This window comes from Pleurodeles waltl, chromosome 6 (assembly GCF_031143425.1).
Source record: "Pleurodeles waltl isolate 20211129_DDA chromosome 6, aPleWal1.hap1.20221129, whole genome shotgun sequence".
In the NCBI taxonomy this organism is placed as follows: domain Eukaryota; kingdom Metazoa; phylum Chordata; class Amphibia; order Caudata; family Salamandridae; genus Pleurodeles; species Pleurodeles waltl.
In genome coordinates, this window is record NC_090445.1 from 1,079,121,720 (window position 1) to 1,079,410,077 (window position 288,358).

The 288,358-nt window shown below is 45.9% G+C and overlaps 1 protein-coding gene across 1 annotated transcript; it reads right to left on the minus strand.

The window, feature by feature from the left end:
- Positions 1-23,916: 23,916 nt before the first annotated feature.
- ALDH4A1 (aldehyde dehydrogenase 4 family member A1) lies at positions 23,917-234,978 on the minus strand. The gene is made up of 15 exons (XM_069240124.1): positions 234,850-234,978; positions 198,021-198,114; positions 197,633-197,725; positions 185,938-185,985; positions 183,917-184,072; positions 166,217-166,366; positions 156,891-156,965; positions 115,808-115,995; positions 111,330-111,403; positions 85,046-85,242; positions 84,618-84,665; positions 74,081-74,233; positions 68,878-68,999; positions 43,757-43,875; positions 23,917-27,247 (listed from the first exon to the last, which is right to left on the minus strand). Exons 1-15 carry the CDS (start codon positions 234,888-234,890, stop codon positions 27,135-27,137), a joined length of 1,671 nt encoding a protein of 556 aa, XP_069096225.1. The 5' UTR covers positions 234,891-234,978; the 3' UTR covers positions 23,917-27,134.
- Between the last annotated feature and the right edge of the window lie 53,380 nt (positions 234,979-288,358).

Below are 288,358 nucleotides of genomic sequence, written 5' to 3' on the forward strand. Positions count from 1 at the left end.
CCAGAGGACTTCCAGGCTTCACCAGGCGCCCAAGAACTCACTCCAGAGTGGAGGTACCACTCTGCAATAAAGAAGAAACCAGCAACCCAGTGGGGGTCACTTCACTGACGGGCTGCTAACTCCTGAACCGGAAGTCACAGCCGGACCCAACAACACACCAATGACCACGAGGACAAACCCTGCAAGTGTGCCAAGTTTGGCCTCAGTATTGATAAGCTGACGTTGAACACCAGGAAAACCAGCCCACCCTGGGCTGAAAAAGGACTAGGAGGAAGACCCAATCGAAGGACTTCAGGAACACCCTGGACCTCCAACCAGAGTGCCCCCGTTGTCCTGCCAACGACCCTTGAAGTGACTTACTTCCAGATCCAAAGGACATCTTTGTGCACAGCTCCTGGCTCACTGATTCCCTCTGCACCCGCCACCCTGTGCCCTGCAATGAAGAACCTGCTGTGCCCTAAAGGTCCTTCACCCCTTGCGACTTCAACACCACAAGGGGACCCCAAGGAACCACCTCTAAATTTAACTGCACAGGCCTTTTCCAAGTGGTCCCCCCAGAGTGGCCCTGCACCAGCTCCAGAGACTTTTTACCACTGCTCCCACAGGAACCGGGAGCTGCCCAAACTTATCCAGCTGGCACAGTGTGCCCACTGACGACCTCAACCAACCTGCAAAACAAGAACTTTGTAAAGCAACTGTGTGATTTTATATGTATCTTTAAAGGTGACTTTCCATTGATTCCTATGGTGCATAATTACACACAAAAAGACTATCTTTCTTAACATTCAAAAATCCGTATCTCAAAAAGTACTTTACCAATTTTGTTAATCTTGGTTTTAAGAATTATATAAAAAACATAAGTATTTTTAAAAATTGGTCACGGGTTATTCCTTCGAATGTGTGAGTTACATGATTGATACTGTGATAACAAATGCTTTGCACTTCTCCAAGTATAGTGCCAGACTTGTGGAGAGGGTCAGTCCTCCACCAAATTTATAAAAAGGGGGATTACTCCATCCCCTCAAATTATCATTTAATAGCTCCCTTAGATGTTGAGGCTCAAATCTATGCCTGCATCTTCTTTGAACAATTGCAGGCATGGGCTCTAGACCAACAGATTCTGTTGTTCTTCCAATCGTACTTCAGAGCTGGTGCATCCACCTTAGACAACATTGTAGCACTATTATTTCTGAGACATCAAGGCACCAAACACACCTGCTTTCCCCTATTCTGTTGCTTTGTGAAATAGAGTGCAGCATTCAATAGGGTTGAAAGAGCAGTCCTGTAGCAGAAGCTGGACCCATGGGGAGTTCCCTCCTTAAGTGCCATAATATTTTTGTACTCAGACACATAGGTCTGAGTGCTAATGGGTCCAGGCTTGACCACCCAGCGCATCAAAACTAGTAGGGCCCAGTGCAGGGGTGAGTTCTGGCCCCTTTACTGTTCAAGCTTTATACAGCAGTTCTAGAGAAAAGACTGGAAACCAGTGGCTTGCCCCGGCCAAAGATGGGCCCTACTAAGCTTCAATTCATACAATATTCGGATGACATTGTGATTATGGACCGCACAAGAGTCGGCTTACAGCAGGCACTGAATGCTCTGAATAATTTCATCATCGCCAATCAGCTTCAAGTGAACCAAGGAAAAAATGAAGGTCCTGAAATTCAGAAGGTGCAAAAATAAAAAGACCTTGACTTGGTGACTTGGCAATGATAGTATTAGCACAGCGAGGAAGTATAACTTCGGTGTCTGGGTCAGAGAAAACAGAACAGCAGGGACCCAGATAAGCGCAATTAAAAAGAAGGGTGCGGCAATCACTTTTGGGATAGCCCAACTGAACAGACAACTAAGAAGTGCTTTGGCAACTCCGCTACTAAGGGTAATGAAAGCAACTTTCCTCCCTGCTGTGCAATACAGGCACCTTGCATATCCAGGTACCCTAGACAGCTCTGGAACAAGCCCCTTGGCAGAACGTGCAAGAAAATCCTGCTGAAACCTAGCTACGTATAACATGCCAGGTTCAGGCTAGAGTTGGGCCTAGTATCTCAGTCCCTAGACTGCCAAACGTCTATGCTGAGGTACTATATCAGGGTCAGGATGGCAGATACCCAGTCGTTAAAATGTCAATTAAAATGGATCTTTGAAACCCCAGGCAACCCCTGGTACTCACAAGTAAAAAAGGCACTGAAGTCATTTGAGATGGTAGTCCCTAACCAATTTGTAGGAAGCATCTCATACACCTGTAAAAAAAAACAGATAAAGGTAACTTTGAAAGATCGTGACCTAACGACCCTTAATACATCACTAGTGGCTCTAAATGCCTTCTACCTGATGGGGGCCCTCACAGCCATGTTTAATGGAGGCCATAAATGCCGAAACCCGTTGGCAGATTTTTGTATGTGCCTGCTAGGTCTGCCAATTAAAGTCTTCAAACCTTTGTGGGCTTCTCAAAGAAACAAAAGTCTGTAGGCTGTGCTCCTCATATAATGAATCATGGCTTCACCTTTTTTGCTCCTGTGCCACATTAGTCCATCAGAGACTGTTAATCAAAACTGTAGCCTTGGTTTTGCGGTGAGAACATGCCTGGAGTTTTCTAATGACTGTTTTTTACAATCCGCCCTAGGGGACCTGTCAAGATGTGCAAAATTTGTAAATATACTGAGGCAGCTCCTCTCTTTGTCTACGTTGGCAGACAACACGGAGGTTCTCCATTCGATTAATTCGACAGAGGGGCAGCCCACCTGGGTGGCCGCAGGGGCCTAGTGGAACCCTCAGTATTGCTTATACACATTTACTTTTATATTTGTGTTTTTGAACCAAAATGAATCTTTTTGATTGATTGCTGGAAGTGTGATGTTTTATAATAACATATTGGTTATTTCAAGAATTGCCCTGACGTGAAAAAACAGATTTTTCTGTGTAGGGGAGGCATGTACTCTTTGGACCGGCAATACCTTGTATACAGTGTGTACAGCCTTGTGTTGAGCACATGATGAAAATGTTGTGCACAGAAATGAATAACAAATTCTTCATGGAAGGGCAACTGATAAAAACATCTCCACTCAAATGAAGCTTAGCTAAAACAATAAAAGTAATAAAAATGAAATGCAAATAGGTGAGAGGACTCAGGCCCAGGAAGTAATAATGTGCCAGTGTAAATGCTAAAATCACCTCACAGCAAAGCTTGGCCAAGTTCCTATGACTGGAGTTCAGTGGATCTTTACTGGGAAAATGTACCTTGGACCCAAACACTACAACCATCACTGAAAGCAAAAAGCCCACTGTGGGTAACAGTAGTGACCAGGAAATGGACATTGCAGCCACCTCTGATTGGGTGAATAACCCAGTAAAGGGCCTAGCCTCTCATGGTGCTTCAGATAAAGCAGTTGAATGACCTCACAATTTTCTCCACACTGGGTGGTCAAAGGCGCTATGGTTTCTTGATGTGAAACTCGCAAGAGGTGTTTTGCAGTCTCCATGAGTGCCGTCCACTCATCCTCATGCTCCTTCGGTTTGCCTAGCAAAAGAAGCACTTATCTCATTCCTCACCACCGCACCTCTCATGGTGCAAGTCCTTATTTGGGTAGCAGCAGGAAGTTATAGCGCTTCCTTCCTTAGCTCCTCGCAGTCTCCATCTTCTCGGAAGCATCTTTTTCATTCAAGGACACCTCAGCAGTCAGCCAGCTGTCCTTCAAGGCAGATTCCATGCAGCAAAATGATTGCCATCCCACATCCAATTAAGACGACGCTGGTTGTAATGTTTTATGTGATAGGGCTTTAGTAGCAGTTGATGAGCACCCAGTGAGATGTTCAAATTATGTCTTAAATCATCATTCTACAACAGTTACATAAGGCAGACAATAAACTGCACACCCATTATTGTTTCTTCAGGTAGATTTGAGTATGACCCTTACTTAAATCTACCCAAACTTTCTTGGAGAAAAAGCCACAGTGAAATATTCGAAACATTTCAATATCCATGCCAAAGAGTCTGGGAAACATTGAGATAAGTGACTTTTTCATGTTCTGCTCACTTCACCCTCCACTAGACATCAGACCTAAAAAAATGTTAATGAGGCATAGAAGATGGTACAGGTGAGTCTCCCACCCACCTACATAATGTTGGTGCTGTGAGATACCCACAACTTGTCTGTACTCTCACTGCACCAAGAAGACTCAGCTGATACATTAGAGTGTGCGTCAGGTACTCTACATTTATTTCACAACTGTGAGTCTGATCACCAGACTGAGAATTAAAGAGCAAGATGAAATCAAGATCAGATGGGAGAGCCATAGCAACGGATCCAAAGGGTCATTGCTAAGAAGAGGACAAATAAAAGAGAGATGAACAAGACAGAACACTTCCTAAAATCAGACCCTCCATGACCATCAGAATGTATTGCATACATCGAGAGTAGTATGATCAGAGTGGCAAGAAACAGAAGAAGCAATGTCAAGTGGTAGAATAAGCAGCACCCACCCACCCTGGGAAACTATGCTGGTGCAATGGTCCATTGGTAGTGCTTATGGAAGGCAGGGGCTGGGCCCCTGGAACATTGGGCAGTGAGCAATTGTGCATGACTTGAAATGGCTATGCAGTTGAGCCGACCCGAACCAATGCACTGCTCATCCCTAATGCCAAAGAACATGTACAATCTTCAGAATATTTGGGATGAAAATTACACAACAAACAAAATATAAGAACATGATAAAACTTTAAAATGTAAAAAATTGTTCTTCAATACGTGGAAGTGTTTCAATGTAGTATGTTAAATCACAACCTTCCATTGATATTTATTTGAAGTGGAAGCTTCTAACCATGAAGTTTAACACATTTATTAACCCTCCCTTCTGATGAAGCCATTAGTGACCAAAGTGACCAGTTGAATGGTGACCCTTATGACTCCCACTCCCGAACTGTGGAGTACCTGCACTCATAAGCTCACTATTAAAACGCAGTTTTGTGAATTCCAAAACAAATGTTTAACTTACACAAATGTGTGAGGTTAACTTTGTCGATCAGGCTCTGAGTGTTTTCTTGGGCTCCAAAGGACTGATTCGCTCTTCCTCTTTTGAGGGATGAGGCAGAGCAAAAAATGTTGTGAGAGTGATGGTTTTCCCAACATGAAAATTCATTACTATATTCAGCAGGAAAACAGCTCAAGTGTTCAATATCAGTATACCAGTATGTTAAAAAATATGGTGTTATAAGGAGGTTTGACGGCAAGGTGCTGAAGTTCACCCACTCGATGTGCAGATGTTATTACTACCAAATAAGTAGGAGCAATGGACTACTTTGCATTGGTTTAAAAATGGCACAAATTGGAAATTTGAGAACCAGGTTTAAGTTCCACTGTGGCATCACTAAGGTCTTTATTGGAAATATATGCTGTAAATCTTTTAAAAACTGGGAGTTGTATAAGGGCATGGGTTTGCAAACGTACAGAAGGCCGAAAGGGCCTTCAGGTAACCTTTAACTGTGCCCAGAGCAAGCTCTTGCTGAGCCAAATGCAAAGCAAACAACAAAACATCCAACAGTTTTGCTAGCAACAGGTACAATTGGCAGGTACCACACCAAGCTATAAACTCATCCTCAAGTCTTGCATACACATATTTTGTGGAAGGACACCTGGCTTCTAAAATGACGACACAGTCCTTGGGAGGAATGGGATCAATTATCAGAGTTCAATCTTCACTCATTCAAGAGCAAGATGTGCAGGCTCTGGTGCAGGACCTACCCATGCTGCTGCAATAGGGCGTTGCCCCAGAGTGGCATCCTGGTCGGAGGACAGATGGTAAGGCTCAGAAGTGCAGGGTGCCACACTCTCCACGCCAAATCCTTAGCCACTAGAATGACTCGGGCTTGGTTGCGCCAGATCTTCTTCAGAACTCAGGGTAGGAGAGGTAGCAGAGGGAAGGCATACAGGAGTCCTATGTTCCACTCTAGATGGCATGCGTCTCTGAGAGACCGTCTTCTTGGGAACTCTAGTGTGCAAAAGATCTGACATTGCACATTCTTGGCACTAGAAAACAGATCAAACTAGAGTTCTCCTGATTGTTGGAAGATGCCCTGTGCCACCTATGAATGTAACTGCTATTTGTGATAAGCAAGGCACTGCCAACTGTGTTCTTTTTCCCTGAGATATAAAGACCCCTTCAGGTGGTGTACCTCTGCAGAAATCCCTTGATGATTCAGCCAGCAGCAGAGGAGTAGAGCTATTGGCAGAGGACCCGGAACTCAATCCGCCCTACTTGATGCAGTACCAAATGGCGGCAGTGTTGTTTGTGAAAATCTGCACCAGTTATCCCTTGATGGAGGCCTGGAAGGCCTTCAAAGCCAAGCAAATCACCCATAACTACAGCAAACTGATGTGGCGAGGCAAGCCTCCAATGGAAACCCGAGTCCTCTGATCTGTTCTTTCCCGTCCGACCTTCCTAAACTAGTAGTGAAGCAACTATCACCACCATCAGCTCTTGGTAGGGCAGGGAAAGGGGTCTGCTGTTCGTCCAATTGTGGTGAGACAGCCACCACTGCAGACCTTTTGCAGTCTTCTCCGACACCTAGATGGCATGCGAGTGATTTCCTTGAGGCTGGACCCATTAAGATTTCAAGCCCCACTGCAAAGTTCTCATGTGCTATCTAGTATAGGCAGCCGTCAGGACACAGGTGTTCAAGAAGGCTCAGAGCCATTCTCACCAAGATCCAAGAGAGAGGCTGAAACATTGGATCCATAGCCCTAATATCCTTGACTCATTGGTCCAGAGGAAAGGATCAAAAGCTCATTGAATCCAGGATGGCTTTGATGAAGGGGACCCTCTGTGAAGGGGTCAGGTGTGACTTTGGTAGGTTGAGTAAATCCCTGAATGATTTCAAGATGTTCACCGTGACTAACTGTGGTATGCCTGCCTTCAACAACCAGTCTACGAGGTAGGGCAAGTCTGGTACACCAAACTCAGAAGATGGGTAGCTACCACCAGCATCATCTTTGTGAACAAACAAGGGCAAGTGGCAAGGCCAAAGGGGAGCATGGCAAACTCCAAGTGCTTGTTGCCCACCTTGAACTACAGGTAGTGTCCGTTGGCCTGTGGGGCGGGGATGTTAAAATAAGTTCCTAGAGATCCAACGGCACCACCAGTCTCCGGGATCCAGGGCAGAGAGGACCTGGGCCAGGACGAACATTTTGAATTTGTGCTGGAGTGGGAAGACATTGAGAGGATAAAGATCTAGGACAGGATGGAGGCCACCATCCTCTGTCAGCACAAGGAAGTAGAGGAAACAGCACTCAATGCCTTCTTTTGAGGCAGAGTGAAGCCCTGTTGAACAATCTACAGGACCCATTTTTCGGATGTGATGTGTTGCCACCTAGGCAGGACGTATCTAATAATGCTTCCTACTGGATAGCAAAGTGCCAAAAAGGTCACACTACAGGAGTTTGGAAGTTGTGGTCCAGGAGTCAGAAGATTCAGACAAGCGCTTCCCCTCGTGGTCAGGTTGTTGTCAGGTATGGCGACGGCCCAAGATCGAAAGGGCTGTCCAGCCTGTACAGACAGTTGATCCTTAAAATGCTCTGGTGCCATACTGACCTTCTTACTAAACAGGCAGGAGCTGTCAAATGGCATGTCCATCAATGACACTTGGACGTCACCTTAAAAACCAGTGGACCTCATACAGGCATGATGATGAAGCACCATGATAGTTCCCACAGCCCTACCTTGACAGCCCGAGCAAATGACAAACATGGCCAGTCTGACAATCTTGAATGGATTGAGCTAAAGAATCCTTTAAGTCTTTATCGACCGTGGGTAAGAAATCCTCATCATATGCCATAGTGCATGGAAATAGAGCCCTTAGAAGCACTATGTGTTACCGACCTCAGGACTAGATTGGGTAAGGAGAACATTCACGTTTTGATGGGTCTACTCACTTTGACTCCCTGATAGGGGGCATAGGTGGAAAGGCATTAGGGTTCACCCCACTGGTTGATGGATCTATCACCAGGCTTTCAGAAGTGTAATGCTGTTTTAGGAAATCCATGTCACTTGGAGTAGATCTATGGTGACAGGTGACCTGTTGTTTGACTGGGCAACCAGAACATGGTTTAGCTAAAGTTCCCGGCTGTAAGTCAGTGAGAGCTTAATTGATGGGGCAAAAGAGATTTGGTCAATGTCTGTTTTAGCCTCCATAATGAGAAGGTGGAAGTCAAGGACCTCCGGTGATCACCGTCTCAAATGAAGTGCTTCAACTCTGGTGGCCCAGGGTGAAAAACCGCCCAGAATTGGTTGACGTGTCCATTTCACTGGCCCGTGTCCATACTTTAGGCCCATCATCATCGGGTGAAGCAAGTTCTTCCCCCAAGCCCACCACTGTCATCTTCATAAGGCTGGATCTAGTCAGAGTCTGACCTTAAATGTTGGTACAATATCTGTGTATCACTGAGCAGGAGGGGGATTGTGTCAGAGTCAGATGAATTCAGTAGTGACTGAGGCATGTCCAGCTCTGGATGTAGTCTTGGTCAAGACAGCAAAATGGTTTGTGGGTGTTCATTTGGACATTTACACTGCCACCAACACTGGTGTGGAACCCGAAGCATGGTCAGATGTCCCAGGTGGTGCTGAGGGCAAACCTGAGAGCACAAATAGTCGGAGTCCATGAAAATCCTTGGGACCCAAAGGTGCACTAGAAGGAGCCAGAAGTGTGCCAAAGATGCACAGCATGGTCTCTCAAAAAGGCTTTGACCTATGACGATGTCACTGACAGACCCAGGAACTCATGATGCATCAGGAACAGTAATGGAATTGTCTCCTCAGTGGAACGGGAGCGAGACCTGGAGCCATGATGATGTACTTGTGCCTTCTAGGAGAGTGGCGGGTAGGGACCAAGTCCCACTTGGAAATCTTATGTTTTTTCTTTGACTTACACAATTAATTCATCAGCAAGGAAAATCTGCCTCAGAACTACTTCAGGAGTGAGACATCAGAAATGTAGGTGCATCGGTTGTAATGCCTCCTTTGCGGCATTTTGAAATTCCTTCAATTCAGTTGAATTTTTCTTTATTTTACCTGGATATGTGCCTGGATATAAACCCCACATGGAAGATTAATTTAACGAGCCTATGATCAAGCTCTACTCTAGTGGTATCTAGACTCAAGAGAATTCAACCAAGTGATCGGGTTGGCGGGGAGCAGTGCCATTCCGGAATAACTTACTGCTCTTAAAACTAAAACTCCTCTGAGTGGGTTAGTCCCATTGTGGTTGTCCACAAGAATAGCGAGATCCAATTATGTGCAGGCTGACGCCCATTGAATGAGAACTTTCTATTTGATTGTCACCCGCTTTATAAAATTCAAGACCTTCTTGTTAACATTAGGGGTGCCAAGTTTTTTAGCCTCTTGGATTTAAATTCTGAATATCATCAGATTCCCTTAGCACCAGAAGCATGTGATATTCCTACTTTTGTCGCTCCTTTTGGAGCATTTAAGTTTTTAAGTTTACCTTTTGGTTTGGCTTCATCAGCCAGAGTTTTTCAAAAATGTATGGATCACATTCTGAAAGGGATTGATGGGGTCATGAAGGACATCTTGAAAGTAGGAGAAACATGTAGAATTTTAAAATAGTATTTTTGGTGGCCATCTCTGGACTCAAATGTTTCTCATTGGGTTGAAAAATGTCAAACGTGTTTGATGTCTGACACATTGGAAAACCGCTCATACATCTTTGCATGTTGTCCCGATCTCTAATGAAGCTTGGAGTAAAGTTGCTTTGGACACAGCAGGTCCCTTTGTTCTTTTACCTTCTGACAAAAAGTATCCTTTTGTTTTGATAGATTACCATTCCAAATGGATATATTTTGACTTCACATCGGTTGCTAAAACCACATCGATTATAAAGTTTTTAAGCAAACTTTTTAATATTGAGGTTCACCCAAGGAAATTGTAACGGATAATGGATCACAATTCACATCATTTCAGATGAGTAATTTCTTGTTAAACAACCATATCACTCATTTTAAGGTTGCCCTTCTTCTAGTGGACTTGTGGAGAGAATGAATAGATTCACGAAGGAGAGGATACAAACAGCCATTGCTATAAATGCACAAGTGGAGGGCATTCTTAAAGAAAAAGTTGTGGTCTTATTTAATTTCTCAACACTCCACTATTGGCATTTCACCCTTCCTCCTATTAGAAAAAGAGATCCTAGATCCAATGTTTGCCCTGGCTGGATCAAAGATTTGAACAGTAAACTAAGTTGCTATGCTTATGTAGATAGGAATACGTTGATTTCTAACGCTACACATAAACAAAGATTGCAAAAAAAATATTTTAATTCTATACATAGGATAAAGATCAAACTTTCTGAATCGGAGATTGGGTTATGATCAAAAGCCCTGTGAAAGTAAAAAAAACGTGCTTCTATTTATTTCCATCCTATATGTATTTTAAAGGTCTTTAAAAGCTCTCTCTTTTGCTGGATAAAAAGGATAGAGAAATAGGAAATAGTTGGTCAAACTTACTCAGGAACAGGCTTGTAGCATTTTGGCTCACAAGAACTTGCAAGGAAATGATTCAGGTGATTTCTTTCATTGGCCTTTTCGATGTCACTTTTTCCCATAACAGAACTGTTGATTGTTACCCTGGTCACTCTAATGCTCCCTATGTTTTGCATGATACTAATGAATCACTGGTTACTCAACCAAACATGTATTCTGATGTGAAAATCACCGGTGATCATGATTCACAAGCATTTGTTGCTAGCCAACTTCAAAGCAGTCAAGACACATTATCTGACACAGGAAATGTTAATTTGTCACATGGAAAAGTAAACAGATCTTCATGTAATGTTTCTTTACCTACTAGGTACAAAGACTTCCTTCTTTATTAATTGTCCTTTCTTAATCAATTCTTCGTTTCAAAAGGAGAAAGAAGTTTTAGTGAGTAATTTGTTATTCTGATTCACACTCTTTTGTCTGTCACGAGTTTGTATTATATCAAGATGTCAGCACACAGTTATTATGTTATTCACGTTCTGTTATTGTTTGAAACTGTGCCCTTCGATTTTCCTCGTGCTGGGCATTCCAGTCCAGACGGTCGGGCGGTTTGGATCGGTGAGCACAGGATGATTAATTTCTCTGAGGGCTCCTTTGATTTGAAGGAATAAACTAATCTTTTGACCTACTCATCTGCGTCTTTTCATTGTTTATGCTATGTTTACATCTTGTAGTTGTGCTGGTGGTAATTTTAGTATGTATACTGTATTTTGGCAATTGATAGGAAATGCAGTACAGTAGTTGTGGTAGGCTTTCTAGTAGAAGTGAAACGAGATGCAGTTGTAGTGGCAAGTACTTCTTCAAAGTGAGAAAATGTTCGTAAAATTCACATAAGACAATATACTGGTAGTCCATAATAATGACCGCAGTATTTTGTCATAAAACAGAGGTACGGGACTTCCCAGCAAGACAACTAATTACTCTGTAGATATACTGAGAGATTTTCTTTTCTAGTTCTTTGCATTTTTTATTGTAGTTAAATATTTCTCTCCATGGGCTTTCTATTCCATTTCACTGCATAGCTAATTGTACACTGTGAGTGAAAACTGTCTGGGCGTATTAGGGAAAAGAAAATTATACATTTAGTGGGTTATGACGACCCAACCCAAAAAGGTTCTGCTAAGAGTAGATGCCACTACAAAACCTGTAAGCATATCAATTGGTAGCTTTAAAAGTTTGAACTAATACCAGTTACTTGTGAGGATTTTAAAGAATAGGGAATACATTGTCCAAGCAGTAACATAATATAAAGATGATTGAAGTACTGGGGTTTACAAGGGTGATCTGCCTACAGCCCATCCCAGATGAAGCAAAGTTAGATCTTTAAATTTACTTTGTTTGCACTGAAAAATCATGTGTCCTGCTCACAAAACAGGACGTTTCTAATGGGAGAGAGAATAATGTAGTTGGAAAGTATCTTTTCTATAAAAAGAAGTCTGAGTGCTATACGCATTTGCCATATGGTGCGGGGATGGAAGGAGACAGGATAACAACCACACACAGACACATGGCTCTCTACCAAGGCAGTTCTCTTAAAAAGCATGATGTGGCTTCTCAAGGTTGGGGTACAAATAATTGCATGGCAACGTCGGAGTACCCAGTAATTCCTACAATGTTTCTCACCTCAGGTCAGTGTGATATTTAGACACTAAACAGGTTTTTTGGCTAGGAACTTTCAATTTGTGACATTACAGAAATTGTGGTTTTAATGCTTTAATTGTTCATACTACAGTGGATTGCTTCAACTCCAGTGCCTTTTTTCATATCCATAGAAAATCGTTTTTCCTTAGCCCGTTTTTAACATTTTTGACAGTACGCTTGCTTGATTAGGTCTTGCCTCAGACAATGCATGTGCTGCCTGTTGCAAGATATTTTGTTACCTTACAGTATGACTAGTCTACCCAATATTTACCATTGCCAGGCTTAATCTGTGCTGTTATTTGCTTGCATTAAATTCATCAGTGCAATGGAGGTGTGCCCCTCCACTGGAGCATGGACCCGTTAGTTCTGCCCTTCCAATGCTCAGTTTTCAGGTGCTACTTTTTTTCTTTTTGTTTAACCAATCTGCAAGACTGTGTGTTTTCCCGGTGTCTCCCATTTGTACTACCCTCTTCGCTTGCTGACTTTGTGCACCACCCCAGCTCATCTACTTATCCCTTCCTGCACTGGTTAATGCTTCATTTGAGTGCAGCCTATGGCTTTCGATACTTCCTTACATATGTCAAGTCATTACTTTTCCCTTCAGCCCTTTGGGGTCATCAGCTGAGATCCTCTATTTCGCTAAAATCTTGCATGAAAACTGACCTTTATTTAAATCTTTTGATTGTCGCCTCTCCTTTTTTCTATCAAATAGCCCTCTCCTTCCCTTCCATTTTCCGCATGCATCCCCTCCCTGAGCACAACGTTCTCCCACATCACAATCAGTCCACACCTCATTAACTAGCTCATGTATTAATCCCACCTAATGTGCATTTGTCCCACTAACGATCACAAACAACTCCTATTAATTTAATCCACCACAAGAAACTGGAGTGAATGCAAAGCATGGTTTGCTTGAGCACACAAGGCTAATCTCAATAGTCATCTATGTGTAATAATAATACTGGACTAGCTACTAACTTTCAGTTTTGAAACAGCGTGCTGCCAGCGTAAATCATTTTAACACCTCATAAGGGGTAATAACTGCTACATAAATGCAATAAAAATGACAGTTACTAAAGGAGTTGATGTGGATGAAGACAAAGCTAATGGTAAAATACTAGTTTATTGCCTGCACATATGGAAAAGGGTGAAACACCTGTGACTGAATAGTCTGGATTATTGTCTGTTAACTCTGTGTACCACAATGTCTTACTCCAATCCTCTTCTTGTTGTAAGGCTTGACACACTAATACCTAATATATATTTGGTGTGTCTGTGTGGGGGTGGTAACGAGTGAAAAGACAATCTTGCATATCCACTTCTTTACACAAGAAAGATCAAAATCTAGATGTGAAATGAGCTCCACTGTCAGTTATTAAAAAGTGGGGCATTCTTTGTTTGTGAAGGAATACAAAGATTTGTGTTAACTGTAAAGTGGACAGACCTCATAATAAAATTAAATAACCCACCTTAGTCAAATGGACTACAACTACGACAAATAACAGTACAATTCTGAATCTGAGGCAATTCTACCATAGATCCCATGTTTACTGTATTACAGGTTTTGGGTGGAACAGGCAATGATCTTGAATACTCCCAGGTTTCTATGTGAACGCTTAATAAGGACATTATTAGAATACATTTTAACATATTGTTTTACATCCACAAATCAAGTTGGCCACCAAAAATAACTCATGAATGCTGTATGTGTTGCAGCTGTTCCAGGTAGGCCAGACGTTTTTAAATCATGAAGCAAACTCGTGGCCTGTTTTCCTAACTGAACTTAGGGCAAGTAAAAAGCCTTTCATTGATACTGTAACTCATTCTTATCACTTGTACCTTCATGTTCTCTGACCCAAGCTTCTATAAGTACTTTTGTTAGGAATGTTTCTACTTTAATTAAAGCTATGGTATTACTAATCTGAGTTTAAGATGGCAAAATAATGGGCTTTCATTTCTATTTGTTTTCACATTGACACTGCCATGACAAGGCATATGTTTTACCACTTCTCTGCTTGGACCCAGTTTGTTATTAATCACAAAATCATAATTAAAAGGGAACTGACTCCTTTGAAGCTGGTTGGAAGTAAATCATCTAGCTGATTTAAAAAACAGTAAATCGCTGTGATCAGGGTACTCTTTAATGGTGTGTTTGGCTTCAAAAATTGACCCCATACTTGAAAACATCTTGATCATCAAACATTCTCTGTCAGCAATGATGTAATTCTATTCTGCTACACAACACTTTGGGGAAAAATAGATCATTGGATGCACCTAAACAACGGTTTCAACAAGAAATGTATGCTCAACATTTGGATGTTGAAAAGGAGCGTACACAAGAATGAAAATGTCACTTACCCAGTGTACATCTGTTCGTGGCATCAGTCGCTGGAGATTCACATGTTCTGCATAGCTCGCCATCTGGTGTTGGGTCGGAGTGTTACAAGTTGTTTTTCTTCGAAGAAGTCTTTCGAGTCACGGGACCGAGTGACTCCTCCTTCTGTCTCCATTGCGCATGGGCGTCGACTCCATCTTCGATTGTTTTCCCCGCAGAGGGTGAGGTAGGAGTTGTGTTGTAGTAATAGTGCCCATGCAATGGAGTGACTAAGTATGTACCTATTTAAGGTGGAAAATATATATATACAAATGTACAAAGTTGAAGCTAACTTCCGAACTGCTACAGGCTCCCGGGGAGGCGGGTGGGCACATGTGAATCTCCAGCGACTGATGCCACGAACAGATGTACACTGGGTAAGTGACATTTTCAGTTCGATGGCATCTGTCGCTGTAGATACACATGTTCTGCATAGACTAGTAAGCAGTTATCTCCCCAAAAGCGGTGGCTCAGCCTGTAGGAATGGAAGTGGTTTGAAATAATGTTCTTAACACGGCTTGACCTACTGTGGCTTGCTGTGCGGATAGCATGTCTACACAGTAGTGTTTGGTGAACGTGTGTGGCGTAGACCATGTGGCTGCCTTACATATTTCTTGCATTGGGATGTTCCCTAGAAAGGCCATGGTAGCACCTTTTTTTCTGGTTGAGTGTGCCCTTGGTGTAATGGGCAGTTGTCGTTTTGCTTTAAGGTAGCAGATTTGGATGCATTTAACTATCCATCTGGCTATACCTTGTTTTGATATTGGGTTTCCTGCATGAGGTTTTTGGAATGCAATAAATAGTTGTTTAGTCTTTCTGATGTTCTTCGTTCTGTCAATGTAGTACATTAATGCTCTTTTGACATCTAAGGTATGTAGTGCCCTCGCAGCTACGGAATCTGGCTGTGGGAAGAACACTGGTAGTTCCACTGTTTGATTTAGGTGGAACGGTGAAATAACCTTTGGTAAAAATTTCAGATTAGTCCTTAGGACGACTTTATTTTTGTGTAGTTGTATAAAAGGTTCTTGTATTGTAAACGCCTGAATTTCGCTTACTCTTCTTAGAGATGTAATGGCGATGAGAAATGCAACCTTCCAGGTTAGGAACTGTATTTCGCAAGAGTGCATGGGTTCAAAAGGTGGACCCATGAGTCTTGTTAAGACAACATTTAAGTTCCATGAAGGAACAGGTGGTGTTCTTGGTGGTATAATTCTTTGAAGGCCTTCCATGAATGCTTTAATGACTGGTATCCTATATAGGGAAGTTGAATAGGTAGTCTGCAGGTATGCAGATATTGCTGCAAGGTGTATTTTAATGGAAGAGAAGGCTAGGTTAGATCTTTGTAAGTGAAGCAAGTAACCCACTACATCCTTTGGAGTTGCGTGTAAAGGTTGGATCTGATTATGATGGCAGTAGCAAACAAACCTCTTCCATTTACTTGCATAGCAGTGCCTAGTGGACGGCCTTCTGGCTTGCTTTATGACTTCCATACATTCTTGGGTAAGTTGTAAGTGTCCGAATTCTAGGATTTCAGGAGCCAGATTGCTAGATTCAGCGATGCTGGATCTGGATGTCTGATCTGTTGGTTGTGTTGTGTTAACAGATCCGGCCTGTTGGGCAATTTGATGTGGCGTACTACTGATAGGTCTAGCAGTGTTGTGTACCAGGGTTGCCTTGCCCAAGTTGGTGCTATTAATATGAGTTTGAGTTTGTTTTGACTCAATTTGTTTACCAGATAAGGAAGGAGAGGGAGAGGAGGAAAAGCGTAGGCAAATATCCCTGACCAGTTCATCCATAGGGCATTGCCTTGGGACTGCCTGTGTGGGTATCTGGATGCGAAGTTTTGGCATTTTGCGTTTTCTTTTGTTGCAAACAAGTCTATTTGAGGTGTTCCCCAGAGTCTGAAGTAAGTGTTTAGAATTTGGGGGTGAATTTCCCATTCGTGGACCTGTTGGTGATCTCGAGAGAGATTGTCTGCAAGTTGATTCTGGATCCCTGGAATAAACTGTGCTATTAGGCGAATGTGGTTGTGAATTGCCCATCGCCATATCTTTTGTGCCAGCAGGCTCAACTGCGTTGAGTGTGTCCCCCCTTGTTTGTTTAGATAATACATTGTTGTCATATTGTCTGTCTTGACAAGAATGTATTTGTGAGTTATAATTGGTTGGAAAGCCCTTAATGCTTGAAAAACTGCAAGCATTTCTAGGTGATTTATATGCAGTTTTGTTTGATGTACGTTCCATTGTCCTTGTATGCTGTGTTGATCGAGGTGTGCTCCCCACCCTGTCATGGAAGCATCTGTTGTTATTACGTATTGTGGCACTGGGTCTTGGAAAGGCCGCCCTTTGTTTAAATTTATACTGTTCCACCATAGAAGCGAGAGGTAAGTTTGGCGGTCTATCAACACCAGATCTAGAAGGTGACCCTGTGCTTGTGACAATTGTGATGCTAGGCACTGTTGCAAGGGCCTCATGTGCAGTCTTGCGTTCGGGACAATGGCTATGCATGAGGACATCATGCCTAGGAGTTGTAATATCATCTTTGCTTGTATTGTTTGTGTTGGATACATGCGTTGTATGATCTTGTTGAAATTTTGAATTCTTTGTGGACTTGGAGTGGCTACTCCTTTTGTTGTGTCTATTATGGCTCCCAGGTATTGTTGTACCTTGCACGGCAAAATGTTGGATTTTGCAAAGTTGACGGTGAAACCTAGTTTGTAGAGGGTTTGTATGATCTGATTTGTGTGGTGTAAGCACTTTGTTAGTGAATTGGTTTTGATTAGCCAGTCGTCTAGATACGGGAATACATGTATTTGCTGCCTTCTGATTTGTGCAGCCACTACTGCTAGACATTTGGTGAAGACTCTTGGTGCGGTTGTTAAACCAAAAGGCAATACCTTGAATTGGTAATGTATTCCTTTGAATACGAACCTTAGGTATTTTCTGTGCGATGGATGTATTGGTATATGGAAATACGCGTCTTTGAGGTCTAGGGTTGTCATGTAGTCCTGTAGTTTTAGCAATGGTAACACTTCTTGTAGCGTGACCATGTGAAAGTGGTCTGATTTGATGTAGGTGTTCAGTATTCTGAGGTCTAGGATTGGTCTCAGTGTTTTGTCCTTTTTCGGTATTAAGAAGTACAGTGAATAGACTCCTGTGTTTGTTTGTGTGTTTGGTACTAATTCAATTGCATTCTTTTGCAATAATGCTTGAACTTCTATTTCCAGAAGTTCGGAATGTTGTTTTGATAAATTCTGTGCTTTTGGTGGTATGTTTGGAGGGAATTTTAGGAATTCTATGCAATAACCATGTTGGATAATTGCTAAGACCCAAGTGTCTGTAGTTATTTCCTCCCAGGCTTTGTAATAATGACCTATTCTTCCCCCCACTGGTGTTGTGTGGAGGGGGTGAGTGACATCTGAGTCACTGCTTGGTTGTAGGGGTTTTGGGGCTTTGAAATTTTCCTCTATTCCTAGGGAATTGCCCTCCTCTGTATTGACCCCGAAAGCCTCCCCTGTACTGCCCCTGGTAGCTGGACGGTGTTGCCTGCGAGGTGCTGGCTTGTGTGGCCTGACCCCGAAACCCCCCTCTAAAGGGTGTCTTGCGGAAGGTGCTGTAGGTTCCTCTGCTCTGCGGGGAGTAGAGTGCGCCCATGGCTTTAGCAGTGTCAGTGTCTTTTTTTAGTTTTTCGATTGCCGTGTCCACTTCTGGTCCGAACAGTTGTTTTTCGTTGAATGGCATATTGAGCACTGCCTGCTGTATCTCTGGTTTGAACCCAGACGTTCTTAGCCATGCATGCCTTCTAATGGTCACAGATGTATTAATTGTTCTTGCAGCTGTGTCTGCTGCGTCCATAGAGGATCGTATCTGGTTATTTGATATGTTCTGTCCTTCCTCGACCACCTGCTTTGCCCTCTTTTGTAGTTCCTTGGGTAGATGCTCGATGAGGTGTTGCATCTCATCCCAATGGGCTCTGTCATAGCGCGCAAGTAGTGCTTGAGAGTTAGCGATGCGCCACTGGTTTGCAGCTTGTACTGCGACTCTTTTCCCAGCTGCATCGAACTTGCGGCTCTCTTTATCTGGGGGTGGTGCATCCCCAGATGTGTGGGAGTTGGCTCTTTTTCGAGCTGCTCCTACTACGACGGAATCAGGTGGCAGCTGTGTGGTGATGAAAACAGGGTCTGTAGGAGGTGCCTTATATTTCTTTTCCACCCTTGGCGTTATTGCCCTACTTTTGACCGGCTCCTTGAAGATTTCTTTTGCGTGCCGAAGCATACCTGGCAGCATAGGCAGGCTTTGGTAGGAGCTGTGGGTGGAGGAGAGGGTGTTGAATAAAAAGTCATCCTCGACTTGTTCTGAGTGGAGGTTTACGTTGTGGAATTGTGCCGCTCTAGCCACCACTTGAGAATATGCTGTGCTGTCTTCTGGTGGTGAGGGCTTTGTTGGATATGCCTCCGGACTGTTGTCCGACACTGGGGCGTCATATAAGTCCCAAGCGTCTTGATCCTGGTCACCTTGGCTCATGGTGGTGTGAGCCGGGGAATGTGACGGGGTTTGTGCTGGTGAGACGTTAATTACAGGTGGAGGAGAGGGTGGCGGAGTCACCTTTTTCACCATCTTGGTTTGTGGTGCCTGGTCTGTTTGAAACTCCAGTCTCCTTTTTCTCCTAACAGGGGGAAGGGTGCTTATTTTTCCTGTTCCCTGCTGTATGAAAATACGTTTTTGCGTATGGTCCACTTCGGTGGATTGCAGCTCTTCCTCAAACCTATGCTTTCGCATCTGAGAGGATAGTGATTGCTCCTCTGTATAAGAGCCTGGACCTGGGTCGGTTACGGGTTGTTTCGGCACCGAAACCCTGTCTGTATGTTTTTTCGGCTCCGAGGTGGCTTTTTTCTTTTTTGGAGTCGAAACCTCTCGGCGTCGATCTTCGTCGGTGCCGCTGTCTCGGCGTCGAGCCGTTTCTACACCGCTATCTCGGTGTCGCTGCTTTTCTCCAGCACTTTCTCGATCCCGAGAAGGCTGCGTGCCGGTGTCTCGACCGGAGTCGGACGATCTCGGCACTGTTTGGGCCTTTTTCGGTGCCGATGGTCGGTCACCGAATTTATGGGTGGAGCCATGGCCTGGTGGCAGTGGCGTCCCCTGGGCCTTGTCACTTTTCTTATGTGTTGTTTTCGACGTCTTACTCACGGTTCTTTGATCGTCGAATTTCTCGGAGTCCGATTCGTTGATCGAAAAGGTTTCTTCTTCCTCTTGTTCCTCGAACTCTCGGTGCGCTGTCGGCGTGGACGCCATCTGAAGTCTCCTGGCTCGACGGTCACGGAGTGTCTTTCGGGACCGGAACGCGCGACAGGCCTCGCAAGTCTCCTCAGTGTGCTCAGGTGACAGGCACAGGTTACAAACCAAATGTTGGTCTGTATACGGGAATTTGTTGTGGCATTTGGGACAAAAACGGAACGGGGTCCGTTCCATCGGCGTCGTTCTACACGCGGTCGGGCCGACCAGGCCCCGACGGGGGATCGAAAGCTACCCCGAAGGGCACCGGAGCGCGTCGACCTTCGATGCGGAGTTGAATCTAACTACGCCGATCCCGAACGCAACAATACCGCCGAAAATCTTCCGATATTTACTAACTTTCCGTTCCGAAACTCGGAGCGACAGGAACACGTCCGAACCCGATGGCGGAAAAAAAACTATCGAAGATGGAGTCGACGCCCATGCGCAATGGAGACAGAAGGAGGAGTCACTCGGTCCTGTGACTCGAAAGACTTCTTCGAAGAAAAACAACTTGTAACACTCCGACCCAACACCAGATGGCGAGCTATGCAGAACATGTGTATCTACAGCGACAGATGCCATCGAACAAAAAGGTTCTTCAAAAAACAAATGTCTTTCTGGCAAACCTCTTTGGACAATACAAAATCGGCCCCAATGCAGAGTAATTTGGTAATAGGCCTCCAATTTCAAAACACTGAGGAATAAACCTCCTAAAAATGTTGTATACTTTTACTGAGGTACGTGCTGACCATTGAATAACTGCTGATACTTTCTTATCTATCTTAAAACCTTTACATTATTAAAGACACACTTATCCAATTTAACACAAAAAGATGATCTTTAACACTTGCAAGACTGCCTTAAAATGTTATATGTGACTCAGAAAAGAAATGTAAACATCCAGACATACTACACGAAATACATCCAAATAACCTCTAAATACCTCACTGATTAAACACTGGAGGGCAGCTGGAGTGAAGGCCATAACCGGATAATGAAATATTACAATTTTTGCAGGAAAAGCAGTTTACCACCCATAGTCCTATCAAACTTTACTACGTTATACAATCCACTACGGCAAAGTCTGGTGACAATTTTTGTGTTTTAATCTGATCTAGCAAAACAGGCTTCAAGAGAATGGATTACAATCAACTGTGAATCTGTGAATTGCTCTATAGTCTCAACATGTTTTAACACGTCTTCCTTCAGAACACAACTGGAGGAAAAGTAGGTGGGCAATACAACTATTTGCCAAACTGTCATCTATACACTATCGAAAGTGTTCTAGTTCTGATTCTGTGAGGGGAAAGAGTGCATCAACTCAACTACAAGCATGAGTGCTCAGTGTTCTAAAACAATCTTTTAATCATAAAAGTATGTTAAGGATATTTGCTTTTTCCTTGTCAAATATATCAATGAAATGTTCATAAGAAAATATTAAAGTAGTCATACACTAATAACACATATCACTATTCCTGCTATCTTGGAAGGATCACTCTAGCATGATTAATGAAATACCAAATAATTATTCATGCAATATTCAGAGTTCAACTGTATATTGACTGCTGACCAACTAGTACTAGGGTTATGCAGTGTTAACCACAACACTCACAGATTCTCTTTAAATGAAAGTGCATTAACTAAGTCATAACAACTCTTTCATGATGCTTTCCAACAGAGACAAAGGAAATCATATGTGTAAGAGAGCCTACTGGACCTGCAATCATACTAGGACCATCAATCACCTTAACATCTCCATGAACTTTTTTCTTAATCAGTGTAATCTGCAATGATTATGCAAACTTAATACAAACTTTTCCAGACAACTGACAAAATCATTTTCATTGGCACAGTCAGATGGGCCGCTAAGAATTGCATGGTGTTCACTATACAATTAGGAACTCACTTAAATTCTTCACTATTCAAGAGAGCTCCACTCTTTGATGAACAATTCAGTTCTCCCTTGGTTTTCTTCTACAGGTGTCATTATGGATGCTTAATTCTTTGTCATTTTATGTTGTATTCAATTCTAAAAATGACCTGACCTACCAAACAGCATACATGAATTCTGTACATATCTCTATCTTTTCTCTCCACTGCCTAACTGCATAGGTTGTGGGTTTTCTGAGATTATACTCTCATCTAGCTTTGGGTTTATGACTAATAAAAAGAAACAGGTAGGATAGGATTTGCTCCCCTAAGGTTAGACTTGAGTGTGGAGTGCCACAAGGCTCCTTTTTGTCCCATTTGCTATTCAATCTCTAGAATTGTTCTTTAGTTCAGAATTAACAGAAGCATAAATTGAAGGTGTATAACTATGGAGATGACTTGCAGCTTCTATTTGATGTGGATGATTCTTTAGAATCTATTGAACTCTTTCAGAGCACCATGCTCCTCATTCGTGATTGGATGAATTGTCATCAGCTGAAGTTGAATTCAGATAAAACGGAGATTGTAATGACAAGAAACAAATTGTATAAATGGCATCCCTCCTTCTGGCCTGTGGAGATAGGTGTTTTTCCTACTCCAAAAAGTTCAGTTAAAAGCCTTGGGCTTATGGTTGACGAAGATCTCTCACTGAAGCTGCAGACCAGCACAGTCACCTCAACATGTTTTTAACCTCCTCTGTAGAGTGAAAAGAATTTAGATTTTTTTTCTATTGAGGCTTTTATTTAGATTATAATCGCCCTCATTATGTCACAAATCGAACATGCAAATTCCCTCTACTTAGGCTTGCCTAAGGGTCGGAGCCAGAGACTACAGCTTGTTCAAAATCAATTGGGTAGGCTGGTTTGGCATCAGCCTAGATGCTGTCATTTCAAACCCTTACTGGACAAATTACACTGAATTCCAGTCACCCAGAGGACTCTTCTCAAAACTGTATGCATTATTTTTTAATCATGTCGTGGCAAAGTCCCTTCCTTCATGAGCTCTAGAATTATGGACTATATTCCCAAGCGCAACCTGAGGTCTGGATGTCAAAATCTATCTGAAGATGTGGCTTTTCAAACAGGCATATGATTAACACTTGCGGCCCTCACACTGTTTGTGTTTTTAGCGCCATGAAACCTTGTTTGGTGTATGTGCTCTTTATAAGTTTACTGTAACATAACATCTAAAAAGGATGTGACCAAAAAAAGTGTAAGTAGGAATTGTTTCCAAAAAACATGGACTATGCAATTTAGGGTGTGGCTTGAGACATGCAAACTAAGCATGCGAAGTGTCCTTCATTTGGATGTCTTGCTATGAGGTTTCTGTTATTGCAACCTGTCATGTCACACAAGAACCAACATTTATACATAAAGCAAGCCAGACATGTTGGTATTGCCAATGTTGTTTGCTGTGGCAGTTAAGGAAATAACAACAATAATTTTGCTGTTAGTAATTAGAATTGACATGTTTCAATTCTGACAATATGAGACAGTGAATTAAATATTACTAAGGACTGTGGAAGTGCTGTTGGCCTTCGGAGTGATTCAGTGGCTCCTGTTCACCCTTCCGCACCTGTCGTCTCCAGCCTCTTACACCAGTTTTCTACTCACATCTTTCTGAAAAATTCCAGCTGCATACCTCTAACAATTACAATATGCACACAGATGCGAACATCACTCTATGCACTCTGAGATGGCAAGGATTGAATGTGCATGTAGTCTGTCCCCCTTTATGACCCACTAAGAGGCATTGTGAGAAACTTGCACTGCTTTCTGCCTCAACTTCAGAGCTCTCAATCATACACTGCCCTAAACACATACCTGCAACTTGAACTGAGACGCTTGAAGGTGACTCATTTCTTCGGGGTGCACTTAACAATATTCATACGTTGCATGAAACAAAAACTACTGAATCACACCAGGCAAAAAGCAAATGCTCTTAGATAATGCAAGATGAAATAAAACACAAAATGCAAATATGGATTAGATGATACCCAAGAGACTTCCAGTGATTAGACTTACCGCAAGCATTCTGCCATCACCTTTTGTGTTTGAAAGTGATACCATCCTTAATGCACAACCTGAAGGGGGATGGTAGTATGCTTTCCACTCCTACAAAGAAATAAATTATGCAGAACATCCAGACACACCACTGTTTGTGTAGATATTTATTTCCAGCAGATGTAACATTATTGACATTCATCAGAGCAGCAACGAGAAACATTTTAACTTGACCGTGACCAACAGCAACACAGTCATACAGATCCATGACCACTTGCAACATTTGCAATCAGTAATCCGTTCTTTGACCTAACAATAGAGTTGCTGGTTGTGGGCTGAAGTGCTTTTGGATTCTGTAACTCTAGGATGAAGTGCTTGAAAGCCGTACCAGTACCTGCTTCTATAAAATTTGGGCCCATTTTAAACCTAAGTGAGATCACTGCAACAGAGATGTGTAGACTTCAGTCTATGCTCATGCGTAGGAAGACTAAATACTGAGGAAGTATGGTGGGAGTACACAGTTTAACCGCTGGGCGGCATTGTACCTCTTCTGACCAATCATGGGTGGACTCCGAACTGGTCTGCCCCATCAATTAATCTGGCGAAATTCCTGATAAATTGTTTCGTCTCAAATGCCAGTGGGGGAGAAGCAGTCAGTTGGTCTGAGAAAGAACCATTATTGTATCAAGCTTAAGTCTGAAAGGCCCATACAGGTGAGACTACATCCCACTGGCCTTTTACGGGAATCAGCCTCTTGTGAAATCCTTACAAGTCTCTTGGGCCCTTTATTAACCAACAATGCTCCTTGAAGAAACATATTTTCAAACTCTTACAGTGTATTAAATGAGTAACAGTTATGGTGGATACATAGCATTAAGGTAAATGACAGGAAATACCTTTAAGGAGAATGACAAAACATCGTTGCACATTAAAGTGCAATGCATGTACGAATTTCTTTCTAGATGACATATAAGTGCTTTCTGGTCAAGAGAGTACTAGTGCGACAAGTTCACTAACGTAAAAGTGCGAGTTTTTCTAAGAAGAACATGCATTTTTGCACCCTTGATGCCAAGTCAAAGCTCCACTTCTTTTAAGAGTGACCGGCGCAGCTATGGTTTTCAAGATCTGCATCAGAAAAGGAACACAGTTTTAAGAGTTTTAAATCTAGAACTTAAACATTTGTTTTAAAAGCAATAAATAACGTGCTATCCTTTTAAAGTATAAGTGCTTATTGGTAACAGATGGATGTTTCAGACCTCTGTCATTCTGGATACACAGATTATATACAGCGTCTGACAGAATATCGAGTTGATATTCTACTCTGTATCTGCTAGTTGGCCACAGGGGGCGCTGCAGGCTAAAAAGAGAGTACAGGAATACAAGGAAGCAGGGTAAAACCGGCGTCCTTGGGATCGTTGCTCAGAATCGGCAAACAAAAATTAGTTCTACAATTAAAAGAGCAGCTTTTCACCGCAACACGGGCGATCTGCGTGTCACAAATGGAAAATTATGTGCAAGTGACAGAATAAGGCAAATAAAAATGAGGTAAGTAGAGTAGTACTACGGACGGTGAGGGGGGATGAAGTTTTCTCAAAACTGCTTAACAATCTTTAGAAATTGTGTCAACCGAACTGAGATCTCTGTAGTTCAGCATGTCAGGGCGAGAGAAGGGCTCTTTGAGCTGTTTCATGTTGGACTTTTGTTGTTGGCGAAAACGTGCCTATTTACAAAAATGACCCCTAATCCATGGCAAGAGGGTATTTCTGAAATGTGCCTGCAGGTCTGAGAAATGATATTCCATTAGAGGAGCGTTGTACTGCAAGAGATACACAAGGAGGCTTACAATCATGCATTTTTTATTTTTTAAGGGGATGCGGCCAAGGGCGATGACAGGGACAGAGGAGGAGAGCACAGCACTCCCCTCAGTGCACATGTATGTTTGGCCCGCCGTATTGAGCTGGTCAAACACACATGCGCACTGGGCTCTGTCTAACCCGGCACTGTGTTGCCGGGATGGAGAGAGCAGGAAGAGGCTCCCACTCTGCCTCAGAGCACCAAGCCAGGGCACTCTGGCTAATCCTAACGCTGCTCTCATATGCAAGAGCAGCGTTAGGATTGGTTGCAGGGCAGGCTGGAAGCCTGTGCCTGCAGCAAGTGGAGCGGGGGCCACAGGAACGACAAGACTGCGGAGGTAAGTTTCTTCTTTCTTAAAAAAAATTAATTCTTTGTTGTTGCGCCCCCACCCCGTCGCTTTTGCCCTACAGGAGCTGCCCCTGCTAACAATGTCTGTCAATGCAGCACTTTTTTCTGATTCTCACAGTCAGCACCCCTACTTTAAATTGAAGAAGACATCTCCTGTGATTAGAATCCTGACATTTTGAGAATACAGGTAATTCACAGTCATTCTAGGTAACGGTGTGTGAAAATGAGGCACTTCCCTTTTGCAAATTTCATGAAATTCTGGTGAAAGTCTGGTAAAATTCAGTTAGTTTCATATAATTTGCAGAACGCTTTTTTTGTTTTAACTGCTGCAAGAGAAAATGTCCACAAAGTAGGTTTTTTTCGAGGAAAAAAAAAAATCTTCAAACTGACTTTTTTCGAATACATTTCTTTTCTTCAAAGCAGGTGAAACGAACAGTTTTCACTTATTTTGCTGAAAAGAGCCTGCAATTGTTTTAAGGTTATTTTGCTGCAAAATGGCAGAATTGTGGAAAAGGTGTATTTAACACAACATTAAATTGCTAATTTTAAATTTCATCCAGTTGTTACACCAGTGGGATGATCATTTTAAATATCACATTTTCTCTGGTAACAAAAAGCATGGTAGTTCTGACGGCTCTACCACATGGTGGGCGCTAAAGGTCGTCTAGGCATTTATGGAGCAGTATGATTATTAAATACATGTTGGGCGTATCTCAGACCTCAGGGCAGAGCTCACAAACAGCATAATCTCAGCAGTATTTTTTGTCAGGCACTTCTGTAACAATACAACATGTCGCCTCCGTCTGACCCATAATGTAACATTCCCATCACTGGAATTGTAAGATCTGCTTTGTAGCTCATAGCAAATACCTTCTAAATGAAGCCATACCTGAAAATGGCAACTATAAGTAACAGATTCTCAGCAAAATGAAAAATTAAAACTCTGTGGAAGCGCATTCCATACCTCAGGGCCACCGTGAACATTTTTGTGGCCCATTTGTTAAAATGTTTTCTATTTAAAATAGTTATATTAATCTTCTGTATTAAAAATATTTTAAAATTTCCCGCTGTCCCTTGAATTCTACAGATTTGTAACAGGTAGTCTCAAAATCCAGAGAAATAGGTGGCTGCAATGAGCCTACTTCTTGCAGACCCCGTGTGCCACGGCTCACTCCATGTAGGGGTACTTCCAGCTGCCCAGGGGTACGTGTGTTTCTTTAATCACTTGGGGAGAGGTCCAGCGTAGGACATAATGTTGACCTCCCGGCTTATCATTCGTTCCTGGAGGAAGAACAACAGAAGCAATTGTTACTGGAAGGAAGTCACAAGTGAGTGAACAATTGAAAAACTCCAAGTTTCGAGCAACTGGGGCCAAGCTTGCAAAATCAAGGAAGTGTTGGCCTATGCACAAAATACTTCATGAGTAAAGCGATATAGCAACAATGCTGTTATCACTGAGTAAACTGTCTTCAATATCAATCGAACTTGGAAGGAACCGCATTTGACCTGGAACATGTAAATGCTTAGTACGAGTAAAAGTGCTGGTCTTCGAAGACCTCTTAAGAGTTGAGGAACATAGTGATCAAGAGGCATGCTCAGGGTCTACTTATACTGTCAGTGTGAAGGGCAGGATCAGCTCTGCTGTGAAACCCTATCCTGAGCATGGCAGTGGTAAGTGTCCTCAATACAGTGTCTCACTGACAATGGTCCCTACACTCTACGCTCTATCAGATACCAGGCTCTGCTGTCAACATACCCGACACAATTCTTGTATACATGAGGCTCAACAGACCCTTCTGTTTCTAAAAACAGATCTGCCTGTCTGTTTACATGCACAACAGGCACCCTATGCATACCCTTATCAACCACAGGAATGTAAAGGCTTCCTAAACTAAATTAATCTACTAAAACAAGTAAATCATACTTTGTATTTGTAAAATGATGTAGCGAGCTATCACATTCAGACAAATGTGCTGCCATGAAGGCTTGCTGGGAGGACACAAGCCAGCAAACAAACTCCTCTGCAACTCCAAGGCCCCTCTTCCCACACAATGTGGGACATCCAAACAGAACTTCAGGAGTCAGCCCTCTGGCTCTGCGAACAGACGGATCCGAAGGTGGCCACAAGTACTTTCTACATGACTGGATTAAAGCTGACGTCCGCCAAGCAAGCCATCATTCCACTGCAAACACTCCCTGTAGGCACTGACATATCACTCACTAAGAGTCGCCCGCGATTCCTCAATCAACAAACAATGCTTGGGCATCATGAACTCTCACTGGAATCACAATCATGCAGACAGGAAGAGGGCCAATGATCACATTTTCTAACAATGGAAACCAGGATTTTAACCATTTTAAACTTGATTGAGAGTCCTACAGCAGCGGACAATTAGCCACTTTTTTCAAGATAAGGCAAGAGGATTACAAGGAGACAGTAATGAACAAGCTACAAACCATTGGTAACGTTCCTTCTGGTGGATCCTTCAACTGAAGATTTCTCACCTAGTGGATATCCCCAGGCACCAGACTGGATCCAGAAACTCAAAAACAGTGCTCCTTCACACCAGCACGTGGCACCATGCAACTTCAGTGACTTTGTTCCATCCTCGAAGTGACGGACAGAGCAGCATTTAAGCTCTACCTGTGTACACTGAGGTTAGTGTTTTTCTGTAAGCTTGTCCATGCTATGCGACGCAGAGATCATCAGCCAATTGGAAAGACCAGTCTGCCTAAATTGGGCCCTTATTAGAAGGAAAAGGAGACCATTCTACTGAATAGGAAGATGGAAGGGTGGTGAGGAATCTGTGGTTAGTGCATTCACCACAAAGAGAGATACAGAAGGTAGCTTGTTCTTCTGCAGAATCCTCACCTTGTGAATAGATACCAAAGCAGTACCTTCATAAGGTGGTGAGTCTGTGGAATGGCTCAGATAAAAAAAGGACCCAACTAATAGATCTGACTGTCAAGGCAATAGAGCTTTGTGAACGTGGGCACCAATGCCCATATTAACAGTCTGCAAATACTGACAACATGCACTCTGCATGCTAACATAGTAGTAGCAGCCTTAGCTCGGGTGGCATGAGCCCTTAGATCTTCTGGAGATTGCTTCCTATCCTGAACAAAGCAAATCACAATACAGAGGGTTATCTATCTTGAAATGGTCTGTGTCTGCACTGCCTAGGCTTTCTTTGCTCCTGAGAATCCCACAAAGAGATGCTCATCCACCCGAAGGTAGGTCTCTGGTATGATCAATGTAGAAACTCAGAGCTCTTTATGATCCAATCTCTCCTCTTCCTTTCAAGGATGAGGCGAAGCGAAGAAATGTTAGAAGGGTGACAACCTTTGCAACATGAAAAGGAATCAAAACCTTTCACAGGAATGCAGCTCAAATTCACAATACCAGTTGTTTTGGAAAAGGGTAGTGTACAAAGTGTTAGCCCGAAAAGGCCTGAAATCCAATCATGTGACGAGCTGATATTTTTGGGACTAGAAAGACTGTTTTCCAGATCAAGAGGCATAATGGACAACTGTGCATTGGCTCACAAGGGGTGCAAATTAGAAACGTGAGAACCAAATTTAAATCCCACTGTGGCATCAGAAAGGGTTTAGGTCGAAAAGTATGATACAAACTGTAAGGAAATGCCTCCTTGGCATGGTTACCCCCTGACTTTTTGCCTTTGCTGATGCTATGTTTTGAATTGAAAGTGTGCTGAGGCCTGCTAACCAGGCCCCAGCACCAGTGTTCTTTCCCTAACCTGTACTTTTGTATCCACAATTGGCACACCCTGGCATCCAGATAAGTCCCTTGTAAATGGTACCCCAGGTACCAAGGGCCCTGATGCCAAGGAAGGTCTCTAAGGGCTGCAGCATGTCTTATGCCACCCTGGAGACCCCTCACTCAGCACAGACACACTGCTTGCCAGCTTGTGTGTGCTGGTGAGAACAAAACGAGTAAGTCGACATGGCACTCCCCTCAGGGTGCCATGCCAGCCTCTCACTGCCTATGCAGGTATAGATAAGTCACCCCTCTAGCAGGCCTTACAGCCCTAAGGCAGGGTGCACTATACCATAGGTGAGGGCACCAGTGCATGAGCACTGTGCCCCTTCAGTGTCTAAGCAATACCTTAGACATTGTAAGTGCAGGGTAGCCATAAGAGTATATGGTCTGGGAGTCTGTTTTACACGAACTCCACAGCACCATAATGGCTACACTGAAAACTGGGAAGTTTGGTATCAAACTTCTCAGCACAATAAATGCACACTGATGCCAGTGTACATTTTATTGTAAAATACACCCCAGAGGGCACCTTAGAGGTGCCCCCTGAAACCTTAACCGACTATCTGTGTAGGCTGACTGGTTCCAGCAGCCTGCCACAACCGAGACATGTTGCTGGCCCCATGGGGAGAGTGCCTATGTCACTCTGAGGCCAGTAACAAAGCCTGCACTGGGTGGAGATGCTAACACCTCCCCCAGGCAGGAGCTGTCACACCTGGCGGTGAGCCTCAAAGGCTCACCCCTTTGTGCCAACACCGCAGGACACTCCAGCTAGTGGAGTTGCCCGCCCCCTCCGGCCACGGCCCCCACTTTTGGCGGCAAGGCCAGAGAAAATAATGAGAATAACAAGGAGGAGTCACTGGCCAGTCAGGACAGCCCCTAAGGTGTCCTGAGCTGAAGTGATTCTAACTTTTAGAAATCCTCCATCTTGCAGATGGAGGATTCCCCAATAGGATTAGGGATGTGACCCCCTCCCCTTGGGAGGAGGCACAAGGAGGGTGTACCCACCCTCAGGGCTAGTAGCCATTGGCTACTAACCCCCCAGACCTAAACATGCCCTTAAATTTAGTATTTAAGGGCTTCCCTGAACCTAAGAATTTAGATTCCTGAAACTACAAGAAGAAGAAGACTGCTGAGCTGAAAAAACCCTGCAGAGGAAGAACAGAAGACACCAACTGCTTTGGCCCCAGACTTACCGGCCTGTCTCCTGCCTTCCAAAGAAACCTGCTCCAGCGACGCTTTCCAAGGGACCAGCGACCTCTGAATCCTCTGAGGACTGCCCTGCTTCAAGAAAGACAAGAAACTCCAGAGGACAGCGGCACTGCTCCAAAAGAACTGCAACTTTGTTTCAAGGAGCAGATTTAAAGACCCCTGCAACTCCCCGCAAGAAGCGTGAGACTTGCAACACTGCACCCGGCGACCCCGACTCGACTGGTGGAGAACTAACACCTCAGGGAGGACCCTCCGGCGACTCCGAGACCGTGAGTAACCAAAGTTGTCCCCCATGAGCCCCCACAGCGACGCCTGCAGAGGGAATCCCGAGGCTCCCCCCTGACCGCGACTGCCTGAACTCCATTTCCCGACGGCTGGAAAAGACCCTGCACCCGCAGCCCCCAGCACCTAAAGGAACGGAACTCCTGTGTAGGAGTGACCCCCAGGAGGCCCTCTCCCTTGTCCGGGTGGTGGCTACCCCGAGGAGCCCCCCCCTTGCCTGCCTGCAACACTGAAGAGATCCCTTGATCTCTCATTGAAAACCATTAGAAACCCGACGCGTGTTTGCACACTGCACCCGGCCGCCCCCGCGCTGCTGAGGGTGTACTTTTTGTGCTGACTTGTGTCCCCCCTGGTGCCCTACAAAACCCCCCTGGTCTGCCCTCCGAAGACGCGGGTACTTACCTGCTGGCAGACTGGAACCGGGGCACCCCCTTCTCTCCATTGAAGCCTATGTGTTTTGGGCACCTCTTTGACCTCTGCACCTGACCGGCCCTGAGCTGCTGGTGTGGTAACTTTGGGGTTGCTCTGAACCCCCAACGGTGGGCTACCTTGGACCAAAAACTGAAACCTGTAAGTGACTTACTTACCTGTGAAACCTAACAATACTTTACCTCCCCCAGGAACTGTGAAAATTGCACTGTGTCCACTTTTAAAACAGCTTATTGTGTTTTTTTTTTAAAAAGTATACATGCTAATGTAATGATTCAAAGTTCCTAAAGTACTTACCTGCAATACCTTTCAAATGAGATATTACATGTAGAATTTGAACCTGTGGTTCTTAAAATAAACTAAGAAAAGATATTTTTCTATTACAAAACCTATTGGCTGGATTTGTCTCTGAGTGTGTGTTCCTCATTTATTGCCTGTGTGTATGTACAACAAATGCTTAACACTACTCCTTTGATAAGCCTACAGCTCGACCACACTACCACAAAATAGAGCATTAGTATTATCTCTTTTTGCCACTATCTTACCTCTAAGGGGAACCCTTGGACTCTGTGCATACTATTCCTTACTTTGAAATAGTGCATACAGAGCCAACTTCCTACATTGGTGGATCAGCGGTGGGGTACAAGACTTTGCATTTGCTGGACTACTCAGCCAATACCTGATCACACAACAAATTCCAAAAATTGTCATTAGAAATTGATTTTTGCAATTTGAAATTTTTCTAAATTGTTAAAAGTCCTGCTAGGGCCTTGTGTTAGTCCCTATTAGCATTTCCTTTTAGAGTTTAAAAGTTTGGTAAAAGTTTGAATTAGATTCTAGAACTAGTTTTTAGATTCTTAAAAAGTATTCCAACTTTTAGAAGCATAATGTCTAGTACAGATGTGAATGTGGTGGAACTCGACACCACATCTTACCTCCATCTTAAGATGAGGGAGCTAAGGTCACTCTGTAAAATAAAGAAAATAGCAATGGGCCCCAGACCTTCCAAACTACAGCTCCAGGAGCTGTTGGCAGAGTTTGAAAAGGCCAGCCCCTCTGAGGATGGCAACACAGAGGATGAGGATAGTGAATTGGAGGATGATTCCCCCCTACCAGTCCTATCTAGGGAGGACAGGGCCTCTCAAGCCCTGACTCCAAGCATAATAGTCAGAAATGCTGGCTCCCTCACAGGAGGGACCAACCTCTCTGAAATCACTGAGGATAACTCCAGTGAAGAGGACATCCAGTTAGCCAGGATGGCCAAAAGATTGGCTTTGGAAAGACAGATCCTAGCCATAGAAAGGGAAAGACAAGAGATGGGCCTAGGACCCATCAATGGTGGCAGCAACATAAATAGGGTCAGAGATTCTCCTGACATGTTGAAAATCCCTAAAGGGATTGTAACTAAATATGAAGATGGTGATGACATCACCAAATGGTTCACAGCTTTTGAGAGGGCTTGTGTAACCAGAAAAGTGAACAAATCTCACTGGGGTGCTCTCCTTTGGGAAATGTTCACAGGAAAGTGTAGGGATAGACTCCTCACACTCTCTGGAAAAGATGCAGAATCTTATGACCTCATGAAGGGTACCCTGATTGAGGGCTTTGGATTCTCCACTGAGGAGTATAGGATTAGATTCAGGGGGGCTCAAAAATCCTCGAGCCAGACCTGGGTTGACTTTGTAGACTACTCAGTAAAAACACTAGATGGTTGGATTCAAGGCAGTGGTGTAAGTAATTATGATGGGCTGTACAATTTATTTGTGAAAGAACACCTATTAAGTAATTGTTTCAATGATAAACTGCATCAGCATCTGGTAGACCTAGGACCAATTTCTCCCCAAGAATTGGGAAAGAAGGCAGACCATTGGGTCAAGACTAGGGTGTCCAAAACTTCCACAGGGGGTGACCAAAAGAAAGGGGTCACAAAACCTCCCCAGGGGAAGGGTGGTGAGACAGCCAAAAACAAAAATAGTAAAGAGTCTTCTACAGGCCCCCAAAAACCTGCACAGGAGGGTGGGCCCAGAGCCTCTTCACAAAACAATTCTGGGTACAAGGGTAAAAACTTTGATCCCAAAAAGGCCTGGTGTCGTAGCTGTAGTCAGTCTGGACACCAAACTGGAGACAAGGCCTGTCCCAAGAAAAATACCACTTCAAACTCCACTCCAGCTAACACTGGAATGGCTAGTCTCCAAGTGGGATCAACAGTGTGCCCAGAACAAATCAGGTGTCACACTGAAGCTACATTAGTCTCTGAGGGAGGGGTGGATTTAGCCACACTGGCTGCCTGGCCCCCTAACATGCAAAAATACAGGCAGCAGCTCTTAATTAATGGGACAAGTGTAAAGGGCCTGAGGGATACAGGTGCCAGTGTCACTATGGTGACAGAGAAACTGGTTTCCCCTGGCCAATACCTGGCTGGACAAACTTATCCAGTCACCACCGCTGACAATCAGACTAAAGTACATCCCATGGCTATGGTAACTTTAGAGTGGGGAGGGGTCAATGGCCTGAAACAGGTGGTGGTCTCCTCAAATATCCCAGTAGACTGTTTGCTTGGAAATGACCTGGAGTCCTCAGCATGGGCTGAGGTAGAACTGAAAACCCATGCAGCCATGCTGGGTATCCCTGAACTGGTGTGTGTCAAGACAAGGGCACAGTGCAAGGCACAGGGTGAAAAAGTAGAGCTGGAGTCTGGAAGAAAGGCCCAGCCTACCAAGAGAAAAGGAAAGTCAGCTGGGAAACCAGCTGCAACACAACAAGAGAAAGAGAACCTCTCTTCTCAGGAAGAAGTTCTGCCCTCTGAGGGAACTGAGCCTATGGAGCTGGAACCTTATCAGGTTGAGCTCTTAGGCCCAGGGGGACCCTCAAGGGAGGAGTTGTGTAAGGGACAAGAAACCTGTCCCTCTCTTGAAGGCCTTAGGCAGCAAGCTGCTGAAGAGTCCAAAGGCAAGAAAAATGGAACACATAGGGTCTATTGGGAAGATGGACTCCTGTACACTGAGGCAAGAGATCCCAAACCTGGTGGCACTAGGAGAGTGGTAGTGCCTCAGGCGTTCAGAGAGTTTATTCTGACCTTAGCCCATGATATTCCCCTTGCTGGGCATTTGGGACAAACCAAGACGTGGGAGAGGTTAGTCAACCACTTCTACTGGCCCAACATGTCCCAGAAGGTTAAGGAGTTTTGCATCTCCTGTCCCACCTGTCAAGCCAGTGGTAAGACAGGTGGACACCCAAAGACCCCCCTCATTCCACTTCCAGTGGTGGGGGTCCCCTTTGAAAGAGTGGGTGTGGACATAGTGGGTCCACTTGAACCTCCCACAGCCTCAGGAAATATGTACATCCTGGTAGTAGTGGATCATGCTACTAGGTATCCTGAAGCTATTCCCCTTAGGTCGACTACTGCCCCTGCAGTAGCCAAGGCTCTCATTGGTATCTTTACCAGAGTGGGCTTCCCTAAGGAGGTGGTGTCTGACAGAGGTACCAACTTCATGTCAGCATACCTAAAACACATGTGGAATGAGTGTGGAGTGACTTATTAGTTCACTACACCATATCATCCACAAACTAATGGCCTTGTTGAGAGATTCAACAAGACATTAAAGGGCATGATCATGGGGCTCCCAGAAAAACTCAAAAGGAGATGGGATGTCCTCCTGCCATGTCTGCTTTTCGCTTACAGAGAGGTGCCTCAGAAGGGAGTAGGGTTCTCACCCTTTGAACTTCTGTTTGGCCACCCTGTAAGGGGACCACTTGCTCTTGTTAAAGAAGGCTGGGAGAGACCTCTTCATGAGCCTAAACAAGACATAGTGGACTATGTACTTGGCCTTCGCTCAAGAATGGCAGAGTACATGGAAAAGGCAAGTAAAAACCTTGAGGCCAGCCAACAGCTCCAGAAGTTTTGGTATGACCAAAAGGCTGCAATGGTTGAATTTCAACCAGGGCAGAAAGTCTGGGTTTTGGAGCCTGTGGCTCCCAGGCCACTTCAGGACAGATGGAGTGGCCCTTACCCAATCCTGGAAAAGAAGAGTCAGGTCACCTACCTGGTGGACCTAGGCACAAGCAGGAGCCCCAAGAGGGTGATCCATGTAAACCGCCTAAAACTCTTCCATGATAGGGCTGATGTGAATCTGTTGATGGTAACAGATGAGGACCAGGAAGCTGAGAGTGAGCCTCTCCCTGATCTCCTCTCATCAGACCCTAAAGATGGCTCAGTGGATGGAGTGATCTATTCAGACACCCTCTCTGGCCAACAGCAAGCTGACTGTAGGAAGGTCCTACAACAGTTTGCTGAGCTCTTTTCCCTAACCCCTGGTCAGACACACCTGTGTACCCATGATGTGGACACAGGAGACAGCATGCCTGTCAAAAACAACATCTTCAGACAGTTTGATCAAGTTAAGGAAAGCATCAAGGTGGAAGTCCACAAGATGCTGGAATTGGGAGTAATTGAGCACTCTGACAGCCCCTGGGATAGCCCAGTGGTCTTAGTCCCCAAACCTCACACCAAAGAAGGAAAGAGAGAGATGAGGTTTTGTGTGGACTACAGAGGTCTTAATTCTGTCACCAAGACAGATGCCCATCCCATTCCTAGAGCTGACGAGCTGATTGACAAATTAGGTGCTGCCAAATTCTTAAGTACCTTTGACTTAACAGCAGGGTACTGGCAAATCAAAATGGCACCTGGAGCAAAAGAGAAAACAGCATTCTCCACACCTGATGGGCATTATCAGTTTACTGTTATGCCCTTTGGTTTAAAGAATGCCTCTGCCACCTTCCAAAGGTTGGTGAATCAAGTCCTTGCTGGGTTGGAGTCCTTTAGTGCAGCTTATCTTGATGATATTGCTGTCTTTAGCTCCAACTGGCAGGATCACCTGGTCCACCTGAAGAAGGTTTTGAAGGCTCTGCAATCAGCAGGCCTCTCTATCAAGGCATCCAAATGCCAGATAGGGCAGGGAACTGTGGTTTACTTGGGACACCTTGTAGGTGGAGGCCAAGTTCAGCCACTCCAGCCTAAGATCCAGACTATTCTGGACTGGGCAGCTCCAAAAACCCAGACTCAAGTCAGGGCATTCCTTGGCTTGACTGGGTACTATAGGAGGTTTGTGAAGGGATATGGATCCATTGTGACAGCCCTCACAGAACTCACCTCCAAGAAAATGCCCAAGAAAGTAAACTGGACTGTAGAATGCCAACAGGCCTTTGACACCCTGAAACAAGCTATGTGCACAGCACCAGTTCTAAAAGCTCCAGATTACTCCAAGCAATTCATTGTGCAAACAGATGCCTCTGAACATGGGATAGGGGCAGTTTTGTCCCAAACAAATGATGATGGCCTTGACCAGCCTGTTGCTTTCATTAGCAGGAGGTTACTCCCCAGGGAGCAGCGTTGGAGTGCCATTGAGAGGGAGGACTTTGCTGTGGTTTGGTCCCTGAAGAAGTTGAGACCATACCTCTTTGGTACTCACTTCCTAGTTCAAACTGACCACAGACCTCTCAGATGGCTGATGCAAATGAAAGGTGAAAATCCAAAACTGTTGAGGTGGTCCATCTCCCTACAGGGAATGGACTTTATAGTGGAACACAGACCTGGGACTGCCCATGCCAATGCAGATGGCCTTTCCAGGTTCTTCCACTTAGAAAATGAAGACTCTCTTGGGAAAGGTTAGTCTCATCCTCTTTCGTTTGGGGGGGGGGGGGGGGGGGGGGGTTGTGTAAGGAAATGCCTCCTTGGCATGGTTACCCCCTGACTTTTTGCCTTTGCTGATGCTATGTTTTGAATTGAAAGTGTGCTGAGGCCTGCTAACCAGGCCCCAGCACCAGTGTTCTTTCCCTAACCTGTACTTTTGTATCCACAATTGGCACACCCTGGCATCCAGATAAGTCCCTTGTAAATGGTACCCCAGGTACCAAGGGCCCTGATGCCAAGGAAGGTCTCTAAGGGCTGCAGCATGTCTTATGCCACCCTGGAGACCCCTCACTCAGCACAGACACACTGCTTGCCAGCTTGTGTGTGCTGGTGAGAACAAACCGAGTAAGCCGACATGGCACTCCCCTCAGGGTGCCATGCCAGCCTCTCACTGCCTATGCAGGTATAGATAAGTCACCCCTCTAGCAGGCCTTACAGCCCTAAGGCAGGGTGCACTATACCATAGGTGAGGGCACCAGTGCATGAGCACTGTGCCCCTACAGTGTCTAAGCAATACCTTAGACATTGTAAGTGCAGGGTAGCCATAAGAGTATATGGTCTGGGAGTCTGTTTTACACGAACTCCACAGCACCATAATGGCTACACTGAAAACTGGGAAGTTTGGTATCAAACGTCTCAGCACAATAAATGCACACTGATGCCAGTGTACATTTTATTGTAATACACACCCCAGAGGGCACCTTATAGGTGCCCCCTGAAACCTTAACTGACTATCTGTGTAGGCTGACTGGTTCCAGCAGCCTGCCACAACCGAGACATGTTGCTGGCCCCATGGGGAGAGTGCCTATGTCACTCTGAGGCCAGTAACAAAGCCTGCACTGGGTGGAGATGCTAACACCTCCCCCAGGCAGGAGCTGTCACACCTGGCGGTGAGCCTCAAAGGCTCACCCCTTTGTGCCAGCACCGCAGGACACTCCAGCTAGTGGAGTTGCCCGCCCCCTCCGGCCACGGCCCCCACTTTTGGCGGCAAGGCCAGAGAAAATAATGAGAATAACAAGGAGGAGTCACTGGCCAGTCAGGACAGCCCCTAAGGTGTCCTGAGCTGAAGTGACTCTAACTTTTAGAAATCCTCCATCTTGCAGATGGAGGATTCCCCAATAGGATTAGGGATGTGACCCCCTCCCCTTGGGAGGTGGCACAAAGAGGGTGTACCCACCCTCAGGGCTAGTAGCCATTGGCTACCAACCCCCCAGACCTAAACACGCCCTTAAATTTAGTATTTAAGGGCTTCCCTGAACCTAAGAATTTAGATTCCTGAAACTACAAGAAGAAGAAGACTGCTGAGCTGAAAAACCCCTGCAGAGGAAGAACAGAAGACACCAACTGCTTTGGCCCCAGACTTACCGGCCTGTCTCCTGGCTTCCAAAGAAACCTGCTCCAGCGACGCTTTCCAAGGGACCAGCGACCTCTGAATCCTCTGAGGACTGCCCTGCTTCAAGAAAGACAAGAAACTCCAGAGGACAGCGGCACTGCTCCAAAAGAACTGCAACTTTGTTTCAAGGAGCAGATTTAAAGACCCCTGCAACTCCCCGCAAGAAGCGTGAGACTTGCAACACTGCACCCGGCGACCCCGACTCGACTGGTGGAGAACTAACACCTCAGGGAGGACCCTCCGGCGACTCCGAGACCGTGAGTAACCAAAGTTGTCCCCCCTGAGCCCCCACAGCGACGCCTGCAGAGGGAATCCCGAGGCTCCCCCCTGACCGTGACTGCCTGAACTCCATTTCCCGACGGCTGGAAAAGACCCTGCACCCGCAGCCCCCAGCACCTAAAGGAACGGAACTCCTGTGCAGGAGTGAACCCCAGGAGGCCCTCTCCCTTGTCCAGGTGGTGGCTACCCCGAGGAGCCCCCCCCTTGCCTGCCTGCAACGCTGAAGAGATCCCTTGATCTCCCATTGAAAACCATTAGAAACCCGACGCGTGTTTGCACACTGCACCCGGCCGCCCCCGCGCTGCTGAGGGTGTACTTTTTGTGCTGACTTGTGTCCCCCCCGGTGCCCTACAAAACCCCCCTGGTCTGCCCTCCGAAGACGCGGGTACTTACCTGCTGGCAGACTGGAACCCGGGCACCCCCTTCTCTCCATTGAAGCCTATGTGTTTTGGGCACCTCTTTGACCTCTGCACCTGACCGGCCCTGAGCTGCTGGTGTGGTAACTTTGGGGTTGCTCTGAACCCCCAACGATGGGCTACCTTGGACCAAAAACTGAAACCTGTAAGTGACGTACTTACCTGTGAAACCTAACAATACTTTACCTCCCCCAGGAACTGTGAAAATTGCACTAAGTGTCCACTTTTAAAACAGCTTATTGTGTTTTATGTAAAAAGTATACATGCTAATGTAATGATTCAAAGTTCCTAAAGTACTTACCTGCAATACCTTTCAAATGAGATATTACATGTAGAATTTGAACCTGTGGTTCTTAAAATAAACTAAGAAAATATATTTTTCTATAACAAAACCTATTGGCTGGATTTGTCTCTGAGTGTGTGTTCCTCGTTTATTGCCTGTGTGTATGTACAACAAATGCTTAACACTACTCCTTTGATAAGCCTACTGCTCGACCACACTACCACAAAATAGAGCATTAGTATTATCTCTTTTTGCCACTATCTTACCTCTAAGGGGAACCCTTCGACTCTGTGCATAGTATTCCTTACTTTGAAATAGTGCATACAGAGCCAACTTCCTACACAAACCTTTAGGAAATCCCATTACAAACAAAATGATTTCAACACGGAATGCTGGTCCTACAAACGCAAAATAGTTAGATGGGCTGACAGGTAACTTTTAACAGTGCCGACCACAATTCCTTGTTGGGACAAAGATAAAACAAACAACAAGACATGCAACAGTTTGCTTGCAACAGGTCTGTTTAGCAGGTGCTCCACCAAGCCACAAATCTATCTCAGCATATGTTTTACACCAATTTCATGGACAGGTTGATGATTGCCAAGATCACATCAAAGCATTTGTAAGGAAGACCAAAGAAATAACCCAAGTCACTCAATCTTCATGCATGGAGGTGCAGATTGTGCACACCTGATTCCAAGACCCTGCCCTGCTAATGCATCAGAAGATCCTCCCAAAGCAGCAGCCTGACTGGAAGTCGGAGGCTCATGCCCAATTCTGGGTACCAACTCTCCTGGTGCAATCTGGGGCCACCAAGATGACTTAGACTGTCATTCCTGATCATTTTCAGAACTCTGTGGAGAGGCAGTGGCAGGAAGTCATACAGGAGTCTTGTGCTCCACTCTAAGTGAAATGTGTCTCGGAGCGATAGAGTATTTTTGAGTACTCCAGAGCCCAAAAGCATAGACACTGCATGTTCTTGGAGATAGAGAATAGATCAAGACGCATAAACCTCCTGGCACAGGATCCAGGACTCCAACCATCCCTAGTTGTTAAAATACCATATGGTGGTAGTGTTGTCCAGGAGAACCTGCACTTCCATTTGATGGTTGGCAGGAAGTCCTTCAACACCAACCAACTCACTTGCAAATTCAGAAGGTTTATGTGGAGCCAGGCCTCTGCTAGAGACTAGAGTTCTCTGATATCCACCTCTGCCAGGTTGCCCCCCCCGCCAGTCCAGAAGCTGTGGGTGTGTCACCACTGTTATCTGTGGGTAGGTAGGTAGGCAGAAAGAGGGTCTGCTGCCAGTCCAGTTGCAGTCGAACAGCCACCACTGCATATATTTTGCAAACTCCTCCAAAACCTAGATGGATTCCAACAGGTTTCCCTGGTGCTGGGCCCACTGTGACTTCAGGTCCCACTGGAGAGATTGCCACTGCCACCTGGCATAGTTGATGAGCAGGATGCAGGAGGCCCAGAAATCATAGGGCCACCCTCCCTGAGATCCAGGTCTGAGGCTGAAACATAAGGATCATAGCTTGAATGTCCTGGATTATGCTCCAGGGGGCAACCCTAAAACCTCATTGTATCCAAGATGGCTACGATGAATGGGAGCATCTATGAAGGAGTTTAGCATGACTTCAGTATGTTGACAGAGTCCCAAAGATGGCAAAAGGTCCACCGTTGTCTGGGGTTGGTCTATGACTTACTGTGGTGAGTCTGCCTTCAACAACCAATCATCAGGTATCAATCAATCATCTGCAGATACCCTTACCAAATCTAGCATTCACGATTGCACTGAGGGCCTGTAAATCCAGCAAATAGCAACCAGATCCACAACCAAAGCACATAATAATGTTGCGTAACCTCTCGAGTCTTCACCCAACCAAGTTTTTTCAAAGTAGTTCTGAAGTTTAAGGTCTTGATTACAAGTGCGTTGGTCTTGGTGAGATAGTTGTCACATGGTGAGATAAGTGTCACACCTGATAGATAATGATAACCAAGGTTATGTACTGAATGTGATAACTAGCACCTATTATGAGTTTTCCTGTCACCTTTGGGGTGGAGGACATAGTTACATGTAAACGAATTTCTGTGCTTTCCAAACGAAAATCTGAATTTCATGGCATTCACCTGGTAAATTTTAGCAGGTTTGATCTGCCACAAATTATTGGAGGAAAAACGTGGCTGATTTTATCAACAAGCAAATAATTCAGACATATGTGCAAAGAAGGGTTTAAACTGGTGATTAATTAAATGAGGCACTCATAGTCAAGGTGTGTGTGTCAACCAGGTGCCTAAGAAGCAACTTCCAAAGTTATGTGCACTGATGGAAAAGTGATACCACCTCCATGCACAAGTGTCCGTCATCCAGCACACACTCAATGAAGAGGGAATTTGGAACACACTGAGGATTAGTCTATTCACTGTTATCTGCCACACCAGGAAATTCAAAGGAATAGGCAGGTCACAATTACTTTTCCGGCACAAAGAGAGGAATGGCATAGAGGTGGAGGTGTGTGCCCTTTTATTGAATTTCTCTGAAGCCTATCCCCCCTCAAAACAATTTGTGATTTCTTGAATTGGGAGTGTGAGATTTTTTCCACACCCATGTGACAATCTGAGCTTAGAGATACTGTGTACATGGCTGCCAGTAAACACCCGAGGGACAAAGCACTTAACAGGCACAGACATAGCACCAGACCTTTCTAACTAGGAACTGCAGGGAGCCCTAAGGAACAAAAAAAACAGCAGCGGTTCTGGCAGAGTTAGGACTATGAGAAAAGTGTTACAAATGAATTTGCGAGATTCCAGTAGAGCTTTCCATTTAGAACAATAATCGGTCACTGGGTGCTATGGCCATTATGTGATAAAGGGCAACAGTCTCAATTTATGCCAAACGGTTCCGCATATAATTGAAGTCATTTTTAACTTTGAAATGTATCTGTACTGTCGGCCTCGCCCATCTGCACACTGGCTGTCTTTTCACAAAGCATGTCTCTCTGCCTGGGAAGAATAACAACGTTTACACTGAAATCAAACATAGCATTACACGCAACAGTACTTAGATATGTGCATATTTAAGCTTCCCTGTGGAAGAATGCAGTTCTGACCTGGGCCTGTCTGCTTAGGGTCGTTCTACTGTTCCCTCCCCTAGCTAGAGGTGAGCTGACATCCATCTTAAGTCCTCTGCTTTCTGCTGTCGGAGTTTAAATATAGTTACAAGCAGGGGCTGCAGTGAGCATGACAGCAGGCGCAGACTCTGTCCTGCTTCCAGCACGGTTGCTGATGGCTGTTGAAACTTGCTAATAATCTGGGAAAGGGCAGTCCGAGGAGGCAATTGCAAATGGATCTCAAAAGAGTATCCCTGCATGTTCTGACCCTCTACAGGGAAGAGTTCCATGTGGGGAATACAATTTTTGTGTGTAAGGCAGCCCTTTGGGAACAGTTCCCCTCGGGCCTTATGCTCCGGGTATTCACTCTTGTAAACTCAAGCGCTTGTGGAGTTCAGAGACACACACATCACTTGTGGTGTCCTGGACCAGCCCCCAGCAAGAATCAAGAGCCAACCAATCCTTTGCATACCATGTGTCCGGTTGCTATGGTAGGTGCTGAGAACAATTTATAGCTTTGTAACTGAATGTAAGAACCAGTGCAAACATGGAGCTTAATCATCCCGTAGACCTACTTGACATAAATTGTAGTTTTTGGAATTATTTGAGGAAATTGTAAAATAAACACACAATTTTGCTAGTAGATTAGGCTACACATTTTCTAAACTCTAGAAAGGTGTTACCTCTGAATAATGTTGAATTGGACACCTCTTTCCATTGCTCATGGGGAGAGCGCAACAACTATAGGCCTCTAACTGGCACAGATCTTCACAACACAGTCAATTTACAGCACCGGCAGCCAACATAATGATTTTGCGGAGGGGTCCTCTTGAATTGCTCACTTCTGACCAACCATCCTTTATCACTTTCGAGAAATATAAACACTAGGAAATAAGTGCATGCAGACACTACTTACCTGAGGCCCGAGATCCCCCGAATGGTTGCTGAGCCACAACAGCACCTGTCGATTTATCATTTATATAGAAATTTCCAGCTGCGTTTCGCAGAGCTCGAGTGGCTTCACTTACAACATTTCTGTATATGAAAATGTGCAAAGGTTACATGTGGCACATGGGCAACAACACAGGCACTCTTTGTATAGAAAACAATTCACAACAAAGTAAATGAAAACACGCCATACCTACAACTCAAAACAACATCACACTGAAATGAGCATCCATAGCAGGTTTCCCCTGCACAGTATAAAACTAAAATTGATATCGCAGATCTTCAGTACTTTTTATATGGTTTTAATATAATATTCTGCACAGTCATGACACTGTTTGATTAGTATGGAAAATGTCACTTACCCAGTGTACATCTGTTCGTGGCATGAGTCGGTGCAGATTCACATGCTGTGCACAGTCCGCCGTCTGGTGTTGGGCTCGGAGTGTTACAAGTTGTTTTTCTTCGAAGAAGTCTTTTCGAGTCACGAGACCGAGGGACTCCTCCCCTTTCGGTTCCATTGCGCATGGGCGTCGACTCGATCTTAGATTGTTTTCCCCGCAGAGGGTGAGGTAGGAGTTGTGTATGTTAGTTATAGTGCCCATGCAATGGAATGAATACGTATGTACATAATAAAGGTTAAAGTAATATATTTACAAATGTACAATTGTTTAGGATCTACTTCTAAACGGCTACAGGCTCCCGGGGAGGCGGGTGGGCGCATGTGAATTTGCAGCGACTCATGCCACGAACAGATGTACACTGGGTAAGTGACATTTTCCGTTCAATGGCATGTGTAGCTGCAGATACACATGCTTTGCATAGACTAGTAAGCAGTTATCTCCCCAAAAGCGGTGGTTCAGCCTGTAGGAGTTGAAGTAGTTTGAAATAATGTTCTTAGTACAGCCTGACCTACTGTGGCTTGTTGTGCCGTTAACACATCTACACAGTAGTGCTTGGTAAATGTATGAGGCGTAGACCATGTTGCTGCCTTACATATTTCGTTCATTGGAATATTTCCTAGAAAGGCCATGGTAGCCCCTTTCTTTCTGGTTGAGTGTGCCTTTGGTGTAATAGGCAGCTCTCTCTTTGCTTTAGAATAGCAGGTTTGAATACACTTAACTATCCACCTGGCAATGCCTTGTTTTGAAATTGGATTTCCTGTATGAGGTTTTTGAAAGGCAATAGTTGTTTTGTCTTCCTAATTTGTTTTGTTCTGTCAATGTAGTACATTAGTGCTCTCTTGATGTCTAATGTATGTAGTGCTCTTTCAGCTACGGAATCTGGCTGTGGGAAGAACACTGGTAATTCTACTGTTTGATTTAAGTGGAACGGTGAGATAACCTTTGGTAAGAATTTTGGATTTGTTCTTAGAACTACCTTATTCTTGTGTATTTGAATAAATGGTTCTTGTATGGTAAATGCCTGAATCTCACTCACTCTTCTTAGAGATGTGATGGCAATGAGAAATGCAACTTTCCACGTTAAGTATTGCATTTCACAAGAATGCATGGGTTCGAAAGGTGGACCCATGAGCCTTGTTAAGACAATGTTGAGGTTCCATGAAGGAACAGGTGGTGTCCTTGGTGGTATAATTCTCTTTAGGCCTTCCATAAACGCTTTAATGACAGGTATTCTAAATAGGGAAGTTGAATGAGTAATCTGCAGGTAAGCAGATATTGCGGTGAGATGTATCTTTATGGAAGAGAAAGCTAGATTTGATTTTTGCAAATGTAGTAAATATCCTACTACATCTTTTGGAGATGCGTGCAATGGTTGAATTTGATTATTATGGCAGTAACAAACAAATCTTTTCCATTTATTTGCATAGCAGTGTCTAGTGGAAGGTTTTCTAGCTTGTTTTATGACCTCCATACACTCTTGTGTGAGGTCTAAGTGTCCAAATTCCAGGATTTCAGGAGCCAAATTGCTAGATTCAGCGATGCTGGGTTTGGATGCCTGATCTGTTGTTTGTGTTGTGTTAACAGATCTGGTCTGTTGGGTAGCTTGACATGAGGTACTACTGACATGTCTAGTAGTGTTGTATACCAAGGTTGTCTTGCCCATGTTGGTGCTATTAGTATGAGTTTGAGTTTGTTTTGACTCAATCTGTTTAGTAGATATGGAAGGAGAGGGAGAGGTGGAAAAGCGTACGCAAATATCCCTGACCAATTCATCCATGGAGCATTGCCTTGGGATTGATGGTGTGGGAACCTGGATGCGAAGTTTTGGCATTTTGCGTTTTCTTTTGTTGCAAATAGATCTATTTGAGGTGTTCCCCAAATTTGAAAGTAAGTGTTCAGTATTTGGGGGTGAATTTCCCATTTGTGGACTTGTTGGTGATCCCGAGAGAGATTGTCTGCTAGCTGGTTCTGGATCCCTGGAATAAATTGTGCTATTAGGCGAATGTGGTTGTGAATTGCCCAATGCCATATTTTTTGTGTTAGGAGACACAACTGTGTCGAGTGTGTCCCCCCCTGTTTGTTTAAATAATACATTGTTGTCATGTTGTCTGTTTTGACAAGAATGTATTTGTGGGTTATCATGGGTTGAAATGCTTTCAACGCTAGAAATACTGCTAACAGTTCTAAGTGATTTATGTGAAACTTCTTTTGATGTATGTCCCATTGTCCTTGGATGCTGTGTTGATTGAGGTGTGCTCCCCACCCTGTCATGGAAGCATCCGTTGTTATGACGTATTGTGGCACTGGGTCTTGGAAAGGCCGCCCTTTGTTTAAATTTGTACTGTTCCACCATAGAAGCGAGATGTATGTTTGGCGGTCTATCAACACCAGATCTAGAAGTTGACCCTGTGCATGTGACCATTGTGATGCTAGGCATTGTTGTAAGGGCCGCATGTGCAATCTTGCGTTTGGGACAATGGCTATGCATGAAGACATCATGCCTAGGAGTTTTAATACTATTTTTGCTTGTATCTTTTGTGTTGGATACATGGCCTGTATCACCTTGTGAAATGTTTGGACCCTTTGTGGACTTGGAGTGGCTATCCCTTCTGTTGTGTTGATTGTCGCTCCTAAGTATTGCTGTGTTTGATACGGCAAAAGGTGTGACTTTGCATAGTTGATTGAGAAACCCAGCTTGTGAAGGGTCTGTATGACATACTTTGTGTGACGTGAACACCTTGTTAGCGTGTTGGTCTTGATTAACCAGTCGTCTAAGTAAGGGACCACGTGTATCTGCTGCCTTCTGATATGTGCAGCTACTACTGCCAGGCATTTTGTAAAGACTCTTGGCGCAGTTGTTATTCCCAATGGCAACACTTTGAATTGGTAATGTATTCCTTTGAATACAAACCTTAGGTATTTCCTGTGGGAAGGATGTATCGGTATGTGGAAATACGCATCCTTTAGGTCTAATGTTGTCATGTAGTCTTGCTGTTTGAGCAGTGGGATAACGTCTTGTAATGTGACCACGTGAAAGTGGTCTGATTTGATGTAGGTATTTAGTGTTCTGAGATCTAGTATTGGTCTCAGAGTTTTGTCCTTCTTTGGTATTAGAAAATACAGTGAGTAAACTCCTGTGTTTTTCTGTAGGCTGGTACTAATTCTATTGCGTCCTTTTGTAGTAATGCTTGAACTTCTAGTCCTAGAAGATCTATATGCTGTTTTGACATATTGTGTGTTTTCGGTGGGACGTTTGGAGGGAATTTGTGAAATTCTATGCAATAGCCATGTTGGATAATTGCTAAGACCCAAGTGTCTGTTGTTATTTCTTCCCAAGATTCGTAGAATTGGCTTAGTCTTCCCCCCACTGGTGTTGTGTGATGGGGTTGTGTGAATTGTGAGTCACTGTTTATTTTGAGGGGTTTTGGGAGCTTGAAATTTTCCGCGACTTTTTGGGAATTGGCCTCCTCTATATTGTCCCCGAAAACCTCCCCTTTGATATTGACCCTGGTAGGTATGTGGTCTTGTCTGTGAAGTGTTGGTTTCTGTGGGTTGACCCCGAAACCCTCCCCTAAAAGGTGTCTTCCGAAATGTGCCTCTGCTCTGCGGGGAGTAGAGTGCGCCCATGGCTTTGGCTGTATCGGTGTCCTTTTTTAGTTTTTCAATGGCAGTGTCTACCTCCGGCTCAAACAATTGCTATTCATTAAACGGCATATTGAGCACAGCCTGTTGGATTTCGGGTTTGAACCCAGAAGTGCGCAGCCAAGCGTGCCTCCGTATTGTGACTGCAGTGTTTATTGTCCTTGCAGCTGTATCGGCTGCATCCATGGAACACCGTATCTGATTGTTCGAGATACTTTGTCCCTCTTCCACCACTTGTTGCGCTCTTTTTTGGAACTCCTTGGGAAGGTGTTCAATGAGATGTTGCATTTCATCCCAATGAGCCCTGTCGTATCTTGCCAAGAGTGCTTGCGAGTTGGCGATACGCCACTGATTTGCTGCTTGTGCTGCAACTCTTTTTCCCGCTGCATCAAATTTGCGGCTCTCCTTGTCTGGAGGTGGTGCGTCGCCTGATGTCTGAGAGTTGGCTCTTTTACGAGCTGCCCCCACAACTACTGAGTCCGGTGTTAGTTGTGTTGTAATAAATATTGGCCTGTGGGAGGTGCCTTATATTTTTTCTCCACCCTTGGAGTTATGGCTCTGTCTTTAACTGGCTCCTGAAATATTTGTTTTGAGTGCCTTAGCATTCCTGGGAGCATGGGAAGGCTTTGATACTGGCTATGGGTGGAGGACAGGGTGTTAAAGAGAAAGTCATCCTCAATAGGTTCCGAATGTAGTTGCGACCACCTGTGCATATAATGTACTGTCCTCAGGTGGTGACGGTTTAGTTGGATATGAGTCTGGACTATTGTCAGACACTGGGGCGTCGTAGAGGTCCCATGCATCGGGATCATCCTGGCTCATTGTGGTATGAGCTGGTGAGTGCGTTAGTGGTGGAGTTTGCGCCGGTGATGCATGTGTTGATTGTGGTGGAGAAGGTGGTGGTGTTATTTTCTTTACCACCTTTGCTTGTGGTTGCTTGTCCCCTTGTTGGAAAACAAGTTTCCTTTTCATCTTGATTGGGGGAAGAGTGGTTATCTTCCCTGTGTCTTCCTGGATGTGAAGCCTCCTTTGAGTGTAGTCATTTTCTACAGTTTGAAGCTCTTCACCAAATCTATGCAATTGGGTGTTTAGTCCTTGTTCCTCTGTATAGGAACTAATTTTCGGTTCTGAGGCTTTTTTCGGTACCGAAACCTTTTCGGTAGGCTTTTTAGGCTCCGAAGAAGATTTCTTTGATTTCGGTGTGGTATCTCGGTGCCGAACATCTTCGGTGCCGCTGTCTCTGCGCCGAATTGTCTCCGAGCCGGTGTCTCGGCTCCGAGGTCACTGTGTGGTGGTATCACGACCGGAGTCGGATGACTTCGACACCAGCATGCCCTTTTTCGGTGCCTTGGCTCGGTCACCTAGTTTTTGGGTTAAGCCATGGCCTGTTGGCAGTGGCGTCCCCTGGGCTTTTGTGGACTTTTCGTGAGTCCTAATTTTCGACGTCTTACTCACGGTTGTTATGTCTTCGGCGTCGGATTCCCCCGAATCCGACTCGTGGATGGAGAACGCTTCCTCTTCGTCCTCGAACCGATGTTGTCCTGTCGGCGTGGACGCCATTTGCAATCTTCTGGCTCTTCGGTCTCTGAGCGTCTTCCTCGACCGAAACGCTCGACAGGCTTCACACGTATCGTCCTTGTGCTCCGGGGACAGGCACAAGTTACAGACCAGATGCTGATCCGTATACGGATATTTGTGATGGCATTTAGGACAGAAGCGGAACGGGGTCCGTTCCATCAGTCTTGAAGTCGCACGCGGTCGGACCGACCAGGCCCCGACGGGGGATCGAAATTACCCCGAAGGGCCACCGGAGCTCTTCAAGATTCGGTGTCGATTTGTTCTAACTAACCCGATACCGAACGAAACAATACCGACGTTTTTTTCCGAAATTCTAACTAACTTTCCGACCCGAAACACGGAGCGAAAAGGAACACGCCCGAACCCGATGGCGGAAAAAAAACAATCTAAGATGGAGTCGACGCCCATGCGCAATGGAACCGAAAGGGGAGGAGTCCCTCGGTCTCGTGACTCGAAAAGACTTCTTCGAGGAAAAACAACTTGCAACACTCCGAGCCCAACACCAGACGGCGGACTGTGCGCAGCATGTGTATCTGCAGCTACACATGCCATCGAACATAATATTATTTATGTTAAGAAGTTGCTCACCTGTAACAATGGTGTTGCAGCTCGGTCTATTTCATAGTTTCATGCACTTTGGTTTTTTCATGTCATCTAATGGCAGACTAGTTCTTCAGCATTTTGTAAAACATCTGCTGGGCGTGAGGCACATGGCTTGTCATTAAATAAACCATGATAATGCTGATGGGAAACGAAATGCCCTCTAGGCCTATCACCATCCTTGAACTCTATGGGTCTACCTCTTCTAGAGAACAGCTCATTCTTTTCTTGACACATGAAGGTTGGGATGACTGCTTGTGAATAAGTGAAAGACAACTATATGCAAAAGATCAAGGACAGTTCTTCACAGAAGTGACAAGTGGCTTAAATTGAGCACTTGCAGTACTTTTACTTTCCAAATGTGTTTTCAGAACCCGGTTCGGTCATTTAATAGATTTCAGATAGGTGGATGCTCCCAACAAGTGCAGAAACTGCTGCATCCTTCCTTTTTTACACTTCAATTTAGTGACAATTTTTTACTGGAAGACTGATAGCAATACTTGATGCATGCTACAATTGACATTGTGTGCTAAAATTGAAAAATGCAGTCTTACTTATAACACAGCTTTCTAGAACTACTGGTATAAGCTAACAAAGAACTAGAATGCAATTTTATACATCTGGTGCCAGACCTCAATGCACCAATCTTCAGGCATCAATCGTGCGAATGCAATAAGTGAGTAAATGAGGCTGTAAAAAGGCACGCAAAGCAACAGACTTATTGGTTTAGAAATCAGAGATGGGATTGGAATAAATATGATCTAAAACTACCCTCTCCTGACCCAGGAGAAGAAGTCATCAACACATAATGATTACAAATATGTTATCCAAAGAGTTGAATTGACAGCCAAAATTAAAAGCATTTTTAAAGGAAGAAGCATAATATTCTATCTTTGCATGGGTTTAAAAAGGGGGCCAGTACACTGACATAATTCATAAATATGTTCCCCGGAAGAAACTATTTTTTTTGCATGGATATTTCTTTTCAAGCTTTTCAACAAGTTGTTCAACAGTCAAATGTAAGTTCACATACCAAATGTAAACCTCCCATTACAAGCTCCTAGCTTCCTTTACAGCTGCAATACAATTTGTGGTCAGATTCAAGATACCAAACTCAAAGTTCTATGGAGTCATGCTGCCAAACTGACATTTTAGGATTTAGGTGGTGATGCTGCAATTCATCAAAATTTGTTGCAGGTTTAAAACCTAATACCACAAGACCTATACAACAGTATTAGAATGCTGTAATTTATGAGAAAATAATTTCGTGATTCGTTCTGCAAAATTTACACATACATCCCAGACAATTTGCTCCAGCGTACTTAGAGATGGTTATTTAGGAGACAGGCGATGGTTTACATTCCAGCAAAACATCTGTAGGTCGAACCATACATCTGAACACTCCCCAGGGAGCTGCTTGTGGGCACCATGACCATGTCTAGACATATTTTGAGCTTTGGGCAGTTTTGGCCTCAAATCATTTTTCAACTCTCAATAAAGAAATTTGGTTGCACTCCCCTTGAGGTATTCTTCTAAATTGTAGCTTGATTAACCTGAAGCGTTCCTTTAACTGAAATGTACTAGGCATGCAACTGAACGAAATGCTAGAGGTGCTTGTAATGAATACAACCTCCGCTTTTTTTCCCTCAGAAAAAAAGCGTGGGAGTAGCCACTCTCTTTAATGTAGTGCTGTATTACAGTGTTGTCTGTCCGAATCAATACTGTGTTGACGTGGCCTACCTCGTCAAATATTGAAGAACTAATCTCAATGCACTGAATTTAATTTTGGTTGATCTTAGACTTTGTTTCAGGAAGCATGCACCATTGCAGCATTTACAAGTCATTGCATCATTTGCAAGTCACTGAAGCACCCACGCTATCCAATCTGAGATGCATTTATTCAGATTTTACGTCCAGATGCCTTTGCCAGTAAAATTATTCTGTGGGTTTGTCACTGAGGAGATACTGCGGCTTTGAATGATCCTGTCATCTACTCTTCCCACTTGCTTTCATACACTTGTCATCCAGGTATTCTTGCAACATTCATACCTAGGACGTTTTCAATGATAATATCTATTAGACAGTCCTAAGTAAGATTAACAGGATAGTCCATAAACTAAAATGGATACATTTAAAATATCACACGGCAGTCCATGACTTTGTACATGCCTGCGCTGGCGTCTGGGAATGTGTTCATCTGAGAAGGAACCAAATTGTATTTTCATACATGAATCATGAAAGTCAGAGCAGTTAAGAGTGTGGGAGCATCTTGAAGGCATGCTGGCCATTCATCTTGATATATGCAAGGAATACTTAGTGGAAAGATTTGTGACCACCTTGATCCTAAAAGCTTCATGAATTGATACTGCATTCCTTCCACAACAACCATGAGTATCTTTTGTGATTATGTGGAACAGGAACATTACAGGAAGCTCACTTGTGGTTAATATGATTGCACCCCAGAATATCAATCACAACAATATTGTGATACAAAAATATCATGGCACAATTATCACCCGCAAAAAAATTGTAAAGGTAAATATATAGGGAGGTAAAGATTTAGGCGGTCATTCCAACTTTGGCGGGCGGCGGGAACCGCCAATCGGCCGCCATGCGGCCAAAACACCGCTGCCGGCATTCCGACATTCCCGCTGGGCCGGCGGGCGCTAACAAAGTTAGCGCCCGCCGGTCCAGCGGGAATGAGGCCGCAACACAGAAGCCGGCTCTGAATGGAGCCGGCGGTGTTGCGCCCGTGCGACGGGTGCAGTTGCACCCGTCGCGCTTTTCACTGTCTGCTAGGCAGACAGTGAAAAGCTGTCCGGGGCCCTGTTAGGAGACCCCTGCACTGCCCATGCCAGAGGCATGGGCAGTGCAGGGGTCCCCAGGGGCCCCAGGACACCCCTTACCACCAGCCTCTTCCTGGCTGTGAAAACCGCCAGAAACAGGCTGGCGGTAAGGGGGTCAGAATCCCCAGGGCAGCGCTGCTTGCAGCGCTGCCCTGGCGGATTCGCCCAGCCGGGGTAAAAACGGCGGGAAACCGCCGGCCCCGGTTTTCCGACCGCAGCTTTACTGCCGCGGTCAGAATGGGCTTGGAAGCACCGCCAGCCTGTTGGCGGTGCTTCCGTAATTCGTGGCCCTGGCAATGACCCCCTTAGTATTCTTAACTCCAAATCGACACAAATTGAAGACATGTATAATATATATTGTCAATATACATATGTGGAGTTAAGTATTATAAATCTATCATCTTGTTCTATATATAATTATTTTCAAAGTATTTTTGTTATTGATATTCTTGCTATCAAATATTTTGAGCACGACGTCTAGAACAGCTTTTCTGGTGCAGGAGGGACACAGGGTCTACCTCCTGGGCACGTTACTGGGTTGATTATGATCTTGAATGTCAATGCCAACTTTCTAATAAGAAATGCTACACTTCAATCGTGCAGGATCCTACCATGAGAGTGAGTACCAAGATGAACTCTCTAGTCGCTTCGGCCAAAGCACAGAGGTGGTTAAGTAAAAATTAGGCTTGGTTCCTGGTTAATACGAGCCCCAGGATCCCCTACTTCTACATCCTCCCAAAGATCCAAAAGGGGATTTCCCCGCCCCTCGACCGACTGGGTCAGGGATAGGATCTCTACTTGAGCCCCTATCAAAATTTTGTTACCATTTTTTTACATCCACCACATTGTGTCAAATTGGCACGTAAAAGGGCTAGAAATGACAACAGGGCTGCGCTGCTGAAACTACACACACACACTCAGGATGATGTCTTGACATGTATGACATAATTTACCCCTATGTCCAACAAGATAAGAAAAATCATTAGGAGACACTGGTCAATACTGGGAACAGGGTCTCTTACTTTCTCAGCCCCATATTTTGCTTTCAAACGTACCAATAACATCAGGGATATGAACGTACGAACCAGACCACGGGTAGCCATCAGACGTACGCAGCAACCACTCTGGGGCCTGCCACCCATCATGGGACACTTCCCATGTGGATCATGTGGGGTTTGCAATCTCATCGAACCGTCCAAGGTTATCCAACTCGATCGCACATATACGGGGACACGGAAGTCACATACTAATTGTAACTCCAAACACCGCACCTACATGATCACATGCCCATTTAACAAGCACTATGTATGCATATCCATCTGTGCAGTAACGGTCAGAATTATGGAACATCACAGCGGCATTCATTGCAAAAAGACCAGTACCCAAATGAGCACTCACATCTTTGACACACAGCACACTCCCAACGATTTACGTTGGACAGTCTTGGAGCCACACCCCTGATGAACAAAAACACCCTACTTCGCAATGAACATAAATTGATTTTCCATTTAGCTACACATAAAATGGGGCTCAATGATGACATCCCTTGGAGTGGTTTAGCAGCCTGAGGAACAACTGGACCCCTGCATATATTTTTTCATAATGTAGGAGACATATTTGTATCCTTCAACACTGGCAGATGAGAGCAGCCCTTATCTTTGCGCATACACCAGTTTCATATATACATCTAGACAGGATTTTGAGTACACTCCTCCCCTAGATGGGACTTGCCGGTTGGTGTTAGTTATGGTTGTCGTAGTACACACCAGGGTTTGGTACGCGGGGTTTGCTTACAGAACCTCCTTTTGTCTCATGTGGGAGACCAAGACAGTATGAAACAGTCCCAGCCTTGTGCAGTCTGCTCAGCCTTTTACCTGTGAAGATTTGGGAGGAAGATTACCACCATGCTTTTTGAGCACTTTTTGATTATTTTCATCTCAGATCTGGGCTGATCTGAGGCTCATTGGGACATTTCCAGGCAATACGCCACTCTAGTATATATTACAGACCCTGCTCCAATATGGCACCCGTATACGGACGTATATCCAGTTAAGAGTCCTAGCTTTAAACCCTTTATAGGGCCAGGACATGTGGTCGTTCTTTCTTGTGTGCCTATGTTTGTCCTACTCTGAGACTGCCATCATTGACCCCCCACAGTTACAGGAGACCTACCCGATGCAACTTGGAACGGTATTCTTTATTATTTCTATTCTTCCCTTGGATATGTACTACTTCCAATATGACGCCTATTCGACGATGTACGCATTGGCAGCGTTCTAGCTTTTTTTGCATTTCCACACCTGGTCTGAATTTGGACCTGCTCTCGCTACATAATGGCACTCAGTCTCCAGTTACCTCAAAGGTGGCAGATGACGGGGTAGGTCTTGCACGAAGTGAGCTCCTGATCACTGTGAGTATCAGCCTCAGATTACATGTTGCCCTTTCTTTTGACGTTGTAAGAGTCTGTTTTAGGCCTTGAGTAATTGCTGCTAGTTGTCCCTTTTCCCCCAGATTGTTCTAACACCAGTCAGCGTCTTTCCTGCTACTTGTGTTGGGGCACAGCACTCCTTTTAATATGGAAAGACTCATTATGGGATCCGGGCACTTTCCTGTATTGCAATACATTTTCAGAACCATGCTTTATGGTGAAGCCATATACATGTCCCGTGTCTGTTTACTCTATGTGCATATACACTATGTTGTGAGGTCCTGCACTACTAGTGTGGACTCTACCCCAGCATGCACCTTACTATACTGTACAACATGCCACTAGATGTTATTATCCCTACCTGATTAATTTTTTGATATTCTTTTAGGTCGGTTTTTATTCTTGAAGGAATATTGTATACCTCTGTGAATGCCTTTGGGTACGAATAAAAGGTTTTGCACTCTTTGGTGACCCAAATCACAAGTAGATTAGGATTCCGGTCCTGACTAATTGTCATAATCAGTTTTGACATTAAATAAGCAAGAAACATGTCAACCTTCTTCTAGGATATAGCCTCCTGAGCCAGGTATTTTTTAACGATAAAAATGGCACCTGTATGTGAAAACGAGGGTATCCTTTAGTTATTTTAACCTCACCTCATACCAGTCTACTCACGTCATCACGCTGACCACCACACATTACGCCTCACAATGACAAGATACAAGAGAATTCTGGCAAAGAGCCCCCTGCGGGGTCCGTTTGACACTGCAGCACCAGCCCAATGAGAAGCTGCCCGATGATGAAAAGAGAAGATATAGATCAGTGGTAGCGTGAGACCCCAGATCCAAGGACGTAATTGCTCAGGAGCAAAAGCCCTCACACACCCAAATGGGGGTCCTGCGCAATCAGATCCTCGGATCTGCGGCCTCAGGCTATCACCGACCCATAGCTTTTCTTTCCACTCAGGAACTTCTACCTACATGTTGCTGAGTGGTCTGGTAGGAAAAATACAAAGTAAGAATTGGGGAATCATGTGAACCTGAGAGATTACACAGCTGTGCAGTGCAAGTAAGAGAGCACAAGGAAATCGATGTCAGAGATCATTCCACTATGGATTCAATATGCTGGACTCACGGAGGGCTTTTAAAGAACACTCCAAGAGCAACTGATGGAATACCAGACATTCAGTTACAACAAAATTATGGTTAGGTGACATTCACCTGCATTTAGTTACTATAACCTAATTTGAGAAGCTGTGTGCTTGGAAATGGTGGTACTACAACACTTGCTGAGGGAGAAAGATATACTCAACTTGCTCTACAAAATCCAAATTGCCTACTAAGAAACCATTCTGCAATACCACTATTGCCAAAAGGAAGCCCTAGTTAAAAAGGATGTGAACACACAAATTACATCACATAGTGATTCTTCAAAAGGCAACCGTGACCTGTAATCCACCTACACTGTTTGGATCAGCACAATAACCCTGTGTGCTCCACTTGCATCCTGACCTTTATTGTCTCTTAATCTAATACATCTAAGTCCTACAACTTAAATGGTTGGGAGGAAGCCTGTCATCTTGAATGTCAAGTCAATGCTGTGCTCTCCTTAGATAATACTCGAGTGGGTAGTATTCCCACTGAAGCTTCATGTCAAGACACGCATGTGAAGAACATATGAGCACCGACTTAAAGCAGACACCCCGAGTAGGTGTCAAGGATGTAAACAATGTTTGTAGCTGTGTCGTATGGTGATTTTGAGGTCTATGGCAATGATGTAGAACAGATTGACAAGGTGGTTGGTTCTTTTCGATGGGTGATGATCTGCACTGTGAACATGATGTCTGACTTGCACACCACACCAACAGTGCCCCCATTTTGGAGTTGACTCGGAAGAGAGAGAATGGAGACAGTCAATGGGAAAATCAGTACTAGGTTAAAATCCTTCAAAACATTGCTTCAAGCGAGGTCATAGTAAAATAACAAAAACTGATAAATTCATCATGGTTCACACTGCCTACTATCTTGCCCTAGAGGAAGCAAACTGTGGAAAGCTTTTCCCTGGTCCACCAGGACACACAAACTGGTCCTGTGACACCCAGGCTGATTCGGGAACCTGAAATCCGCAGCAGATAATATTGTGGGTGTCTTCAATGCAAACAGCATACAGGGTAAACATCAAAAGGGTCTGAAAAGAAAACTGCTCACTTTGCTAATGCCTACAGCCTTCATTTCACTTTTTCAAAGTTATAACAGAAACAGCCACTAGATGGCAGGAGAATACAAAGAAAGAGCAGCTATTTAAAAATATGCTAATAATCAACTACTGTTTTCAGAGTAGCAGCTCATGAACTGGGCGCACAATTAAACAAGCATTTGCAATGCAACGCAATGGGTCTCTCATTTCTCCGAGTTAGAGCTATTAGCAGTTGTAAACTCACAACCGGATTTTTCTTGCGTCATTAAGTGGGAAAAAACTGAGAACGATCGCACTGCGAAAAAAAGAGAAAAAGTAGTCCACAAACCGGACGGAAAACAGCGAGCCTCGTATATTTTTTCAGTACTTTGTCGCTGTGCTCAAGGAGGGCTAACCACCGGAAAAGGCATGACCTATGCATGCCTTCCACTAATGAAAGCAAGCAGATTTTAAAAGGCAAGCCTACGAACCAATAAAAGACACTGACGTGACATGGGCAGGGCTCCAAGCCCTTTTCTAACTACTACAGCGTCTCGCAAGCGATACGCATGCCCAAGCACATTCTACGCAGGCTCGACCCTAAAAAACAAGCACATCACAGAATGAGAAAACACACGTCATGATTAATCATGTTCAATTGGACATGCTAGGTTTACAGTTAGAAGGAAAGGGAAATTCTCTATTTTGATAGATGTACTAAATCTAGAGAAGGATCAACTGAGAAATTTCTTCTACAACACTATCTATGGCAGAAATAAATCCTCTGAAATACATTAGATCCTCCTGTCTTGAGGGATTTTTCATGACCACCCACTTCTACTTCGGACCCTTTTCTTACATTCAAATGCAAGTGCGGTGACTTTCAAAGTATAATCTACAACACTTACTCATCCAAATACACAACAGAAGGACACATTTGCAGGAACACTGCACAGGCACGCGTGATTTATTGTAAACTTCAGGGCAAACACTGTTTTAAACAACATGCCTGGGCGGAGGTTCTCTGCCTCGCTTGAAAAAGTTGGGCTGCCCTAGTCAACTTTTTCCTGATATGGTATATATATATATTTTTTTTACCTCCAGAGACCTTTCAAATCTACAAATTAACTGAAACAGCTTCATGTTTCCACTGCACTGTTTCTCGGCACAGAACTTCTCTGGTGACAGGGCATTATCCAAAGTGACCCCCCCCCAAAAAAACTGAGTGAATTTATTTATTTTATTTATTTACTTATAAGAGTTTTCTATAGCGCTAGCAAGACCGAGAGGGTAACAGAGCGCTTTACAGCAGAACAGGAGTTAAACATAAGAATAAACATGATAAACATAAGAATAAACATAAGAGACACAACAAGTCAAGAGTCATTTTGTACAATGGGGGTACAAGTGGGTTCTCACGAATAGAAGGGTGGCAGTTCGGGGAAGGGGGGGTGGAGAGGGAGAGACCCTTATTAATGAGAGGGGTGGTTTAGGAGGAATTCTTTCAGTAGTTTCTTAAAGGTCAGGTGGGAGGTGTTAGATCTGATGTGGATGGGTAAGGAGTTCCATATTCTCGGAGCGTTGTTAGAGAAGGAGCATGATCGAGTTTTTTGCTTGTTGGGTTTCGGAAGGAGGAGGAGAGAGTTTGTGCTTCTCAGAGATCTGGTTTGACCAGCTTTCACTAGCTTGTTAGCGAGGTATTCAGGTTTTCCAGTGTGAAGGGCTTTGTGTGTCAGGCAGGCAGTACGGAACAGGCAGCGGGCCTCAATCGAGAGCCATTTCAGGTTCTTCAGGGCTGGGGAGATGTGGTCAAATTTATTAGTTCCTGTCACTAATCTAGCTGCTGCATGAAGAGTGGACCTCATAGGGGCAAGTCGGGATTTGGCCGTGCCAGTGAGGATAGAGATCCCATAGTCTAGTCTTGAGAGTGCCAGTGCTTGAGTGGCCTGTTTGAGGTCATCGTGGGGTATGAAGGATTTGATTTTGTGAAGAAGTTTAAGGCTGCGGAAGGCATTATTAGCATTTGACTTAATATGGTCCTGCAAGGTCAGGTTGGAGTCCAGAGAGATTCCCAGGGATTTGACCGTGGTAGATGGGGAGAGAGTACATTTTAGGGCGTCAATAGATTTTAGCCATTCTTGCAGTTGAGGAAGCTGGTTAGATTTCGAGAGGAGGAGTATTTCCGTCTTGTCGTGATTGAGTTTGAGGTGGTTATGTGAGAGCCAGCAAAGGGCTTCTTTAAGGGTATTGTTCAGGTGGTGGATGTCATCTAAGGAAGATAGTTCAATATAGAGTTGCGTGTCATCAGCATAGAGGTGGAAGGGGATATTAGCTCGGGTGAGGATAGTGGTAAGAGGGTCCATGTATCTACTGTCCAATAATTCCAGGCTATGAGGTGACTGAAAGCAGTGGCTGCTTGACTGAGGTCCAGAGGTACAGGCCTTGTTGATCTGCACTGCTATAGGGAGGCTTTATACTAGGATCCTTGGTAAAAGTGGGTTCTGTTCACCGTACCTGTGCTCCATCATCAAGTGTGGGACATGTGAAGATAGTATGGTGCTGTGGGTGACTGTTCTATTCCACTTCAGTGACTCTGGTGGCCACCTGAATACTATATGCATAATTGCAAAAGGTGGTGTCCATCCACGTACTCAGAATCCCCCTTTGTGAAAGCAGTCTTACCAGTTGGGTCAGGGAGGCTTCATACCTCCTTCCTTTGTTCAGTGCGAGATTCACACCCAATGGTGATAGTCAAACATCCTGTTAGTTACTACTGCCTAGCAACAGTGTATTTCTGTTGGGCTGTTATATGTTTCAGGCCTACAAGATGCCTTGTGCAGTTCAGAGTGGTTTGAACTTGACTGCTCATTCCAGAAGTGTATGAAAACTCTGGACACAATCAAGTGAATGAAAATGTCACTTACCCAGTGTACATCTGTTCGTGGCATCAGTCGCAGTAGATTCGCATGTTCTGCAATAGCTCGCCATCTGGTGTTGGGCCGGAGTGTTACAAGTTGTTTTTCTTCGAAGAAGTCTTTCGAGTCACGGGTCCGAGTGACTCCTCCTTTTGTCTCCATTGCGCATGGGCGTCGACTCCATCTTCGATTGTTTTTCCCCGCAGAGGGTGAGGTAGGAGTTGAATTGTAGTAATAGTGCCCATGCAATGGAGTGACTAAGTATGCACCTATTTAAGGTTGAGATGATACATATATAAATAATTGAAGGTAACTTCCAAACTGCTACAGGCTCCCGGGGAGGCGGGTGGGCACATGCGAATCTACTGCGACTGATGCCACAAACAGATGTACACTGGGTAAGTGACATTTTCAGTTCGATGGCATCTGTCGCTGTAGATACGCATGTTCTGCAATAGACTAGTAAGCAGTTATTTCCCCAAAAGCGGTGGATCAGCCTGTAGGAGTGGAAGTAGTCTGAAATAATGTCCTTAATACAGCTTGACCTACTGTGGCTTGTTGTGCGGATAACACGTCTACACAGTAGTGCTTGGTGAATGTGTGAGGCGTAGACCATGTGGCTGCCTTACATATTTCTTGCATTGGGATGTTTCCTAGAAAGGCCATGGTAGCACCTTTCTTTCTGGTTGAGTGTGCCCTTGGTGTAATGGGCAGCTGTCGTTTAGCTTTAAGGTAGCAGATTTGGATGCATTTAACTATCCATCTGGCTATACCTTGTTTTGAAATTGGGTTTCCTGCGTGAGGTTTTTGAAATGCAATAAAGAGTTGTTTAGTCTTTCTGATGTTTTTTGTTCTGTCAATGTAATACATTAATGCTCTTTTGACATCTAATGTATGTAGTGCCCTTTCAGCTACGGTATCTGGCTGTGGAAAGAACACTGGAAGTTCCACTGTTTGATTTAGATGGAACGGTGAAATAACCTTTGGCAAAAATTTAGGATTGGTCCTTAGGACGACTTTATTTTTGTGTAGTTGTATAAAAGGTTCCTGTATAGTAAACGCCTGAATCTCGCTTACTCTTCTCAGGGAAGTAATGGCGATGAGAAATGCCACCTTCCAGGTTAGGAACTGTATGTCGCAGGAGTGCATGGGTTCAAAAGGTGGACCCATAAGTCTAGTTAGGACAACATTTAGGTTCCATGAAGGAACAGGTGGTGTTCTTGGTGGTATAATTCTCCTAAGGCCCTCCATGAATGCTTTAATGACTGGTATTTTATATAGGGAAGTTGAATAGGTAGTTTGCAGGTATGCAGATATTGCTGCAAGGTGTATTTTAATGGAAGAGAAAGCCAGGTTAGATTTTTGTAAATGAAGCAAGTAACCCACTACATGTTCTGGAGTTGTGTGTAATGGTTGTATTTGATTAATATGGCAGTAGCAAACAAACCTCTTCCATTTACTTGCATAGCAGTGCCTGGTGGATGGCCTTCTTGCTTGTTTTATGACTTCCATACATTCTTGGGTAAGTTGTAAGTGCCCGAATTCTAGGATTTCAGGAGCCAGATTGCTAGATTCAGCGATGCTGGATCTGGGTGTCTGATCTTTTGGTTGTGCTGTGTCAACAGATCTGGCCTGTTGGGCAATTTGATGCAGGGTACCACTGATAGGTCTAGCAGCGTTGTGTACCAGGGTTGCCTTGCCCAAGTTGGTGCTATCAATATGAGTTTGAGTTTGCTTTGACTGAGTTTGTTTACCAGGTAAGGAAGGAGAGGGAGAGGAGGAAAAGCGTAAGCAAATATCCCTGACCAGTTCATCCATAGGGCATTGCCTTGGGATTGTTTGTGTGGGTACCTGGATGCGAAGTTTTGGCATTTTGCGTTCTCCCTTGTCGCAAACAAGTCTATCTGAGGTGTTCCCCAGAGTTTGAAATAAGTGTTCAGAATTTGGGGGTGAATTTCCCATTCGTGGACCTGTTGGTGATCTCGAGAGAGATTGTCTGCGAGTTGATTTTGTATCCCTGGTATAAACTGTGCAATTAGGCGAATTTTGTTGTGAATTGCCCAATGCCAAATTTTTTGTGCTAGCAGGCTTAACTGCGTGGAGTGCGTCCCTCCCTGCTTGTTTAGATAATACATTGTTGTCATGTTGTCTGTTTTGACGAGAATGTATTTGTGAACTATTATTGGTTGGAAAGCTTTTAGTGCTTGAAAAACTGCTAGCAGTTCTAGGTGATTGATATGCAGTTTTGTTTGATGTACGTTCCATTGTCCTTGTATGCTGTGTTGATTGAGGTGTGCTCCCCACCCTGTCATGGAAGCATCTGTTGTTATTACGTATTGTGGCACTGGGTCTTGGAAAGTCCGCCCCTTGTTTAAATTTATGTTGTTCCACCATAGAAGCGAGAGGTAAGTTTGGCGGTCTATTAACACCAGATCTAGAAGGTGACCCTGTGCTTGAGACCACTGTGATGCTAGGCATTGTTGTAAGGGCCTCATGTGCAGTCTTGCGTTTGGGACAATGGCTATGCATGATGACATCATGCCTAGGAGTTGTAATACCATCTTTGCCTGTATCTTTTGTGTTGGATACATGCGTTGTATGATGGTGTTGAAATTTTGAATTCTTTGTGGACTTGGAGTGGCTACTCCCTTTGATGTGTCTATTATGGCTCCCAGGTATTGTTGTACCTTGCGTGGCAGAATTTTGGATTTTGTGAAATTGACGGTGAACCCGAGTTTGAAGAGGGTTTGTATGATCTGATTTGTGTGATTTGAGCACTGTATGAACGAATGGGCCTTGATTAGCCAGTCGTCCAAATATGGGAACACATGTATTTGCTGCCTTCTTATGTGTGCAGCGACTACCGCTAGACATTTGGTAAAGACTCTTGGTGCGGTTGTTAATCCGAAAGGCAGTACCTTGAATTGGTAATGTATTCCTTTGAATACGAACCTTAGGTATTTCCTGTGAGATGGGTGTATTGGTATATGGAAATAAGCATCCTTGAGGTCTAAAGTTGCCATGTAGTCGTGTAGTTTTAGCAATGGCAATACTTCTTGTAGTGTGACCATGTGGAAGTGGTCTGATTTGATGAAAGTGTTCACTACTCTGAGGTCTAGGATTGGTCTCAGCGTTTTGTCCTTCTTTGGTATCAGAAAGTACAGTGAGTAAACTCCTGTGTTTATTTGTGTGTTTGGCACTAATTCGATTGCATTCTTTTGCAATAGTGCCTGCACTTCTATCTCCAGGAGATTGGAATGGTGTGTTGTTAAATTTTGTGCTTTTGGTGGTATGTTTGGAGGGAATTGTAGAAATTCTATGCAATAACCATGTTGGATAATTGCTAGAACCCAAGTGTCTGTAGTGATTTCCTCCCATGCTTTGTAATAATGACCTATTCTTCCCCCCACTGGTGTTGTGTGGAGGGGGTGAGTGACATGTGAGTCATTGTTTAGTAGTAGGGGTTTTGGGGCTTTGAAATCTCCCTCTATTTCTAGGGAATTGCCCTCCTCTATATTGTCCCCGAAAACCTCCTCTATACTGTCCCTGGTAAGTGGACGGTGTTGCTTGTGAGGTGCTGGCTTGTGTGCTTTGACCCCGAAACCCCCCTCGAAAGGGCGTTTTACGGAATGTGCTGTAATTCCCTCTGCTCTGCGGGGAGTAGAGTGCGCCCATGGCTTTGGCAGTGTCCGTATCTTTTTTGAGTTTCTCAATCGCTGTGTCCACTTCTGGACCGAACAGTTCTTTTTCATTAAAAGGCATATTGAGAACTGCTTGTTGAATCTCTGGTTTAAATCCAGACGTTCGGAGCCATGCATGCCGTCTGATAGTTACAGATGTATTAATTGTCCGTGCAGCTGTATCTGCAGCGTCCATGGAGGAACGTATCTGGTTGTTGGAGATGGTCTGTCCCTCCTCAACCACTTGTTTCGCCCTATTTTGGAAGTCCTTGGGCAGATGTTCAATGAGATGTTGCATCTCGTCCCAGTGGGCTCTGTCATAGCGCGCAAGTAGTGCCTGGGAGTTCGCGATGCGCCACTGGTTTGCAGCTTGTGCTGCGACTCTTTTACCAGCTGCATCGAACTTGCGGCTTTCTTTATCTGGGGGTGGTGCATCTCCAGATGTGTGAGAGTTGGCCCTTTTCCTAGCTGCTCCTACAACAACAGAGTCTGGTGGCAGCTGTGTAGTGATGAAAACCGGGTCCGTAGGAGGCGGCTTATACTTCTTTTCCACCCGTGGTGTGATTGCCCTACTTTTGACCGGCTCCTTAAATATGTCTTTTGCGTGCCGGAGCATACCAGGGAGCATAGGCAGGCTTTGGTAGGAGCTGTGGGTGGAGGAGAGTGTGTTGAACAAGAAATCATCCTCGACCTGTTCTGAGTGGAGGCTTACGTTATGAAATTGTGCTGCTCTAGCCACCACCTGAGAGTACGCGGTGCTGTCTTCTGGTGGAGATGGCTTTGTAGGGTAGGCCTCCGGGCTGTTATCTGACACTGGGGCGTCGTATAGGTCCCATGCGTCCTGATCTTGGTCACCCTGGCTCATGGTGGTGTGAGCTGGGGAGTGAGATGGAGTTTGTGCTGGTGAAACGTTAATCACGGGGGGAGGAGAGGGTGGTGGTGTAATTCTTTTAACCACTTTTGGTTGTGGTGCTTGTTCCGTCTGGAACTCCAACCTTCTCTTTCTCCTAATGGGGGGAAGGGTGCTTATTTTTCCTGTCCCCTGCTGAATGAAGATACGCTTTTGCGTATGGTCCACATCAGTTGCTTGTAGCTCTTCCTCAAACCTATGCTTTTGCATTTGGGAGGTTAGCGAGTGCTCTTCTGTATAAGAGCCTGAAGCTGGGTCGCTTGCAGTTTGTTTCGGCGTCGAAACTTTGTCTGCGTGTTTTTTCGGCTCCGAGGTGACTTTTTTCCTTTTCGGGGCCGAAACCTCTCGGCGTCGATCTGTTTCGGTGCCGCTGTCTCGGCGTCGAGCCGTGTCCACACCGGTATCTCGGTGTCGAGGCTTGTCTCCAGCACTTTCTCGGTCCCGAGAAGGCTGCGTGCCGGTGTCTCGACCGGAGTCGGACGATCTCGGCACTGTTTTGGCCTTTTTCGGTGCCGACGGTCGGTCACCGAATTTATGGGTCGAGCCATGGCCTGGTGGCAGTGGCGTCCCCTGGGCCTTGTAAATGTTTCTCTGTGTGTTTTTCGACGTCTTACTCACGGTTTGTGTATCGTCGAATCCTTCGGAGTCTGAGTCTTGGATCGAGAAGGTACCTTCCTCCTCCTGTTCCTCGAACTCCCGTCGGGCTGTCGGTGCGGACGCCATTTGAAGTCTTCTGGCTCGACGGTCTCGGAGTGTTTTTCGGGACCGGAACGCACGACAGGCCTCGCAGGTGTCTTCGCTGTGCTCAGGTGACAGACACAGGTTGCAGACCAAGTGTTGGTCTGTGTAGGGGTATTTATTGTGGCATTTGGGGCAGAAACGGAACGGGGTCCGTTCCATCGGCGTTCCTCAGCACGCGGTCGGGCCGACCAGGCCCCGACGGAGGATCGAAAAACTACCCCGAAGGGCACCGGAGCTCTTCGATCTTCGATGCGGTGTTGAATCTAAGTACGCCGATCCCGAACGCAACAATACCGACGAAAATCTTCCGAAATTAACTATTTTTTCCGTTCCGAAACTCGGAGCGACAGGAACACGTCCGAACCCGATGGCGGAAAAAAAAACAATCGAAGATGGAGTCGACGCCCATGCGCAATGGAGACAAAAGGAGGAGTCACTCGGTCCCGTGACTCGAAAGACTTCTTCGAAGAAAAACAACTTGTAACACTCCGGCCCAACACCAGATGGCGAGCTATTGCAGAACATGCGTATCTACAGCGACAGATGCCATCGAACATATGCTTTCCCTGTTAGAGAGAAAACTGTGTTTGAAAAATACAGACCACTGGCAGGCTCAGTCTTCCTACTCTGGCCATGATAGGCTAAATTATGCCTCCTCAAATTGGTAATTTCTACGTCGGTTGGATGTTGAGGAGAATCTTCACATCAGTGTTCTGCAGAGGCAGTGCCAGAAACTGAACCTTTGCTGCTGGCTGATTCAGGCTTAGAACCAAGTCTAATTTCCAGGAGACCCTTGTGCTGTGGTCTACGTAAGGAGGAGCTGGATTACTCTGCGAGGAGAGCAACTGCCTGACCAATGGATGTCTGTTCAAGGCTCTGCTCACTGAAGGGCGGAAGTGGATGATCCCTCATGGAAGGGAGACTGCAAAGGAGCCACACAAATTCTCTGCAGCTATGCTGGTCAAGGAACAAGAAGCAGCTCAGGACCACGTGGTTAGTGGAGGTCCACTGGCGTTTTCCTGTAACACCACTAGTGCTAGTGCAGCCCCCATCCTCCCTGTGCCCTTATGTTGCAAGTGTTTGCTCCTGCACGTCCCACACAAGCCTGGAGGTTTGAAATCTTCAAACTTCTGGCACTGGTTCTGTCTACTTAGAAGGACCTGAATGTTCTGTTTTGGAACCATTTGACCCACTGTGTAAATCTGTGTGCCTAGCCCGGATGTTCAGTTCCCGGTTAGAACTAGTGAAGCCTGGGGGTGTACTTAAGACCATGGGCCTCGGGAAGTACCTATGCCATCAGATACTCTTAACTGCCGCCAGCCTTTTTCGAGATACAAACCAATAACAATACATATCCCAGGGGATCTTCTAGAGGGTGCTGGTGCGGTACTATGGGGGTCATTCTGACTCCCGCCGGCCGCCCGCCAGCCCAGCGGGAAACACCCTTCCACAAGGATGCCGGCTCCGAATGGAGCCGGCGGAGTGGAAGGGGCGCGACGGGTGCAGTTGCATCCGTCGCGATTTTCAGTGTCTGCATGGCAGACACTGAAAATCATGGTGGGGCCCTGTTACGGGGGCCCCTGCAGTGCCCATGCCATTGGCATGGGCACTGCAGGGGCCCCCAGGGGCCCAACGATACCCCATACCGCCATCCTGTTCCTGGCGGCCAAAACCGCCAGGAACAGGATGGCGGTCGGAATCCCCATGGCGGCGTAGCAAGCTGCGCCGCCATGGAGGATTCCCCAGGGCAGCGGAAAATCGGCGGTACACCGCCGGTTTTCCGTTTCTGACCGCGGCTGTACCGCCGCGGTCAGAATGCCCTTGGGAGCACCGCCAGCCTGTTGGCGGTGCTCCCGCGGTCCCCGGCCCTGGCGGTCCATGACCGCCAGGGTCGGAATGACCGCCTATGTCTCTTACTGCAAAACCTAGAGACCAGATGGTCTGTGAATCCTGTGAAGAACTGTGTCTCAGCTTGATATCAAATAGCACACTCTGGTCATCATTGACTTGCTCACCGAGATACTTGCCACAGTAAACTCTGCAATTGATTCTATTTTGCTAGAACCAAGATTAAACGTGAGATTTGGATAGCAGGTTCTTTGATATCTTTAAACTTAAAATTGAGGAACTGAAACGTGAGCGTACTGAATTGTCTAATGCTGGACCCAGAGACCCTGCAAACAGAGTACTAGACATATCATGGCACGGTTGCAACAATATGCTTTTCTCGAATTTGTCTAACACAGTGACTGAGACTCTTTCGTTTTTACTACATTGTCTACCAGAACAGTCTCCATGTTCCCAGAATCAACCTAAGTGCAGCCCCATTAGGTAACACTAGCCACATGGCAACGCTTTAGAAAAACTAGGGACTGTCATATAACAGTGGCCACAGGTTGAGTGTTACAGAGAACCTAGAGCCTAGCAAATAAACGGTAGAAAGACAAGTGGGCTTGAATCTCTAATCCAGAGGTGCTTGAACCTTTTGCTCTGTCTCAGACAGTAAAATGCTATTTGTAGGTACCAGTAAAACTTATTTTCTTCTATGAATATATAACCCTGACTAGACATTGAGTTTATTGTGTTATTTTCTGTGTGATGCTATATTTGAGTTTGAAACTTCCATGGCCCCCTAGAGTGAGCAGTGCATGCTCACTTTCAAGACTCCTGCCTGCTAAGAGCACCAGGGGCCGTATTATGGAATGTGTTGCGCTTGGCACATACAAATGTGTGGTTTCTCCTGCACTCAGCCCATTTGAAAGTCTGTTTGTGTGTAATATTATGTTGCTGATGCACAAAACCTGGACAATTTCCTTCTTCACAGAATGTCTACGCTAGCGTAGGCGAAGAGTATGGAAGCTGGTGATTATGAAGGGTGCACACTCTGATGCACACTCACAACTAGTGCCAGCGCAGCCATGTGTTATACTGGCCCTGGTTTATCCAAAAAAAAAGTGCAATAGTATTGGTATCCAGGAGACACCAAATATAAACAGTACCCATGCAGGATACTGCTCAGTAATCCAGGACTACAAAGGATACCCCACACAAGCAGTGCTGAACTCATTAATAACAAAATTAAATACATTTGCTCACAGGGTTAACTCACAGGGGCTCTGTTCTGCCTCTGAAGTTAAACTGTCTCACTCTTACTTGAAACTTTAGACACCTACCTGTCCTGAGCGAAGACTGCCCCGGTGAGGCCATAAGGAGATGTTGTGTCTATCAGTTCCAGCACCTCCTTGTACTTGTCTTCTGGATACACATACACTGTCAAGACCGGTCCAAAGATCTCCTGCAGAATGAAACACACATGTTCAGAATTGTTTAGGGCCGATCTTCAGTTTCAGCGAGTTTTGACTGGAATGGAGTGAGTAAAAGAAACTGTGAAATGTACATTTAGGAAGAACAATGTCTCTTGTATTATTTCAATTTATCCAAAGATATTACATACATATTAGAAATGAATTCAGTTTTATTGGACGCTTCCCTTGACCAGTACAGCACCATTCTTGCAAGTGCCTGCCTTCCAGGCACCTAGGGAAATATCGTAATAGGCCAGTGCCAACGCAAGGACATTAGGGCTGAGGCAGAGATGGCTGTGGAAAAACAGACCAACAGGAAAGATTGACATCACTCTCAAACCTAAGTTGGACCACTACATTGCATAAAAACACACCATGGAAACATCTTTGCTTAGCATATCTGGTGTGGTGGAGCTTTGTAGCTTAAATGAAAGATTTTGAAAACACAAAGGGCCTTGACTTCTGCACAAGCTAGAATGGCACCAGCATTCTGCCCAGTTCTGAATGACATGGGAAGCAGCCTTTCTAAAACTCTCAAGTGAGGTGGGGCTGAGGTGTAATGCCACGCACAGATATCCACTTCTTCCAGAAGTAGTTGAAGACTTGGTTTTTCAATTAACCAACGCTCCACAGGCAAGACTGGGTACACACACCAGCTCAGCACCAGGATACCCTTGCAGGTAATAGTGCACTTTACAAATACACATAATATAACCGAAAATACTTGAAAAAAAGTGCAATGGCACAACTCTCCAGCCACCTAAACCAGAATACACTCTTCAATTACCTAAATCAGAAGTTCAAAACTTGGAGGGTGAAAAAATAATGCTATGGAACATGAGGAATGAATCATACTCTGGGCAGCTGCACTAGACCCAAAGTGTGATCGACCCCCTCCGTGCCCTCTAGCAAAGCAGAATAATGCACTTCTCTGCCATCTTTCAAAGACCTTTCGATTTCATGTAACATGTTTCAAATGGTTCACATCTTTCTTATTCAAAACAACTCTTTTGGTTAAACTGGGTTCTTGCCTCCGTTTCCACCATCTCAGCCCGAAAAAAACAAGCTAGGGCACTGCCATGTTTCATCCATTTAGCAGCCCTTGTGAACTTCCATAAGAGGACAATCTGGGCCACTATAAGTAAAACAGGGTATCCAAAAGCACGTCAGCCCTTTTGTTCTCTGCACTCAGTCCTGCATTAATCACCAAATTATGTTATGAATGGAGGTATCGGTAATGCCTAACTCGTGAATCGTCCAATGTTGCCTGGGTTTGACCTGATCTTCGGAATCGGACTGCATGTGTCTGGCCGCTCGCTGTTAGCAAACTGTTGTTTTCCACTTTATCTCTTTATTATCAAAAATATTCTGAAGGCAGAAGCACATTATCCAAACGTTTGGATGCGTCAGACATATAACATCTTCACCTTCCGAATGGTCAATGAACCAAGACAGCAACTTTCAATCAAAAACATACTGTTGTTCTTCATGCTGTGAAACTGAGGGAGTAACACCAGTGGAGTGTAAGACAGGGCTCTGTGGGACTGTAGGAAGCTTGCTCTCTATATGCTGTATCAAAGTGAGATATAGTGTGCACATAGTCCAAGGGTGACCCAGAGGCTTAGAGGCTAAAGTAGATAATACTAACTCTCTCTTTCGTGGTAATGTGTTCGAGCAGTTAGACATATCATAGGGTAGTGCAAAGCATTTGTAGCACACCCACAGGCAATAAATGAAGCACACACTCAATGACTAATTCCAGGTCAATGGTTTTTATGCAGCAAAATATATTTTGTTACTTTATTTCTTGAACCACAGGATTCAAGTTGCAGGTAAGTACATTTGCAAGTAAGTATCCAACATATGTATCAATACCATTTTTATTTCGATTTGGCAAGTTAATCAGTTTTCGAATAAAGAGCAATAATCTGTTTTAAAAGATGACAGTGCAATTTTCAGAAACAGTTCTGGGGGAAGAAAAGTTCACACAGTTTCAAGGTAAAAAAGCCTGCACTGGGTGGAGGTGCAAGACTTACAGTACAGTACAGACTTAAAGTACAAGACTTACAGTTCCAGTCCTCGGGGGGGGTTAGGATGTCCACAGGTCGGTGTTCAAGTTAACCACAAACACCCACCACCAGCAACACAGGTCCGGCCGTGTGCAGAGGTCAAAGTTGAGGTCGATTTAACATGGGCTCCTATGGAGACTGGGGGCTCTCGTACTCAGGGCTGCTTGCAGGTAAGTACCCTTGTCTTCACAGGGCAGACCTTGGGGGGTTTAGAGGAGCACCAGGTGGGCCACAGGCTAGCACCAAACACACACCCTCAGCAGCGCAGGGTGGGCCAGGTGCACGGTGCAAACAGTGTCAGGCTCCCATTGCTTTCCTATGGGGGCACCCCGGGGTTCACAAAGGTGCTGCCGGCGAAGTCCAGGGGGTCGGTTCCACAAAACCTAAGGCTGTACAAGGTGGGAGCCCGCCTGCTGGACATTGCTGCAAAGAAGGTTGGATTCCCCAAGGCCAGGGGGCTGTGGGTGCAGGGGTACCTTTTGGCATCAGGAATCTTCGTCTGGTTCGGTCGTGGTCAGGGGGTCCTCTGGAGTTAGGCTGTTGTGTTGGACAGTAGGGGTAAACCCAGGGTAGACACTAGGTCAGGATCACTTGGCAACCAGCTTGAGTCGGTTGGAACACTTGGACAAGGCCTGTGGGCGTCAGGTGCAGAGTGGCCATGGAGTCCTTAGTTGGAGTTTCTTTTTGGACAGGGGTGCTGTCCACTGGAGATCTTGGTCCTCTGGGGCACAGGCAGTCCTCTTGAGGCTTTTAAGAGGTCACTGGTCCTGCAGGATGCATCGCCTTTTTTTAGTAGGGGCTTTAGAAGCTGGAGACCGGCCTGTAGGGCTGGGGCCAAGTCAGTTGGTGTCTTCAGTCTTCTCTGCTGGGGGTCAGCTTAGCAGCCCTTCTTTCTTATTGAGGTCGCCAGGAATCTGAAGAGCTGAGTTCAGGGGAGCCCTTAAATCCTGGATTTAGGAGTGGAGGGCAGTAACCACTGGCTATTGTCCTGAGGGGGACTACACTCTTCCAGTGTCCTCTGCCTTCGCGGAGGGAGACACAGACCTAACCCTATTGGTCCCTGTCCTCCAAACCAAGATGGAGGATCCTTCAGGGAGGGGGTCACTTCAGCTCTGGACACCTTAGGGGTGGTCCCAGCTGAAGTGGTCACTCCTCCTTGTTTTCCCCAAGTTCCCAAGTTACCTGACGAACTTGCTGCCTAAAGTGGGGCTTTGTCTGGGAGGTGGGGTGGGGGGTGGACATCTCCATTAGCTGGAGTACCCTAGGGTATTGTAGCAGGTGGCCTGAGCCTTTGAGGCTCACCGCCAAGTGTTACAGTTCCTGCAGCAGGGAGGTGTGAGGCACCCCCACCCAGTGCAGGCTTTGTTTCTGTCCTCAGAGAGCACAAAGGCTTTTACCCCATGGAGTCTGAAACTTGTCTCTTAGTGGCAGGCTGGCACAGACCAGTCAGTCCTGCACTAAAGGATTGGATAAAATACAGGAGACATCCCTAAGATGCCCTCTGGGTGCATTTTTCAATAAATCCATCACTGGCATCAGCGTGGGTTTATTGTGCTGAGACGTTTGATACCAAACTTCCCAGACTTCAGTGAAGCCGTTATGGAGCTGTGGAGTTTGTAATGACAAACTCCCAGCCCATATACTCAGTATGGACACACTGCACTTACAATGTCTAAGACTGGACTTAGACATTGTAGGGGCATATTGCTCATGCAATTACACCCTCACCTGTGAGATAGTGCACCCTGCCTTAGGGTTGCAAGGCCTGCTAGATGGATGACTTACCTATGCCACGGGCAGTAGTTTGTGGGCATGGCACCCTGAGGGGGGTGCCGTGTCTACTTCACCCCCCCCCCTCCCCCCACCCCCCCCTACCAGCACACACAAGCTGCATTGACAGTGTGCATGTGTTTTTGGTGAGGGGTCCCTTAGGGTGGCACAATATATACTGCAGCCATTAGGGACCCTCCCTGGTCACAGGGCCCTTGGTACCACTGGTACCTTTTACAAGGGACTTAGCTATGGGCCAGGGGTGTGCCAATTGTGGAATAATGGTACAGTTTTAAGGAAAGAACAAAGGTGCTGGGGCCTGGTTAGTAGGACCCCAGCACACACTTAGTCAAGTTGTCATCCTATACCCGTCAAAAAATAGGGGGTACTGCAAAAAAGGGGCCAGTTTCCTAAAGGGACTGATTGAGTATTTGATGGTAACTGAAAATCCTCAAACTCCGGATACAAATACTAAATACAGAGGATAATTCATAGGCTAAATTTCCTTTATTAGTGGGATCTCATGGTGGAGGAAACTAAACCAGTGGATTCTACGCACTGCTTAGCAGCTCTTCCGAAAACGGAAGGATTTTAAGCTTGCACCAAACTCCGAATCAGGCTCATTAACCAATGTTAATGTTTGAAACGAAGCAGGTGAATCCACAGTGACAACTGAATGAAGCATTAGAGCAGGGGCATATTAGACCAGAACAGGAACCCTGAAACCGCTACATGGTTCAACAAACTATTCCCTGTGGAGACTGTTTTTAAATTATTGTGTATTACAATATATAAATATATAGAGTTCTTTTCTTTCATTCGGGGAAAGTCTAGTAATGCGTAATAGTTCTGCATATCCTTTTCATTCATCTGCATGCAAAAAAAAAGATAAGAAAGAACCTCCTGTGCCAGTTGGAATGGATGTCAAGAGGTGCGAGTGCCCACAAGGCAGAGTATGAGGCCCTCTAAGCAGGATGGCCAGTGAGCCATGGAGAAAGAGAGAGTTTTAGGAAGCCTAAAGCAAGGCAAACAAAGGGACCCAGGGAAGGGGAATCATGGGGCCAAATAATGGGCAGTAAGGGGGCACATAGTAGGATTGTCACACAGCTACTGGGAAAGACAGTCATGGGCCACAGAGTGGGACATGGGCCACAGAACAGTCAAGGTGACATTGACCAAGAGAGGCAGGGTGCAGGATAGGTAGCTGGCAAAACAGCTACATAGATACTCACCTCCTTCATTAAGGCCTCCTTTGGGTCTTTACTTTCTATGATGGTAGGTTCAATGAAGTAGCCAACACTGTCATCGCACTTGCCACCCGCCAGGATACTTAGACTGGGCGATGATTCTGCATGTTTGATCCACTTCTTAATGCGCATGAATGACTAAAGAATCAAACAGAAAACAGGGAGTGAGAGATAGGATACAACACTGTTTTGCAACGCTTGCCACAGACTTGAAGTATCTGCTATCTTGTGAAACATTCAGTCCATTCAGGCAGAGGGCCTCAGGAAAGCTGAAGATTCTAACCAATAACTCAACTTTCGTTCAAGTGACTGCCTCTTACATATCACCACACTCTCTCCCTCCAGCAGTCAAATTTGGTATTATGGTTTTCACTCTGAGCAGAGATTTAGGACGTAATTAATGAGCTGCAATGGGGAAGTGCTGGCTTTCTTCACCGCCGGTGATCCCATAGGACAGTTTCTCACTAACCCACGAAAGATATCATGTTGTAAGGACAGCCCGCCTTTGTTCTCACACCTGGTAACATATGCAGCGGGGAAGCACTGTCTGTGCTCTCACATTTGAAGATGTAACTGCACCGTGGGAGTCTTGCATTTACTCTTTCACAATACGACAGGGCAGCACTGTGTACAGTAACCAATGTGTTGATGTCACTTGCCACCCACACATAGTCAAATCAACCACAGCTGGTGTCTTGTGCAAGCTACACCCCCTCCCTCACCACACCTTGTCAGGGACAACTGTTTATTTATTCTTAGTTCTGGTGGTGCCCGATTGTCAATGGGAAAACTGTGTGTATTTACAATTGATTATGTCACTGCTTTGTGAAAGTCTGTCTCACTACTGCTGGAGTACATACACACACACACAGGTGCCACTACAAGGGGATCTTGAATGTACTCTCACATATGGCTATGCTGCAAGAAGCCTGGCCAGTTCACTCGCATTACGTTTTGTTGTATGGTGGGGAAGCTTAGCTCAACTGGTGATGTATAGCCCACTGGACAAGCAGACTTGTTTGTACTCTCAAATGTGGAGATGTCACTGAAAGAGGACAGGTGTATGTGCAATCTAACACCCATGGATAGCCTAGCGTGTACCCACACCAGGACATATAATTGTGAAAAGAAGCCATGTGTGTACTTCACTACTGGTGCCCACCACTGGATTCTGTGAAAGAAGGTGAGACCCTTACGTGCACTTATGCTCAGAGATGATAGTACAACAGAAGGGACGTGTACTCTCATACTGGGTGACAACATACAATAGGAGAGCCAAGCAAGTACTCAGGCTTCTGATAATGTCACTGGAAGTGTGCACGCTCGCAACTTGTGTCCTTGCAACGGGCCTCACTATATTCTGACTGCTGGGGATGTAATGCTGTGCTGGAGCTCAGAGTGTATGCACACAATTGCTGATGTTACTTCGGCGGGAATAACGTGTTCACTCTCGCATTTGGTAAGGTCAGTGCTAAATCTTTATGTAGTCAAGTAAGGAAATTGGGCCTGTCATATTCTGACTGCGTAGTAAAAGTGACATTTGGGTGCAGTGTGCCTCTCACATTCCGGGCCTCCAACACTTCACTTGTTCTGCTATGTCACTAGTAATAGAGAGCCCTGCATATAACCTCACCTCTTGTGTTGTCCTTGTGGATGGTGACCTATGTCTGTTTTCAAACACCTGATGATGTCACTGAGATAATTTCAAACACCTGATGATGTCACTGAGATAGACCAATCCTTTGCGTACTCCCATTCACCAGTAACGTCATGCAGTAGTAAAGTCCCAAGTATACTCATACACTTGTTTATCATATTTGGGTCACAAAGCCCTGCACACATCCTCACATATGGAAACAGTGCAGTAGGACAGACTTACATTTACTCCATAAAATTAAGCCAGAGTACGCCTGTATATCTCTTAGCACCTACCAATATAATGTGGCGAGAAAGCACTTTGCGTGCTCTCATCTCTGTTGAAGTCTTACTGTTGAAAGCCCAGCTCATACTGTTATCCTTATGGGGCATTTTTCATGGAGTCTTTGCAGCAGGTGGTATCATGTGGTACCATATAGTTGTTGGTGTCTTCACACACCTTATGATGGTAAGCAGCAGGATCCATGTTTGCGCTCACAAAACTCATGATGTCATGCAACATGGAGCTCTATGTGACTAACACCTAGTGATGTAATGCAAAGGATGGTGCCTTTACGTACTCCCTGAGGCTACTCATTTATTACAGAGTAATATCCTGTGTGTGTGTGTAGGGTCGTACCACGGTCAGGACCACAAGTACTATTGCACTCCAACAGGATAACCAGTTTACTACCTTTAGGCACTGGACTCCCCCTAGGCAGAGATGGCGGGCAGACAAGGCCTACTCCTGGAAGTGGTAAGGGTTAGAAACTCAGTTGTAGTGTAACACAGTAAATAACAGTGATTAACACTGAATGGTATAAGTGCTCTAATTTCGAAGAAAACTGGACTTCTATTTAGAGGTAAGTAATAGCAACAGTTGAAGACGAGATACACAAAAAAGACTAAAATTTGCTGCCACCTTCTATGACCATGAACTGACCAAAGTCATATTTAAGGCTCCTTAGTACTAGGCAATAGACGTTCTATTCCCCATGAACAATTTTATCCTATTTGGGTCTACTGGGTTGAACTGGACAACGGCAGAACTTGTAGGGCCATTTACTAAAATGCTGGCACTCTTCATTGAAACTCCAGTCAATTGGACAGTGGTGCCTGACAAAAAGATACCCTGTAGTATGGGATTATTTTAAAGTTTATAATGTTGTACATTAATAATAACATCTATGATGCAATTTAAATATGATCTTACAAAGACAGACTCAATTAATTTAGTCGCAATTTAAACTAATTGTATTTGATGTATGGAAGTGGTTATTAATGTGTTTAGTTAGGCCGCACCTCTATAAATCTCTCACTCCTGTTTCCCCTGACCTTAGCGCGCACCTTCTCCACACAGGTTCCGCAAAGCACAGTAAAGCTGATGTGTAGCAGTTTATTTCCACTGTTATGATTACATTGCGTTCTATGAACTGTTCTCTGTGACTTGTAACATTTGTCAAGGTCCCTTCTGTTGGGGTCTGCTGTGATCACTAGTCTGATCATTCACTGAAAGTTTTTATTGAACAATGTGTCCTGTTTTTCAAACTTCTCCAGATGACATTGGCATAGAGGGTGTTCAATAAATTTTTTAGGAATGGGATGGTACTAAGTTTTTTGGCATTTATTTTAATTTATTTGTTTTTCATGTCATTTATAGCGCGTAGGTGCCACCACACTGGTACGCTGGCGCTTTACTATACCGGGGGGAAACAGAAGACTGCAGCTAGAAAAGTGCTAAGGTAAAATGAAACCTATTTCGGAAAGAGACATGTTTGTAAGGCCTTTCTAAACTGTAGTAAGTCAATCGAGCATCTAAGAGGCTTTCAAAATCTGGCCTGCTCTAATCATAAAAACATGTCCGCCATGTCTTGTTTTTCTGAATCTGCCCATGTGAGCATGATAGGCTGAAGAGAAGCAGAGGCTCGTACCTAGAGAGTATCTCTTTAACCTGTTTTGCAGGGGGACTGTACCAAGACCCTAAAAGAATTTGAAGACAATGCAGAAGTATTTGAAAACAGTTATCTGCCATAGTGGCAACCAGTGAAGGTCCTTCAAAGCCATTCATGCATGGACAATTCTAGATCTATTCAGAGCGACTTTAGCAGCTGCAACTTGGACAGTTTGTAGTCTATTTAGCAGAAATTCTGAAACTCCAAGTAAAAGGGGATTACAGTAGTCCGGCATGCTTAAAATGACGCTTCGTTCCCACAATACTCTAGCAGAAGGGAGCAGTAGCAGAAGAATCTTCTGAAGGGCTTTGAGTAGTGAAAAGCAGGTACCAGCAACTTTATTCACATGACACTTCAGACTTAGTTTCTTATCAAATATAACCGCCAAATTACGGACAGAGTCAAACTGAGAGATTATCCCATCCGTAGGCACGGGCCAAAGATTAGGCTGAAGCATGGCCAGGGGCTTGTTTGCTGAGCAGCATAAAAACTCTGTCTTGTCACCTCTGACTTTAAGAAAATTGGCGTTCAACCAGTCAATATTATCATTTGTTCAGTCATGAAAATCATTAACTGTCACCTGCAAGCGACAAGATAAGTTGGGTATCATCAGCATAGCTAATTAGGCTGACATTGTGGGATTTAATAAGTGACATCAGATGCTTCATATAGATATTAAAAAGAATCGGACTAATTGACGGGTCTTGTGGGACGCAAGTTTGATGGTCGTGAAGTCAGAGCAAAAAGCAGGAAGGGCAACCGCCTGACACTCATTTGACAGGTAAGAGCAGGTCCAGTCCAGTCCAGTCTTGTTCCACAGAAAACCAATCAGGGCCAGGGGTGTCAGGAGCATGTTATGGATACCCGTATTGAATGGGGCTGAAAGGTGTAACAGATTCAAAACTGCAGACTGACCATTGTCAACCCACATTCTAAATTCATCCATAACCGTGAGTAGGGCTGAGTCGGTCCCATGTCCTGGGCAAAAGCCAAACTGCTCCTCTTCAAGTAAGTTGTTGTCTTCCAGGTATTGGGACAGAGTTTTACTGACAAAGGACTCCAGTACTTTGACTACTTACAGTAGAAGAGATTTTGGACAATATTTACTAAGGACCGCTGGGTCCAATCATGTTTTTTACAAAACTGGAGTAACTATGGACTTTTTTCAAGCTGGAGGTACAATGCCCATCTGCAGCGATTGGCAACATATTTGCCACTGCAATGGGAATAACTCCTAGGCCAGACCAGGCCAGACCTTATGAGACAGGGGGTTCAGTGGCGAGCTAGAGGAGGTGGCCATAGCAATGGCTCTGAAACAATCCTCCATTATAGATTCAAAGTATTCCAGTTTGCTCCCGGGATTCTTGGATGTGGTTTGGGCTGCTTTGCAGCTGGTTTGAGATACGTTATTCTTATTCAAGAGGGAAACCAGAGAACCTGCACTATCTTCCTGGCCATTGGTGACTGGACATGATAACGAAATGTATTATTCCCGCGTTATGATCTGCTAAAGAAATTATATTTTAGCTCACACTACAGGGAGTGCAGAATTATTAGGCAAGTTGTATTTTTGAGGATTAATTTTATTATTGAACAACAACCATGTTCTCAATGAACCCAAAAAACACATTAATATCAAAGCTGAATATTTTTGGAAGTAGTTTTTAGTTTGTTTTTAGTTTTAGCTATGTTAGGGGGATATCTGTGTGTGCAGGTGACTATTACTGTGCATAATTATTAGGCAACTTAACAAAAAACAAATATATACCCATTTCAATTATTTATTATTACCAGTGAAACCAATATAACATCTCAACATTCACAAATATACATTTCTGACATTCAAAAACAAAACAAAAACAAATCAGTGACCAATATAGCCACCTTTCTTTGCAAGGACACTCAAAAGCCTGCCATCCATGGATTCTGTCAGTGTTTTGATCTGTTCACCATCAACATTGCGTGCAGCAGCAACCACAGCCTCCCAGACACTGTTCAGAGAGGTGTACTGTTTTCCCTCCTTGTAAATCTCACATTTGATGATGGACCACAGGTTCTCAATGGGGTTCAGATCAGGTGAACAAGGAGGCCATGTCATTAGATTTCCTTCTTGTATACCCTTTCTTGCCAGCCACGCTGTGGAGTACTTGGACGCGTGTGATGGAGCATTGTCCTGCATGAAAATCATGTTTTTCTTGAAGGATGCAGACTTCTTCCTGTACCACTGCTTGAAGAAGGTGTCTTCCAGGAACTGGCAGTAGGACTGGGAGTTGAGCTTGACTCCATCCTCAACCCGAAAAGGCCCCACAAGCTCATCTTTGATGATACCAGCCCAAACCAGTACTCCACCTCCACCTTGCTGGCGTCTGAGTCGGACTGGAGCTCTCTGCCCTTTACCAATCCAGCCACGGGCCCATCCATCTGGCCCATCAAGACTCACTCTCATTTCATCAGTCCATAAAACCTAAGAAAAATCAGTCTTGAGATATTTCTTGGCCCAGTCTTGACGTTTCAGCTTGTGTGTCTTGTTCAGTGGTGGTCGTCTTTCAGCCTTTCTTACCTTGGCCATGTCTCTGAGTATTGCACACCTTGTGCTTTTGGGCACTCCAGTGATGTTGCAGCTCTGAAATATGGCCAAACTGGTGGCAAGTGGCATCGTGGCAGCTGCACGCTTGACTTTTCTCAGTTCATGGGCAGTTATTTTGCGCCTTGGTTTTTCCACACGCTTCTTGCGACCCTGTTGACTATTTTGAATGAAACGCTTGATTGTTCGATGATCACGCTTCAGAAGCTTTGCAATTTTAAGAGTGCTGCATCCCTCTGCAAGATATCTCACTATTTTTGACTTTTCTGAGCCTGTCAAGTCCTTCTTTTGACCCATTTTGCCAAAGGAAAGGAAGTTGCCTAATAATTATGCACACCTGATATAGGGTGTTGATTTCATTAGACCACACCCCTTCTCATTACAGAGATGCACATCACCTAATATGCTTAATTGGTAGTAGGCTTTCGAGCCTATACAGCTTGGAGTAAGACAACATGCATAAAGAGGATGATGTGGTCAAAATACTCATTTGCCTAATAATTCTGCACTCCCTGTATTATGACTTTGCAGTTTCTCTAATTTGTTACGCAACAATTGTGTGGAAGAACCCCTTGACTTTGGGGGTGAGCCAGAGACTTCTCTGAGCTCTCCTATGCTGCTAGGGATGTTTCCCAATTTTCTTATGATTTAGCTGCCCATTGAGACTTAGAATAGTAATCTGATCTTTATATGCTCTTTAAAACTTTGCATTTGAGAGGCTTCGTGGCTTTGACTCTGTACCGCTTATTTTGAATTTTTGTAAGATAACCTTTTAAAATTTTCATTGATTTAGGACTCAGTTATTGAGTGGACCCCGTTATTTAATGAACTGTTTTTGCTCTGCTAGTTGGTGTTTGGGAAGGTGCCTTAATGTGGGAATCCACTGCCTTGTGAAACAGCTTTAACACTGTCTCCAATCCAGTATGCAGTAGAACGGACTGCGGTAAATTTTGAGGTGTCTAAATTTTGAGGTTTGGCTTTACTTCCAAAGTGGCAGTCCAGCTATGAAAACCCTGGCCCTTAATTTCAGTGAAACTAACTCTTTGTGGGCAGCTGGAGAACTCAGTGGACTGAAGGCTCAGTTGCATAGTCAAAAGCAGGGCTTTAAGTGGGCCTGGTCCCATCGTGCGCAGCACTGGCACTTTTAAAAAGGATTCCGACTCACATGGGTTGAGCGGATGCGTATGGAGCCAGATGCTAGCGGCCCATATTTAGAAAGTTGAAGTCCCCTTGTGTGTTGCTGCAGACTCTATTTTTGCAACCTGTTGTATTATTTTACAACAGTGAGTCCTGATGGTGGTCTGACGGACCTATGACCGCACCTATGACTGCCACTACAAACCAAAACGTCGACATTACCTTCTCATTTAACAAGCTGAATTGAAAGACCATGATATTGCTTGAACTGGGACTGAAAACTAGGCAATTATTGTGCAGGACTGTGTCAAGAGCAGGGTTATAACCCCTTCCTGGATCTTCTTTTGGGATACAATTGTGTGATGTAGGGGCGGTAAATACAGTGTTGTTGTCTATGGGATGGAAATTTGTTGTATGTGTTGTACATTTTTTGAACTTCCTGAATCCTATTAATATTTTGGATTTGAACAGTACAGAGTTGTCTTATTAATTACTTGAAGTATGTGTCTTATGTACACAAATTATATTCAAATGATACCTCTAAGAGCATCTTTAAGTGAGACAGTTTTAAAAAGGTGGCATCAAAAGGGGTCTCTATCAGGCTCTGTTTTTATGCTTTGCCTTTTTATGCCCTAGCAATACCAACTGGTGGGCAGGCCTAGCAAACGTGGCTTATGCTATGTGAGTCGCACTTAGTAACACTTCTCCCAGTCTCACCTCCTTCACAAAAAGGTCAAACGAAGTGTGAATGGAAGAGGAGTGCCCAGGATACTGTTTTAAAGGCATCCTATGTCTGCCATGCCTATTTTCTCTGCTCGATTGGAGCAACATGTCTAGAATCACCTTGGAGCTTCCTGCAGCTGTCACCTGTGGTCCAGACCTTTCTCGCTACATACCTTATCTTTGGTGCTGGATGAGGTGTTGCTGGCAAAAAAATAATCATTCCTTAGGTAGACACCGTGTCGGAATACGGTGAGTCACTGGAGGAACTTGGGATGATTTCAAAACCACACATGGTCCTTTTTGTTGCACCTTTTCTTCCTTCCCACCACCTGGTCGATCACCTTGAGAGGTTCAGCGGCAGATTTGCGGGATGGATGCATATATCTTTCTTGGTGCTCTGCTTAACCACTTCCGCGGACGGACCTAATTATTAATAATGATTTGGGGCTACGTTTCACTTATGTCATATATTAGTCACATGTATCAGGTATGTATAAGAGATGCCTTTGTGGCCATTGATTTTCAACAAGTTGTGTTTGTTTATTCATTAATTCATAGACTGGCACTGGCACTACTCAAAGGTGGTCAGGTAGGCTTGAAGTGTGTTGTGTGGCCCACTGCATACTCATCAATGCGATGGAAGCTTGCCTTCAACACACAGCACACTTACGTGTGTGCTACTGATAGCAATTACACAAGAAATTAAGGAAATATCAGGATTTAAAGCACTACATAGCTGGGAAAGCTTCCCCTGAGATCACCCACGCCTTCTGGCTGCACCTATTTGTGTCCCACCGGGACGATGTGTACTCAGTGCCTGATGTGGTCATGATTAGAATGTAAACTGTGCAACAAACATCATGTTTGATTTTGATAAAAATGTCTTCAAAATTAAAAAAGGGTATTTCCTTAACATTGAGTAGCTTTACCTCAGTATGCCACATTATATCACTGTATTGAGGTGTTTATTTTTTAAAGTGCGTTTTTAACTATGCATTGACAAACATTATAGTTGTACCCTAATTGACAATGCAATAGAAAACCCAAGTCAGCGTACCCTATATTTTGGGGCTTTTTGCCCTCTAACATATGGAGCAATATTACAGGCTATTAAAATAAACACAAGGGCTTTTTTGTACAGTGCACAACTCGTTTTAGGCCACACTCCTAACTGTGCAAGGCACGACCCTTTAGCAGGTTTGCCACACCCCTTTTAGAGATCCACTTAGTTATTCAACCCCACTTAAAGCCCTGGTCAAAAAGTCTCTGGACCCAAAAACCCAATGCCCAACCAACAAGGACCCCAAAGAGCGAAGTCAACGGAGACAGGGGTATGTCCACTCGCCGAGGCAGGACACAGTTCAACAGTGTTCAAAAACCAGTGAAGAGCAACTCTTTTATAGTCTTTCAATAGCAGCAGTTGTAATATTGGAGAAGCACCCACCATGAACTCCCCGAGGAGTACAGGACTTTGGGTGCTCAGATTAAGAACATTTTAGGGATGGGGATCCCAGAAGAGGAACAGGCTATTTGTTGTGCCCCTCAAAGGGTACAGTGGTAGGGACCCTCATCTTATGCACGCATGCACACGTTCTTCTAAATGGACCACACGACTCACTCAGGCCACATGAAACGCACACATACATGACACAAGCGGTTTTCCACATGTCCCATATGTAAAGAAGGCAAGGGGACCCTACTGTGTAGACTGGATGGACCTCTATAATATGGCGTATAAGTAGGCATTTTCATTATCCTTGAAGGTCAAGTAAAAATGCTGGACCCCTGGATTAATAATTGCTGTCACACCCTACGGAGCATGGGTCGAGGGTCAGTGACACCCTCACTCGGAGGTGAGGTGCATACACGCTAGCCTGCAATCAGACCTCAACTCTAATGATCAACAGGTTAGTAAAAGATGTAGTACCTCCAGCTGGCTCACATGATCGCCGAGTTTACTTAGAAAGAAAAAGGAGTAGGTCAGGATGACAGAGCCGGCGAGCACTGTGTGCACTCTTTGATGTAGCGCAGCAAAAGTACTTTGTATACTCTGGCACCTGGTAACACGATGTGGCCGGCAGACATCTTTGCACTCTTGCTTCTGTAATGTCATCTATGTAGGATGCAAAGCATGCACTCTCACTCACAAGTGGTTACGGAGTAGTGCGGGTCCCTTTGTGTACTCAAAAAGCTTAGCTTCTAGTGACATAACAGGGGAGGTTGGTATACGCTCTTACACAGAGTGATGTCATGTAGCCAAAAAGCACTAAGTGCACTCTCAGATTTGGTGATGTGATGTTTAGCCATCTATACGCTCACACCTGGTGATGTGATGGGGAGCCCTGGGTGCACACACAGTGTTCTCGTGTAGTGGGAACATTCTAAATGCACTCTCACAGACGTTGATATCACGTGGCTGGCTGAGCTAAAGTCATTCGTTGGACGAAAGATTTGCACTGACGTAACTTGGGCGCAGAAACAAGAGACGTACCTTTTCATCAATGACAGCGGATAAAAAAGTCCCAAAGTCTTCAGCAGGCTGTGAATAAGGAAAGGCAACAAAATGATTAAACACTTGTGAAAGGTTTAAATCACTATTAACGCGCACTGGTAGGCCTGGCCGCACAACACAGTGATGAAAGAGCTGGCACAGCTCCTTAATCCCAGATATCTTGTAAATCCCCAGGCATCATCCCCCTCGTAATGTGACATCCTCGGGACACGTCGCGGGGCCGGTGTTTCAAGTAAGCGTGTCAGGGTAGTGAGTACTCGGGGCGCCTCATCGCCAGGGCGCCTACCAGCTAGTTCCTAGGTCCGTCAAAGGATGAGGGGCACATTCATTTGAGCGGGAATTAGCCGCATGCCAGCACGCGCTCTAATCCCGTCATCCCTGCTGCGAAGGCGCCAAATCCCACTCACGTTGCCCACTTTGATCTTGCTGTGCTCCTCCAGCAGCTGCGCGCGGATCTGCGGCCACAGCGCGGCTGGGGCGTAGAGGCGCGAGCACGCCGAGCACTTCTGGCCGCTGTACTCGAAGGCGGAGCGCAGAGTGCCGCTCACCACGCTGCCCACGTCCGCCGACACGTGCACGAAGTGGAAGTTCTTTCCGCCGCATTCTGCAAAAAAAAAAAAATAACATGCGTTTGTTTATATCGGTCGATTGTAGATGATCCTCATTTTCTGCCAACCTTCACAATCAAAACTAGTCAGGCGCTGTCAGTCCTACTCCAATCCCTTTGAGGTCGATCCATTCAGAAGCTCTCTACTGGTTATTAAGAGAATGTGTTATTTACCGCATTTGGTGGAGACAAAACTGACATGAACAGCTATAGTACCAAAATAGTGACTCGGAAAAGGGCGAAGTAAGCGGCTCTCTGGAGAACAGCCATCTGCTACCTCGTCTGCTTTCCTCATCATCACAGAGGGGTGAATCCACATGCACGATACAGGCAACTTACTCGCTCCCCGAACATTTAAAACCGCCAACAAAAATCAATAATTTCATCCTTCATAACTACTATTTTTCGTGTTTAATTAACATTGTTTATATCATTCTATTTTTATTATCACTATTATGCAAACACTTAACTCTTGGAGTATAAATAACATCTGTCACTAACGCTCCTGCTAAAAGAGTACGGGTATTCGACAAGCTACAGTGCAACTGATTCATGAGGATGGTGGCATAGTTTCATGGGGATTTCTGTTGAGGGAGAAATATGTACCTGGTTTATGTCAGAACTATGTCATCCTGCAAGTTTTCTATAACTAATGTACCTGAGTTGTCACAGTGTCAACTCCTTTTACTAGCCATGTGATGCTGCATTACAGGTGATCCTAACTATGCACTCGTTTTCCTAAATGCATTTTTAAAAAGAAAGAAGCAATTAATAACCAGAGAAATGCCTGGCTTTATTTCAAAGAATTTATCCAATGTGCAAATTACTCAGATTATTCTTAATTGTTCGAGTACTTAAGAATGAACTATGTTCACATCACCACAGAAACCACTACATCTACGCCCTCGTTCTCCTTCGTCTCTTAACGGGGAAAGATGTCCTTAGGACACACTGTCGCCATGAAGCTCTGGAGATTGACAATGGGACGGGAGGTGAGGAGGCGCATTACCTCCTCAACTGTTTCTCGTGCTTACTAAATGAGAATATAGAACAGTAGTACGCAGGCACCCTACTTCCATCAAAGCATAAACAATCCTGAAGCAATACAAGATTCCCATAGGACGACAGTAGCATCGGAGAAACAGCGAAAAGAAGTGCAGTAAGCAAGTCAACCTCCAAGTACCACTCACCAACAACACGGTGGGAGATAAAGGACAGGAAGCATGCCAAGGAACAAGCTAGTCTAGTCCAAAAGACAGACAGAACAGGTATCGAGTTGACAAAACCATGAACTGGAAGGATGAGCACAGGAGACTCCACCAAAATAGGTCCATAAAAACAGCAGATAAGGGGTTGCTAGAAACATAAAGTTCTGAAAAGAGTTCTAACCATTTCTCCTCTGGGGACTACTTTAAAAGCCACATAATTTCCACTACCAGATATAAAGCCCAAAAAAGTCTAGAACCCAAAGACTAGCACGCTGCATCCAGCTCATCCCAAGACTCCCTGTGGAAATTCATCTTTACTTCCTACAGTATTGTCTTACAAGCGAGACACTGCTTCAGAATCTTAACACTGGCCCACGGAATAGTTTCACATACCCAACCTTAGCACTAGTAGAAATGTCGTAACACTTTTCTGGCTCCCAGCCTGGGCTTTTGCCTTCCCCCCCCCCCATATCAACAGTAAAGATTTGGGAATGCACTCGTTTAGTAAGCACAACCTGGGTTTGCATCATGATTCTTAGCCTCCAAATTAAGACCCTGGAAGATCCAAAGAAAACAAGTCCTAATCACCACTGTTAGTTTCAGAGGATCACCTTTGTGGCATCAGACAAAAGGCAGAAAGCTTAACTGTGGACACAACAATAGCATTGTTATCATCATTACCTCTTCGAAAGATCCTAAACAACTGAATTGCTTTGGGAACCAATTCAGAAATGATCAATGATAAAGACTGCTCCACCTCTCTCAAAAGTGGACTTCTCTAGCCTATCTGTAAGGGAACGCCCCAAACCGCTATACAACCCATAGCTAACCATTAAATCCAAGGGGATTGTCCCGGTTTGTACATCTTGCTCACTGGCAACCTTCAGGGACGTTATATTCAGTTTCACTTTCTAATTCTTTAAGCAGCTACACTTTACTCAGCTTAGCATTGAAATACAGGTAATTCTTGCAACACTCCGCCCTCAACTTGTCCGACAAATTGTGACTGTTTTACCAAATATGGAGAATTAGTGGAACCAAAAAATTGTTATATTAGTTTAGCAACAAGACGGATGGACAATTTTAGGAGAACCATCATGAACTGATAGACCGGTGGGTAGTAAAACAGTGCACCCGGCCAAACTAAGAGCCACCCACTGGGTAGACCTTCCGAGGGCCAATTTCCTCTTTAATTACATGCAGTCATATGAAAGGGTTGATAGGTATCCCAATGATGTGGATCCACTGCTCCAGGTTTCTTTAGGAAGCCTATTTTTAACTTAGAGGAACAAATGATGTACCTCCGTTAATGCCTTATCTGGTAGAGACATATTCTAGTTGCAGATTCCTTACCTTTGAATTCTCCCCAGGCATCAGACTGGATCCAGAAAATGTTCGTGAGCAGTACCTCTGCGTGCAATTAGGTGGCATTGATCGGCTCCAAGTCCCCGGCGTGCTGACTTCAGATTCTTTTCACGAATTTCCACACCAGAAGCGCAGAGCTATAAAGAAACTGACTACTGGTGCATCAAAACTAAGGCCATGCCCTGAAAGGGAAGCCCTGCCCCTAGAAATCAGTTCACACACGGTGGAGGATGGGTGGGTTGGTAAGGAATCTGCAACTAGAATATATCTCTACCAGGTAAGGCATTAGTGAAGGTAAGTAATTTGTTTAACTGAAAGAGACTTCTAGTTGCAGATTCCTTACCCTAGAAAAGATACCCACGCAATACCATCCCCGAGTTGGGTCTGCGAACCAAGTTCATACTAGAAAGTCCTGTAGGACTGAATGGGCAAAGAGCCCATCACTTTGGACCTGACTGTCCAGGCAGTAGTATTTGGTAAATATGTGCAGCAATGCCCACGTGGCCCCTTCGCAGATGTCAAGGACAGTAGCTCCACATGCTAAAGCAGTGGTTGTTGCTTTGACTCTGGTAGAATGAGCACTCAAACCTTCAGAGGGTTGCTTCTTGGCCAGTATGTAGCAGATCTTTACACAGAGGAAGAAAGAAGGCTGAGACTGTGACCATGCAGCACAACCATGCAGCAGACATGTGCAGCAGCCGCGCCTCTGCCATGCCAAAGGCGCACCAAAGGGAAGCCCATCTGCACCCATCCACGCCCGGACTGCACCCAGTGCCACAACACCTGGCCCTCCCTCCCCCGAAAGATGCATCATTACCAAGCTCTACACCTTTGACCCCAGACACCACAACAAACACTGCCACCAAGCCAATCCATGCTCCACGTTAGGACTCTTCACTTGCACCCACTACCAGTTCACCTGCCGCAGCTAACACACCAGCCCACCGACCAGGCCCACCCTGAACACACGACAGACATCACCTGAACAAAAGCACGAAACTCGCACGCGCCCTTTTCAACTCATGCTCACTTTGCAAGCATTCCACCAAATTATGGGACCTCATCGCAACCCTTGCACCAGACATAGGCCCTCATTCTAACCCCGGCGGTCTCAGACCGCCGGGGCCAGGGTCGGCGGGAGCACCGCCGACAGACCGGCGGTGCCCCGCAGGGCATTCTGACCGCGGCGGTTTGGCCGCGGTCAGAAAGGGTAAACCGGCGGTCTCCCGCCGGTTTACCGCTGCCCTTAGAATCCCCCATGGCGGCGCAGCTTGCTGCGCCGCCATGGGGGATTCTGACACCCCCTACCGCCATCCTTTTCCTGGCGGTTCGCCCGCCAGGAACAGGATGGTGGTAGGGGGTGCCGCGGGGCCCCTGGGGGCCCCTGCCGTGCCCATGCCAATGGCATGGACCCCCGTAAGAGGGCCCCACAAAGTATTTCAGTGTCTGCCTAGCAGACACTGAAATACGCGACGGGTGCAACTGCACCCGTCGCACCTTCCCACTCCGCCGGCTCAATTCTGAGCCGGCATCTTAGTGGGAAGGTTGATTTGCCCTGGGCTGGCGGGCGGCCTTTTGGCGGCCGCCCGCCAGCCCAGGGCAAATCCCAAAATACCCTCAGCGGTCTTTCGACCGCAGAGCGGTATTTTGGTGGGGGAACTTCGGCGGGCGGCCTCCGCCGCCCGCCGAAGTTAGAATCACCCCCATAGTCTTCCTCACCAAGGCCTAGCTCAACCTCACATCTGCCCGACGGATATAAATCACTCACTAGGACCGTACCAACAAGCCGGGAGGAGGAACAGCCATCATCCACAAAGAGAGCATACAGTATACCACCACCACCCCCACAGAAAATCTTATCTTAAAGATCCAAGGGGAGGACAAAACAACCATCAGAGTCACCCTCGCACACTGACCGCAGGCCGGCACTCCAGCTTCTGCAACACCATTGCAGACTTCGTTGCGCCCCTAGTCTTGGACTCTAAAGACTACATCTTCCTCGGCAACCTAAATTTCCACATCAGGCACTCCAATGACAGCATTGCACACCTCCTTGACAGTATGAGCAGCCTCAGATTGACCTAGATCATCCACGACCCTACACACACTGCAGGACACACGCTGGACCCCATTTCCACCTCCAGAAATTGCGTCAAATACAGCCATGTCACAGAACTCACTTGTACTGATCACTCCATCGTCCTTCTTCAGCATCTTCAGCCCCCGGATCTCCACCCCAAGATGACCAGCGCCCCCCACTGGAGGTGGAACAAAATCTCTGAGACCAACTGGGTGGATGCCTTCAACACCTCCAAACCCACTACCGCCACCAACCTCGAAAAGGGATCGAAAAACTTCAATGTCTAGATCACAAATTGCGCCAGCAGCATTGTCCCCATCAAGAGCAACATCCAGAGAAAATCCTCCAAAAAGGCCGGCTGGTACACCCAAGAGCTCAGAACAGCTCCAACACAGCAGCCTTCAAGACATCCCTCAACCTCTACCACCGCCAGCTGAGGGCAACACAGAAGACAGCCCTTGTCGCACATGTCAAAACCAGCGCGAACAATGCCACAGAACATTTGACCATCGTTAAGGAATTGTCCAACCCAACTGCCAGCAAAAACATCACACACTCACACGAGCTGTGCGACAACTTTGCCCACTTCTACCACTATACAGAAACTTCGAACCCCAGCCCACACCTATGGACTTCCTTGACAGATATGCCACCCCTGCAACTGACACAAACCACACTGACCACCTGGAACATCCTCTCCACCCAGGACATCATTTCCACCATGAAATCCATCCTCTCAGGTACTCCTACAAACCCATGCCCACACATCTTCAACCTTGGAAAGCAAAGGATCGGCTAGGAACCTACCATCCTGCTCAATACCTCTATCACCACAGCAACGTTTCCTGACGCCTGGAAACACGCCAAAGTCAGAGCACTACTCAAACCCTCTGCTGATCCCAGTGGACCCAAAAACTACTGGCCAATCTTCCTGCTTCCACTCCCAGTGAAGGTATTGGAAAAGATCATCAACAAGCAACTCATGACATACCTGGAGCAGAACCAGCTACTGGACATGCCGCAATCTGGCTTCTGCAGCAATGACAGCACAGAAACTGCCCTGATGACACCCACAAATTACATCCAAACCCTCCTCGACGAGGAGGAACAGCAGCTTTGATCCTCATTGAACTCTCAGCAGCCTTCAGCACCATATCCCACCACATTCTGATCAAAAGATTCCACCACATTGGCATCTAACGGGACGCACTGAAATGGATCACCTCCTTCCTCACCGGAAGAACCCCATCTCCCACCTCTGAACCCAAGGAGATCACCTGCAGTGTCCCCCAGGGCTCATCTTCAGACCCATGATCTTCAATGCATATATGAGCCCGCTGGCTAACATAGTCACATCCCACAGGCTCAACATAATTTCCTACACAGACGACAATCAACTCATCCTCTCACTCACCAACAAACCCTCCACCACCAGAACCAACTTTCACCGATGCACGACCAGCATTGCTGACTGGATGAATAACTGCCTGGAGATGAACACAGACAAGACAAATGTACTGATCTTTGGCAACAGCAGCAACACATGGAACAACTCCTGGTGGCCATCAGACCTGAGAGCCACGAGCACTCATTTCGACCACCCAGAAACCTCAGAATCATCATTGACAAAAAGTTCACCATGAAATTGCAGACCAACGCAGTTTTTTTCACCTGCTTCTTTACTTTGCTCATGCTACGTAAGATCTTCAAGTGGCTAACCCTACAAACGAGACGCACCATAAATCAGGCCCTTATCACCTGCCGACTGGACTACAGCAATGCCCTCTACGTAGGAATCGCTGCACACTTCCTACAGAGACTTCAGACCATGCAGAACACCGAAGCCAGACTGATCCGTAGCCTTCCCCAATGAACCCATATCACACCCCACTTGAGGCAACTCCACTGGCTTTACGTACAGAAGAGATGCCAATTCAAGCTGCTGACCCATGCACACAAGGCTCTACACTACCAAGTACCCGCATGCATTAACCACCGCCTGAACTTCCACCAACCATCGAAGACTATGCTATGCCTGCTCTTCACTTGCCCATACTCCCTGTATCTACTGAAGCAAAAATGGAGGACGATCCTTCTCTCACATTACAGCAAAAACCTGGAACAGCCTTCCCCACACACCTCTGAACCATCACCTCACTTCTGGAATTAAGTATGCCCTCAAGACCTGGCTGGTTGGATAAGCCTCCGTGGCCTGCAAGCGCCTGCATACCCTATTGGTTGATTAGCTGCGCATTATACATCCTAATTGATTGACTGAAAGGACAATTGTGGAGAGGCTCGAAAGGGGCACACATCAAAACTAAATTAAAATCCCATTTGGGCATAATGAATGGGGATGGAGAAACATATGTGTAAGACCCTTAGGGAGCCTATGTAAGAAAATTGATCAGGCAACCTCAAAAAAGCAATAATTGGAAACAAATAACCTTAGAGAATGTCCATAAGTGAGCCCTGCTGGGCCAAAAAAGTATGAACAACAAAACCTCAAAGGGGAAGGGAAGAAAGGGGGTCCACAGACTTGTCGTGCACCATGCCACAAACTTCTTCCAAAAACAGGCGTATTCTGTTTTGGTGGAGGGACACCTGGCTGCCAAGATAACGTTACAGACTTTGGGTGGAAGGTCAAAAACTGTCAACTGTCGCCGCTCAATCTCCACGCTGAAGGCAGAGAGTGGATAGGTTTGGGTGCAGAGCCCTTCCTTGCTGCTTTGACAGAAGATCCTCCCGGAGGGGCAATCTGATCGGAGGATCAATGGACATGCTAAAGAGCTCAGGATACCAGACTCACCTTGCCCAGTCCGGAGCCGCAAGAATTACTTGGGCCTAGTCGTTCTTGGTCTTCTTCAGAACTCTGGGCAGAAGTGGTATGGGGGAAAGGTATACAGTAAGCCCGAGTTCCATTGAAGACGAAAAGCATCTCAGAGTGATTGCTGTCTTGAAAGTGCCAACGTGCAATACTACTAACATTGAGTGTTCTTTGTGGTGGCAAACCAATCTAACCAAGGCTCTCCTCACTGCTTAAAGAGACTTTGCTGCACCCCTGGATGGAGAAACCATTAGTGATCAACTAAGCTTTGTTGGCAGGGTTTGTCTGCTCTGGTATTCAGATAGCCCACCAGATGTTGTGCCTTCAGGGATATGCACTGCTGTTCCAGCCATGTCCGGAGGTGGGCAGCCTCTTGACAAAAGGTCCACAACCCCACACCACCCTGCTTGTTGCAGTACTACGTGGCAGTGGCATTATTCGTGAACACTTGCACTGTCTTTCCCGTGACAGAGGGAAGAAATGCTTTCAATGCCAGCCAGATCGTACAGAGCTCTACAGTTAATGTGGAGTACAGATTCCGATGGAGACCAGATGCCTCTGATCTCCACCACTCCCAGATGGCTGCTCCATCCCAGGAGTGACACATCTGTCACTACTGTCAGATTTGATTGGGGAAAGGAGTGGGATCTGCCTCTGACCCAATCGCAGTTTGTGAGCCACCACTGCAGATCTTGCACCGTTCCCTCAGAGATCTGGACCTTGTTCGAGAGATTCCCCTGATTTTGCGCCCACTGGAACTTCGGGTCCCACTGCAGAGCCTGCATTTGCCATCTGGCATGTATCACAGCAGGAGGGCATGAGGCCCAGCAGCCTCAGAGAAATTCTCACAGAAATCCAGGGTAAAGGCTGAAACATCGGTTTCATAGCCTGAATATCCTGGACTCGCCTCCTGGTAGGATAAGGCCAAAACTGCACTATGGGCCTCATTATGACCCTGGCGGGCGGCGGAGGCCGCCCGCCAGGATCCCGCCCTCCAAATTACCGCGCCGTGGTCAAAAGACCGCGGCGGGTATTACGAGTTTTCCCCTGGGCTGGCGGGCGGTTCCAGTTAAACCGCCCGCCAGCCAAGGGGAAAACGACCTTCCCACGAGGATGCCGGCTCGTAATCGAGCCGGCGGAGTGGGAAGGTGCGACGGGTGCTACTGCACCCGTCGCGTATTTCACTGTCTGCAAGGCAGACAGTGAAATACATTTTGGGGCCCTCTTACGGGGGCCCCTGCCGTGCCCATGCCATTGGCATGGGCATGGCAGGGGCCCCCAGGGGCCCCGCGACCCCCCCTACCGCCATCCTGTTCATGGCGGCTTTCCCGCCATGAACTGGATGGCGGTAGGGGGGGTCAGAATCCTCTCCGCAGCCATGGAGGATTCCAATGAGCAGCGGAAAGTCAGCGGGAGACCGCTGACTTTCCGCTTCTGACCGCGGCTGAACCGCCGCGGTCAGAATGCTCATTGGAGCACCGCCAGCCTGTCGGCGGTGCTCCCGTGGTCGGTGGCCCTGGCGGCCACCGGCCGCCAGGGTCAGAATGACCCTCTATGTCTAGAACAGCTACGATGAAAAGTAGCATATGAGAGGGAGTCCGGTTAGACTTCGGCACACTTATAGTGAACCCCAGCGAATGCAGGAGGCCTGCCATAGTCCGGAGGTGAGAGACAGTTTGGGGCAAGCCGGTCTTCAACATTCAGTTGTTGAAAAAAGGAAAGACTAAAACCCCTAATCTGCGCAGATGAGCTGCAACCACCACCATCACCTTGGTGAACACCTGAGGGGTGCTGGTAAGACCAAAGGGGAGCATGGTAAACCAAAAGTGCTCATTGCCTACCGTAAACTGAAAGTAATGTCTGTAGGCATGCAGGATGTGAATATGAAAGCAAGTCCATCGCTACCATCCAGTCTCCTGAGTCCAGGGCAGAACGGACTTGAGCTGGAGTGAGCATTTTGAACTTCTCCTTATTGAGGAAGAAATTGGGGGACTGAAGTTCTAGGATAGGCAGAAGCCCTTGCCCCTTTTTTGGTACCAGAAAGTAGGGAGAATAGCAAACACAACCTGGCACAGAAATCCTGACTATGGCCCCCTTCGTCTAGAGAACCATAACCTCCTGCACAGAAACCCTGACTAGGGACCCCTTCGCCTAGACAACCATAACCTCCTCTCGGAGAAGTGAAAAGTGATCCTCTGTCATTCGATCGTGGGAGGGTGGCATGGATGATGGGGTAGTTTTGAAGGGGAAGGAGTAGCCTAGGACTATCTGCAAAACTTATCTAACATGATGGATTGCCAGCGCAGTAGGTGATCGCAAATCCTGCCTCTGATTGGTCCCTGGTGGGGGAGAGTCAAGCTTGTAAGGTTTGGAGGCAGCTGCAGCGGATGCAGGGTCTGAGGAGGGGGGCGGTGGACTGGCCAGACAGCTGGCCCCCTGAATCTACGGGGGTCGGTGGATCCCACGTCCCCGGCCAAACAGAGGTTGGGCAGCAAACATGCATGGCACAGTGTCTGGACAGGAATGGACGTGGTGAGGGGCCCCCTTCTGTAGCCATCAAGGGGTAAAAAGTAGACTGCGGGGGTAAGGGGCTGCTGCGAGGCCCAAGGACCGAGCCGTAGCATGAGTATCTTTGAATTGCTCGTCCGCATCAGATCGTGAACTTTACTGCGTCTCTCCCATCAGGAACTGCTTGGAAATGTACAGCCCAGGCCTCCTCCAGGAAGCACTTGTGCAACTGTATCCCAAAGCATGTGGGAACAACAGCCCAAAAGCCATGAGGTGTTCAAAAACAACAATGCTGGGCTGGCGAAAGAAAACAACTTCTTCCAAATTTTGTTCAGTCTTTTGGAATCCATACCCAGGGGTATGGAAGGGAACGCACCATGGGAGGTAGAGGCTTGGATAACCAAGCTCTCAGGGGTGGGCTACAGTAACAGAAATCTTGGGTCGCCTGGCGCAGGGCAATGGTGGCATGCGATAGTCCTGTTCACAGGAGCTCCTGTGCTGGGTTTCGACAAGGTACCCAGCAAGACATCCATAGAGGCTTCACTGAATGGGAGTGGGGGCTCATAGGATGAAGCACCAGGTTGAATCATCTGTCAGGAGGTTAGTCACGACTGCCACCAAAGGCAACTCAAGGTTCTGGACCTCCACTGTTCTTAGCTCCACTATTGAATATAAAGCTCCCTCCTCTGTAGCCGTGATAGGGGGAGAAAGCATGCCAGTATCTGGAGAGGTATGCAGTCCACTGGCTTCACCCAAGTATGAACACCAGTCCACATATTCTTCAGGGTGCTGCTATTCTTAAGGGTCCAGCGACCCCTCCCATTCATCCCTGAGGTCTAAATATGGGCTCAGGATTCGACCTGGCAGGCATGGCTCCCGCTGGTTTTGGAATCAGCATCGTACAACACCCATATGGCTGTGTCAGAGTTGGGAATTACAATGGGGTCAGCGCTGCCTGGGAAGTCGGGTGGTGCCATGAGCATCAGCGTTAGAAACGGCGCTAGGGAAGGTTGAGGTGTCTCAGCCGGCATCAGTCGGGATCCGGAAATGGATCCTTGAGTACCCAGGGCATCCAGAGCCTGGGTAGAACCCAAAGGAACCCCTTCTGGCTCCACGGGCCCGAAGGCTCTCCAGCGAGGCAGACTGCCCAAAAATGAGGCGCAAGGCCTGATAAAACTCTCAAAGTAGGGCAGGGGTTGCTCTGGAAACTCGGGGAGTCTGCCAAGGCACTGGTTGCTCGAAATAAGGACTAGAGCGCCGATGCTCCCTCATCTCGTCAGCCAACAGACGAGAAGAAGGGAAAGCATGCTTCGATGACTTCTTTTTCTTGTGTGGGAGAATGATGACTTTGGGCTCCGCAACTGATCTCGGGTCCTTCCACATGACCGAGATCTCGGCCAGCGTGGATCAGAGCATCAGGCTGCATCAGTTTTAGAGACCGCTCCATCAAATCCTTCAGATTCATGGCCCAACACCATGGAGCATGACTGCAGATCATGGTCACACTCCAAACACCAAAGGCACAGGAGAAGTGGACCCATCACCATCATCGCCCTATGATAGGAACTGCAGGGTTTGAATCCAGTCTTCCTAGATGACATCCTCAATGCACCATGAGTACAGAACAAGGGTCTCTAACCTTTTCAATAGTGAGAGCTACTTCTAATCTGCCTAATTTATCCTTTAGATAACCACACAAAAATGATCAAGACATTTAATCACTGCTCCTAGAGCACCCACTATTGATGCAGTAAGCACACTCAACTAATGGCAGAAGGTCAGTGGAAGAAACTTTGTGGAGCTATGTAGTCCACAAAAAACAGTGTTGTCCCTTCACTTTTGTTTGTGAAACATCTGTGAGAGGTGTCTCAATGATTCTTTGGTCCCTTAGTGATGCAATACATGGGAAGATTCTACCCTCATTATGCAATCTAGAACCCAAAAGGCTACAATTTTCTGACTAAATTCCCTAAAATATATTTACTGATGTCCAGAAATTGCCACTACCATAACGCTTTAAGATTAAGAATAGGTACAAGCATACTTCATAGTGCTTTATAAGTAAACATAATGCTGCCGGAAAAGATGAAAGACACATAAGTAGGTGAAGAGATTTCTTTAGGAAGTTAAATACCTCTAAAGAAGAGAAAGAAAGAGAAAAGAGAGTGAAACAAAGGAGAGAAAGAAATAATGTCCTTCAGGAAGTATGAAGGGAAGGAAAGTAGACACTATACAAAGCGAGGATGGAAGGAAGTTAAGAAAATTAGTGGAGGAACAAAGAATAGAGGGACAAAAAGAGGGAGGACAAGAAGATGGGGAAGAAAAGATGGAATGTGAAAAAGGAATCCAGAAACCATAGTAAAGAAGGAGTGAAATGAAGGAAGGAGAAAGAAAGGAACATAGAAATGATAGAAAAACAAATGAAGGAAACAGAGGGAGTGTAAGAAAGAACAAAGGAGAGAAGTAAACTATAGCAGTAATAAAGAAGAAAAAGAATACAAGAAAAGAAGTAAAATCAGGGGTGTGGAATTCCTATAGCCTGACTCCCAGGACATATTGTTTGATGTCAAGGACAACAGGTTTTCATGTTTATTTTGTGCTTGGGACAAGTAGGCCCAATCCCCTGCAGCAAAAACCCTTTGGGTGCCAATTTACAGTACCACATTACGGATCAGGAAGGGGAATTGTCTGCAGTTAGAGTAATATTTGTGTTCATATGTTAATGCTGGTCAAACTTGTATTTAGGGTTCATTAATGTAAGGCCTTTATAATTAGTGTGAGTGCTCTAAGGAAATGTTGTAAGCTCGAATTGCACTGTTGACAGAAGTCCCAGTATAAAAATTTGTATACAAGTTTGCAAAGTGCAAAGTTTAAAAATATGAGGCAAAGTATAATGCTCTCAGAATGTTCTCTGCTTTGCAAAAGCTTGAATGCAAACTGTGGAGTCTTTGCTTTCAAATGAAATGTTCACAAAAAATGCAACTTGGAAAAATGTTTTGCTAAACTGCTGTGCAATTTTAGGTAACATTTATTTGAAGCATCATCTATTAAAATTTGTTGATGTATGCTAGTATTCTCCAAAAATATTCTTAATGGAAAATCAGTACAATCAGTTTCAACAAGATGATGGGAAACATGATAATAAACAGTCATTGGTAAAGCCAATAACTCTGATATTGGTGGTTAGCTTTTTGGTTTTGTCAATGCATGTCTTGTTTTGACATTGCTTTTGTAAAACTGTATTGTTGTGAAAGCTGCCAGGCCCTCACCATTTTAACACCCTTTGGCAAAAAGCTATGACACTTTTTGTGTCTCGAAAAGCACACACTGAGACAGTAGTTTCTGGGACCTAACAAAACTACATTGTGTGCCGTAACTCAAGAACTAATTAGGAGCCTAATTGGTAAATAAATTCACTCATGGTATATGCAGATTTATAGATTTCATAAATGTACTATAATTTACAGAAGTAGGCCAGGAAATCATACTCTTAGAAAATATTTGTGAGCTGCATTTTAGCACGAGCAAATACTCTTGTGTAGATTTCGTTCATTGGAAAATCTGTTCAGCATTTACAAGTTCACTTTCCCTCCAACCACTTTTTTCACCAAATGTGCAGCATTATTTTGCCCTTGTGAGGAGTAAATTCCCAAACTTTCTCAGTATGGGGAAATATTATAAAAGAGAAACCCCTAAAACATGCATGTTAGTAGGTTTGCACAGACTCCAAAGTACATTCAAACACTGGAACTATTGCTTAATCCTACCTCCAGCCCCAATACGTAGATCTGGATGAAGTGAAAATGTGGAAATTACTAGGACTCAAACCTACGACAGTATGAGTCCTGGCATAGTCAAAGAGGCTATTATCAGAGCTCTTATATAATGAGATAGCTGCCATACATTATCGCTGCACTACGTGGCACCAAAGATACAAGTTGATTTTTTTACAAGACAAGTAGATTTATGAAACAACCTGTCCCATGGACAAGGAGAGATTTTATCAAATTCCACACACCTGAAAATAGATAAAAGGGAAGAAAGGATATAGAAGAGAAGGGGAATTCAAAACATTTACAAACAGTAGAAGAGTTAGAAGGGAACAAAGGTGAGATGGAAGAAAGGAGAGATGGAGAGAAGGAAATGAAGAAAAACACAATGAAAGAATGAACCGGTGTGAGAGAAAGCAAAAGCGATGGTCCGAGAGGGAAAAAGAAAACAAAACAAAGAAAAAACATGTTATGAGAAGAATGAAAGTTGAAGAAATAAGATAAATAAGAGAAAGGAACAATAAAGGACAGGGAAAGAACGAAATAAAAATGAAAGAAAAAAATCCAGAAAAATAATTAAAAAAATAGAAAGAAAGGGAAAGAGAGAAAGGAAGAAAGAAAAAGGACATTTAACTACAGGGCAACTCTCCAAATATTTCACTGCCCCTGACTTTAAGAAATAAATCTCACTGAGGCTTGTCATCATGGATGCTGTAATCTTTCACTGAGATGGTTTTCAATCAGTGTGTTCTGATGGAAAGAATGTGTTAGTTGTTTATGCAAGGCTTCTTTTTGTATTTATTAAGTGAGAAGGCTGCATATTACTCTTGCAAAGTAACCCTTCTTTGCCTCACAGCTGCATTTCCTTAAATGAAGTGACAGGCAACGATCTACTCAAAGACAGGCTACAAGCTACTGGTAACTCGCGATCGTCTTATACTCCTGGTATAGAAACTCGAAAAACTCTTGACAAAAAGCCAGTCAACAATTGACTGAGGGATACCTCTCTACGGGTCAGTGCTTGCTGGCGCAAAAGGAAAAGAAATGGCATCAGCGTGCTGAGGTGGCACCTATATAGGAATCACAATGCCATATCTGGAGCAGACATAGCTGATGAATGATGCAGGAGCCAGTTGATGCCACCTAACAGGACACAGGGGTACTGCTAATGAAATTCTTCCGGATCCAGTCTGACGGCTGGGGAGAATTCAAAGGTAAGGAATCTGCAACTAGAAGTCTCCATCAGATAGAGATGTAGCATATAGAGGCCGGGCCCGCAACATTCCAAGACACAATGTTAATAAATGTGTACTGTGCTGTGTTCTGTGATGGGTCCTTGCATTGTCAAATGCAGACCAACATGTTCTCCCTCCCACAAAGATTGGGTAGAATAACCCCTATTCCAGTCAAGCAACCATCCCCAGATCCTAAAGAAGTTCAAACTTATCACAGCCACTTAAGTGAAACTGAGGTGTACTCGCAGTATCCCATTAAACCTCAGGATCTGGGTAACAATTAGCGTAAACAACAAAAATCCTGTTGGTTGCTAATTACACATAAGAACAAACTGAATTAAAGGTCAATCAAAAGCATTAATCAACAGCAACATGGGGGAAACAAAAAAACACAAACAGAGAAAATGATTACTGCACAATGTATGTATTTTAGCTCAAGAACACAAAAATATCTATGTTCAATGAACATAAGATTGCTCCGTAAGGTGGAAACAGTGTGACATCAGTGCATGTGCAGCGTGAACAAGGGTAAAGTGACTGTACATGTAAAATACAATAAAATATATAACTTAGCAGTGCTTAGGCAGTGTGCAAGCTGTCTGTCTAAAACACAAAGAACAAATCATCATCCAGAGGGGCATCTAGAGGTTTCTTAGTGGTCCAGTGGGGATTTTCGACCTAAATAGATGTGGTTACTTCTACCCATTTCAGGAGGTCTTCATCGGGGCGCGGGAGAGATGCAATGTCCATGGAAAATACATTTGTTAGAACAGGTCACAAACACACCTTACATCTGGCTGTCATCTTTCACTTGTTGTTAGAAGATCTAGCCCAGTTTCCATCCCCACAGGAAGTGACATCACTACATTTACCCATCATCCATCTCTACCGAGGTGAAGTGGTATACCATCAAAAATAACATTAAAAGAATAAGCTGCACAAGTAGACATCATTCCCAAACATTAATCTCCAAACAAAGGGACATAATTGTAACTCTCAGCATCTCTTTCTCTAGAATGTGACATCACTGAATTTCTCAGCATCGACTTCTATCCGAAGCGAGATCACATGTTTTCTGCAAAAACATCTTTAAAAGGAGAAGCCAGATAAGTGGACCTCATTCTCCAAATCCATCTTCTTCCTACTTCAATCAACTTTGAAGGGCATTTTAATTGCATAGGTGGCACCAGCTAAATTTAGAAACAGGCAAGTGTATTACCTGTTTGGGCCTGTTAGGGTAGGAAAGGCCCTAGGGTTAAAAACAGTCCACCATCTTTTACCCTATATCCAAGGCTCCTGGGCAGACAATGAACTTTGTAGATGAATTCTCGGACACCACCATCCTCAACAACTTCAACATCCCAAACAGCTCAAGAATGAAAAAACACAATAGACAGCTTCCTCAACATTGACGCACCAAGTGTGGTGCAGCATGTCACTCACCAAAACACTGGAAAGGCAACATTCTGGACCTCACCATTTCAACATCACGAACTATCCAATGCAATCAATCAATCAATCAAAGAACTTTATTCGGATGCAAGAATGCATCCATGAAAGTACATATTTCAAGTTAAGACGTAATTTGCGAAAATTATCATTGGTGTACAAATTAAAATGTTATAAAATGGGTAATCATATTGTAGGAAGTTGGCTCTGTATATACTATTTCAAAGTAAGAAATAGTGTGCACAGAATCCAAGGGTTTCCCTTAGAGGTAAGATAGTGGCAAAAGTAGATAATTCTAATGCTCTATTTTATGGTAGTGTGGTCGAGCAGTAGGCTTATCAGAGGGTAGTGTTAAGCATTTGTTGTACACACACAGGCAATAAATGAGGAACACACACTCAAAGACTTACTACAGGCCAATAGGTTTTATATTGAAAAATATATTTTCTTAGTTTATTTTAAGAACCACAGGTTCAAGATTTACAGGTAATACTTTAAATGTAAGGTACTTCCCTTAGATACTTTAGGAACTTTGAATGAAAACAATATCATGTACAGTCTTTGCAAAAATGGCAATAAGCTATTTTCAAAGTGGACACTGTGCAAAGATCAACAGTTCCTGGAGGAGGTAAGTAGAGGTTAGATTAGGAGGTAAGTAAAAGACTTACAAGTTTCAGTTCTGGGGCACAGGCAGCCCACCGTTAAGGGTTCAAGGCAACCCCAAAGTTACCACACCAGCAGCTCATGGCTGGCCAGGTGCAGATGTCAAAGAGGTGCCCAAAAGACATAGGCACCTATGGAGAACAGGGGTGCTCCGGTTCCAGTCTGCCAGCAGGTAAGTACCCGCGTCCTCGGGGAACAGACCAGGGGGGCTTTGTAGAGCACTGGGGGGACACAAGTAGGCACACAAAACACACCCTCAGCGGCACAGGGGCGGCCGGGTGCAGTGTGCAAAGCAGGCATCGGGTTTTGTATAGGTTTCAATGGAGGGACCCGGGGGTCACTCTAGCGGTGCAGGCAGACACAGGGGGGGCTTCTCGGGACAGCCACCACCTGGGCAAGGCAGAGGGTCGCCTGGGGGTCACTTCTGCGTCAAAGTTTGGTTCCTTCAGGTCATGGGGGCTGCGGGTGCAGTGTTGGTTCCAGGCATCGGGTCCCTGTTACAGTCAATCACGGTCAGGGGAAGCCTGTGGATTCTCTTTGCAGGCGTCGCTGTGGGGGCTCAGGGGGGTCGTCTCTGGTTACTCAGGGACTCGCAGTTGCCAGGGAGTCTTCCCTGAAGTGTTGGTTTTCTGCAGGTCGAGTTGGGGCGTCGGCTGCAGAGTGTAGAGTTTCACGCTTCCGGTGGGAAACGTGAAGTCTTTGGAAGTTGCTTCTTTGTTGCAGAGAAGTAGCTGGTTTTGAACAGGGCTGCTTTTCTTGGTCCTGTAGTCCGGGGCAGTCCTCTGAGGCTTCAGAGGTCGCTGGTCCCTGTCGGATGCATCGCTGGAGCAGGTTTTCGAAGTTGGAACCAGGCCGGTAGGGCTGGGGCCAAATCAGTTGTCATCTTCCTCCTTCTCTGCGGCTTGTAGGTCAGCAGTCCTTCTTGTTTCTTCAGGTTGCAGGAATCTGATTTCCTGGGATCTGGGGAGCCCCTAAATACTGAATTTAGGGGTGTGTTTAGGTCTGGGAAGGCATTGGCCAATTGCTACTGTCCTTGAGGGTGGCTACACCCTCTTTGTGCCTTCTCCCTGTGGGAGGAGGGCACATCCCTAATCCTATTGGGAGAATCCTCCAAACTCAGGATGGAGGATTTCTCAAGACAGGGGTCACCTCAGCTCAGGACACCTTAGGGGCTGTCCTGACTGGTGGGTGACTCCTCCTTGTTTTTCTCATTATCTCCTCCAGCCTTGCCACCAAAAGTGGGGGCAGTGGCCAGAGGGGCGGGCATCTCCACTAGCTGGGATGCCCTGGGGCGCTGTAACAAAAGGGGTGAGCCTTTGAGGCTCACCGCCAGGTGTTACAGTTCCTGCAGGGGGAGGTGAGAAGCACCTCCACCCAGTACAGGCTTTGTTCCTGGCCACAGAGTGACAAAGGCACTCTCCCCATGTGGCCAGCAACATGTCTGGTGTGTGGCAGGCTGGCAGAAACTGGTCAGCCTACACTAGAAGTCGGGTAGGTATTCAGGGGGCATCTCTAAGAAGCCCTCTGGGTGTATGTTACAATAAATTGCACACTGGCATCAGTGTGCATTTATTGTGCTGAGAAGTTTGATACCAAACTTCCCAGTTTTCAGTGTAGCCATTAAGGAACTGTGGAGTTCGTGTTTGACAAATTTCCAGACCATATACTCTTATGGCTACCCAGCACTTACAATGTCTAAGCTTAGACACTGTAGGGGCATAGTGCTCATGCACTTATGCCCTCACCTGTGGTATAGTGCACCCTGTCTTAGGGCTGTAAGGCCTGGTACAGGGGTGACTCACCTACATCACAAGCAGTGGGAGGTTGGCATGGCACTCTGAGGGGAGTGCCATGTCGACGTAGTCATTTTCTCCCCACCAGCACACACCAGCTGTGAGGCGGTGTGCATGTGCTGAGTGAGGGGTCCCTAGGGTGGCATAAGACATGCTGCAGCCCTTAGAGACCTTTCCTGGCATCAGGGCCCTTGGTACCAGTTACAAGGGTCTTACCTGAGTGCCAGGGTTGTGCCAATTGTGGAGAAAAAGGTACAGTTTAGGGAAAGAACACTGGTGCTGGGGCCTGGTTAGCAGGGTCCCAGCACACTTTCAAATCCTAACTTGGCATCAGCAAAGGCAAACAGTTAGGGGGTAACCATGCCAAGGAGACATTTCCTTACACATATAAAATACAATAAACTACAGTAAAACAGGAAATCAGTGCATCACTCAAAGAGCATTGTGCTACGTGACTGCACAGCGGCTCTCAAACTAGTGCCAACATAAAGACAGGACTCATCGTTCATCAGCTGTCATAGAAAATAAAAAGCTGAGATGCACTCCCTTTTTTATTTTTATAAAATTCACACAAAAAAGCTAAAGTGTATCATTGACTGCCCAGTTCTACCGTCACAGGGACATAGGCAAGAGCCAAGATTTTTTTGGTAGCTCAGTGGAAAACAAAAGTACCCTATCACACTATCAAGGCTCAAATGAAGATAGGCTGCAAGAGAAGGCTTTACAATTTCCACAGAAACTCTGCGAGACTGGGCATGGTTGAATAATAACATTTTAAACCACCACTCGAGTCATGGCTCTTTAAAAGCGTGCAACAGCCTGATCCCCTGAAATGTTTTCTTCACATACGCTAGCCCTGGTATACAAAGGCCATTCCTGCATGCTTAACAATCCATGCTAGTATGTCTATTACGAGTCGACTCCTCAGTTTTCCGAATAGACAGCCACTGGAGTAAAAGGTGAGCTCTAATACCATCGCCCATATAAGTCAAACACAACTCCTCCTGGCAAATTAAATGGCAAGAGAATATGGGGGCAGAGAGAACTTTTCTTTAGAAGTGGTTTTCCTCCACCTGTATGGCTTCACATTTAGCAATACCCCATATCTCGGCCCCGTATGTTGCAAAAGGGGCACACCGCATCGCATAAATCTGCCAAAGCGGTGAGAGTGTCCTCTTCCTAGGGGCCTGAAGTAGACTTAAAAGTGAGCCAACTGCCCTAAATACGTTCAGCATATGCGGTGTGTGTGTGTGTGATGTTATGTACCCAAGAGCCAGCTAAATCAAAGATGTCCCCAAGATAAGAAAAAGTGCTGGGTCTTTCAAAGCAGTTTGCACTCTCAGCAAGAGTATGAATTTGGGTGCACTTAGGTCCACAGGCCATAATATATGACTTTGAGAATTTTTTTGAAGATCTAGATCCCATGAATTGAATAAAAGTAGACACCAACAGATGAGGAGCTTTCGGGGTGCGAGCCATCAGCACGACATTGTCAGCATATAGCAAAGTAGGGAGTGAGACCCCATTCACCTTAGGGACATCTGGAGTGATAGTATTTAAAAAGGGACTGAGCTCATTAATAAATAATACAAACAATAAGGGCACCAACACATAGCCTTGCCCTCACACCTCAAGAGATTTTTAATCTCATTAGAAACTTCACCATTAGGCCCAAACCTTATGCCGGCCTTCATTTTCTCATGGAGAGATGCTAGAAAGTGCACAAGTGATTTGTCCATTCCCTTAGAAAGAAGAAGTTGCCAAAGCTTTGAGAGATTCACACAATCAAATGCTGCAGTCAAATCCATGCATGCAAAATACAAAGTTTTTGGAAGTGTTTATTCCACTTTGGAATCTCCAATTCACCATTTGGACCCACTCACCAAGTAAAGACTAAGAGGCCCTCTTTATCTGAGGCATCATCGCCTATGGCTTTACTGGAAACCCCAGGGGTTTATAACTGGGTTTGTTTTTAGGACAAGGAGTGTCCGTGGTGCAGTGCCCTGTCTGTTTACAGTCAAAGCACCATGCCTTTGTAGCCTACCAGTTTTTTTCCCCTGGTACCTACTTTTGTTTTGTGAGGTGTCCTGAGACCCACCTTCCTAAACATATTTTAGGGGGCCTACAGAGGACACTTTTTCTTTATTTTTAGGGTTGTCCACCTTTTTCTCTTGGAGAGGCTTCCCTAACTCTTACTTGTGGTCATCCCCACCATGTCTTGTATTGGAGACCCCAGTTCTAACCCAATGATCAGCCTTCCTTTCCAGCTCTTGGGAAGAGGCAGACCCCAAGGTCCACATGGTATTGATGCAACTTCTCAGAAGTACAGTTACTTAATAGGTGTTCCTTCATTATCAATTTATAAAGTCCATCATAATCTTACACCTGACTTCCCTTTAACCAACCACCTGGTGTTTCCACTGAAAAATCCACAAAATCAAACCAGGATTTTCTTGGGGTTTTGCGAGTCTCCCCGGAGCTGATTCTATACTCCTCAGTGGTGAATGCAAAGCCCCCAATCGTGGTGTCCTTCAGGAGGTCACAGAACCTGGTATCTGCCTCATTCAGTGTCAGGAGTCTATCATGCACTTTCGTGAGAACTTTTCCCAAAGGAGAGAGCCCCAGTGCTTTTTTTAACTTGTCTGGAAACACAGACCCTCTCAAAGGCTGTGAATCACTTTGTGATATCATCACCATCATCATATTTGGGAACTATCTGTTTGGGGATTCTAGGGTTGAAAGCTACCTCTTTCTCCCTATTTAAGGTTTTGCTGCCACCAGAGATGGGACCTAGGCAAATCTCAATTCTTTTGTTTTCTAGTTCTAAGAATCAGACCTCAAGGGACACCCTCTTGGCTAGGACGTCCAGTTCTCTGTCTGAATCCTTCAGTATTTCTCTGGACCTGGAGGAGGCTGGCTAGCCTCTAGGTACAGTCTTTGGGTAGAGGTTTCTACTGTTACGCTCTCCCTCAGGGGTACTGGAAGGGGAACCCTCCCTATGAGCACTGCTGGCACTCTCATCTTCAATGACTAGGTCATCCTCCTGACCCTCCTCTGTGTTTCTTTGGAGTGCCTGAACCACATCAAACTCAGCCAGTAACTCCTGGGGATGTTCTTTGGTAGGGTTAAGGCCTGTTTTGATTTTGCTGGCCTTACAGAGGTTCCTTAGCTGCTGCATTGACAGCAGCAGGTAAGGGTTGAGGATGAGTTCCACAACACTATCCCCTGAGGCTGACACTATTTGTAGATGAGATGGGACCTTTTTAGAATCTGCACAGAATAATTTTGAAGAGTTTATTTTTTTAAGGTCTAACTATCTAATAACATTTTTACATTTCTAAACACAACAGGTCTGGGGGACTTAACCAAGGCTCTAACAGACCAGATTAGAAATTTGGGAAAAATTTAAAAGATTGTACTTTAAAAATGATTTGGAAACTAAAGTCAATTGTGGATTCTTCAGTGGAATCACAACACTGACAGAGTGGTACAGTACATGCAAAGTCTTCATCCCACCACTGCCACCGATATAGGAAGCTGGCTCTTTACAATAGTGGCCCAAAATGAGGTACACTGTGCAAAGAGTCCAAGCACTCCCCAGGGGTATCACAGAGGCACAAATGACACCTAAATGCTTTTCTTTTGTGGTCGAGAGGTTAGGCATATCAGAGGGTAGTGTTAAGCATGTAAGTCACACACTCATGCAGTAAGTGAGACACAACCCAACTCCTTACAAATGCACAAAAAACACTGGCGAAAACCAGCCCTTCCTTCTGGGCTAGGCTGGGAGCTGTGGTCATCCCCAGAGGTTGCCTCCGGGCAAAGTGCTGGATACGGTATCCATGCACTGACTGACCACCTCATCGTCCCCATTATCCTGTTCAGTCAAACTAATACATCAAGGTCAAGCCAAAGGAGGACAAAAACATTCAGCTTCTTCAAAGAATTCTCCATAAAAAACTTAAACTTGAATTATTTTCTCACCCTACCAACTCCACTTACAACATCAACACCCATACTAAATTATGTCAGCTTATTTCTGAAAAATCATGTGTGCAACCATGCTCCAACTAAAATATGCAAGTGGAAGCTGAACCCTTCAGCACCATAGTACTCAAAAGACTTCACCAAACAACCAATGTGCCAACCGCAAACAGGAAAGAAAAATGACCTAATGACCTCATGTCATCTAATACGATAGGCGTAAAAGACAGAAAACTCTTCACATCAGCCAAAGCAAATTGATATACCAGCATCATCACTGAAGCTCCCAATGGAAGCATAACTAATCAAGTACAACAACAAGAAACAGAACAATCTTCAAAATAATCAAGCTCTGCATCAACCACTCTTAATCTCCAATTACCAGACTCCAAGGCCAAGTGCAATGTCATCAATCACTTTTTCAATGAAAAATGAAAACATGCACAAGATTAGACAGTACATTAACAGCATCAAGCCTGTGTCTGCTCTGACACACACCTCCAAAGCAACATCCCAAAATGGTAACTCTTCAATCGTCTGTCTCTCTCAGACTTCCTCACTGTCTCAAAGCTGCCAACTTTGAACAGGATGCCTTACCTTTCATCATTCAACAAAGACCTCCCTGTTAAAGCTCGCTCACCCTTTCTCACCATTGTTAATTCCTGTTTTATTCGGTGACTCTCCAAAGCTTTCAAAGCAGACTAGGTCCCTTACATCTGAAAAAAAAAAACACTTCAGCCTGTGCCTGCCTCACAAACCACCGTCCATTACTCATTTACACTCCATTGACAATATCAATGACAAAGAAGTCTATGCAAATCATTGAAAACATCTCTTGTTAGGCTATCAATCCAATTCCAGATCATGCTGCAGCATAGAAACAACCACCTTTCATATCATAAATGGTACCCTATTGACTGCAGATAAAGATTACCCCTGCCTTCTGCTGTCACTGGACCTCTCAGCTGCCTTTGGGACCGTTAGCTCCACCACCCTTATCCACACCCTGAAGTCTTGAGTAGTATTCACTAAAAACCTCTTTCACTGGTTCTCCTTCTACCAAACTGTCGAACAACAGATTGGTATATTCTGGGACCTAAGTGCCAAATTGAACAATCACCTCCGGAATCCCACTGGGTTGCATTTTGGTCCCTGTCACCTTAAACCTGTAGATACAGTCTCTTGAGACTGCACTTACCAATAACAGCATATACATTTACAAATGTGCAGACAACTCAAAGCTATAAGTGAAAGTCATCTCTGCTCCTGACATCCAACACCTTAAACACAGCTTGCACCTCATCTAGTCCTGGATGCCCACCTCCTTCCTGAAGCTTAACTTCACTGATACAAGAATTCCAGCTATTTGGCAAGAACAAGAAACAGTAACTAGTTCAAACCTTTCTCAACCACATGAATCTTGATTAATTTGAATCCTAACTTTCAACCTATACCAGGGCACTCAACAACAACCTCAGTCCCAAGGAACACATCGCCAAAGAAACAAAATACCCAGGTATCAGCTCTCTCCACTGTAGAAGTGAAACCATTAATCTCAGAAAGTGATAAGAACTCCTGTTCAAGCCTTCATACTCCTACTCTTGCATTTGGATTGTGGCAATCCCCTGCTCCTCTGCCTCAAAGACTCTGTATGGCCCTCACGTAGTGCCACAACACCCCCAATTAAGGGCCTGAAGAAATGTGATCTCATTACTTTCACTCAGATGGAACATCCCTGACTCTCCTTGATAGCCCAAACCATGTTCAAAACCAACTGTATAAACTAAAAACGCCACCCTGACTGGTGCCTCTCTATATCTGGCTGAAAAGCTCACTGCCTCTAGTCACTTTTGGCACACCAGGAGTCAGGGCACTATAAGACTAGGGATAACGAAGTGTGAAAAAAACAAGACCAAAGTCCCTCTAAATCTAAGCACCCAACATCTAGAATGACCTACCCATAATCTTTAACGAACACCACATCATGATGCAGCAACAATCCACATTCACTATTAAAAGACCCCACTGCATTTTGACTAGGTTGCACTGCAAAAATATCAAGTGCATACATATGTAAATCTGTGAAGAGCTTTTGGTTAAGGAGTTTCAAGGACCATGAAATCCCTGGCAGCATATCGGCGTAGGGACATTCTGCCAAATATCTTAGTGCTTGCATATGCTCACATTGTAGTGACTATAGCGAGCAGGAGTGATGAGGTTATCATTTTCATTACTCCAAGGCTTCATGACCAGTTCTTGGTTCCCTCCCCTTTTTCTTCGGTCCTCAATAGAGAAGTCATTGGGCCTCTTCCAAGGGTCATTGCCTGGAACAGTGTTAGTGCCAAAGTTTATAATAGAAATGGGTGAAAAAGCCAAAGAAAGAAAAAAAGCATTATAATAAACAATTTGTTTATTTTAGTTTACGCTGGTTTTAGTTGGAGTCAAGTGAATGCTTGCATCCAGGGAGTGTAAATGCCCTTATGTTGTAGGGACCTCAATGAGGAAGCCTCTGATTCAGAATAATGAAGATTGCTGCCAAGTAATTGGACTTGATTTAACATAGTATGGCTGTTGGGAAATGCAACATTGCCCTTATGCAGTGGCCAAGCTTTCTTTCAAGGAAGCTTTGGGGTGCACAAACTATAGCGGAGGAACACAGGGAGTTTCTTCAGTATAATGAGAAACCTTCCTCGTGTGGACGAGGTTTCTTAAGTGGACGCACACTAGAGCAAAGGTTATCGAGAGGAGTAAAGGTTATGGAAAACTGAGCTGAACAACCTTTCTGGTGGGGTCGCACACCAAGGGCCTCTTTTCAAAATGCATGTTAACTACATGTTAAGACACCAGGGCCGGAGATAACAATTCTGACAGATATCTCTCTCCGCTCACCAGGCATCATGCGTTTTCAGCCCCAGAGTGGGGGAAACCATGTCAGAAGTAGGAAATATTAGTCCAGTTTTGCATGATTCCTGCAGTTCTAGGGACATTTCATATTTAACAGTTATGTTCCCACATCTAGTAACACATGTCATTGGGTGGATCATTTAGGGAACATTCATTCAGGTGTTAGGCTATACCTATATGTGGCAGGCTATTCCTCAGCCTCAGACTGTTGGCCTAGCAGACACTCTGGCTCATAGCTAAATCTTTTAATAGGACAGTGGATAGATGATGCAGTTTCAATAAATGGAAAAATTCTCACCTCCTGCCAATCGAGGGAATGTCCGATACCGGTCCAAGTTCTCTGAGACTTTTTTCCACAGATGCTTGAAAGTCCTGAAACAAAGAAGGTTACACATGGGTATGGGAAAGGACAGTGGTTACAGAAAGAGCAAAATAAAGAAACAGAGCGAAAGACCCCCAAAAATACCTACTTTGTCTCTCTTCACCCAGCTGTTTTGGAGCTTAAATTATTTATAATAATGTTTTGATTTGTAAAGCACTAGCTTGTGAAGTAGCAATTCCATAGTCCTAGTTTTTACATCCAGTCTTAGGTAATTATTTGTCAAATTAGAGCCTGATCGTAGATTTACCACATATTTAAAAGCAAAATCCAGACTGAGGCCCTCATTACAAGGCTGGCGGCACTGTGGCAGTCTTACCGCCGCGGAACCAGCGGTAAAGACCATCACATTACAATTTGTGGGGTTTGGCAGAAACCAAACCGCCACAATGCTGCCTGGCCCACTGGTGCGGTCGCCCCGATGTGGCCAACAGTGAGCTTCTCCAGCCCGGCGGCTGGTCTCTGCCTGCCAGCGGGATTACAAGGCCGCAGACCGCCAGGCTTTCTGTGGCGGTCACCTGCCACGAAAACCCTGGTGCCAATGCACCCGGCGACAGGAATCCAAATTCTTGTCATCGGCACACGCATCCCCACATGTCCACACACATGCTTACACCCCCACATCTGTCTGCACACTTAAAAACACCCCCACCGAACGCATACATTCACATACACACCCCTCCACATACGCATACATTCACACCCCCCCCACTCACTCGCAGACTTGCACACACGCACCCCACTCGCAAGCATCCAATACACACACACACCTACTCACTCGCACCACAACGCACCTCCCTCCCCTCTGCATATGTGCAGACAAAAACACCCAACCGCACACATAAAACCAGACATCCCCACTAACTCGCTCACTAACGCACTCAGACACCTCCATTCGCACACATACATGCACGTAGACCCCCCACACTCATACACACACAAATCACACACATGCACTCAACACACCCCCTCTTTTTTACGATCAACTTACCTTTTCCGGCTAGCTGGTCGACCAGGATGAGATGGGCCCTGGTGGTTTTGCACCGCCAGCACCACCACGCCAGCAAGACTCCGCCAAGCTGTGTTATGGCTCGTAATACAGCGGGTGGAGTCTTGATGGCGTGGCAGTGATGGGGATGCAACCGCCTCTTCAACTCAGTTGTCCAGGCCGATGGAGTCGGACTTCCGCCCATAAATGAGCGGAAGTCCAAACACAACTCATAATATGGCAGTAGCAGACTGCCAGCACTGGCGGTCTGTTGGCTGCAGCGGCTTTGGCGGTTTTTGGAAGAGACCACCGAAGTCGTAATGAGGCCTTAAGTGCCTGATTTACAGTTTGGCAGATGGGTTACACTGCTACAAACGTGAAGGACATCCCTTCCACACTATTACAAGTGTATTATATTCAATGGCACTTGCAATACGACAAACTGGATATCCGTCAGGTTTGTGACGGAGTCACAAGTCTGACGAACTCTAAATCAGGCCCTAAGTCCAACCCTTTAAAAAAGTCAGACATCCCTTTGATTACCCTCTTTCACTCAATCAATGCAAATACAGATGCATACCCATATACTTTTACTTCCTACGTCACATGGTACGTGTTAAAAACAGGCTTGCAATTCAATTTCTTAATACTGTAAATGTTAGGTATTATTACTACCCAAGCCAGTGGTACTTAAGAATAAAACCTGAGTTCACCACAAGATGTGAACCTGTGACCTTAAGATTATTTACAGATTACAGCAATAGGAACCCACAGGCCAAATATGCCTGTAAACTCTATAACACAATTATAACACACCTCAGTCAGTTTGTGTCTTCTTTATGGCATCATATACTGACAAGACAGCTGCAAGACATAATTTTGAATCCCTCCATATCCAACTCAAACTTTCATTTTTTGGGGGAAGTTAATCAAATGGGCACATTGAGCAGGGTAGTGATCAACACTTTTTAAGCTCCAAGAAAACAGTGAGGCATACCCTACTTGCTTTACAATGGTAGTTAAGAGAACATTTAGGTACTTAGACATGCATCAATAAAGTATGTTACTCTGGGTCCAGCACGTGGGTATGCTCTTTTATTTACCTAGTGTGAGGAAATGCCTCCTTGGCATAGTTACCCCCTAACTGTTTGCCTTTGCTGATGCTAAGTTATGATTTGAAAGTGTGCTAGGACCCTGCTAACCAGGCCACAGCACCAGTGTTCTTTCCCTAAACTGTACCTTTGTCTCCACAACTGGCACAACCCTGGCACTCAGGTAAGTCCCTTGTAACTTGTACCCCTGGTACCAAGGGCCCTGATGCCAGGGAAGGTCTCTAAGGGCTGCAGCATGTCTTATGCCACCCTAGGGACCCATCACTCAGCACATGCACACCGCTTCACAGCTTGTGTGTGCTTGTGGGGAGAAAATGACTAAGTCGACATGGCACTCCCCTCAGAGTGCCATGCCAACCCCACACTGCCTGTGGCATAGGTAAGTCACCCCTCTAGCAGGCCTTGCAGCCCTAAGGCAGGGTGCACTATACCACAGGTGAGGGCATAGGTGCATGGGCACTATGCCCCTACAGTGTCTAAGCAAAACCTTAGACATTGTAAGTGCAGGGCAGCCATAAGAGTATATGGTCTGGGAGTTTGTCAAACACAAACTCCACAGTTCCATAATGGCTACACTGAAAACTGGGAAGTTTGGTATCAAACCTCTCAGCACAATAAATGCACACTGATGCCAGTGTGCAATTTATTGTAAAATACACCCAGAGGGCATCTTAGAGATGCCCCCTGAATACCTACCCGACTTCTAGTGTAGGCTGACCAGTTCCTGCCAGCCTGCCACACACCAGACATGTTGCTGGCCACATGGGAAGAGTGCCTTTGTCATTCTGTGGCCAGGAACAAAGCCTGTACTGGGTGGAGGTGCTTCTCACCTCCCCCTGCAGGAACTGTAACACCTGGCAGTGAGCCTCCCAGCTAGTGGAGATGCCCTCCCCTCCGGCCACTGCCCCCACTTTTGGCGGCAAGGCTGGAGGAGATAATGAGAAAACAAGGAGGAGTCACCCACCAGTCAGGACAGCCCCTAAGGTGTCCTGAGCTGAGCTGACCCCTGCCTTGAGAAATCCTCCATCTTGAGTTTGAATAGGATTAGGGATGTGCCCCCCACCCTCAGGAGGAGGCACAAAGAGGGTGTAGCCACCTTCAAGGACAGTAGCCATTGGCTACTGCCCTTCCAGACCTCAACACACCCCTAAATTCAGTATTTAGGGGCTTCCCAGATCCCAAGAAATCAAATTCCTGCAACCTGAAGAAAGAAGGAGGACTGCTTACCTACAAGCCTGCAGAGAAGGAGGAAGACAACAACTGATTTGGCCCCAGCCCTACCGGCCTGTCTCCAACTTCGAAAACCTGCTCCAGTGACGCATCTGACAGGGACCAGCGACCTCTGAAGCCTCAGAGGACTGCCCTGGACTACAGGACCAAGAAACACCCGTGAACAGAGGCCCTGTTCAAAACCAACTACTTCTTTGCAACAAAGAAGCAAAAGGAACCCCTTTCACATTCACACTAGCTGTATGAGGACTGTAACTCTATGTTGGGATATGCATGCAAGATGGTGGATGCGTACATGAGAGAAAGTAGGTCTCCTCTGCACGGGCATCCCTCCACTCTGGTTTCTGTTGTATCCGAGTCTGCCATGGCAACTCCTGGGCTCAGGGAAAAATATATTTGAGCAACTCTGTTCCAACCATACTTGCTCCTACTTTCTTTACTAGCTGGGGATAAGTCCACAAACATTTCAGCCCAGGTAGAATCCTCGAGAAAAAGTATGAAGAAAATAAATGTATGGCAGAAGGAAATGCCAAACATGGAGTTGTTATTCTGAAGTCTATCATGGATCTGGAATAAACAAAGGAAGTCCATTACAAACAGCTAATGACCCTCTTAAATAGGAAAAGGCTTGCAAAGATATAGACATCTTCAACACAGAGTTCGAATGTGTAAATTGTGATAATGCTACCTATGTCTAATAAGTATCAGTGCCAACCAAATCTGTATGGTATAAACTGGAGCTATGTTAAATGAAAAAAACAATAAAGAAGATTTAACAAAAAAAACATATAGACATCTTCAATGGTTGGCACCAAAACGTTAAAGACTGCAGTCAAACTAATTGGCAATGGATACTGGAAGGTCTGATCTGTGTAAACCGGTGGTACTTCTTTGAAGACGAGCCAAGTGCTCTGTGCATTAAGCCTGACGGTCTTGCATTGTCTCTGCTGCTGACACTTGCTGCCTGAAAATTATACGAGAGTGAAGAGTTGCAGTGAACTAGAGATCTGAGAAGCTATGCAGAGTGTATTGAAGCCCTTATAAGACTGTATCCCAAAAAGACTCACGGTACACTGCCAGTGAAGTTGATGCCACATAAATGTTCTGAGCTTGTAACTGTGTCCCCAAAGGTTGGGCCATCGGCTGGGACGAACTGAATGATGTTTGGAGGGAGTCCAGCTTCCAGAAGAGCCTTATACACAACGTAGCTGGACAACATGGCAGCATCGCTAGGTTTCCACAAAACCACATTACCCTGTGTAGAATGAGAAAGAGTACAGATGGATCATATGAGGTCAACATGGTATATATACTCACCACAAATTTCCACTGTGCACTGATGACAACAGCAAAACAACGACAATGCCCTTGGAAGAAATGTGTACACTGCAGTTTATCTACCCCAGGAAGATTAGGCAGAGACCCCTCTGCAGAAATGAAATGGCACAGCTCTGTGAAAAATACAGTTGAAGCAGCTTGATGGCACTTGGACTAATTTAAAAACACAATAGGTGTCCAACAAGTAAAACAAAATAGGAACAAAAGAGGGAGATTAATTAGTGGCCTCTGGCTGTGAATCCTGTTTATTTTTTTTATATTGTAAAGGCTTCCAAACACAAGGAGTGATTCATGTTGTTGGAACAGACAAAAAGGGATGGAGTCTTTTGTTTAATGACTACACATGAGAGGGATGGCATACTGCAATTCGTTTATTAAATATGACAGTTTGTGATTAAGTGTATGGTTTTCCTGGAATGATTGACTATACATGAAGAAGGTACTACCCAACACGTATGAGTTGCTAATAGATGTGAACACATATAATGAGAAGTGTGAGGGCTTCTGAGAAGGATACAGTATGCTAGCTTCAACCGATGGGGTTGTATTTCCTTCTAATCTTAATAGCTAACAAGAATTGAGTATAGGGACACACTAGCCATACACTAATGGCATATGTTTAATAAAAATGAACGGCTTTTGTTCAGGATTAGCAAGTAATTTGAGCACTTGGCACCTCCTGGCATCCAAAGTTGGGGCTCCAATTCCGCACGAAGACCATCTCTAGCCTAGACGACTGGCAGGAAGACCCGGGGGACCAGAAGGTAGAACCTTTATATGAAGCAATCACTGATTACACTTCTGTATTTGATAAAGCAGACTGTAAACTTTTATGGTCAAAACTGTAGAAAAGGGATGTTCCAAATCCTTTACCACACCAATAGGAAAGCCTTTCTTCAGATAACTGGGTCAGGATACAACCAGATCCTATTCATGCAAACATGGTTTGAAACAAGGTGGTGCCCTGGCCCTCTAACTGGTCTCACTGCATCTAGGCGGTCTTGCTCAAAATAACCAACACTTTTTAACTCCTAACTTAGGGCATCCACTTATCAATGTATTATTATAACCATATGACATTTTGGTTTTAGATTTAACACCAGCAGGAATTCAACGAAAGCCAAAAGCTTTCTAGGTATTTGTCAATAATCTCTTGCTTCAAATCAGTATTTGCAAGTCAAAAACCATGACTGTTTTTCAATCTGTGTGAAAGATGAAGTCTACTCTGTTTATCAACCCATATTGAAACCGTACTGCAGTATGGTGTGTTCAGGTATGCAATTTAATGGCAATTATTCTTCAAAACGGCATGTGCGGTCTCAATGTAGCAAAGCTCTGTCAATAGGACAGGATTTGATAAATTACTTTACTGCAATCAGTTAATAAACAGTTGATGCCCTGAACAGCTACAGTCCCTTCAAGAGTCTTACATGGAGAAGAATGTGCATCTCTACTGGAATGCAAATTGCATGGCCAAGCACAGAATACATGTTGGAAACATTATACATTAATGAGGAAGTCAATGTCAAATTAAGCTATTCAATTGGAAATGGGTGTGGTTGTTATTGTCTAGAGGGCATACTTTAACAGTACTCTGGCTAAATTAAAAAAATCTATAGACAAGACCTAACAAAAAAAGAAAAGAAGCACCCCGGTAAGAACTCTGAAACGAGGAAATCAGAAGAATGAAACAAAGTTATACATTAGGATTTGGATACATAAAACTAGAACACACTGGGGAAAATGGCTGGATTTGCAGCCTACACTCAAATAACAGTTCAAAAGGAAATTTTGTGTCTTGGTCAACGGTGGGTATAGAGAAAGGCACAAGGCATCAGACTACCATCTCTTAAGGATGCAAGGGGAAGCCCACTTAACCTCCATCTATAAATATACCTTATGAAGTCCAGCAAGGCCAAGAAAGGATGGAGGGTCCCAAAACATTGATTTTCCTTTTTGTTGCAGATACAGAAAAAACACCTGAACGGAATTACACCACATTTGGCAAAAAGTCAGACATTTACTCAGGAAGAGTGTGTGAAAATCTGTTTAGTGCGTATGGACTGTTGGTGTCCAGGTATGCTTTAATCTGCCACTTTGAAGGTCTTTTCTTTAGAAATCAACAAAAGGATGGTATTCGCATTGTTATAGGAATTATGGTTAGAGTTCCACGATGCTGAAATGAGGACACATTTTCTACAATTTCCCAAAAATCTTTCTTATCCATGTCAGTGAAAGATTTTGACATGTAGACTGAACGTGTAATAGCAACATCAGCAACAATCTGCCAGTTGATTTCCCTGTGTTCTATTGCAACTGCAGTAAAACACAGGGATGAACTAGAGTGCTAACAGTAAGTATTTATCACGAGAGTATAGCACACCTGAAGACACCTTTACGGATTCACAGCTATAAAACCTAAAGCATGTTTTCTTTAGAATTGAAGGAAAATAGGGGGTTTGTTTCTTTAAAAAAAAGATGTTTAGTGCTATAGGTAGCTAAAACGAGCACACATTTTCTATTAGATATCAAATATTTTCCTCACCCATTTCAGTAAAATATTATGAAATGTAGTGAGAAACAAGTACTTCCAATACCAGCGGCCGTTGGAGGTAAACTCTCTGGTGATCAACTGCATCACCACGGAGTTTCTAGCTAGAGTGCTAACACTTTTACTGAAGACAAAAGTCAGGCACACCTGTACGCAATTTTATTTGAATAGAGCAGTTGAATTTAAAGCCGTTCTCGAACAGCATGCTGAAGTAAATGAGCACTGAGATGTTAATGCAGGCATTGAAACCAGAGGGTTATAAATGTGAGTATGAATTTTTAGTAATTTGAAGAATACAACAGTATTAAAGGGGTTAAATATAGTTGAACAGACACATTTGCATAACTACAGCATCCTTTTCAACACCTGTTTATCATTTCAGTCACTTAAAAGTATCCTAATTTGTAACTTTTTGAGATATATGGAAAATGTCACTTACCCAGTGTACATCTGTTCGTGGCATGTAGTGCAGCAGATTCACATGTTATGCATAGCTCTTCCAACATCTAGTGTTGGGCTGCATAGTTCTTCCGATATCTAGTGTTGGGCTCGGAGTGTTACAAGTTGTTTTTCTTCGAGGAAGTCTTTTCAGAGTCACAGGATCAAGTGCCTCCTCCTCTCTGTTTCAATGCGTAAGGGCATTGACTCCATTGTTAGACTGTTTTCCCGCAAAGGGTGAAGGAAGGAGTGATAGAGTATAGGAATACAAAGCGATGTCCATGCAAATGTAAACGTATGTACAAATGTAAAACTTAAACGACTACAGGCTTCCAGGGAGGAGGGAGGGTGCATGTAAATCTGCAGGACTACATGCCACGAACAGATGTACACTGGTTAAGTGACATTTTCCGTTCAATGGCATGTGTAGCTGCAGATACACATGCTATGCATAGACTAGAAAGCAGTTAGTCCTCCCAAAAAGCGGTGGCTACCCTGTAGGGAGTTGAAGTTGTTTGAAATAAGGTCCTTAAGACAGCTTGGCCTACAGTGGCTTGTTGCAGTGAGAAAACACAGTAGTGTTTTGTAAATGTTTGAGGAGTTGACCATGTGGCTGCTTTACATATCTCAAAGATTGGTATGTTCCCTAAAAATGGTATGCACCCTTCTTTCTTGTTGAATGTGCTTTAGGAGTGATCAGAAGGTGTCTTTTTGCTTTTATGTAGCATGTTTGTTTGCATCTAACAATCCATCTTGCTAAACCTTGTTTTGATATAGGATTGCCTTTATGTGGTTCTTAGAAAGAAAAGAAAAGTGGTTTTGTTTTTCTAAAATCTTTAGTCCTATCTATAAAGTACACAAGAGCTCTTTTGAGATCTAGGGTATGAAGAGCTCTTTCTGCCACAGAGTCTGGCTGTGGAAAGAAGACTAGCAATTCCTCTGTTTGGTTGATGTGAAAAGGAGATACTACTTTTGGTAGAAATTTTGGATTTGTTCTAAGTACAACTTTATGTTGTGTACTTGGAAAAAAGGTTCCTCAAGAGTGAACGCTTGTATCTCACTAGCTCTTCTTAAAGAGGTAATAGCTACAAGGAATGTGACTTTCCATGTTAGAAATTGTATTTGACAAGAATGCATGGGTTCAAAAGGTGGTCCCATGAGTCTGGTAAGTACTATATTTAAATTCCACGATGGAATAGGTGTTGCTGTAGGTTTACAATCATGTTTTTTAATCCTTCCATGAAAGCTTTAATCACAGGAACTCTGGATAGAGAAGTGTGCTTAATATTCTGTAAGTATGCAGATATTGCAGTTAGGTGCATTTTGATGGATGAAAAAGCCAAATTTGATTTCTGCAAATGAAGTAAATAGCATACAATATGTTGTATACATGCTGTAAGTGGATCGATGTTTTTAGACTGGCAATAGAAAACAAATCTTTTCCACTTGTTTGCGTAGAATTGTCTAGTAGTAGGTTTACGTGCTTGTTTAATTACTTCCATACATTCTGGTGGAAGCTTTAGATAACCAAATTCAGGAGCCAAATCGCTAGATTGAGTGCACTGGGGTTTGGATGCCTGATTTGACCTTTGTTCTGTGATTACAGATCTGGTCTGTTTGGGAGTTTGGAATGTGGTACTACAGACAGATCTAGAAGTGTTGTGTACCAATCTGGCGTGCACATGTTGGTGCTATGAGTATCATGGTGAGTGACGTTTTATGTAGTTTGCTGACCAGAAAGGGAAGGATTGGGAGAGGGGGAAAAGCGTAAGCAAATATCCCTGACCAATTGATCCATAGAGCATTGCCCTTGGATAGGGGATGTGGGTGTCCCAATACGAAGTTTTGGCATTTTGCGTTTTCACTTGTTGCAAACAGATCTATGTCTGGTGTTCCCCACTTTCAAAAGTACTTTTGAAGTACTTGGGAGTGAATCTCCCATTTGTGTGTTTGTTGGTGATTTCTGCTTAGGCGATCTGCCAGCTGATTGTCTATCCCTGGAATATATTGTGCTAGTAAAATAATTTGATTGTGAATTGCCCATTTCCAAATCATTTGGGCTAGAAGGGACAGTTGAGATGAATGTGTCCCGCCCTGCTTCTTGAGGTAATACATGGTTGTGATGTTGTCTGTTCTTATGAGAACATTCTTCTGTTTGAGAAGAGGTTGAAACACTTTTCAGGAAAGAAACACAGCTAATAATTCTAAGTGGTTTATGTGTAGCTATTTCTGTTTGACATCCCATTGCCCCTGAATGGTCTGATTGTTGAGGTGAGCTCCCCAACTGATCACTGATGCGTCTGTTGTGATAATGGTCTGAGGCACAGGGTCTTGAAATGACCGCCCCTTCATTAGATTGCTGCGATTCCACCATTGAAGGGACATATGTGTTTGGCAGTTCATCAACACTAGATCTTGAAGTTGACCGTGTGACTGTGACCATTGTTGTAAGAGGCACTGTTGTAAGGGCCTCATGTTTAGTCTTGCATGTGGGACTATAGCTATGCAAGATGCCATCATTCCTAGAATCTTCATGAAGAATCTCACAGTGTATTGTTGATTTGGCTGTATGAGTGATATGAGATTTTGGAAAGCTTGTATCCTTTGTATAAGCTAGGGCTTGTTGAGTATTTAGGATAGCACCTAGGTAAGGTTATACCTGTGCTGGTTGAAGGTGTGACTTTTGGTAATTTAGAGTGAACCCTAGGGTGTGCAAGGTTTCTATCACGTAATAAGTCTGTTGTTGGCATTGTGTAAAATTGCTTGATTTTATTAGTCAATCGTCTAGATATGGAAAGACATGGATGTGTTGTCTTCTTAAGTAGGCTGCTACTACTGCTAGACATTTTGTGAACACTCTTGGAGCTGTTGTTATGCCAAATGGCAACTTCTTGAACTGGTAGTATTTTCCTTATGAATATGGATTCTGGACTGTCTCTCATCCATAACCTGTAATGTAGGTTCAATCTCAGTCTCTTCTTCAGAAGTCTTATGAGATTCCATGATTGGCTTTGCAATCCGTTTTAATTTTTTGGAAAATCCTTGTTCCTCTGAATATGAGGATTTTTTGGGCTCCAGGGTGTGTATCTTTTTCGGTCCCGAAAAAGTAGTCGGATGTCTTGGCTCCGAAGCCGACTGCCGAATTTTCGACTCCAAGGAATGGGGTATTTTACTGGAGTATGAAGTGGTGCTTCTAATGGATTTGCTCGACTCCGAGGTGGATGGAGGAGTGGCCTTTTTCGGTGCTGACCCCGAAGGACGGTGTCCAGCAACCTTTTTTCGGGCCGAACCATGGCCTTCCGGTAGTGGTGTACCCAAGGCCTTTGAATGTTTTTTCTGCAGGGGTGTAGGGGCAGACGTACTCACATGCTGGCCAGCTGTGATGAGTCTGTCATCTTCCGATTCCTGTTCGGAGTCTGTGTCTCGGATGGAGACTGCCATCTGCGCCTGCTCTTCCTCCATGACGTCGAGATGTTCGCTGCTTTTCGACGCCATTTCGAGTCTTCGGGCTCTGCAATCTGTCAGGGTCTTCTTTGATCGAAATGATTGACAAGCTTCACAATCTTCCTCCAGATGGTCTGGAGAAAGGCACAAATTACAAACCAAGTGTTGGCCTGTATAGGGGTACTTCGTGTAGCACCAAGGGCAGAATCAGAATGGAGTCCGATCCATCAGGCTTTCCACGCGGTAGGCCCAACAGGCCCGAGTTGGGCGCACGCGCCCCAAATGGCGAAATGAAGGTTCCCACGGTACTACCAGTTTGATGCTAGATGGGAAACGCGATCGAAACAATAACGCCAAATAAGAAGGTTTTCTGACGTTTTCCGAATCGAAATCTCGGAGCGAGAGGAAACACGTCCGAACCCAACCACGGAAAGAAAACAATCTAACAATGGAGTCGATGCCCATGCGCACTGAAACCGAGAGGAGGAGTCACTCGATCCTGTGACTCCGAAAAGACGTCTTCGAAGAAAAACAACTTGTAACACTCCGAGCCCAACACTAGATGTCGGAAGAGCTATGCATAGATTTTGTATCTGCAGCTACACATGCCATCGAACATATATATATATATGGAAAATGTCACTTACCCAGTGTACATCTGTTCGTGGCATGAGTCGCTGCAGATTCATATGCTGTGCATTATCCTGCCATCTAGTGTTGGGCTCGGAGTGTTACAAGTTGTTTTTCTTCGAAGAAGTCTTTTCGAGCCACGAGACCGAGGGACTCCTCCCTTTCGGCTCCATTGCGCATGGGCGTCGACTCCATCTTAGATTGTTTTCCCTGCAGAGGGTGAGGTAGGAGTTGTATATATAGTAAAAGTGCCCATGCAATGGAGTGAGTATGTATGTACATAATGTGTATAAAAAATATTATATATTTACAAATTTATAAATGTACAAGTTTCATCAAATTATAATGGCTACAGGCTCCCGGGGAGGTGGGAGGGCGCATGTGAATCTGCAGCGACTCATGCCACGAACAGATGTACACTGGGTAAGTGAAATTTTCCGTTTGATGGCATGTGTAGCTGCAGATACACATACTGTGCATAGACTAGTAAGCAGTTATCTCCCCAAAAGCAGTGGTTTAGCCTGCAGGAGTTGAAGTTGTTTAAAATAATGTTTGTAATACAGCCTGTCCTACTGTGGCTTGTTGTGTTGTTAACACATCTACACAGTAATGTTTTGTGAATGTATGAGGCGTAGACCATGTGGCTGCCTTACAGATTTCTGTCATAGGTATATTTCCTAGAAAGGCCATTGTGGCGCCTTTCTTCCTTGTGGAGTGCGCCTTTGGCGTAATAGGCAGATCTCTTTTTGCTTTAATATAGCAGGTCTGAATACATTTCACTATCCATCTGGCAATGCCTTGTTTGGATATTGGATTTCCTGCATGAGGATTTTGAAAGGCTACAAACAATTGTTTTGTCTTGCAAAATTGTTTTGTTCTATCAATGTAATACATTAATGCTCTTTTGATGTCTAGCGTATGTAAGGCTCTTTCGGCTACTGAGTCTGTCCGGAGAACCACTTTATGTTTATGTATTTGTATAAAGGGTTCTTGTATAGTGAATGCTTCAATTTCACTTACCCTTCTAAGAGAAGTGATAGCTATTAGGAAGGCTACTTTCCAGGTTAAGTATTGCATTTCACAAGAGTGCATGGGTTCAAATGGTGGACCCATGAGTCGTAATACAATATTGAGGTTTCACGAGGGAAGTGGTGGTGTTCTTGGGGGTAAGATTCTCTTTAGACCTTCCATAAATGCTTTGATGACTGGGATTCTAAAGAGTGATGTTGAACGTGTAATCTGCAGATAGGCAGATATTGCTGTGAGATGTATTTTGATAGAAGAAAAGGCTAGGTTTGATTTTTGTAAGTGTAATAAATAGCTTACTGTTGGACTTTTGGCCATACGCATGGTCATCCCTAGTCTTTTTCCCTCCTTCCTCCTGGTTTTTCTGACCTCTCGCTGTTGGCTCTAGGACTCTGAGCACTTTATCACTGCTGACCAGTGCTAAAGTGCAGGTGCTCTCCCATCTAAAGTTGGTATGATTGGCTTATACCTAATTGGCATATTTAATTTACCTATAAGCCCCTTGTACAGTGGTATCTCTATACCCAGGGCCTGTAAATTAAATACTACTAGTGGGCCTGCAGCGCTGCTTGCGCCACCCACTGAAGTAGACTTTCAAACCTGTCTCAGGCATGCTAGCGCAGGGCCTGTGTGCACAGTTTTCTGCCACAGGGACCTGGCATCTAAATTTACTTGCCAGGCCCAGAACTCCCCTTTTACTACATGTAAGTCACCCCTAAAGTACGCCCTAGCTAGCCCTATGGGCAGGGTGCCATGTATGTAGAAAGGCAGGACATGTGCCATATTGCATGGCCTGTCCTAGTAGTGACAAACAGCCTAACTTGGTGTCTCACTGCTGTGAGTGCTGCCTTCTCATAGGATTGCATTAGAAATGCCCTGCCTTATGTGTAAAGGGTATTGTCTGATTTATGAGGGGTAGCGTAGGCGTGTTTGGTATGGTTGTGATGGTGATAATAAATACTGCTTACTGGTGTGGGTGTATTTTTTATTACTATCACAGAAATGCCACTTCCAGAAAGTGCGCATTTATCTGTGCTTATAATTCTGGTGTTTTGCAGCTTGACTCCAATCCACGTCTGGGCAGAGTGACAGTTGGGGCTTTGTGCATACTTCTCAGACAGCCTGAACACAGGGAGGGTGGAGGTGACACAGAGGTGCATCTACATACTGAATAGTCTTCCTGGGCTGAGAGAAGGGAGAGGCGGGGCACACCTACATTTGTAAAGGCTGTGCCCTGGCCTCACACAATAGGGTCGTTAACCCCCCACTGATGTTTGGAGCCTGTGCTGAAAGGAAAGAGGGGGCACTCCCAGAACCAGTTGTAACTGGCTGGAACCTCCTCTCCCTATCATTGTAAAACACTGTAAAAACAGGACTATAAGTACAGGGGAATTTTCCCCACAATTTGAACATTCTTGGAACTTGAAACTGGACACAGAACGCTGATGAATGGACTCACCAGGAAACCGCCTTGGACTGCTGCTGCTGTGCTGACCTGTGACCTGCCTGGTCTCTAGGAGGAACTGCCACCAACTGCACCCCTTGTGCTGGCCTGTAGCTGGACCCACCAGCCCTGTACCTTTTCCTTGATTATTGTTCCCAGGGGCAGGGTGCTGTGGCCCCTGACCCCTGCAACGATCTTCTCTTTTGCCCAGAGAAATCACCAGGCTTTAAATGGTTCCTAGTGCTTTGAAAAGCGCTTTTCTTTGGCCCAAGGAAGAATCACCGCCGCAGCCCTGGCTGCAGAATTTTCCTAGCGCTGTGAAAAGCGCTCTATTTGGAGCCCCCGGATCACAGCCGCAGCCGGGTTATTTTATTATTTCAGAGCGCCAGGATCGCGCTCATCTCTGTGCCCCCGGGGCACGAGAAAATCCCCAAAAAAAGAATCAGGAGCAAACCTGCTCCTAGCGGTGCCCCCGGGGTAGGGATCGCTCCGAGGAGCGCCCCCGGGGCACCAGAAGGCCCTGCCTGGGGCCGGTTGCAGTCGGAGGGCGAGAGGAGAGGAGGACGCCTCTCCCTCCCCTGGAGAAGCCTCGGAAGGCTTCGGTCGCCGGTTGCCGTCGGAGGGCGAGAGGAGAGGAGGACGCCTCTCCCTCCCCTGGAGAAGCCTCGGGCGGCTTCAGTTGTCTTGGGAGCGGGCAGCAGCCTCCTCGAAGGCTCGCCGCGCCCCCGGACTCCTCAGGGCCCCTGCGAGGGCCAACCTTTCAGTAAAGGGGTCTCCCTTGGTGAAAGGGCCGACGGAGGCCCCGGGAGACCCCAGGAGTTTGCGGGTCCCAGGAGGGGCCCGTTTCTCAACCAGAGGGGGTGCGTGGCGCCCCCCTCCCCACCTCAAAGGTTTCCCTGACCTGGGCCCCCCCCTCGAGAGGGCCGGTGGAGGCCTAGGGGGGCCCCCAGTGTTTACTGTCCCCCGAGGGGCCTGTTTTTCTTTAGAGGAGGTGTGTGCTACCCTCCTCGCTCCCCAAATTGTCAGGAGGCCCCCGTTTTGTGCAGAGGAGCGCCGGGGGCCCCATTATTCGTTTTAGGCACTGGAGGTGCCTCGTCATCAAGCCAGGTACTCGTAAATGGACCAATAGAGTTATAATTGGAGTTCTTTCTACAGACTTTACTAATTATAATATATTGCCTACCTGTTCTATGATGCTTTTACATATGTGTGCACATGTTCCTTTTATGGGCATGACTTGCTAATATGTTTCCCTAACTTGCCGTAGATTTTCTAATGTTCCTACTATGGGCGTTTTATGATATTCTAATGACAAGTGTTCTAATGTGATAACGTGTTTCCTGACTACTGCTTATGTTGCAGAATACTGATTAACCTGTGTGTTATGTGTGACTACTGCTAGTTTGTAGAGTAACTAATGTGTAACGTTCTGACAACTGCTAAGGTAGCAGGATAGTACTGTTATGTGATGTTGGTCTGATAATTACGTTGTGTACAATACAGTATATTTTCATATAATCTGGTGTTGTGTTTCCTTTGTGGTGGGGATATTGCGTCACATGTATGTGTGTGTTGTGCAAACGCTTTACACATTGCCTCCGGGTTAAGCCTGACTGCTCGTGCCAAGCTACCAAGGGGGTGAGCAGGGGTTATCTTGGACGTATAACTCCCTTGCCCTGACTAGAGTGGGTAAGTTCTGCCTGGCTGAGGTGCATACCCTAGCCAACCAGAAACCCCATTTCTAACATTGGTGATCAGCGGTTGGGATTTGGACTTGTATTTGTACTTGACATACAGTAATTAAGTGTACACTACTGTTTGAGTTCAGACCACTACGTGACCACATACTACTTGTTTGGTGATCTTCGATTTTTCCTCTTTGGGACTCTTTTTATTCTACTTCCATGATTTTGCTGATCCCTTGACTGATTCTTTTTACTTCATTGGGAACTTATTTTCTGCCTTTGGAACTTTGCACTTGTGACCATCACGTCTCAATCTGGAGATGCAACAGCGGGAGCTGTGTTTGAAATGGAGAAACTGAAGGAGTACTCAGTTGCTCAATTGAAACAGTTCCTTAAAGATCTTGACTGTCCCACTGAGGGCTCCACCAGGGAGGGGGAGTTGCAAAAGGCACTGAGGGCCTGGGTGACAATCAAGAAGGCTGGAGGGCACACAGAGGAGGAGAATGTGGGTGGGGAAGTGCAGAGGATACACAGTGGTGTAGTGGAGGTACCTGTTACGCCTGGGGGGAGGGTCCCCAGGAGGGGTAGCAGGGTGTCATCCAAGGGTCTGACTCCTGAAGAGTTACAGGACAGACAGGCAGAGAGGGCTCGCCGGTTCAAGGAGTTGAGGATGCAAAGGGAGAAGGAGTTGGAAGAAAGGAGGAGGGACTTAGAGATCAAAAAGAGGATTTGGGCTTATGAGCTCAAAATGAAGGAGCTGGAAGTCATGAGGGCTGAATCCAGCTGGAATGGTGGCAGCAACAATTTTATATCTAGTGCTGCTGAAGAAGTGCACATGCCCAGAGATGTGGTGCCCTACTTGAAGGAGGGAGTTAACACACACCAGAAGGTTCAGAGGTATGAGGTAGCTCCAGTAATGCACAGGGTCCCTGAGGTGGATTGGGGAACTGGCATGGGGAGTCATATTCCTACTGGTGGGAGGGACACTCTACTGACTCTAGGTGAGAGTGACAGGGAGAGGGGTTCCCCCCAGGTAGAAGTCCTGGTTATGGAGTGTGAAGACATCCCAGAAGAGTGTGGGTTGAGTGTCAGGGACAGTCAGGTACTGTCTCACCAGTCTCAGGAGGGTGATGTGGGGTGCTTTTTCAAAGCAGAGCCACTGGATGGTTGGGTGAAGGGTACTTTGGTTAATTCATGCGAGGGGCTGAGTGATGTCATTGCTGGAGAGCATATGTCTAGTCCTTATTTTCCAGAGCTATGCCAACACCAGGTGGAGTGTGGGTTCTCTGACCCCAGGGAGCTTACAATGGAGGCAGACTTCTGGGTGAGTACCAGAGAGTCTGAAGAGGCATTTGGGGGTGCTCCTGAGAGGAGTGGTCTAGGTAGTTCCCAACAAGGTGAGGTAGGGAAGGATTGTAGTGTCCCAGGTAGGTCCCAGTGTAGTGGGATGGGTGAGGGACCCCATGTCCAGTCTCAGAGGAGAGGGAATGGGGATGGGTTGAGGCCCAAGGTGCCCGAGATCCGGTCCCAGGTCCTGGAGAGTTCCATGAGGGAACACCAGGAAGGGAGCCTAGCCTGTACCATAGGGCCATCTGTTGAGGGAGACCCCACAGTGTCAGGAGAACTTGGGGGGGGCGGCTGTAGCCAACGTCCCACCAGTTCTGGTGTCTGGCAGTACCACTCCTAGTGAGGGGGTGCAGAAGTCCAGACAAAGGGTTGAGAGGGAGTTGCGGACCCCAGTGGAGAACCTGGAGGGTCAGGGGTCAGCTCTGAGAGCAGAGCCCCCCAGGAATGACCTTGGTGAGACCATTTCTGGGTTGGGGGGAATCCAGACTCTATCAGATGGGCAGAGGTCAGGGGACCTGCGCCAGCCAGACTCTTGTGTGGCCCTTGGGGACAGTGCGTCCCTAGAGGGGGGTAAGTGTGCCCCCCTGGAAGTCCTGGTGTGCCAGGCAAAGGTTCAACCGCAGGGTGGTGACTCTGGGTTGAATGATCAGGTTCAGGGGGTAAACTCTGACCTGGTGGGGGGTATGTATGCCCCCCAGGAAGTCCTGGGTTGCCAGGCAGTGGTCCAGTCTGTGGGTACAGACCCTGGACTGGAGGATCAGGTTCAGGGTGTCCCCCCTGACCTGGAGGAAGGGGCTACTGCTAACAGTGCCCCTACCATGTTGTCTTCTGGGGGGGCCACTCCTAGTTGGGGGGTGCAGGACCCCAGAAGGGAGGGCAGGGAGAGGGAAGCCTCACCCCTGGCCCTGGTCCAACCTGAAGGTACAGACCCCAGGTTGGCGGACCAGTTGCAGGTTAACATCCCTGCACTGGTGGAAGAATTGCGCAGGACTGCTTCTACAAGCACCCTGACAATTTTTTACTCTGGGGGTGCCGCTCCTGGAGGGAGGATACAGCGCCCCAGAGGGGAGGACCAGGGTCAGGTTATCTTCTCTGACCTGGTGGAAGGTAGAGTGGTCAAAGGGTGTCAGGCACCTGGGGCTACCGCCCCCCACTCTCCACAGTCACAGTGGTTGGAGAGGCCTGAGGTCAGGCTCTCATCCCTGACAGTTGTCAGGGGTCACTGTGGTTTGCTGTCCTGGTGGACAGAGCTGCCCCTGGGGGGGGGGGAACGAGAGTCACACCCCAGGGGTGGAGTGGGCAACACCACTGTGTTGGCCCTGGTAGTACTATCTGCCCATTGCAATACATCTGTGAGCAAAGTAAAGTTAGGCGCTGCACAGATGGTGTCTGCAGATGTGGAGAAGGGTTCCCCATGGGTTAGCTTAGTGGGCCCTGAGAGTATGGACAGAGGGATCCAACTGGAGTCAGGAAGGTGTAGAACTGGAACATGCCCCTCCTGTTGTGGGCCTGGGTCCTTGTTCTATCGCCCCAATCAGGGAAGTACATCAAGGTGTTGATTGTTCTCCCCTGGCTTTAGGCTGGTAGGGGGTCGTGTTGGACTTTTGCTCATGCAGAGTCATCCCCAGTCTTTTTGCCTCCTGCCTCCTATTATTTTCCGACCTGTTGCTGTTGGCTTTTGAACTCTGAGCACTTTCCCACTGCTAACCAGTGCTAAAGTGCATTTGCTCTCCGTGTAAATTGTATGTAATTGGTTTATCCATGATTGGCCCTATTTGATTTACTAGTAAGTCCCTAGTAAGGTGCACTAGAGGTGCCAGGGCCTGTAAATCAAATGTTACTAGTGGGCCTGCAGCACTGGTTGTGCCACCCACACAAGTAACCCTGTAATCATGTCTCAGACCTGCCACTGCAGTGTCTGTAAGTGTATTTTTACACTGTAAATTCGACTTGGCAAGTGTACCCACTTGCCAGGCCTAAACCTTCCCTTTTCTTACATGTAAGGCACCCCTAAGGTAGGCCCTAGGTAGCCCCAAGGGCAGGGTGCAGTGTATGGATAAGGTAGGACATATAGTAATGTGGTTTATATGTCCTGACAGTGAAATACTGCCAATTTTGTTTTTCACTGTCGCAAAGCCTGTCTCTCTCATAGGATAATATGGGGGCTACCTTTAAATATGATTAAAGTGTAGATTCCCCTAGAGAGTAGATGGACATGTGGAGTTTGGGGTCCCTGAACTCACAATTTAAAAATACATCTTTTAGTAAAGTTGATTTTAAGATTGTGCGTTTGAAAATGCCACTTTTAGAAAGTGAGCATTTTCTTGCTTAAACCATTCTGTGACTCTGCCGTGTTTGTGGATTCCCTGTCTGGGTCAGTTTGACAGTTGGGTTGTTTTTCACCTCACACCAGACAGTGACACAAAGGGGGCTGGGGTGTAACCTGCATTTCCTGATTAGCCATCTCTGCTAGGAGGGAGGGGTGGAGTGGTCACTCTCATCTGAAAGGACTGTGCCTGCCTCTGACAAAGCCAGCTCCAACCCCCTGCTGTGTGTCTGATGACTTGCCTGGGCAAGGCAGGATTTCACAAGTAGGTGTGAGCCCCCTTTGAAGAAAGGTGACTTCAAAGACTAAAATGGGTATAAGAAGGGCACCCAAATCTACAGACTTGAGAAACACTTCTGGAACCAAGAGGAACCTCTGCCTGGAGAAGAGCTGATAGCTGAGGAAGACGTGCTGCCCTGCCTGTGACTGTGCTTTGTGGAGCTTTCCTGCAGTGCTGCTTCTGCCAGAGTAAGAGGGCAAAGACTGGACTTTGTGTGCCTTCCATCTTGTTAAGAAATCTCCAAGGGCTTGATTTAGAGCTTGCCTCCTGTTGTTTGAAGTCTCAGGGACAGCAAAGACTTCTCTCTGCCAGCACCTGGAGTCTCTGGAGAGACTCCTGCCCCGACAGGTGGTGCCCTATCCAGTCCCTGGGCCCTTGAAAGGAAAGCTGGTGGAAATCAAAGGAAATCGACTTCGGATGACTTCAGACCGACGCCGCTGCTGAATCCGGTAACGCCGCCTGCACCTGACGGCGTGACCTTCGCTGGAACGCGACGCTCTTCGCAGGCCCGATGCCGCAGCAGCCCCGCTGAAGTCCGCGACTCCGTGGAAGTCGCCGCACCACGTCGTGACCGACGCGGCTCAAAGTGCACGGATTCAACGTTTCGCACAGACGCCGCGATTCCCGACTTCGCGCATTGGCTTGTTTTCACTCTTCACCAAAAGGTACTGTACTTGGGGGTCTACAGGACTCCGTGTCCGGCGCCGCTGGTGTCGGCTTGTTGGGAACGACTCCGTTACGATGCCGTGTTAACATCTCATTGAAGCATTTTTGTTTCTAAGTGCTATTTTTGAGTTTAATCTTTAAAAATTCATAACTTGACTTGTGTATGTCGGATTTTTGTAGTTTTGGTCTTGTTTTGTTTAGATAAATATTTCCTATTTCTCTAAACTGGTGTTGTGTCATTTTGAAGTGTTCTCATTGAGCTACTGTGTGTGTTGGTACAAATACTTTACACCTAGCACTCTGAGGTTAAGCCTACTGCTCTGCCAAGCTACCAAGGGGGTAAGCAGGGGTTAGCTGAGGGTGATTCTCTTATACCCTGACTAGAGTAAGGGTCCTTGCTTGACCAGGGGGTAACCTGACTGTCAACCAAAGACCCCATTTCTAACACTTACGATGTTTTTCGCAGAAGCGTGTAGTGGTTGGATTTGATTATGATGGCAATAATAAACAAATTTCTTCCATTTATTTGCGTAACAATGTCTTGTAGTAGGTTTTCTAGCTTGCTTAATGACCTCCATACATTCTTGTGTAAGGTCTGAATGTCCAAACCCTAAGACTTCAGGAGCCAGATTGCTAGATTGAGCGATGCTGGATTCGGGTGTCTGATCTGTTGCTTGTGTTGAGTTAACAGATCTGGTCTGTTTGGTAGTTTGATATGAAGTACTACTGACAGGTCTAGTAGTGTTGTGTACCATGGTTGGCGAGCCCAGGTTGGAGCTATCAGTATTAGTTTGAGTCTGTTTTGACTCAATTTGTTTACAAGATAAGGAAGGAGTGGGAGAGGGGGAAAAGTGTAGGCAAATATCCTTGACCAACTCATCCATAACGTATTGCCCTTGGAATGAGGGCGCGAAGTTTTGGCATCTTGCGTTTTCTTTTGTTGCGAATAGGTCTATTTCTGGTATTCCCCAGTGTAGAAAGTAAGTTTGTAGTATCTGGGGATGAATTTCCCATTCGTGTGTTTGTTGGTGATCTCGACTGAGATTGTCGGCTAACTGGTTTTGAATCCCTGGGATGTACTGTGCTATTAGGCGAATGTGATTGTGAATCGCCCAATGCCAAATCTTTTGTGCTAAGAGACACAGTTATGATGAGTGTGTCCCTCCCTGTTTGTTTAGGTAATACATTGTTGTCATGTTGTCTGTTTTGACAAGAATGTGTTTGTGGGCTATTAGCGGTTGAAATGCTTTCAATGCTAGAAACACTGCTAACAGCTCTAGATGATTTATATGCAGTTACCTTTGTTGAACGTCCCATTGTCCCTGTATACTGTTCTGGTTGAGGTGTGCTCCCCACCCTATCATGGAAGCATCTGTTGTGATCACGTATTGAGGCACTGGGTCTTGGAATGGCCGCCCTTGGTTTAAATTTATAGGATTCCACCATTGAAGCGAGGAGTGTGTTTGGCGGTCTACCAACACTAGATCTTGAAGTTGACCCTGTGCTTGTGTCCACTGTGTTGCTAGGCATTGTTGTAAGGGACGCATGTGTAGTCTTGCGTTTGGGACAATGGCTATGCATGAAGACATCATGCCTAGGAGTTTCATTACAAACCTCACTTGATAGTGTTGGTTTGGGTGCATGTTTAGTATTACATTTTGGAAGGCTTGTGCCCTTTGTGGACTTGGAGTGGCAATCCCTTTTTGTGTGTTGATTGTTGCTCCTAAGTACTGTTGTATTTGACACGGTTGTAGATGTGATTTTTGGTAGTTTATAGAGAACCCTAGTTTGTGAAGGGTTTCTATGACGTATTTTGTGTGTAGAAGACACTGTTGCTGAGTGCAGGTTTTTATTAACCAATCCTCTAAGTAAGGGAATACGTGCATGTGCTGCCTCCTGATGTGAGCAGCTACTACTGCAAGGCATTTTGTGAATACTCTTGGGGCTGTTGTTATGCCGAACGGTAACACTTTGAATTGGTAATGCACGCCTTGGATTACAAACCTCAAGTATTTCCTGTGGGAAGGATGTATGGGTATGTGGAAATAAGCATCCTTGAGCTCTAATGTTGACATGTAGTCCTGTTGTTTGAGCAAGGGGATCACGTCTTGAAGTGTCACCATGTGAAAGTGATCTGATTTGATGTAAAGATTTAGGGCCTGATTCTAACTTTGGAGGACGGTGTTAAACCGTCCCAAAAGTGGCGGATATACCACCTACCGTATTACGAGTTCCATAGGATATAATGGACTCGTAATACGGTAGGTGGTATATCCGCCACTTTTGGGACGGTTTAACACCGTCCTCCAAAGTTAGAATCAGGCCCTTAGTGTACTGAGGTCTAATATGGGTCTCAGTGTTTTGTCCTTTTTTGGAATTAGGAAATACAGGGAGTAAACACCTGTTCCTTTTTGATGGTTGGGTACTAGTTCTATTGCTTCTTTTTGTAACAATGCTTGGACTTCTAGTTGTAACAGATCTAAGTGTTGTTTGGACATGTTGTGTGCTCTTGGAGGCACATCTGGTGGCAAATGTAGGAATTCTATGCAATAACCATGTTGGATAATGGCTAGGACCCACGCATCCGTAGTTATGTGTTCCCAGTTGTGGTAATAATCTGTGAGTCTCCCCCCCCACTGGCGTTGTGTGGTGGGGGTTTGTGACGTTGAAGTCACTGTTAAGTTTGTGGGGTTTTTGGGCTCTGGAATTTCCCTCTTGTTTTAGGGAACTGTCCACCCCTATATTGTCCTCGAAAACCTCCTCTCTGATATTGGCCCTGATATGTGGGTCTGACTTGTGAGGTGGAAGGCTCTGTGGTCTGGGCCTGAAACCCCCCTCTGCGGAAGTGCGGCTTCCTAAAAGTTCCTCTGCTCTGTGGGGAGCAGAGCGCACCCATGGCTTTGGCCGTGTCAGTGTCTTTCTTCAGTTTGTCTATCGCTGTATCCACCTCCGGCCCAAATAGTTGTTGTTCATTGAATGACATATTTAGCACTGCTTGCTGAATTTCGGGCTTAAATCCGGAGGTTCGTAGCCATGAGTGTCTCCGACTGGTTACCGCCGTGTTTACTGTTCTGGCCGCCGTGTCTGCTGAGTCCATGGCCGACCTTATTTGGTTGTTGGAGATACTTTGGCCCTCCTCGACAACCTGTTGGGCACGTTTCTGGAACTCTTTGGGAAGGTGTTGAATGAGATGTTGCATTTCATCCCAATGTTCCCTGTCGTATCTTGCTAGAAGAGCCTGAGAATTGGCAATTCGCCATTGACTGGCTGCTTGTGCTGCCACCCTTTTGCCTGCTGCATCGAATTTCCGACTTTCTTTGTCGGGCGGTGGTGCGTCTCCAGAAGTTGTGAGTTCGCCCTTTTTCGGACTGCTCCTACTACCACTGAATCTGGAGTTAACTGTTGTGTGATGTACACAGGGTCAGTAGTGGGAGGTTTATATTTCTTCTCCACCCTAGGCGTGATGGCTCTGCCTTTGACTGGGTCTTGAAACACCTGTTTAGCGTGTTTTAACATGCCTGGCAGAATTGGCAAGCTTTGGTATTGGCTGTGCGTAGATGACAGGGTGTTGAACAAGAAGTCATCTTCTATGGGCTCTGCATGCAATGCTACATTATGAAATGTAGCTGCCCTGGAAACCACTTGCATGTAAGCAGTACTGTCTTCAGGTGGTGAAGGTCTTGCCGGGTAGCATTCGGGACTATTGTCGGAGACCGGTGCATCATACAAATCCCATGCATCCGGGTCATCTTGGCTTATCCCTGTGTGCGTTGGTGACTGCATCATTGGGGGTGTTGCTACCGGGGACAGATGTGGCGAATGTATTGGTGATTGTTGTGGCGAAAATTGTGGTGGAGTTTTCTCTTTTGCCACTTTTGCCTTTGGCTGCATTTCCACCTCTTGGAATGCGATCTTCTGCTTCATTTTGATTGGAGGAAGAGTTCTAAATTTCCGTGTGTCCTTTTGGATATGTAGCCTTCTTTGGGTATGGTCAGGCTCTCCCATGCCCAGCTCTTGTTCAAATCTGTGGCCCTGTAAGTGTGTGGAAAGGCGTTGTTCCTCTGTATAGGAGCTTTGTTTCGGCTCCGAGGAAGAATGTTTCGGTACCGAAATATTTTCAACAGTCTTTTTCGGCTCTGAGGAAACCTTTTTTAAATTTCGGTGTGCCGAACTCTCGGTGCGAGTCTGTTCGGAGCCGGTATCTCGGTGCCGAGTCTGACTCCGAGTCTGTTCGGAGCCGGTATCTCGACCGGAGTCAGATGTCTTCAGCTGCTGGGAGGCCTTTTTCGGTGCCGATGTTTGGTCACTGTGTTTTCGGGTAAAGCCATGGCGTGTTGGCGGTGGCGTCCCCTGGGCCTTCTTGATCTTCAAGGGAGTTTTTGCAGAGGCAGGTTTAATCACGGTTTGCTGCGTCTTCGGCTGCTCAATCTCAGACTCGTCCGAGTCCGAATCTCGAATGGAGAATGTCACCTCTTCTTCGACGTCGGTGTGTCCGGCCGGTGTCGACGCCACCTGGAGTCTTCGAGCTCTATGATCCTGCAGTGTCTTCTTGGATCAAAATGCCCGACAGGCCTCGCAAGTATCCTCTTTGTGTTCAGGGGACAAACACAGATTACAGATCAAGTGTTGGTCTGTATAAGGATACTTTGCGTGGCAGTTGGGTCAGAAGCGGAAGGGGGTCCGGTCCATGAGCGTTGAAGATGGATGCGGTCGGGCCGATCAGGCCCCGCCGAGGCGTGGAAACCCCAAAGGGCTGCCGGAACTTTTCTTTCTTGGGTGTCAATGTGCTAGCACTAACCCGGTACCGAGCGCAAACAATACCGTCAAATTTTCCGATGGATAACTATCTTTTCCGAACCGAAACACGGAGCGTAGAGGAACACGTCCGAACCCAATGGCGGAAAGAAAACAATCTAAGATGGAGCCGACGCCCATGCGCAATGGAGCCGAAAGGGAGGAGTCCCTCGGTCTCGTGACTCGAAAAGACTTCTTCAAAGAAAAACAACTTGTAACACTCCGAGCCCAACACTAGATGGCAGGATAATGCACAGCATGTGTATCTGCAGCTACACATGCCATCGAACATATATATATATCTAAATAAATTCACTGAAAAAGCATGGTTAGTGTTATGAGTGATGTCACATAAAATAAGTGAGGTTATAAGCAGTACTAGATGAAGGCACAAGTTATAGTTAATTCACTAAACTGTAACTGGTGTATTTCAGTAGGTTTTTTTTAGCATTGTTTTGTTTCTCATTCCAGACATAACTATAACCTCACATTAACTGTTTTTTTTTTTTTTTAAATAACATCAATCAATACCGTGAACCCTGGTGTGAAGATGGTGGTTCCATGCTGACAAAATGTGGGTAACCGGCTGGGTATTATATAGCACAAGAGCCACTATAATATGTATGTTGGCCTGGTATCAAAAGATACTCATACTCAGGTCAGGTTTAATTATGCCTCAGTTTATAAATAAACAGAGGTAAGCCTGGAGCATCCGAGTGGGGAAAACGCCACAGTCAGTCCAATATTTCTCAAGTACAGTGTAGGAAAGTACCATCTTGCCTGGCATGTTACCCCCAATTTTCACTGTATATATGTTGTTTTAGTTGTATGTGTCACTGGGACCCTGTTCACCAGGGCCCCAGTGCTCATCAGTGTGCCTGAATGTGTTACCTGTGTAGTGACTAACTGTCTCACTGAGGCTCTGCTAATCAGAACCTCAGTGGTTATGCTCTCTCATTTCTTTCAAATTGTCACTAACAGGCTAGTGACCAATTTTACCAATTTACATTGGCTTACTGGAACACCCTTATAATTCCCTAGTATATGGTACTGAGGTACCCAGGGTATTGGGGTTCCAGGAGATCCCTATGGGCTAGAGCATTTCTTTTGCCACCCATAGGGAGCTCTGACAATTCTTACACAGGCCTGCCACTGCAGCCTGAGTGAAATAACGTCCATGTTATTTCACAGCCATTTTACACTGCACTTAAGTAACTTATAAGTCACCTATATGTCTAACCTTTACCTGGTAAAGGTTAGGTGCAAAGTTATTTAGTGTGAGGGCACCCTGGCACTAGCCAAGGTGCCCCCACATTGTTCAGGGCCAATTCCCCGGACTTTGTGAGTGCGGGGACACCATTACACGCGTGCACTACATATAGGTCACTACCTATATGTAGCTTCACAATGGTAACTCCGAATATGGCCATGTAACATGTCTATGATCATGGAATTGCCCCCTCTATGCCATCCTGGCATAGTTGGCACAATCCCATGATCCCAGTGGTCTGTATCACAGACCCTGGTACTGCCAAACTGCCTTTCTTGGGGTTTCACTGCAGCTGCTGCCAACCCCTCAGACAGGTTTCTGCCCTCCTGGGGTCAAGCCAGGCTTGTCCCAGGATGGCAGAACAAAGGACTTCCTCTGAGAGAGGGTGTTACACCCTCTCCCTTTGGAAAATGGTGTGAAGGCAGGGGAGGAGTAGCCTCCCCCAGCCTCTGGAAATGCTTTCTTGGGCACAGATGTGCCCAATTCTGCATAAGCCAGTCTACACCGGTTCAGGGGACCCCTTAGCCCTGCTCTGGCGCGAAACTGGACAAAGGAAAGGGGAGTGACCAAACCCCTGACCTGCACCTCCCCTGGGAGGTGTCCAGAGCTCCTCCAGTGTGCTCCAGACCTCTGCCATCATGGAAACAGAGGTGCTGCTGGCACACTGGACTGCTCTGAGTGGCCAGTGCCACCAGGTGACGTCAGAGACTCCTTCTGATAGGCTCCTTCAGGTGTTGCTAGCCTATCCTCTCTCCTAAGTAGCCAAACCCTCTTTTCTGGCTATTTAGGGTCTCTGTCTCTGGGGAAACGTTAGATAACGAATACAAGAGCTCATCAGAGTTCCTCTGCATCTCTTTCTTCACCTTCTGCCAAGGAATCGACTGCTGACCGCGCTGGAAGCCTGCAAAACTGCAACAAAGTAGCTAAGACGACTACTGCAACTCTGTAACGCTGATCCTGCCGCCTTCTCGACTGTTTTCCTGGTGGTGCATGCTGTAGGGGTAGTCTGCCTCCTCTCTGCACTAGAAGCTCCGAAGAAATCTCCCGTGGGTCGACGGAATCTTCCCCCTGCAACCGCAGGCACCAAAAAGCTGCATTACCGGTCCCTTGGGTCTCCTCTCAGCACGACGAGCGAGGTCCCTCGAATCCAGCAACTCTGTCCAAGTGACTCCCACAGTCCAGTGACTCTACAGTCCAAGTTTGGTGGAGGTAAGTCCGTGCCTCACCTCGCTAGACTGCATTGCTGGGAACTGCGACTTTTGCAGCTACTCCGGCCCCTGTGCACTTCCGGCGGAAATCCTTCGTGCACAGCCAAGCCTGGGTCCACGGCACTCTAACCTGCATTGCACGATTTTCTAAGTTGGTCTCCGACGACGTGGGACTCCTTTGTGTAACTTTGGGTGAGCACCGTTTCACGCATCCTCGTAGTGCCTGTTTTTGGCACTTCTCCGGGTGCTACCTGCTGCTGAGAGGGCTCCTTGTCTTGCTCGACGTCCCCTCTACCTCCTGGCGCAATTTGCGACATCCTGGTCCTTCCTGGGCCACAGCAGTGTCCAAAAACGCTAACCGCACGATTTGCAGCTAGCAAGGCTTGTTGGCGTTCTTTCGGTGGAAAACACTTCTGCACGACTCTCCACGGCGAGAGGGATCCGTCCACCAAAGGGGAAGTCTCTAGCCCTTTTCGTTCCTGCAGAAACCTCAGCTTCTTCTGTCCAGTAGAAGCTTCTTTGCACCCACAGCTGGCATTTCCTGGGCATATGCCCATCTCCGACTCGCTTGTGACTTTTGGACTTGGTCCCCTTGTTCCACAGGTACCCTAGATTGGAAATCCATCGTTGTTGCATTGTTGGTTTGTGTCTTTCCTGCATTATTCCTCTATCACGACTTCTTTGTCCTTGGGGGAACTTTAGTGCACTTTGCACTCACTTTTCAGAGTCTTGGGGAGGGTTATTTTTCTAACTCTCACTATTTTCTAATAGTCCCAGCGACCCTCTACAAGGTCACATAGGTTTGAGGTCCATTCGTGGTTCGCATTCCACTTTTGGAGTATATGGTTTGTGTTGCCCCTATCCCTATGTGTCCCCATTGCATCCTATTGTAATTATACATTGTTTGCACTGTTTTTTAAGACTATACTGCATATTTTTGGTATTGTGTACATATATCTTGTGTATATTTCCTATCCTCTCACTGAGGGTACACTCTAAGATACTTTGGCATATTGTCATAAAAATAAAGTACCTTTATTTTTAGTATAACTGTGTATTGTGTTTTCTTATGATATTGTGCAAGTGACACTTGTGGTACTGTGGTAGCTTCACACGTCTCCTAGTTCAGCCTAAGCTGCTCTGCTAAGCTACCATTATCTATCAGCCTAAGCTGCTAGACACCCTATACACCAATAAGGGATAACTGGGCCTGGTGCAAGGTGCAAGTACCCCTTGGTACTCACTACAAGCCAGTCCAGCCTCCTACATACAGTAACACTGGGTCAATGATGGGATGCCTTTAAATATTCAGGGACATTGTGGATAGTGGCCTGCCTTTGATCCTTTTCCCACTTTGGCACTGTGACACCCTGCCTCAGTATGGTGCTTTATATCCTGGGCCACTGTGGGTGCCGGCCGGAATAGCTTTATTTACATACTAGGTAAGTACTGGCCTAGATCTGGTGCTTTGTATGTTGGGAGACATATTGGTCTAACTATGGTCCTTTATAAACAAAACAAATATATACTTCCTTGGTCATGATACTTTGCACACTCAGCCAGTACTAGGAAGAGTGGCAGTAGTGGTTTACATGCTGGAGACCTACCGGCCTGATGAACATACCTTGAATACGCAGGCAATATAGATACTTGTCTGGCTGTGGTGCCTGACATGATGGGATAGTACTAGCTTGGCTATGGGGCTTACAGACTTGGACCTTTGTGGAAATTAGTCAAAATGTGGTGTTTAAAAGGATGGGCAAATACTGCCCAGACCGTGGTGGTTTACATATTGATAAGTACCGGCCAGGCAATGGTGCTGAACATTCTGAGGCACTGTGGAAAACTGTCTCCATTACAAAGTTACTTTATATACTGAGGTAAAGTAGACGATATATAGCTTTACATATTTGGGCACTGTAAAAACATGGTTATGATTATTTTGTACTGGTGCACAGACAAAACTGGCATGACAAAGGGGCAGTGGCTAGAGGGACCTGTATTAATGGTAGAAGGTGCTGCAGCCTGCTGCAGCAAGGAATTCAGTCTGACTCAAGGAAACCTAGGTAGCGGTCTACTGCAGCAGGCATTAGGAAAGTGAAGACTGCGGCCTTCAAGAGCATGCGAATGCAAACATTAATTGTTCATTAAAAAAATAAGACCTTTCACTTTGCCAAAGCTTCTTTTTAAAGCAGTACATCTTTGCCAAAGTAATCCAGAGAGATGACCATGTGAAGAGTCAGTGAAGAGCACACTGAGGAGGTGCCAGGCTATTCCTGGCTGATCTCCATGCCCCCCCCGACACAACATTAATGCTTTTAAATGGTGTCTGGTGCAGGTCATGCAAAGCTTGCAAAAATTGTTCTTGAGAAGAAAGGTCTCCCCATAACCATTTTGTGATTGAAATTCTGCAACACCGCGAAGAAACATTTGAATAATTGCAAACCCATGCTCCTGCTCTGAGAATCACTACAAGAACGCAAACTATTGTACTTGGAGTGTTTTCCGCACAGATGCCTACCGGAGAGTTGGGTCAATGATCTAGCATTCAATGGCCATTAACGCCCATTTTACCACTAGCATACATTAAGGGGTGTGCATAAACTGCGCTTTCCCTGCATTGGTAGGAGTAATTACCATTAACGTATAGCTGAGCAAAACAGTGCGTAAATAGAGATTAATAGGCAGAAAGCTAATTTGTGCATTTTAGTCCCCCTTAATCTGAGGACGTTTTAAATGGATGAAAACAGAAATGCAATGCTCAGCAGGTCGGCACTCCATCCATTAATATAGCACAGGTTTAAATAACACTGTAAGGGCTTAATAGCAAGATGCCTGTTAATGGGAACGGTAATTCTGCCCCTTGGAGCTGCTTTTACTGGCTGGAACTGTGTGGGCCTGAAACACCTGGCCACTCCAGGTCAGCCATGAGTGTCCACTCAGAAATGGGAAATAATCCAAATACTGGATTTAGCACATCCGATTCTCCGGGTTACTTCTCATTCTATCACCAACTGTATCAACTGCGTTGAGCTGCTGGAATCCCCGTACTACAGGGGCACTTTTAATGCCACACTCGCTTTTAGTACAAAAAAAATCCCAAGGGTCCCCTGGAATTATATTTTTCCAGCTGTTCCATAAAATTGACAACTGTAGACATATTTACCAATTCAAACATAACAGTTCTGTTCAGTTCTCCTTTTTTGTTTAGAAATGCTTTAGTGAAGTAAAATCGAGTGACACAAAAGAACGAGTTACTTACCTTCGGTAACGACTTTTCTGGTGGATACATTAGCTACCTGTGGATTCCTCACCTAATGAATACTCCCATGGCGCCAGCATTCGACGGAAATCTTCTTACTAGTCTCTGCACGTCGACGAGGACGTCACTCTAGCCCACGCGACGCCGTCTGACGTCATACAGGCAATTAGAGGTCCTCGACGACGTGCGGACGTCAGTACCAATCATTTTTTACGTGCATGAGAACAACCAGGCAATGCAATGAAAGAGCAAGGCAACATCCCATTACATTGTAAAAATACACAACATTGCATGAATAACTGTAAATCTTTTATATATATATATAACTCTCTCTTTTTAAAATAGATATACACATCAAGTATATACACAAAGATATATACATATATACATATATATAAATATAATATATACAACATCTATTGCACCCTCAAAGACCAAGAGGAGCGTACTCAAGGATTACTTGGTAAGACCAGAAAGGCAACGGGGAGGCGGGTGGGACCGTGAGGAATCCACAGGTAGGTAATGTATCCACCAGAAAAGTCGTTACCGAAGGTAAGTAACTCGTTCTTCTGATGGATACAACTACCTGTGGATTCCTCACCTAATGAATAGAGTCCCAAAGCAGTACCACGCCCGGCGGTGGGTGCCTAAATGGTCAAACCAAGAAATCCTGCAGCACTGACCGTGCAAAATGGCCGTCCCTTCTAACCTCAGAATCCAAACAATAATGTTTTGCAAAAGTGTGAAGGGACGACCAAGTTGCGGCCTTGCAGATGTCGACCACAGGAACACCTCTGGCCAAGGCCGAAGTGGCCGACTTAGCTCTAGTGGAATGAGCTCTAATGCCCTCAGGAGGATCCTTCTTTGCCAAAGAGTAACAGATTTTAATGCAAAGAACAACCCACCTGGATAGTGTTCTCTTGTGGACTGCCTTTCCTCTCCTCTTGCCCACGTATCCAATAAACAGCTGATCCTCCAGCCTGAAATCCTTTGTTCTATCAATAAAGAAGCTCAACGCCCTCTTTGGGTCCAGACGGTGCAGTCTTTCTTCCTCTTTGGAAGGATGAGGCGGAGGATAGAACGTGGACAAAGTAATTGCCTGAGCCAAATGGAAAGGTGAAACAACCTTCGGGAGGAAAGCAGCCTTGGTCCTCAACACCACCTTATCCCCATAAAAAGTTGTATAAGGGGGCTTTACTGATAAGGCCTGCAACTCACTCACTCTCCTTGCTGATGTTATAGCTATCAGGAAGACTGTTTTTAAAACCAAATACCTTAAGGGGCAAGAATGCATAGGTTCAAAAGGGGACCCCATAAGGAAAGTCAGGACCAAGGACAAATCCCATTGCGGCATAACGAATGGCTTTGGAGGATATTTATTTAGAAGACCTTTCAAGAATCTGATAACAATAGGGGATTTAAATAAAGATGGTTGGTCTGGAAGACATATGAAGGCTGACAAGGCCGATAAATAACCCTTAATGGTAGCCACTGCACAACCTTTCTGCGCTAGAGACAGAGCAAAAGACAAAACGTCCGATAGATGAGCATGCAAAGGATCAATCTGCCTCTCTCCACACCACGCAACAAATTTAGACCATCTATTAGCGTAGATAGATTTAGTGGAGTGTCGCCTGGCCGCTAATATAACATCCACTACCTCAGGCGGGAGAGAGAAGGAACTCAGGTTGCCCCGTTCAATCTCCAGGCATGTAGGTGCAGACTCTGGAGGTTGGGGTGTAGAACCTGCCCCTGCGACTGCGAGAGGAGGTCTGCCCTGAAAGGGAGACGGAGCGGAGGGCACATTGAGAGTTGGAGAAGGTCGGAGTACCATACCCTCCTTGGCCAATCTGGAGCTATTAGGATGACTAGAGCCCGGTCCTGGCGAATCTTCCTCAATACTCGAGGAATCAAGGGTATGGGAGGAAACGCGTAAAGCAACTGGCCGCACCAGGTTATTTGAAACGCGTCCCCCAACGCTCCCTGCATCGGATACTGGAGGCTGCAGAATAACGGACAATGCGCGTTCTCTCGAGTGGCAAACAGATCTACCCGAGGAAACCCCCACCTCTGGAAGATTAAACGGACTTGATCTGGATGGAGACGCCACTCGTGGTCTGCTGAGAATTGGCGACTGAGACTGTCCGCACGCACGTTCAAGACTCCGGCCAGATGGTTTGCTATCAAGCAAATCTGATGGTCCTTTGCCCAGGACCATAGTCGAAGAGCTTCTCTGCAGAGAAGGTACGACCCCACTCCTCCCTGCTTGTTTATGTACCACATCGTGGTAGTATTGTCCGTTAGGACCTGTACCGACTGACCACGAAGGGAAGGGAGGAAGGCCTTGAGAGCCAGACGTACAGCCTGTAACTCTAACAGATTGATGTGAAACATCTGTTCCTCTGGAGACCAAAGACCTTTGATCTCCAGATCCCCCAGATGAGCTCCCCACCCTAGAGTGGAAGCATCCGTTATGACTGTGGCCACTGGTGGCGACTGCTGGAACGGCTTTCCTTGTGAAAGATTGTTGCTTGCAATCCACCACTTCAAATCCACAGCAGCATCTCTGGAGATCTTGACAGTACCCTCTAGATCCCCTTTGTGTTGAGACCACTGCCTTCGGAGACACCACTGAAGAGCCCTCATGTGCCAGCGAGCATGCGTGACCAACAGAATGCAGGAGGCAAACAGACCGAGCAGACAAAGGACCTTGAGGACTGGAACTACCGCTCCATTTCGAAACATTGGAACCAAATCCTGAATATCTTGAATCCGCTGAGGCGGAGGAAAGGCCCGACCCAATGTTGTATCCAGTACTGCCCCTATGAACAGGAGGCGCTGAGAGGGCTCTAGGTGAGATTTGGGCTCGTTCACCGAAAAACCCAGGTCGAACAACAACTGGGTTGTTGACTGCAGATGATGCGACACAAGCTCCGGGGACTTGGCTTTGATCAACCAGTCGTCCAAGTAAGGGAATACTGCTATCCCCTTCCTTCTGAGTTCTGCCGCAACCACCGACATCACCTTCGTGAAGACTCGAGGTGCTGAAGTAAGACCAAACGGAAGGACCGCAAACTGATAGTGCTGCGATCCCACCACAAACCGGAGATACTTTCTGTGTGACTTGAGTATCGGGATATGAAAGTAAGCATCCTGCAAGTCGACAGACACCATCCAGTCTTCCTTGTTCAACGCCAAAAGCACCTGTGCTAGGGTCAGCATCTTGAACTTTTCCTGCTTGAGGAACCAATTCAAGATCCTCAGGTCCAGGATTGGTCTCAAACGACCATCCTTCTTGGGAATCAGGAAATACCTTGAGTAACATCCTCGACCCCTTTCCTGCTCTGGGACCAACTCCACCGCGCCCTTTGAAAGGAGGGCTTGTACCTCCTGTTCTAGCAACAGGAGGTGTTCTTCTGAACAATAAGAAGGGCGGGGCGGGATGAGGGGCGGGAACTCCCGAAAGGGAAGGGTGTAGCCTTTTCCCACAATACTGAGAACCCAAGTGTCCGTTGTAACAGTCTTCCATTTGGTGAGAAAATGCTGTAATCTTCCCCCTACAGGAGAGGAGTGAGTGGGAAATGGTGGAAGCCTAAGGCTGCTTCCCCTGCTGCACCCCGCCAGAGGATGAGGAAGAGGCAGAGTGCTGCTGAGAGGCTCCTCTGGTGCGGACCCTACCTCTCCCCCTAAAAGATCTATAGGGATGGGAAGAGGCAGGTTGCTGATATCTTCCCCGAAAGGAAGAGGAGGAAGAGCCACGCCCAAATCCACGAAACCTCCTGAAAAATCTGGAAGAGGCCGTGGAAAAAGGAGCTTGGAGCCCTAGCGACTTAGCCGTGGCCCTGCTCTCCTTAAAACGTTCCAAGGCCGAATCAGCCTTGGCTCCAAATAGTTTGTCCCCATCAAACAGGAGATCCAACAATGTGGACTGTACATCCACAGAAAAGCCCGAGTTACGGAGCCAGACCTGTCTCCTTGCCACCACAGTTGTGCCCATTGCTCTGGCTACCGAGTCGGTCGTATCCAGTCCCGTCTGGATAATCTGGGTCGCAGCAGCCTGGGCATTTGAAACAACATCCAAAAGACCCTGGGGAAGCTCTGTAAATGATGAGGAAATGTCATCCATCAGAGCATGAATATACCTCCCCAGGATACAGGTTGCGTTGGTGGCTTGCCATGCCAGACTGCAGGACGAAAAAATCTTCTTGGACTGCGCCTCTAGTTTCTTTGAATCTCTGTCCCCAGGCACCGTCGGGAAAGAACCAGGCGCTGACTTGGATGAACAGGAGGCCTGCACCACCAAGCTCTCCGGCGTAGGGTGCCTAGACAGAAAACCAGGGTCAGTCGGAGCCGCCCGATACCTCCTGGCCACGGCTCTGTGAACTGCTGGGGAAGATGCCGGCCTCTTCCACACCTCTAACACCGGATCCAGCAGAGCGTCATTAAATGGCAAAAGAGGCTCCGCCGCAGCTGAGGCCGGATGTAGCACCTCTGTTAGAAGGTTTTGTTTAGCCTCCACCACCGGCAAAGGCAGGTCCAAAAAACTAGCTGCCTTCCGTACCACTGCATGAAAGGAAGCAGCCTCCTCAGTGTATTCTCCCGGGGACGAAAGATCCCACTCAGGGGAAGTGTCCAGCCCACTGGCCGACTCCAGACCACGCAGCCCATCACCCGAGTCCTCTAGCTCTCCTTCCTCCAGGGCTCGTTGGTACTCCTGCTCCTCTAATACACGGAGAGCACGTCTCCTCGAATGAAGCCGTTGTTCAATACGCGGAGTCGACAATGCCTCCGCCGAAGTCGAAGATCGGCGCCGATCTTCAGAAGCCACCGACGCCGCGTCCGGCGCCACAGGTAACTTCGGCGCCGACGAAAGAGCAGTCGAAGCAGATGGACCCACCGGAGTCACAGGCCGAAATCCCGACGTCGATGGGATGGAAATCCCCGGGGCCAATCCCTCTGAAGCCACCGGAGCGGCCACCGGCGCCGACACTGGCGCCGAGCCCACGTTCCCAAAAGGGAGAAAGGGCATAAAGGGTTCCGGCCGAAGAGGCGCAGGATCACCCAATGAAAAGGCCAAAGGCCCAGCCGGAGCACCCCCTGGAGCCATCTGTTGGAAGATGGCATACATCGCATTCAAGAATGCGGAACTATCGGCTCCAGGGGTGGGAAAAGCCGGATACTGGGGTGCCTGTCTCGGAGGCGACCCCGACGCCGGCCTCGACGTCTGCAACGCCGGAGAAAACACCTGAGGCTCCAATACCTCAATCACCGACGCCTGTCCAGGTGAAGTTGGAGACGCCGGAGAGGGCAACGGCGTCGAAGGATGCGGCGTAACCGTGGAACTGATCTCCCATGTCCTTCGGCGCCGATCCGAAGACCTGGAACGAGTCTCCTTCGAATGACGCCGAGATTCTCTACGGCGCCGGGAGTCTCGATGACGCCGAAGTCTTGGAGAAGAAGACTTCTTGTGATGCTTCTCCTTCGATTTCGCCATAAACAGCTTCGCCTCACGTTCCTTGAGGGCCTTTGGATTCATGTGCTGGCATGAATCACAAGTCGAGACGTCGTGGTCGGAGCTCAAACACCAAAGGCAATCGTAATGAGGATCCGTCACCGACATCTTGCCTCCACACTCACGACAAGGCTTGAATCCAGACTTTCTCTGCGACATTATTACCACAGCGAAAGACTACGCAGCAAAAATACACTGTAACCACAAAAGTAACAGTTGCTCCCTCGAAGATAACCGTTTCGAATGCACGGAAAAAAGGGAACTGACGTCCGCACGTCGTCGAGGACCTCTTATTGCCTGTATGACGTCAGACGGCGTCGCGTGGGCTAGAGTGACGTCCTCGTCGACGTGCAGAGACTAGTAAGAAGATTTCCGTTGAATGCTGGCGCCATGGGAGTATTCATTAGGTGAGGAATCCACAGGTAGTTGTATCCATCAGAATAGACAAGCTAGTATTAACCCAAATGAGTTAAAAAAAGATGTATATAATCTCAAAGTAGTCCAAATGTACAACTAGGTGTATTTTAAACAAGATAAAACAAGAATGTTACTCTGAAAAAGATTAATTATGACAAAAACATTTGTACATTTTTGGTGCACTATAGGTGGAAAAGAAAAAAAGGAAAAGAAAAACAGAGAAGGAAAGCCTGAACAAACTGAAATAGAAAGAAGCATAAAACAGATCCAGAGATATAAATAACAACTGTTTATTAAAATGGTAAATTCATGACAGTGCAAATGTTGTAGTTGTATCATGAGAGTTGGCACGATGACTAGATAGGAAGGAGGAAAGTGGCAACCATAACAAATCTCTTTTAATCAGTTGCTAAGTGAATTTCACATTTTTCGACCCAATTTATGATTATGGCATGACATATTCCACCATCTGATAAAGGTGATGATAGTTGTGCCTTTCAGCTAGACATGATGATTTGGAATCCAATCGCAATAAGAAGATGAACACATTTCTCAACCATAACATTAGTGTGCCAAATATCAGAGGAACCTCCTTAAACAAGTGCATTTAATCAAGCGGTATGGTAATTGAACATATGTAAATAATCTTATCCCAAACTTGTAACCAAAATAAACAAACTTTCGGATAGTCAAAGAGCATATGCAATATATCACTGTTAATATTATCACAAGACCATCATTTATTACCTGCAATATAATTTAAACTTAAAAATAGAACCAGGGGCTAAAAACAATCTATTATTTAAAAAAAAATACAAAACAATGTTTGTGTAGTGCTAGCCGAGTGAGATGTGGAGGGAATTTTAAACCACATTTTATTCATGTTTGCGTAGAGAAAACCTGTTGAAACTTTCCCACTGTAATTCCACTTTATTTTCTATTCCTTCTACAGGAATTATATCAAGACACTTGTATAAATAGGAAGCTCTTAATTGGGAAAATTAAAAGCATAAGATGTACCTTGATGGTTGTGATTCAAAATTAGGAATGAGGAAAAGGATTGTAAAAAAATAGCTTTTAGCTGCTCAAACCTAGAAGTGTAAGATGAGGGTAAATTAAATTTATCTTGAAGTTCATGGAACGTAAGAAAAACTGGTTCTGAAAACAACGTACCCACTGTAACAATACCCTTATGTATCCGATCTTTCTAGAAAAGTACTTTATTATTTATTTTAATTATATGATTTATTACACCAGATAGGAGAACGTTTAAACCCGTTTAGATCTAAAAGAGAACATGAGAGAATGGGCTTAGCTAAGGACACAGTATAAGTGATAATAGCTGATGAGAAAGATTTAGGAGGTTGTAAGATATAAACATATCTCTAATTGAAAAGGGTGTTATTAATCTCTGCCATATAGTAGGGGTTCAATGACAATCAGCTGACAAAGAGGTCCAGTTCTGTTTAAGGATAAAAGCAGAATAATACTTTGTAAAGTTGGGAAGATTAAACCTCCCCGCCCTGAGAATTTAGGTTATTGGAGTTTATGTAACAATTTACTTTCTTTTCTACTACAAAATCTTTGTCAACAGGCCACTTAAGAAATGCAGAACTTTCACAGGAAGCATGGATTCATAATCTAATATTATCATTTTATTGGTATCTAACCTACCCACCAGGTTAAAAATACAGGTGATCATTTCTCAGATAAAATGGGTATTCTTTTTCTTTGACTGCATCTAAATGAATAGAGATTGTTTCCCTTATGGAATCAGAGTACGTAATACCTAAACCAGGCTTCTCCAAAAAGTACCTCGTGAGATACTAGTGGCAATTCATCTACCTGTAGGTAGCTCTCCTGTCTGCATCCCAGCCAACTAAATTAGAAACTTTCCCTTGGCTAAATTTATATATGTATACCAAAATTGAAATGTGTCTACGTCAGAATCAAAATTGTGTATGTTCATAACTCATAAGCTAATGTTTGGAAGACAAATGGTTGAATTTCCAAAATATATTTGTAGCTTGCATTGAAGTAATAAATTGTGCTGTTGGGGAGACTTATTTCTAATATTACCTTGCTGCTGCCGGCATTGCAGCTATGGCTGCTATGTATGTACCCATGCAAAGGCATTCTAAATTTCAGACTGTTTTTACATTATTACTGGCAACCCCGCCTAATGTACTGAGGTGATCGCTACTCATAATGTTCCATAAGGTGGGCACTAATGTAAACTTGCCTGATGTGGTCACTATTACAGCTCTATTCAGACAGCTTCTGGGGCCGAGGCAAATATTGCTGCACCTTTCCCTTCAGTCATGTGAGTGACGTACGTCAATTACTATGGACAAATTGTGCACGAGTCCAGAAGACCAGCCCCCTAATCCTCAATCACCAAAACTCAAGGTGCTATAATTGTGAAGCAAGACTCAGCACAAAAATACGTCCAATTATAAATGAGGGAAGATCTCCTTATATAGCTTCACATCGTTCTGCAACACTTAGTGCCAGATGTAGGTAAGTCCGAGTTTGCGACTCTCAGACTCGCAATTTGCAATTCGCAAACCCAGATGCAGGATGGTGTCCCTTCCGATTCGCAGCACTCACAGGGATGGTGGCCTGCTGGAGACAGCAGACCACCATGTCTGTGACTGCTTTTTAATAAAGCAGTCTTTTTTTTTGTATTGCAGCCCGTTTTCCTTAAAGGAAAACAAGTTGCAATACACCCGAAAAAATTAAATGTTTTTGTTTCATTTTTTCGGAGCCATTCACAAAGGGGAAGTGGTCCTCTTGGGACCCCTTCCCTTTTGCGAATGGGTTAGCACCCATTTGAAATAGGTGCTAACTGCGAATTGCTTTGCGACCGCGTTCGCGGTCACAAAGCATTTCTACATCGCGATGCGAATCGCAAATAGGAAGGGGAACGCCCCTTCCTATTTGCGAGTCGCATTCCCATTTTGCGAGTCGGTAACCAGGTTAACCAGGTTACCGACTCACAAAATGGGAAAGAGCATCGCGATGTGCGTTTTGCATGGCGCAAACAGTGAAATTCGCTGTTTGCACCATGCAAAACTCTTGCTACATCTGGCCCTAAGTGTGTATATTATTTCATCAACCACATCTTCTTTTAACTGATAGTTTTATTAGTTCACTTGTGAATGTCTATATGTAACTCCATGTGCAGTGACAATTTCCATAGGTATAGTGCAGTGACTTACAGTACCAATTTCCTGGACTTAAGATAAGTACTGGGCAAGGGTCAGAACCACCCGATGGCACCGGGGCAGCCGGGTGCAGAGGTGTAGGACAGCGCCAGGTGCCCAATGTTAGTCAATAGGGATCGGTCGGTTGAAAAGAGGCTGCAGGTCTGGACAGGGAGTCCAGTCGGAACAACCAATAGGTGGTTGAAGTCTTGATGCTCGGGTATGAAGGGGCACCTTCGGTCCTCTTCTCCATGAGCCAGGGGCGACAGTTGCAGAGGTGTCCTGAGGCATAAGTGTTCTCCACCGGGTGCATTTGAAGTTATAGAGGCCTGCGGGCAGAGGCAGCAGGCAGCAATGGTGATTCCACAGTGGGCACATCCAAGGTGGGCTTTGTCTCCGGAGGACTGGGGGACCTTGATGGCACTGTTGGCCAACTTCAACTCGGGCTAGGCGGCACGGGTGCAGTGGTGCTTTGTGGTGACAGGTTTTCTGTGGTCTAGAGTCCTGGCAGTTGTCTTGGGGTGCCTGCAACATGCAGGGAAGCAGCTGTGCTGTGCCACAGGAGTTCCTGGATTTGAAGGCAGGCAGGCCTCCCAGGCTTTTGCAGTCACAGCAGCTTGCAGGACGAGTTGACTGTGGTGCAATCAGCAGGGACAGCACACAGGCTGGCAGGACTAGGACTAAGTCAGGTGCTTCGTCCTCGGGCTTTGCTTTTGCGGCTTATGGGTGTCGTTTTTCTTCGTAGGTCAGCAGGAATATGATTTCCTAGTGCCAGGTGCTTTCCTAAATACTGAATTTAGGGGTGTTTCGAGGAGCATAGGATAGTAGCCAATTGATACTTACCCCTAGGGTCCCTACTGCCCTATATGACCACTTCCTGTGGGCAGTTTGCTTAACTCTGTCCCAGAGTTCCTTAATCTGTCAACACCAAGATGGCAGATTTCTAAATGTGGAGTGCACATAAGGCAGCTCACCATAGGGGTTGAATACTAATGAAATAATATAAAAATATTGTATTAACCATTTTTCTCTTGTGGTGGATTTCTTGTTACTTATTGGGTCCATTCAATTATACTCCTCTCCCCGCAATCCCCTGTTTAAAAAGTGCTATATTAGTGCCACTACGTTTAAGGAGTGTAAGGAAATGCCTCCTTAGCATGGTTACCCCCTCACTTTTTGCCTTTGTTGATGCCAAGTTATGATTTTAAAGTGTGCCTGGGCCTGCTAACCAGGCCCCAGCACCAGTGTTCTTTCCCTAAAACTGTACCTTTATCTCCACAATTGGCACACTCTGGCATCCAGGTAAGGCCGTTGTAACTGGTACCCCTGGTACCAAGGGTCCTGATGCCAGGGAAGGTCTCTAAGGGCTGCAGCATGTCTTATGCCACCCTAGGGACCCCTCACTCAGCACAGACACACTGCTTGCCAGCTTGTGTGTGCTAGTGGGGAGAAAATGACTAAGTCGACATGGCACTCCCCTCAGGGTGCTATGCCAACCTCACACTGCCCATGGCATAGATAAGTCACCCCTCTAGCAGGCCTTACAGCCCTAAGGCAGGGTGCACTATACCATAGGTGAGGGCATAAGTGCATGAGCACTATGCCCCTACAGTGTCTAAGCAAAACCTTAGACATTGTAAGTGCAGGGTAGCCATAAGAGTGTATGGTCTGGGAGTCTGTCATGCACGAACTCCACAGCACCATAATGGCTACACTGAAAACTGGGAAGTTTGCTATTAAACTTCTCAGCACAATAAATGCACACTGATGCCAGTGTACATTTTATTGTGAAATACACCCCAGAGGGCATCTTAGAGATGCCCCCTGAAAACATACCCGACATCCAGTGTAGGCTGACTAGTTTTGCCAGCCTGCCACACACCAGACATGTTGCTGGCCACATGGGGAGAGTGCCTTTGTCACTCTGTGGCTAGTAACAAAGCCTGTACTGGGTGGAGGTGCTTCTCACCTCCCCCTGCAGGAACTGTAACACCTGACGTGAGCCTCAAAGGCTCACCCCCTTTGTTACAGCGCCCCAGGGCACTCCAGCTAGTGGAGATGCCCGCCCCCTCCGGCCACGGCCCCACTTTTGCCGGCAAGGCCGGAGGAGATAATGAGAAAAACAAGGAGGAGTCACTGGCCAGTCGGGACAACCCCTAAGGTGTCCTGAGCTGAGGTGACTCTGACTTTTAGAAATCCTCCATCTTGCAGATGGATGATTCACCCAATAGGATTAGGGATGTGCCCCCCCTACCCTCAGGGAGGAGGCCCAAAGAGGGTGTAGCCACCCTCAGGGCTAGTAGCCATTGGCTACTAACCCCCAGACCTAAACACACCCCTAAATTGAGTATTTAGGGGCCCCCAGAACCATGCAAGAGAGATTCCTGCAACCTGAAGACGAAGAAGGACTGCTGACCTGAAGCTCTGCAGAGAAGACGGAGACACCTACTGCTTCGGCCCCAGCCCTACCGGCCTGTCTCCCCACTTCAAGAAAAACTGCCACAGCTATGCATCCCCTACGGTCCAGCGACCTCTTAAGCCCCAGAGGACTACCCTGCATCTAAAAGGACCAAGAACTCCTGAGGACAGCGGCTCTGCTTCATAGAAGAAACAACTTTGCAACAAAGAAACAACTTTTAAAGGACTGCACGTTTCCCGCCGGAAGCGTGAGACTTTCCACTCTGCACCCGACGCCCCCGGCTCGACCTGCGGAGAAACAACACTACAGGGAGGACTCCCCGGCGACTGCGACCCTGTGAGTAGCCAGAGTTGACCCCCCCTGACCCCCCCCCCCCCCCAGCGACGCCTGCAGAGGGAATCCAGAGACTCCCCCTAACCGCGACTGCCTGCTTCTAAGAACCCGACACCTGGTAAAGACACTGCACCCGCAGCCCCCAGGACCTGAAGGATCCGACCTCCAGTGCAGAAGCAACCCCCCGGTGGCCCTCTCCCTTGCCCAGGTGGTGGCTACCCCGAGGAGCCCCCCCCCCTTGCCTGCCTGCTTCGTTGAAGTGACCCCTGGGTCTCCCTATGAACTCCATTGCAAACCCGAAGCCTGTTTGCACTCTGCACCCGGCAGTCCCCGTGCCGCTGAGGGTGTACTTTCGGTGCTAACCTGTGTCCCCCCCGGTGCCCTACAAAACCCCCCTGGTCTGCCCTCCGAAGACGCGGGTACCTACCTGCTGGCAGACTGGAACCGGGGCACCCCCTTCTCCATTGAAGCCTATGCGTTTTGGGCACCATTTTGACCTCTGCACCTGACCGGCCCTGAGCTGCTGGTGTGGTAACTTTGGGGTTGCCCTGAACCCCCAACGGTGGGCTACCTTAGACCCAACTTTGAACCCTGTAGGTTGTTTACTTACCTGCAAAACTAACAAATACTTACCTCCCCCAGGAACTGTTGAAATTTGCAGTGTCTAGTTTTAAAATAGCTTATTGCCATTTTTGTCAAAACTGTACATGCTATTTTGCTGATTCAAAGTTCCTATGATACCTGAGTAAAATACCTTTCAGTTAAAGTATTGTTTGTAAATCTTGAATCTGTGGTTCTAAAAATAAACTAAGAAAATGTATTTTTCTATATAAAACCTATTGGCCTGGAATGTCTTTGAGTGTGTGTGTTCCTCAATTATTGCCTGTGTGTGTACAACAAATGCTTAACACTACCCTCTGATAAGCCTACTGCTCGACCACACTACCACAAAATAGAGCATTAGAATGATCTCTTTTTGCCACTATCTTACCTCTAAGGGGAAACCTGGGACTCTGTGCATGCTATTTCTTAATTTGAAATAGTACATACAGAGCCAACTTCCTACAAGGAGTATAAAGACACAGTGGTGATTAGCAAGCAACCTTTTCTTTTTAATTTTAAAGGCATGCCATTTGGGGCAGTGCCGTGTCCTGTGTAGTAAGTAACAGTGTCTCCTCTTTCCTTCTGGATGAACCAGTACAGAACTCCAACAAAGTATTTAGAATAGTTTGAACACCCAAATGAACAGAACACAAGGTTAATACAGCAAGAGTGCAAGGTTAGGTTAGACTGCTTCCTCGCAGCCACCTTCAAACTCAAAAGTTGTCTTTGTAAGTACTCATTTTGCTGGTTGGCAATTCCAATTCCACCAACCAGTCCAGCACTGAGAGGTCTGCTGCAACAGGTCAGATATGTTGGAAGGTGGGACTTCTGATTATCACAGGGCAGAGCCTTAAGTGATTAGTCAGACTTTCCTAAACAGAGCAGCTGTCTGTAGATTGGCTGACTGTGTACACCACTCTCTACAAATCTGCTCGGCCATGCACCAGCTGAAACTACAGCTTTAAACTATGGTGGTACTCAAATAGAAAACTCACAGATTTTATAAGAGAGTCTCTCTTTCCCAAGGGCTTCTTAAATCATTAAAAATCAAAAAGCCCCCACTAACTCTCAAATGAGTGGCACCTAAACAAAAGTATACTTTTAACTTTGAATAGTGTTTCCATTTAAGAGGTTCGGTGCATGTTTCGCTACACGTTGCTAAACGTATAAATGGGTGACAGTGAATAGGAACAGTGTGCTCCAATCAAGAAAGGAGGAAAGCGTAAACTATTTCCATTTGAATTCAGTCCAACACAGTCTTTTAATTAGAAAATGGAGCAAAACTTCTATGGACAATTCCTCATTTTGAAACCAGTAAAACAGATGCAACCTTGTGTACTCAATTCTCCCCAGGTAAAAAACACAAACAGATGTTTGTGCTTTCCCATCAATGCTTGATAGAATAAACATAAGAAATATTTAGAAGGACAATTTGTTCATATATTTGCTTCATGATAAAAGGACAAGAATCACTTTCAATATTTACATCTTTGTCCATTTCACTGTGCTTGTGGTATTTGAAAACACTAGACCACTTGTGTGCGAAACAGTTGTGGCAACCTATTCAGGAGGGTTCGACCAACTGTTGTCAGGCTGTTTGCAAATGCTCATGAATTTATAATTTTACCATAAAGTCTGAGAGACCCTAACGGAAATCCTCAATTGTGAGGGTTCTGATCAGCATACGCAGTTGGGACAGTCTTGGTAATGGCCCTAGACATAAGGGCTTCAGGGTCCCTCAGATGTAAGGGTATCACAGTCCCGAACACTTAAAGGTCTTGTTTAGGGTACATCCGAGTTGAGGAGTTCAGTTGGAACCTCCAAGATACGAGGATCTCAGTAAGTATCCCTTAGATGGGAACATCTTTATCATATTAAAGCACCCCCTTCTTTAACGCAAGCTGGCAGTGTGTTAAAAATGTAAACCCCAAAATGTACAACTTGAACTTACCATCATGGCTGGGGCTCCAGCAAGGTTACCCCCAATTGCTGTGAAGTTAAAAGGCGAAACAGCAGCTACAAACCCCTGTGAAACAGAATACAATTTTAATGATTTACATCTCACAATTCATCAACTCTCATGGCAAAAGGTAAAAGTCGGTGGTAGTTTCGGATGTTAACGAAATGGGTTCAATGTTCTAATTGTTTGTAAAATATGTGCTGTGTGACATGTATTCCTGTCACTGTGGCTCGTGCTCTGACTAGACAAAAGAGCAGTAACCCCCAGAGGAGACCTTTGACCTTGGATCATGCCCAAAGAGTGGAATAATCCCAGTAATGAATACTTAAAAATTTAAATTACATGCAGTAATGATTAACGATCATGTTAGCTTTACAAAATTAGATGGGTAAGTCGACTTTAAAATAAACCTGAAACAAATATATTTAAATTAAATACAAAAAAGAAAGTTGAAAATATTTTCCTTTATGCTTTTATTCAAACCAAGTCATATCCAACACCAGAGGATACATTATCCAAAAGATAAACTAACGTAGACAAACACACAAAAGAATGAGTCGTTAATGAAGTCCACACACAACCAGATAAGACTACAGTATTTTATGAATAAGTTAATCGAACACAGCAGTCTGTAGATGTTGACGTTTCGATCTGTTCAAGAAAATCCATCCACAAAGCCATACTTAGGACAAAATGTGGGCTCCCATTCCTGGGTTCCTCATGACAACTATATACTTATACCCACTGTTGTCAGTCAGCTCAAAAAGCAAGACATAAGGCCCCTGTTGAAGGTTAAGTTCACTGTCATCATTGCATCTAGCATTGAGGCATTAAGAAACTTGCATCAGTCCAGGTGAGACTTTGATCATTAAAATTTATACCAGTGGCACAGTCAAGCTTACCTCAAAATTTCAAGACGCCCTCCAATGAATCTGCTTACCATAAGAACAAAATCATACTCTGGCTGGACTGATACTGCACATGGGGTATATTCGTACCCAGAATCACAGACTCTCAGGTATCGGAAATTCCTGGATGCAGGGATAGCACAGTACTCTGAACTGGACCTTTATGGTGCCCTTATAAGCAGGAAATGACCATGGGAATCAGTGCTACAGTTCCTGCATTAAGTCTCATTTTCACATGGCTTCCCATCCAGAAGTTTAAGTTTCTTTAGTGTGTGAAAATGTCCAGGAGGGAAACATTGTGAGTGAGGCTTTACCACAGGAGTTTAACCTAATTCTGCCAGTAACTCCAGATACCAGCTAAATCAGGATTACCTTTACCGCCACAGTAGTGTAATGAGAGCTTTTAGTAAGAAAAGGCTCAATTTATCGTCAATCAATACATTTACTTTCTATTCATCAGCACAGATTCACTTCCTGTTAAGTGTTATTGAATAGGTTCACCTCATCGTTAGTGTCAAATGATCAGTATCGCTACCTCAACAGGTATGTATTTTGATTAGTGTTATGTTCTTTTGGGATCTTCCTGTCAATCTCTTCTACCAATGAGTATTCTATATTAATTGAACGTCTGCATGACAGTTGGTACCCACAGGCTGTGTGCAATAATGGCTCCTGAAAAACTTCACAGTATCATCAATTCTGTTGCTCCGGTTACCAAAAATCACTAAAATTGTTTGATTTTAAAAAATACCCCCGTGGAATCTCATCTTCCTATTAGTACTTGCTGTGTGTCCGGATGACTCTGCTTCTCTCCTTGTTATGCTGTCTGTGTTATGTTATGTCATTTACATAAAAATTCTGACCAACTGCTGGACCTGGCCCTTTTGCAGGGTTATCCCCAACTATTTCCCTTCTTTCTCCCATTTTTTAAGACTGTTGTGGTTGGCTTTAGGACTCTGCGCACTTTACCACTGCTGACCAGTGCTAACGTGCAAGTGCTAACTGTCTAGATTGTATTGGTGATTGGTATATTTTTGATTTACCAGTAAGTCCATAGTATAGTGCCCCATGAGTGCCCAGGGCCTGTAAATCAAATGTTAATAGTGGGCCTACAGCACTGATTGTGCCACCCACACGAGTAGCCCTGGAAACATGTCTCAGACCTGCCACTGCTGTGTCTGTGTGGGCAGTTTAACTGCTATTTCGACCTGGCAAGTGCACCCACTTACCAGGCTCAAACCTTCTTTTTTACTACAAGGAGGGTCACACGTAAGGTAGGCCCAAGGCAGCCCCATGGGCAGGGTGCAGTGTAATTAAAAGGTAGGACATGCACTGATGTGTTTTACATGTCCTGATAGTGAAATACCGCTAAATTCGTTTTTCACTATTGCAAGGACTATCTCTCCCATAGGATAACATGGGGGTTGCCTTGAAAACCAGTTTGAGTGTAATTTTTCATTAGGAGCAGATAGAGATTTGGAGTTTGGGGTCTCTGAACTCACATTTTAAAAATACATCTCTTGGTGAAGTAGTTTTTTAAATTGTAAGTTGGAAAATGCCACGTTTAGAAAGTCAGTATTTTCTTGCTTAATCATTCTGTGCCTCTGCCTGTCAGTGTAATACACGTCTCGGTCAGAATGACAGCTGGGCTGTTTGTGAATTCATTCTAGACAGTCACACAAAGGGAGCTGAGGTGAGTCCTACATATCCTGATAGGTCTTCCTGAGCTAGGGTGGCGGGAGGAGCTGACACTTGCACTTGAATAGGACTCTGTCTTTCCTTACACAAAGAAGTCTAGAACCCCCTGGAGTGTGTCTAGAGCCAAGGCAGGAAAGGCAGGGTCTTATGCACTACAAAGACTTTTCTTTGAAGTTTGATTACTTCAAAAGCTGAAATGGGTATAAATACTGGACCTCTGAACCCACAAAGTTATAACACTTCTGGACTCAGGATATTTGGCCAGGAAAAAGAACTGAATTCTGTAGGAGGGACTGCCACTCTACCTGTTGCTTTCTTGTGCTGGCCTGCTGCTTGCTGCTCTGTCCTGGGAGTGAGAGGACTGGACTTTGCTTTCTACATCCTGCTTTCCAAGGTTCTTCAAGGGCTTGAGTTGAGCTTACAGCGCATCAGAGGACCCACCGCTGCGTGAGGTTTGAGCACGGCATCACTGAAGTCCGTGACACACCACCCTGATTCCGAAACAGAACCTCCTTCTTCTCTGTAAGATCGACACATCGAGGCCTGAAATCCAACACATCACTGACGCATTGTCTCTGGGAACCATTTTGTTCATCTACACTGCACCGCAGTAAGGAACCAACGATTTGTGCCACAAACAACCCATTACACCCCCCGTGGCAGTAAGGAACCAATGCATCACCTCCCCTGCCTAGAAATAAGGAACTGACACATCACCCCCCTGCAACAGAAAGGAACCGACACATCTCTAGCTCTTTCGACGCATCACCTTCCCTGTGGTCCGCATCGCCTTTGTTTTTGACACACCTCAGGTACTTTGCCTCAGACAATCGCTTCATTGATTTCAAGGACCTACAATTGCATTTAATCCTTTAAAAGTAATATCTTTTCTTGTGTATGTTGGATTTGTTTTATTTTGGTCTTGTTTTATTCCGATAAATATTGGCTATTTTTCTAAACTGGCGTGGAGTATGTTTGTGGTGTTTTCACTGTTTTTGTGTACAAATACTTTACACATTGCCTCTGAGATAAGCCTGACTGCTTGTGCCAAGCTACCAAGGGGGTGAGCAGGGGTTATCTTAGCTGTGTGGCACCTCTACCTTGACTATAGTGAGGATCTATACTTGGACAGGGTGAAAACCACTTCCAGGTAGAGACCCCATTTCTAACACCAACTAAGAGGACTAAGGGCCATATGTACGAACACATTTTCCCATTGACACAGAATGGGAAAAACCCTTTGCTACATCTGGACCTAAGTTATTAACAGTGTTTCTTCTGTGCAAACCATGTGTTGTGCTAAGTGGTAGATTTTAGGAGGAAGAAACAAACAAAACACAAGGGGACCTATTCACAAAAGTATTTATTAGCACAGGAAGTTGTACTAGAGGAATACTCTTACTTACTCATGTATCTGTGTGAATTAGGCTCACAATGTTTAATTCCCTATTAGTGAAATAGTAAACAAAGTGCAGTCCTTGCTGCATTTGAATATGATGGGAAATTCAGTGATGTCAATTCTTGTGCAAGTGGACGATGGAAGATTCAGTGATTTCACTTCCTCTGCTGACTGGTGGTGAGAAAATAAATCCTTGTTTATGGCTTCTTCTTTAAAAGCCTGTTTTGGCTGGAAAACCAGTAATGTCACTTCCTGCCCAGATGAATGATGGACAATTCAGTGATGTGACTTCCTGTGCAGTTGGAGGATGGGAGATCCAGTGAAGTCACTTCCTGTGGTTTAATTGGATTTTATATGTCTCTCTGGATGGCTCTGAGAACATGTGGCGACTTTGGGACACTTATTGACACTGAGGCCTTTTATCAGCAGTCACCTTAATGCAGGAAATCTGTTTAATCGATTCCTTTTTTTGTGATTTGCCTCTTCTTGGTGAGATAATGGTATACTGATAATATGCTCTAGCATCCGTTGCTTATTCTTAATTTTATTGATTTAGTTTTAAAATTCTATTCTGCTTACTGTGATGCTGCTACATTAGTTTTGATTTTTAACTATTTTGATATTTATAGACTTACTGTAAATTGTTACCTTTTGAAGATCTTCTTTTTTAAAGCTTTTAATTAATAATACAATAAATGCTACTCGGCCTAGTGAGAAAACTAGTAATGTTACTTCCTGTCTAGATGGATGATGGGGAAATCAGTGATGCAACTTCTTGTGGAGGTGGATGATGGGAGATCCAGTGATAACACTTCCTGTGCTGATGGGTGGTTCCAAAGGTGTTTTTTGATAATAGCTTTGTTTATGTTGGAAAGTACGTAAGACCCATAAATGGAGCAAAGCTTTCAGCAGTCAAATATGCTGTAGGTTTAGAGGAGAGTCAGATTTAATCAACAAGACCAAGTGTAAGACAACTATACATTTTGTCTAAGCTTTATTGCTTGACTTTGGAAGTACAATAAAACCTTCTCCACAGGACTTGCAGGGGTACGGGAAAGAGGGGAAAATCAGTGACATTTGCACTGGATCTGGAGAAATATTGCCTGGAGGCAAAATGACCAACCATGCCAGCTGCCACTGGCACCTGGGAAATTGTGCAAAGACAGTTTCCGGGAACCCAGCAGGAGAATGCAGGTGTGGCACAACAATACTGTGTGGGCATTAAACCGAGATATCTGACCCAAAATAACGTAGAGCAACATTGCTTCCTATTTCCCATTTAAAGAAGTATACGGCTAGGCACTTACTACATCTCCGTAAAAGTCTGACAACATATCCTCTGATCGTCTGATTCAATTCAGAGGGCCGTCATTCTAGATGTACACACTCTGCGCCACTGTAACATGGAGGGAAGTACCTGTGGGCAGGATCTTTAGAGTATACAGTGAGCTGGCTGCACTGAGACAATACAGTTCCATATTTAACACTTCTGTGTTATTTACTGGGGAACACTTTCTACCCAGAGCAGCACCTCATTACAGCAGTCAAGTGCTGACCTAACTGCACTAGCAACATGCTACATTTTGGATTGCTTTGGAAAAGAGAACTGTTCTAGTGATGTTCTTTTTGGAGTGGCTGTACTTAAAGAGTATGGGAAGAAAGAAGGCAATGGAAAGGAACGCTGGTACCTTGAAAGGTAAAGCACAGCCAGGTAACTCGAGAGTGACAAGAGGAAAGCAAGCAACAGCAACGGAGGAGGTCATACAGGTTCAATTCAGCCAGTCCTCCTCTTATCTTATAATTCAATTATATTTTTTACATGAGGAAACACCCACAAGTCAAGGGCTTGGAGACTATCGTTGATAGAACAAGATCAAGCCTCCCAATTAAGAGCTAAGCAACATAAGCTGGAAAAGGAAACTGAGAAATTGGATGACTGTGACAAACATTGGGGGAGAAACTTATCATGACCTCTCAGGGTAACTACTTGACGCCACTCAAACATGACTGCAACTCAAAACCTGGTGCTTACTTCACGTGCACCTTGTCATACACTTTTTTGTCCTGCAGGACACCTAGGGGTACCTAGTACTTTTTTGCCCAGCTCATCTGTACGTTCTCCCTCTCGCCAGAGATCTCTTTCAAATTAAGATCAGATCTGATTGTAGTTTCCCAATGAGATTTACCTGGGGGTTTGTACTCATGTTTCCTAATGGGAGATGCGTATGAGTCCTGCTGACAGGTGAAGTGTGATTCGAGGTCAGATCCCACACTTTTTATTTTTTTATCTTCCTACTTTCTTTCCTTTGACCGTTAACTACTTTTAGCCTTACGTCTGCAAGTTACAGTAAAGCCTTCCAATAGCAATACCTAAATTTAAGAACAGGTAACTTCTGACGTGAAACTGCACTGTTGTTGGTTTACTGTTTAATAGGGATTACTGGCGCAGTCTGATATAGGGACCTTGAGGCTAGGATGTAAACTAAATGGAACACGACCCAGGGTTGGTGACTTTCAGTTGCAGGTGATACCAGAATGAGTAACTAAAGTGGCCTCTGAAGGGCGAATGCTCACTTTGTGCTTACCCAATAAAGCTTTATGATGAGTCTAACCTTTGAGTCCACCGGGGTGTGGATAGGTCCACACAGTGGTGAGGGCCAAATTAGCTTATCAGGCGCATGAAGAGTTAAGAAGAAATACATACTGCAAAGCTTACTTCAGATGGTGGAAGAGTTCATTGAAATCCCCATTGTCAATGCACAGGGGCTGAACTCCCTGGTTAGGTGAAGACTTACTGAAATAGCTACACAATCTGGAACACTCAGGCGGCTCTACTGAGGAACAAGACACAGAGACTTACATTTAAAATAATCCTTTAGCACTTTCATTCTACAGCTGTGTGAAATGGTAAGTCTGACACTTCTGCCATTTGTGATATATTAGTTGTCACCTTGCTACTTAATGGGTTAATAGATATATGTGATAGAAGCTGACATAATGAACCCAATGGGAAATAAAAGAAAGCTCAGATGGAAAAAGACATTACAACCATTTTGACATCACAGGGATTCCAAATCGAATGGAAGTTTTGCTGTTGATTTGAACTGTAGGAGTAGCAGGGGGAGAGAATGTAGTCAATGTTGAAATTTGTCAAATTTAAGTATTCATCTATTCTGGTAGTACGATGCTGAAAAAGCAACACAAATCAGGCAACATTTTAGCACTCCATACCCTGCCCACATTTGGGCACAAATGATTTTGCCAGAAGCACAACTGGTCTCTGGAAGATTTTACTTTTAAAACCTGTTGCTTTTTAACATCCACAAAAGACTGGTAAGTCTTTTGTTTAGATGTGCATTTATGAGCAATTTTAGGAAAGCATTTGTGGGCATATTTTATCTTTAACTATGTGGTATTTATACTAATACTATGGATTCAGCAGAAACCCTAGGACTGGTGTTTATTGTGTTAAAGCCTGAAAAAGGGAGGCATCATAGTGTGCGAATTATGGGCCGGTATCAATGCTTAATCTGTACTCACTTTTTTTACTAAAATGTTTTTACTAAAATAATTTCAATCTTATCCATCCTTTTTAAGCAGAACATTCAAAAGGATGCATGTTTAAAGATATTATACTGGAGGTTCAAACTCTGTTAAAAGTATGTCAAGTGGACCCAGGGGTAGAAGTGCATATAGTTGTTGATGCTGAAACAGCCTTTGGAAAATCTCTGGAGTATAGTTGGGAACATATGCTAGATATATTTGCATTTCTACAAGAAAAGGTGGAGGGGGTGCGTTTAAGGCATTATATAAAATACTGTAAAGCAGCTATCTCAACTAGTGTAGTTGAATCAGAAGTTTTTGTCCGGAGCTGTAAACTCACAAAGGATGCCCTGTGTATCTGTATTTATCTAAGCGGGCTCTTGAACCGGAGATGGTGACTACTTGTATAAATCCTGAGATTTCGGTGATCTACTAAGGTGGAGAGAAGTATAGAAAAACGATCTACCCTGTAACATAATTATTTAGATATCTAATCCAGGACTTACAAATAGACCATTCTTTTTTGTTGAATGAGCATGGGGAATTTAGTGTGAAATATGGTCAACTGGCAAATTGGAAGTTCTTGCTCTGTCACAGTCGTTTGTAAGGAACATTTTAGAGGGCAACCTTTTAAGTAGGCTGAGGAAAGTTTGAATTAACTTGACATTCAAATATTAACTCATGTGCTCCAAAATATGACAAATAATATACAAACAAGTCTTTAAGTTATTAATTGTTTTCATAAATTACAATAAATGAATTTGCATCTTAGAGGGACATCTGACGTTATTAAAATGGTGGTACTTCTCATTTTATGTCTTTATTGTTTTAGCCTTCATTTTTGTGGCTAAGGATTTGAAGAAGATATATAATTGGCAGGATGGCTCAGTGAGCTAAACACTCGTTGCTGGAATATGATCAGCAGGTCACAAATTGAAATCCTTACAAGCCAGCCTCAGTCTTCCATCGCTGCATGGTAGGTAAAAAGAGCAGCATTAAACTGGGTGAAGTAACTTGTTATTCTAGGTTATTTTCTATCGGGGAAAAACAAACAAACAAACTACCTTGAAATCTTTAGTTTAGGTAGGTAAGCCAAAGCAACTCCGAGTCTCAAAATGTATCATGTAATTTTTGTTGCAGGCTGTTCATTAGTGGTTGAAACAGGCGTGACCCTAGTCATTCTGAATAACTCATGTTCGAAAGAGTTGCAGTAGGGCCTTTTCCATTATTAATGTTTCTTTCATTTGGGAAACGGACTGAAAGATTAACTTTTCTGGCTATTACATTAGTCAGTACGTTATACAAGGGGAGGCAAAATACAGACGAGTGCAGATGGTATGGTATTGTTTTCCTGTAAAACTATTCATTAAAAATAAAAATACAAATATACAATTCTCACTGTGGACATGGGACTGTCTAATTTGACAGAAACCTTCATATGCTGTACTAATAAGTTAAACGGGGCTTCACCAGATGGCCTCCAAGGCAATGAGCACTGCCCCACTACAGTCTCCTTACAGCGCCTTGCCTGCCTTGAGATTAACCTAAGTGTCTCCAGAGAGTGGAGCAGACATGATGACGCACAGAGCCTGAGCTGGAATGTCACAGTCTCTGGCAACTGAAGAGACCGCATCATTTGAGGGAAAGAAGGCTGGATTTGGTAAGCCGTTCACATGCATGTCTTGTTGTGTAAAAAGAGAATTGTTCTTACAATTGTCCGGTTTGGTTTCTGACCTCTGGATATTTCTTTTTGCAGATGTTACACTTACCTCAAGCCCTCTGTAGACCATTGTGTTTGTGCTGACGGGCACGCTGATTGGCTGATCATGCTGCAGCTCCAGGGCATACTTGGCATTGAACCGGAAGAAGTCAATTAGCTCCGCAGCAGCATCTATTTCAGCTTGGATCACAGTTTTTCCCTACAATAGGAAATTCAATGTTAAATAGTTTGGTGAACTATTTCAAAAACATCCTACCAAATCATACAAAATGCAGGTATGGAGGCCTGTGAAGGACAGAAGACTTTCATTCATGCATTGGCATTCACAAGATGCCTAAACAGCCCTCTGTCACCTAAACAGAAAGGGGCTGCAGTTTAAACACGCATTTGCGATGCAATGGGCATCACGCTTGCTCGAGTTAGAGCTATTAGAGTTGTATATTCCTAACTGGACTTTTCTTGCCTGCCACATAAATTGAAAATGAGAAGTAAAACAGTTGACATAAGCAAGTCAATTCAAAGCGCCACACCTGCCATGAGGGTTAGCGCAGGAATTATTGGCTCCCTGTGTGAATGTCTAGAAAGGATCACGGCCAGGATGAAAGGCAAACCATAACCGGAGGGGAGGCCATCACACGATGTAATAGGAGGAAGTGTGACTGAGTGCGATGGCCAACAAAAACGTTCACTTAGTTAAATCACCTGAGAGGGAACTCAGTACACAAAGGAGGGACATTTCACAAAATGCACCAATAAAAACAAGCATGTGCAATGCAATAGGTCTTGCATTTTCTTGCGTTAGAGCTATTGGCATTGTAAATTCATAACTGGACTTTTCTTGCTCCATAAATTGGTCAATCCTGCCTCAATTTTGTATTTTCCAGCCATATAATTCCAGTGGCTCAGCATTTAACTAAAGCCCTTCCATTTACCTTCTTCCTCTATCTTAAAACATGTACAATTATCATATAAACCTTTATCAGAAATAAAGTTTTGGCATTAGAGTGTAATGCTCAAAAGCGTAGGAATACAACAGACAAAAGGAAGAAAGAAAAAGGGTCGCGAAGAAAGAAGGGAAAGAGAACGAGAAAATGAAAATGCAATTAAGAGGTGAAACAGAGCAAACGTGTGAGACAAAAGAAAAAAAGGGAAGAAAGCTAGCAAACAAAAGATAAAGAGGAAAAAACAATGAAAGAAGTGTGAAAAGAAAGAGAAAAATGAACATTAGAGAAAATGAGAGAGACGGTGAGATAAACAAGCAGTGAAAGTACCAGGGCATATATGTACTGACACATTTCCCACAGACACAGAATGGGAAAACCACTTTGACACTTCTGGTCCCGAAAAGTAACTTGTAGCTTCCACATACAGATGGGAAAAAGAGGGATTTATAGTAAAACACGAATTGACAAATAAAGATAAGGAAAAAAAAACAGAGATGGGAAGGAAGAAAGATCTAAAAAAAACAAGTAAAAGGGCGCATTCTGAGTCAAAGGAAAGAGCAAACAAAAAAAGAAAGAACGAAGGGAAGAGAAAAAAATAGTAAAGGAATGAACGCCTGATGAAGAAAAAAAGGGGAACTAAAAAAGGAAAGAAATAACTAAGTTTTTGCGAGTCTGAAAGAGGAGATACCAAGAGAAAGAGGGAAATAAAAAAAGGGAGAGGAGTAGAAATAAACAGTTGAAAGAAAGAGTGAAACTGTTAATGTGTGGAGCTGGAAAGAGAAAAGTGGGGGAGAAAGAAAACATTGAGAGTAAACAGAGTAAAGGAAAGAACAGAGTGAGACACAGGCAAAACAGACCCTACCAAATAAAGATGGCAGCTAAAAATAGATTTAATTGGTCCCCCACGTCGTCAAACAGAAGTCAGAGTGTGGAACAGCAGGGAGCTTTGCAGAAGAGCAGGAGGTGCATTAGCAGTGTTATATGTGGATCCCAATACAGCAGTATTGGGGCGCCTCATATCAAGATTGGGGGTATACAGTAGACAGCTGTGTCCCAGCCCAGTGTTAGAATAACAGAAAGGCAGCGGTGAGGAATGAGAAAATGAGAGGTGTGTAATTCCTGGTATTGAAATAATGGGGCACTGGAGGTTAGGGTTGAGGTGCACTGACAGAGTTGTATGTGGGCTGCAGTACTGGAATAGTAACGGGCACACTTCACAAGGTCAGAAGTGAGGTATGTTAATGGAGCTATGTGTGGAACCTAGTATTGGTGTGCCAGTGTTGCTGAGTGTTAGCCTGGAGGTGCCCTGGTGAAGCTGCAAGTGAGGCCCAATATTGAAGTGGCATTGTTCCTGAACCACAGAAGCGATGAGTCCTGAATGACGTGTATGTGAGCCTTAGTACTGAGCAGAAATGTGCACTGAATGTTAGAGTTGATGGATTCTGGCAGAGCCGTGGTGGTTCTCATCAACAGTGGCATTAGATGTTAGACTTGAGGTGCACTGGCTGAGCTGTGTTTTGCCCTTTTGGGTACAGGATTGGCTTGACAGTGGGACTGAATATTAGAATTGAACTGCTGTAATGGAACTGTATGTGAGCGAGGTCCTAGCATAAGAAAGGAAGTGACCTCACGGGGGTAGAACTGAGGCACACTGATGGAGGTGTGCCTGAGGTCCTAGTACTGGAACAGCAGAGTGTACTGAGTGCAAGAACTGAGGTGCTGTGGCAGACAGCATGTGTGGGGTTCTGGCATGGGCAGGGCTGAGGGCTTGGAGTGTGTGAACTGAGGTGCATTGATGGAGCTCCGCCTGAGGTCCCAGTACTAGAGCAGCAGAGTGTACTGACTGCAAGAACTGAGGTGCGCCAGCAGACGGTGTGTGTGGGGTTCCTGGCACTGGCACGGCTGAGGGTTTGGAGTGTGTGAACTGAGGTGCACTGATAAAGCTGTGAGTGGGATCCCAGTATGCAGCAGAAGTGGGAACTGTCTCTAAGGATTGCAGAGCCCTGGTATAGCGGAGTGCCTGGGCTATAACCAATTACAAGTGATCCTCTTCCCTTGCTCTCAGCACACAGGCAGGCACACTTAGTAAAGAAAATCCAAGCCAAGGAAGGGTGGGGGCCAGGTAGCTGAGAGAGCCCACAAAGACAAATGTGACCAAGATAGCCTGATTTATAGCCTTGTTTACAGCTAAGCTCAGACAAATGCTCTGTAAATTAAAAGGGAAGCTTCCCTGGACAGGAGCAGGAAAAAAAAATGTAAATGCAAAAAATGTTCATATGTCAGCCCCTATTCATAGAAGAGACAGGAGGGAAATAAAATGTATAAGCAGCAAAACAAAGAAGGGGCATGCTGTTCTATGTTATGCTTATAGGAGGCAGGAAAAGGCACAAAATTGTCCCATAAGAACTCCCCTCAATAAAAAAATATATATATATCAAAGAAGGTTTGGGGCAGAAGCAAACTGATTTCAACACTCCATCCAAAGGCATTCTTTAGTAAAGATTTTTAGGAGAGATTACGAATAAGAATGTTAACAAGCCTTTAAAATGGACCGTCAATCGTAAAAGGAGAGGAGTAGGTGATACACAGGAGTCTCGAAACTTGTTAGAATATCATGGACCGGCTTCACTAAGATTTTGATGATACACAGAAGTCTTGAAACTCATTTGTTAAGAGATCATCGACCAGCTTCACTAAGATTTCGCTGTGAATAACTATTGTACTAGCACAGGTGTGATCCTGGAACGATGGAATGCAGGAGTAAGTCGGGAGTTCTACAACAGTAAGCCACAATTACCCATTGCAAAACCTTTGTGTTTTGGATTCTACATTTTTTCCACTTTTCGGTTTAAAGTAAGACAGTAGAAGTCGGTGGATATTTAGGCCTCTTTTTTAAGTAAATAGGTTTTCTTAAGAGTATTTTCACAATAACCACTATATTAGAACAAACGCAGATCTGGAAAATGATTAGTGTCATCTCTGTTCCGGCAGGCATGCAAATGAGCAGGCTTACATGGGACTCAAAGATTTGTTGTAATCAAAACTGAAGTTTAGCAGGTTTCACCGTGGCTATGGGTTTAAAGAAGCCAAGCGAGTAGAAATGTCTCGGTATCTTGTTTCCTATTTAATTTTAACTAGCAGTGGGTGCGTGGGCTGACCGGCAATTGAGGCAGGTGTGTGCTGCTGAGCTCCCGACGGTGACAAGGTCCCGGAGCCATTTATCCTGAGACCCCGTGGGCCAGTTTGCCAGGGGGAGCGAGATGCAGACTCTCGGAAGAAGAGGCGGGCATCCTCTCTCTGACGAGAGAGGATGCCTGCAGGGTCCCAGCCAGGTCTGAAGCTGCGCGTCTCAATTTGGATGGGGGCCAGCGGGCCACGGATATGCTGCGGAGGATGCGGAGAGCCTGAGCCGCCAGGGCAACCTGAACGCAGCACCTGCCAACATGAAGGGCTGCAAGTGAACAAAAGAGCAGCCCGGCGAGACCAGCTGGTGCGGCGAAAACTGTTGGAGGTGAAACCTACCGTGCTAAGACGACGGAGGCCTGAGAGCCATTGGCCCGCATTATACGGAGGGGAGGGAGCGAGACCTCTGGAACAGCGGCTGAGGACACAGTAACCACGTGGGAGCGAGACCGTCATGGGCTGCAGGGACCTATCTACCTTGGGGAAACCGGAGGCAACGAGCACCACCTGGATACATGAGGTGAGGCTTGTCCTGGAGGTACATGAACTACCCCTCCCATTGGGGAATCTTACTACTGGACTCGAACTGCCCAGCCTGGGACCCCCAGAGCGCCTAGGCAGTCGGCTCTTGAGAGAGACTCGGTGGGGGAGTTGGAACTTGCCTATTTAGCCCTCCCCCCAGGACGTGTAACATCTACCACAAGAAGTGCTCGGGGGGGGGAGCAGTGTGCCCAGAGGCGAAAGTTGACTGATGGCATTTATTATCCCTGCCTGGAGGACATGGGGGCCGGTCTGTGTACTGGAGACAAGACCCCACATTTATCCCTAGGCTGACGAACACAGGAGCTAACACAGAGGTTCGCTGCACGGTTTGCGCCAGTGGTGTGATGTGCAAGATCCGTGCGTCAAGAGGCAAGACGCACAGCATGATGGCAGGGAATGGCACAGAGGGATTATTGGAGATGGAATAAGCTGGGGTCTCCATGGCCATCCATACTTCAGCAATCCTGATGACTATTAAAGACATCAAGGTGACCCTTGAGGTCCAGATTGTCACCGGGGTCAACCAGGCTACGCTGCTGCGTGATGATCACAAGAAGCGATGCAAGTCAAGGAGACAGAACTCAAGCTAGACACAATCCATCCGACAGTGCAGGACCTCAAATGGAAGTGCGCTAACATAGACATGGATCTGAAGGTGCTGACCGGCCAGAAGGAAGATCCAGATGGCACAATGTGATCCTGGCAGCCGTCCCAAAAACAACAGAGGGGCCAAACATCAAACTTATTGTGGAAGACTGGCTGGCAACAACTGTGCTGCTTGGTCGTCCATCATGCTTTTTTTCGGTAGAAAGGGCCCACAGGATACTAGAACTGGCCCTGGCACTGGGCACGAGCCCCCAACCGATCATAGTTCAAATGATGAACTATAGAGACAGGAACAGTATCCTACAGCCACCCCATAAACATAGATCGTGAAGCATAGGAAGGCATGAGATTTATATCCACCCAGACTATACCACATTCATTCAAAGACAGAGAGGTGTGTTTGTGCCAGTGAAAAAGGTGCTACACCAGCTGGGTTTGAAATACATGCTTTTATTTCCAGTGAAACTGTGGATCATCTACAAGGAAAAGGCTCAATTCCTGCTATCTGTATAGGAGGTGTGGGACTGGTTGGAACACCAAGTTCTGCAGCCAGATCCAGCAGCCTGCCCACAGAGAGACGACTGGCAGGAACAGTCACCCAAGGGCAGAATTGGTACTAGAAATAAGAATCTCACCAATGAAAGTGCAAATGAGAGCGGAACAGGCCAAAACAGTAGTGGAGGTTAAACAATGCCGCAAGATCCTCAACAACAACAAATGGAGAGCGCTGGCTTCAGGGGGGCGAGGGGTGTAGGCTTGCATCCATCGGATCAGAGCTGGATACAGAAGAGGAACAACTTACCTATGCTCACCTCAATGACTCTGGAGCACATTACCTAGGACACCACCACCCCTCCTCATTGCTGGAAATGTACAGCTGTCCTCTCGGGCTAGGGATAGGGTGTGCCCGGGAGGCATGATGGAGATTCAGCACAGCAGGATGGTGCTGATGGTTAGCTCGGAGGCCTCGCATGGACAGATTGGAGGTTTGGCTTAAAAGTGGGGCACAAGAGACTTAGAGATATTAGCCGTAGCGGCTATAGTGCACAGAGCTCATGCCCTTGCATGAGAAGTGCATAAAGTTATAATGTTGTATCAGTTTTGGGAACACACATACCGTGAATTGGGGGGTGATCAGTTCTAGGATCACAGCATGGTAAGGTAGGGTGGGGGTAGTTCAGGGGGATGTCCGAGACACACATAGACACTAAACCATGGTTGCAGCGACTAGGTACATCCTTACTGAAAGGGGGATGGTGCATAAGAGAACACAGCAGCAGACCGCACAGCACAGAAGCAAAACCAGACACTGTTGACATGGAGCATCAATGGACTGGGAAATAAAGTGAAGAAGGGCCTGATCTCCAATGCACTTACCAGGTACTGTGTGGACATCATATTCCTCCCCAAAACTCACCTGATTGAGAATCAACACAACTGCCTAGGGAGAGGTATTTGAGGGTTGGTACTCTTGGTTAGGAAAGCGTTGGCACTCTATGTGTCCCGCATATGGTCGGACAATTCCGGATGTTACACAACCCTGCTGGGTGAATGGGAGGGAGAGAGTATCAGGCTGGATAACCTTTATGAACCGCCCGGGATTCAGACCGCAACAATCCGGACGACGAAGGGTTTATTAACGGAAGTGCACCAGGCCCTCACAATCATTGGTGGTGATTTCAACTTAATATAAATAAGCATTTAGATAAGATGAGTGCAATGTGGGGAAACGGGCAGGTGAGGGGGTATTCATTCTATTGCAATGCACATGACAAGCTCTCTAGACTGGACTACTTTCTGTTGGGCTCTTCTTTGCTCTTCTGGTTCCTCGTGCTGTGGAACCGACAAGCAAAGAACCTTGGAATGTTGGAATGTTGGTAGGGGTTTGTGAAATGCGGGGCAGTTGGTGCCGGAGACTCGTGGAAGGAGGACAGAAGCAAGGAGCTGTCTTGAATATAGGAACATAATAAAAATATCCTGTTTACCTGGACTCGTGTGGACCACAGTGACTTTCAGTGGCGACGAGGGTTAACAGCGAAAAAGGTTACTTTCCTATCGACACCTCAGTAAGATCTTCACTGAAAGCAAGAATCTGGAACCTTCCTGCTCGCATCTTCCGACCGTCTGAGCGTCATTTCTTTACAGCTGTCGTGGGACATTAAGTCTTTCACTGGCCACATCTTTTTTTTTTTTTTTACCTTGCCGGACTTGTCTGCTGCCATTGGAGCGGAGCGTGCCCACGCCTGACGAGCGTCTCCTTGGCAACGGCACACCAAGGAAGCCTATGCCGCTCTTGCTGGCGTCTCCTAGGAGACAGAGACGCTAGTTCTGTACGTATCCCCTCGAGAGCGGAGCGTACTCGGGTCTGACGTGCGTCTTGACAACGGCACGCTAAGCAAGCTACGCCGATCCTGCTGGCGTCTCCTAGGAGACGGAGATGCTAATTCTTTACGCTTAGCTGCGGGCGTCTCTTTGAATACGCGGAGACCCTTTCCAGACTGCTTCTTCTTCCGTTTTGGCATCCGTGGGTGTTACATTGTATCGCTGAAGCCTCCTTTTATGTAGTCACGTGAGTACTGTGTTGCACCTAATGCGTCAAGCGCTTTCTTGCTACAGCCATTTTGAGTTCATGGAACTGCGTGTTACGGTGATGCGCACACCTTCAATCTCACATTAACTTGGTTTTTGGTGGCAAAAATTTGCATTTATTTTCAAATCTACCAGCAAGAGTCTTGCGTATCACAGTGATACGCACACCCTTTCTATTTCACCTTGGTTGCCCCAAATAACATTACCACTGTATTTAAGTTTCCGCAAGCATTACATTACCTTTGTACCTTTTAGCTTCTCTACCTGTCCTGTCACGTTGTTTTGATTACGAAATGCAACAGTCCATTTCTCCACCTCCTCCTTTTGTTCCAAATCCAGCTTCTCCTGACGCTGATTGGGAGCAATGGAAGGAGGCATTTGAAGCATATTTGGACGCCCTTGAGGGTGAAACTTTCACTCACAAGAGGAAATTTGCGATTTTGAGGCATTGTTTGGGTAATGAAGGGCGGAAAATTTTAAAATATATTCCTTAGGTGACTGTTGTAACTGCAGTGAACGAAGGTGATGGCATTGAAGATGAGTACGAGACAGAAATTAAGTCTCTGGACACTAGATTCAAGAGGTGCAGGAATGTTACCTTGGAGAGACATCAATTCTACAAAAGGGTCCAAGCTGTTGGCGAATCCGCGTCTAGCTATGTTGGTGCTTTGAGACGGTTAGCGGTTTCGTGTGACTACAAGGAATTGGATGAAGAAATGATCAAGGACCAACTCGTGGAGAAAACAAATAATAAGAAGGTACAGGAGGCTCTGTTATCTACACCCAATTTAACTCTACAGAAAGCACTGGAGATTGCTACCAGAATTGAAAGTACAGCTTCTTTTATGGAACAAATGTCTATCTCCGAAAAGAAACTCCATTCTCCGAGGTCTGATGTATTTGCAGTTAAGTCAAAACTTAAAAAAGGGAATAAGGGATTTGCACCACAATCGGAAAATCTGATACGAAATTTACTAGGTCATTAGAATGTTATAGATGTGGTAGCACTGCACTTTTGGGAAATGCCAAGTTTTGTCCAGCTATCAATAAAATTTGTGCCAAATGTAATAAGAAAGGCCATTTTGCAAGAGTATGTAAAGCAAACAGATCCTACAAATTGGATAAATATGATTCTAACAGAGTAAACAATGTTGATACGAATGATTCTCCTTCTTCTAGCAGTAATGAGGAGGAGGTATTCGTGGTGAATAATGATCTCACGAACAACTGTACAAGAAGGCCCTTTTGTTTGGTAGAGGTAAACGGAATTCAGGTTCAGATGATGGCTGACTCTGGATCTCCCTTTACTCTCCTGAGTGATTCCAAGTGGAATGAATTGTTTAAAGGTCATGGGATCACTTTAAACCATTCACGTATTCAACCAATTGGGTATGGTGGGAAATCAATTGATGTTATTGGTGAGTTCCAGGCTAATCTCAGGTTCAGGAACAACACAACTTCTGCCACCATATACGTTGCTAAGGATAATGCTTGCCTATTGCGGTGGTTTGATCAGGGTAAATTGGAATTGGTCTTGGACCCGAATAACCCAGAACAAGTTATAACGAAAAGTGAATTCATGCTTGTATCTTCTGTAACGTGTGAGCAGTGGGAATCACGCTATCCTGAAATTTTCAATAATAAGGTGGGGTTAGACAAGGATCAAAATCAAAATCAATGAAAATGCCCAACCAAAGGTGCACAAAGTGCGAAAAGTTCCTTTCACCTTAAGGGAGGATTTCAAGAAAGAATTAGACAAACTGTGTGTACAAGACATAATTGAACCTATTGAGTCCTCGGACTGGGTGGCACCTGTGGTTTTAGCTCGCAAGGCTAAAGGAATGTTGAGCATGTGTGTGGATTTACGGGATCTTAATGATCAAATTTGGGTCGATCAATACCCCTTACCCAATATTTCAGAAATGTTATCTTCTGTTAAGGGCGGTAAAATGTTTTCCTTGCTCGACATGACTTCTGCTTACCACCAAATTAGTCTCCATCCAAGTTCCAGACATTACACCGCCTTCATCACTCCTTTTGGGTTATTCCAATTTAAACGCATGCCGTTCGGGTTAGCTTCCGCTTTCGCTGTCTTCCAGAGGACAGTAGAAAGCATGTTCAGAGACATGCGTGGTGTGATGGCGTTCAAGGATGACATTCTGGTTTATGGAAAAGATCCGTGTGAACACAATGAAAGATTAAGCAGGGTGCTGGATGTATTGAAGCTGAAGGGTGTAACTCTCAGCTCAGGGAAGTGTCGTTTTGGAGTATCCACGGTAAACTACATAGGATTTGAGTTGTCAGCTGATGGCATCAAACCTAAGGTGAGTTTGGTGAAAGCTATTCAGAATTTTGTTTGCCCTGAAAACAAAGACCAATTGAGGTCCTTCATGGGTTTAATAGAATTTTATGCCAGATTTGTTCCTAACTGTTCAGAAAACACGTACAATCTGAGGAAGTTACTGAAAAAGAATACTAAATTTGTGTGGGATGCTGTCTGCGACTGTGAATTTGGTAACATTAAGCAAGAGATTTCCCAAGCGATTCCCTTGAAACCTTTTGATACCAGAGATTACACTATTATTATGACTGATGCTAGCCAAAAAGGCTTAGGAGCTGTGTTGTTGCAAAAAAGGGACGGTAGGGAGGAAGTTGTTGCGTTTGCTTCAAGGAGTTTGAAAGGAGCCGAAGTAACATATTCTGTAATTGAGCGTGAAGCCTTGGCATGCTGGTGGGGTATTAACCACTTCAAACAATTTGTGTGGGGCACAAGGTTTACGGTTAGAACTGATCACAAGCCTTTAGTTCAACTATTTACAGCCAAAGGTGCGGAGAAGGCCACTCCACGAATAGCAAAAATGGCAGTACAAATTATGTGAGCAAAACTTCAAGTTAGAGTATGTACCTGGCAAGAAAAACATTTTGGCTGATTGCTTATCCAGATTAGCGACCACTGATCCGTTAGAAGAAACATCTATGTATCTCAATTCCAAGAATGAAGATGGTGAGGTTATTGTCTGTATCATAGGTGAGCAATTGAATGGAGCATTTAGGTGAACGAGAATCGAGGGAAGCTTGTGAAGAGGATCAAGATATCAAGTCAATTGTGCAAGGAGTTGTGAAGGAGTGGTCACAGTGGTCTCCGGATGGCGATCTTAAGGGTAAGTATAAACATGTTTTTGACGAGTTGTCGGTAATCAATGGATTATTATTCAGGCCGAAATTGTTAGTTGTGCCGAATGGTATGAGGAAAAGGGTTTTGAGCCTTGCGCATGAGGGTCACATTGGTATGCATGCCATGAAAAGGAGAATCAGAGAAGGATTCTGGTGGCCTGGATTGGATAAATGTGTTGAGCACTTCGTAAGGGACTGTGTCTATTGTGCAGTCAGTGACAAATCTCAAATCACAGTCCCAAGTCCCATAGAAGCGATTTGTGTTCCTGATAAACCCTGGAGCAAGTTAGCAATTGATATAATTGGACCTGTGAATTTATCATATGGATCCCAGGATTACGGGTTAGTACGAATAGATTTTTACAGTAGATGGCCAGAAGTAAAACTTGTTAAAGTTCCTGACTCTAATAATGTGATCCGATGGTTAGAAGGGATCTTTGCTAGGGAAGGAATTCCTGATGAAATCTTGATTGACAATGGTTCTCAATTTCCCTCGGGACAATTTACAAAATTTGTGAATTTCTTGGGAATCAAACATTCTAAGTCTTCTCTGTACCATCCCAGGAGTAATGGATTAGTAGAGAGGTTCAACAGGGTCCTCAAGGACAATATTCAATTGTCTAAAGCGAGTGGTTTGCACTGCAAAAACAAACTGGATAAATTGTTGTGGGCCGTGCGCACCACTAACAATTCAGATACACAAGTATCACCTTTCGTTTTATTACGGGGACATGTTCCATCCTCAAAATTAACCAGAGAATGGATGGGTCATTTTTGTGTGCCATGGTACAAAGTTGATGGTGTGATGGAGAAACACCAAGTAGCGCAACAGAAGTATGTGCAGAGTTCACAAGTAGCTCACCGCCGCAAGTTTGATTGGAAGGTAGGTGATGCAGTGAAAGTGAAGTGTCCGAGATCCACTGGTCTGTCAAAATTCTCCAGCAGTAAGAAAATAATCCAAGTAGGCGACAGTGCCGTTAGACTTGATGATGGCAAGTGGTGGAATAAGGATAAGATATCCCTTACTAAGTCTGTTACGGCAGAGTATGTCAAGGGTGGGGATGGTGGTGGTGAGTGTGTTGAACGTTCTGGATTTCAGTCTCCTAATGCAACAAAAACTGTCAAACATCCTAAGAGGACTGTCAAAACCACCTAAGAAATTTGATGATTACATTATGCGTTTTGGTGGTCATTCATCTAAGACAATCAATTCACCTGTACATCCTTACAGACGTTCATCCAGAACTGTTAAACCTCCTATGAAATTCGATGATTACACATGCTAGTGTTCTGGCTAGAATATATCAATATTGATGCATTTCATGCACAATTGTTTTGTCAATGTTTGTGTATTTATGAATTATTCCTGTAATTTAAATTGTTTTATTGTTTGTTAAAATCGTTGTAAGGGAAGAGATGTGTTGGGTTCTTCTTTGCTCTTCTGGTTCCTCGTGCTGTGGAACCGACGAGCAAAGAACCTTGGAATGTTGGAATGTTGGTAGGGGTTTGTGCAATGCGGGGTAGTTGGTGCCGGAGACTCGTGGAAGGAGGACGGAAGCAAGGAGCTGTCTTGAATATAGGAACAAAATAAAAATATCCTGTTTACCTGGACTCATGTGAATCGCAGTTCCTTTCACTTTCTCAGGCCACTGGATACTTTATTGAGCTTTTCTGAGGCCAAATATCTGTTGCAAGGAATCACAGACCACTCCCTTCTACACTTGACACTGACCACAGGCAGGACACGAGTATAACGGATGGCAATCTGGTGCCTTACAAATAAAACACTGGTAGAAATCCTTGACAAAGCCACAAAACATTACTTCCAGGTAAAAAAGCGGCTGTGAAGAGCGCAATTACGCTGTAGGAAGTATACAAAGCAGTGATCAGGGGTATAAATATATCAGGGGAGATAGGAGAGAAAGACTAAGACAGCTGACAACCCTAGAGCAGGACCTGGGCCATCTTGAGAGAGATTACAGTGCAGCCTATGCACCTACACTGAAGGGCGAAATTGATCTTGAACGGGAGGAATATCAAGAGGTGGCAAGGCATGAGGTAAAAACCACCTACCTCACCAAGCAGAAAGGCACGTATGAAGCTAGGGATAAAGTCGGGAAATTACAGGCATGGATTAGCAGTAGAGAAAGATAAGGGATGTGCAGCCGAGAGCTCAGACTGGAGACAGGGGTACAAGGGAGTAAACAGATAGCTGAGGCATTCATGGAATACATGACAAATTTTTATAAAATGAAGGTGACGGTTTTGGATGAGGAAGTAAGGGACTTCGTACGGGACTGTTCTGTGAGGCTTCTGAACCTAGGTCAGAGATGGGTGTTGGATATGTGAGAAAATAGCCACTTTCTAGGACGGTTACTCCCATTTTTGACCAGTTTGTGAGTGTATGTCAGTGTGTTTTTACTGTCTCACTGGGATCCTGATAGCCAGGACCCCAGTGCTCATAGTTTAAAACCTATTTGTCAGTGTGTTTTGTCTGTCTCACTGGGATCCTGCTGGCCAGGACCCCAGTGCTCATAGTTTGTGGCCTATGTGTGTTGTCAGTATGCTTGACTGTGTCACTGAAGTTCTGCTAACCAGAACTCCAGTGCTTATGCTCTCTCTACTTAAACCATTTGTCACTATAGTTTAGTGACTCCAGATTCCAATTCTGATTGACAAACTGGACCCCCCTTATAAGTCCCTAGTATATGGTACCTAGGGCATTGAGATTCCAAGAGATCCTTATGGGCTGCAGCATTTCTTTTGCCACCCATAAGGAGCTCATACAAACACTGCAGCCTGAGTGAAATAGTGCACACACTATTTCACAGCCATTTTTCACTGCACTAAGTAACCTATATGTCTAACATTCATTTACTGAAGGTTAGGTGCAAAGTTACTGTGTGTGAGGGCACCCTTGCACTAGCAAAGGTACCCCCGCGTTGTCCAGGGCCAATTCCACGGACTTCGTGAGTGCAGGGATACCATTATAAGCGTGCACTACATACGTCAATACATATATGTAGCTTCACAATGATAACTCCGAATATGGCCAGGTGAGGTGTCTAAGATCATGGAATTGACCCCTCAATCCAAATCTGGTATTGGGGAGCCAATCCCATGGACCCTGGGGGCTCCACCATGGACCCCCAGTACTGCCAAACCAGCTCTCTGAGGACTGCAGCTCCAGCTGCTGTCACCTCACAGACAGGTTTCTGCCGTCCTGGGGATTGGGCAGCTCAATCCCAGGAAGGCAGAACAATGCATTTCCTTTAGGAGAGGGGTATTACACCCTCTCCCATTGGAAATAGGCGTTACAGGCATGGGAGGGGTAGCCTCCCACAGCCTCTGGAAATGCTTTGAAGGGCACAAACGGTGCCCTCCTTGCATAATCCAGTCTACACCGGTTCAGGGACCCCCAGCCCCTGCTCTGGCACGAAACTGGACAAAGGAAAGGGGAGTGACCACTCCACTGTCCATCACCACCCCATGGGTGGTGCCCAGAGCTCCTCCAGACTGTCCCTGGCATTAGCCATCTTGGATTCCAAAGTGTGGGGACCCTTTGGAGACCTCTGAGTGGCCAGTGCCAGCAGGTGACATCAGAGACCCCTCCTGATAGGTGCATACCTGGGTAGGTAACCAATCCCCCTCTCTGGGCTATTTAGGGTCTCTCCTCTAGGTGTTTCCTCAGATTCGGTTTGCAGGATTCCTCCAGGACTCCTCTGCATCCTCTGCTTCAGCTTCTGACCGTCAGATCAACCGCAGACTGCTCCAGGAACCGATGTAACTGCAACAAAGTATCCAGGACGACTCCTGTGACCTGCAACTTCAGCTCCAGCCAGCATTTGCAAGTTTCCAAGGTGTGCACGCTCTGAGGACTGCCTGTCTTCACCCTGCACCAGAAGAACCGAAGGAATCTCCCATGGAGTGACAGAGTCACTTCCCTGCTTCTGCAGGCAGAAGAACACAGGTGGTGGACTGAAGTGACCCAGATTGTCCAAAGGTTCAGCTGTCCAAATTTGGTGGAGGTAAGAGCTTGCCCCCATGCTATGACAGTACCCCTGTGCACCGCGTCTTCTGCAGCTCCTGGGGCTTCTATGCACTTCTTCCAAACGTTCTTCGTGCACAGCGTAGCCCAGGTCCCCAGCACTCCATCCTGCGACGCACTGCTCCCTGAGTTGTTCTCTGGCAGCGTGGGACCTTCCAGTGTAGTGCTGCGATGACCGCACTTTGCATCTTCTATGTCCCCGTGTTCTGGGACTCCATTAGGTACTGCCTGGTCTTCTGAGGGCTCTCTGACGTGCTGAGAGCCCCTCAGTCTCCTCAGTCCGAGTTGAGACCCCCTGGTGCCTCCTGGGTCCAGGCAGCTCCTTTTTGATGCAAATCGCGTACATGCTTGAACAAAGGCTTGTTGGTGGAATCCAGTGACGCAAACAGCCTGCATCGAACAACGTGATGTGGGACATCTCCTGCACCACGCAGGAACCCGCAGCCATCTTCTTTGGTGCACTCTGTACTTTTCTTCTGACTGGAGAATCCACTTTTGCACCTTCTTCTAGGTTGGCAGGGGCTCCTGTCCTTCCTTGACTCTTCTGCGACTTCTGGACTTGGTCTCCTCTCTCCAAAGGCCTTCAGGTCCAGGAATCATTTGTTTGTTGCTTGCAGTCTTGCTTGGTTCTTGCAAAATCCTTTATCATGGCTTGTAGTATGTCCTGAGGAAACTTGCTGTACTTTACTCCTGCTTTCCTGTGCCCTGGGGTGGGGTACTTTACATACCTTTGGTGTTTTCCTACACTGCCAATGCCCCTCTACACACTACACTTGCCTAGGGAGGAAATCAACATTCGCATTCCACTATTTTAGTATAGTGTTTGTGTTGCCCCTAGGGCCTTTGCAATCTATTGTATTTTCTACTGTTTGCGCTATTCTATGACTGTTTACTTACCAAATTTTGGTTACTAGTGTATATATTGTGTATAATACTTACCTCCAGAGGGAGTATTGCCTCTAAGATATTTTTGGCCTTGTGACACTAAAATAAAGTACACTGAGTATTGTATTTTATTGTGTTTAAGTACTGTGTAACTATAGTGGTATTGCAGGAGCTTTGTAGGTCTCCTAGTTCAGCCTAAGCTGCTCTGCAACAGCTACCTCTAGACAGCCTAAGCTGCTAGAACACTGCCTTCAGTTCACTAATAAGGGATAACCTGGACCTGGTATAAGGTGTAAGTACCTTAGGTACCCAATACAAACCACCCCAGCCTCTGACAGAGGCCAAGCTATCTGCGTCGGACGTGGCCATCGCTCCAAATATGAAGGCGGCACATCACTCCTGAACATCAGGAAGTATTACAAGGCAGCCTAGGTTAGCGTGGGCAAATGCAGACTGGGAGGATCAGGCCTTCCAGATGGGTCATGGACACTAGTAGCTATATCCACGCATTGTATGTAAGAAGACTGAATCCCTCAGCGAAGCCGGCGACAGTACTAGCAGTCTAGCGCAGCTTGGAAAGAGATGCAGTGGGATAAGAGGCTGACTCCTAAATTGCCACTGTGGGAAGGGAAGAGACTGGGGCCAGTGTTGGCACTGAGAGGCTTTCGCTGCTGAGACAACATAGGCCTCTCTACACTGGCAGACTCCTGGGTCACCAATGGCTTTATCCCATTTGAACACTAGAGGAGTGGATACCAGATGCCCTCAATGCAGTGGCTGAAATGTGGACAGATGAAGCATGTGCTCCACGGGTGTATAGACAGGGATGAGAAGACCCAAGAGGACTCTTGTTAGAGAAGACACTGCTGGGCAGACATGTTCGCAAGAAGTTTATCTCGTACACATATGAGACGTTGATGAGGAACACGCAGGGGCTACTGATGCAATTACAGAGTTGCTGGGAAAAAGACTTGGGGGACCTGGATGAGGAGTCCAGGCAAATAGCACTCGGTTTGTTGGCAATTAGGGCAAGTTATTGACTGATCCAATTAAAAACCCTTCTCAGAACATACTAAATGAAGATCCTGTTGTATAAAATTGTAAAGGTGGGGGAGTGCGCTATGCTTGCGCCGATGGGGGTACACTATTTCACACATTGTGGCTTTGTATGAAGTTGCGCCACTTTTGGGAACAGGTCACCGAATCGCTAGAGGAAGCCATTAGGGAAAGTATTGAACTGCCGCCCAGACTGGCGCTACCTGGGATATGGGGGCCCTCCGTTCTCTCACGCTATCAGAAAACACTATTAACAATGGGATGCATGGCGGCAAAGAAAGATACAGCACATAAATGGGGCAGAAGGGCTCCCCCTCAGTGTCGAGACTGGGAAATGGGTATGGAACGATGCAAGCTCATAGAGAGGGAGGTATACAGTTAGAGGCTGCCAGAGAAAGTGCCTTGAGGACGCTGGAGCTCAGACAGTGCCCCAGCGTGGGGACACAGGGGTTGTTCCTGGTCATTGCGTTAGGTGGTGCTGGGTGGAGGTGTGGGGGCTGGTCTGGTCCGGACATTGCTGTGCTGTTGTGTCATTACATTACTGTATTGTCTTCCCTGTTTCAAAACAATAAAAATAAACTTTAAAAAAATAACTCGTAGTGCTCCTCCAAAAAACAAAACAGTAACTCCCCCTAAAAAAGTGATCAACACATATTATGCTTCATCGAGTGCAACATTAAGGCTTCAAAAAGAAACTGGATAAACAGTGGCCACTTCCTACCTGCCCAACCATGGTCTTGGCCAACACTTCAGCTCTCCGCGGGCCACTGAGTATGTCTGCTGCTTTCAGGAAGATCTGTGCGCGATCCTCAACCGGCTTCAGGTCCCACTCCTTCCTTGCAGCCAAAGCTGCTCCAATCGCCTTGTTCAGTAAGTCCTGAAAGAGAAATACTATTGAAAGCGTTCACTGCTATCATATGTGTGCTGCAGCACAATCATTTATACTGCTGTTTATAGCGATATGCCACTTATCCTGCTAAACATTTTCCAGGAACATATCGGCAGCATGAACACTTGCCTAGTACTGAATAGCTTTACTGCCTTTAAAAATGGGGATGGACTCCCTATATTTTGCACAAACTCTTGACAAGTGTCAGCTTAAGTCAAATAAGGAGCACCCATGATGTTCCCACACAGTTAACAAGTAAATAGAGCTCCAATGTATGGCATGAGCACTTGAAAAGAGTTTATCATGGAGTCCTAAGGCAGCCCCAGGGCACACGAAAAGGGACACCTTCAACAATGTGGGTACCGGGACAGCAATAAGAACAGCATTGACGATGCCATATATATCGCAGCTACAAACTGTAAACTTTAAGGTGGAAAAAATTGAAATAAACATACATATCTTTCAATTCATGAAGCTCAGCACTCTGAAACTATATCTTAACACAGTAAGAAGAGCAATGCTCCCTGAAACCACTAAGTGGTGAGAGATTAATATGTAACATCATTTTAATTTGTGCCTGTTTATCACAATTCCTAAACTTCCACCATTGGATTTTATTTGGGTTTCGCATGGACAAGTTTACTAGTCAGAATAGTATCCTCAATGGATACCCCCTCCACAATACCAGCTTCCAAACTATTTTGTTATTTTGGAGGTGGAAGGGTGACCCTGGTGCTGCCATGTCACATTTTTCTGTTAAAAAGCTTTCCTTGTGTTTACCTCCTGAACAACCCTATGAAAATGGGTGAGTCCCACTGTTTCAGCAAGCAAGGGAACTGTCAGACTTGGTGATTTCTGCTGCTCTTAATATCTGGGCATCCAGAACACAGTCTGTGACAAAGTAGATTGGGAACCTAGAAACCAACATAAGAAGAAACCACCAGTGGTCTAGGTTTCCTACTCACATTTAATTAGTAGTTCTTGAAAAAAACTCCATCCTCCCTCCTTCTTGAAAGACGTAGATTCCTTCCCATTTTCCTGTAGAGGGATAACGCTGATCTTCAGACACATCACCCGTAAACTGTCTCAGGTAGTTGTACTGCATAGGCAACATGGCCACTCCTGGGTTGGTAGTAACCAGAACAGAGCTGATCACACCTGCTATGCTCATCCTGCCCTTCACTGACAAGCGTCTGTGTAGCTTCCATAAGAAGCCCTCAATATGAGTGATGGGTACATAATCCTGCTTTTCCTGCTCATGTGTCACAGCAGTGAACCTTTTCACCGCTAATGAAGCCACTTCAGGAAGTACTCTCTGGCCTGGCATTCCCCAACACCACTGTCCTGCTGCCTCCCGATTCCCCACCTCCTTTGGATCTCCAAAGAGTAAAGGAAAGTTGGGAATGCAGGGGAAGTCCCATCTTGCGCCAACCATGATCTCTCCTGCCGACCGAGGGTCTGAGCAGTGCGGATGCTGATGGGAGGTTACTCACCTGCCGGCAGCAGCTCTGACAGTACCTCGGCCAGGAAAGGGCTGGCTCGCTCAGAGCGCTCACACTTGGAGTGAGAGCACAAACCTAGTCTGCAAGGAAAAGGAAATGTCTAGGGGATGGCTGAGAGGTGGGGTGTAGAGAAGCCAGGTATTAGCTTTTAATAGGAGTTAGGGGCAGCGAGTGGCCAGAAGACACTTTTGGGATGGAGGGAAGGGGGACCAGGAATTGTTATATTGAAATCTCATACTTCACTGTCACTACCTGTGGTGTCACTTGGAACAGCCTAGTAAAGACAACTTCCTCTTAAATACGTCTGTATTTCTTCATGGAAAGTGATGAAGGCATCAGAGCCGGACTTACCTTATCGGCATAGCAGTACTTGGCTACTTTATGCGAGTGCTTGAAAGGCTGCAAAAAAAGTTAAACCAATGTTAAATCACAGCAGCGCACAGCCACATCCTGTGTGTGAACTAAATACAACAAAGCTGCATAATAAGGAAACATAGCTCAGTGTTTTCTCTGTCTTATTAGTCCTATCACAGGCTTCCAGAATGAGAGGGGCATTTGTAACATGCCTCTTACAGATAAAAGCAAAGATGGATGGATAATATTTATTTATCAGACCTGTAAATAAAATATCTCAATGTCAATTCACAATACTGTGAAGTCCACTGTGTCCTCATCTTGTGAATAGATATCATAGCAGGACCTACCAAGGTGGTGGGCCTGTGGAATATCTCATATCAAAAACTCATGTATGACCGAAGCAGGAAAATGCCCATCTAGTCAGACCTGGCTGCCACAGGTCTGACTGGAATGGCCTTGTGAACGTATGTACTAACGCGCATTCCACATCCTAACTGGTTTCAAAGATAGGCACTCCACATTCCAGTGCGGTGGAAGAAGCCATGGACCTAGTGGAGTGGGGCAGTAATCCCTCTGGAGGCTGCTTCTTGGCTGGTGTGCAGAAAATCTTAATGCAGAGGGCTATCCCCCTCGACAGAGTCATTTTCTGCACTTTCCTTGCTCTTCGTTGCCGTAAAGAACCCTTCAAAGAGCTGATTGACCATCCAATGGTCTTTGGTGCGATCAATATAAAAGCTTAAAGCTCTTTTGGGGTCCAGTCAATGGAGTTTTTCCACCTTTTTCAAGAAGTGAGGCGGAGACAAGAGCGTTGGGCAAGTGATGGATTGCCCAACGTGAAAAGCAGTCATGACCTTTGGCAAAAAGCTGCCATGATACTGAACTTCATTTTATTTGGGAAAATAGTTGAGTATGGAGGCTGCACTGAGAGTGCTTGGACTTCATTTACATGGTGAGTCAAAGACACCGCAACCAAAAACATAGGCCCTCATTTTACCTTTGGCAGTAAAAAACACCTACCGCCGCGGTGATGGCCGTCAAAAGACCGTTGCTGCTGCTACCAGCCGTCCTCCATATTATGGCCACGGTCAGATTTCCGCCACAAGAATGGCGGAAATCTGGCTGTGGCCATGCTGGCAGATGGCGGTAAGGTGGCACTGCTGCCACCAGCAGCACCACGCCAGTAGACCGCCGCCAGTCGTATTATGACCAATAATACGGCCTGGCGGTGTTCTGCTGGCGGTAGCAGCATCCCGTCCCGTCTCCTACCAGAGGACCGCCTGGATCCAGGTAAGTGGGGTCTCCAACAGGGGAGGGGGGTGGGGGGAGGTGTTGTGTGGGTGTGTGAATGTTTGTCTGTGCGTGGATGCGGGTGTGTGTTGCGTGTTGAATGCCTGTGTGCATGTATAGATGTGGGAGTGCATGTATGTTGTGTTATGTGAATGCGTGTCTGCGTGTATGTTTAAAAGTGTGTGCGGATGTGTGTGTGAATGGATGTATGCATGCGTGTAAGCATGTGGGAATGGGTGTGTGTGTATGAGTGTGTGTGTGTGTGTGTGAGAAGGGGGCGTGAATGTAGGGGGGGGTGAGGGGGTTTGGAGAGGTAGGGGGTGGGGAGGGGTAACTCGAGAGGAGGGGGCGGGAGACCCCATCAGTGACAGAGAAGGAATTCCCTGCCACTGATACGGCCTACCGCCATGGTTTTCATGGCGTTACGAACGCCACGGAAACCATGGTGGTAGGCGGGGTCATAATCCTGCAGGCAAAGCAATGGTGGTCCCCGGGCTGGAGATGGATATCTCCAGCACAGCGGCTGTTACCGCCGTGGTGGTCGGAGTGGTACATTGGCGGGTTTGGCTTCAGCCAACCCACCAATGTCATAATATGCCAGTAAGTACTGCCAGCCTGTTGGCGGTACTTAGGACCACATAACTCTGACCGCCGGGGTTGTAATGACCCCCATAGTATTCAGAGTCAAAAGAGATATTAGAAAGCTGTGTAACGGTTCAACTGGAGCACACATGATGAAATTGAGGACCAATTTAAGATCCCACTGTGTCATTACAAAGGATTTTAGGAGAAATAAATGAGTCCAACCGTTTAGAAATCTCATCACAATGGGTGCTTTGAACAATGACAGTTGGTCTGGTAAACGTAAAAATGCAGAAAGGGCTGACAGATAACCTTTAACAAAGCCCAATGGAAGACCTTGCTGGGCCAGAGATTGAAACAAACAGAAGGCCACCCAACAGTTTGGCCTGCAATGGATCTGTGTTGCGGGTGCCACACCAGGCTACAAACATCCTCCAGCACCTGGCATAGACGATTTTGTAAAATGTCGCCTGGCAGGCAGGTTGACATTCACAACCTCAGGAAGAGGACTGAATGCAGTTAACTGTCACCACCCAATCTACACATATGGGGGTGCTGAATGTGCAGGGTTGGGTGCAACACCCTACCCTGCTGTTGGAACAAGGGGGGTCCTGGAGTAGTAGCCTGATCGGAGGACAGGAGATCTTGCCCAGAAGGTCCAAGTACCACGCTCTCCTTGCCAATCCAGAGCCACTAGGATGGCTTAGGCCTGGTCATTGCTGATCTTATTCAAGACTCAGGCCCTCATTCTAAGTCTGGCGGGCGGCGGAGGCCACCCGCCAGACTTCCCCCCTCCAAAATACCGCTCCGCGGTCCAGAGACCGCGGAGGGTATTCCAAGTTTTCCCCTGGGCTGGCGGGCGGCCGCCAAAAGGCCGCCCGCCAGCCCAGGGGAAAACAACCTTCCCACGATGAAGCCGGCTCGTAATCGAGCCGGCGGAGTGGGAAGGTGCGACGGGTGCTACTGCACCCGTCGCGTATTTCACTGTCTGCTATGCAGACAGTGAAATACTAGCGGGGCCCTCTTACGGGGGCCCCTGCAGTGCCCATGCCATTGGCATGGGCACTGCAGGGGCCCCGCGACACCCCCTACCGCCATCCTGTTCCTGGCGGGCGAACCGCCAGGAACAGGATGGCGGTAGGGGGTGTCAGAATCCCCAAGGCGGCGCAGCATGCTGCGCCGCCTTGGAGGATTCATTTGGGCAGCGGGAAACTGGCGGGAGACCGCCAGTTGTCCCGGTCCGACCGCGGCGTTACCGCCGCGGTCGGAATGCCCAAGGGAGCACCGCCGGCCTGTCGGCGGTGCTCCCGCCCCGTTGACCCTGGCGGTAGGAGAGGCATTGACGGAAAAACATATGGAGTCCTGTGCTTCACTCTACCCGGAATGCATCTTCAAGAGACAGCCTTCTTGAAAACTCCAGCGTGCAAATGTTTTGACATTGTGCATTCTCAACTGTGGCAAAAAGATATAGCCAAGGGTATCCTCATTGAAGAATATGCCCTGTACCACCTCGAAATGTAACCGCCATTTTTGACCCACTAGGCAGCGTCAGCTGAGTTCATCCGCCTAACATTCAAAGATCACACAAGCTGGTTCACAACTAGGAAGATTCCCTCCTGCCCCACACAGCTCCAGAGGTGAAGTGTGGCCTAGCAGATGACCCAAGAACTCTCCCTACCCCGACTTTTGCTGTACCAAATGGCAATGGTGTTCTTTGTGATAAACTGAACCAGCCTTGCCTGGATGGACTGTAGGAAGGCTTTCAGCAGCAGGTGGATAGTTCTTCACTCCAACAGACTGATGTGGAGACGAGCTTTCTATGGAGATTAGAGTTCTCTGATCTCACCCCTCCCAGATGGCCTCCCCATCCTAGCACTAATGCATTCATCACCACTGTCAGCCCTGGGTGGGGTAGGTCAAGCAGCCTTCCACTGGTCCAACTGTTGTGGAGCCACCAGTTCAGTTTTTTTTGTAGTCTCCTCAGAAACCTGGATGAGATCTAATAGGTGCTGGGTCCACTGAGACTTGAGGTCCCACTGCAGAGCCTGAATATCCCACATGGCCCAGGCCCGAAGCTGAAACATCAGGATCATAGCCCAAATGTCCTGGAATGGTTATGGTGGAGCAAAGGCCCAAAACTGCACTCTATCCAGAACGGCTGCAAATACATGAATCCTCTGCGAGTCAGTGTGAGTTCGGCAAGCTGATAGTGAACCCCAGTAATGTCAGGAGGTTTGCCTTAGTCTGGAGGTTTCTTACGACTAATTGTGGAAAACCTGCCTTCAACAGCCAGTCAAGGAGGTAGGGGAATACTGGAAACCCCAACTTCTAAAGGTGTACTGCAACTATAACCATTACTTTCGTGAAGACCTGAGGGGCAATAGTAAGGCTGAAGGGGAGCACAGCAAAATAAAAATGATCCTAGCCAACTTGAACCGCAAGTAGCGTCTGTGGAACTACAGGACGGGTACACAGAAGCAGGTGTCCAGCAGGTCCAAACACACCATAAAGTCAATGAATCTAGGGCAGACTAAACGGTGTCCAATGTGAGCATCTTTAATTTGTTCTTCTTGCAGAAGAGGGTGGAGAACTAAAATAGGACAAAGGTCTCTGTCCCTTTCAGCACAAGGGAATAAAGGGAGTTAATAGCCAGTCCCAATTTCTGGGGCAGTGACCCTTTGGAGCAATATGAATAGGTGCTCCTCTGAAAGATGCCCATTTGTGGGCCAGAGATGTGGTGGATACACAAGAAATGGTAGGGCAAAGCACCACTGAACTATCTGCATGACCCACCTCTTCAATGTTATCCTGTCACCCATGGAGGAAATATCTGATCCTGTCTCCCATAGTGGTTGTGTGCCACTAAAGGCAAACTAAAGCGGTTCCCAGGCTGTTGCCACAGGAGGAGGGGACTAGGAAGTGCATTGAAGCTGATGGCATGGGTGGTGTCTGCTTATTCCCAGTTGCCAGATCCCAAAAGCACTGGAAGGCCTACTGCAGGCATATTGAGCTTTGGAGTGGCCAATACACCAAACAGTGGAGTAGCCACAAGAAAGGAGAAACTTTTTTAAGGGTACTATCTCCCAGAGCTAGAAAGACCTCAGGAAATCGCAATGGGTCTGCTTTCGTTATAGCATTCTAATGCTGAATCAGCCTTCTTGCCAAACAAGCAAGGCCTATCAAATCAAATGGCAATTAAAGAGGTTTGCACATCCTGGGAGAAGCCAGTGGATCACATCCAAGAATGCCACTGAAGCACGACGCTAGTGCTAAGTACTCTGCCCATCCAATCAGGAATGTCCAGCCCAGAATACATGATATATTTAACATCCTGAATGGTTTGAACCAAGTTGGTTCAAAACTCCTTTGGGACTGCCGACAACATCTCGCCAACTATATTCCATAGAGCATGGGTATATTTCACCAGCAAACAGCTTTCATTGACTGACCAGAGAGCTAGACTGGCCAAGAAAACCACCCATTTCCCGAATGCCCCAGTTAAATTTGACTGTCTGTTAGGAGAATTTGTGGGGGAAGGAATTGGGTTTCACCCTTCTAGTGGAAGCCTGAACCACCAAATTATCTAGTTTAGAATTTCTGTAAGCACATTCGTTATGACTTTCATAGTTGGTGGCTGTAGATCTAAAACATCCACTGTCCATCTCATAACCAAGGCAAAGGAGACGGGGAAGTGTCCAACCCACTGGCCTCTTGCTAGTTTGTAAATAAATGGTCTCATCATTGTGTTGAATGAAAATAATCTCCCTAATCCCCATTTTCCTCTTCAAAGGCTGGTCGGCTCTGATGAGATTACGAACCGAAAAAAAAAAAGGTGGAGTGATTATTTGTGGCTTTGAGTTAAAGGCTTAGTTCTGTCTGGTTCAGACTGAACTGGGACCTGGTCTGTCGGCCTGCAATCTTGGTTAGGGCAGAGATGGATATGTAACAGAGACGGAAAGAATGATATGAACAATGTAAAAAATTAGATTATTATTTGAGGTGGGTGACAACCACTCCATCAAGGAAAAATCGCAACCCTTGTCATGTTGAGCCCTGAAAGTCACTAAATTAACCTGATCTAAATCCCTGGTAGCTATAGCAGAAAGGCTTAACTTGGGGCAATGAGTAATAACAGTAATAAAGTCAAAATGTAAAACAATAAAAATCCCAACATGAATTAGAAAAATAGATTAAAAGTGAATAAACAAATTGGCTCCAAAATCAATCACAAATATACAATAATTGGACCTGGACATGTGATGTTTTAAGTTTTTAAGTAGGAATCGTGCCAAAAAACATAAAGTGCCAATGATAGTCAGCGGCTGTGGTAGACCAGGATTTTGGAGCGACTTTAAGCTCACTGTGATGGAGCGCGGGTTGGGTACACCAACAAGGTTCATGATGATCAAAGAATTTACTTTCTACCTTTAGTCCTTTAAGTCCCAACCCACCACAAAAGCACACTTCTAAAGGACCTGGGACACATAGGGCCAGGTGTACAAAGCATTTTTGAGTTTGCAAACAGCCCAATTCACAGAATTGGGCCATCTGTAATCGCAAAAATGCTTTTTGGTATAACAAACACCAAACAACGATTCTACAGAAGCACAGTTTGGGCTTTGCAAATCTGTATTTGGCAGGGCCATGTTTAGGGCATCCATATTAAATACTGATTCGCAGGAGTATGTGTTAAGTTTTTTGACTGAATTATGGTAGTAAAACATTGATTTTTTTAGCAACTACTGAAAGGTAGTGGTGATCATTTGCAAATGGGAATGAGTACCATTAACCTTTCAAAATGCAAAAACACATTTTTAATAACAGGCATTAAACCCTTAGACCACTGCCTGCTCTTAAAACATGAATTATTTTTCTTTTGACATGCATCCCATTTTCCTTTGAGGAAAATGGGCTGCATTTCAAAGGAAAAAAGATTACTCTATTTACAAGCAATCACAGATATGATGATCAGCTGATCTTAGCAGGCCACAACCCCTGTGATGGCTATCTTTCCTAATGGGTCATAAATTGTGACCTACCCCTTTAATATATTCATGCGAGGCAAGTTGATTTACAACCCACTAAGAATCGCTAATTTTAATTTTAAACTTTCCTACATTAGGAATAGTGATTTCCTAGTTAAGGTTCACAAACAATTGCAATCAGGAAATTGTTATTCCCAATTTTAGTATATTTGGCTCTTAGAGACTCACAGACTTTCAGGCAGAGGTTAACAGCAGTGTCCAGTCCAGGCCTAGTAGACAAGGATCAGTTGGGTAATTGCAGAAAAGGCCTTTTGTAGCTTGTTGTATCCCTGTAGCTTGAACAGTAGGTCAGCTGTATGACCCTTGGAATCTACCTCTCTGTCCTGGAGAGAACAGGTGTTGTCCTTCAGGGCCCTTCCCAGGTCGCAGACAGCAAGTTCAATCATCTTCTGATTTTTCCACAGGTCCAGTAGTCTTCTGAAGTGTGTGGCTACAGGTGCCACATTTATGCCTGGCACGAGCTAGTGGGTGGGAATGACTCAAAGTCACACCATAAAGAATGGGTTAAAGGTTCCCGGGCCAACCGTACCCACTCAGGGCATTTTCAAGATGGTGAAAGTCTTCAGCCATGCAAAACCTGGGTTCAGAGGCCTGGGGATGTGTGTGCGGTGTTCCTTGGTAATCCTAGTGTCTACCCACATCTAACACTAAAATTCAGTTTGGGGAAGCCACTGTGCCCACAATAAACCCAGACACAGACATCTGGTAGAACAAAACAGAGTTTTCAAGCAATCAGACAGAGGATACAGAAGAATTATCTAGCCATCCTATTTTCTTCCTTCCAAGTGCACCTACTCACGCACCCATTCACTCACTCATCCACCTACACATTCCTCCAGTGAGTTAAGCACCCACTGCAATGTTCTGTTTGTAATTCATGTCATTCGTTACTCAAGTGTACATGGTCTGTTAACAATGAAAGCTGGTACTAGTCAGTTCTGATGGATCTGCTCTGTGAGGAAAGGAAAACTGCACTTGTTGACTTCTGTGACAGAGGGAAGCGATGAGGAAGCAAACCTAGCACTATTGAGACTGGCCTCCTTAGTGCGTGTCCTGAGATGGGAAAAGCTTAAGCTGTTGATGTCCTAGCTGTACCTCTCCTCTGATGGGGGGGATGATTTACTGTTTCTGACAAAGTGTGCTTGTTCTATGAAGATGTGTTTCCACTGCTGTGCTACGATTTTATGAAAAAAAACAAAAAAAATCTGAATGCACTTGATACTCCTTTTTGTGATCTTTTGGTAGTAAGACTCTAGCAAAAACAGTTTTGCTGGCCCACACACTTTTAATAAAGGTTTAACAAAGGGATGAACTAAATGTTGACATATGAACATGACTTCAACCTACCTAGAAAAACCCATAAATGGGAGGTTGTACAACCTGGGAACAGTAGTACCCTCAGATGCCTCCCACTGATGGTTGTGGAACCTAGTGATGTAGCATACCATGCATGGTAGGTGAAGATTCATCATCCTATAGGTGCACGTGATTGTATAGTACTTTGATAAGAATGTTGGTTGTTTCTTCCAGGTGTGTACTTTGTGCATGTGTAAGTTGGTTTACAAATAGCAAAGAGCAGTCCCTTAGCTCCTCTCTCTCCATCTTTAGTGTTTTAGCTACCTATGCTGTGCCTGTCCTGTAGGTGAAAGAGAACCTTGTGATGCTCCTCCTGCTGATGCCACCTGTTCTTTGAGTATTCTTTGTGACAGGTAGCGTTCCACTGTTGCTTTCCATGTTGTTGCTTTGTTGCTTAGTGGAGCCCAGGAAAAACACTTCCTACTAATCAAAACACAAAGTGATTCACAATGCCCAAACTTGTTTCAGTACATGATGTGAATGAAAGAGCAATCTTTCACAAAATATATAAGCAGGGGCTGCTTTTGGTTTTACGTGCGAAAAAGGCAATTGTTTAATGGACTACAAGACTGAAACATTTTAAAATGTAGCTGGCAAATGGCTCAATGTCATGTAAGCACCTTCAGCCTGTTCTGGCATTTTAGCCAAAATCACTTTACATTCTGGGGTTTTACATGAAAGCTTTAAAAGCAAAACTGCATGTCTCGCAATGTAACATGCTGTAGGCTGAAGAGCAAGGCTGCATGGCTGTTAGTTTCATATGTCATAAAGTCATTTAGAAAATTTGTGAAATGAAAAGTAAAATATAGTTCCTTTCTGCCTGTTTTTCTTGTAGGCAAACAATGAATGAGGAGCCCAGTGGGTGAGGTGCCAGAGACAGCCTTTCAAATGTAAAAGCAGTGTGTCACTGCTAAAGGGAAAACATTAACACACCTGGAAAAACCAAACAGAAGTCTAAAAAGGTGCTATTTACCAGAACAATGTGAGCACCAGCAACAGCTTTACCTGTCCTAAAAGACATCTAGAAAGAAAAAAACAATGTGCTGGGGCCCCTCTTCCAAAGCCTATTCTTAGCATAGGCATTGCCATGATTTAGGTGGAGGGCCTGCAACACAACTGTGGTGCATCCTGTCTTGAACAGGAGGAGCACGTCCTTCCCAGCGAAGGCCACCAATGCATAAAGTGGTAGGAAAGCAAGGTTAAAGAAGCAGAACTGTGGCAAGAGCTGTAGTCTGACCTAAATCGTTAGGGTTTCAAATACTATCTTAGGGACTCTTTTCCCTTCGTGTGATCCCTCCCCCCCCCCCCCGCCAATGTCCATATGGTGTTATGGAATGAAGGAAGAAGACTACAAGTATAACACAGGAATTTGGCATCCAACTTCTTACTCAAACTTTTCCTCCTCCGACAGCTCACAAATTCTCACAATTGTAGCTTAACATATGCTGATGAACTGAGCAAACAGTGTGGCGAGCATCGTCAACAGGGGTGCAAATCTTCACCAGGAGAATGAACACTGAGCCTCCGAAGAACCTTGCCAAATGCTTCTTGGAGAATGTCTGCAAAGAACTGACTATTCACACCATTTTGCACAGGGAAAGAATCAGGAAATGTCCTCCAAACAAGGAGAAGAGGGACAGTAACCAGGGCAGAGGATCCAAGCGAAAAGACCATGATATCAGCATGGTGCGGTGCAGTAAGCCCCTAAATGCATCCAAGTGGTCTCTGCTAGACCTAGCGCAGCACTGCTTGTCAGGAATGTGCACAGCCCTTTCTGCTGGTTTTCGCAGTATCCAGTCCTTGTTAGCACATGAGGTCATTATAATGGATGATCTTTGTTTTATCAATAAATGTGTTACTGTCTTGTCGATATACTGATTTATTGCATTTTTAGAAAACACACCATTAGTGTAATTTTGTTGAAAAACATGGTTATCTTCAGCATTAAGTGGATGGTCAAATCTATTCTATCAATAGGAAAATTGAGTACTGGAGCACCAAAATTATTTTGTTCTGTAGTGAAAAAAACAATAGTCCACAAGTATATGTTCCCTCATTGAACGATTAATTGAGCCAGCAAATGTTCTTCCTGAATGATGGATGACAACTGCACATCCTACACACAGGTTTCATCCTTTGGACTTTCCCAAGACAGCAATCAAATGGGGTTTCAGTTACAAGAAAGGTGAAATAAGTTACATGAGAAATTCTGTACCTTAATTCTGCTCATGTTGGCCGATTTATGCTCACTTAGTGCTGACAGGAAAAATCATTTTGAAAACTGATGGTGCTGTGAAAGTAAGCAAACAATGTCACCTGATGAAGAGCATCCACTGCCTTCGGATACGTAACTATTTAGTGCCTCTTGTATTCACAACTAGGTGGACTCCAGGTTCATGAGTTTCATCAAAACGTTCTCTGTGTCCCTCACAACAAAGGCCATAGTGAAAGTGTGCACATGCGTGTGCCCATGCAACGGCGTATGTAAATACATGTGTGCGTGCAGTGAGAAGTACTAAAACAGTTAAAATACTGATACCGCTTGAACAAAAAATAAGAGTCCAAAAAGAGAAACAAAGGAAAGCAAAAAAAAAATCTGAAAAGTAGCCTGCGCATGGGATATCTTCATAATACTCAATTTTCGTGGCCCTAAACAGTTTCCTTTAAGCTGACATTTCCTTTTTAAATAACTTTATTCAGATTTTTTCTTTCCTTTCTTGATTTATTATAAAGCAATATTGCTTGCATTTTGGATTTATATACTTGTCTAAGAACAATTAAATATTTGATTACATATGCTAAATAAAGACTATGAAGTTCTTTGTCAGTGAAAATTGAAGCAACGGCTTGATAACGGCTATGCTCCCCCCAACTTGCTCTCCATTTGTAAAACAGACCTTAATATAGATATTCTTTCATTGACTTAACTATGTGACCATTAATATATATACATTCGTCTCAAGAATTCAATATTTTTGGAAAACACAATCATATTGCTTTTAGTTGTGTTATTCAACAATGTATTAGATGCCAGGTAGCATTTTAACATCAGTAACTTCCTCTGTAAGTCAGCAGAGGTTACGTTCATGACAAACATATCATCTGCAACATGGAAAGTCCTTTCCTTCTAATACTGGGGGTGGGGAATGAACAACCTGTATTTAGCTTGTTGAGACAAGATCATCACTGTCTTTGTCGAAACAGTGGATCAGCATAATTTTTTAAACTTCGTTATTAGGTTTCATGGTAATGACAAGGATACATACTACAAGTCAATGGTAAGACGATAGCATTGGACAAAGTTATTACCACCATTGGACCAACGTGATGTTGTTGACACATGGATTTTTCCTCATCTGGTGAATGCACGAGGCCATCTTTATCTTGCTGACACTTTGGGGACTGTATTAAAAACTCACCGATAGTTGGTACCTCACGTCTTCGGTCCAAACCTCTTCTCCACCCACGACACAAGGTATATTTTCTGTCTTTCCCTCTAGATCTTTCAGTTCCTCGAAGCAAAATAGAAATAAAATAAGGATGCATCTCTGAATTAGCTCTGAGTAACTGTAAGTTGAGCTATTTCTTTTTTCAGACATTTACAATCCCTGAAAAAAAGTTTATTTAATCTTTTGATAGAGAAACGATGAAGGAGCTGCAGTCTGATGTCTTCAATGGGATGGAGATGGTAAGAAGAATTTACAAAATAGAAAGTATTTTAATAAATAACTTGAAAGTAAAGTTTGCTAAAGAGCGACACTGAATAAGCGGTTCTGCAAGGCATGCAGCACTTGTCTGGCCACGTACCTTTTGAAGTGCTATACGTTCTGGGCTTCCATGTTTAAACTCCAAAATCGGCTCATTTGCAATTTCCCCCACTGCACAGTGGTGCTGCCTGAACCTGGATCAAAGAATGAGGAAGACAATGGAAATGTAAGCCAAAACAGCACCATGAATGCAATTGAAGCTGGTGAACATGACAAATCGATTTGCCTTTGTAAAAACACACTGAAAGGTCATTAGAAAAGAAAACAACTTAGTTACAGCCCTATTACAACTACCCAATCCACTAAATAAATTCTAAAGGTGTTTAAGTAATCAAAGAACATCTACAGAAAGCAAGATTTTCGTTGTACTGAGAACCTGGCTCTGAAGCATCTCTCCCACTAAAGCCAGAAACATTCACAGAAAGGACTATGGATGAGAATGGTAGGCGTTCACACTGAGATTGGATGTCTATTGCAATAACCATTGGAAGAATAAGCGTGAACAAAATAATGGAATACACATAGAAACAATAGTTGTATGAGATACACCAGTGGTATGGCACATAGACAGGAATGCTCAATTGTAATATAACACTCAGAGGAATAATCAAAGGCATGCTACGCAATAGAACAGCCCTTGGCACGAGGCAATGATTGTATTGCTTCACAGCATTTGTATAGCACGTACTATCCCATGTGAGGCACCTAAGCGCTTGCATACATGGGCAGCAAGTTACACTACATACTGTGTGTGGTTGGAAGGTTTTTGTATTTGCTTTGTGATCCAAGTTGGAAGTATTTCCGTGTTGTGCGTGATGAACACCGAGGTGCAATCATCAGGTTTGGGACACAGTATTTAATAGTGTGGTGGATGATAAGCTGTGGGGTACGGACACGCAATTTGAGCAGCTCTGCTGGTCTCTTTATGGCATTTATTAAGATTACAGTCTACTTAGATGGTTGCTGTACTGGGATGCCCACTCTTGATATTTTGTTTAAGACTTTGGTCCTGAGATTGCATGGATTGCGAGAGAAAAAAACATAGTGATATCAAGTGGCATGGTACACTCAAAGGATCAACCACTGGCATGGGACAACCATGGTTACAGCCAATGGCTTGGTACACCCACAGGAACAACAACTGGCATGGGACAACCATAACTACTCATCTGGAAGACTCTGTCGTTAACATAAGATACACATTTACTCTTCCAGTAACAGAATTGTTATTTTCAGGTCTGACTCGTTGGCCTATAGTCACTCTCGACTGTGACAAATGTAAAGAAAATATTATTAAAAAGAGTGCATCCCTACACCCACACTAGGTGGCGTGCTTCCTCAAAGGGGCACTCCTTCGCCAGCACCAGCTAGTTGAGGGTAGGCTCCCCTACATCTGTTTTGGTTCGGAAGGGTTGCAAAAGAAATCTGTTAAACTTGTACCAGGACAGGTATTACTACTCTATTTTGAAAAGGGCCTGCTCCACACAAGATTAAAAACAAATAAAGGAGTGGGATAAGTGATATTTATTAGGATATCTCCCACACTGCCTTCACTTTGTCGACATGTTTCAGGCTCTCATAGTGCAATTACACCCCTGTGATCAGCAGGACCAGAAGACTGCTCCAAAATCACTGCCTTCCCTATATCCTGCTGCCTAAATGGAATGAGACAAAGGTTTAATACCTTATCCGTTACTGTTTCCTGCATAGGTCCAGTATGGCACCCTAACTCCCTGTACCTTTAAGCTACTGGCGACAGGAGGATGGAACATCTGGCCTACCCAGTGGTATAGATTGCAGGAGATTATTTGGTGGTCCTTCGTTCTGGAGTAGTGTCCCTCCAGTCCCTGCTTGACCAAGAACAATAAACAAGAGCTCTCATGGCACGGGTGGGCCAGGTGTTCTATCCTCCTGAGATGCTGTAGGACTTCCAGGGAACAGCAGGTTGCTTTGAAGGTGGAGATAGGAACCCGCAGCCTCTAGTATTGGAACCGCACTCGAAGTATAGTTACAGATTCAGCTTGAAGAAATGACAGGGCTTTTTTCAAGTCCCACTTACTTTCTCCTCACATACAATTGCTGCCTTGTTAACAAGTGGGCCTCAAAGACTCGGAGCCTTCCTGAGAGCGACGTCCCAGGAAGTGGCTACTACTTCCTGTAGATAGCCTCTGACTGGCAGTGCAGGGCGCAAAGGGGACTGCGAACCATGGGAGTCTAGGGGCGCTGTGGCGGGAGACAGGCAGCAACAAAGGTAGAGGTGCAGGTAACTAGATTGGTCTAAAAGACTGAAGTGATCCCTCAAACAACGGGACTCTGACTTCTCATTCACTGAAGTAGGAGAACAGAACGACAGCAATATCACATCACTCATGCCAATGATTCACAACAAAATCACTACCACAAAAAAGCATGAAGAAGAGGGTAATTCCAGAATGGAAGACCCTTTATGTTAGATTTAGATCTGGGCTTTATGGGTTATGGGTGAAGCATTACAAAGTGTGTTTTTCCTGATAGAATATTAGATGTTTCTTCATTTATTTTCCAAGAAAGGAGACATCGCCTGGCACCAATCTTCTACAGAGTGAAGTCAGATTACCAACAAGGAGAGTAAAGGACAAAATAGCATTACTGACTGGTCCCTACATCAATAAGACAAATAGCACCCGAATGTGCCAGAGGTGTCACCTCCAAAGTCCTTTCAATCCCTTCACCATTCTCTGATCTGATGTGAGCAGGGTCATATCTATCAATAATGTAGCAAGTTGACTGGCATCTGTAAACCCAGGCAGGGAAGGGCGCACTACACCCCATTTAAAGCTGTATTTAACTACCCAAACAAGAGGAGAGGGGATCTTTTACATGGCTAGGATTAGGGCCATTGACTCCTGGCTACACCACAGGCCATAAAACAGCTTAGTTGAGAGCAAGGGCTAGGTGTGACAAACTGTATTTCTAACAACCTATTAGTAGTTCCACTTTCAACTCTTCACTCAATGTGGTAAAATCGGTTGATGCCCATTGAAAAAAGCATCTGAAGGTACAGGAATGTATTGCGTCTCTATAGGAAAGTGACACTGTTGGCATGGTTAACCCCCCACACTTTTTGCCTAGTGTTGATGCCAACTTTAATTGACAATGTGCTGAGATCCTACTAACCAGGCCCTGGCACCAGTGTTCTTTCACAAAATCTGCACCTTTGTTTCCACAATTGGCACACCCCTGGCACACAGTTAAGTCCCTTGTAAAAGGTGCTCATGGTACCAAGGGGCCTGTGGCCATGGAAGGTCCCCAAGGACTGCAGCATGTATTATGCCACCCAAGGAGACCCTTCACCAAGCCCATGTACACTGCCTATGCAGCTTGTGTTTGCTGGTGGGGAGAAAAAGGGAAAGTCGACATGGCACCCCTCTCTGGGTGCCATGCCCACAAACCACTGCCTGTGGCGTAGGTAAGTCACTCCTCTAGCAAGCCTTACAGCCCTAAGGCAGGGTGCACTATACCACAGGTGAGGGCATAGCTGCATGAGCAATATGCCCCTACAGTGTCTAAGTCTATTCTTAGACATTGCATGTGCAGTGTAGCCATATTGAGTATATGGTCTGGTAGTTAGTCATTACAAACACCACAATCCCATAATGGCTTTACTAAATACTGGGAAGTTTGATATCAAACTTCTCAGCACAATAAACCCCCACTGATCCTAGTGTGGTATTTATTGAAAAATGCACCCAGAGGGCATCTTTGAGATGCCCCCTGTATGTTAGCCAAACTGCTAGTGCAGGACTGACTGGTCTGTGCGAGTCTGCCACTTTCAGACAAGTTTCTGACAACATGGGGTGAGAGCCTTCATGCACTCTGTGGTCAGAAACAAAGCCTATCTTGGGTTTGCTTCACACCTCCCCCCTGCAGCAACTGTAACACCTGGTGGTGAGCCTCAAATGCTCAAGCCTGGGGTTACAGTGCCCCAGGGCAGAGGGAATCCCAAGGACCCCCCTGACAGGGTTACGGAGCCCCACTTTTGGCAGTAAGTCCGGCGGGAAAATTAGGAAAAACAGGGAGGAGTGATCAACCTAGCCAGTACCACCCCTAAGGTGTCCAGGGCTGAGGTGACCCCCCTCCCTGCAGAATCCTCCATCTTGGTTTGAAGGACAGAGACGAATAGGATCAGGGTTGTACCCCCCCTCCCCAAAGGAAGCGGGCACAAGGAGGGTGTGGCCACCCTCAAGGACAGTAGCCACTGGCTATTGCCCTCTGACCCCTGAAACGCCCCTAAATCTAGGATATAAAGGCCTTCCTGAACCCAGCTCACCAGATTCCTGGCGACCTGACAAGAAGAAGAAGGACTGCATAGCTGAAACCCCCAGCAGAGAAGAAGGAAGCTGACAACTGATTTGGCCCCAGCCCTACCGGCCTGTCTCTTGCTTAAAAAAACCTGCACAAGCACCGCGACGCATCCAGTGGGACCAGGGACCTCTGCCAAGCTACAGAGGACTGCCCTACACCCGAAAGGACCAAGAACTCCTTTGGACAGTGGCCCTGTCCAAAGAAGAAACAACAACTCAGGACTCTAACCCCACTCCGAATGCATGAGTCCTGACCACTCTGCACCAAACGCCCACGGCCCGTGTCCAGGTGGCCCAACCAGCTAGAGAGGATCCCCAGGTGGTTCTGAGCAAGTTCCCACCCTGGGTTGACCTCTCCACCCCTCCACGATGACATCTGCAGAGGGAATCTCGAGGACCCCCCAGATGACGAAGATATCTGACACCTAAAGACACACTGCACCCGCAGCCCCCAGGCCTTGAGAACCCGACCTCTGGTGCAGCAACGTTCAGCAGGCAGCACTCCTTCATGTCCATCCTGTGGTTTGCCCAAGACGACCTCCTGGACCTCACCTGCAGCCTCTGAGTGACCCCGGGGGTCCCCTCATGGAGAATCATTGGAGACCCAGTGCTTTGTTTGCACCCTACACCTGGATGACCCAGTGCCACTGAGGTGTATGTTTGGTGCGGGTACTTACCTGTCTGCAGTTTTGAAACTGAGTACCTCCAGTCTACATAGGAGCCCACGTTAATTATACCTACACTTTGACCTCTGCACCCGGCCGGCCCCGTGTTGCTGGTGGTCAGTGTTTGGGGTTAACTTGAGGCCTGACCTGTGGAGTTCCTAACCCCCAGAGACTTGAACTTTAAGTGTTGTACTTACCTGCAAATCAATCTAACTTTTCTTCCCCTTCAGGAACTGTTTCTGAAAAAAGCAGTGTCAAGTTTTAAACAGATTATAGCCAAATGTTTAAAAAACTGTATAACTTATCGATTTCAAACAAAGTACTGTTGATACATGTGTGAAATACGAATCTATTGAAGTACTTACCTGCAACTTGAATCTTGTGGTTATGAAATAAATTAAGAAAATATATTTTTGCTATATAAAAACCATTGGTCTGGAATTAAGTCATTGAGTGTGTGCTTCTTCGATTGTGTGTGAGTGTGTGTGTGTGTGTGTGTGAAACAAATGCGTAGCACTACCCTATGATAAGATTAACTGCTCGACCACACTACCACAAAAGAGAGCATTAGTTTAATCTACTTTAGCCTCTGTTAAGCCTCTGGGGAACCCCTGGATTCTGGGCACACTATATCTCACTTTGATATAGTATATACAGAGCCAACTTCCTACAGTCTCTAAGGGCCAACAACATGTGGCTAGCAAGACAAATGATCTGTTCAATCACGTTCTGCCTCAGATTGTCGCTAATAAAGACCTCACCTCTTCTTACCAAGACCCCTGCCAGGCATTTCAGAATGCATTTGCCCCGTACCATTATAGACACAACTGCCATCAATTTCCCTTAAACATGGTACCATACATCATAGACCTTCTTTACTTTGGCAATCTTGTATCCTCTGGAAGATCACACCTGCTGCATATAGTGCACCAAGCATCTCAGAGCTCCCTAAATCTAATTCTTGTGCCATCTACCCACAGACTCTACATCCCAATACCTCACTTTCTTCCAGTTTAGTATACCGCACCCAGGCAGCCCTCACATACACACACGCACCCTGTTCCCGCACTTCCCTCTGCAAACTTTTCACTAGGTGGCCATGCAGATCCCTTGTTGAATTGTTACCATATTGGACGATAGCAGATGCGGAGAGGGGAACTGTAGGCCAGTCACTGTTTGTCTGGTCAAAGTACATGCTACCTGCTGAGTGTGATGGTAATAGATTACTCTTCAACCACAATGTTTAATCTTTCTAGATGCATGCTGCCACAACATTCTTTACTGCAGCAACTTTCATCACACTTGGCACTGAGATGAAATGGTGCTTCCACCATGTGGCAACACGTATTGATGCTTTTTTAGTAACTTTTAAACCAATTGATAGTTTTTTTGTTAAAATCTGATGATTATGCTGCAGATGATCGATTAAGTGGCAAGTGCGGCAAATCTATAACTATGCAAAAAAATGCAGCTTCCACACAATCGCATGATTTCCATTGCCCTAGGTTTAATTACAAATAAAACATGTAGCTCACTAAAAACAAAAGCATTTAAGTATTGCTACTCTCTACAACAAAATAGCGAAAAGGTGATGGGAAGCAAGCTTAAATTTATCTCTGCTGTTTGTAATTATTCTGAGGTGCTTTACAGTTCATAGTGTTTTGCTCACTGTGACTTCATGGACAGGTACCAATCATAAGGCAATCAGCCTTGGTCCTGCTTTAACAGGAAGAGCCCACCCGTAAATGCCAGGCCACAACCCATCTGAACCAGCCTTATTGGGATTTAACAGGAAGGCTGTTCTACTATCTGGTTGTTTGAGGGGTTTATATACAGGGAGTGCAGAATTATTAGGCAAATGAGTATTTTGACCACATCATCCTCTTTATGCATGTTGTCTTACTCCAAGCTGTATAGGCTCGAAAGCCTACTACCAATTAAGCATATTAGGTGATGTGCATCTCTGTAATGAGAAGGGGTGTGGTCTAATGACATCAACACCCTATATCAGGTGTGCATAATTATTAGGCAACTTCCTTTCCTTTGGCAAAATGGGTCAAAAGAAGGACTTGACAGGCTCAGAAAAGTCAAAAATAGTGAGATATCTTGCAGAGGGATGCAGCACTCTTAAAATTGCAAAGCTTCTGAAGCGTGATCATCGAACAATCAAGCGTTTCATTCAAAATAGTCAACAGGGTCGCAAGAAGCGTGTGGAAAAACCAAGGCGCAAAATAACTGCCCATGAACTGAGAAAAGTCAAGCGTGCAGCTGCCACGATGCCACTTGCCACCAGTTTGGCCATATTTCAGAGCTGCAACATCACTGGAGTGCCCAAAAGCACAAGGTGTGCAATACTCAGAGACATGGCCAAGGTAAGAAAGGCTGAAAGACGACCACCACTGAACAAGACACACAAGCTGAAACGTCAAGACTGGGCCAAGAAATATCTCAAGACTGATTTTTCTAAGGTTTTATGGACTGATGAAATGAGAGTGAGTCTTGATGGGCCAGATGGATGGGCCCGTGGCTGGATTGGTAAAGGGCAGAGAGCTCCAGTCCGACTCAGACGCCAGCAAGGTGGAGGTGGAGTACTGGTTTGGGCTGGTATCATCAAAGATGAGCTTGTTGGGCCTTTTCGGGTTGAGGATGGAGTCAAGCTCAACTCCCAGTCCTACTGCCAGTTCCTGGAAGACACCTTCTTCAAGCAGTGGTACAGGAAGAAGTCTGCATCCTTCAAGAAAAACATGATTTTCTTGCAGGACAATGCTCCATCACACGCGTCCAAGTACTCCACAGCGTGGCTGGCAAAAAAGGGTATAAAAGAAGGAAATCTAATGACATGGCCTCCTTGTTCACCTGATCTGAACCCCATTGAGAACCTGTGGTCCATCATCAAATGTGAGATTTACAAGGAGGGAAAACAGTACACCTCTCTGAACAGTGTCTGGGAGGCTGTGGTTGCTGCTGCACGCAATGTTGATGGTAAACAGATCAAAACACTGACAGAATCCATGGATGGCAGGCTTTTGAGTGTCCTTGCAAAGAAAGGTGGCTATATTGGTCACTGATTTGTTTTTGTTTTGTTTTTGAATGTCAGAAATGTATATTTGTGAATGTTGAGATGTTATATTGGTTTCACTGGTAATGAAAAATAATTGAAATGGGTATAACATTTTTTTTGTTAAGTTGCCTAATAATTATGCACAGTGATAGTCACCTGCACACACAGATATCCCCCTAACATAGCTCAAACTAAAAACAAACTAAAAACTACTTCCAAAAATATTCAGTTTTGATATTAATGAGTTTTTTGGGTTCATTGAGAACATGGTTGTTGTTCAATAATAAAATTAATCCTCAAAAATACAACTTGCCTAATAATTCTGCACTCCCTGTATTAGACACCCAGGCCCTCATTACGACATTGGCGGTATTTCGGCAAGACCACTGTGCTGGCGGCCGCCGAAATACCGCCAGTAATGGCGGTCTCCCGACCGCCATATTACGAGGCACACACAGGAGACCACCGAAATACGGACACATTACACCCACCGCCAGGCCGACCGATAGCGAGAGACAGGTGGTCCCACCCCCATCACCACCACCACGTGAAGACTCCGCCTGCCATATTTTCAGCCACATTTCTGCACGGCGGTGAACCATTGGTGATCCGACTAGGTCGTCCAGTTGGGTAACTGAATTGTGGCTGAGGCTTGTCTTGGCAAGACTGAACACATGGCAGCCCTTCTCGGCTTTCAGTTCTTCTGTATCATAGTTATATTTCTGGGCCAATTGTCTATGATCTATCAACAAAAATTGCTCTAAGGGTCCTCAAAAGAGGAAGGACTGCATGGGGACATCGGGTAGTTGCTACCCTGCTTCTGGTGAGATGTAATTGTAAGTCAGCTCAGATGGGATTGGGCATAGCAGCATAGTTGTATCTATCCAGAAGGTTGGTGATTTTTCTTTCCTTCTCGAGGTGGTTGCTGTGAGGGGGGTGGAGTTCATAGAGGAGGAAATATTGAAATACCAGCACTGACTGCATAAACTGTTCAAGTTTAATTTATTAGCATAGTTAATTAAAACCAACGCCAATTTTAAGATCAAATCACATAATCCTGGTAAAGTAAAACACAAACATTCTTCATAATTTTAGCATAAAAATACACATAATATTAAAAACCATCCCAACCTAATAATATTTAAGTACTAAAGTGATCTGACCCATATCTATGTTAAAGAGAATTTTGCTGGAGAATTTTGTCTTGTATGTCTGTGTCTGGATGTCCTGTGGATGTCTAATGAGATCAGGATTTACAATCTGCCTGTGCTGTGCGATCTATGCTAAACAGTGCACTTATGAAAGAAGAGTGGAACGAAGCTGTAAAAGTCCAAGTTTACCTTTCTGAATCGAGCCTTTAGACTTCAGGTCTAAACTTCAACTTCACGTCTAAGTTTACCTTTGGGAATTGGGCCCCTGTGCACTCATCCGTCCTCGAGACATATGTTTAAGACACAGAAGAGGAACTCAAACTCTGTTCCCTCATCTCTGGTGAGGGACCGGGTATGAAAGCTGACATGCAGCTTTCTCATCAGTAAACAGAAGACTGTGATTGACTCTGAGCTGGGATGCCTTCTGCTTTCATTATCCATAAAGTCACTAGGAGGCTCCTTGTTGCTTCTTTTTTTAATTTATTTATTTATGTTGTATATTTTATATAGCACAATGCAACCAGCAAGAAGGAGACAGCACTCTCTAAGGAGAAACAATATGGAGATGCATTGCTCTCTTACAGAACGCTCGTATCTAGAACGGTTAGCTCAGCCCCAGAAGCTCTTCTCTACGCTGTCCAATGTTCACCTCCGGCTGTTCTGCCAGGTACCACCATGTGTTCTCCTAGAAATGTTCTGACTTCATTGCACTCTGCTACTTGCCTTTCAATATCCCAGGCGCTATTTGAACCATCAGCCCCGCATAGTAACTTCACTAGTCAGGTGCCATCCACAACAGAACAGCTGATCTTCCCCATCCACCACTGTCTGGTAAACCTGCACTGCGTATTATCTTGTGTAAATACTTACACAGAGTGTGTCAGAGTCAGAAATTAAGATAGTTTTGCTCATAAACCAACAGACTCAGCGCACTTCAATTTGTGAAGCCTGCCTCAACTTTTTAAAAGCCAGTTTCAAGCTAGCTAAAAGAATGCCTCGAACTAGCCATACTTTTTCAGCTCACCTCGAACTCAAGCCATTTTGTACAATTTTACTCACAGTGTGCACATTTGTATTTATACTTGCACAAGCTCTACACACTAATAGAGGCACACAGAGCTTATTCAACAATGTTTTGCCGCTGTATGTGGCTCTGCGTGCCCCTTACCACACCTGACATTCCTTCAGTTATATTTGACTAAGCTCTGGACAAAGTCAACCAGGCTTGCAACTGCCCCAAACATGTTCCGGACAGCCCCAGGCAGGTTCCACACAGCTCCAGACAGGTTCCACACAGCTCCAGACAGGCCCGCTCAGACCCACCCAGCCCGTGCTCTGCACCATGCAGGTCCCATGCTCAGCCTCAAACAAGCAGTCACTCAGCACCGCCCCCCACTCCACCAGACAGGCTCTACTCAGACTGAGACAGGCCCTACCCAGACCCAAACAGTCCAACTCATCCCTAGACAGGCCACGCTCATCCCCAGACAGGCAATGCACAGCAAGAGAAAAGAACCACTAAGTATAAGAAAGGCCCCGCTCAGCAACAGAAAGGCCCCTAAATAGGCTTGAGACACTCGGACACTAACTTAACAACTGTATGTGGGCTTGTGCTTTAATAATATATTTGCTGCTTTAAAAAAAAAACTGTTGTACTATTTCTTTTGTTTAAAAAAAAAAGTCCAGTACTATGCCCAAAAATGACTGGTAACCACAAATAAGATTATGTACTAAATGTAGCATGTGCTCCTCTGCTTCACTGTATGAAGTGGACCACCAATTTAATTCTGCTTTCTACCCAGTTTCTACTGTCCTAGTATTCTGAAGGTGTTTTAAATTCTTTTCTTTACAACTTAAGTGCATGGTCTTTTGTTTTCATTTTTTTTTTATTATATTTACTTTGGAAGTTGTTTCTTTTTTAAACTTAGCAGTTTTAGCCCTGCTTGGCTTAGCCTCGAATTGTGAGGGGTCACCATTTATTTTCTCTTCTCTCCCGGACGGTGGTCGGAGGCACTTCTTCCTCTCAAAATGGTGTCCGTTGAAATGAGGCACTGCAGATACAGTCAGCTGGTGTATCGCTGGTGGCCCATGGTTAGGGGCTAGTTTTGCTACCTGATCTGACCGACAGAGGGTATATTCTGGTGAGGAATGAACATGTGGTCTTGTTTTGTATCATAAATGTGGTCTTGTTTGGTATCATAAAACAAACTCAATAAAAAGATTATTTTCTTTTAAAAGGGGAAGAACTGTGAATTGCTAATTCATCCAGCAAAGTGAAGAAAACATTATCTGGACTATGCGAAATCAAGATAATCCTGGGCTCTAAAGTACTAGCTACCTTTAGTGCAAAGAGTGGGACCTTCGTCCCCTGTGAGCTGCCTAAAAAAATATAGTTGATGGAAAAGCCTTTGACCGAAATACTTGCAACCCCAACCCCTTTCCTCCCTCGCAATCTTGTCTAAGAAATTAGAGGGAATCATTTGGTTAATAAGGGAAACGCCATCCTCTGACCAACACGAGTTTCAGTGATACATAGTAATAGATTTTTTTGTGGGGAGGAGGTAATTGATGAAATACGTTTATGACAGATTACCGAGCATTCACTAAGAAAGTTCAGTGTTGATGAGGGACAGGGTGATAAGGTCAGTTTACGAGGGCCAACCTTGCCAGATTCTAAAGTGTGATGAAGAAAACAAAGGTAACATCGGTTCCGTACATTTGCTATTTTGTGCCCGATGGTGCAAAATTAGGTCCATATAATATTTCTGACCCAACATCATAAAAACAAGTTAACATCAGATAGCATGTGCATTGTTCTACAACCTCGTCCAAGTTGTCCAAGTTCTCTTTTTAATGAAATTAGAATTCAATGGCGTTTCAGCATTTGCACAGAGAACACATTAGTTTAGTTTCAGCAACCATCCTCCATGTTTTTTAAACACAAGGTTATTCCTCCTAGTATAGGGTGTTGTTGCTCTTTCACTACAAAGGACACATCTTAAATCATATGCTTAACTTTTCTACACAAGTCATGGGTTGACATAACCCACCCTTTTCTTCATCAGATATTTTTTACTCCTTTTCCTTGCACAGTATTTATTTCTAGCAAAAGTTTTAAGCCTTTGAGCTCTAGATTACTAAACTACTGTCCTTTGGCGATAGTATCTTTTTCAGGTGTAAAAGATGCTCTTATAAAACAAGGTTCTCAAGCCAATCCAGTGTTGGCTAATGATTGTATCCATTGATGTTTAATACTACCGCAATTGTTGATTACTTTGGCCCTTGATGATCTGATGTTTTTTTAGACCATTCACATTAAAGCTAAATTCATACATTAATAAGTGGTTTATCCCAAAATGAAATAGATAATTCTTTACAAATTAAAATAGCTTTGCAAGAATGGGTACAACGATTTAGCTAATACAACCTCAATTCCACCCATTCTCAAAAAACATACACATCTAAATATGCAAACAAAAAATAAATTCTACACAGAAAAAAAAACTGAGCACAGATACAATGCCTTGAGTTTTATTTAAAACTCATGAATCTCTCGCCTCACTGCAGCAGTTTCTAATAAAGTGGTACCCTCCCTAGAATAGGTTCCATAATTAGTCAATTTCTTTTATAGTAAGCTCTAGAGGATTCAAGTGTTGATATCAGCAGAAGTTATTTCTAAGCCTGCATCTAATTCCAAATGGTACCCATGTGCGAAATCTGTTCCCTTGTGTGAAGAGTTTTCAACCCAAACTCTTTAAGATTTTGAGAAAGGCTTGTGAAGCATGCAAATGTTTTGGATCGCCTATATATCCAGGTCAGAACAGGTTTCCAGGTTAAGCAACGGACGTATTCTTCTACAGCTGCTTATTGTTTCCTTTAGTGCCATTCAGCTTCCGTTAGATCTCAAATATGTCATCATTATTCTTATACTGAAAAAAAAAAAACTACCCTCAAACCAGATAATCTGACTAACTTTCAGCTGATCTCCCTCATGCTATTTCCAGCAGAACTGTTAGGAAGGCAACCAATATGCAACTGTATGGCAAGAACACCATCCTGTGAGAGCCTCTTCAGAATCATTTCTGAATTTGGAACTGCACTCGTAGTGACCTCAGATGCAGGCAAACTCAGTAGAATCGCCGATGATGGCAAGGGCGAACCTTGATATTATTGAGTCTGTCACTAGTTTTCAACACCATTGAACATCAGATTCTTCTGCAACGATTGGTCAATGTGCATATAAAGAAACTGACCTTTAAATTAATTGAGTTGATCCTGGAGGGTAGATATTAGTTGTTCAGCTTTGTGCCTTCACTTTGATCCCCAAACTATTCCCATGGTGCAAATCACAGGGTTCTTTTCTGTCTCTTCTGGTATTCAATTTAAGGCTTACACCTGTAACTCATCTACCGCATGGATTAGTCATGTCCTTTTACATGTATGCAGGTAAAACACACAGATCCTGTTCAGCATCAGGCAGTGAGAGGAACCATAAGTGATGTTGTGTTATTCCCTTGAACACGGATACTGTATTACAGCAGTTAAATCAGACCAAGTGAGAAAATCCCTTGACAAAAAGGCTCTCCATCTTTATCAGCCTAAATCAATGGGTCGTTGTCGCATCCCAGATGGAGAAGTCAGAAACCTGGATGTTTTGATCGCCACAGACTTTTCCCTGGCTGTTCAAATTTCAGCAATCACATACCTGCTACTACCTTCTTTGGGTACTAAGACGCATCGTACCAATCCTACATTTTGCACACACGATCATGGTAATGAACACCTTTTTACTGTCCCATACGGATTCCTGTAACTCCATCTAATTAGGTCTGGCCACAGTAGAGGCACTGCATCTGAAAACAGTTTACTAGATATCTGGAATATTGAGATACCTACACTGACTACAAATGCATAGGAGGTGGGCGTCACAACCGAATGAATGAGGCACCTCATTTACTATTTTGGTACCCTTTCTTTTGAGAAGAAAGATTTTTAAGTATAAGCCATTGGTAAACATCCTTACCACTTAGTACAGTACTATGAAACCCACTGGTGCCTTCAACACCACGCTTTAAAAATAGCCCACTTAGAGTAGAAAATAAAATTGTTTCATGGTGCAAGGTATATCAAATGGAATACAGTGGGATAATATATTATCCTGTGAGAAAGCTCATCTCATTCACCAGGAGTCTAATACTTTCAGGCATTCATTTGAATGTGAATTCTGAGATACATTTCTGAAGAACTTAAAGACAATTTAAAATAATACACTTGCATACAAACATACATGATTAAAACCTGAGACCAATTGGTTTAAAACTGTGACCATGTCTTAATATAAATAATACAGCATATACCTGCTTCTGTCTAATACACAGATTGAACAAGGGGTGAGCCAATGATGCCTAGATTTGTGAAGTTTTGCAAAATTCACAAAACCAGACATCTAGGGGTGGAATATCTTTAAAAAAAGCTTTTATGAAATACTTTTCATGCAAATAAATTCCATTGCATTCTGGTTACTGCAGTTATAATATATTTCAGTAACTACAAAGTTAGAAAGGGTTCATAGCCTATAAATTATAGGATAATAGCTCTGATTTATGTTGAAGCAAAGCTTTATGCATCCTATCTTTTGCAACAACAATTAGCACGGATAAATGATAAACACCTTATACCATGAAGTCAGACAGGATTTAGAGTTGACATGGGAGCATTAACAAACTGAACAGCATCATTCTTGTTGGGTACAAAGACTAGATTCAGGAAAAGTCCGCTATTTACGTGTTTTATTGATCTTAAGTCGGCCTTGAACCACGTTCTCAGAGCTTGACTGTGGTAAAAACTGGAAGGTTGGGGTCTTCCCTGCAGCCTGTTGAATGCAATTATTGAATTACATTCGGATACCTGGGCGCAAGTCAAAATTGTAGAGGAGGGTCAAGTCACTAATAGAGTTCTAACTGCCAATGGCCTTAAGCAAGGTTGTGTGTGCCCCAACATTGTTTAACTTATACCTTGCAAGCTTGGCTGACGCTCTTTCACTTGAAAATAGCCATCCACCCATTTTGGCCTCAGAAGCAATAGCATGGTTACAGTATGCAGATGACATTGTATTTCTTAGCTAAACACCAGTCGGGCTGCAGCTTAACATCGATGCACTCATTGGTTATATGGATGAGCAAGGTCTTGAATTAAATTTGAACAAAACTAAGGTAGTCCGCCAGGTTGACTCGAAATTCTAATTATTCGCATAGTTTAGCAAAGGAAATCGGGTGAAGGCTGTCCCTTGTTATGAATATTTGGGTCTCATAGTGGATCATCATCTGACTTTCAAACCACAGCTTTTTGCCACCCAAACAAAAGCACAATCACTTACCTATGGGTTCAAGTTATTAAAACAAAAACTGAGTTGTCCTTCACTTGACTATTTGCTTTCGGTAATGTCAGCTCGTCTAATGCCAACAGTTACTTACAGGGCTGAAATTATAAGGGTCAAGGAAATTGTTATAAACCATTGTTTGAATTTGGTTGAAGGAAACTGAGTGTTCAGGATTCCAAACTCGATTTCTCCAGCTCGGTACATTTAGAATTTGGGTTAAAAAACCATGCATTTCAGAGTAAGTTTGCCTACATTATACTTTGGTGGAAACTTCGAGCAGCAGAGGCTGGCTCTATTAGCAACTTATGCCGGTTGGAAGTCGAGGAACAACAGCGTAGCAATTTAAAGGTTCATGGGTTCTTTATTTAAATGAGGATATCAAGGAATTAGGTATGGAAGAAGCTTGGGCCATATATTGCCTCTGGGTCTTTGTCCTTTTTAACAGACAAAAACAAGTTTGTTACAAGATGGCATGCCTGGTCTGTATTATCATCATATAAAACACTATGGGCTTGGGAATATCTATCAATGTCATTTTCTCAAGTTCTGAAATATCAATTCATGCTATTTCGTTTCGGTATGATGGAAATTAAAGATATTGCCCCTTCTTGGAAACATCAGCCGCAGTCTCAATCATGCCAACTTTGTGGGTTCAAACAAAAGTAACTTGTACACATCTTGTGTGTGTGCCCAGTACCGGAAATTCAAAGGAAAATGTTCTTGAAACATATTTTTAGGATTTAAAATATTTGTTCATGTAGGCAAGCTGTCATTAGATGGTTAAGTGGCACCTCAATTCCTCTGGCCTGTAGGGGTACAACATTTATACTACCGGTTTTTAAAGATATGTCCAAAATAATTGAGTACGCCAGGTTAATTCAAGAGTTGTTCTGCATGTCTTATGTTCATGGGTATTTAACTGATATTAATATATATATATATATATATATATATATATATATATATATATATATAGATACACACACACACACACACACACACACACATACATACACACATACATATAATAGGTAGGCAGAGGTACGTTTATGCCCAATTTTGAGCTTGAAGGATCTATTGCTCTTTGTAGTGAAGTTTGTAGGACAACATGGGTTTAAAAATAGGTTTTAGTTGGAACGTTCCCTGGTGTCTCCATATGGATGGTTTCATTTATGTTTATCATACGTTGTTGCACAGTCACTTTAATGAGGTTAATTGTGATTGTATGTTTTATAAGTCTTATTCTTTATTGTTTACATTTCATGTAAAGGTCTGTCTTAAATATTATTAGGTTGGGGTCGTTTTAAATATCATGTGTATTTTTATGCTAAAATTATGAAGAATGTTTTGCGTTTTACATTGCCAGAATTTTGTAATTTGATCTTAAAATTGGCATTCGTTTTAATTAACTATGCTAATAAATTAAACTTGAACAGTTGATGCAGCCAGTGCTGGTAGCTCCTCTATGAAATCCATCCCCCTCACAGCAACCACCTTGAGAAGGAAAGAAAAATCACCAACCTTCCGGATAGATACAACTATGCCGCTGAGCCCTATCCCATCTGAGCTGACTTACAATGCCATCTCACCAGAAGCAGGGTAGCAACTACCAGGTGTCCCCATGCAGGCCTTCCTCTTTTCAGGATCCTGAGACCAATTTGTATTGATGGATCATAGACAATTGGACCTGAAATATAACTATGATACAAAAGAACTGGCTGCCATGTGTTCAGTCTTGTCAATTCATGTCTCAGGCACAATTCAGTTACCCAACTGGACGACCTAATCGGACTTGGCTTTCAAATCGTATGCAGAAAGTCACAAGAAGTGAAGGAGGAGTAGCACTCTACTAGAAGAGAAATAGCTGACCTATTACTCACATCAAGTGTGTGCCTGGCCATAGGTGTACGATTAACCCTAAGAGCTTCCTCCTTAAAGTTGTAATATAATATGCCCCAGGCTAAGCTCCCACCTTCTTTAAAGAGATCCCTGATCTAGATTTACACAGCACAGAAAATCCTCCTAAAATATTTAAAAACCCTGATTTGACTAACTTGATTCCAAATCAGCTTCCAACTTTTTTGAAAACCTAAGCACACCAGTTTTGAACTATAATTTTACGAACACAATCTTACACTGCAGGAAACATCCTGGTGAATAACTAAACTAGAAGCCTTTGGGTGCAACCGCAGATAAAGTCAGATCAGTCATCAAATATAAGCTGTCTCACAAACGTGCTTAATAGCCCCTTTCCAAACAGCAAGACAAATCTGAAAACCACTTGGGCAGTCAGTTTTAAGAAGATTTTTAAACTCTCTATGGGAGAAAGCAAATGACAAGACGCTTTTGGCTCAGAGATCCTGTTAACTAGGCTGCCTAAGCGATATGTTCAACACAATACTTTTCCTCAAATACCATAAACGAAACTCTGAGAAAAAGGCCTTATTTAAGTGGTTCTGAGGAAACTGGCCATCCAAACCTGGAATGCCACATCCAGGAAACATTTTCCATGTCAGAAGAGGATAAGGCATGTTAAACGAAAGACAGGAGAGGGTATCATAACACTACCAAATATTCCAAAACCTATACCTTCTAATGTAGGTATCACGCACCAAACAAAAGACATTCTCAAGTACTTATCAATAACTGACAACCCAGTAGCATTAAAGATAATAAATTCACTGTGCTTCCTAAAAGAACAGCAAGGACCTGGTGAGGTTATTCAAGGACAACATTTCAAACATCTTGGCGTCAATGGTTCCAACCCTCCCTCAGTATCAGTCTCATGTCCATCCTTTACGCATGTGGCAAATATTACACAGAAAAACCAGAGCTTCCAACATTCGGGGTGAACCAATTCCTGCAGCCCAGGCAAAAACGTTTTTATCCTCATTGACATCTAGCATCCCTCAGGTGGTTACCATGTCCCTCTTCAATGGATGGTTTATCATCCAATATAAACATCTAATAATGACAACCATCTTGAAAATAAACCACTGCAGATCCAGAAGATCTCGGAAGTGCGGAGTATGAAACTGAACCACAAGATTATTTTGAAAAGACTCAACTAATGGTCATGCTTATCTGGCATAGACTTTCAATGAGTATGTTCTTTCCTTCATAGTAAAAGCAAGTAAATGCGACCCCAAAATAATTTTCAGTGCAAAGGGTGAATTGAGTTGTTCCAAACAGTACCTCATTTTGACTGCTACTTTTCAACATTTACTTGCTTGCACTGTAACACATGCTAGAGCGTCATCAGATATGTTTCCTCATGTACGCCACTAATACCCAATTAAACTTCCAAATGAACAACTGTGACAGACTAGCATAATGGAATGCCTAGAACAGCGGTGCTCGGTTTTTAATCTGCTGTCCAGTGACCCTGAGGGTCTGCAAAACCTACTTAGGAGGTCCGCAACTGTTTACACAATTTAATAATATTAGCAGATTAATAAAGTCAATCGGAAATAAAGAAGCAAACTGTAAATCTGAATATTTAAAAACTTTCTCTAAATAAGAAAGAATTTGAAACTAGCGGCTAATTTAACTTTCTCTAAATAAGAAAGAATTTGAAACTAGCGGCTAATTTAAAAAAAAGCTTCATCAACGGGAGAGGCACAAGTACTGAAAACAGAACACAGTATAGACTATGAGTGGCCACAACTGAAGTGCTGACAAAAAGCGAACATGCATTTGAAGCAAAAAGCCAAAGTGAATTACTAGTGTCTGGCATACTGAGTCACCTTTTAGAATAGAAAACCAAATTTAGAAAATCACAAACTTTGCCATTAGTGTGGCATTTTCGATTTTTGTAGATTTATTTCTCAAGTAAATCAAATATTTCATAATTTGTATATTTGTTTGATGTATACTTGCTTATGCATACGTGTGTATTGTTTGAGGTTCAAATCATAGAAATTGCTTGGGCAGGGGTCTTTAACTCCCAGTAATGACTCACTGGGGGTCCCCAGAGCACAAAGCCGTTGGCTTAGAGTATATTTTTAAATGGGTGAAAGAAAATTTCCTTTGTTTAATTGGGAAAAAAACAGAGAAACTGGCAGTGGTAGTCTTGACATCACCATGTCCCCTTTTGAACGGACCAAGAGCCAGGGTCCTCCAGCATCCAATCTCTCAGTGAGGGGAAATCTGAAGAGAGACTTCAATGCCCATCTTTACTTTGCCCCGCAGGAATTCTGTGGCTTTTAACACTAATTAACTGTCATCGATTAAGCACATCTTACCACTTATCCAAATCAGATATAGTGTGGAACTGACAACAGCTCGAGGAAAGGCCAAGAGGAGTACTATAATGCATTCTACAAGGGCTCACAAAAAAGTCTACAGACAAGCTATAAAGATTGCAAATCCACGTTGCCAAACGCTGTCTAATTCTCCTGATACACACCTATGCGAATTATGCATTGAAAGCTCTTATTGGCTTCTAGTGGAATCCAAAATAGAATTCACAACCCAGTGCACCATCCCAAGAGCTACTGAAACAAAGGACCCAGATACATTCTAGCCAAGTTACATTTTATCTATCAACTTTGTTCGACAAACCTATGCCTCATCCAACAAAAAAACATTCAGATGATGGCAACACAAAGACAGATCCCTGGGTATCCAGGGTCCCAAAATCTGGAATGCCTTGCACCCCAGCCTGAGAGTGGAGCGCAACCACACCCTGTACAGAAGACACTTTAAGACTCAGCTCTTTAGGTAGGCATTCATCTGATCTCTGACAAAAGCAGCACTAGAAGGGTATGGATTAGGGATGCTTCGCAGGATGGATTGTAACTCCCCCTTCCCGCGCCATTTCAGATTCCTTATCTTCCTGTAATAGCATCGGCACTACATAGCCATCATTTTACAAAACTCATAAATAAATACGTTAATTACGTCTGCAGTAGAAAACCTCTGCGCAGCCACTCTTCTAATTAGCAAAGCTGATCTTGCTTGAAGAGGAGTTGCACTTCCTTTAACAGTAAAACTTCCAGCATGCTAAGTCATTTTAAGCCCTGTCAAGGCTGGAGCTTTTGCTTTTACAGATGGGAGTAGTTTGTGTTTTAAGGGCCCACTAGGCCTGAAAATGTGTAATGCACTATGCCCTCTAACGGCTGAACATATGGTTACACTGCAATGATCTGTGCTCTTCTCTTTTGATGTGGTTATAGCCTCTAGGGGCTGACTATATGGTTACATGGCCAGGATTCTTCCAAATGCTACTTTTATTGTGGTGCCTTTTAGGATATGTTCTGATCATTATAGTCTAATGCCAAGTGTATGAAGGCAGGCACACAGTTTATTTCTGATAAAGTTTAATGTGCTGCATGGATAAATACTTATAAAGGTCCTAAAGGTGAAACATATTGGCTATGCCAATGCTCGTTTGTGCTTGTAAATTGAAGAAAATATTTCCTAATTAATGTATTTGTTTGATGTCTACTTGGTTCTGCAGAATTGTGTATTTCGTCTGAGATTGAATTCGGAGAAATTGTTTAAGGCGGAGCCCCAGCTTCCAATAGTGATTCAGTGAGGGTCCATAGAAGTGTAGAGATTAAAAACTGTGCATTAGATTATTATGAGACATAATGTAAAGCGGCTGTGCACTTTATGGTCTTTCACTGAGATGGGTACTCGCTCTCTTTTTCTTCTCTAGATATGTTAATCTGATATTTTGGGTGTTCTTGCCTAAGTTCTATAAAAATGTAATAAAAAGATATAGCATAAACTACCTCAGATTCCAGTATGTAAAAGCATAAATGTAGAGTCTTGGAGGATATTCCGCAGACACAAGCTTGTCTAGAAACATGGATACATGAAATTTTAGGCACGCTGACATTGAACTTGAACAACTGTTTTTGAGACTCCTTGAGGTGTGGAAGTCTTGAGGGTCACAATCCCCAAAAGTCCTTTCCTAGTTCAACTATTTGCTAATCCCATACTGAAACTGCCCATATATTGTTATCGGAGCCAGTAAAATAATTAAATAGTATTAGCACCAGGCACATAAGGTCTATTCTTTTCCTTATTTAGGGAAACACCTTGGGCTCTCAGACAATCTCTGGCTAAGAGTTCAATTTATTTGCTAGCATACCCCACCCCAAATGAAGGGGTAATAATGCGCTTTACAGTAAAACACCACCTTTAATGAAAAAATCCAGAGACCACTCTCTCAACAGCTCTGCACTACACCATTCTGCCTCATCCACTCCGATCCATCTCGTCCTTTCTGCTCCACACCACATCCATCTCGGTCACTGTGTCAGACACTATACGTTTGTCTGGCTTTGTCAAAAGCCACAACACCCTCATCCACTCGCCTGAATGTGCCTAGATTGAAGTCAATTTGCCAGGAAGGCACCTATTTTGACTAACACTGGACACCGCACTAATATTGACTATAGGATAGATTGGTGCACTCTAATACACCACCTAGTCTCTCCACTTGCCAAGCACAGTCTTCTCTACATGACAGTCATCACCGCCATCATGGCCACTCTCTAGATCCATGTCCCTTGTAAGTCACTTCAAAAACCATGCCAAGGTCAGTCCCCACCATCTTCAACTCTTCCCATTCTGCCAGTGACTAACCCCTCCTAACTGGCACTTTGCAGGACGCATCCTTAGTCAGGCGCTACCTTATCTTGGACAGCCTACTAGGCACAAGCCCTCTTCTTTAGTCATTCTCTCGGACACTGTGTTCTTATCTCTGCCAGGGCGCAGCTGATGTCCCAGTTACTGTCATTTTACAGAATGCAAAGCATGCATGACTGCCCTCAGGAATATATGCTGTGACCCTAAGCAAAGAATGTCATTGTGACAGTAAATTCAGAGCAAGCAAACTGCTCTTCATCCTAAAGTTTCTCTAAGCGCCGACACGGTTTCTGACACAGCATACTTCAGTCACTGCTTCCCAAATATTCCAGCACCTCCTCTAGCACGCCTCTTAGTTTTCTCGGCGGGGGCATGGGGAAATGGTTAACAGTCTGAGAAATTCTTCACCTGTGCACAAAACTCAACCTCCAGGAGCGTGAATGTTTGTTTAAGATAAAGTCAAAGTATATATGGCCACACATCGCATTTTTAGAGGTCACTTACAGAGAAAGCAGTGGGCCCGAGTCCTGACAGAGCGTCCTATTTATAGATCACAGTGCCTATCGACCAGCCTGAGGTCTGAAGATCCCACAGCCAGCAGTCATGCTTCCCAGCCCTGCCTGTGGTGTGGGGTCTACATTTAGAAAGAAGTCTGTTCCACAGGCATGGCTTGGAGTGTGAGGGTCCCATTTAGAAAGCAGCCTGCTCCTTAGGCCTGGCCTGGGGTACAAGCTTCCTACAGACACAGCAGTCTGCTCCCCAAGCCTTACCTGGCGCTTGTTTGAGAGTCCGAGACAAAAAAGTCTCATGATCTTGACAGAGGTCTGGGCTCCCTCCATAAGAGCATCCTGCTCCTTAAATCAGACCTGAATCAGCGGTCAGAGGCTCCACACTGGCACTACTCAACTGCTGCGTCATGGCCTGATATTTGAAGTCACTACACTAACACTTCCCTGACAGCAGAGCAATTTCAACCACACAAGTGGCATAATGATTCTAAAAAATAGTGATTCTCACGCCAGTTACTAAGGCCAGCATCACTTTCTGCTACTATACCCAAAGCACCATCAGAAAAATCAGTTCTTCTCGTACCCCACCAATTGGAGACACACTCATCATCAGAGAACATGAACATATGCCAATTTATCAACCAAGGAAGGATTGAGCAAATTTCCCCTACATTAATAGATTTACAGTGGCTCTCTCACCTTGCCACAATCCAGTTTATAGTGTGTTGCATTAGCTACAAAACGCTTTAGCTGAGAAAATCTAAATACCTGCCATCTAAACTCAGCATGTCTGGGGCATGCACACCATTGGGATTAAATTGGGATTTAATCCCTTGCCAGGTTGGACTTCCAAAAGAATTACAAAGAAAGTACACGTCAAAAGTATTTTTCGTCTTATGGCCCAAGATGTTGGAATGGTCTCCATTTGCACCTCTTCACAATCTTTGCACCATTACAATGCCCTGCCCACCCCATGTTCCTTCTGAAATATCAAGTACTCTTCTGAGTTTTTCATTCATATTGACCTGCACTGATATTGTAAACGTAACTTCATGTGTATAACATGTGTATTATGTGTCCTGCTACTATGCACAGAGCTACACTGCCTTCAAGGTCTAGGTGAACTTTAAAAATACTCCAACAACAAATAAAACTAAGGAAGCGCAAATCAAGACAAGAATGTACAATCATGACCTGGCTTCTTGACCCACAATACTGCCCCACAGGTATCAAACATTGCATCTCTCACATAATAAATCTTAAATTCCTCGAGACCCTCACAGGTGATTTCTGCACTCTATAAATGTTTGATTGATGGGTTGATTTTAATTTTCATCTAGTCCACTCTTAATCCTAGCTCCCACTGCATTAGAACACAATTCCAAGCTTTCAACACCTTTAACCAACCTAGTACCAAACTGGCAATAGTTTTCCCACCTCTCAACAACTCAAATAGTGCATGAGTTGTTGTGCCGCAGGGTGTAGCGTGGTTGGTTATCAAAGCAGCTTAAACAGCCTACAACAATCAGGTGGGACTAGACAAACCCCATTAAACATATACCTAGGAAAACAACTGAAATACTTAATGAGGACGCCGGAGTGGAGTGGTTGCACCAATTCCCTGAGATATACACAAATCATTGGAAACAGATGCACTGCCCACAATGAGAACGAGTAAACCTTCCCTTATAAACGCCTCACAAAAAAGATGATTACTATGCAAATGGAAAGCGTACCTCGACCTCCTATATAGTAATTAATCAAGATGATCATATACTGCTTCCTAGTCAACATAATAAAAGGGCCTACAAAAGGTACCTATATTGAGTTCCCTCTTGGAAAGATCTAAAATACATAAGAAGGCTCCTTTTCTTTAAATGCATATTATCCACTGTATATCCAAATAACTCTCCGCATCACCATCCAGATACAGCCACCAGAATTATTCATGTAGCCTTCTTTTGATGAGGGTCCTACCAATATGCCTTTGATGAAAGATTTCAGCTAACGTAAATCATACCCAAGACTGCTGAAAAATGAGAAATAAATGCTTTTTGGACATGTTTAAAGGGTTGTAGATCCACTGAGCCACTAATAATACGTAGATTCCTTCTCCAACCCACACTTTATCTCTAAACACACATTTTCCCATCACTCATCTTTCAAGTTATGCATGGCATCAACAGATCCTATCAAACAAACCTGATCCTCAACTGGTGTGGTCACCTTCTCTTGCTAAAGGAAGCAGACATGAAGAGTCTGTCCTGGCTTTTCTTCCTCAAGGAATGCCCTCCACTGTGCAGCTGCACAGGTAGTGTTGTAGCCTTAGGGTTAATCTTGTTGACTGTGCAGTTTATTTCAAGGAATGCCTTTCTGTTAACCCACATAAGGGATGCGGTTGGTGCTTTGTACAAAAATACTTCTCCATCACATACCAGAAATACTTCGTCAACTTCTTACATGTTGGGATTTCACTCTCAATCATTAAATAACTTCTCTTGGCGTACTCATGCTGCAGCCTGTGAAGACTACAGAATAGATTCCTGGGCAATTCGAACATTAGGTGTGACCTATTTTCCTCCAAATCTGTATTGATGTTGATTGATGGTCGGCCTCACTGTCCCATCCTACCTCCACCATCCTCATCTCTGCTGTGGCTTTTCAGGCACTCTTATATGGAAGACGTATCTACTCAAAGCCATGGATAGTCTGGTTCAATGTCATGCAACCTTTCCCTGTTCCTTTGTTCCTCTACCCCTAGTCCTCTCCTGCGCTTAGGATCCACTGATTCTGGACCACGGGTACTAATCACTAGCTCCTTCATATTGGTGGGGATTTCACCTCCCAATTCATATCTGGCACTATTAGATTGTGAATGGAGCTAGAACCTCTATACTCTACGCATGCAGAATTTGATGCCGGTCCTTAGTCTGCCAGCCTTCCTGAACCCTGCCAGCAATGATCCATAGAGAATGAGAAGAGATACAGGGCAGCAACAATTCTGGAGGACAAAGGTCTCACCCTTTTCCAGAATGTTGCGTACTCATGTGGGGTTCTTTAAATCGGGTGCACTAGTGGAGAAGTGTGGCACAATGGTTAGAGCGGCAGACCCTAATGCAGAGATCTAGCCCGGGACCAGGGTTCAATTCCCGCCTCACCGGGTCTTAGGATCAATTCCCTTGGACCAGATAATTCTCTCGCCTCGGTGCCTAATCTAATTAATGGGTCCCATTCTGTAACTCTGGGCAATAGCTTGCTTAATCTCCACAACGGCCCTGACAGCGTTTGGATGCCTGGCTTCACCCTGGGGTTGTCCAGGAGTGGGCGCCTCACAGGGAAAAGCCAGGAGGGGTTCCACAGTGGTATACGTACAGCGTCTTGAGACCCTAACGGGTGAGTAGTGCGCTATACAAGTGCAAAGTTTACATTTACGTTCACCAAACTAAGGGGACCAAAACCAGGAAATTTACTTCTGAGATACTTGAGCCTAAATTGATGATTACAGTTGTGAACTATTTGTGTGGGACTGTACAATTTGCACTGTTTTTTGTATGTCCCCACAAGGTGTGCATGTGCTCTGCAATTTGTCGTGAACGGAGAATCCACACCAACACCAATCATCAGACAAAAGGCAATGCCATCTCTAAATCATGTTTTTTTTTTTTTATACTGATTGGTTTACCTCTTCTTGCAAGCAGGTGATGATACGAGAGGTGTAATATTGCCTCTTGTATCATCAGGGTTTTTACGTGGGCCAGTCACTCCCGTTCTCAGGCCCAGTAGTAATTATAAATAGAAATTGAAACGTGTCCCCATCAGGCCCTGTATCAATGTCCTTATTTTACAGGCAAAAACACTTGTTGATTTTTGAACAACGAATGTAAAAAACGTTAAGGTAATTTATGATTTAGTTCTTGTTTATATTTCATATTTTACTTAATCTTGCATTCCCTAAGAATGTTAGCTTTATTCAGGATGTTGTTTTTTATATTTTTTTCCATGTGGCATATTCATATGTTGAAAGGAGTCCAGGTGTTTATAACAGGCCGTGATTTAATGGTTCATGAGTTGAGGTTGAAGGCAGTGTGGGTCTCTCACAGTGCTTGTCAAAAGGTCAAAAAGGTGCTCAGAATACACGGCCATCCAATTGTTGGCCTCTCTGCAGGGCAAAGGTTACGTATTCCAGTTGTAACTTGGCACAACGAGACATGCCTCACCAGGATGCGGCACTAGGTAACTTTTTGATCGTGTCGGATGGAAGGGGGGAGTTTATCCGGATCATCTGTAGACTACCGGGGGCCGGCCCTTTGGATTGCGGGGTCAGCAATGAGAACAGGAAGTGGCATGCAGGATTGGTGTATCACTTCTGCTCCCACGGCCGAGATGAAGAGCATAATTAGCACAAGCTTGCCCTGGCCCTCCCTTTTCATCAGAGGCCATCACAGTGGCAAGAGTGGTTCAGGTGCATCACACCTACCCACCTGTCCCTCAAATGCAGAGAAAGGATATTCTTGCTCTGTGGGATGGAAAGGTTAACACTGAAATTGCTTTACAACAGTAGGGGAAGAGGGTTCTCCAACCCATTGTTCCTAGGGGAGCACGGAGGGTGGAGACAGCATTCGAATCATGAGAAAGAATGTTCACACTGCTTGGGGCAAGGGCACACGGTTCATCAGTCTAGGGCACAGGGCTGCAGCCCTTGGTCACACTTCTTGAAGCTCCTCCTCGGTTATAGCCTGGGAACGATCGATGCTTAACTGGGCACAAGCAGAGAGTGTACCCTACACAGAGAAGACACATTCACAATGAGGAAATACCCTATAGCTACCCACTGGGACAATATCGTCCACAGTATGCAATATAATCACTCACTTTCGATCAACGGAAACACTGAAACAATAGCTGAACCTCCAGGTGCATAGACTACACTCATAGACTGACGAAAACTATGGTGCCCATTTGTAAAGCGCCTCACACCCACTCGTTGTGATCATATTAGCAGCGCATATGAGGCATAGCAACTTCATACACACAAGTGAACATGGTGGGTGACAGGCAGACTGTGATGTATTGTTGTTTAGTGGGATCGCGCAATCACCATGGAGATGGAAGGTAGAAAGAAGGTGATGCGCGATGACAGTTGGGAGGTGAAATCAGATGGCTGGGGCGACTTCGAATAAACGCACGTACCTTTTCAAGATACGCAATCCAGTTGTGTGTTTGTCAGAATGTTTTCCTTTCCTGACTCACTCTATTTACAATTTCCACACAGAGTTGAAGGTGTGCTTGTCACCATATGATCTACGCGACAGACAAAATGAATTGTCACAGTATTGAAGGTGTGCCTGTCACCGTATTCTGTAAGCACTGTCTAACTGAAATACATATGTTGGAATGAGCTCACCAACTCCTGCTTCGATACTTCCCCTTCAAGAAAACTCAAAGCGGCGATCCCTTTAAGGGCAACAACGTCCCGAGCCATGCCTCCCAAAACAGAAGTTTGGACACGGCTTCCGATGTGAGACGACACCGGGGAAGCTCTCCTGCTCTCACGCCGGGATCAGAGTAGTCGCAGGCCTTTAAGCGCGGCACACAGTCCAGGTAACCGCAGACCTTTAAATGAGGCATACCGCCAACGAAGCACACTCTGGGGGTTATTCTAACTTTGGAGGAGTGTTAATCCGTCCCAAAAGTGACGGTAAAGTGACGGATATACCACCAGCCGTATTACGAGTTCCATAGGATATAATGGACTCGTAATACGGCTGGTGGTAAATCCGTCACTTTTCCGTCACTTTTGGGACGGATTAACACCTCCTCCAAAGTTAGAATAACCCCCTCTGTCACGGGAGCGGAGGAACTGCAACCGCCGGGATGCAGCGCGTCAATCGAAGACACTGGGATGGGGAATCCAGCCCTCTACCTTTGGACGCCGGAAAGAATACCGCCACCTTCAATAATTCAATTCTGCCTTGATGTTGAGGCGACAGCCATCCTTGTCGCCAATGTGATGTTGTGTTATGGGCAAACAAAACACAACTGGATCGCTTATCTTGAAAAGGTACGTGCGTTTATTCGAAGTCGCCCCAGCCATCTGATTTCACCTCCAACTGCTATTGTCACTGATGCTAGTGCGAAAGAGTTGTAGACAATTAATACACACTGTGTGGAGGGGATTTAAGTGGTTGTGTGTTAAGTATTTTCATATGTTTGGGTGTGTAAAGGTTTCTGTTGTGTTGATCTTTTTCACTTTGCTATAGATATTCCTATTTGGAAAACAAGTATTTCTGTGTTAGCTCTTGTTAAATATGAAGCGGGAGATGTGTGATGTATTGTTGTTTAGGATCGCGCAATCACCATGGGGATGGAAGGTAGAATGAAGGTGATGGGCGATGACAGTTGGGAGGTGAAATCAGATGGCTGGGGCGACTCTGAATAAACACACGTACCTTTTCAAGATATGCGATCCAGTTGTGTTTTGTTTGCCCATAACACAACATCACACAGACAAACTAAGGGCTGTTAAGTTGTTATGTTTTGGTTATTATTATATATATATATATATATATATATATATATATATATATATATATATATATATTCCACAAATTATATGTATTTGCTCATAATTTCAACTATATTACTATTGACGACCTGCCTTCATTATTTGTGTTATAACATGAGGTGTCACGCAGTCAGTCTAGTTAGTAAGGGACCATATGCAGTGTACATACATAATCTGATCCTGAATCTATGTAACGGTGCTGTCCATAGCATTTTATCCTACTGGAATGCACATAATGTTTTGGTTCATCTGTATTGTCAACACTGCATGATTAACATGTCATTTTGTTAGGATTGTATGTCATCATGGTGCCCCCCTGCACGCTATGGTACCCAACATTTGAAAGCCTATGTATTGTAAAATTTATACATTTTCATAAACAGATTCAAACAAAAAAATAGAACAGTCAATTTGAAATATTTTTGCTTCCTGTGTTCCTTATTTTTCTAGTTATGTTTGCTGTGACCACACAGATGATATATTATGCAATGTGTTAATTTGTTGTGTTTTGATTGTTCTATAATAAGCACGACCCATCGCCTAAAGCAGTCTGTTGTCGTGTCATTGACTTGTTTGGGTTTGGGAGGGGGGCGCGGTCAGGACTGGGGGCTTCGGATCCTATGATTCTGTGCAGATGTGTGTGAAGGAGATATACAGTTGCCAAAATATGGACAAGGTGAAGTGAAAGAAAATGGGGTGCTTACAATTGAGTGGGTGTTTAGTGTGTTTGGGGTGTGGTGAAGTAGATTTGATATGAAATGAATAGAGGACAGACAGAAAAGAGGCTCCTAAAGAGGAATGAAATGAGGTGTAAGATATGGAAATGTAGAGAGAAAACTGGCATACATGTCTACAGAGTTGACATAACAGTAGTAATTGAGACACTCTAAAGATGCCTACCCGTTCCACAGGTCTCAGTAATGTTTAATTCACAGTCTCAATATCAGAAATGAAACATTTTAAATATTAATTATTTACAAAAAAAATCACTGTTGTAATCCATTTATGTTAAACAGCTAATGATCACTGACAAAGCCAACAGCCCTGGCTGGCATTAGGTGAATGTCAGTTGTTGTGCTATATATTTGCATACAATAACAGAAAGGTCAGAGAGGTACCAAAGTACTGGGTAGGTGGCACACTAAAAGAATCACCAAAAATTAGTTTATGTGTTATGCCAAACCCTTAATTACATAGGTCATGCTCTGTTTTAGAGCCCATCGTCCCACACATACACTTTTTTTGTCCCACTTAAAGCCCAGGTATACCTTGCATGCTTAATTTGATTCTCGTCTACAGGACTGACCGCGCACCCATCAGGAAGCTGTGATTAATCTCACACAAGTAAAAACTGCAGCTGTTCTTAGGAGAACAGCTAATGTTTTGGTTGCAAGTACCACCCAAACCCAAGACTCGCCACATATGCTCCCAAACACCAGGGAGCATAAGGAATATGCAAAATGTTCATAACTGATTCATGGATTTTCAGGTGCAGTTAAAGGCTGCGTTGCTGCGTTAAGGCACTATGGGCCTGATTCTAACTTTGGAGGACGGTGTTAAACCGTCCCAAAAGTGGCGGATATACCACCTACCGTATTACGAGTCCATTATATCCTATGGAACTCGTAATACGGTAGGTGGTATATCCGCCACTTTTGGGACGGTTTAACACCGTCCTCCAAAGTTAGAATCAGGCCCTATATATTAGCAGCATTCAAATGTGCTTGTTAACTGAGAACTCAAAGTTATTACCAGGCTCTATGATTTCTTATTCTTATTTTTATTTTTTTACTTATTCTTGATTGTTGCATATTACGCATAAGACCATTGTGCCACCAGTCTGTGGACTCTACTCAACGTCATTGTAGGAAAGTGGAGTATTATGTGGTGTGGGGATTAGTTCTCACCATGTAATACTCTCACAATTCCCCAAATATGGCCCTTGGATTCACACTAGTATATTGTTCGCTCAGTCTTGGTAGTGTAGCAAAGAGCAGTCAGGTCTTACTTAGAGGAACATGTGTTAAGCATTTCAGAGCACCAACATGGACGATAAGTAATTGCCACGGCTCGAACAAAATCCAACACCAATTTATAAAAACATAGCTTAATTTTATCATAATTTAGTCACCAAAAACGAACAGAATTGAATTGGTATAACTGGAGGTATAGATTGTAAAAGCACAATTAAATCACAGCAGAACTGGCATTTAAACGTTATATTGAAGTAAATGGAAAAATATAATTGGTTGCAAAATAGTACTTAGAACGCAATTTGTGTGGAACCTTGTTGGGGTTAAGTTTGTGCAGTCCCTAGGACCAGATCAAAACAGTCAGGGTAGTTTTACCTGGCCTGTGGCGTCCGAGTGTAGAGTTGTCCTGGTTGTCCGTGTTGCTGAACAGGACTCACTTTCAAGTCAATGAAAGGGAAACACTGTGGACAAAAGACCATTTGGAAGTCGAAATGTGGGTAACCCTTACAGGTTCTGGGACTGGGCCACGACAGTCACTACCTGGTCTGTGGCGTCCGGGTGAAGAGTTGTCCTGGCTGTCCATGGTGTTGAACGGGACATGCATTGGTGCCGATTTTACCACTTACATGACGGTGCTGACAGAGGGATGCAAAACTCAACTAGGGCTGGTTAGCAGATTTCAGTTGCAGGCTGCACGAGTGCCCTGCACTTGCATCGCCAAGTATAGGGTTTAGTTACTGGACTGGCAACCAACAAGCCTTGGCAGCGGTAAAGGTACAGAAATCCTTTAAGAACTTTGCAGGCTCCGGGGAAGCAATGTAGCAGTCTGAAACTTGGAGGCAGGCAAGAATACAACTCCCAGAAGACACTGCACCCACCATCTGGCTTTCATCAATCCCACGTGGGTCCAAAGGCCAGTGAAACTTCAAATTCTGCTTGAGTTTTTAGGCGAGTCTGAGGGTGTTTCTGGCTTCCACAAGCAGGCCTTGAAAAATCATTAAAATGTTACTAGACCTGCAGGTCGAGTAGCTTAAATAATCTACTCGACCTAACTGTGATGTACTTGACCCATAAATGGGTCTCAAATGGTGTGATCCTAAGCAAATATTGTATTTTACAGTTGCCTTTTTCTTCATTCACACATGAGTGCACCTTCAAATATGTGAGTTCAGCATTTCTGTTGTAAAAAAAATCCTCTTTTGTTTGATTAAATATACTAAACATTTGCTCCATGTATAATAAGTCTAGCTTACATATAGGATACACATGATCCATGCATGACTTGCCTCTTAGAATACTAATAGCTTTGCCATCAGGGCAGGAGTGTTTCTTAGTTTATGTTTAAACACTCACTTGTAATAAATATATTACTAAAGCATGGTGTGATAGCGCACTGTCTTACAGACAGTACATTTCCAAGAAATGTCCAAAAATCTTCCACAAGCTTGAGCTTTACTGATAAAACTGTATAGTGTATTAACAATCTGTGAAAATTGGTTTTCACAAAACATTTATCCTTTGCACACCACCAAGTAAAATGTACTGACTTTTATTTCATTCTATTAAAATATTTTTTTCTTCACACAGAGGTAGAAAAATTGTCTTTTACAGTTACTGAAATATATTTTGAAACTTTGTAAAGTTGACTTAGTAATATAACTGTTGTGTGTTAGGAAAAACCTGATACCAAAAGCCTTTCTTTTCACATAGGTCGGAAGGTTCACCTTACAAAATCCTGGAACTCTGCCGTCACAAGGAAAAGTATTAGCATTGCAGTAAGACAAACTGACTTTTGACCTCTCTCTCTGAACACAGAGCAAATTTGACAAGAATAAGAATTAAAGGCATCTTAATTGCTAATTCAGTTTCTCACTGAACAGAAACCCTGTTCTTTGTCCACACACCAGAAGGGTCAAGTGGAATCTAAAAATAGATAGCGAGTGGTCGAGTAGATTTTTCGAGCCCTCACAAGGGTTCCTTTGGTCGGGAGTGTTGAGTTGCAGCCAAGGATGAGCGTGGATCATGCAAGTTTCCCGTCAGTTGCTTCAGGGATAGAATATTCCTCTTTTACCTTGGTGCACGGACAAAATCCGGTTGCCACTGATGCAGAGCCTCATCTTGGTCCTTCATCTAAGTTAGCTGATCAGACCTAAGGGTCTGGTGTCAGGGATGTCCCTTATGTCCTGGATTTAGGGGAATTAGGGGTGTGGAGACTAGTGGCCAATAGCCAGCTAGCTCCTTCAGCTACTACGGCCCTGAGATGACCCCATCTGGTGGGGTAGGTCATTTTTAGCTACCCAGAAACATCTTTTCTGCTACTTCTAAGATGGCAGAAATCAAAATTTAGTGCACATAGCAGCTTCTCACCCGAGAGGTATGGTCAGCCTGCTGGGGTGTGCCATGTCCTGCATTCCTAATTTCCAGTCTGACCACAAACAAATGTGCATGGGGGTAGGTGGAGGGCTATTTCCTCCACTGAGGAATAGCATACATAGATGGCTACTCGGGCAGTGAAGCCTTTGAAGCTCACTGCCCTGATGGCTCTATTCACTAGCCCAGCTGGGAGCTGAGAGATGTGACCTCCTTCCTGCCTCAGCCTTTGCCTCTGACTCCAAGGGGGTGCCCACGCTGCCTGGCAGGAGGCCAGAAACCTGTCTTGGTGGCAGCAAGCTTGATAAAAAGTGTGGGCCGATCTGCCAGAGCACAAAAAAGGGTGGCAAACAGGTGGGCAACCTCTAGTGTGCCCTCTGGGTGTATGCTGGTTGTCCCTCTGCACCAGATGTGTGTTGGGGAAGAGAAAGCAAGATATTTGACACCAAACTCAACATATCTAGGCGGTACCATAATGGAGCTAGTAGCCCATGTCTGGCAGAGCTTAAGTCACATGTTATCCTATGGACCAGCCTGCACTTATAGTGTACCTTAATGGTAAGGGCACTATAAAGTCCTATTTGGTTGTGCTTACGTGCCTGCACCTTAAGTATAATGCACCCTGTCTCTTGGGCTCCACAGAAATTCCTTACGGGTGTTGACATATACGTAAGGCAGTTCATGGGACTGCGCCACTCATGGTGGGGGCACAGTCCAACTCAAGCTGGTTGCACTGCTCTAGAAGTTTGCAATGGCAGGCCTGCCATCAGCAATGTGTGTGGGTCACCTAAGGTGATAGAAACATGCTGCAGCCCTAGGGACCCCTTTACCACCTATGCCCTGGGTACCATTTACTGGGGGCTTACAAGGGGGCAAAGTCTTTGCCAATCAGGGAATCACCAAGTCGACGTATCAATTTAAGAAGAGGGCAGAGGTACTGGGGCCTGGTTAACAGGCTTACAGTGCATTAACAATCATACACATCAGCACTGAGGCAAAAGGGAGGGGGTAGACTAGACATAAAGGGACACTTTCCTACAGTCATACTCCCAGATTCATAGCTGGGACTTGAAGTTACCTCACACCAGGTGTGAGAGACATAAATCTAAGGATGCTCTGTCTTCACCCTGAGCTCAACAACTTTTAATTGCTTTTGTTATAGTTCCACTATTTTTACAACTATTTCCACAGCTCTGATGCATGTACTTTTGCAGCTAAAGTATGTTTCTTTTTCTTTTTACCACTGTGTTTGACATCTGGGGAATTTTTTCTCAATTGACATCTGGGAGGCAACAAAGCTTTCTTTAGGTTTTGCCTGACAGCGCATGCTCTGTTTTTGTTAGATACGCTGCTTATTTACAATGGGCTTACAGCCCAGCCATAGCTGACCATTTCTTAGCTTCAGCCTCACCATCATTGCCTTCATCCTCCTTTGTCACAGCACATTGGCATTATGCCCTCTTTTTGTGTTTAGCCCTTCCCTGGAGCATAGACCAAGTATTTGTGTCCATCCAGTGCTTCAGTTTTTGGAACTACTTTTTTCCTTGTGTTGAAGCAGTTCATATGAGTATTTGTGTTTTCAGTCTGTCTCCCATATTCCTGTCCATGTAACTTCTATTTCCGTACACATTCTATGTTCCTTCTTTACCCTCCCACGCCATCCTGTACTCTAAGCCACTGCACTCTATTCTGCACCACTGCACTCTACACGCCTCTACACCACAGCACTATACGCCGCACTGCTCTTCTCTGCACCATTCTCATTTACGCCACTCTACTCTGCACCACTCTACTGTGCACTGATGCACTCGCCTCTATTTTGCGTCACTCTACTCTATGCCACTCTGCTAAAGGTCACTGCATTGTACACCACTCTACTCTGCACTACTCTGCGACACAGCACTGTACACCACTGCAGTCTCTTCCACTCCACACTAAGCCACTGCTCTCTACTCTGTGCACGCCAATGTACTCTAAGCTACACCACTGCACTCTTCACCACTTCACTCTATTCTGCACCAATCTACTCTACACCACTGCACTCTGCACCACTGTACTCTACTTTGGACCATTCTACTCTGCACTGCTGCACTCTACGCCAGACCATTCTACGCCACTCTACTCTATGCCACTCCACTTCACACAGTGCCAATCTACCCCACTCCACACAATGCCATTCTACATCGCTCTACACCATGCCACTCTAGACCACTCTACTTCACTCTACTCTAACGCACTCCACTCAACTACACTCTATGGCAATCCACTCCACACCACTGCACTCTATGCCATTCCACTCCACTTTATGCCACTCCACACCCACTCTATGCCTCTTCACTATGCCACTACAAGTAACTCCAGTCTATGCCATGCCACTCCACTCTACTCTACTCCACTCCACTCTGCTGTACAAAATGGCTAAAAGACATTGGCAAAGCCAACAGCTCTCACATAAGCAAAACGTATTGGCTTTACTACCGCTTGTTTTATAATGTTGTATATCTTTTAGTTCACAACAGCCATCCTTAGCCATACAAATCTTAGTGGCCACAGTTCCTCTGCCAACTTCAATTTCTAGGAAATATGCATTTCAAATGAGTAAACATGCAACCACGAGCTCTAGAAATGAAAGAGAAAAGCAACCTGGGCTGTGTAACTTATCCCTGAAACGAGGCAGTATTTTCAACTGTGACACAAGTAAACTTCGGAGCTCCTAATTAGTCGCCAGATTTCCATGACCACCTTTTAAAGAATTCTTACAACCGATGCCATCGAGCTCTGGTTTGTAATCTAAACAGCTCTTTACTCACTTGGACGTGTGTGAACCTAAACCTATGGCGGGGGAAAAACTACAGATCCCTATATGCAAAGCGATGCTTGCTCAGGCTGAACATGCCTATGTATATTATATTCCCAGCCGGACAACAGGAGAGCGCGAGCAAATCCACGCGTACACGACTCCGGTGCCCTAGTGAGGTGAAGTATGCAGAGCTCACTAAAGGGTCAGGTCATTGCCACGCAGGGGAATGCACAATAATGACTCGAGGGGCACATCTAATAGCCTGCGGTGTTCCTACTCATATATGCAAACCTTTCTTTTTAAAGACACAAGTACCCAGATGTATCAAAAGGTAAAATCTATATGTTTTATTAGAATACTTTATCCGTCTTAAACTAACCCTCACTCGAATTAGATTTAATTGATCAATAGCATTTTTTATCTTCCCATAAAGAGTCGCAGTGTCATCCTTACCCTCTGCAGGAACGCAGCAGGACCCTCCTGAGCTGTAACATGGCGTAGGATGGGTATACACACGTACCCGTCGGGATCAGACTGGCAGGGGCACCTCACACCAGGGCACGAGTCTCCGCTGACACCTCCTGCGTACTGTAAGACGCTGCCTGATTGGTTCCCCTGACTTCTTCCCCCTGATTGGCCAGCCTCCTACCCACCCCTCTGTTCGCTTCCCCTTGTAAGCTTAGAGCACATGGCTATGCGCGGGTCACGTGCACCTGGTGGCACTTGTTAGTCTCAGGGTGCGGCTCTAAACTGCGCAGCGATATTTGCAACTAGTGGTACTTTGTGCAATGCCTGTTTTCTTTAGGTTGCCAAAATAGTTCAATTGTAGCCACTGTACGAGTGGATGTTTTCTTTAGTGCACCTTTATATGTATTGTTACCATTACGTTAGTTTATCTACGTGTTGTTGCACGTATGTTTTTTAAGTTCACATATTTTCCTAAAGCACTTTTAATACACAGGAGCTGGCAGTAGCTGCATATACAAGCATTGGCAAAGCCAATAGGTCTTGCCTATGTGAGATTTATTGTTTTTGCTAATTTTTTAGCTATATTTCAAATGGCTCCAAGTATGGTGAAAAATTTGAATGACACAGCCAACGTTGTCCGTGTTATATTACTTTTTATTATTTTCACTTACGCTGCACTTAAGCTAATGCTGCTGTATAATATGGCAAAAAAAATTTGACAAAGCCAATAGATCTTGCATAGGTGAGACCTATTGGTTGGCCAGTGCTTGGTATGGAATGCCATATGGTAAGTTATAAGTACTTATATAGTGTTTACAATGGCCAAAGGGCTACTGTTATAGAATGGAATATACAGTTGCAAAGGTGTTACTTTGTGCAGACTGGGAAGCATTTTAGGACCATATAAAAACTATGAAAATTTGGCACATAAATGCGCTGAATATAACATCAGTTGTAGGTAGACGGAAAAGTGCAGTAGGTTACAGCTTTTCTTACAGTGATGCTTTAGGATATGTTACTCAAGGTAGAACGGTTACAAAGGAATCAAAAAAGCACTCCTGACTGCCTGTTTTGTAGTAAAATACAGCAATAATTGGCATTCAGTGGGCTTCCTAGAGCTTTTGGCCCCTGTGCCACTGCACTTACTGCACTATTCAAATTGTGGCCCCCTAGGGCCTGCAAGGTAACTGCTGCGCTTGTGACTACTTGTACACAGGTAACATATAGCAATAATCAATGCTTGTGTTTTTCCTAGAGATTTTGGCCCCTATGCCACTGCACCTGGTGCACCATCCAAATGATTACCCGAGTGCCTGAAAGGTAACTGCACTTGTGACTGATTATTACTGGCAACATCAAGAAATATTTGGTGCTCAGTGGGTTTCCTAGAGCTTTTGGCCCCTGTGACACTGCACCTGCTGCTGCAGGCAAATAGTGGCCCTAGTGCCTGCAAGGTAACACCACTTGTGACTACTTGTTTAGTGGCAACTGTAGGAAAGTGCCTTCTTTTTGGCATGGTTACCCCCACTTTTTGCCTGCTGTCAGTGTGCGTAGACTGTTTTCACTGGGATCCTGCTAACCAGGGCCCCAGTGATTATATTCTCTCCCTCCAAATTTGGTTACCTTGGACTATTGTGCACTCCACAATTGGCATACTGGTGTCCTCTTATAAGTCCCTAGTATATGGTACTTAGGTACCCAGGGCATTGGAACACTCAAGATCCCCCTTGGGCTGCAGCATGTATTATGCCACCCATGGGAGCCCATGCAAAATGTCTCTGCATGTCCTCCATTGCAGCCTGCGTGAAAAGGTGCAGGCACCCTGTCACCACAGGTCACTACACAAGGTCACTGTAAGTCACCCCTAGGGTAGGCTCTCCTAGCTCAGAGAGCAGGGTGCAGATCCCTGTGTGTGAGGGCACCCCTGCATGAGCAGAGGTGTCCCTAAGAACTCCAGTTCCATTGCACTGGATTTCGTATGTGTGGGGAAACCATTTTACCTGTGTACTGTCCAGCTGTGTCCAGCTACATAATGGTCAGTATTGGTGGTATGATTCCATGAAATCTGGGTATTCCTTAGAGGACCCTCAGTATTGCTCCTACCAGTCTTCCATTGTTTTCCAGGCAGCCTACGCTGCTGTAGCCCATCAGACAGGTTTCCGCTCTCCTGCTGCTTGACCAGCTCAGGCAGGGGAAGGCAGAACAAAGGATTTCCTGTGGGAGAGGGAGGCAACACCCTCTCCCTTGGAAATAGGTGTTACAAGGCTTGAGAGGGGTAGCCTTCTCAAGCCACTGGTTTGCTTTGAAGGGCACATTTAGTTCCCTCCTTACATAAACTGCTTTGCACCAGTCCAGGCACCCTGGTCCCTGCTCTGGTGTAAAACTGGACAAAGGAAAGTGGAATGGCCACTCCCTTGTCCATCAACACCCCAGGGGTGGTGTCCTGAGCTCCTCCAGGTGGCCACTCAATTCTGCCATCTTGAAACCAAGATGTGCACAGGCCCCTGGGAGCATCTGAGTGGCCATATGAGGCAAGTGACGTCAGAGACTCCTCCTGATAGGTGGTCACCAGACAAGGTGACCAAACCCCCTTTTAGGGCTATTTAGGGACTCCCTTGTGGGTGGGTCCCCAGATGTGGGGTGCAAGACTTCACCAAGACTCCTCTGCATCATCTACGTCTGCTGCTGACAACTGGAATCGCAACTGGACATTCTGGAACCGACAAAACTGCACTCCCAAAACAACCTCGGCTTGCAACATTGTTTCCCTGGCTTCTTCCAGACACTGCAACATTTCCCCAGCTGAGCATCCTCTGGGGTCGGCAACACTTCAGCCTGCACCAATAAGCAAGAAGGAGTCACTCCCCTGCATCTGCCGACACCTCCAGCAACGATGTCCAGCTGCATGGATCTGCTCGACTCTGGAACTGCGTGAATCCTGCATCACAGGTGGCGGTCTGGAGTGGTCCCCTCGGTTCTTTCTGTCCTCGGTCCACTTTGGGAGACGGTGAGCACTTGCTTCTCCTTGCAGAACAGTACCCCTGTGCATCGCGTCTCTTGCAGCAACCAAGGCGTGTTGTCTCCTGCTCCAAGAGATCTTCAGGCTTTAAGTAGCCCTGGCCTCCAGCACTTCATCACTGCAAGGAAAGTCTCCTTTCTGCTGCTCCAGCGACGTGGGACTCCTCTTCAGGTGTGCTGATTGGGCTTCACTGCAACTCACTGTGCCTGTTGCCTGTGGGGGCTACGACTGCTTCTGCTGGCTCACCCGACTGCTGAGGGTCAGCCCGGACTCTCCTCTAAGGATCGAGTCCCTTGGATCTTGCTGGTCCTCTTCAGCCTTGCAATTCTTCTTTTGCTCACTCTTGCATTTGCCAAGGCTTGTTGGTGGTTCTGTTAAATCACTGACCATCTGTGACCCAGCAACCGAAGTGGGGCATCATATGACCTGCTCCAAGGACTTCTCTGCAGCTCCTGGATTCCACAGCTGATCTTCTCCTTCCCCTGTCGACCCAGATCTTCATCCACAGGAGGGTGGGTAGTGGCTCCTGCCCCATCTGGACACTCCACCAAGGACTAGACTCTGTCCCCTTCTTTTGCAGGTCCTCTTCCTTCAGAATCCACCTTTGTTTTCCTCTGGTCTTGTCCTGTTCTTGCACAATCTATTTTCTAAGTCCTCTTGTTAGTCTTTGGGAAGACCAAGTACTTACCTCTGCTCTCCTGGTTGCTGGGGATCACTTAGGTACTCACCTCTTGGGGTCCCAAGTTCTCCCAGCTTCCCTCTAACTACTCCATATCCCTGGGTGGGGGGCTTTACTTCACATTTCACTATTTTAGTATATGGTTTGGTCCTCCCCTAGGACCATAACTATTTTTCACTAATTCTTGCCAATGCTCGTGGTTTCTTGTAATAATTCCTAATTATTACTATATATGTAGTGTCGAAGGCTCATTTTGTCTGGAGAGCACTTTGCACTTTATACTTCACATGAAATAAGAAAATAAATTACCTTTCGAGTTGGTGGATGGTGCCTGCGTCATTCCTGCTTTGAGAAGCTGGTAAATATTGCCTCTCGGATGCTATGTAATGATTTCTGTTTAAATATATATATATATATATATATATATATATATATATATATATATATATATATATATATATATATATATGTGTGTGTACTTACCTCCAGTTGGGGAACTGCCTATAAATAATCTAGTTCAGTGTTACTATAATAAAGTACCTTTATTTTTGCAACACTGTGTGTTTCTTTCAGGAATGATAAGCTACTGTGTGACTGATGTGGTATTGCAAGTGCTTTACACTGCTCATCCACATCTATCTCTAGAGAGCCCTGGCTTCCTAGACACTGTCTTCATTCATTAATAAGGGTTGCTTGGATCTGGTATAAGGTGCCAACACCATAGGTGTCCACCACACACCAGGCCACCCTCCTACAGCAACTTATAGCAATAGTGGATGCTAGGTGGTTTTCCTAGAGCTTTTGGCCCCTGTGGCACTACACCTGCTGTAGCATGCAAATCATGGCCCTAGTGCCTGCAAGGTAACTCCGCCTGTGACCGCTTGTTTACTGGCAACATATAGCAATAATTGGTGCTCTGTGAGTTTCCTAGAGCTTTGCGACTGCACCATTCAAATTGGGGACCCCTAGTGCCTGCAAGGTAATTGCGTTTGTGACTGTTTACAGGTTTCCTAGAACATTTGGCCGCTGTGCCTCTGCACCTGCTGCATCTGCTGCACCATCCAAATCACAGCCCTAGGGTCTGCAATGTAACTGTGCTTGTGACTGCTTGTTTACTGGTGACATATAGCAATAATTGGTGCTATGTCAGTTTCCTAAAGCTTTTGGCCCCTGTACCGCTGCACCTGCTGCACTATCCAAATCATGGCCCCAGTGCCTGCAAGGTAACTGCTCTTGTGACCGCTTGCCTTGTGGTAACATATAGCAGTAATCAGCGCTCAGTGGGTTTCCAAGACCCAAGCTTGTGACTGCTTGTTTAGTGGCAACATACAGCAATAATCAGTACTTGGTGGGTTTCCTAGAGCTTTTGGCCCCAGTGCCTCTGCACCTGATGCACTATTGAAAGCGTGGCCCTAGTGCTTGCAAGGTAACTGTGCTTGTGACCCCTCCCCGTGTGGTAACATCTAGCAATAATTAGTGCTCACAGCAGTCACACAGGTGCCGCTGCACCTGCTGAACCATCCAAATCATGGCCCTAGTGCCTGTAAGGTAACTATGCTTGTGACTGCTCGTCTTTTGGTAACATATAGCAATAATCGGTGCGTGGTGGGTTTCCTAGAGCTTTTGGCCCCTGTGCCACTGCACCTGCTGCACCATACAAATCATGACCCCAGTGCCCGCAAGGTAACATAAGGAAATCGTTTATATCCAGCAATGTATGTGTTTAAAAAAAAAGGCACAGTTGCAGGCGGAAGACATAGGCCCTGATTATGACCTTGGCGGACGGCGGAGGCCGTCCGCCAAGGTACCGCCGCCAAATGACCGCACCGCGGTCAGAAGACCGCGGCGGCCATTCAGACATTTCCTCTGGGCCGGCGGGCGCTCTCCAAAAGAGCGCCCGCCGGCCCGGAGGAAATGCCCCTGCAACGAGGACGCTGGCTCAGAATTGAGCCGGCGTAGTTGCAGGGGTGCGACGGGTGCAGTTGCACCCGTCGCGTATTTCAGTGTCTGCTTTGCAGACACTGAAATACTTTGCGGGGCCCCTGCAGTGCCCATGCCATGGGCATGGGCACTGCAGGGGCCCCGCGGCACCCCCTACGGCCATCCTGTTCCTGGCGGGAGACCCGCCAGGAACAGGATGGCGGTAGGGGGTGTCAGAATCCCCATGGCTGCGGAGCGCGCTCCGCAGCCATGGAGGATTCTGTAGGGCAGTGGTAAACCGGCGGGAGACCGCCGGTTTACCCTTTCTGACCGCGGCTGAACCGTCCGCCAAGGTACCGCCGCCAAATGACCGCACCGCGGTCAGAAGACCGCGGCGGCCATTCAGACATTTCCTCTGGGCCGGCGGGCGCTCTCCAAAAGAGCGCCCGCCGGCCCAGAGGAAATGCCCCTGCAACGAGGACGCCGGCTCAGAATTGAGCCGGCGTAGTTGCAGGGGTGCGACGGGTGCAGTTGCACCCGTCGCGTATTTCAGTGTCTGCTTTGCAGACACTGAAATACTTTGCGGGGCCCTCTTACGGGGCCCCTGCAGTGCCCATGCCATGGGCATGGGCAAAGCAGGGGCCCCCAGGGGCCCCGCGGCACCCCCTACCGCCATCCTGTTCCTGGCGGGAGACCCGCCAGGAACAGGATGGCGGTAGGTGGTGTCAGAATCCCCATGGCTGCGGAGCGCGCTCCGCAGCCATGGAGGATTCTGTAGGGCAGTGGTAAACCGGCGGGAGACCGCCGGTTTACCCTTTCTGACCGCGGCTGAACCGCCGCGGTCAGAATGCCCTCGGGAGCACCACCAGCCTGTTGGCGGTGCTCCCGTGGTCGGTGACCCTGGCGGTCACCGGCCGCCAGGGTCAGAATGACCCCCATAATCATTTTGTAGGTATACAAACACAAAAGCTTTCATAAAAGGTACCTTTAAATTTATCTAATTCTCGAATATAAGTTGCCACAGATGTCACAAATGAAGGGTATACTTTTGAAATCAAAGTGAAAACCAAGCTTTTTGAATTGTATTGTATTGTATTGTAATCGTATTTATATAGCGCTTACTACCCCTGACGAGGCGTCGAAGTGCTTTTCGGTGAGTAGCACGCTACTCTGGAACCCAACAAGAATTAGTGATGGATTAGTATCGGGAAATAATGAGTACAGTTTTAGTATTAATATGAGTTAATTTGAGCCGCGGATATGAGAGTTTGTTAGTTAGATTGACTGGAGTAATGGAGTGGTGGAGGAGGAAAGAAATCCAGAAGTGTTAATTGGGAGTATATCCTTAATTTACTCAACCCAAAGGCTTGGGATGAGTAAAGGGGATGGTGGAGGGAAGAGTATGTGGAAGGGTAAGGGAGAGCATAGTAGCAGGGTGAGATAAATGCGGGAGAATTTAGTAGGGTTGTGTGGGAGGTCACGGTAGCAGAGTGAGGTTTGGTGAGTTAGATGTGGAAGCGGAGGGAAGAGCTTAGGCAGAGTTATTTAGGAGATGAAAGTAGTAGAAAGGATTTGAGATGAGTCAGAGTGAGAATGGAGGATAGTTTGATAGAGACATGACATATACAAGATATCTATGAATTCCTGCTCTCATCTTATCACACTTATCTACCCATCATCATAACAACCCACCCAGGAGCCATGCAATGACCCACGAACATGCCAAGCACAGAAACAACATATACACATACATACATATACATATACATACAAGAATACACACACATATGCACATACAATACATAATTAGAACCATTGGTAAAATATACTTAGTCAACAGATTTAAAGAGTGTGTGTGTATTTTATTATGACATAGTAGCGATACATATTTTCTAAAGAAACTATTCATAACTAGAAATATACACATATGGCAGGTGTTGTATAAAATTGTGTTACAATGTTCCTGGCGCTTTTCTGTAAAAAGATCTTATCCTGTGTTCGACAGTGAATGGGCAATAAACAGTGTAAATTGCTTAAGATCACCATATGTTAAGCTCACGCTGAGACTGAAATGCGGTTTTGTACTTTGGGCTAGATGTATGACGCATTTTACCGATCGCAAATGGTCCATCAGGCCGCTTGCGACTGGTAAAATGCATTTCACTATGTACCAACCCTATTTTGCGAGTCCGCAGCTATTACTGACTAGCAAAAGAGGGCTTGTGTGTCACTTATTAGGAAGGGATGTGTAATGACGTCCCTTCCTAATAGCGACTGGTATGTATGAATGTTTTGCGACTGGGAATACGGTTGCAAAACATTCATAATTTACTGACTCCTTGAAGGAGGCGGTAACCCATTCGCTAACATGAAGGTGTCCCCAAGGCACCCCTTCCCTTTTGTGAACAGGTGCGACAACATTTGTTCACGGACCACTGCCCACTCTAAAAAAATGAAAAGAAAATTGTTCATTTTTATTTTTTAAATACATCCTGCTTTCTTTTAAGGAAAACAGGCTGCATTAACAAAAAAACAGCTTTATTTAAAAAGCAGTCACAAACATGGTGGTCTGCTGACTCCAGCAGGCCACCATCCTTTGAGTGCCGGCCATTCCCAATGGGTCGTAAATTGCGCCCTGTCTCATCAATATTTATGAGGCAGTTCCCTTGTGACCCATTTGGGAATCACCAACAGTGTCTCAGATACTGTTGTACAACAGTGTTTGTGACTTGCAATTTGCGAGTCGCAAAAATATGCAAATTGCGAGTCGCAAACACTGAGGGTTGTACAACTGGCTCTTTATTTCTAAAAAGGCAGCTTCACAAATTAAGTTGACCCAAAGACGAAGAATTTGCAAAAACAATGTGCAACTGTTTTGTGCAGATGAGGACCAAGATAACCTTTCAGATGGCTTTCTCTAAAATAAAATTGAAAAAAGGGCACAGGCAGGCTCCATGGAGAAAGGATGCATTCCTCTTCCATATAAAGGCTGTCACTTTGAAGTCAGGAGAAAGCAAAACAAAATACCCAGGCTCCCTACAAAACACATCTTAATATTTGAGCTCTGTGTTTCAATGCCCAGCAAACGTGACAGATAAGAACAAGATTTAAAGGCAGGTTGACAGAAAAGGAGTTTGTGGAAGTGTTCATTGAATACAGCTTTCTCATTGGATAGGACAAACTAAACCTAGAGAGCCTAAAGCAAATAAACCCAGCTAATGGGAAGCAAGAAAACGTGATTTACAAACTTCAAAACCAATGGCGAGTGAGGGACATCATACATCCCCAAGTCAACTTTCTGAAACTCTACAAAATCTCTTTCGCAAGGCATTGGTAGACTGCGGCCTAAAAAATGCATCTAACAAGAATAATTTATGTGCATCTAACCTTTCCTGAGACACAATTAACCTATAATGACAAAATAGTGACATAATACTGCAACAAAATGTGCACCATTAAACCACATATTTTGCCCTTTCGTTTCGCATAATTTAGTCAATACTGCTGCACAGTTTGGTCCTAGCATGTCACATAATTATAGAGGCCTTGGTATCAATTCTCTACTGTAATAATGTATGACAGCAGAATTCTGTCTTCTTTCTGCTGTGCCTTCTGGCTCGACCAGCAGCATGAAAGCGAGTCACTGAGCAGCCCTAACTACTGTTTAAACAATGGAAGAGATAACCAGTTTTACTGCTCTCCTCTTATCTGTTTTCCCATAAACTTCTAGTCATTAGCTGATAAGGAGCCATTTATGGCAATCTGTTAACTCAGTTCTCTGCTGGAGTTCATCACCAGAAAGTAGAAATATCTGCATATCACCTCATGCTCTGAAATACTGCTGGGTTTGAAGGCAATTTGCATGAAGCCATGTAACATATGTTTTGTAACATAATGCAAGGTCACGTTCTCATGTTCATTTCCAAAGTATAGCTGCCACATTAATTATGCAAATGGTGAACCATACTTTCTCTTCTAAGGGAATATACGAGAAGCTGATGATTTAAAAGAGAGATGAATGAGGGTGATGGATGGTCACTGTAAGGAAATGCCTCCTTGGCATGGATACCCCCTGACTTTTTGCCTTTGCTGATGCTATGTTTTGATTTGAAAGTGTGCTGAGGCCTGCTAACCAGGCCCCAGCACCAGTGTTCTTTCCCTAACCTGTACTTTTGTTTTACACAATTGGCACACCCTGGCATCCAGGTAAGTCCCTTGTAACTGGTACCCCTGGTGCCCAGGGCCCTGATGCCAGGGAAGGTCTCTAAGGGCTGCAGCATAGCTTATGCCACCCTGGGGACCCCTCACTTAGCACAGACACACTGCTTGCCAGCTTGTGTGTGCTGGTGAGGACAAAACAAGTAAGTCGACATGGCACTCCCCTCAGGGTGCCATGCCAACCTCACACTGCCTATGCAGTATAGATAAGTCACCCCTCTAGCAGGCCTTACAGCCCTAAGGCAGAGTGCACTATACCATAGGTGAGGGCACCAGTGCATGAGCACTGTGCCCCTACAGTGTCTAAGCAAAACCTTAGACATTGTAAGTGCAGGGTAGCCATAAGAGTATATGGTCTGGGAGTCTGTCAAACACGAACTCCACGGCACCATAATGGCTACACTGAAAACTGGGAAGTTTGGTATCAAACTTCTCAGCACAATAAATGCACACTGATGCCAGTGTACATTTTATTGTGAAATACACCCCAGAGGGCACCTTAGAGGTGCCCCCTGAAAACTTAACCAACTACCTGTGTAGGCTGCCTGATTTTAGCAGCCTGCCACACTCGAGACATGTTGCTGGCCACATGGGGAGAGTGCCTTTGTCCCTCTGTGGCTAGTAACAAAGCCTGCACTGGGTGGAGATGCTATCACCTCCCCCTTGCAGGAGCTGTAACACCTGGCGGTGAGCCTCAAAGGCTCACCCCCTTTGTTCCAGCGCCACAGGGCATTCCAGCTAGTGGAGTTGCCCGCCCCCTCCTGCCACGGCCCCACTTTTGGCGGCAAGGCCGGAGGAGATAATGAGAAAAACAAGGAGGAGTCACTGGCCAGTCAGGACAGCCCCTAAGGCAACCTGAGATGAAGTGACTCTGACTTTTAGGAATCCTCCATCTTGCAGATGGAGGATCCCCCCAATAGGGATAGGAATGTGACCCCCTCCCCTTGGGAGGAGGCACAAAGAGGGTGTACCCACCCTCAGGGCTAGTAGCCATTGGCTACTAACCCCCCAGACCTAAACATGCCCTTAAATTTAGTATTTAAGGGCTTCCCTGAACCTAAGAATTTAGATTCCTGCAACTTACCGAAGAAGAGGACTGCTGAGCTGAAAAACCCCTGCAGAAGAAGAAAGAAGACACCAACTGCTTTTGCCCCAGTCCTACCGGCCTGTTTCCTGCCTTCAGAAGAAAACTGCTCCAGCGACGCTTTCCCTGGGACCAGCGACCTCTTAATCCTCAGAGGACTGCGCTGCTTCCAAGAGACCGAGAACAGCGGCCCTGTTCAACAAAGACTGCAACTTTGTATCCAGAGGAGCAGATTTAAAGACCCCTGCAATCCCCGCAAGAAGCGTGAGACTTGCAACACTGCACCCGGCGACCCCGACTCGACTGGTGGAGAACCAACACCTCAGGGAGGACCCTCCGGCGACTCCGAGACTGTGAGTAACCAAAGTTGTCCCCCCTGAGCCCCCACAGCGACGCCTGCAGAGGGAATCCCCAGGCTCCCCCTGACCGCGACTGCCTGACTCTAAAATCCAGACGGCTGGAAAAGACCCTGCACCCGCAGCCCCCAGCACCTGAAGGATCGGAACTCCAGTGCAGGAGTGACCCCCAGGAGGCCCTTTCCCTTGCCCAGGTGGTGGCTACCCCGAGGAGCCCCCCCCTTGCCTGCCTGCATCGCTGAAGAGACCCCTTGGTCTCCCATTGAAATCCATTGGAAACCCGACGCGTGTTTGCACTCTGCACCCGGCCGCCCCAGAGCCGCTGAGGGTGTACTGTTTGTGTGAGCTTGTGTCCCCCCCGGTGCCCTACAAAACCCCCCTGCTCTGCCCTCCGAAGACGCGGGTACTTACCTGCTGGCAGACTGGAACCGGGACACCCCCTTCTCTCCATTGAAGCCTATGCGTTTTGGGCACCACTTTGAACTCAGCACCTGACCGGCCCTGAGCTGCTGGTGTGGTAACTCTGGGGTTGCTCTGAACCCCCAACGGTGGGCTACCTTGGACCCCAATTTGAACCCCGTAGGTGGTTTACTTACCTGCAAGAACTAACATTACTTTACCTCCCCCAGGAACTGTGAAAATTGCACTGTGTCCACTTTTAAAACAGCTAAATGTGTTTTATGTAAAAAGTATATATGCTATTGTGATTATTCAAAGTTCCTAAAGTACTTACCTGCAATACCTTTCAAATGAGATATTACATGTAGAATTTGAACCCGTGGTTCTTAAAATAAACTAAGAAAATATATTTTTCTATAACAAAAACCTATTGGCCTGGAATTGTTTCTGAGTGTGTGTTCCTCATTTATTGCCTGTGTGTATGCACAACAAATGCTTAACACTACTCCTTTGATAAGCCTACTGCTCGACCACACTACCACAAAATAGAGCATTAGTATTATCTCTTTTTGCCACTATCTTACCTCTAAGGGGAACCCTTGGACTCTGTGCATACTATTCCTTATTTTGAAATAGTGCATACAGAGCCAACTTCCTACATTGGTGGCAGCGGTGGGATACAAGACTTTGCATTTGCTGGACTACTCAGCCAATACCTGATCACACGACAAATTCCAAAAATTGTCATTAGAAATTGATTTTTGCAATTTGAGCTATTTTTCTAAATTCTTAAAAGTCCTGCTAGGGCCTTGTGTTAGTCCCTGTTTAGCATTTCCTTTTAGAGTTTAAAAGTTTTGTGAAAGTTTGAATTAGAACCTAGAACTAGTTTTAGATTAGCATAATGTCTAGTACAGATGTGAATGTGATGGAACTCGACATCACCCCTTACCTCCATCTTAAGATGAGGGAGCTAAGGTCACTCTGTAAAATAAAGAAAATAACAATGGGCCCCAGACCTTCCAAACTACAGCTCCAGGAGCTTTTGGCAGAGTTTGAAAAGGCCAACCCCTCTGAGGATGGCAACACAGAGGATGAAGATAGTGACTTGGAGGGAAATTCCCCCCTACCAGTCCTAACTAGGGAGAACAGGGACTCTCAAGCCCTGTCTCCAAATATAGTAGTCAGAGATGCTGCTTCCCTCACAGGAGGGACCAACATCTCTGAAATCACTGAGGATAACTCCAGTGAAGAGGACATCCAGCTAGCCAGGATGGCCAAAAGATTGGCTTTGGAAAGACAGATCCTAGCCATAGAAAAGGAAAGACAAGAGATGGGCCTAGGACCCATCAATGGTGGCAGCAACATAACTAGGGTCAGAGATTCTCCTGACATGTTGAAAATCCCTAAAGGGATTGTAACTAAATATGAAGATGGTGATGACATCACCAAATGGTTCACAGCGTTTGAGAGGGCTTGTGTAACCAGAAAAGTGAACAAATCTCACTGGGGTGCTCTCCTTTGGGAAATGTTCACTGGAAAGTGTAGGGATAGACTCCTCACACTCTCTGGAAAAGATGCAGAATCTTATGACCTCATGAAGGGAACCCTGATTGAGGGCTTTGGATTCTCCACTGAGGAGTATAGAATTAGATTCAGGGGGGCTCAAAAAACCTCGAGCCAGACCTGGGTTGATTTTGTGGACTACTCAGTGAAAACACTGGATGGTTGGATTCAAGGCAGTGGTGTTAATAATTATGATGGGCTGTACAATGTATTTGTGAAAGAACACCTGTTAAGTAATTGTTCAAATGATAAACTGCATCAGCATCTGGTAGACCTAGGACCAATTTCTCCCCAAGAATTGGGAAAGAAGGCGGACCATTGGGTCAAGACTAGGGTGACCAAGACTACCACAGGGGGTGACCAAAAGAAAGGGGTCACAAAACCTCCCCAGGGGAAGAGTGTTGAGACATCCAAAAACAAAAATAGTAAAGAGTCTTCTTCAGGCCCCCAAAAACCTGCACAGGAGGGTGGGCCCAGAGCCTCTTCACAAAACAATTTTGGGTACAAGGGTAAAAACTTTGATCCCAAAAAGGCCTGGTGTCGTAGCTGTAATCAGCCTGGACACCAAACTGGAGACAAGGCCTGTCCCAAGAAAACTACCACTTCTAACTCCACTCCAGCTAACACTGGAATGGCTAGTCTCCAAGTGGGATCAACAGTGTGCCCAGAGCAAATCAGGTGTCACACTGAAGCTACATTAGTCTCTGAGGGTGGGGTGGATTTAGCCACACTGACTGCCTGGCCTCCTAACATGCAAAAATACAGGCAGCAGCTCTTAATTAATGGGACAAGTGTAGAAGGCCTGAGGGATACAGGTGCCAGTGTCACTATGGTGACAGAGAAACTGGTTTCCCCTGGTCAATACCTGGCTGGACAAACTTATCCAGTCACCAACGCTGACAATCAGACTAAAGTACATCCCATGGCTATGGTAACTTTAGAGTGGGGAGGGGTCAATGGCCTGAAACAGGTGGTGGTCTCCTCAAATATCCCAGTAGACTGTTTGCTTGGAAATGACCTGGAGTCCTCAACATGGGCTGAGGTAGAACTGAAAACCCATGCAGCCATGCTGGGTATCCCTGAACTGGTGTGTGTCAAGACAAGGGCACAGTGCAAGGCTCAGGGTGAAAAAGTAGAGCTGGAGTCTGGAAAAAGGGCCCAGCCTACCAAGGGAAAAGGAAAGTCAGCTGGGAAACCAGCTGCAACACAACAACAAAAAGAGAACCTCTCTTCTCAGGAAGAAGTTCTGCCCTCTGAGGGAACTGAGCCTATGGAGTTAGAACCTTATCAGGTTGAGCTCTTAGGCCCAGGGGGACCCTCAAGGGAGCAGTTGTGTAAGGGGCAAGAAACCTGTCCCTCTCTTGAAGGCCTTAGGCAGCAAGCTGCTGAAGAGTCCAATGGCAAGAAAACTGGAACACATAGGGTCTATTGGGAAGATGGGCTCCTGTACACTGAGGCAAGAGATCCCAAACCTGGTGCCACTAGGAGAGTGGTAGTGCCTCAGGCGTTCAGAGAGTTCATACTGACCTTAGCCCATGATATTTCCCTTGCTGGGCATTTGGGACAAACCAAGACGTGGGAGAGACTAGTCAACCACTTCTACTGGCCCAACATGTCCCAGAAAGTTAAGGAGTTTTGTGTCTCCTGTACCACCTGTCAAGCCAGTGGTAAGACAGGTGGACATCCAAAGGCCCCCCTCATTCCACTTCCAGTGGTGGGGGTCCCCTTTGAAAGAGTGGGTGTGGACATAGTGGGTCCTCTTGAACCTCCCACAGCCTCAGGAAATATGTACATACTAGTAGTAGTGGATCATGCTACTAGGTATCCTGAAGCTATTCCCCTTAGGTCGACTACTGCCCCTGCAGTAGCCAAGGCCCTCATTGGTATCTTTACCAGAGTGGGCTTCCCTAAGGAGGTGGTGTCTGACAGAGGTACCAACTTCATGTCAGCATACCTGAAACACATGTGGAATGAGTGTGGAGTGACTTATAAATTCACTACACCCTATCATCCACAAACTAATGGCCTTGTTGAGAGATTCAACAAGACATTAAAGGGCATGATCATGGGGCTCCCAGAAAAACTCAAAAGGAGATGGGATGTCCTCCTGCCATGTCTGCTTTTCGCTTACAGAGAGGTGCCTCAGAAGGGAGTAGGGTTCTCACCCTTTGAACTTCTGTTTGGCCACCCTGTAAGGGGACCACTAGCTCTTGAGAAAGAAGGCTGGGAGAGACCTCTTCATGAGCCTAAACAGGACATAGTGGACTATGTACTTGGCCTTCGCTCAAGGATGGCAGAGTACATGGAAAAGGCAAGCATAAACCTTGAGGCCAGCCAACAGCTCCAGAAGTTTTGGTATGACCAAAAGGCTGCACTGGTTGAATTTCAACCAGGGCAGAAAGTCTGGGTTTTGGAGCCTGTGGCTCCCAGGGCACTCCAGGACAGATGGAGTGGCCCTTACCCAGTGCTAGAGAAGAAGAGTCAGGTCACCTACCTGGTGGACCTAGGCACTAGCAGGAGCCCCAAGAGGGTGATCCAAGTGAACCGCCTCAAGCTCTTCCACGACAGGGCTGATGTGAATCTGTTGATGGTAACAGATGAGGATCAGGAAGCTGAGAGTGAACCACTCCCTGATCTTCTCTCATCAAACCCTAAGGATGGCTCAGTTGATGGAGTGATCTATTCAGACACCCTCTCTGACCAACAGCAATCTGATTGTAGGACGGTCCTGCAACAGTTTGCTGAGCTCTTTTCCCTAACCCCTGGTCAGACACACCTGTGTACCCATGATGTGGACACAGGAGACAGCATGCCTGTCAAAAACAAAATATTCAGACAGTCTGACCAAGTTAAGGAAAGCATCAAGGTGGAAGTCCACAAGATGCTGGAGTTGGGAGTAATTGAGCACTCTGACAGCCCCTGGGCTAGCCCAGTGGTCTTAGTCCCCAAACCTCACACCAAAGATGGAAAGAGAGAGATGAGGTTTTGTGTGGACTACAGAGGACTTAATTCTGTCACCAAGACAGATGCCCAACCCATTCCTAGAGCTGATGAACTGATAGACAAATTAGGTGCTGCCAAATTCTTAAGTACCTTTGACTTAACAGCAGGGTACTGGCAAATCAAAATGGCACCTGGAGCAAAAGAAAAGACAGCATTCTCCACACCTGATGGGCATTATCAATTTACTGTTATGCCCTTTGGTTGAAAGAATGCCTCTGCCACCTTCCAAAGGTTGGTGAATCAAGTCCTTGCTGGTTTGGAGTCCTTTAGTGCAGCTTATCTTGATGATATTGCTGTCTTTAGCTCCAGCTGGCAGGATCACCTGGTCCACCTGAAGAAGGTTTTGAAGGCTCTGCAATCAGCAGGCCTCTCTATCAAGGCATCCAAATGCCAGATAGGGCAGGGAACTGTGGTTTACTTGGGACACCTTGTAGGTGGAGGCCAAGTTCAGCCACTCCAGCCTAAGATCCAGACTATTCTGGACTGGGCAGCTCCAAAAACCCAGACTCAAGTCTGGGCATTCCTTGGCTTGACTGGGTATTACAGGAGGTTTGTGAAGGGATATGGATCCATTGTGACAGCCCTCACAGAACTCACCTCCAAGAAAATGCCCAAGAAAGTAAACTGGACTGTAGAATGCCAACAGGCCTTTGACACCCTGAAACAAGCAATGTGCACAGCACCAGTTCTAAAAGCTCCAGATTACTCCAAGCAGTTCATTGTGCAGACAGATGCCTCTGAACATGGGATAGGGGCAGTTTTGTCCCAAACAAATGATGATGGCCTTGACCAGCCTGTTGCTTTCATTAGCAGGAGGTTACTCCCCATGGAGCAGCGTTGGAGTGCCATTGAGAGGGAGGCCTTTGTTGTGGTTTGGTCCCTGAAGAAGCTGAGACCATACCTCTTTGGTACTCACTTTGTAGTTCAAACTGACCACAGACCTCTCAGATAGCTGATGCAAATGAAAGGTGAAAATCCAAAACTGTTGAGGTGGTCCATCTCCCTACAGGGAATGGACTTTATAGTGGAACACAGACCTGGGACTGCCCATGCTAATGCAGATGGCCTTTCCAGGTTCTTCCACTTAGAAAATGAAGACTCTCTTGGGAAAGGTTAGTCTCATCCTCTTTCGTTTGGGGGGGGGGGGTTGTGTAAGGAAATGCCTCCTTGGCATGGATACCCCCTGACTTTTTGCCTTTGCTGATGCTATGTTTTGATTTGAAAGTGTGCTGAGGCCTGCTAACCAGGCCCCAGCACCAGTGTTCTTTTCTAACCTGTACTTTTGTTTTACACAATTGGCACACCCTGGCATCCAGGTAAGTCCCTTGTAACTGGTACCCCTGGTACCCAGGGCCCTGATGCTAGGGAAGGTCTCTAAGGGCTGCAGCATAGCTTATGCCACCCTGGGACCCCTCACTCAGCACAGACACACTGCTTGCCAGCTTGTGTGTGCTGGTGAGGACAAAACGAGTAAGTCGACATGGCACTCCCCTCAGGGTGCCATGCCAACCTCACACTGCCTATGCAGTATAGATAAGTCACCCCTCTAGCAGGCCTTACAGCACTAAGGCAGGGTGCACAATACCATAGGTGAGGGCACCAGTGCATGAGCACTGTGCCCCTACAGTGTCTAAGCAAAACCTTAGACATTGTAAGTGCAGGGTAGCCATAAGAGTATATGGTCTGGGAGTCTGTCAAACACGAACTCCACAGCACCATAATGGCTACACTGAAAACTGGGAAGTTTGGTATCAAACTTCTCAGCACAATAAATGCACACTGATACCAGTGTACATTTTATTGTGAAATACACCCCAGAGGGCACCTTAGAGGTGCCCCCTGAAACCTTAACCAACTACCTGTGTAGGCTGACTGGTTTTAGCAGCCTGCCACACTCGAGACATGTTGCTGGCCACAGGGGGAGAGTGCCTTTGTCACTCTGTGGCTAGTAACAAAGCCTGCACTGGGTGGAGATGCTATCACCTCCCCCTTGCAGGAGCTGTAACACCTGGCGGTGAGCCTCAAAGGCTCACCCCCTTTGTTCCAGCGCCACAGGGCATTCCAGCTAGTGGAGTTGCCCGCCCCCTCCGGCCACGGCCCCATTTTTGGCGGCAAGGCCGGAGGAGATAATGAGAAAAACAAGGAGGTGTCACTGGCCAGTCAGGACAGCCCCTAAGGCAACCTGAGCTGAAGTGACTCTGACTTTTAGGAATCCTCCATCTTGCAGATGGAGGATCCCCCCAATAGGGATAGGAATGTGACCCCCTCCCCTTGGGAGGAGGCACAAAGTGGGTGTACCCACCCTCAGGGCTAGTAGCCATTGGCTACTAACCCCCAGACCTAAACACGCCCTTAAATTTAGTATTTAAGGGCTTCCCTGAACCTAAGAATTTAGATTCCTGCAACTTACCGAAGAAGAGGACTGCTGAGCTGAAAAACCCCTGCAGAAGAAGAAAGAAGACACCAACTGCTTTGGCCCCAGTCCTACCGGCCTGTCTCCTGCCTTCCGAAGAAAACTGCTCCAGCGACGCTTTCCCTGGGACCAGCGACCTCTGAATCCTCAGAGGACTGCCCTGCTTCCAAGAGACCAAGAAACTCCAGAGAACAGCGGCCCTGTTCAACAAAGACTGCAACTTTATATCCAGAGGAGCAGATTTAAAGACCCCTGCAATCCCCGCAAGAAGCGTGAGACTTGCAACACTGCACCCGGCGACCCCGACTTGACTGGTTGAGAACCAACACCTCAGGGAGGACCCTCCGGCGACTCCGAGACTGTGAGTAACCAAAGTTGTCCCCCCTGAGCCCCCACAGCGACGCCTGCAGAGGGAATCCCCAGACTCCCCCTGACCGCGTCTGCCTGACTCTAAAATCCCGACGGCTGGAAAAGACCCTGCACCCGCAGCCCCCAGCACCTGAAGGATCGGAACTCCAGTGCAGGAGTGACCCCCAGGAGGCCCTCTCCCTTGCCCAGGTGGTGGCTACCCCGAGGAGCCCCCCCCTTGCCTGCCTGCATCGCTCAAGAGACCCCTTGGTCTCCCATTGAAATCCATTGGAAACCCGACGCATGTTTGCACACTGCACCCGGCCGCCCCAGAGCCGCTGAGGGTGTACTGTTTGTGTGAGCTTGTGTCCCCCCCGGTGCCCTACAAAACCCCCCTGCTCTGCCCTCCGAAGACGCGGGTACTTACCTGCTGGCAGACTGGAACCGGGGCACCCCCTTCTCTCCATTGAAGCCTATGCGTTTTGGGCACCACTTTTAACTCTGCACCTGACCGGCCCTGAGCTGCTGGTGTGGTAACTCTGGGATTGCTCTGAACCCCCAACGGTGGGCTACCTTGGACCCCAATTTGAACCCCGTAGGTGGTTTACTTACCTGCAAGAACTAACATTACTTTACCTCCCCCAGGAACTGTGAAAATTGCAGTGTCCACTTTTAAAACAGCTAAATGTGTTTTATGTAAAAAGTATATATGCTATTGTGATTATTCAAAGTTCCTAAAGTACTTACCTGCAATACCTTTCAAATGAGATATTACATGTAGAATTTGAACCTGTGGTTCTTAAAATAAACTAAGAAAAGATATTTTTCTATAATAAAAACCTATTGGCCTGGAATTGTTTCTGAGTGTGTGTTCCTCATTTATTGCCTGTGTGTATGTACAACAAATGCTTAACACTACTCCTTTGATAAGCCTACTGCTCGACCACACTACCACAAAATAGAGCATTAGTATTATCTCTTTTTGCCACTATCTTACCTCTAAGGGGAACCCTTGGACTCTGTGCATACTATTCCTTACTTTGAAATAGTGCATACAGAGCCAACTTCCTACAGTCACATACAAGGAAAAGGTAACAGCTATAATATGCACTTTGCATCTCATCTCAGAGTGATTATTTGATACACCCACAATAGTCTGTTTTGCAACAAACTGCCTCAGAGACTTGCAGTATCTTTCAATGTATGGTAGGAGCTACTCTATTCCACATATATTGAGTGCATTATGATTTAGTTGTTCAGAGCATCAGGGAAAAGCGTTGTATCTAGGGGACAATGTGAGGGGAGGGGGAAAGCGCTAAGATGAAGCTTGTCTCTCCCAGGTAGCTTCACGTAAATGACACCGGCTGCAACGAGGGGATAGATTAGGGTAGGGAGAGCAGGGCATAGGTGATAAAGATATTCAGGGTAGTGGCCATAGAGTTCAGCCTTTTGGTGACTCCATCTCCCCGTTGGCAGGCAGGCCATGTTTTATAGCTAAGTAGGTCATTCAGGGTATAGTCTAAAGCAAAGGCTGGACATTGTCATGTTTTCCCGATCCCAACCCCCAAAGGAGACCACACAGAGACCGGTAAGGGTGTGAGTCTGCTTCTTCTTTAAACTTGTGCCTCAGCCCTCTTGTGCATGCAGGGGCTTCCTTCCTCCACGAATGCCCGGTACGCAAGTGGTGCCCTCCCCCTGACTGGAAGTGGTGTCCGGTGGCCAGTCCCCTCCTCCCAGTCAGTGGGTGTGTGGTCCTAGTGCCTACTCCTACTCGTGCCTATCATTCCGACATCTCCCCCTCTTGTTGACAAAATATACACATTCCCCACATTTGTCTTTGTTGGTGATACCCGGTATGATCTCTGTTTTCCGCATGCAACCAATACATGTGGATGTAAAGAGAGAGAGAGAGAGAGAGAGAGAGAGAGAGAGAGAGAAATCAGTCATCATAGTTCTTCAATCAGTCTTTGGGGCTTCGTGCTTGCTCTCATTGGGCTTGATCTCTCCTTTTTGCGGCCTTTGTCTTCTCTTGCGTCTTTGGTCCGGAGGGGACCCTCCCCGGTTGGTGAAGTCACTTCCATTGGTCCTCCAGTGGCTGTGCTTGGAGACTTCTGTCTGGCACTAGGCAGTGTCTCTCCTCCCTCATCATCTGACACCCTGAACTCTTTGAAGTGAGAGCTGTTTCTGGTGACGGAGTAGAGCCCTGCCTCTGTTGAGATCATTGGCCCTTTGATGTTTGTTATCCTCAGAGGTTGGCTTGAGAAGGAGCTGTTTGATTTCCGTGTTTACCATTGGCGTACAAGTACTATATCTCCAAGTTGAAGCCCAGACACTGTGGCATGATGCCCAGCGTCAGTGTGTCGTTTCATTTTCCTTTTGGCCTCTTGGTCACGTGCAACCATGTCCTTGTGTTCAGACAGTGCCTTGGGGTCCATTTGAGGCAGACGGGTCCTACTTACTCTTCTTAGTACTAATTCCGATGGGCACCTCCCTGTGTAACCATGCAGGGTGTTACGGTAGTCCCAAAGTACAGTGCTTGTCCTACAGAAATTTGTGCCAGCTTCTCTTGTTGGACAGCCTTCTTTATGTTTCCCATGAACCTCTCCTCCATGCCATTGGCTTATGGCCACAGCGGTGTTATTTTCCTATGAAGTACTTCCAGATATGTCATGACTTAGCAAAATTCTTCACCTGAGTCCATTGTCTGTTTTTAGGGTCAGAGGAGCGCCCCAAGCAGCAAAAATGTTGTCTAGAATCATTAGAGTGGGGGTGGCTGATGTTGACGACACCTGGTGCACTATGGGGAAGCGGGAGTGTTAGTCAATGATGACCAGTAGGTAGTTGCCAGTGTCCATTGGCCCCATTGTAGTCTGGGGTCAGCGTTGTCTATACCGCCTCAGGGAGGTGAAACATGTGTAGTCACTCTGACTTGGGTGGTCTTCTTGTTATCTGACAGAGATGGCAGTTCATAATCATGTCCTCCACCAAACAGTCTAGTCCCGGGAACCATACTTTCTTTCTCAGCATTTTTTTTTGTTGCCACCATGCCGCGGTGGGACTCATGTGCAAGGTTGACTGTCAGCTGTTGAAGTGTTGTTGGTATAATTATTCTTTTGCCACAGAGCAGTATCCCTTGCTTCGTTTCTGACAGCTCCTTCTGCACCTCTTTGAATGCTAGTATTTCCTCTTTCCTGCACCTTTCCCCCACAGGACTGTTGGTAGTCACATGTCTCCACCTCTGTTGTTGCATTATTATTTTGACTGCTTGTAACATGGCATCCATCGCTGTCTCCTGCACCAGTTTCTCCATTGTGATTGGAGCAGGTGTATTCTGTCTCAGCACAAAATTTAGGTATTTCTGGGCTATGGGCGATGTCTCTGTTGCCCGGTGTGGTAAGCTTGTAATAAGCTTGTACAGCTACCATTATAAATGGTATAGAATGTTAGGGGGTAAAATGTTGGGGGTGACAGTTGTCTAAGGGTTGATTGATGAGCAGTGGACACAGACGGTTGTTAAGCTGACTCTTGTCATACAATAAATCTTATCTGCAACGCTTGGTCCAATCTCTTCCTGTTGGATTACCAAACTGTGGGAGACTGGAGGCTTCGTTCATCCATTTAACAGCAGAGCACGTTGTCTCGTTGCGGGAGCGGTAACGTCTGATGACAGAAATCGCTGCAAGTTGCGCAATAGTGGAGTTGGAATGGAGCACTGACAGGAACAATCTTGCGGGTGAGGAACAGTCGATCGTTCTTCACTTTTGGCTTGGGGAGCGTATCTGCGTTTCACTGTGACAGTTGGGAACTGACATGCTCCATCTCCTTTAGAAACAAAGGAGAATGTTTCTAAACAAGCTCTACTTGGTTTAGAAAAACAAACTGAGCATTTCTACATTATGGCCTGTTTTTAAATTATAGAAAAATAAGCTCATCTCCTACGGAAACAAACCCCATCATAGATCAGCAGATCCATGGTGGCCATCTAAGAGAAGTTTGACATTATAGTTTAGGGACATGTATGGGCCATGTTTTGTTAAAGTATTGTATGAAATCTTTGGCAGCCATCTTGGATTGGGTATTATTCTATATTAATTTGAAAATCCATATTTTTATTTCCTCCGATTCATTATGCACAGGATGTATCTACAGCGGTCATTTTGAAGTGAGGGAGATTTTACAGACTTTAATGTAATTCTTTGATTTTACATATCTTGGATTTGAGATTATTATTTTAGCAACCATTTGTTCACTTGACTATCTAAATTACTTTCCTGTCATTTTGGATTAGGTTCATATAAATTAATTAATAATATAAGCAGGTTTTTCTTGGTCAAGATATCAAACATTGTGGCTCCTAATCCATTCTTGCAAGTTGCAGGGAAACCTCCTATGGAATGGGAATTATGGTTTCCAGTTTTTCAAGCATATGTGGATGTTTTAGAGGACGAGGATTGTTCTTCTCAAAGAAAACTTGCTTTACTCAAGCATTGTTTGGAAGGAATGGGGCTGAAGAAATGTAATAAACTTCCTCCTTCAGAAAACATTGGTGAAATGGATGAATTCGAGCAAGCCGTAGAACAAGTTAAAAAAAGATTTGAAAAATAAAGTAATGGAAAGATTCAAATTATATTCTTGTTCTCAAAAAGGAAATGAATCTATTGAAGACTATGGCCCTCATTACAACCCTGGCGGTCGGTGATAAAGCGGCGGTAATACCGCCAACAGGCCAGCGGTAAAAAAAAGTGGAATTATGACCACGGCGGAAACCGCTAACACAGACAGCCACTTTAACACTCCGACCGACACGGCGGTAGCAACAAACACCGCAGCGGTAACCACCAACAGCCAGGCGGAAGACAATGTACCGCCCACAGTAATGTGAGAGGCCAATCCGCCAGCTTTTCTGGGGCGGTACCAACGCCATCAAAAGCACGGCAGAAACAGTACACAGAAGGGAAACGACTCACCTCTCGACACACAGGGAGGAACCACGATGCCATGGAGTCCGAGCTGCACATTTTTCCAATGCTGGTCTACCTCCTTATACACCAGGAACACGAACGGCTGCGAAGACGACCACGGTGAGTACTGCACCTAGCACACAAGGGAGGGGGGGAGGAAAAAGAGAGTGACACACACGCAACACCCCCACCCCGAACACCATACACTCAAACAGATGCAACAACATTACATATACACCCCGTAACCCTCAGGAATAACTCAAGGACAAAAGGAATTGACTAAATTGAGTGTAATAGTACAATATTAGATAAATACGTCCTTAAAGCAATAAACAGTATGTACAATATATACAAATGGAGGGACAATGCCCACTCCAAAATATCCGTGGCCCACGGGACCATAACACATAGGCATGGCCACACTTGACTCCTGCCTCAATATGGAGAGAACACTGCAGGGGCATCAGGTCGAAAACACACAGGCACCTCAGGGGGAATGGGGGGCACCTCAGCTGGAAGATGGTACAACGCCACTGCTCCTGGATGGGGCTACATGCCCACTGCTTGGTCCTGGGGAGTGCAAAGCCACAGTCTCTCAAGTGGGTGCATTGCCTACTGCTTGGTCCTGGGGAGTGCAAAGCCACAGTCTCTCAAGTGGGTGCTTTGCCCACTGCTTGGTCCTGGGGAGTGAAAAGCCACAGTCTCTCTAGTCTCTCAGGTGGGTGCTTTGCCCACTGCTTGGTCCTGGGGAGTGCAAAGCTACAGTCTCTCAAGTGGGTGCTTTGCCCACTGCTTGGTCCTGGGGAGTGCAAAGCCACAGTCTCTCTAGTGGATGCCTTCTTCCACTGGTTCTGGAGAGGGCTTTGTGCCCAGTGTGCTTCATCCTGGCAAGGAGGGGGTGAGCGGATGCTTTCGTCCACTGGCCCTGGAGGGGGCTTTGTTCCCAGTGTGCTTCATCCTGGCAAGGAGGAGGTGAGTGGATGCCTTCTTCCCCTGGTTCTGGAGGGGGCTTTGTGGCCAGTGTGGTTCAGCTGGGCAAGGAGGGTGTGAGTGGATGCCTTCTTCCACTGGTTCTAGAGGGGGCTTTGTGCCCAGTGTGCTTCATCCTGGCAAGGAGGGGGTGAGTGGATGCCTTCTTCCACTGGTTTTGGGGGGGGCTTTGTACCCAGTGTGCTTCATCTTGGATGGTGCAAGGTCACAATCTCTCACCTGGGTGTCACACCTACAGGTGTTGCAGGGGCGAGGATGCACTGCAGCCCATGTAGTCACGACTACACACTGCTCACCGGCGGTGGCGGCTGCTCAGTGGATGGCAGTTGCAGTGCAGGTGGCGGTGCTGTCAGTGGTGGGTGGAGGCTCCAGCCCTTCCCCTGCATCCTCGGACGGCTGCCCACTGGGGCTGCTGCTGCTGGCAGTGGTGCTGGTGGCGGTGCAGGTGGCAGTGCTGGCCGCAGTGCAGTCAGTGGTGGGGGGAGGCTCCAGCCCTTCCCCTGCAGCCTTGGACGGCTTAAGTGCCATGGCTGGTGTTGTTTGCCCCTTCCTCCCCTTGGCAGATGGTGGTGCCTCCTTGCTTCTGCCAGCTGGTGTTCCCTTCCTGCCCTTGCTGGCTGGTGGTGCCTCCTTCCCCTTGCTGGCTGGTGTCCCCTTCTTGCCCTTGCTGGGTGGCGGCCCCTTCTTGCCCTTGGCAGGTGGTGCAGGCACACTGGCTGTGCTGACGGGTGCCTCCTTTGAGCCTCTCACACCTGCAGCAGTTGCAAAAACTACAGAGGCCGTGGACTGGGTGGCTGAGGTGCTGGGCTGGGTTCTGGCCACCCTGGCCCGAAGTGAAGGATGGGGGGGGGAGGGAATAGGTCAAGGGTGGCGAGTAAAAACTTCTTAGGGACAGTGGGGCGGGAAGAGGGTGAAGGTTTGGGAGTGGAGGAAGAGGGAGTGGTTGTAGGAGGTGTCTGTCTGCTGTGTTTGGGTGCAGGTGCATGGGCTGAATGCTGTTGTGAGGTGGATGGCTGTTGGGCCTCTGAGTGCTTGCGTTTGTGTACTTTGGGAAGAGGGGTCGCAGACACAGTGGGAGAGGACACAGGGGATGTGTACATGGATGTGGGGGTGGTGACTGCCAGTGAGGGGCGTGTAGTGATAGGTGTGCTGGTGATGGAGGTAGTGAATGAGGATGTAGTGCATGCAGGTGTGAATGGAGACGCTACTGGGAGGGAGGTGGACGAGGAGGAGGAGGGGGACACAGTGGAGGCAGTGGATGTTGGTGTGTCTGCATCTGGATGGTGCTTGTGTGAGTGCCTGTGGGATGACGTGTGGTGCTTGTGTTTGCCTGAGCCACTTCTGTGTGTTGATTTGGATGAATGCAGGTCTGAAGGTGGGCTTGGGATAGGCTGGGGTTGAGGGGATTAGGCCTGGGTAGAGGAAGTTGGAGGGGGGAGGCTGGAGACAGGGACAATGACTACCATAAGTGAGTTGGCCAGAGCCTGAAATGCTCTCTGTTGGGCCGCCACGCCAGAGTGAATGCCCTACAGGTATGCATTTGTTTGCTGCAAATGCCCTGCTAGACCCTGGATGGTATTCAGTATGGTTGACTGCCCAACAGAGAGGGATCTCAGGAGGTCAATAGCCTCCTCACTGAGGGCAGCAGGGCTGACTGGGGCATGGCCCGAGGTGCCTGGGGCGAAGGAGATGCCCACCCTCCTGGGTGAGCAGGCACGGGAAACACGCTGAGGGGCTGCTGGGAGGGCGGTGCTGGTACGAGGGGTGGCGGCTGTACCTGTAGTTGGGGTGGGCACAGAGGTGTCCACCACCGCCAGGGAGCTTCCATTGGAGGAGGAGTCGCTGTCGGTACTGTCCCCTCCTGTCTCCGTCGTGGTGCTCTCCTTGCCCTCCGTCCCACTGATGCCCTCACCGTCTGTGGATTCGGCCTCCAGGCCCATGTGGGTTGCAGCTCCCTCCGTCGCCAGTGCCTCTGCCCCTCTCCCAGATGATGCTGATGCACACAAGGACAGGGTGACAAAACAAAAAGGGGGGAGACAGAGGATACACTTGGTCAGTGCCAGCAACAACACTACTGTTGGCATACACAACTCACAGGAAACAGCCCTATCCACTAGGCCATGCACTACCAGTTACAATGCTAGTCACCAGGCCATGGGGTACAATGCCTAACGCCATTAGCTGCACACCTGAAACCCACAGGACCCTGCCCAGTAGTAGATGCCCACTAACATAATTGGGGTTGGAGTGCATTGGAGCTTGCCCAAAATGGAACCTACCCTGGCATGTTCGCCCTGGCCAAGGGGCACCAACAGCCCACATCCCCACCCAGGTAACACCTTAATGTGCGCAAAGTCATGATTCTGAATCTGTACTCACCCCCTTGTGGCTGCTGTGATGCCTTCATGTGCCCATCCAACTCTGGATGGGCCACCGCCAGGATGCGGAACATCAGGGGGTCAGGGTACGACGGGCAGCCCCAGCTGGGCCTCTGCCGTCTTCCTTGACCAGCAGCGCAGGTCCTCCCACCGTTTGTGGCAGTGGGTGCTCCGCCTGTCAAAGACCCCCAGGGTCCGCACCTCCTTGGCGATGGCACGCCAAATACCCTTTTTCTGATGGGCACTGAGCTGCAGAAAAAGATACAGCAGAAAAGGTATTATTCATACCGTCCGGACTGTCATACTCATGGCCCAACAAATCCCTCCCATCCCCTTATGCACATACATTGACCACCATACATGCAGCACTCTGCCCAGGACCCCTCAGCCCCCCCTACACGAGGCTTACACAGACAGCACTCCATACATTCATGCCCCACGCATCATGCTCACAGTGTACTCACCTGTTGGTCTGGAGGACAATTAAGTAAACGGTACTTGAGTAGGGCCCCATCCACCAATCTCTCCAACTCCACCAAAATGAAAGCAGGGGCCCCTTCCCCAGACACTTGAGCCATGGTCGATTCCAGCCACAGGTCACAGCAGCACTTGCAGTGTAGGTCCTCTCCTGTTGAAGGTCAGGTAGCAAGTGAGTGAACAGATAGAAAATGGTGGTCACGTCCACGGCGGTGCGTGCCGTCACCGCTGGCGTACATCAGCATTGGCTCGTGGAACCCGTAGGCCCCAATGATAACCAATGCGGTGTTGCACGGCGGTTGTCGACCGCCACCCGCAACGGCGCACAACGCCAGCGCAATTACCTCATTTCCACTTGTCCCTCCTCCCAGCTCAGGCAGCCACCATTTCAGGGGGGCACAGGCCATGGCACCTAACTGTGTCACAGCAGACATAGAAACATCAACAGACTTACAAGTTCACAGACTGTTTCTGTAAAACAAAAATAACATATTAATCTGAGTATATGTTTGAATATGACCTTCTGCTCACGATTTTCACCCTAGAGTTCAATTGCTGAGGATGAATAGGAGATGGAGACATACCCCCTGTGCCGGTGGGCGTAGCAGTAAAGACATATGAGACAACTCTGGTTTATAGGTTTGGGAAAGATGTGTATTTTATTGATGCTTCACAAGTCCTTTCTATCAGTCCTTGAGTCTCTCTCTCTCTCTCTCTCTCTCTCTCTCAGTGAAGTAATCTCTTCCTTCCTGTTCTCTCTTTCAGGTCTTCTGGAGTTTTGCCGACGATCTTGCGGTGGAATGGCGTCTACAGGGAAGCAAGGAAAGGAAAGAAGGTAAGGTAAGTCGTAACTCTGTACTTTGTCTCTTGGACTGTTTTAGTATGGTGCGAGGATAGCGAGAGAGAGTGGTGAACTACTAAGGAAAAGGGTGGATTGGGGAAAGGGGGGGTTTAACCCGATAGTGTAACCACCTTAGGGAACGAAATCCCTCTGAAGGACACGTCAAAGTTATATCACCTGTGTTATACAGATAAGTGTGGGTTTTAGTGGAAAAAGAAAAAAAAAACACGCTAACAAATAGTTTTCTTATCCTTCAAGCAAATCAAAATAATAGCAAAACAAGGAAATCAGAAAAAAATATACTTCTATGGCAATCCCTGCCAGTTATTCCCTACTTAGTCCCTTCTCTTCCTCCCTCCCCCTCCTTCAGCCTTTTCCTCCCTCTCTCTCCCTCCTCCTTCCCCACCAATGCGTTTATCCTGTTTTGGAGGCAGGACCGTACCTGCTGGAGCCACGCCACTCCAGGGACGTGTCGGTGTTGCTAGGCTTCCTTGCCCTTCGTCGAGGCTTTCTCCGGGAGTCAGCTGTTCCAGGCGGCTCCGCTCCTTGGGTGGTCCTTCGGGCCGTCTATCCCCTGTTTCAGCGTCTCTGTGCACCGTTTTTCCCGCATCGTCCTCTCCTGTCGGCTCCTCTGCTTCCGCGTCCTTCTCTCCCCGTCGCGGACGTCCTGCGTGGTTTTTCACTATGGGAATCCGGATATCCGGATTCCCGATGGGAGTGTTTTCTTGTCCCGCCCCCGCGGTGCCCCCGTGGTAGTGGGCGGTCTGGAGGCCGCCATTGTCGATAACCGGGTGTTTCGGCGCCTGGCTACATCCCCGTGTACAGACCACTGGTGAACCTGGCGAAAATGGAGGGCAGGCACATTATCCTAACCTACAGACTTGATAGGGCCACAGTCCAAGAGCTGTGTGCCCAATTGGAGCCAGATTTGATTTCAGCTATCCGCCACCCCACAGGTATCCCCCCTCTAGTGCGGGTCCTGTCAGTGCTCCATTTCTTGGCAAGTGGTTCCTTCCAAGTGACAGTGGCCATGGCATCAGGGATGTCACAGCCTATGTTCTCAAACGTGCTGACCAGAGTGTTGTCTGGCCTAATGAAACACATGCGCAGCTACATCGTATTCCCCCAGGTAGAGGATTTGGCCACAGAGAAGGCTGATTCTATGCACTGGGACATATCCCCAACATCATTGGTGCTATTGATTGTGCACATATTGCCTTTGTCCCCCCCCCCCCCCCCGGAGAAATGAACAGGTGTTCAGAAATCGAAAGAGGTTCCACTCTCTGAATGTGCAGATGGCGTGTTTGGCAGACCAGTATATCTCCCATGTCAATGCAAAGTATTCTGGCTCTGTGCATGATGCCTTTATCTTGAGGAATAGCAGCATCCCATATGTGATATCTCAACTCCAGAGGCACAGGGTGTGGCTAACAGGTGAGCCCATGGTCCCCACCCAGTTGATGTAGGTATATGGGTGTGGGTTTGGCCCTAAGGGTGGGGGTCTGGCTAACAGGTATCCCTCAATATTTTCAGGTGACTCTGATTACCCCAACCTTTCATGGCTATTGACCCCAGTGAGGAATGCCAGGACAAGGGCAGAGGAATGTTACAATGAGGCACATGGATGAACAAGGATGATCACTGAGTGCACCTTTGGCCTCCTGAAGGCCAGATTCCGGTGCCTCCATCTGACAGGTGGATCCCTGTACTACTCACCCAAGAAGGTGTGCAAGATCATCGTTGCATGTTGCACAACTTGGCCTTGAGATGCCAGGTGCCTTTTCTGCAGGAGGATGAGGCCGGAGATGGTCGTGTGGCAGCGGTGGAGCCTGTGGACAGTGACGAAGAGGAGGCAGAAGAAGAGGACGTAGACAACAGAACTACTATAATTCAACAGTACTTCCAGTGACACACAGGTAAGACACTGTAACTTCACGTTCCATTGCAGTTTTGTGTTGGACGTTGTACATGGTAGCCTGAATTTCCGATTTCTATGGCCACTTACTGTACCCTTTGGCATCTCTATTTTCAGATATCTGTGCCCCACTCTGGCTCCTGGTGTGTTTACTGCTGGCCACTACAGGTCATACCTATGTATATGTAACTGTACATTTGAATTGCAATGTTTACAGCTTGTTAAACTAATACATTTTTCAATCAATTGACAGACTCCATACTTGTATTAGTTCCAAGGGTGTTTATTTCTGTGATAACACGTGTAGGGGGTATTGCAATGAGCTGGGTTGATGGTGGAGGAATGTCCAGGGTAAAGTTCCAGTCTATTTATATCACAGGTGCATTGTCCAAGGGGGCATAGGAAGTGGAGCAATGGCAGTTGAAGGTGGACAGGGTGACCGAGTGGGACACAAGGGTGACATGACATTCAGGGGAGTCCTATTTCCTGGAGGGGGTCTTGGCAATGTTCTCTGGCTTCAGCCTGGATCCCAGGGACCTTTTGCGTGGTGGTTCTCCTTCTGCAGGGCGTAGGGTGCTGGTGGCCTGTTGTTCCAGTGGCAGGGCCTCCTGTCCACTAGTGTCAGCGGAGGTGGAGGGCTGTTCATCGGTGTGGCTAGTGTCAGGGGCCCGTTGGTGTGCCACTGCCTCCCTCATGGTGTTGGACATGTCTACCAGCACCCCTGCAATGCTGACCAGGGTGGTGTGGATGTCTCTCAGCTCCTCCCTGACCCCCAGGTACTGTCCCTCCTGCAGCCGCTGGGTCTCCTGCAGCTTGGCCAGTATCTGGCCCATAGTCTCCTGGGAATGGTTGTATGCTCACAGGATGTTGGTGAGTGCCTCGTGGAGAGTCGGTTCCCTGGGCCTGTCCTCCCCCGTCGAACAGCAGTCCTCCCTGCTACCCGGTTGTCCTGTGCCTCCGTCCCCTGAACCGTGTGACCCCAGGTCTCTGAACACCCTGTGTTTGTCGGGTTGCCTGGGGTCCCTGTAGTGGTGGACACACTGCTGATTGACATGTCCTGGGGGCAGAGGCATGGGCCCGCTGGGTGGGTGCTGTGGTGGTGTTTGAGAATGTGGCTGGTTCACCGACTGTCCAGAGGTCCCTGATGGGCCAGGTTGGTCATCGAAATCCAGGCGTGCAGAGCTGCTGTCATCACTGTGGGCCTCTTCTGTGGGGGGACTTGATGTTGCTGGCACCTCCTCTCCAGTGACTCTGTGTGGGGGTCCTGTGGGGATGTAAATGCAGTGTTATTGTTTCAGAGTGTGACATCTTGTGCATGGGTATGTTCCCCTCTATGGTTGTTATTACCAAGGCAGCTTTGGCTTGTGTGAGTTGTGATTTGGTTGGCTAAGTGATTGTCACTAGTGCGCATGCTGTGGTGATGGGTGTCCATGCAGGTCTGTGATGGGGGTCCATGCATTGGTGTAGCATGCAGGGCTTGATATTGGGATGGGTGGGTTGTGATGGTGGGATGTATGTGAAGTGGTGGAGTGATGGGGTAAGGGTATGGGTAGGAGTTTGTGATGGCATGCAGGTAGGGGGGATAAAGTAGTAACTTGACTTACCAGAGTCCAGTCCTCCTGCTACTCCTGCCAGGCCCTCAGGATGCATGATTGCCAAGACTTGCTCCTCCCATGTTGTTAGTTGTGGGGGAGGAGGTGGGGGTCCACCGCCAGTCCTCTGTACAGCTATCTGGTGTCTTGCTACCACGGAACGCTCCTTCCCCCGTAGGTCGTTCCACCTCTTCCTGATGTCATCACTTGTTCTGGGGTGCTGTCCCACGGCATTGACCCTGTCCACGACTCTCCGCCATAGCTCCATCTTTCTAGCAATGGACGTCTGCTGCACCTGTGATCCGAATAGCTGTTGCTCTACCCGGATGACTTCCTCCACCATGACCCTTAGCTCTTCCTCTGAGAACCTGAGGTGTCTTTGTGGTGCCATGAGTGTAGTGTGAGTGGTATGTGTGAAGGTGTGTGGGGTGATGTGTTGGGGTGTGTGCTGTGAGGTGCCTGGATGGTGTATGGGTGATGGTGTTTTGTGGCTCTGATTCAGTGGGTGCTCCTGGCTTGTCTCTCTCTCAGTTATCAATTTTTGTTTGTCGTAAATGGTTGTGGGTAGTGTGTGTGTTTTATATTGGTGTGGGTGTGTGGGTGTGGTGTGTGTATGTGTGTCAGGTGTGTGTAGTTTGAATTGTCCAATGCGGTGATATTTTGTTAGTGTGTGTGTATTTTGAGCGCGGCGGTATGCACCGCCAATGGTTTACCGCGGTTAAATGTCCGCTGCGGTGATTCGTGGGTCATGATCCTGTGGGCGTATTTCTGTTGGCGTAATGGTGTGGGTTTTGGTACCGCCATTTTATCACTGACCTTTGGGCTGGAGGACTTGTGTGTGTGTCTGTATAGTGGCGAATTTCTATGTGTGGGTCATAATACGCGTAGTGGTATTCCGCACGGGCGCGGTATGTTGGCGGTAGTCAGCATGGCGGTAAGCAGCACTTACGACCAATGTCATAATGAGGGCCTATGTTTCAGCATTAAGAGCGCCAGCTGGGTTTTGTGAATTCGAGACGATCACATATGATCAAGTGCTTTAAGATCAAATAATGATGAAGACAAAAAGTAAAATAATCCAGGAAAGGTTATGGGCTGGTACAGAGACTTCATTGAGCGCTATAATATATATTGCAAAAGGTATTGAACAATCTGAAAAGTTTGTGAGTGAGATCAGAGGCCAACATCAAAAGACTATCGATGTCAGTACAGAAGTTAATGTAATAAAAAGCAAGGTCAATATTAAACAGAAAGAAGACTTAGATTTTAGAGGTATAGATAGGAAGGCTAATTAGCATGTTATGTTACAGATGCAATTTTAAAAGGTGTCCACCTTTAGACAAAATCTGTTTAAAATGTAAAAAAAAAAAAAGAGGACATTTTTGTAGAGTGTGCAATAAAATCAACTGGGTTACATGTGTTGAGTTTGATTCAGAAACATTAAGGCCCTCATTACGACCCTGGCGGTTGGTGATAAAGTCGCGGTAATACCGCCAACAGGCCGGCGGTAAACAAAACTGAATTATGACCATGGCAGAAACCACCAACACAGACAGCCACTTTAACACACCGACCGCTACGGCGGTAGCAACAAGCACCATAGCGGTAACCGCCAACAGCAAGGCGGAAGACAAGGTTCCGCCCACTGTATTATGACACACCAATCTGACACCTTTTCCGGGGCGGTACCAACGCCATCAAAAGCACGGCGGAAACAGTACACAGAAGGGAAACGACTCACCTCTGGAGACTCAAGGAGGAACCACAACGCCGTGAAGCTCGAACTGCAGGTGTTCCCCATGCTGGTCTACCGCCTCCTACACCAGGAATACCGACGCCGGTGACGACGACCACAGTGAGTACTGCCGCCTAGCACACAAGGGAGGGGGGAGGAAAAAGAGAGTGACACACACACACGCAACACGCAATATCCCCACCCCCACTCCCAACACCATACACACAAACAGATGCAATAACATTACATATTCACCCCCCCATCCCTCAGGAATAATGCAAGGACAGAATGATTGGAAGAAAGTGTGTGTAATAATATAAAATAATAGAAATATGTCCTCAAAACTCAAAACAGTATTTACAGATATACAAATGAAGGGACACTGCCCAGTCCATAATGTCCGTGGGCCACAGGGCCATATCACATAGGCCAAGGCCCCACTTGACTCCTGCCTGAATACGGAGAGAACACTGCTGGGGCATCAGGTCGAAAATACACAGGCACCTCAGGGGGAAGGGGAAGGAGGGGCACCTTAGCCGGAAGATGGTACAACGCCACTGCTCCTGGAGGGAGCTACATGCCCTCTGCGATGTCCTGGGGAGTGCAAGGCCACAGTCTCTCAAGTGGGTAGTTTGCCCACTCTTTGGTCCTATGGAGAGCAAGGCCACAGTCTCTCTAGTGGGTGGTTTGCCCACTGCTTGGTCCTGGGTAGTGCAAAGCCACAGTCTCTCAAGTGGGTGGTTTTCTCACAGCTAGGTCCTGGGGAGTGCAAAGCCACAGTCTCTCTAGTGGGTGGTTTGCCCACTGCTTGGTCCTGGGGTGTGGAAAGCCACAGTCTCTCTAGTGGGTGGTTTGCCCACACCTTGGTCCTGGGGAGTGCAAAGCCACAGTCTCTCAAGTGGGTGGTTTGTCCACTGCTTGGTCCTGGGGAGTGCAAGGCCACAGTCTCTCTAGTGGATGGCTTCTCAACTGGTTCTAGGGGGGGGCTTGTGCCCAGTGTGCCTCATCCTGGCAAGGAGAGGGTGAGTGGATGCCTTCTTCCACTGGTTCTCGAGGGGGCTCTGTGCCCAGTGTGCTTCATCCTGGCAAGGAGGGGGTGAGTGGATGCCTTCTTTTCTTCCACTGGTTCTAGAGGGGGCTTTGTGACCAGTGTGCTTCATCCTGGCAAGGAGGGGGTGAGTGGATGCCTTCTTCCACTGGGTCTGGAGGGGGCTTTGTGCCCTGTGATGCAGCACATGGGGAGTGCAAGGTCACAGTCTCTCACCTGGGTGTCAGATCCACAAGATTTGCTGTGGGCAGGATGCATGACACTCCATGGAGGCAGGACTACAGTCCATCCGCCGGCGGGGACGGCTGTCAGTGGTGGCAGTGCCGGTGCTGGTGTCAGTGCTGCCAGTGGTGGGGGGAGGCTCCAGCCCTTCCCCTGCATCCTCGGATGGCTGCCCACTGGGGCTGCTGCCGCTGCCAGTGGTGCTGGTGGCTGTGAGGAGGAGGGGGGACACAGTGGAGGCAGTGGATGTTGGTGTGTCTGCTTCTGGATGGTGTTTGGGTGCCTGTGAGATGATATGTGGTGCTTGTGTTTGCCTGAGTCACTCCTATGTGTTGTTTTGGGTGCATGCTGGTCTGATTGGGATAGGTTGGGGTTGAGGGGAATGGGACTGGGTAGAGGGAATTTGAGGGGGGGGGGCTAGAGACAGGGACAGGGATCAGAGAGGAGGCCAGAGCCTGGAATGATCTATGTTGGGCCGCCACGCCAGAGTGAATGCCCTCCAGGAATGCATTTGTATGTTGCAAATGCCCTGCCAGGCCCTGGATGGCATTTACTATGGTTGACTGCCCAGCTGGGAGCTTCCATCGGAGGAGGTATCACTGTCAGAAATGCCCCCTCCTGTCCCCGCCGTGGTGCTCCCCATGCCCTCCTTCCCACTGGTGCCCTCAAGGTCGGTGGATTCGGCCTCCAGGGCCATGTGGGATGCAGCTCCCTCTGTCGCCGGTGCCTCTGCTCCTCTACCAGATTATGCTAATGCACAGAAGGACAGGGTGACAAAACAGAAAGGGGGGGAGAGACAGAGGATACACTTGGTCAGTGCCAGCAACAACAACACTGTTGGTGTACACAACACACAGGGATCAGCCCTAACCACTAGGCGATGCACTACCACTCACCATGCTAGTCACCAAGCCATGGACAATAATACCTAATGCCAATAGCAGCATACCTGAGACCCACAGATCCCTGCCCAGTAGTAGATACCCACTAGCATGTTTGGGGGTGGATTGCATCAGCCCCTGCCCAACATGGAACCTACCCTGCAATGTCCGGCCTGGTCTAGGGGCAACCCACAGGCCCACATCCCTGACCCAGAGACCACCCCACCACGCGCAATTTACAGATTTTGAAACTGTACTCACCCCCTTGTGGCTGCTGTGATGCCCTCAAGCGCCCATCCAGCTCCAGATAGGCCACCGCCAGTATGCAGAACATCAGGGGGGGGTCAGGGTTCGACAGGCACCCCTTCCTCGTTGGGAGGCCATCCCCAGCTGGGCCCTCCGCCGTCTTCCGTGCCCAGCGTCTCGGGTCTTCCCACAGTTTGCGACAGTGGGTGCTCCGCCTGCTGTAGACCCCCAGGGCCTGCACCTCCTTGGCGATGGCACGCCATATACCCTTCTTTTGATGGGTGCTGACCTGCAGAGGCATACATACAGAAAAACACCATTAGACAAACAGTCCAGCCAGTTACACATATGAGCCACAATACCCGTTGACAGCACTATTGGAACACATATAGCTGGGCACTCAAGGTGTACCCAGCCAGGAGGACATCCCTGCCCCTTACACAGAGCCATCACACACAACTCGATACATGCATGCCACATGCATTGTGCCCACAGTGTACTCACCTATTGGTCTGGGGGCCCATACCACAGTCTGTACTGGGGTAGGACCCCATCCACCAGCCTCTCCAACTCCTCCGAAGTGAAGGCTGGGGTCCTTTCGCCGGTCACACGGGCCATGGTAGGTTCCAGACACAGGTCACAGCAGCACATGTAGTGTAGGTCCGCTCCTATGGAAGGTCAGGTAGCAAGTGAGCAATATGATAGAAGATGGTGGTCATGTCCGCAGCGGTGTATACCGTCACCGCCGGCGTAGATTACCATTGGCCACTGTACCCCATAGGGCCCAATTTTAACCAATGAGGAATTGAATGGCAGTTCCCGACTGCCTCCAGCCACGGCGCACAACGTCAGCGGAATTACCTCACTTCCACCTGTCCCTCCACATAGGACAGGGGGATGCCATTTCGGGGGGGCGATGGATTCATGCTGCGTCACAGGAGGAATAGGCACATACTGGACAAATCATAATGACCCATTACATGTTTACAGAATGAAAACTACTGTTGTGGCTCCATTGTTCAGTTTGTGACAGGCTCCTCACTCTTTTGTCCCATAGATTCCTGCCGCTGCGGATGAATAGGAGATGGAGACATACCCCCTGTACAGACCCCTGGTGGACATGGCTACACTGGAGGACAGGCACATTATCCTCACCTATAGACTTGACAGGGCCACAATCACAGACCTTGTGCTCAATTGGAGCCTGACCTGATATCTGCTATCCGTCATCCCACTGGGATCCCCCCTCTTGGGCAAGCGCTATCTGTACTCCATTTCCTGGCAACTGGTTCTTTCCAAGTGACAGTGGGCTTGGCAGCAGGAATGTCCTCAATGTCAGCCAATGTTCTCAATAGTGCTGACAAGAGTTTTGTCTGCCCTGAGAAAACACATGTGCAGCTACATTGCTTTCCCCCAGGTTGAGGATTTGGCCACAGTGAAGGCCGAGTTTTATGCAATGGGACATATCCCCAACATAACTGGGGCGATTGATGGTACACATTTTGCATTTGTCTTCCCCCGCCAGAAAGAACAAGTGTTCAGGAATCGTAAAAGTTTCCACTCAATGAATGTGCAGATGGTGTGCTTGGCGGACCAGTACATCTCCCACATCATTGCTAAGTATCCTGGGTTGGTGCATGATGCCTTTGTCCTAAGGAATAGCAGCATCCCCAATGTGATGGGCCAACTACAGAGGCACAAGGTGTGGCTAATAGGTGAGCCTTGGTTCCCACCCAGTAGATGTTGGTGTGTGGCCATAATGGATAGTGTGTGGCTAAACGTTGTCCCTCAATATTTGCAGGTGACTCTGGTTACCCAAACCTATCATGGCCGCTGACCCCTGTGAGGAATGCCAGGACAACCAAACGGATCATAGAGAGAACCTTTGGCCTCTTGAAGGCCAAGTTCTGGTGCCTCCATCTAACAGGTGGATCCCTGTGCTACTCACCCAAAAAGGTGTGCCAGATAGTGGTGGCATGCTGCATGTTGCACAACCTGGCCCTCAGATGCCATGTCCCTTTTCTGCAGGAGGAGGAGACTGGAGATGCCCCTGTGACAGCAGTAGAAACTGTGGACAGTGAGGATGAGGAGGCAGAGGATGAGGACAACAGAACATCTGTGATCTGTCAATACCTCTAATGACACACAGGTAAGACAGTGTAACTTTACATTTCAATGACTTTGGTTGTAATCTGTGTGGCAATGGTATGCTGATATGTCCCACGTCTACGCCCACTTACTGTTCCCTCTGGCAATTCATTTTGCAGATGTTGGTGATTTGACAAATACTCCTGATGTGGTCACTACAGCCAGCTACAGGTCATTAATCTATGCCCATTCTATGTACAGTTCATTTGCAATGTTTGTACCTGTTTAGTAAAATACATATTTGATATACATGACATACTCAAAATAGATTTTTTTCCAAGGGTGTTTATTGAAGTGCTAATATATATAGAGGGGAAAGTGCAATGGGATGGGGTGATGATGGAGGAAAGTCCAGGGTATTGTTCCAATCTGTTTGTAGCACAGGTGCATTGCCCAAGAGGACATAGGAAGGGGAGCAATGGCAGTTCAAGGTGGACAGGATGACTGTGTGGGACAGAAGGTGGACAATCAGGAAAGTCTCATTTCCTGGCAGGGGTCTCTGGCTTCTGTCTGGATCCCAGGGAACGTTTGCGAGGTGGTTGACCTTCTGCAGGGGGAGGGGTGCTAGTGGCCTGTGAGTCCTGTGGTGGGACCTCCTGGGCACTAGCAGCAGCGAAAGTGGAAGGCTGTTCAGATGTCCGGCTAGTGGCAGGGGCCCGCTGGTGTGAGACTGCCTCCCTCATAATGTTGGCCATGTCTGCCAGCACCCCTGCTATGGAGATCAGGGTGTTTTTGATGGCCTGCAAGTCATCCCTGATCCCCTGGTACTGTCCCTCCTGCATCTGCCTGTTCTGAACGTTGTCCAGGATCTGGCCCATCGTGCCCTGGGAATGTTGATAGGCTCCCAGGATCTCGGAGAGTGCCTCCTGGAGAGTCGGTTCCGTGGGCCTGTCCTCCCCCTGGCGCACAGCACTCCTCCCAGTTTCCCTGTTAGCCTGTGCATCTGTCCCCTGAACGGTGTGCACACTGCCACTGACCCCAGGTCCCTGATTGTCTTGGGTATGAGGTGTGGCCTGGGGTCCCTGTAGAGGGGGACACACTGCTGATTGACATGTCCTGGGGACAGAGGTTTGGGTACACTGGGTGGGTGCTGTGGTGTTGTTTCCTGATTGGGGAGGCTCTGTGGTGGTCTGTGACTGGGCTTGGGTAACTGGCTGTCCAGTGGTCCCTGATGGGCCAGGTAGAGTGTCCAGATCCTGAAGACCAGAGTTACTGTCATCACTGTGGGTCTCTTCTGTTGGGAGACTGTATAGTGCTGGAAATGCCTCCTTGGCATGGTAACCCCCTGACTTTTTGCCTTTGCTGATGCCAAGTTATGATTTGAAAGTGTGCTATGGCCTGCTAACCAGGCCCCAGCACCAGTGTTCTTTCCCTAAAACGGTACCTTTGTCTCCACAATTGGCACACCCTGGCATCCAGGTAAGTCCCTTGTAACTGGTACCCCTGGTACCAAGGGCCCAGATGCCAGGGAAGGTCTCTAAGGGATGCAGCATGTCTTATGCCACCCTGGGGACCCCTCACTCAGCACATACACACTGCTTGCCAGCTTGTGTCTGCTGGTGGGGAGAAAATGACTAAGTCGACATGGCACTCCTCTCAGAGTGCCATCCCAACCTCACACTGCCTATGGCATAGATAAGTCACCCCTCTAGCAGGCCTTACAGCCCTAAGGCAGGGTGCACTATACCACAGGTGAGGGCATAGGTGCATGAGCACTATGCCCCTGCAGTGTCTAAGCAAAACCTTAGACATTGTAAGTGCAGGGTAACCATAAGAACACGAACTCCACAGCACCATAATGGCTACACTGAAAACTGGGAAGTTTGGTATCAAACTTCTCAGCACAATAAATGCACACTGATGCCAGTGTACATTTTATTGTGAAATACACCCAGAGGGCAGCTTAGAGATGCCCCCTGAAAACATATCTGACTTCCAGTGTGGGCTGACTAGTTTTGCCAGCCTGCCACACACCAGACATGTTGCTGGCCACATGGGGAGAGTGCCTTTGTCACTCTGTGGCTAGTAACAAAGCCTGTACTGGGTGGAGGTGCTTTTCACCTCCCCCTGCAGGAACTGTAACACCTGGCGGCTCACCCCCTTTGTTACAGCGCCACAGGGCATTCCAGCTATTGGAGATGCCCGCACCCTCCGGCCACGGCCCCACTTTTGGCGGCAAGGCCGGAGGAGATAATGAGAAAAACAAGGAGGAGTCACTGGCCAGTCAGGACAACCCCTAAGGTGTCCTGAGCTGAGGTAACTCTGACTTTTAGAAATCCTCCATCTTGCAGATGGAGGATTCCCCCAATAGGATTAGGGATGTGCCCCCCCCTCAGGGAGGAGGCACAAAGAGGGTGTAGCCACCCTCAGGGCTAGTAGCCATTGGCTACTAACCCCCCAGACCTACACACACCCCTAAATTGAGTATTTAGGGGCCCCCAGAACCTAGCAAGATAGATTCCTGCAACCTGAAGACGAAGAAGGACTGCTGACCTGAAGCCCTGCAGAGAAGACGGAGACACGAACTGCTTTGGCCCCAGCCCTACCGGCCTGTCTCCCCACTTCGAGAAAAACTGCAACAGTGACGCGTCCCCCAGGGTCCAGCGACCTCTGAAGCCTCAGAGGACTACCCTGCATCTAAAAGGACCAAGAACTCCAGAGGACAGCTGCCCTGTTCCAAAGAAACTGCAACTTTGCAACAAAGAAGCAACTTTTAAAGACCACACGTTTCCCGCCGGAAGCGTGAGACTTTCCACTCTGCACCCGACGCCCCCGGCTCGACCTGCGGAAAACCAACACTACAGGGAGGACTCCCCGGCGACTGCAAGCCCGTGAGTAGCCAGAGTTGACCCCCCTGAGCCACCACAGCGACGCCTGCAGAGGGAATCCAGAGGCTCCCCCTGACCGCGACTGCCTGCTTCAAGGAACCCGACGCCAGGTAAAGACACTGCACCTGCAGCCCCCAGGACCTGAAGGAACCGAACTCCAGTGAAGGAGTGACCCCCAGGAGGCCCTCTCCCTAGCTCAGGTGGTGGCTACCCCGAGGAGCCCCCCCTTGCCTGCCTGCATCGCTGAAGAGACCCCTGGGACTCCCTTTGAAACCTATTGCGAACCCGACGCCTGTTTGCACACTGCACCCGGCCGCCCCCGTGCCGCTGAGGGTGTACTTTCTGTGCTGACTTGTGTCCCCCCCGGTGCCCTACAAACCCCCCATGGTCTGCCCTCCGAAGTCGCGGGTACTTACCTGCTGGCAGACTGGAACCGGGGCACCCCTATTTCCATTGAAGCCTATGCGTTTTGGGCACCACTTTGACCTCTGCACCTGACCGGCCCTGAGCTGCTGGTGTGGTAACTTTGGGGTTGCCCTGAACCCCCAATGGTGGGCTACCTTGGACCCAACTTTGAACCCTGTAAGTGCTTTACTTACCTGTGAAACTAACAAATACTTACCTCCCCCATGAACGGTTGAATTTTGCAGTGTCCAATTTTAAAATAGCTTATTGCCATTTTTGCCAAAACTGTACATGCTATATTGTGATGATTCAAAGTTCCTAAGATACCTGAGTGAAATACCTTTCATTTAAAGTATTGTATGTAAATCTTGAACCTGTGGTTCTTAAAATAAACTAAGAAAATATATTTTTCTATATAAAAACCTATTGACCTGGAATTGTCTTTGAGTGTGTGTTCCTCATTTATTGCTTGTGTGTGTACAACAAATGCTTAACACTACCCTCTGATAAGCCTACTGCTCGACCACACTACCACAAAATAGAGCATTCGAATTATCTCTTTTTGCCACTATCTTACCTCTAAGGGGAACCCTTGGACTCTGTGCATGCTATTTCTTACTTTGAAATAGTACATACAGAGCCAACTTCCTACAGTGAGGGTATGTGATGGCATGCAGGTAGGGGGGTGTTAATGGCTGAGAGTTGACTTACCTGAGTCCAGTCCCCCTCTTACTCCGGCCAGGCCCTCAGGTGCAGTATTGCCAAGACTTGCTCCTCCCATGCTGTGAGTTGTGGGGGAGGAGGTGCTCTGGATAGCGAGCTGGTGTCTTGCTGCTATGGAACGTCCCTTTCCCCCTAGGTCCTTCCACCTCTTCCTGATGTCAACCTTCATTCAGGGGTGCTGTCCCATGGCATTGCCCCTGTCCACGATTCTCTGCCATAGCTCCACCTACCTTATAACGGATATTTGCTGCACTTGAGATCCAAAGAGCTGGGGCTCTACCCTGACAATTCCCTCCACCATGGCCCTTAGCTCCTCCTCTGTGAAACGGGGGTGTCTTTGTGGTGCCATGGGTGTTATGTGAGGTGTGTTGGTGAGGGTGTGTTGGGTAATGTGTTGGGGTGTGTGATGGGGAGTGCGTGAGTGGTGTATGGGTGTGAGTAGTGTGTAGCTCTAGTTGTCTCAGTGGTCTTGGTGTCTCTCTGGTTGCAATGATTTATAATGGTAAAGGGTAGTGGGTAATGTGGGTGTGTGTTTTATGGTGGTGTGTGGGTGTGGTGTGTGTTGTTTGAATTGGCCAATGTAGTGTTGTTTTGTATGTGGGTGTCCATTGTGAGCATGGCGGTATGTACTGCCAATAGTTTACTGCCGTTGAATGTCCACCGTGGTGATTCGTGGGTCATAATGTGGTGGGCGTTGTTCTGTTGGCGTAACGGTGTGTGTTTTGGGGCCACCACTTTATCTCTGACCTTTGGACTGGTGGATTTGTGTCTGTGGCTGAGTTCTGTCGGATTGGTGTGTGTGTGTCATAATATGGTGAACGGATATCCGCCGCTGCCGCGGTAAGTTGACGACCGTCAGCGTGGCGGTAAGCGGGATTTACTGCCAATTTCATAATGAGTGCATAGATGTACTAAAACAGAAATGGGAGGGCTGGATTGGGGTGGCTGAGTGGTGGGAAGCTTCAATGGCCCCTAGGAATCAGGCGATCTCTGCGTGGCTCCGTCTTGTCCAATTACACTATCTCCCCCAGACATACCTGACTCCCCAGCAGTTGGGACATGTGGTATCATCTCTGATCCTAGATATCCTCGCTGCCAATCCTCAGCCTCAGATTTCTTCCACATGATCTGGCTATGTCTTGTGATTGCTTGTTACTGGTCACGTACAGCTATTGCCCCGTCAGTGGTTCTAGTTGCTTTGGTTGAATTGACCCTGAAGCTAGTCCTGCTGGGGATAACAGAGGACTTTAGGGATAGTAGGAGAGACAGAGGCCTTGTTGGATTGGTGACTCTGGTGACCAGGAGGGACACTGCGAGGTCCTGGAAGCAGTCATGCCCGCTGACCCCAAAGGTGTTTGCTAAACAGGAAAAGCTGGTTTATGTGGCTTGAGGATGCCCACAGGCATTTACTAAGATCTAGGGGAAATGGTGGAACTCTTACAGATTAATTAATTCTACATTGGGACTGATGTCTTGATTTGCTGTTTGATTACTCTGTTTTGGGTGTGGGTGTGGATTGTGAGGGGACAGTAGTGAGAAAGTGAAGCAGGAATTCCAATTTTATTTTTATTATCTTTGTTGTATTTCATTTTAGGTTCACTAAAACCAATAGCATTTGTTTATAAAAAAAGGTTCCTCTCCCCTGAGACAATCTTGGGTTGCCAAGAGGCGTTCTAGAGATGGCTGACTTGGGCATGACCCTATAGGGGCTCCTGATTAACAGTACAAAGCTGCAGGGCCCGCTCTAGCTGAGGGGGCCCTGCAGATGGATGTGAGGGTGCAGCCGCCCTGCCTGACCAAGGGCATGCTGGATCAGCCCGGCTGGTCCCCTGCATGGTGAGAGGGCAGCAGAAAGAGACTGACGGCTGCAGGCCACCACATCATCTCCTGGGCATCCTATGCAGTCGTGAAAGCGCTGGGAGTGACCTGCCTGGCAGGGCCGTCAACTGCTGTGAGAAGGTAAGGCAAAAATCTGAAGTCACCATGCCAGCTTCTGAGCAGCCCGCGCAGCAACAATGAAGCACACCAGATGGGGGTTCGAGGAGGGGCCTTGATGCAACAGCCTCAGGACCTACCGACAGCGTGGTGAGGCCTTGGACTGCCTGGTCTGGACCTGAATCCGTGAGTGAGGAGTAAGGTACGGCCTGTGATCAAGGGTTGCTGAGCACTACGGCACGCAGACTGCGGGAAGACAGCTGCCCCCTTGGGCCCTAAGCAAGGAGGGGCCGGGGCACCCAGAGGGGCTGCGGCAGCCACAAGGGCCAGTGATTTTCATGCCCCCGAGAAGCAACAGGAGTGAAGCACTAGGAGAGGCCAGCCGCGAGAAAAGCACTGGCACTACTTTGGTGACCGGCCCTAAAGGGACTCCCTGTGATTCACAGGACTTCAGAGGTGAGAGAGGGACCAGACGAACTGGGTCCTTTGACATTGTTCCCAGAACACCTCTACCCCGCACCCTCAGTGGTATCGACGCTTGGCAGTGACCCCAGACAAGGAAAGAAAAACAATGTGCTGTGACTGGTCCCGAGATTTTCATAGTGGGGGGCTGTGAAGCAAGAGCAAGTATAGTAGGTGCACCGCCTTCCCCCAAGGGAAACAGGTGAGCTGTGGGCCTCTAAGGGGCGCTGTTTGGACAGGTCATATCCGTGGGGGTTAGAGTGGAGGGGCCGTGCAGCAAGCACAGGAAGACAAGGCATGGTTACTGTGGAGGGGGCTTTCCAGGGCGTCCTGAACTGAAGACAGCAATTTCTTCCTGCTTCTCCTGTTATTAAGAGAGACACTGCATGTTTCAAGCAGTGGTGAAAACCAGGAGGAACACAATCTGTGGTGCAAGAATACGAAGGGGTCAGCGGCACATCTGGGAACTAGCTGCATTCTGAGATGCTGTGACGGCTGAGAAATTCAGTATGCTGTGGTGCAAAATAGTGTGAGAATCGTAACAACTGCGGATGGATCGTTTTACCAGGGCCATGATGATGACAGTGGGGGAGACAGAAGAGAGATATCCACCCCTCAACACCTGTCCCAGACCCTCAGGTGTGCAAATTCTGGCAGCAATTGAGTCTTCAAAACAGGTCCTGGAAAACAAAATGGATGCTTTCACCACTGAGGTGAATCTGTTGCACGCCGACCTTTGGGGAGCCTCTGAGCACTCAAATGACACTGAGGGGAAAATGCAAGTGCTAGCACAAGAAGCTCAGGTATTGGTAGCTTTGGTGCAAATCGTGTCAGAGCAGGCCACTCGCTTTGATGAATGACTTGAAGATGGAGAGGGCAGATCTCAACTTTGCAACCTGAGGTTTGTGGGGTTTCCTGAACTAGCAGAGGGGGATGCCACAGGGTGTTCCTGGACAAATGGATCACCAGTCTAATGGGCCCAGAGACCCCCTCCAAATGTTTCTTGCTACAATGAGCCCACAGAGCCTCGACATGACGGCCTCCTCCTGGAGTCCCCCAAGGGCCATTATAGCCAAAATCCTCAATTATAGGCACCACAATAAAATGCGGATGGTCGCAGGATCATGGGTGAATTGAGGCCGGACAACATTCGGAACAAACACTCCTGTGATAGATGGGCTTAACATGTAAGGTGGATCTGGACTGGGGACCTGGAAACAGATGTACTTTACCCGAGAGGTTCCCCCACGTAGACATGTAGAGACAGGGTTATGGGATTTTGAGGGAGGGCAAGAGACCTCTCTCTTGCCCTACTACAGAGTGTTTGTTCTGTTGTTTTGAGGTTTTTCACTCGGGGAGGACAGCAAGAGGTGAGTAAGGGGGGTGCAGGGAGTGAAGGGAGACAGGTTTCTATATCGGGAGTCAGCACGTTCCACTCCACTTTTAGGTGAGGTGGGCATACATATACACACCACTTTCAGGACACAAACGGGTGGATCCCCAGATGGGGACACAGGGATAAAATATGACACAGGGTAGATCTCACGATGACACACAGTACTCCATGCTCTCCTTGAAAGCTAATGGGCTGAGTAGCAAGATGAAATAGGATTCATTATGCATTACATCTGACGTCTTAAGTCAGACATTGTTCTTCTTCAGGAGACGCACTTGTTGGGGATACACTGCCATTTCGTAGGTAGTGGTGCAAACCTAGAACATGCAGGGTTCACCTCTGGCTTGAGGGGGGTGGCTGTATTGATTATGAAGACCCTCTCGTTCCAGGTATTGCATACATGGGTAGATCAATACAGAAGATATGTGGGTGCAGGGAATATGGGGAAGGACCTCGGTTACTCTGATCACTGCTTATGCACAGCAAGCACCGGTGTTGGGGAAGGTAGCAACCATACTCCTGGAGGCTAATTCTGCTCTTCACATAGTGGGTGGGGACTTCAAAGACGATAAAAAAAAGACTTCAACGGTGTTATGGTTTCTGACTGGGATTGTTGGGACAGGAACATGGCCCCTGAGGTACACTCCCTTGGTGCTATTTGTGACCACCATGTGGCTCTCTGACTTGGGGAGATGCTGCCACCCAGGCGACAGAGGCTATTTATACTTTTTAGGGACACATAGGCCCTCATTATGACATTGGCGGTAAAAACCGCCTACCGCCGCGGTGACGGCTGCCAAAAGACCGTCGCCGCGGCTACCAGCCGTCCGCCATAATATGACCACAGCCAGATTTCTGCCAGATGGATGGCGGAAATCTGGCTGTGGTCATGCCGGCAGATGGCGTTAAGGTGGCACTGCTGCCAGCAGCACCGCCACGCCAGTTGACCGCCGCCAGCCGTAATATGAGACTTAATACAGCCTGGCGGTGTTCTGCTGGCGGACGCTGCTGCTGGCAGCAGCGCCCCGTCTCCTGCTGGAGGACACCCTGGACACAGGTAAGTGGGTGCTCCAACAAGGGAAGGGAGTGAGGGATGTTGTGTGTGTGTGTGGGGGTGTGTGTGTGTTGTATGTGTGTGCATGTTTGGGGGTGTGAGTGCATGTATGTTGAGTTGCGTGAATGCGTGTCTGCGTGTTTGTATGTAAGTGTGTGCGGATGTGTGTGTGTATGGATGTATGCATGCGTAGATGAATGTGGGAATGGGTATGTGTATGCGTGTGTGAAGGGAGGGGTGTGTATGAAGGCGGGGTCTGGAGAGGAAAGGTTGTTGGGGGAATCTGTGGAGGGGAGAGGAAGACCCCTATAAGTGACAGGGAAGGGATACCCTGTCACTGATAGTGCCTACCGCCATGGTTTTCGTGGTGGTAAGGAAGCCACAAAAACCATGGCGGTAGGTGTATCCCACATGCAATCAAGTGACAGCTGCGAGGCTGGAGATTGATGTCTCCAGCCCGGCGGCCGTTACTGGCGTGGCGGTCGGTGTGGTACATTGGCTGTTTGGCTTCAGCCAAACCACCAATGTCATAATATGGAGAAAAGTACCGCCAGCCTGTTGGCAGTGCTTTCCTCCATATTACTGTAGACCGCTGGGGTCGTAATGACCTCCATAGTGTCTTCCATAGGATCAACTTCAAATTTGCCCCAGCAGGAGAGGTGGCTGGGGTGGAAAAGGCGTTCTATCTGGAACTCTCTGATCACTCGCCACACTGCATTATGGCAGGAAGGGGCTGTGGTCCTAGGGGCCAGGATGGAAGATAAACATTTGGGACTTGAGGGATGACAAGGTGGCCTGGGAGCTATTGGTGGACTCAGAGCTTTATTTTAAGGAAAATGAAGGGACAGTTGAGCCGGCTATAGTCATCTGGAAGCCTATAAAGCAGTCCTCAGAGACAGGGCACAGAATATCATAACTTGCAAAAAGTGGAGGGCAGTGGCGGCAAGTCCTTCACCAGATGGGAGGTGCTCCGTAAGGAATATCAAGACCTGGCTCAGGGAGAGGTGAAAAAGCAATTGTTTGCTACTTGACATTGCCTATACAATGTTGTGGAACAGGAAGGCAGGTTACGTGCATGGCTTAGTAGGAGAGAGGTGGAGACATGCTAAGTATGGTGTATTATATGCGAGGCTAGGTTTACCCAGTTGACAGACAGGCCTATTGTGGAGTCCTTCACCCACTACTATGCCTCGTTCTACAGAGCACGCCCGTTGGCCAACTCAGAGCGCATCACAGTCTATCTAGATACCCTAGATATGCCGGTGTTGCCTGTGGAGGACTGAACAGCACTTGAGGAGGACATGATACTTGCTGAGGTTCTGGCGGCCATTGCGAAACTGAAGGTGGAAAAGACACAGGGGCTGAGTGGCATCCCGGCTGAATTCTTTAAGTGATACACAGTGTTGCTTGGATCTCACCTGCGGTAGCTTTTCAGAGAGGCCAGAAATAAGGATGAACTTCCCACTGTCCTACAGTGGACCTCCATTGCTGTGATACACCAGAAGGGTAAGCCGACAACTAGCTGGGGCTCCTATTACCCTATTTTCCTGTTAAATATCGAAACGAAATGAAAGTACTGACACAATTCTAGCCCCCAGACTGCTTACAGTGACAGTCCAGCTCATACAGAGGGATCAGTCTGGCTTCGTACCTGGCAGGTCCACCAGACTCAACCTCCAATGTCTGCATAATGAAATGTCCAAGGTATGACAGAGAGACGAACCTCATGTCTTCCTTGCATTGGATGCCGAAAAAGCATTTGAGGCAATCCATTGACCCTTCCTCCATCAAACACTAAAAAAGTTTGGCTTTGGCCCTAGCTACAGGTGATGCATTCAGTTACTATACCAGGCCCCTACTACAGTCGTGAGAGTGAATGCCACCCTCTTGTCTGTATTTCCCATCAAATGTGGCATCTGTCAGGGATGAACTCTGCCCCTATCTTTTTGTTAAGATCTTGGACACTGATGTGGAGGAGAAAAAGGTCTTCTATGTGCAGATGATATCCTGCTGTATGTAACTGAGCCGGCGTCATTGATCGCGGCAATTCTCCAACATTGGAGATGTACAGAACTCACTCGGGCTACCACTTTAACTGGGATATATCAGTGCTCTATCACCCACATGGCCCGTTCGACTTGACCACTCTCCCCCGAAAGCTCCAGTTTGCTTCTGATGACTTTCAATACTTTGGTATTTATGTAACTCCCATAGAGAAGTGTGCCTTACTAGAAATCTGGGGCAGGTTCTCTAGAATTTCCAAGAGGAAGCACAGCGCTGGAGTGCCCTGCCTCTGATGCTGTTGGGAAGGGCGGCCGTTTTTAAAATGATCAGACGCCACAACTTAATATATGCCCTGCAAAACACATAGGGGCATATTTATACTCTCTTTGCGCCGAATGTGCGTCAAAATTTTTGACGCACAATCGGCGCAAACACTGCCCCATATTTATACTTTGACGTCCGACCCCGCGGGCGTCAAAGTTCCACCATGTGCGTCATTTTTTGGAAGGGGGAACCAGCCTTGCGTTAATCATATTCAAGGTAGGCGTTCCCTTCCAAAAAATGACTTTAAGGCCTGTGCGCCTTATTTATACTGTGACGTCATTTTGACGCACAGTAGGGGGCAGGCCTTAAAAAATGGCGCCCAGCCTGATGGGCGCCGTTTTTTAACGCCTGGGTCAGGGAAAGCGTTAAGGGACCTGTGGGCTCAGAAGGAGCCCAGAGGTGCCCTCCCATGCCCCCAGGGACACCCCTGCCACCCTTGTCCACCCCAGGAGGACACCAAAGGATGGAGGGACCCATCCCAGGGAAGTTAAGGTAAGTTCAGGTAAGTATTTTTTTTCGTTTTTTTTTTGTGGCATAGCGGGGCCTGATTTGTGCCCCCCTACATGCCACTATGCCCAATGACCATGCCCAGGGGACATAAGTCCCCTGGGCATGGCCATTGGGCAAGGGGGCATGACTCCTGTCTTTGCTAAGACAGGAGTCATTTCAATGGGGGTTGGGCGCCCAAAAAAATGGCGCAAATCGGGTTGAGGCCAAAATTTTGCCTCAGACCTGACTTGCCCCATTTTTTGACGCCCAAGCTCCATTTTCCCCTACGCCGCCGCTGCCTGGTGTGAGTCATTTTTTTTGACGCACACCAGTCCGCAGCGCCGGCTAACGTCATTCCATAAATAAGGCGCCCGCATGGCGCTTTGGAATGGCGTTAGCCGGCGGTAAAATTTTTGACGCACAACTGTGTTGGCGCAGTTGTGCGTCAAAAAGTATAAATATGGGCCATACTATCCAATTCCGGAGGCCACGTTCACCAAGTAAGAGGGAGGCCTGAGAACTTTGTTATGGTGGGTGGGGCACCTTAGAATAGCGCTAAAAAAGTTTCAACTAAACCCATACAATGGGGTAATCGCCCTCCCGGATGTCAAGGCCTATTTTTAGGCAGCACACATGGTGGCTTACAATGAACAGGTGTTTGCACCATAGGGAAACCCCACATACAGGTTGGAGCGAACACAGTTCGGCAACTGGTCCCACCTGCACTACTTATACAGAGAGAAAATCTCAACAGCTGTTACCAGCGACACAGGTGACACTGGATGCCTGGAAGAAAATCAATAGATGCATAGGGTGGGCAGGTACAATAAAAAGCGTGAAACCCCAGTGGGTTGGGACATGGATGAAAGAACTTGGGGAACTTATGGGATTCAAAGCATGGGACTTGCTGGGGATTACCCAGGTAGGAAACCTCCTTGAGGACAGCTAATTGATGCCCTTTACCTCCCGACAGAGTATCAAATGAACCTGAACCAATATTTGAGATTCACAAAGCTGAGGTATGCTTGGCAAGCGGAGGGATTGGGAGACTTAGAGATCCATGAGTACACCCCCTTGGACGGTAGGTTGTTAACAGAAGCACTGGAGTCAAAGGCAATCGTACCCACTTAAAAGCACCTTAACAACATGCTGGACAATTTGGGTCTGTTGAGGGACCAGTGGGCCAAAGATGTCGAGGAGATGGAGGATATAGACTGGGAGGCGGCCCTAATGCATTTGTGTGAAGTGGCCATAAAATCAAGGTCCAGATTGATTCAGCTTAAGATATTGCACCAAATTTATGAAAACCGGGACAGAGTACATGAAATGTGGAGAGCGGATTCCCTGGCTTGTGTGAGCTGTTGTGACAGAAGGAGTACATTAATGCAGAGATTGCAGGGCTGCTCAGCCATCCAGGGGTACTGGACACAGGTGGTGAGAGAGTTCAGTCATATCCTGGGAGCAGACATCCCTCCTGAACCCAAATATTTTCTACTGGGAGTCCAAGTCAAGGTAGACGTCCCTCAGATTTAACTCCTTTTTTGCAACCTGGGGCTAGTGGTTGCTATGAGAGGCATGGCACGGTGCTGGGGTTTGTCAGGAGTTCCAACCTTGTGGGAATGGAGGACAGGGTTGGATTGATACATGGCCACTGAAAAAAGTGGTATACAGAAGTAGACAATTTTATTTAAGTATGGTGGTGCTGTATAAAATATTACATTCCTAACATTTAAAAGGAGACAACAGATCAATCAAGGTGATATCTATTCTGCCACCTACCATAATGTCATCTAACATACTATTGTATTTTATCCTTCTTGATGCTAGTCCTTGTTGTTGTTTACGCTACCTGTGTGAATGGCTGTGTGTGTACTGCTGTCCTCTTGAATGTTCTACAACTGTTTCAGGTGCAGTTAGGTACCCTATGTTGACTTCTTATAACAGAAAATAGAAATAAATATATATTTTTAAAAAGTAATAATACGAATCGGAATGTGAAGTTAGAAATCGGCAGACACTCCTTTTGGACCTGGGGTTAGATGAGCATTTCATGACTTCGTTTTGGAGTTTGTTGATTTACCCACCAATATATACATGAGAAACTTTTTTTTCAAGGGAGATAAGGTTATACCCAGCTCTTCTATGGGTCCAGGTTGTTCCATATTTAGTCCTGATGAAGATCCATCATGATGTAAAGAAAAGACACGTTTCCTAAGAGGGTTGAAACATCAACAATCTTAAATTTGCCAATGAATTCTAGGTTGTGGGAGTATTGTGGGAGTATTAAGGACTGATATACTTAGCCTAACAATGATTGACGCAACACAAAAGGATGATGGACGGAGTGCTGAGCAATGCAAACACTCACCCCCAGTCACAGATCAGGGTTTAATCCATCATTCTTTTGCTCACCATGCCACCCCAGTTTGGACCCAGCCATTTGTAAATCAGTCTTGCCCCTGTTCCTCATGGGAACAGTCCAGCCTGAACTGCCAAACCAGGTCCTCCCTGGACCGGAAACAAGCATCCTGGGACCGGTTTCAAGGTATCACCCTTCATCAGCCAGGCTAGCTTGAATCAAGTGGCACAGTGAGCATGGGACCCACGTCTGGGCATACCCTTCCCACTTAGGGCAACTTTAGCAACACAAAATGATGATGGATGGAGTGCTGAACAATGCAAACACTCACCCCCAGTCACAGATCTGGGTTTAATCCATCGTTCTTTTGCTCACATGCCACCCCAGTTTGGACCCAGCCATATGCAAATCAGTCTTGACCCTGTTCCTCATGGGAACGGTCCAGCCCGAACTGCCAAGCCAGGTCCTCCCTGGACCGGAAACAAGCATCCTGGGACCGGTTTCAGGGTATCACCCTTCCTCAGCCAGGCTAGCTTGAATCCAGTGGCACAGTGAGCAGGGTACCCACGTCTGGGCATACCCTTCCCACTTACGGCAACTTTAGCAACACAAAAGGATGATGGACGGAGTGCTGAACAATGCAAACACTCACCCCCAGTCACAGATCTGGGTTTAATCCATGATTGACCACAAATTTGTATACATTGGATACGCTTATCTGAAGATTTGAATTGTTTATTTACAAGAGTTTAATTACTTTTTTTCTTGATGCACTGCACAAACACTTTTTCACTTATCACCAATGGAGCACCTCAGTGTTCGATTTTTGTAACTGATGTCCTTTTTTATCAACTAAATTCACTTTATTCTCAACAATTGCAATGTTTAGACCTTGACTTTCTTTTGTTAACTTTTTTAGGTGATTTAATTAAGTAAGCAACTTTGTATGCGTTCAGTTGTGCAAATAAACTACCAATGTTGTATCTACCGGGTAGGAAGCTGGCTCTCTATATAGTGCACTAAAATGAAGTACACTGTGCAGAGAGTCCACTAGATCCCCAAAGGCTTGCAGAGGCAGA

Bases quoted from the DNA above. Each gene is read 5' to 3' on its own strand.
- ALDH4A1 (XM_069240124.1), bottom strand. From the start codon at position 234,890: ATGTTACAGCTCAGGAGGGTCCTGCTGCGTTCCTGCAGAGG. The intron at 156,966-166,216 runs GTAAGTGTAACA...TCTGTTTCACAG, and splicing joins TGGTCTACAGAGGGCTTGAG to GGGTTTGTAGCTGCTGTTTC. The intron at 111,404-115,807 runs GTGAGTCTTTTT...TCTTTGTTTCAG, and splicing joins AACTTCACTGGCAGTGTACC to GACTTTCAAGCATCTGTGGA.